Here is a 243,756-nt window from a genome sequence, read left to right on the forward strand (position 1 = left end):
TGAGAAAAAAAACAAACGAGAAAAAAATCAGAAATGAAGATACATTACAGGGAATCAACAGTGGAAGAAGCTTCAATAGATGAAGCTGAGAATCAAGTCAGCAATTTGGATTATAACGAAGCAAAAAACACCCAATCAGAACAGCAAAAAGAAAAAAGAATGTAAAAAATGAGGATAGTGTAAGGAGCCTCTGGGACAACTTCAAGTGTACACCAGCATTTGCATCATGGACATGCTGGAAGAAGATAAAGATTAAGGAATTGAAAAATCTCTCTGAAAAAATAATGACAGAAAACTTTCCTAACCTGGTGAAGGAAATAGACATACAAGTCCAGGAAGCACAGAGAGTTCCAAACAAGGTTAACCCAAAGAGGACCACACCAAGACACATCATAATTAAAATGCAAGAGGTTAAAGACAAAGAGAGGATCTTAAAAGCAGCAAGAGAAAAAAGTTACCTACAAAGGTGTTCCCATAAGACTGTTAGCTGATTTCTTAACAGAAATTTTCCAGGCCATCAGGTATTGGCAAGAAATATTCAAAGTGATGAAAAGCAAGGATCTACAACCAAGATTACTCTACCAGCAAAGCTATCATTTGGAATCAAAGGATAGGAAAAAAAGTGCTTCCCAGACAAGAAAAAACTAAAGGAGTTCATCACCACCAAACCATTATGAGAAATGTGAAAAGACCTTTTTTAAGATGGCAGGGATTGGGAAGATGAGTGAAAGGGGTGAAGAGATTAAGAAGCACAAATAGGTAGTCACAGAATAGTCATGGGGACATAGCATAGGGAACATAGTCAATAATACTATAATTCCTATGTATGGTGTCAGATGGGTAGTAGATTTATCCGGGTGATAATAAGTTACACAAAGCCTAATCACTGGGTAGTACACCTGAAACTAGTACAATATTGTATGTCAACTGCCATTGAAAAATTAATAATTATTTAAAGTTTTAAAAAAAGACAATTCCAAAATCAGATGAAGAGGACATGGCAGCTGGATTTCTCATACACTACTGATAAGAATTTACAATGGTACAATCGCTTTGGAAAATATTTGACAGTTTCCTACAAAGTTAAGAATATACTTATCCAACCCAGAAGTTCTACTCCTACATATTTACCCAAGAGAAATTATATCTAATATATAATATATTAAACAGATATAATTATACATGTTTATATGTAATTATATATCCTCTACATGTAATTATATATAAATGTTTATGATAGGTTCAAACTGGAAAAAACTAAATATTCATTAACAGGTAAAAGGATAAATAAATTAAGCTGTATTGGGACAATAAAATATTACTCTGCAATAAAAATGAGCTACTGATATATTCGCTAACATAAATCTATCTCAAAATAACTAGACAGAGTAAAAGAAGCCAGAAAAGGGGTACATATTTTATGATTCACGGGCCTCCGTTTATGGGATATACTAGAATGGGCAAAACTAATCAGCAGTGACAGAAATCAGAGCCATGGTTGCCAGGCAGCAGTTTGGCATCAGGGACACCAGGAAACTTTCTGGGGAAACGAAGGTGTGCTACATATTAATTGAGGTGGTTAGTTATACAGGTATCCACCTCTATCAAAAGTCATCAACCTGTTCACTTAAGTCACGTAAATTTTACTGTATGTAAATTACACCTCAGTAAAGTTGATTTTAAAAAACCATTGGAACAAGATTTTGACAGCTTCTCAAATGTCTTTTCCTTATGTTGCTAGTTCTTTTCTCATTTTTTTCCCCACATTGTTTAGTAAGAAAATTGGGCAATATGTGGCATGCTACACCACCCAAGATTCTTTTGGTTTTAAGAGACAGGACTGCAATTCAAAGTAATTTAAGAAGAAAAGTTGGGCTGGCCAAGTATCTCAGGCAGAACCAGCAGGACCCTAGTGCATGTCATCCCAGGAGTTTGGAAGCCCTGAGCCTTCTGGTGCCCCTATAGGGACAGTGGCATATAGAGAGGGCTGATGCATGGCCACAGCCAGAAGCTTGGTGACAATGCTTGCTCCCAGGGCAACCTAGGGGTATATATATTCAATCCATTTTTTTCTACTTGTTCTTCTCAGAAAATGGTGTCCATGAAAGAAATGTTGGATTTCTGGGTGTCAGGCCTTGGCAGCAACCATAGGAATTGCTTCCCCTGATTACGAGGATTCTGACATGTTCCCTTCCCATGTGGGGAGAAAGCAGGGAGAAAAAGGAACATGAGTCTCCTTGGACCATTAGAGCACCCAGAGGAGAGAAAATATTCTGTTTTGCAGCCTAAATTCATCTAGATGGATACTGCAGTGTATAAAGTATATGCCCTTCAAAGTCTCTGGGTTTTGGCTCTACCCCGGCTTTCGTTCTTCTGGGTTCAGGCATTCAAGGGGGCTGAGTCTGAATCCACATGAGAGGGCATTGGGATCCACCTGTTGGCATTTGTAAGGACACCCAATACCAAGGTGCTGTAAGTGCTCGATACAAGGCCAAGCTCTGGGTAGTGCTAGGAGGAAAGATGGGAGGGGAGGTAGGGAGGGAGGGAGGAAGGAGGGAGACAATACATGCAATCACAGAGTTATTCTCCAGCCGAACTGAACAACTCGCTGAAGTTCACAGCTCTGGGTCCACCCTCGGTGCCACCACTATGCTTGGAGAACCCTCTCCTGTTTGCTCCACCTCCCTAGTGTCTTCCCTTGTCCAAATGGCACCCATCATTCGAGACACAGCAGCATGACACGGGAGGAGGCCACCTTCTATCCTCCTCTCCAGGAGAGCTCCCTCCCGCCCACTTTGCCACTCCATTAAAAGACCAACCCAGCCTTATAGCAAGTCTATAGCCTCAGGAGTAAAAAAAAAAAAAAAAAAAAAAAAAAAAAAGTGCTGTTCATCCCATTTATTGGGCATATTATTCTCATCAACGGCTTTTAGAGGATTTTGCTACTGGCTCAGGGACTATACGCACCACCACAATTGAGACATTGCTAATAAATTAAGTTTTATGGACATAAATCAGAAGGTATGCTTATTCAGCTGTTACACCTCACTTAGAAGTAGCTGCACACCTTAAGATGAAGCATATTTCTATTCAGGAGTTATAATGGCCTTGTTAATGGAATATTAATTACCTTAGTTGTTGGACAGCAAGATGTCTGTTCCTGGTCTCTTGTCACAAGTGTTCTTAGATGAAACATTTTTCCAACTTTGTGTCACTGTGGCTGATGGATCTTAGCTAAGCCCACTCCACTGTCCCCAGCAGAAGGACAAAATGAAGCTCACCATCCTGCAAGGAGTCAGGTCAACAAAACCTTAAGTGATCATAGTGGCAGTGCACTGTCGACCTTCCCCAAAGGACTCTATGGAGAGGGAAGTTGGGCTGAGAGCCAGCAGGCCTGGTGTTTCAACACCTGTCATAGTCAGTTCAGATTGCCATACCAACAAACATTCGCTTCTCAAGTTCTGGAATCTGGGAAGTCCAAGATCAAGGTACCAGTAGATTTGGTGTCTGGTGAGAACCCACCACCTGGCTGTAGATGGCTGGCTGCCTTCTCACTATGTGCTCACGTGGCCTTTCCACCGCACATGCTCATGGAGAGGATGAGACCTTGGTCTCTTCCTCTTTCTAAAGGGCACTAATCCTATCATGAAGACATCATCCTCATAACCTCATCTAAACTTAATCACCTCCCAAAGATCCCACCTCCTAGTATAATCATATGAGGGGTTTAAGGTTTCCACCTGTGAATTCTGGGAGGACACTAACATTCATCCCATGATTCCTCCACCCCAACAATCACCAGCAGTATGACCTCAGGCAAGCCACTTGCACTCTCTGGACCTCAGTTTCCCACTTATTACATGGGTATAATAAAGTAACAATGGATAAAACTTAATGAATGCCCAACCCTTAGAAAGATGTCAATACTGGGCCATTTGGTGATTATCTCACTAAGACCATGAGAGAAACACTGCTTCCCAAGGATAGAATGGATTTGGCCTAGAAAGGGGTGAATGTTCTCCAGGAAAAAGAACATTTTGCACTGTGAAGAAAACTCCCTCCTCGCTCCTAATGTATGAGGATATCTTTGGCCCAAAACCGTTAAAATGGAAGGAGACTGGAGAAGAATGGGCAGCTGGACCATACAAGGTGTGCCAGAGAAAGGGGTGCAGCAGGCCTCCACATTTCACCAGCAGCATCGGGGCTGCAGTAGCCCAGGCACCGGCTGTGAGGGAAAGCAGCTGGGTCCAGGGTAATTGGCTTTGGGGATGGCAGTGCAAGGCTCTGTCATCAACAGCATAGGGTACCGAGAGTGACTCTGAATTCGAGAAAGCAGGACCATACCATGAGAATACCTTGAAAAGGAGTATTTTCTAGCAAGAAAGTAGATGATAATTGAACCATGTGGGGGCAGGAGTGTAGGCAGTGGTGACCCTGCCCTGGTTTTGGACAGGTTGGTCCTGAAAACCTGCTTAGCACAAGAAGAGGCTAATAAGGACCTAGCACACCTGGGTCCCAGTCCCGGCTGTGCCCCCAGATCAGTGTTCCATCTTAGACAAGCCCCCACATCTTTCCCTCCCCAGGTGCTTTCTCCTAACCCAACGATCTCAAGGTCAAACAGACTCTTCCTCTGAGAAATACTGGTTAAAATTGCTTCGGAGCACATATCACTTTTTTCCCTTCATCTAGGGGAAAAATTCTCAGACCTGGGGACCTGCTGGAAGAAATTTCTTTCTTTGCATCCATTTAGCATATCAATTCTCACATTTTCTGCTTGAACTTCAGAGCAAAGGACTAGAAAGCTGAGCCTTTGCCTCTTTAATGCAGCGCTTTGCATATTCTCCTGGACTCTTTCAGGTCCTCTTTGCCCTTGAGTTGCCCACCACACACCAGCCCTGCTCACGGACTGAGGCCAAGGCCCATTCTCTCCACAGCTAATTGGGCCAGCAGCCCTTCCCACACATACTGCGCTCCTCCTGCAGAGAGAAGTCCAGCCCAAAATGGGACGCAGAGAAGGGGTGCGGAATGAGGAAAAAGTGATGAGACCCCCAGAAGTGGGGCAAGAGATAGGGAGTTGCAGATGCAAGGTGGTTGGAAAAAAGCTATTGGTTTGCAAGGCTGATAGAACAAAACCAAAGCAACTGATGTTCTGCAATGAGCCACTGGACTGCAAAAGGCCAGGAAGCCCAGAAATTGAAACCCAGAAAGAAAAAAACACACGCCTGAAATTATACCATCTTTAAGCCTAAGAGTATGTACACCAGTCCTTTCATCCAATGTCAGGCCCAGAATTTTTGGCATAACCCCATTATCTTTGCCTTTCCCTAAGGAGACCCTAGAACACCTAAAGTTTGTAGAAGTGTCCCCCATTAGTTATATACTTTTATAGATGGCAAAAAGGACCTTGATTTTCTTAACCATTACATGAAGGATGTGAATGAAACCAGGAACAGCAAATGTCTGGCACGCATGTTGCCACCGACCATTCCTACACCCATGGCAGACATCACTAATCAACGACAGCACTCTTTCCTCATGAGCCTCAGACTCTTTCTCCACACGGCATACAGACAGCCACTGCTGCTGAGTGGGAGAGGACACAGAAAGTGAAGACTACTTTTGTAAATGCTATATAAACCCTTTCTGAGGCTCACTCAGCCCCAATAGGTGACGACTCTGAAACTAGCACTTCTGTGGAACAACAGGCCACCTGTCTGGGACCAGAAGGGCTGATTCTACTCCCAGCTCTGCTATAGCTCACTCTGTGTGGAAAAGACAATTAAGCATCTCTGAGCACTTGTTGCATCAGTTTTGTGACCTTTAAAATTATTTATTTCAATTCCATACACATTAGCTGGGCACCCACTGTGTGCCAAGCACTGGAAATAAAGCATCAAGGGAATAAAGAAATGTGACAGGCTCCCTACCCTAGAAGGACGGCAGAGGGATGGAGGAATATCATTGATTCCTGATGTCTAGTCTGATGCTCGTATTTTGCTAATATGACACTAAAAAGCATAAGGTGTTGTCATGGGACTTGTAAGTCCTGAAGCTTCCCCAGGCTGGAAGCTCTCCCCCAGGCAGGAGTGTGGGGTTATCAATGAGGGGATGGGACCTCCAAGCAGCAGTACCATACCCACCTGTTGTCCATTCTCCTGAAGCAAAAGGCAAGTGCTACTTCTGGGCCAAACCTTTTGAGGCTCATGTTCCAAACTTTAGGACCAGACAGACCTGAATGTGAATTCCAGCTCTGTCACTTACTAGCCTTGTGACCTTGGGCTGTCCACTCACTGGCTGAACAACCGGTTTCCTTATCTGAAAAATGAGAATAATCATCACTGCTGAATTGGGTTGTCTTGTGCACTACTCACCAAGCAAGCCTGTGAAAATGCCGTCAACGCGATGCCCTGAATGAGTTCACGCCCTTATCCTTCCTCTCCTTCACACTCCCCATGCTGAGGAGCCTCGGCACCCTCACTGCAAAAGTGAGTTCCTGGGGAGCTTTTAGAGAATGGAGATGCCAAGGTCTCACCTCAGACCTGAATCAGAGCCTCTGCAGATGGAGCCCAGAGAGTCCTACTTTTTGACGCCCCCCTTCCCAGAACCCAGAAGGTGTTAATGCGCAGCCATAGTTGAGAGCCACTGTTCTGGCTGTGTTAGTCTGGCTGTATTCCAGAGAAACAGAACCAATAGGAGACATAGGTACAGATATACATATACATATACATATACATATACATAGATACATAAATATAGATAACGATAGATACAGAGATAGATATAAAGAGATTTATTATAAGAAATTGGCTCACGAGATTATAGAAGCTAAGTCCCAAGATCTGCAATGAGCAAGCTGAAGGCTCAGGAGAGCTGAGGTTGTATGTTCCAGTCCCAGTCCAAGTCCAAGGAGGGGAAGAGCGACGTCCTAGCTCAGCAGTCAGGCAGCAGAAGTTCCTTCTCACTCAGCATTCTTGTTCTCTTCAGGACTTCAACAGGTTAGGCGAGACCCACCCACACTGGCGAGGGCAATCTGCTTTACTCAGGCTACAGACTCAAATGTTAATCTAGAAAACACCTTCACAGACCCTCCCAGAATAACGTTTGACCAAATATCAGGGTACCTTGTAGTCCAGTCAAGTTGATAAAATAAACGATGGCCCTGGCCTCAGCCAACTTCTCCACACTTCTCAGATTCCCCCTCTCCTTGGCTGTGTTCACACAGTCTCTTCTCCCCAGAATGCCCTCTCCCCAGCCCCAGCGTTTTGCTAATCAAACTCTGCTCACACAGCTCAAATGGTCAAACTCCTCCCTCCAGGAAACCCACCATGAGCCTCTCCTGGAATTCTGGGAGCACAGGTGCCAAGATGGCCCTGAGCTTTACGCCTGTGAAAATCTAACCCTCCCCCACAAACCTGCCTCCACGAGGCCAGGGGAGCAAACAGGCAAATCCTTGGGGAAGGGAAAAAGTAGAAAAGGGTTTGGGCTGCCTGGGGACCGACTGGGGACCAATTTGTTGGAGGTAAAGACAATACGGCCTGGACCTTTCCAGGAACAGCAGGCTTCACTGAGGCCACATTACAGAATTCTCAAGGTTCTCCAGCTCACACCAGCATCCCGACCCGCCTACAGCAGCCTGCAGCCCCTGCAAATCTTACCTGTATCCATCCGGAAATGTCCAAGGGAAACCGTGTTTCTGCCCCTGCCATCTGCAGAGAGGTCTGCAGGGCACTCTCACCCCAGTGCCCTTGGGAAGAACACCCTTTCCCGTGTGGAATGCTGGAACTCCCTCCTGATCTGAGGTCGCACCGTGTTCCTAGTGAAGGCAGGCAGGAGGCTGCTTGGCCTGGTGCTGCCTGTGCCTTCCACACAGGGCCCCTGGAAAACATAGCTCACCCCTGGGCTCCGGTGCCCATGCACTGGGCAGGAGGGCCAGACCGCAGGCTGCCCTCCCAGGTCCCTACCTCTGCCTCCAGAGCCCCACCCATGAGCCTTGCCCCGGGCCAATCAACTTGTGCAAATAGATGGACGCCCTGCCTGGGCTCAGACAGGACCGTACTTACGTTTACACTTCTTGGAAGCACAGTAATCCGTCTTCCAAATCCGGGCAGGGGGAAGCACTTTGGACTGGATGGCCCAGCCACTGGGCAGCTTGGGGAAGCCACACTCTGCCTTGGTTGGTTCCCCAGTAGCCGCCCCTCCCAGCTCTGTGAGTTCTCACCTTGGGGGAGGGACAGAAGGCTACTCCTCTGGGAATTTTCTTCATCTGCTTTACTTTGCTCACATATCTGAAGTTAGCCCTATTCATTTTTTCTCTGTTTCTCAACAATCATAATTTTCCTTTGTTTCCTTCCCCAGAGGCCTTAAAGGGCCCCTTGACCCACCAGCCCCTTTTTTCTCAGTGTATCAACCGTACTGCCAAGAGCTCACTCCCCCCAAAAATAGTGTCACCAATTTTTAGCAGGATCTGGAGCCCACAGCTGTTCTAGCGCCTGTTAAATTCTCTTCAGCCCCATCCTCTCCCCCTTTTCTCCCAGATGCACCTGCGAACACACTGGGACACCTGGAAGGCAGAGAATGTCGCCCCGCCCCCATGTCCCTCCGGCTGTGGGAAGAGGCCTTAGAGCCTATGTTTCCTGGGAGGAGAAGTAGTTAAAAAGTAAAGGATTCAGAATTCCCATCAGAGGGCCTGAATTCAAATTCTAAGACCCCCATTTCCTAGCTGTATGAGAGCCATTTAACCTCTCTGATTCTCAGTTTTCTTGTCTGTAAAATGGGCACATTATAGCATCTCACTCCAAAGCAGTTAGTGATTATGAACTGACATAGTACTGGACTAGAACTTCACAGGCCCATTCCCGTAGTTTCCCCAACCCCCACCATGCCCAGCTCAGAACTGTGAGCCCCTCTGGTGCTCAGACTGTGTTGCTTGAAAGGGGCCCCTGAAATCAGGCCTCAGAACACGGATGTGAAATCTGTGCTCTCAGATGCTGGCCACAGCGGAAGCCAAAACCAGACAACACAAGCGACAGACCACGTGCTCCCCACACAAGCTGCAAGACTGGCAAAGCGGGTGTGAGATTAATGGCTTTTCTGCACAACAAAGGCCTTCCTGCAAAGCGGCAGAATTTGATATGCAAACCCCACCACCCAGGCCTCAGACCCCATCCTCCCGGCTGGGTGGACAGCGGCAGCTTGAACCCCATAATGTATGCGCGCTCCGGCTGCTGGGCCCCAGTTATTATTCATTAGGGTTTTCTATTACCCGGTGATAAATGATGCCCCCAGGCTGGCGTTGCCCCCGGAATGCTTATTACGGCTCACTTAAGTAGGCGTTGATTTAGCTTAAATCGGTTGTTCCGTTCAGCCCAGACACGGGCCTGCCCCAGCTCTGCCTCGAAGACTCCCTTCACCAGGGCTTAATTGAATTCTAACTACTCGTGGCCTCCTATTAGGGAGGGGTGGGGGAGGAGGCCCAAGCCCCGGTGGTCTCTCCAGCCCTGTGTAATCCTAATTTGATAAGGGTCTTCCCTTTGACTCCAGACAATAAATTTGACAAGTAACTCCAATTAGGCCAGAGAGAACTTCCTGGATGGACTGGGCTCGCAAGGAACTGATGAGGCCTCAGGTTGATGCAGTCCTTGGGGTGTCACGGTGACCGTCCCTAAGTCTTGCCCTATGTGAGGCCGCTCAGGCCATGGCATCTATGAGCTGCCCCGATCCATCCATCAAATTGTTTGCCAAAGCGACAGAGCCCGCCCTGCTGTCCATCCAACACAGCTGGTGTCCCTGGAAAGAGAATGGCCATTCTAGGGGCATTATGGCTACAACAACTGGGACCAGGACCATTCATTCATGCGGCAGAGACTCCGTGAGCACAGAGTGCGGGCCAGGTGCTGGTGCAGGCACGAGGCACACAGCAGTACACAAAACAGTTTTCTCTGCCATCACGGGGTTCATATTCGCAGGGCCCCGAACAGCCGTGAATGCAGCCCAACACAAAACCACAAATTTACTTCAAATATCACCAGATTTGTTTTGTGATTACATGTCACAATATATTTAATGTGTGGCCCAAGACAATTCTTCTCCCGTTGTGGCCCAGAAAAGCCAAAAGGTTGGACACCCCTGTTAGAGTTTTACTTATTTATTGTTGATTATGTGCCAGGCACTGTTTTAAGAGCTTCTCCCATACTACCACACTGGCCACCACAACCTTGTCCTGTTTTTCCTGTTTTACAGGGAAAGCAACTGAGGCTTGGAGAACATTCACTGATATGCTCGAGGCCTCTTAAGTGATAAGAGGTCAGTGAGTGATAGAGCTGAACTTGAACAGAGGCCTCCAACCACAGGGCCGCACGATCTCCTGTCTGGGTGGTTCCGTGTTATTACACCACGGCATCTGCCTCGCACATTAGAGGTTATAACCTCACGTTCATTAATAACGCCCAGCCCAGCCTCCTGGGCAGTACATATAGTGTTACCATCTATCGCCCCCGGGGGTAAGGACCGGGGCTCGTGGTCAGGTGGACCTGGATGAGAACCCTTGCTCGGCCTCACACCTACAGTGCAATCTTGGGCAAGTTCCTGATCTTTTCTGGGCCTCCATTTCCTCACCTTTAAAATGGGTGGTAATAACCGTACCACCTCAGAGGTTATGAGAATTTGGAAATTGTGTGTAGAGCACTTAGCACAGGACCTCGTGTTATGCCCAGGAGACCACCCGTTCCTGGTGGGAAACAAGAAGCTGCCTTCCAGGCGGAGACGGGTCAGGAGGGTGGCAATGGAAGCCAGACCGAACTTTCAGACGCGAGCGATGTTTGAGAGAGTCCCTGCAGGGACAGAGAGGGAGGCACAAAACTTCAAGGGCACAGGAAGTCCTTGGGTTATTTCGTGTCGTCTGCTACTGTAGTGAAGTGTCTTTCTCCCTTAGTGAAGTTCTTTTTGAAAAAAAAAAACCCACCTATAGCAGCAGGGGCACTAAATACTAATACTACTACTACTAATGGCACCCATCGGACACTAAGAATGTACCAGATCTACACTCTGTGTTCCATTCACCTCAACTCATTTAACTGCCCCACAACCCTCTGAGGCAGGTGCCATCCTTACCCATTTTACAGAAAAGAAACTGAGGCTCAGAGAGATGAAGGCATTTGCCCAAATAATTTAGCCACAATCAGTAAGTAGCTAAAACAGAATTCAAACCTGACTGTATCCAATGTCAAAGCTGTCCTTCTTACCCACGGGGTTTACCTTTCCTAAGAGGGAGCACAGTGCCCACCCCACCCCCACCCCCTGATGGAATTCGGAGGTAATTTTAGGAGCCCGCTTCCTTCACCTTGTTCCTACCTTTCCTAAGGGCTCTGCAAGCTGAGGAAGGCCCGAGAACAGCTAAAAGTGGGAACAACCACCTTGAAGGTGGTCAAAAACCACAGAGCAATTTTCAAATAAATGAGCAGATAATAAAAACGTTCTAAGCCATCAATCACATCCTTAATGTAGTCTCCCAGCTTTCCTTCTTGTTGTTGGCGTTTTCTTTTAATTAAACATGGAGATGCTTTGCCTGTTTATTTTTTCTCTTTTTTTCCATTCCCTGAGCTTCTGAACTTGCTTCTCAGCTCTTGGCCTGAGTCAGTGGGGAGACAGTGATTCCAGAAGGCGGATTCTTCAGAGAGAAAGGGAGGTCCAGGGTAGTTACCCAAGAAGCTAGGTCACCTCCCGTGGGGCTCAGTCCCGTGCTGGCAGTGTTCCAGCGTAACAGGACACACGCAGAGGTGCCCACCACCCTCACTCCCCCGGGGCAGCGCCACATGCTGCCCAGCCCTCCCCACATCGATCCAAAGCTGGAGAAAGTCTTCCCTCGACAAGGTCACCTTTGGCTGTTAATAAGGCTCAGCTATGGAATTATTCATCAGCTTTAAAAAAAAATACATCATTTTCATCATAAAAAATAATATAACTATGGTACAGAAGAATTGAAAAATAGAAAGAAAAGAAACAAAAATAAGGCATAATTCATTTACCCTGACACAACCACTGTTAGCATTCTTGGTACGTTTCCTGTCTCCTAAACTCTAGGCTTCGCCGCATTGTAACCACGGTGCTCTCACAATCCTGTAGCCGTTTTTTTACAGCCTAATGTTACATCCTAAACATTCTTTGGTATCTGAGACAATCTCCAGAACCGTCATTTGAACGACCGCCTAGCACTTCATGCAGCTGTGCCATCGTTTACTCAGCTGCTCTGTTGATGGACGGCACTATCATAAGTAACACTGCGATGAACATCTTTGCATTCACTGTTTTCTTCCCTGATCTTTGGGATTACTTCCTCCGATAACCTTTCAACGCGGCTGCAGTACCTGGGCCAAAAGGCAGGATCAGTTTCCTGACTCAGCCTTGATGCCACAAGCGTAGGAAAGTTTGAGTCACTGTAACATTTTCAACATCAATGTTATATTTTTATTCTCAATAGCTTAATTTAAAAAAACACGCAAAAAACCTCTTTGTCATTTTAATTTGCTTTGGGGGGAGGGAGTGTCCTGGAGAAGAGTAACAGTATCTTGTTGTTGTTAAGAGGGAAGAGTCTTGGCCTCAAATAAGCTGAGGTTGCACACGCAGTTCTGCCGTTCCGTGAGCTACACACGCAGCCGTACTTAATTCTCTCTGGTCCCATCCGGTCTTCTCATCTGTAAAGCGGGGGTGCCGGTGCCACCTACCTCCATGGGCAATAGGATTACATGAAATGCTTGATCTTAGTCAAATTCCTGTCATGTGTTTAACACCACCTGTTTCTGGTTGTACTTTATCAATAACTTTGAAGCACTAAGAAGTCTGATTATACCATCAATAAACATTTATGGAGGTCTCGGGGCTTGGTCTTGTCCTTGAGGAGGTTCCACACTGGTGGGAGTTAAACAAAGAATAAAACAACCGCTTCGTGTTACAATTAAGTTCAGAATAAGCCCTGGTGGTGCTGCATTAGACATACAACCTGAGGGAGCTCGTGGGCAGAGCCCTCCAAAGTGGGGGGAAAGTGAGGAGCAAAGAGGACATTACAGGGAAGTCACAAGTGGAGACGCTTTCCTGGGTGGGGGGGACCTAAGGAGGGACACTCCAGGTAGGGGGACCAGCATGAGCAAAAGCCTAGATGTGAGGAGTTTCCCCCAGAACAGACAGGGGAACAGCCACTAGCCCCACGGGGTTCATGGGCTGCAGACCTGGTCCCACTGGGCAGCCGGTCCGACTCCAGGAGGAGCCTGCTTCCCCGAACTCCCTGCTGGCTCCCTCTGCCTCCTCACTAGAGGTCTAGTCACCAGGGCCTGTGGGGGGAGGGACATTTACATTACAAAGCTTCTCTCTTACAGCTGATTCTTAACATCCCTGGAGATAAAGGGTGTTAATAAAGAGGGCCGTCCTATCCAGAACCCTAGAACGCCAATCAGCTCCTTGTCAGAACAGAAAGCCCTGACACGGAGGGGAGGGGAGAAGGGTGCTGTGTTTTGCCAGGAAACCTCACGTTGAGATTCCCTTTCTCAGGGTCTAGCTGCTTCCACGGTCCATAGCCCAGCAGGGCATTGTGGCTGCAAGCAGCAGGCATTGCTCAACAACATAAGGGAAGTTTTGAAAAACTCTAATGTCACCGATACCTCCTCCATCAAGCCCTCACCATCCCCATCCCTAATGGATGGCTTCCTCCTCAGTGCTCACACGGCCTCTCCACCCCTCTCACAGCCCCAGCCCCGCTCACTTTCCAGTTAGCCACAACGGTATCTTACCCCCTGTACTCACCTGCTAGGGAGCTCAGGCCATTGGGGCTGCTATAACAAAAATACCATAGACAGGGAGGCTTAAACAACAAGTATTTATTTATTTATTCCTCACAGTTCTCGAGCCTGGGAAGTCCAAGATCAAGATGCTTGCTGGCAGCTTCAGTGTCTGTGAGGGCCCACTTAGGATGTGATTGATGGCTTGGAACATTTTTATTATCTGCTCATTTATCTGAAAATTGCTCTGTGGTTTTTGACCACCTTCAAGGTGCTGGTTGTTTCCAACTTTTAGCCGTTCTCAGGTCTTCCCCATGGAGCAGAAAAGGGTGGGGGAGCTCTCCGGAGGCCCTTTCATGAGAGCACTCATCCCGCTCGTGAGGGTCTCGCCCTCATGATCAAACCACCTTCCACCTGCTCGTGCCATCACATCAGGGTTAGGTTTCCACTGCATGTGAATTTGTGGGGTGCAGTGGGGGCACTGGAGTTTCTAGCAGTGGCAGATTCCTGGAGGGCAGAGATGTGGTGTTTGTCTCCACCTTTGTTTCTTTCGTTCCTGTTCGGAAACTCACTCCGAAGTAACTGAAGCAAAACACAATCAAACAGATGGGATTCACCTGGACACAGGGTGCAACCTGACCGTTGTGAGCAAGACTGGGAACAAGGACCCCAGCGCTTCAGCACCTTTAAGCCTCTCCTCTTCCTCCCTCCTCCTCCTCCTCCTCCTCCTCCTCCTTCTTCTTCTTCTTCTCTCTCTCTCTCTCTCTCTCTCTCTCTCTCTCTCATTCTATTGCTCTCTCCTCCTCTCTCTCCCTCTCACTTCCTCACACCCACCAGATCTCCTGTCTCCTGTCCACACGCTAATTAATTTCCTCTTTTCTCTCTGTAGACCAGCTTCTCCTTGCTCGAAGCCCAGAAGAGCCCCCTACAACATCTCGGTTCATTTCAGCAGCTTTGAATGACCCAGACTCACTGCAGTCTTGATTCCAAATTTCAAGGAGAGGAGAGGGGTTATATTGACCCAGTTTGTGCCAGATGTCCACCCCCGACCCAAGGGCACGCATGACACCTAACGCTTACGAAGCGCTTCCTAATCCCAGGTGCCGTTCCAGAGGCTTATCTGTGTTTACTCCTTTAACCCCTCTAACAAGTCTTTGCAGTAGGCCACCGTTAGCCACATTTTACAGATGAGACGAGCACTACAACAAAAAGCTGGTTTGCATGACAGAATTCACACAGCTAGTATGAGGTAAAGCTATGACGTGAACCCAGGAAGGGTGACTCTAGAGCCCAGGCTTTTAGCATTGTGCTATAGTGGCCTTGGACTGTATGGACAACAGACAGAGCCCTGGGGGAAACAGGCTGCAGCTGTCCATCCTCAGGGTTGGCAGTTGTCAAAGAAACACCAGCCTGAGAAACTCTTCACTCCTGCTCAACGCAGTGGATCAGTGGGATGGGTGGGTGGATGGATGGATGGGCAGAAATTTGACAATGCCATCTACTCCTTGCTCAGCCCACTCCACAGCAAAAGGCTATCAGCTAAAGCACAACTCTTGACAGTATCCTTCAAGTTTAGAGACAAGTAGAGAGAGGGAGCTAGGGCTTTTTGTTCCTTTACTTTCAGGGCTTGGATGTTGAAGAGACAAAAGTTGAAACTCCTAGGCAGAAAACATAACCTATTCTGGCTTTTACCCACTGGATTATCCCAGATGAGGAAAGCATGACAGAGAATGCTTGGAATATAAAGAACCAAAGTAGCTAAGCAATTAGGGAGAGGAAGAAGAGAAGGAAAGAGGCTCTAGGGGGTTTCCAGGTAGGGCAGAGACCGTGACACACAGCACCCACGATGGGCAGCTGCTGCTGCGAGGAGGAGGTGCGGGGAGGGGGACAAGGTAACTGGGCACTAAGATCTGTGGCCTTTGGACCCACATGAAACAACTCCTGCGACTGAATGTAGCAGAAGAACTGAGCAGAACCTCCATCTTCTAAACACAGGGCAAGCTTGGATAAGAAGCTAATCCACTGAGATCAGAGCGGACTGCACACCAGGGGAGCCTGGCTGAAACCCTGCAAGACGTTTGTACTGCTCAGCAGTAGAGGGAAGGTAAGAAACAGAAACCCAGCTGAAGACTTGATCTTGCTGGCCTAGAGGAGTACGTATGCCAAACAGGTTAATTCTGATGTAGGGAACCAAAAGAAGCGTGCTGCCTCTTAAACCCCAAATGCCCCGTAAGCCAGTGTTGTTCCCAGAGAGGAACAGGCTGTGTGGATCCTTCTTCCCAGCACTGGCTTGCCCGCGACTCGGCTGCCCTCCCAGGGTAAAGTTGCTTTGCCTCCCATGAATGTTAAACACAGAGTATGCAGAGCCTCTGCTTGAAAGTCTTCAGTATCTTTCTAGTCTCCTCAGATTAACATCTAAACTCTCTAGCTAGCCTGCAAGGTCCTTCATGAGATGTCCCCAGCTGACCCCCAGCTTCGTATCCCCACACCTTCCTCTCCCAAAGTCACACTGGCCTTCTTTCAATTTCTTGAGCAAGCCTTCTTGTCTCAAGAGCTTTGGGCATGCTATTCTCTCTGCCTGAGTGCTTTTTCTCCCACACGCCTGCAGCTGCTCAGAAATACCCCCCCACACACACACACCCCACCTCTCACTGTCCTTCAGCTCTCCATCTCCCTAGAATGCCAAGGGTAGTGGGTCTTAAAATCATCTTGCATGAAAGTGGTTGTGTTTCATCCGTCTGGCCCCTCCAGAAAATGTTCTTATTAAGTCAATAGTGCATTTCCTAATCAATGGTGTGTTTTACATTTTGAAAACGGCAGTAATTGTTGAATGAACAAAACACAAGCCCTCCACTCCTTCCCCTACAGCCCGTTCTTCCCCAATTCCAAGACCAGCCCATCCGCTCCTTTTCCCCCCAACTGCCCCGTCTGTACCCTCTCCCTGTTCTGACTTCTGGAGTAGTCACTCAGTCCACAGCCCTTCTCAGGAAACTCCAGACAGAACTGCCTTCTTTACAGAGTGGGGGGAGGGTGGCCCGCCGTTGGCCACGAGAACCCATAGGTTCACAGGTCCTGATGCCCTGCCCCAGCTGAGGGCCTCTGATCTCTAACAGTCTGAGCAGCCAAACACATGGGTGGAGTTTCCCGCAGAAGAACCGAGATTTTTTTCAATGTTCTAGACTGAATTATTATAGCCAGAGGGAGCCATTCATCAGCTCTGACACTGCAGGAAGCTTCCTAGGCAAACAGCTTTATTGCTGCGTGAGATTAACCCAGACTGTAGTAATTTGTAACAAAGATAAGAAAATTGCACTGGTCTCTTAGAAATAAATCTGAATTCCACTGTGGACAAAGGGGATGTCAACTTGAAATCTGCTATTTCAGATATGATCAAATTTATAACAGCCCCTGACGAGTATAAAAAGCCAAGTGCAGCTTTTCGATGGAAGTGTCATCTCAGGACCCACCGTTATGAAATCAATTTAGCTGGTCTCCCTAACGGACCAATAGCCTGGGCCCCACCTAACTTTTATGAAAGATTGTTTGGCCTATTTGAGGATCATTCTCTCATTCACCTGACTTCACAATATGAGATGTCACACGTGGGACAACCAACGGGGGCGGGGATGTGAGGTCAGGGAACCTGCCTCTAACCAGCTGTAAGATCTTGATGAGCCACAGACAACAGCAGAGGCCCCTCCCAAAACTGCTGTGAGGAGTAAATAAGATAAGAATGTGAAAGTGCAATACAGATGCTAGTTATTAACGAAAGTCTGTTAACCTAATGGATACTGTGGGGCCGTGCTGGACATAGACCCTCCAGCCCCCATAATGGAAGGCTGGCCAGAGGTCCCCTGGCCAGAAAAATGTGTATGGCTTTGGAAATAGATTGTAATTCCCTCCTTATCTCCTTTTGGGAGCAGCTTCTCGTCCTGCATGACTGCTTCTTGACCTTTTCTCTCCGCACGCACACACCGAGGTAGTGCAGTTTGGAGTCCCTCACAGACACGCGCAGCCTTTGTCTGAGACGGCCAAGTCTCTGACTCGGGGAGATGCAATTCGGCTTCACTGACCTGCCACTGTCGGCGCTCCCTGTAATGTGAGTAATAAATGCTATGTCTGCTCCATGCAGTCCTCCTTGTGGTCTTTTTGGCTTCTCCAAACAAGCGGTCGAGATCCCCGGGCTCGGCCTCCTGCGTTACGGATACTCGGGGTTGAGCCCTTACAACTGCTCTGGACAAGGACATAACTTCATCAGCCTGGCCTTGTTTCATCCTCCCCATAATCACACAAAAAGGGCAGTGTAAGTGCCTCCACTTACAGATGAGAGAAGCAAAGGCCAGAGAAGTCACGGAGCCTCCCCAAGGTCACACAGCTGTTAAGGGGCATGACATGGATTTGAACACCTGCTCCTGGCCACCTACAGCGCTTTCCACTCTGCAGCAGTCCCCGTGTTAGCTACAGAGATATCAAAGTGACGTTCTTGTGATAGCAGGCCCACAGAGCTCATAGCTGGGCTGTGTATAACACACACCCACAAATAGGAACTTTTACTACATGAATAATAAGTCCAGCTCATTGCCTGCTTGCATGTGCCAGACGCTGTTCTAGGTAAATCTCATTGGTTACTTCCATGACCAGAGCGGGAGGTGGACACTATTACTGCCCCACTGATGGAAAAGCAAACAGCCTCAGTGAGGTTACAGGACTTGCCTGAGATCATCCTCTGATAGGGAGTGGAGATAGTTCTGGAACCTGGGCTATGTCCTTACTTCTCTATTATAAGAGGAGATGCTACAAGAGAGAAATGCTAGAAGAACCATGGAAATCTGGGCTTAAAAAAGACCAAAAATTTCTCTAAAAGAGGTACCTCTTGAGCTGGATGTTGAAATAAGAGCAGGAGTTTGTCCAGAAAACGAACGGGGAAACCAAGCAGAATCTCAGATTGCCCTGTGACCCTGAATAACACAACCCACGCTGTGCTGAATGCAGTCACCATTGTCCAGCTGTGTGACACAGCAGGAGGACAGTCAGCTGCACTGAGCTGGCTGTGGGAGGTTCATCAAAAGGACAGGAACTCAATTACCCATCTCCACACACCAAAGGCCCGCTCAGGCCTGGCCCCGAGTGAGCACCTTTCATGGACTTGAACTAAATCCATAGAAACTGGGACCTAGAAGCACTCTTGAAGATGGGGCTATCCAAGGTCCTCACTGTACAGGGAGCACACTGAGACCCAACAAAGGAAAGAAGGAGGGAGGCGTTTAAGTTCCATATGTACACGGGTGCAGAGGGTCCCAAGGCAAAGGGGGCAGGGAGGAAGCAGAGTGGAATGGGGGAACTAGCCGTCCGTGTGAACTGGGTCTGGGTCGGAGACCCGAGTTAAGGTGCTGACTGAGGACAGAAACCATTAAAAGGAGGCCACTAAGCATGGAAGTTGTCACCTGATGGACCTCAGGTTGATCTGGGGTTCTGCCTCCCACTGGCTATATAACTTGGACAAACTAACCTCTCTGTTTCCACGTTTGGAGAAGATAATAGTGTCCCTTGTGAAGTTATTTTGAAGATTAAGGGAAATGATGCAAATAAAGAATGGGCACATAGTTAATGCTCAATAAATAGTAGTAAAAATAGTAGTGATTACTAGGGTCTGAGTTACACTTTTTTTTTTTTTTTTGCCAACCCTAAGCAGTAGCCTATTGAGTTAATTCCCTCCCATCGCACCCCTCTCCCTGCCTGAGAGAGCCTCCCAGGGACTCAGAAGATCTGCAAAATTGGTGAGATTCAGCGGTGATTCAGCCCCACTAGGATGTCCTAAAATGTCATCTTAATGAGAGAACAGGAAGATGTGGATTCACCTGAGAGAGTTTGTTTTCACCAACAGGTGTGGGCAGAAGACCCATCAGGAGACGGGAGAGTGACCCCAGCCTGCACCCCAGTCTTCCCCTTGTCTTCTCTTTGAAAAGGTAGGCCCACTGAGAAGTGGACCCTTCTTTATGTCCTCAAAACCCACAGGGTCTCGGGAAAACAAGAATACAAGTTCTGGGATTTTGCAATACAGCACAGAAACTTCTTATCACAGTCTAGTAAAACAAGACGGAACCTGGGCCAGGCAACTCAGTTGATTAGAGCATCGTCCCAATACACCAGCATTGTGGGATCAATCCCCTGTCAGGGCACATACCAGAATCAGCCAATGAATGCATAGATGGGTGGAATAACAAACTGATGTTTCTCTCCCTCTAAAAAAATCATTAATTTTTTTAAATAAAAAAACTAATACATATAAACAACATGGGGCATTCCTTTTAGAAACTTACAGAAGAAAAGCTCCCAAAAATGAATCCAATACAGATGCGAGGGCAAAGCTGGGTGGTTTTGCCAGCAACTTCCCACACGCAGGCAATTCTCCCCAGAGTCATTCCTCCCCGAGGGTCCCTCTCTTTTGTACCTTCCCTGGAAAAAAAAAGTAAATATTTTTCAATGAAATTCAGCGATCAATTAAACACCGACTTTCTTTAATATCAACGTTGAACCAACAGCAGCTGCACATTCCAATAAGAATATTTAAAGCAATTAAACTTTAGCTACTTTTAAAACAAATTCTTTTAAATGCTAATGACCATTGTTTTCGCACTTGATAAGTAAAATTTTGTGTCGAGCAAGGTTAGATGATTGCAATGATTTAATTGTACTTCTCAAAGAAAGGAAAATTTTAAGAAAAAAGCTAAGATGGACCTCTTTCGACATTCCTACCGCAAAATGTCCTGTAACAATAGAGCCGTGATTTGCTGAAATTAAAATGCTATTATGGTGAAATTAGGGCTTCAATATTTTTAGCAGCTTTAATAGGCCTTGCGTTTTAAGGGACATCTGATAATAGATAATTACATTTCATCTTAAAGAAACTGAGTTGTTTTCTTAAGGAAAATACTTTTCTTTCTTCCAGAGAGGTTAAAGCTGAGCCATCATTAGAAGCAGCACCCAGCTCGAGGTTCCCGCTTCAGCTTGGGAAATAGAGATTAGCATATAAATAGCCTTCGGTGCCTGCTTGATTCCAGCTATTTTGCGTTTCAATGTGGCATCAGAATGCACTTAGCAAGAAATGTTCGAGAGGAGAAAGAGGTTTGTAATATGTCGCTTTTATAGAGAGGGGAACTCTAAGTATAAAAGATCATCCACTCCTCTGTGGGCTTTTTTTTTTTTTGTATCCTTTCAATGCCCCAATTACAGACTCCAAGGAGCCAACAGGCCCCCTAGAACGGAACCTTCGTTTACGCTACAGCTTTTTCTCTGGACCAGGAAAATAAGTCAAAATGGTGCACAGGAAATCAGATAAATACGCGGGCTTTCTCCCAGATTCGGGAGCCCCGGCTGGGGAAGGGGCACAGCCCTGCCCTTTCTCCTCACCCCCACGCCACCCGTCTGAGGCAGGAATGGTGGACAGTTCCTCCCGGACCCTTGTGCAGGAGCCACAAGGGAGACTCCTGGCTTTCTGCCTGGAGGCCGGCTTCCCTCCTGGGAAATCGCAAGGACTGGGCACAGAGCCCAGGGTGCTTCCTGTCCTCCCCTTCCCAGCCCCACTCCCACACCTACACACACACACACACACACACACACACACACACACACACACATGTGCACCTTCAGCCAGATGCTGGGTCAGGCTCAGTCTCAGGCTGCAGCGAGAAGATTCTGAAAGCCCACACTTCTCTCCTTAGGCACAGGACGGTGGGCAGCTCTGAGAAGAGCAGTGCTGCACGTCTGTTTCAGGAGACAGTCTTTCCTGGGGGCAACAGTGGCAGAGGAGCTCAGGCCAAGGAGGGGACCTCTAGTCTAGCTCCTGGTGGCTTAGACCGATCCAGAGCCCTGGGCTTTCGGGTAACTTGCTATGCACCAATCATGCCAGCTCTGAACCTGGGTTCCTTCGTCTGTGAAAAGGAGAATTACAAACCCTGTCCTGTCTATGTATGTGGCTAACACAGGGGAAAGGTGAGGAAATGGATGTGAAAGAACTTTGTAAGCTCTCTCCTATGTCAGCATTAGGTCACTGGGCTGTTGGCCAGGTTTGTTCTGGATTATCCATCCTTCGGCCGGCTACCCTAGCAGCTCACCCATGCCCCCAGGGCCCTGCCTGACCTCCGGACCTGCAGTGAGAGGAGTAAGGGATCAATATTTTTCCAGGAAGCCAGTCAGCGGTTAACAGCCCTCAGCGGCTGGACCAAGTGTACCCATTTGGGTGGTTTGGAGACAGCTGTGTAAAGACAAAGGCTGGGGCTTAAGGGGCAGACGGACCTGCGTGTCAGGTTCCTGCCTCATCACTGGTAGCTCCTGGGGCATGTCATTTGCTCCTTGAGCCTTTTTTTTTTACCCTCAAACCTGATGTCAAGGCCTTCAGAAAATACAAAGTGTGGGGCAGTTGTGTCCTCGTCCTTTCAGCCTGCACACAGAGTGTGGGAATTTCTCGCAATAGCAACGTGTCCGGGTGGGCTCCATGCACTCCCTGGACCCTACAAAACTGTCCCAGGCTCTGCAGGGCCCTTCTCGGGTTGCACCAAGTCCTGCAACCCCCCTCCCCACCGAGCACTGCCTCTCTGGGAAGACCACCACCATTTCCATGAGGCTTCTGGTAAGCCAAGGATTTGCACCTGGCTGCAATGATGGCCACTCACCTGAGCTCCTCAGCGGGAAAGGGGCCAACACGCACGATCAGCATTACTTTTTCCTGCTGTGCCACAGCTTCAAACACTCCATGCTGACCCAGGAGTAATGCTGATCCTGGACTTCAGGCACGAAGCCTAGGTTTTCATTCCAAAACGCTATGTTGGAACAGAGGCAACCTGGAGGGGTGACTTAGGTGGTGTGCCGGCGCGGTGGGATAGGGGGTGCAGTGGGCTCAGGCCAGAGTTGGGGGGCCTGGTCTTCTCTCTGCTGCATTGTTCACACACATTCCTTCCTAGATTTCTGTTCTCCTGGGTGTCCTCTGGCCTGAGTGCTTTTCATTCTAGCCAAGATGCTCCAGGTCACCTGTCTTGCCAACTCAGGCAACTGTAGGATCAGCTTCCATTTATAGGATCTTTTATTATCGCCATTTTATACATTAGGAAATCGAGGCTCAGAGAAGCTGAATGACTGACACGGCGTCACACAGCTGTCAGGGAACAGCCGAGATTCAGCCTCAGGCTTCGACTGGGCTTCAGAGCCGGTGTTCTTAAGCAGCACGTGCTGTGGCATTTTCCTGGGCGCCTGCCTGGTCACCATTCACAGTCGACTCGATCATAGGACGGTCTATGTCTGTGATCCCTCAAACTGTTTTCCAAAGCTTGATACAAAGAACACTAATTCCACCAAACGTTAATTGTTTTCCTTGGGGAAAAAAACGTTTTCATGATTGAGTTCGACGTTGAGTCCGACAGTAGACCGTTCTCTTTTGAACTGCAGGACTTCTCAGAGCCTCTAGGATGGGAATAAATCCACATTGTAAATCTACAAAAAGAGGCAGAGTGTAAAATGTTCCCCCACTTATGTTCCACTAACAGAGTAGGGTTCCCCAACTTTTCCCCTCAAGTGTGGGTGTTACCCCCAGACCAGCAGGGTGAGGCGTTGTCACCTGGGAACCGATTGGAAATGCAAGACCTCGGATGCCACCTCCCCTACGGAATCAGAGTCTGCACTTTATCAAGATGCTTGGGCTGTGCACGCACACAGTCAAGTTTGAGTTCATGGTCTACAACAGGGGTCCCCAAGCCCCAGGCCACGGGCTGGTTAGGGACCAGGCCGCACAGGAAGAGGCAAGTGGCGGGCAAGTGAGAGAAACTTTATCTGTACTTACCATAACCAAATGAATCAATGAAATAGCAGAGGATAATAAGGCACAATTGTTAGAGAGGATTAATGAGTCGCAATCCAGATTGACGAGTCGACCGATGATGACCACGAGGTGACAGTGCTTGTTTTTGTGCAATGTATTTTTCAGGAGAGTGTGCATAAAGACATGCTACGTGCACTTTGGTTGCCAGTCAGCACCACAGCTGCAGAGCTACCAAGTCTTCGAGTGAGCACATGTCAGGAAACCTGAACTGGTCAGTTCGTGTCAGTACACGCACAGACAAAGCAGCTGCCGCGACTGGGCAGCTTTGTGGTTTTACTGCTCGAGTCAGAAAGGTCGTTTCTGAATGGGAGTCTATGCACTGTGTCGCCCACAGAGAAACGCTGGCTAGCCGGAAAATGTCACCTGAACTTAACAACGTTTTGCAGGATGTGATTTAAATGATCAACCACATTAAAGTGCATGCCCTTAAGTCACGTCTGTTCGCACAGCCCTGTGAGGAGATGGACGCAGAGCACACACATCCTCTCTTACACACAGAAGTGAGACGGCTTTCTATAGGTGGATCACTGGCCAGTATTTGAGTCATGAGAGCCGCTCCAGAGATTTCTTTCAGAAAAACAGTCACCACTGGCAGCACATTTCAGTGACACAGAATGGGTCGCAAAACTTGCTTACTTGTGTGACATATTCAACCTCTCAACCTCTCACTGTGACATCTTAGCGAACGAACTCAATCTGTCATTTCAGGAGGGAATGACAACTGTGTTCACGTCGGCAGATAAAGTGGCTGCTCTCAAAGCCAAACTGGAATTATGGGGGCGACGAGTGAACATTGGGATTTTTGACATGTTTCAAACAGTAGCAGAGATTTTGAAAGAGACTGAGCCAGGGCCTTCCTTCTCCCAGCTGGTGTGTGATCACTTATCTCAGCTTTCGGAAGAGTCTGAGCATTACTTCCCGACCACAAAAGACCCTCGAACGGGGAAGGAATGGACCCACAGCCCATCTGTGAATAAGCCCGGTGAATCGACGTTGTGCGTGCTGGGAGAGGATCAACTGCTGGAGATCGCAAATGACGGTGGCCTTGAAAGTATGTTTGAGACAGCTTCAAATCTCCATATGGTCTGGATTAAAATCTTCGTGAAGCAGGGTTTTCTGCAGCGACAGCACCAAAATGAGATCAAGGAGTCGACTGGACATAAGTAAGACACTTCAGGTGTCACTGTCTCCCATCACCCCCAGATGGGACCGTCTAGTTGCAGGAAAACCAGCTCAGGGCTCCCACTGTTTCTGCATTATAGCAAGTTGTGTAATTGTTTCATTATATATTACACTGTAATTAACCACAGAAATAAAGTGCACAGTAAAAGTAATGCACTGAAATCATCCTGAAACAATCCCCGTTCCCCACCCCAGTCCGTGGAAAAATTGTCTTCCACAAAATCAGTCCCTGGTGCCAAAAAGGTTGGGGACCACTGGTCTGCAACATGCATGTAGGGAAACATGGGTGACCCATCATGCCGGTGTCCGTGCACGAGTCATCTAGCCATGAAATCCAGTGGCAAAAAAGTATCAAGCAGTATTTGACATCATGAGGACCAAACAACCACAATTTAGGATTCAGTAAAGATGCTGTAGCATCACACAGACATAGTTCAAGAGAGTTCCCACAATGGAAAGGTTTCTCCCTATTCCTAACCGGTTATAAAAATAGATGGAGACAGAGGGATGATTAATATTCTTCGCCGAAGGCATTCCTAGAATGTGGACATGGAAAGTATTGCATAGCTCTTCCTAAAGTGTGAAAATCTATATTTTTTTAATCTCATCCTTATTGAGGTATAATTGACATATAAAATCGTAAGATATTTAAACTGTATATTGTGGTTATTTGAAACACACACTGTGAAAGGATTCCCCTCCACTATCTAGTTTTTAACACCTCACATATTTATTATTATTACTGAGGGGGGTAAGAATATTTAAGTTCTACTCTCTTAGAAAATTTCAGTTATACAGCACAGTCGTCACCTATGGTTGCCATGTTTTACATGAGACCCTCCAACCTTATTGATCTGGTATAGTTGAGAGTGTGTGGCCTTTCACCAACCTCTTCCTATTTCCCCACCCCCAGCCTCTGGCAACCGCTCTTCTACTCTGTTTCTATGAATTTTTGTTTTCAGGTTCCACATACACATGATACCATGCAATCTTTGCCTCTCTCTGTCTGTGCTTATTTCACTTAGCATAATGCCTTCAAGTTTCTTCCATGCTGGGGCTAATGGCAGGACTGAATTCTTTCTTGTGGCTGAGTAATATTCCTTTGTATGTAGTATATAAGATGGAATACAAGTGTAATGGAATATATATAATCTCACACCCCCTTTATCCATTCATCTATGGATGGACACTTAGGTTGTTTCCAGGTCATGGTTATTGTGAATAACACTGTAATGAGCACAGGAGTGTGGATAGCTCTTTGATATTCTGTTTTTATTTCTTTTGGACAATATACCCGGAAGTGGGATTGCTGGGTCGTATGGTGGCTCTAGTTTTAACTTGTCGAGGACCCTCCACACTGTTTCCCACAGCGGCTGCACCAATTTACACTCCCACCAACAGTGCGTACGGGTTCCCTTGTCTCCAAATCCTTGTCGACACTTGCCGTCTCTTGTGTTTTTGACAACTGCCATTCTAGCAGGTGCGAAGTGATATCTCATTGTGATTTGGATTCGTATTTCCCTGATAATTTTTTAGGACATTGAGCATCTTTTCATATACTTGTCGACCATTTATTTTATTTGTCTGTCTTCATTGGAAAAAACAGCTATTTGGAACCTCTGCCAATTTTTTAATCGGGTTATTTTTTGCTATTGAATTCTGTTAGTTCTTTAAGTATTTTGGATACAAACCCCTTATCAAATATATAACTTGCAAATATTTTCTCTCATTTGGTAGATTGCCTTTTCACTTTCTTGATGGTTTCCTCAGCTGTGCAGAAGGTCTTTAGTTTGATGCTGTCCTACTTGTTTATTTTTGCTGTTGCTCTTTTCACTCTTAGCAGGAGTGCCCCTCCGTTTCCTTCAATCCTCTTTCAATCACAGAAGTAGTCAAGGTCATGGACATCCCTGGGTTTATCACCTGGGATGCTCTTGGGAAATGACTGATTGGTCCCTACCTTGGCATCTCAGAAGACAGCCTCAAGGGTACAAAAGCTTGTCTCAAGGTTTTAAAAATCACAGTTGCAATGACCCATTCATGCAAGATAAGACCCATGCCTGAAGAAAACTGCCTTTGCTTTTGGCTGCAATTATTTCAATTCATGTGGTCACACTCTCTCGAGTTGACCTGACATTTCAAGCTACAGTTTAATACATTTCTGCTCAACACTAGACAACAAAACAAATTAGTTTTTACTTAATGACCTCATTGTTTGGGGGAGACCAAACTTTTTCAAAGTATATGTGCAGAGAGATTCAGTTATTGGCCCAAAGACACAGAGCTCATAAATGATAGCACCTGGATTACAACCCAGGTCGGTCTGGCCTCCAATCAGGACTCTTTCCATGATGCAGGAGTCAAGGACACACTCACTTGTGTCATACTCCTCCCGTTTGACTCCTATGGAGGTTATTCTTCCCTAAATCCCTTCTTTTAGAATATAAAGTATCCCTGTCTCCCTGCCAACCTCTTTGCCTCCCTTCTGTCTTTGGGTTTAGATCTTTTCATTGATCTTTACTGAAGTTCTTTTTTCAGGGGCTGCCCAATATACCAGCTGGCTGAGATTTTTTCCCCATTCTGAATTGTCATGCAAATCACTCTCTAGTGCTCCCCACAGCTAGAATGACTGCCTCGCTTGTCACTGGCCAACAGGCCTTGCCAAAGACTGAGCCCACAGCCCTCCCTGGGAACCAGGTTGTAGGAGAGTGCAGCCAGGGGGCCCTCTAAAGAAGGATTTGTAATGGGGTCCAGAACTCAAGGTGTCCAGGAAATATTAGAAAGATATGTAGGATGTTCTCATCATTCCCCCACCACAGGTGTGAGTTGGGGGAAGGGACACTTGGAGCAGGGCTATTGAGAGCTGTTTTGCAATAGCAACAGCTTTGCAGTTAACCTCTGGCATGGTCATTAAACATATCTATAACCTTTAGCTGGTTGCATAGATATATTAAATAGTTGTGGCCATGCTTTGAGCCAGGGAGAAGGGAGTGACTTCCACCCAAGATGTAACTGGGAGGCAACTCCCCCGGTCACAGGGCCTGCGTGAGAGCTTGGAGATGGTTGGCTCCACGCCATGGGGCCACGCCTGCCAGACTCACTATGGCAGCCCAGTAAAGCTGGAAGGATATGGGAATGCTGGCAGGTGTAGCCGATTATGGGAGGAGTCGGAAATGGGGCTGCAGAGGAAGACTGACTAGGGGATTTACACGCAGACACGGCAGCCATTGAAGGGAGGACCAGGCGGCTGTGGCAGTGAGGAGAATCACGTGGCTTTGGCCAGAGTCGGGACCCTACAGCCATGGGAAGATAACCACATGGCTATCTAAGGCAGAGAACCACCACTCAGATTTGGCAGAGAACCATATGGTTTTGACAGAGTGGCGATTCTCCCCTCTGCCCCCTGCAGCTTTGATGGGGGGACCCTGTAGCCTTGGCGAGAGTGAGGACCTCATACCTTTGGGGTGTTCCCTTTGGCCACGTGGCTTAGGAAGCAGGAGAGACTTTGCTGAAAGAAATGGAGAGGACTTTTACCAATGGGCCATGAGAAGGGGCCACATGACTTTGGACTAATTGGAGATCCCAGCAACACAGCTGATGGTGCTGAGAACCGAGGGAGGCCTACCAGCTGAGCACGGATTACTGGGAAGAAATGGGGGCTGCCCGAGCCACAGACTTCTATTTCTTTTCCTGAGATATGATATTCCAGACTGGGCAAAGGGGGGAAGGAAGGACTGTGTGTGTTTGTGGGTGTTTTAAGGGACTCTGGGATTTTGATGAAGACATTAAGTCATTACTCTGAAATCCATATAACTTGAATATATAATTCCTTCCCTTTTCACCAATCTCTAACATGGAGAGCTATAATTCTCTGGCAAAGGGAAAGGTGAAACTAGTACAGGGAGACCCCAGGAGAAGGGGGGATCAATTCAGTAGCATTGTGGGACCCTCTTCCCTGGTGGCCAATCAGGGAAAATCATGGGAGACCACATGCACAGGAGCTTTAAAGTAATACAACTACTTGTACATGCACAGTAAAAGCCCACCAAAACTAGCCAGGAAGGATCGCCCTTTAAGAATAGAGTCCCTCCAGCCCATGTGGTCAATCTCTGCTTGGAGTTGGCTTGCTCCCATGTTCTCTACCATAAACTCTGGGTGTTCGGTTCAATTCTTTGTCCCGATCACTAAGGATCTGGTTACCTGTGCCCACTTGTGACAAGGCGACTGTTGGGCAAGCCAAAAAATCATTTGTTTTTCCTGTAAGATGGCTCTAGTAGTACTCAGTTGTCTTTAACTTCATTTGAAACAATTTTGTTAGATTGTATTGTGACAGTTGTCACATCAGATGGCATTTAAAAAGAAATCATCAAAATTAGTGAATTTTTGTGTGGCTATTTTAATGTTGAAGATGGAAGAAAATAAGCAACATTTTCAGCATATTATGCTTTATTATTTCAAGAAAGGTAAAAATGCAACCGAAATGCAAAAAGATTTGTGCAGCAAATGAAGAAAGTGCTGTGACTGATCAAACATGTCAAAACTGCCTTGTGAAGTTTGGTGCTGGAGATTTCTCGCTGAATGATGCTCCATGGTCAGGTAGACCAGTTGAAGTTGATAGCGATCAAATCGAGACACTAATAAAGAATGATCAATGTTATATCATGCGGCAGATAACTGATATACTCAAAATATCCAAATCAATAAAGTTATTGGTAAAAATGAAAAACATGTCTTTTATTTTATGGAAAATGCTAAAATATTTTTTGGCCAACCCAATAGTAACCTGTCAATCAACTTAGATACACCTCACAGCCAGGATATCCAAAATGGAACTCCTAATTTCTCCCTCAGTCTCCCAACCTGCTGTATGGCACCACCATAAATTTGGTTGGTAGTGGGGAGGGCGTTTATTCTTCATCCTTCGTATTTTATCTATCAGCCAATCTTTTCCACTACAGTTCTAAGACAGATGCTAAATCCATCACTTCCTGCCTTCACCACTGTCATCACCAGGTCTAAACCATTGTCATCTCTCACCTGGACCACTGCAAGAGTCTCCCGTCTAATCTCACACCTGCCTTTGCTCCCTCCAGTGAATCTTCCACAAGACAGCCAGGATGATCAGCCATCAGAAACAGCATCAGATCATGCCACTCCCCAGTTTAAACACTTCCCTACCAAAAAATAAGCTTCATGATATTTGGGACCCAACTGCCACGTTCACCTCTGTATCCCTAGTGCTACAATAGTACCTAGCCCAGAGTAGGTATACAGTAAATACTGCTTGCATGAATGAAGTAATAATCTTAGTTGCAATTTTTTAAAAGTCTTGTTATTTATATAAAAGTGGTCCTAATTTTTTTAAGAGTTTTTTCCTTTAATTCTAACATTGCCATTGGTTTTCCCTAGTTTCTCAGGAGACGTCAACATATCTAGACCATAAGCAATTTATTCCTCCCCTTCCCTCCAGCCAACAGAGTCCAAGTAAAAGGAATTTGCAACTCACATGCACAAATGCCTCTCTCTTCAGTTATGTTGCTTGAGAATAGATGGGAGATTATGCTGATTGAACTGGACATTTTCCACTTTTATTATTTTAATTATAAACATAAACTATTGGGGGTAAAATCAAATGGAAATCCGCCTATCAATTTCACAATTAGCATCTCATTTCAAGAGACCAATCAACTTAAATGAGGGCCAGTGACCTTAATCTTTCCCCAAATACAGGACTTGATTCCTTCTTATTAGTTGAAAATCTCCAAACTATGAAATATTTGGTTTAACCCCATGTTTGCATCAACGATGCCATTACCACATTTAAATAAGTCAAGAGATTTTTGTGACCTTGGTGTTCTGATTTGTATGGACAAAAGCAGAAGACAAAAGCTGTGCAAATCAAGTAGGAGAAATAACAAGGCCATTTAAACAGGGCCTCTTTTCTCCTTTATTTTTCTAAGACTGTGAAAGAAAGTATGATTTTTAGTGGATTTATTTTGCCACCGATTAGGTAAAATTAACCCAAGAGGAGAATAAATCCCAGAAGTCAAAGACAGCTCATTTTAATCATCAGGGTCTGTTAAAATCCAGTCAGGAAAAAAAAACCACAACAGTCTCCTTATGATATAGGAGGAGGAGATTTTTTGGTTTTTAAAAAGGAAAGAAACAGCCCCGTTGGTTAGATAGCATTGTCCCAATACGCCAATGTTGCGGGTTGGATTCCCCATCAGGGCACATATAAGAAGCAACCAATAAATGCATAAATAAATGGAACAGCAAATCAATCTCTCTGCTTTCTCTCTCTCTCTCTTTCTCTCTCTCTCTCTCTCTCTCTCTCTCTCTCTCTCTCTCTCTCTCAAATCAATAATTTTTTTTAATTAAAAAGAAAAGAAACAGAGAAGGACAAATTTGACCCGGCAAACAATGCATCCACAGAACATCGGCACCCCTGGAAGCGTCAGAACAAGACCATATGCTCTGCAGAGTCAACCCCCTCCTCCCAAAAGACTGAAGGCTCCACCTGCATAAACATGGGAGATGTATAAACGAGTAACAACTAAATATTAGAACCAGAAGACTACTGTTAATAGCTCTCAGGAAAATTTCACTTTGGAGTAGACTTTGGGTGCACGCGTCGCCAAAACCACCCAAGAAGCATTTCAAGGTCAGCCAAGAAGCTGCCAGTCTTGTTCCTCTGGCTCCATTGATTGATGTGCCTTAAGTAACTCCATTCAGGTCTTTGCTGATGTGACTGATTTTTCTTCAACTTGTCTGCATTGATGTTACTGTCTGTTTGGAATCTCTTTGGCTAGAATTCTTAAGCTGCAAGAAATCCAGCACAAGTTAGGCTTAGGCAGCAAAGGAAAATTCATTAAAAGGATATAGGACTGTTTCCCGGAATTCATGGGCACAAATGGCACCAGCCCTCAACATAGACCATCCTCTGTTCTTCTCAGCACATCTGCTTCTCAGTTCACAGGGCAGAAGGAAATGGCCATCCTTTGCTTCCTAGTTCTAAGCTGGTCTATTCTAGAGACCATTTCAGCCTGTACTAGAATCTTGGGGTCTCAAATTCAGAGAAGAAAGAATCTGAATCTCTAAATGTGGGCTAGGTATCCATCCTGATACATTCAACCATGGCCACAGAGGGTGGGTCACATGGTACAAACATGGCCACCAGGGTTTGTAGCCAAGGATGAGGAAGGCAATTCAGGAAGATCCTTGTGAGCTAGATTGAAGCTAGGATTTATATTGTCACAACCAGAGACAATTGCAATAGCCTAACCCATGGAGCCAAGGCCAAGGCAAATCATTACTATTATATTGTACCTTTGGTCAGAACAGTAGGGACTGTAGCTCCACAACATTCCGGGAGAAGGGCCCTGACTATGCCTCTGAGAGCACCCTACTTTCTTCTTCTTCATACTGCTTATCACAATTTATTAGCCTACATTTCTTGTAAGCTTGTTTAATGATTATCTCTCTCCACCACTTAGCCTGAAGTCCTATGAGGTCAACCCTGTTGGTTTTACTCATCTTCATGTTCCTGGCACCATGCCTGGCACATAGTGGAGACACACTAAAGAGTTGTTAGATGAGCCCTGGCTAGTGTAGCTCAGTGGATTGAGTGCAGGCTGCAAACCAAAGTGTCGCAGGTTTGATTCCCAGTCAGGACACATGCCTGGGTTGCAGGCCATGGCCCTCAGCAACCACACATTGATGTTTCTCTCTCTCTCTCTCTTTCTCCCTCCCTTCCCTCTCTAAAAATAAATAAATAAAATCTTTAAAAAAAAAAAGTATAACTTGCTAATCCAAATGTCACATTAAAAAAAAAAGAAAGTCCTTATATTTTAAAAAAAAAGAGTTGTTAGATGAGTGAATGGTGAATGAAATGGAGGAGGCTGGGGAAGTTTTTCCAGATGATTTGATATACGAGTTGAGTCTTGAATGACAGGCAAGAGTCTTTTAGGAAAACAAGCAGGGAGAGGGAATGACAGGTACAAAGGCACACGTTCATGTAATACAAACACCACCAGGACTGTAAGGTGCGTTGGGACAAGAGATCTGGCTAGAAAGGGGAGGCAGAGGCCATCTCCTCTCAGGGCTGGCCTTGTGTAGGGGTTGGAGGTTTGAGAGCTAGAAAGTACATCGATTTTAGACAATGGGAATGCAGGGCTGGATTAGAGGCAGGAAGGTGAGTTGGGAAATTTATGGAGTCATCCAAAACAGAAAAGAGATGGCAGTAGAAATGAGGAGAAAAAGATTTTAAGAGCTATTGAGGATGTAGAATCAGCAGAAACTCAAGGAATGTAATTTTCTCCATTTTATTAGTTATTTATGCACATCTTACCTTCCCTACAAGACCATGAGCTTTTGACTCTTTCTTCTTCATTCCTGAGCAACCAGGGCTTGCACAATGCCCACCCAACAAACTAAAATAAAAATAAACTCACCAATGACTGAATGATGACCTCTAACCAAAAGTAGCAACAGCATGCTGGGGCAGAGGGCCAAGCAGTATCCTCTGAGGAGTTTCATAGAGCCTTGCTGCTTGTAAGTTTATCTTGCTTCCAAAAATGCTTAGAGCTCCTTACCTTCTTTTATATCCACCTCAACCCCCACCGTGGACTCAAGGTAACATCTCTCTTTAGTGGAGAGAATTGGACTAGACTGAAAAGGAATTGAACAGACCTCCTAGTCTCTAGAAACTACCTGAAATACACACCTGAGGGGGAAGAGGATGGCTGGCAGAGTGTCCCCTCTGCAAAAGCTGAGGGTCTCTGCCCAGGGCTTCTGGGAGGACAACTTAACCTAATTGGACTGCCCCTCTCAGCTAAGCACCAGGAGAAGAGAGGATAAAACCCCTTCAGTGAACCAGGAAGAGCTGGAACAGCTGAGTAAAGACCAGAGTTCAAAAGCCTCAAAGAGTCGAGACTAAGCCTAAACAAATTCCAGAGGCTTCTGACCTTAGGAAATGATGCAAATGAATGAATGTTCTCAGGAAATATATCATGAATGAATGAAAGAATGAATCATAATAAACTAATGAATAACATTATTCTACCTATTCTAGTAGGTAGAATAAATGAATATTTTCTACCTATTCATGGCAAGTTTTTAAAAAAGAATTAAGACTGAAAATACATAATCTTTAATGAATTCTTGAGCTATTACATGTTACATAAGAATCTATTATTTTCTTGATGCATACTATTTACCTGCTGGAGAATAGTTTATCTCAATCATTGGCTTCATTTCAATATCAAGTCCCATGTGGAAATCATGGAGTAACTAGATCGTGTCATACAGCCCGATGTCCTCTGCCCTCAGGGCGCGCCTGGCCCTTCAACCGTCACCGCAAAGTGCACCTTCATCCCCACCGTCATCAGTGGTGGTGGCCCCCACGGGTGGCAGAAAGCCCAGGGGCAAAAGTAATTAGCCCATGAGTATTCAAGCCTGATGGTTGCCCTTAAGACTGCCACTGTCCTAGGAGTCAACATTTCTCTATAATTACTTTGATGCAAATTGCCTATACACACAAACCACTTTGACTGAATTGAGTATCATGAAGAGGAAGAAGGAAAAGAAACAGAGAAGCCCTGGCTGGTGTAGCTCAGTGGATTGAGCGTGGGCTGTGAACCAAAGTATCGCAGTTTCAATTCCCAGTCAGGGCACAGGCCTGGGTTGCAGGCCACGCCCCCCAGCAACCACACATTGATGTTTCTCTCTCTCTCTCTCCCTCCCTTCCCTCTCTAAAAATAAAATACATAAAATCTTCAAAAAAGAAAAGAAAAGAAACACAGAAAGCCACATTTTGTTTAAAAAAAAAAACAACAACACTCCATTGCACTATAAATATTTTGGCAGGTTTTCTTACATGTTTTTGCCTATGCAGGTTTAACTTGTAACATAAATATTTCCTCACAGCACTGAAAACCTCTGCCCAAACATCAGAGTTAGCAGTTGTGTAGTATTCCTTCAAGTAGCTGGGCCATGGTTTCCTTAATCATTAGCCCCACTTTGGGCAATCAGGTTTATCCCTACGTCGTTAAATGATATGCAATGGTGTGATAACTACCCCTGTGCCTAAAGACGTTTTTATACATCAGGTTAACTAGCTGGGAGGAATTCTGGGACCAATTATTGAGAGAGACAATGGACACAGCTGTGCACTTTTCCTAAAAGGAGACATAGCCTTTGTGCCCTGGACAGATCGTGAAGCAGGACCAAGACTGTGATGTCGGAGCCCCTTCCAGCTTGAAGAACCCGCTAAACCCAAATTCCCCATGATGCACTGCCTCGGAATCTCAGCGGTGGGGCCCAGGCTTCTGTACTGTTCAGCCCTCCAGGGAGGAATCACTGGGCCGCATCCCACAGAAAGAAATCCCTTGCAGCTGCACAGTTCACGGGAGACCCTGTACGTCGGGACTCTTCACTGAAAATGAAGCCAATTGTAGGTGACTCGAGGAGCAAAGGAAGACTACCTGGTAGCTCATGGCATCAATGGGGAGAAGTGGCTCAAAAGCAGGTAGAAACCCAGGAAGCCAAGAGGAACCTCAGTAGAACACACTGCCCTCACTCCTGGAGCGCCACTTCCTACTGTCCCCACAGTCTCCAGGACGCATCCTGATCTGACCCCTGCCCCTTGTGTATCACTCACTCCAGAACCACTGCACTGGGCAAGAGCATCCGGTTGGCTGAGCCAGGACCATGTGCCCACGCACACGGGTATCTGACCCCCTTCCCTCTCTGTATGGGAGGCAGAGCTTTCCCTCCCACCTAGCTCCCAAATAGGAAAAGTATTGGATACTAGGCAACCCCAGAGACAAATCTCTGCTGTCCACCCCTTTGACCTCATAACTTCATTTGACCTCTGCGAGAACCCTGAGAAGGTGGCAGAACAGTGCTTATGTCCCATCTCACCAAAGAGGAAACTGAGGCTCAGAGATAATAACTGAGTTGCCCTACTGATGTTAGAGGTGGCGATGAGTTCTTTCTGCTACTCAGAATGACCTGTTCACGGTCTGATGCTGAGAAATATTGACAATGAACGTCTCTCTTTTGAGCAATGAGTTATTGGAAGAGGATCAGCTATCACAATCATTAGCTACTGTACTTTATAAACTCGGTGTGATCTGCACATCATTTGTCTTATTTTGTCGTTGTTGTTAATACTTTTTGCTCCTGGAGAAAATTCTGGGCACAGAGAGCTCATCTGTTCTGCCATTCAATGTACTAAATTAACACCTCAATGTGAGGACTGAAACTTAGAGGTGAAAAATCAGGTCCTTGCAGCCAAGACCAAAGATCATTTATCTTGGCCTTACGTATTAGAAAGACTTTTAAAATGGGATGTTGAAGTTCGTTGGAAACAAAGGTGTTTATTGCCTTGTTTGAAGGACTGTCTTAGTTTGTTTGGGCTGCCGTAACAAAATACCACAGACGGGGTGGCTTATACACAACAGAAATGTGTTTCTCACAGCCCTGGAGGCTGGGAGTCCAAGATCAAGGCAGCAGCATGGTCAGGCTCTGGGGCGGGCTCTCTTCCAGCTTCACAGCCAGCACCTTCTTGGGGCGTCCTCACAGGGCGGCTGAGGAGAGGGAGCTCTCTCAGAACTTTTGATAAAACACTAATCCCATTATTAGATCAAAAGGGACCTAATAATGACCTAATCACCACCCAAAGGCCCCACCTCCTAATACCATCACTTTGGGGGTTAGGATTTCACCCCTAAGGATTTGGAGGTTGTGGGAAACACCAACATTCAGATTGTAGCAAAGGACAAAAATCCCAAAGAAAAAAGATGGGACTTCTGAAATGTTAGAACTGTGCTAAATCCCCAAGGCACCTTGCTCTTTCCTCTTGGCCTTTTTCTGGACTTCAGATGCAGGCTGGGAGGGGTCCAGGCTGGAGGACCCAGGGAAGTGGCATTTGAGATTAGAGACCTTGAGATTGGAAGCCATTGGAGGCTGTATGGAGTAAAAAGCATGGGATGGGGGTGGTACTCATGGGAGAGATGAGGCATTTCTGACTTGGCCTCTGGGTAGAAGGACATTTTGACATGGACACAAGTCCTTGCTATTTCACCTTCTTTATTACCAGCATAGTGGGTGATGAACAACAGCCTGATTCTTAACCCAAAATCTAACCCTAAGCCCCCAAAGTTTAGTGAAATGAAGTAATCGAGGAATGGAGTGTGAATCCAGGTTGTCTGTGACACTTTTTTAACTAACGAAATAATTGCATACAAGCATATGTCCTTACGTGTGTTTGCATACACTCTCGCACACGGGAAAATGCAGAGCACCGCCCACAGTGCTGTCGTCTCTCAGGGTGGGGGGGGGGTGGGTTATAGAGCATGCTCGCTTCTGCATTATGTATTTTTGTAAGGTTTAAATTTTTTTCAATGAGCATGTATTTCTTTTGTCATCAGGAAAAACACACAAACGATAAAGACAAATGTCACCTTTAAAGGGAGGTTTTCCAACCTGTCAAATGGGCACATAAAAATGTTTCTTACACGATGTGGCCACACCAACATGGTGACATCCAAGAGTCCTCCTTAGGCCACAGGAGGAGCTGAGTGACATTCTGCCTCCCCACCCCCGTGTCAAGCAGGGGCCACTGGCCCACCCCCCTGAACTGTCCAGGCTCACCAGGATCCCAGGGAGAAGGCCTTTGGCATTTTTCTTTAGCTGGAAGTTTTAAAATCCTAATGGATCAGCGGATGAAGAAAAGATTGCTTCCCAAGCGGTCATTCGGAAGAAAGTCCATCCTCTGTGTCCATTTCACCATTTTCCAAGGACTCAATAGAGAAATGAGTATAATATATAAATAATAGAATGCTGAGGTTGGGGGAAGAATCGGGGAGTTCCTAATGACCTGACTAGAAGATGAATGAGGAAAGAAACAAGGTGAATGTGGAGTGATCTAATTCTGGAGGGTTATTAGAATTATGAGCAAACTGCCCCAGGGTTTCAAGTCAAGTCATATCACTACAAAGTTACCGTTCGGAGATGCACAACAGGAGGCGAGAAGCTTTGCGTGCTCAGCCATCTCGGCCAAAATGTCAAGAATGTTGTCCGGTTGAAAACTGACTTAATAACATTAGTGTCTCCCGCCTGAGCTGGGCAGAGACCTTCGTGGTGCCAAATGTCAGCATGCAATTTCTCTGTCACCCAGGCAAGGCCTCTCTGTCTCCAGGTTGTACGGGGCGGGGGGGGGGGGGGGGGGGCAGTGTCAGCCAAAGGAGATGGGTAATAGGCCTCTGTTCCAGGCCCCCAGTGAAAGAATCCAGAGGAATGCCAGCTGTCTGAACAATTCAAGGTCTGCCCCCCACCCCCCCGCCACACACACACCGCCCCCATCAGAGACACAGCTGGTGCCTGTTTCCCTGTGAGCATGGGTCCCACCTCTAGAACCCAAGTTGTAGGCAAAAAACGAAGATGCTAAGGCCACAAAGAGGACCCCAGAGCCAGCAAGGACAGAGCCAGTTACCAGAGATGAAGAGGTAATGCACAGTAACTTCAGTTCCTTTAATCTGTCCTTTTCTCCTCTTCTTTTGATTCAGACTGGCCCCATCCAGTCTAAAGAGCACCCTGGCTCACCTGCCTCCCCCTCCCTTGCAGGTCTACTCCCTTGATCATTAAGGCCTCACGACAATGAAATGCTGGTCAGCATTAAACTTAGGAACAAAGCCTCAGGTCTCTTGACCACAGAGAAAGATAACATCCAGGTCTCATTTGTGTTTCAGGTTCGGACCCAGGAAAGTGAGCCAGACAGAACGACTCCATGGCCGACATCTGGACCAGATGCACCGATCAACTACCCCCTACCCTGGCACCGACCCACCCACCAGCAGAGACCACGATCTTGATTACTTAGTCACTGGGATTGCTGGTTTTCCCCCCTCTATGACCCATCCCCTGGAAGCCACTGGGGAGCCAGGTCTTGGAGCACAAGCTCACCTGTGACTCGGACACGGCGCCATTTCCTCAGTAAACCTTTACTTTTTCTGCTGCAAACCCCTGTTCTGGTTGGATTGGGCTTTGATGCATACAGGCAAACAAATGCCTTTAGTTCGGCAACAAAGGAGCAAATGTGTGTGGGGCCTGCATCCCAGGCACTCGGGAAACAGTTGTGACTCAAACCCCCTGTCCCTGCTCTCCCAGACCTCATAGCCTGCGAGGAAACTCACTTGACAAAAATTACTACAGATGAAGATACGTGATCTACAGCACCAAGGAAAAGAGGATGTTCTGAGAAGTCACGGCCGTGCCCCTGATCAGGTTGGGGGTAAGGCTTCCTCAGGGAAGGGCATTAGGTGGAACTACGGGACAGGGAGGACTCCAGAGTGGCAGGCCCAGGATGGCTGTGTCAATGCCCTGGGCTGGGAAAGCCCTTCAAACAGTCAGAGTGGAAAGGAGAGCAGCATGACTAGAGAGCTATGAGCAAGGCCAAGAGCGGCCCAGATGGGGCTGTTAGGGCCAGGGAGGCAGTACGGAGAGCAGCGGTCAAGGGCCTGTGCTTTGGAGGCCCCAGACTTGGGTTCCAGTTCTGGCTCCACCTGCTACTCCTTAGCTGTGTGATCTCGAGTTAGTGACTACCCCGCTGAGCCTGTTGCTTTGAACACACACACATACACACAAAGGGATAATAGCCCCTGTGTCTCAAGGTTAATGTCAGGGTTAAGGATAACACAAACAAAGTGCTTTCTGCTCACAATAATGGCCTATCGTAAACATTAAATAGATGCAAGTCAGTGTCGGCACTGACACTGTTGACGGTTTGGGAGCCGCCCAGTGGTGTCTCCCCCTAGCGCCATTTGCCCCGTGTACTTTTCAATGCTCTCTCCGACCTCTGCCAGCCAGGCCTCCTGTGGCTGCCTCTCGCAGCCCGTCTGGAAGTCCTGGAGGTCGGCCGCAGAAGTACACCAAATCATCTAGGCTGCAACTTCTACGAAGAATGCCCGTTCTGAGCAATTAGGCCAACACAAACAAATTGGCCCAGAAAATTCAGGCTCGCAGAAGCACAGGGACTTGATCTTGAAGGAAGACAACATTTCCAGGCTTGTAGCTCTTAATCAACACAATTATGCAGAAGCCTTTGCGGACAGTCCCCCTGCTAGTCTCTACCCAAGCCCCAGATATTGCTCAATTGGTAGCAACCTAATTAGTGTTGGGGGGCGGTGGGGGGGGGGGGGCGCCGGGGTGCGGACAGTCACAGAACTCCTTTTTCAGGAGGCTGTGCGCCTTCAAAGGAGCCATTGCGGGCAAGTGGAGGGCTCTCCCGAGCTGAGCTCAAGGTGAGGGGGAAATGGCAGCTCCAGGCTTGTAAATCAGCGCCGCTTAATGCAAACAATGTACTCTTCCTGCCTCTAATGAGCCCATTTTCCCCCAGCTGGAAGGGGCCAAGCACTGGCAGGGAGGCCTTTGATGTGATTCATTGGAAGCTTGATGCCGGCGCGGAAGCATTCTGTAGCAGGCCGGGCCCTTTCATCTCAGCAAAGAGAGACACCCCCTCACATCGCCGGCCCACCTGGAAGACAGGTCCTTTACAATAGCGACTCTAGAATCAGCTGTCGAAGGAAACCAGATGGTTTTGCTTTTACTCATCTTGATCAAATTAGCCCGAAGCCGTGTGGCTTCCTGGAGGCGGAGAGGGGTGGGTGCGCCTGGGGCAGGATGGGGCAGGTGTGGGGAGGCGGGGATGTCACAATGGAATAGATTATGCAAATGTATTCATTTGTAGAAACGCGAATGTTCTTAAGGAAATCATCTGACTAAATTAGGAAAATTGTTTTTGATCAATGATCAGAGTTAGACCAAACTCCCCAAAATAATCTGTACTGCTTTTCTCACTGGTTGCCAAGAACGCGGTTCCTTCTGCTTGCACAGGGGGAGGTCGGCTGAGGACCACCGAGTGGGAGGAGGTGGAGGTGGGAGCCGGCAGAGCCCTCCCCAGGTTGCCTCAGGAGACACAGTGACCACCAGAAGGACAGAGCCGGAGGTGCAGGTGCGGGGGGCAGCCTGGGGCAGCCTCGCACTCCCACCCCCTCCCACAGAAACCACGCCTTCTGTTTCTGCTTCCGCCTCCCCCCGCTTGGGACTCCCTATAGTTCCGTGCTGTCCTCCCGCGCCCCTGCTTGGGCCTCTTGCCCCGGCGTCATCCTCTCTCTTCCCGGCTTCATACTCCTGACTTTGTCCCATAGCCAGACCTTTCCAAGCAAGGCTTATGTTTCACCGGGAAACAAACCTCAGTCCCACAACATTCCTGCCGCGCCCCTGGAAAGGAAGAAGGTATCACAGGCCACGCACAGGGACTGCAAACACTGTACTGTTTTGTTTTGTTTTGTTTTACAGGAGAAGAAACCAAGGCTCAGAGACATTATGCATCTTGACCCAAAGAGTAAGTGCCAGAAGAATGTAAACAGAGCCCGATTTAAAGGTGTCATTTAAAAGTAGTAACATCGCCTGCTCCACACTGTGGTACGGTGATTTATAATAAGAAGTATATATTTGGTCTTCATCCTGTTTCTGGCTCACAGATCCTACAACCCTGGGATTCCCTAAGGTGTCTTTTGTTCTGTCAATGAGGTGACTTTTGCGAAGCACCTGAGGATGGGACCAGTTGCCAGTGCAGCCAACCAGGAGAGCAGAGGGTTGGAACTTTCAGTCCCTCCGCCAGACTTCTGGGGATGGGAGAGGGGCTGGAGGTCCATTCGGCTGCAAATGGCCAATTACTTAGTCAATCATGACTATGTAATGAAGCCCCATTTAAAAAAACAAACAAACTGAAGGACACCTTGTCAGCCCCTTTGGAAGAGCTTCCACGCTGGGGACCCAGCATGCTTGGTCACACCACTGTGCTGGCCCCCAGGTCCCAAGAGGGAAGACTTTCTTCAGGACTTCGCCCTTGCTGTCTCTTCCTTTGGCTGTTGATTTGTATCCTTTAATATCCTTTGTGATAAACAGGTAATCTAGTGACTACACGGGCTTTCCTGAGTTCTGGGAGCTGCTCTAGCAAATTAATGAAACCCAAGGAGGGGATCATGGGAACCTCGGGTTTACAGCCAGTTGATCAGAAATACAGGTAACAACCTGGACTTTCGATTGGCGTCCTGATTTGGAGGGGGTTGTTTGAACCTCCAAGGTGAGCTGGTCAGTCAGAAGCCCAGGTAACAAACTGGGTTTGAGACTTGCGTCTGAAGTGGAGGGTGGCCTTGTGGGGCTGAGCCCTTTACCTGTGGAATCCTGGTAGATAATGGCAGAATTGAGTTGGACTCTCCCACACCCTCCTGGCATCTGGGAGGTGTGTGTTGGTGTGAGGAATCTACAATCACACACATATACATGCACACACACATACATGCACACACACTGGAACTGAGTCCGAGAATGTGCCCACCCCCCTGGCCCCCAGGTTCTCACACCAGCTGTTTAATTAGCACCCCCGAGACCCCAGGGTAGGGATCAATGTGCTCATTCACTCAACGTTCACAAAATGTTCCAGCAGATCCTAAGCAGAGCCTGGGTGTGTGATCCAGGGATCCCCCCCCCACACACACACACACACACACACCCTTTTTGATCATAGCAGCTAAGAGAACTTCTGGAAAAAGAACTCAAACAATATCAGTACCTGGAGCATATGTAGCTACATACAGGCTGTATGAAGACGTGCCCCGGAGTCTGGAGCCTGCAGAAGTCAAGTTCCAAGCAGGGCCTGTGGGGTCCTGGGAGCCTCCACCTTTGGAAGGGTCTGGCTCATCAAGGGCCAGAGGACCAGGGAGGCATGGTGTTTCCGTGTGGCTGCTTCTCCAGCCTGCCCCACCCACCCAACCAGAGAGAGAAAGGCTGGGAGGATAAAACCCAAAGAGTTACGGCACCTTGGGGCTGAAGCACCCCTGTTATGGAGCTCCTCTCAAAAAGCAAAACACGACAGAGGAGACAAAATTCCCACACACTTGGCAGCAGGGTGACAGGCACAGTCCTGGGAGGCAGCGCTGGTGCTCTGCAAAGAAGAGGCAGAGAGCAGCCCCCACCCCTCCCGCAGCCGAGGCCCTGAGGACTGCGGTGGTCCAGCCAGATGGGGGAGGCACTGCACAGCCAGAGCCACACACCGTGCTATTGGGGACAGAAATAGTGGCTGCGCAGTACTGTGGTTAGAGAAATCTAGGGACTCCTTGGGAAGGCAGAGTGGAGCCCCTGAAACCTGCTGAGGCCCCTGGGGGTGGAAATGACAGGGACTGAGTGTTTCCAACTCTGTGGTCAGGGGCTATTGGGCACAGGAGAGCCACTCCTATACCATAAGGGGTCTCATTTGCACCCAGAAGTTGTGAGGCCTGGGGAAGTTGGCATTGTACAACTGGTGCTGACACCCATTGTGGACCCACCCCTTGCACGGGGGAATACAGGCATGAGTCCATCACCATTTCTGCACTCAGGGAGTTCCCAGCCTCATGGAGGTGAAGGCAGATGGACCAGAGATTGTAGTAAATGCTCCACAGTCACTGCCTAAAGCACTGACACTGAGAGAGCAAAGGGGTCGCAAGGCAGGCTACCTAGGTAAATCAAGGAAGGCTTCTGAGGGGAGGTGCCACTGGATGTGGGCCTTGAAGGTGTGTAGCAGCTCATGAGGTGAAGCTGGAGGAGGAACAAGCCGGGCAGTGAGAAGAACCTAAGCACAGGCCTGCAGGTGGGCGGGTACATAGGGGTTCCCGTGGAGCTGGAACAAAGTGTCACACCTGGGAAGGGGAGCAGGATGCTGGGAGGTCAACGGTGGTTCTGAGGAGCCTGAGGCCATGCCAGAGCATTTGGGTTTTATCCTCACTTGGGACCCAGACATGTGATGGTGTCAGGGCCTCCGCCTCTCTCACCCTTTGCAGTGGATACCCTGGAGAGACATCCCAGCTTCTCAGGGCTGCATGCAGAGCAGGACGGGCCCCATAATGGCAGGGACTCCAGAGTGATCTGCTGCGAGCCCACCAAGACCAGAAGTGAGAGCAGGACAGAGCTGCACGGCATTGCTGTTCTCTCCTTCCAAGCTCGCCTCACAGCAGGGGGGCACCCGCCGCCCCCCCCCCCCCACTGTCCATCCCAGTAGAATCTCCAGTCCCCTAAGAAGGAGGGATAGAGATAAATGTTGAGGTCTGTCTGGGAAAAGTCCAGCCATTGTTAATATAATGAGAACAGTTGGTGTGATATCAATGTAGCCTGGCAGCCAAGGAGAGTGGACTGGAATGCACATGCGTGAACAATGATGACTTCACTGCATTAGTCAGTGGGGGTGGTAGACGCCATTGAGTGAGCATGTGCACTGTGTGGCCATCGCATTCAAAATGACTGAGTGAGTAAAGCAATGAATGTGCATCAAATTTTGCATTAAGCTTGGACATTCCTCCATAGAAACTATTTGGATGATTCAGAAGGCCGAAGCTATGCGCAACTGGTGATTGGCAGCTTCGTCACAACAATGCACCCACTCATGCATCACATCTGGTGCAGAGTTTTTGATGAAACATCAAATCACCCAGGTGACTCAGCCCCTCTGTGGCCCAGATTTGGTGCCCTGAGACTTCTAGCTTTTCCAAAAACTAAAATCACCTTTGAAAGGGAAGAGATTTCAGACTGTCAATGAGATTCAGGAAAATACAACAGGGCACTTGATGGCGATTGGGAGAACTGTGTGAGGGTCCAAGGTGCCTACTTTGAAGGGGACTGAGACGTCATTGTCCTATGTACGATGTTTCTTGTATCTTGTATCTTCTTCAGTAAATGTCTCTATTTTTCATATTGCATGGCTGGATACCTTCTAGATAGGCCTCGTATAGCAAGGCAGCAGTTACCTGTCCCACTACTGAGGTGAGGGAACTGAAATCAGACAATGTGACTCAATTTACTCTAAGGCACACAGCACATCTGAATCCAGAACCCCACGCTCCTGACCCCTGATTCATGGTCTGTCTACTAACCCAGCCCACATCCCCTGAGAGCTGTGGGTGGGAGTCTGTCTTTTGAACATCCCAGAACAGAATGTGTTTATGATGCATTTACTATAGGAAATAGATGTCCTCCCAGCTCCTCTCCCGACACACAGACACACGCGAAGTCAGCTGCAGCGTCCACCGTGACAACAGCAGACATAGTAGTAGCCTCTGCCGGGCACGAGCGCTGGGCCAGCCCCGTGCAGGCACCACTGCGGTCTGTCTGCAGGTAATGCTGAGTGGTAGGAAACGTTACTGCTCTGTTTTCGGAGCAGACGAGGGAAGTAAGACTCAGGTGGCTGAGCTGCCTCCCTGCAGTGAGCGTAACTCAGACGCACAAAGGGGCACACACACTGGAATTGACACTTGGCGCCATGTCAACCTCCAAGGAAACTGTGGCTTCTGGGAAGCCGCCTGAACCCCTTCACTCCACAAGAAGACCGAGGGGCCCCTAACTCGGCAAATGGCTCTTAGAATCCTACAGGGATTTTTCAGCCTGAACATTAAGCCAGCTCTGCAAACTGCAGGCCAAGGGCCCGATGCAGTGGAAGTGGCCATGTGATCTCCAAATCCAGTTTCCCATTAGCTGACTGTCCTCACCATAACCCACCTGAGCTCAGGTGACATCTCACTCGTCCTACCCCAGGCCACCCACCCATCATTCTCACCTGACTTCTCTCCCTTCCTCTTCTCATCACTACCCCTCACTTCATCTCTTCTCCATGAGGCACCCAGGATAAACCTGGTGAATGCATACCTCCCGATTGTGTTCCTGCTTTAAACCCCCGAATAGCTCCCCATCATCTCAGAAAACAATTGAACTCCTTCATGGGACACAGAGTCCTCCCTGTTTGAGCCTTGCCCTTACCCATACAGCCACACTGGATTTCTTTCAGTTGTTTTAAACATGCCCGACTCTCTCACCTCTGGGCCTTTGCACATGCTGTTCCCTCTCCCCAGAACACTGTTCCCAAATCTACTAACTTCTGTAAACTACTAACTCAGCTTCAATATCACTACCTCTAAGTGGCCTTCCCTAAACACCACTCCCCCACCATGGGTCCCAGGTGAGCTCCCTGTTTTGTCTTCTAGAGCACCTGCATTTCCTTGGGGAACCCTTACTGCCCTGTTCCTTTTTTAGTATCTGCTTTCCTTGCTAGACTGCAAGCCCTAGGAAGGCAGAGACCGTGTCTCATTCTTCTCTGTGTTGTATTCCTAACTCCAAGCACAGTGTCTTGTTCATAAGAGAGATCAATAAATATTTGATGAAGAAAGAAGAAAAGGAAGGTGAGAAGGAGGGAAGGGCTTGTAGGAGCTGCCTCCCCTTTCTGGGCTGAGCCAAGTGAGAAAACAGCCTTCAGTAGCACGAGGGAGGAATGACACAGAGTATTTCCACAGGCCAGGGCTTCAGAGTGACTCGTTTCATCCTCACGACATCTCTGTGGGGTAGAGACCATCACTGGCCCCCCTTGATGAATCTAAGGATCAGAGAGCTGAAGCAATTTGTCCCGGATCACACAGCTAGGAGGTGACTGCAGTGGGAATTGAATTCAGGCCCGAGGCCAGAGGGTGGGGTTTTAACCAGTACAGTACATTGCCGCCTGGGAAGATGCAAACGGCTGTCTAGGCTGCAAGGACCTTTGTGTGCAAAACGGAGTTTACCATGAAATAAAATAAGCATGAAGCTGTATCTCAGAAGTGAGTGATGTGGAAGGAGAAAAAGTTTAATCTTGAAATCCTTAAAATATGTTCACATAAAGCCCCAAGCAATCACTCTTTGAAAAGCCAAACCTCACATATCACCTGTTATTGGAGCCCCGGAAGGCAGTCAAATCCTCACCCGTCAAGTGTATAAGGAAGGAAAATAAGGAAGGTTAGAGACCAGTGTGACCTCCAACACTGCAGGGCAGAGTGAGGGGAAAGGGAGATTTCACTCTTAAAATGTTTGGCCCCAAGAGAGGGAAGGGCCTTCCTCCCTCCACACCCTGGAGGTGTGCTCAGGGGAGCAGCCGCTCAGGCCCCTGGAATCTGGGTGGACCTGTCACTTGCTTTGACCATGACATGGAGGCTTTAAGAGAGTCGGCAGCTTCTACTACCCCCCACCCCCGCCCACCCCAGGAAGCCAGCTGCTGTGTAAAGAAGCTCAAGCCAGCCCTGACCAGTGTGGCTCAGTAGGTTGGGCGTCATCCCACAAAGTGAGGGGTCGCCAGTGTGATTCTGGGTCAGGGCAAATGCCTGGATTGTGGGTTTGGTCCCCAGTTGGGGCGCACCTGAGAGGCAACTGATCGATATTTCTATCTCACATAAATGTTTCTCTCTCCTTTCCCTCTCTCTAAAAATAAATGAATAAAATCTTTTTTAAAAAATGGAAAGAAGCTCAGGCTAGACCATAGGCCATCTTGGGCTTTGCAATGCAGCCATATGAGTGACTTCTGTCACAGTATGGGGAGCAGGACCACTCAGCTGAACCTAGGCAACCCCAGGATCATGAGAAATAATAAACTGTCCTTTTGGACCACGAGATTTTGGTGTGCTTTGTTACCCAGCAATAGCTACCTGACACCTGGAGAGACAGAGGTGGGGAGAGAGGGAGAGACAATATGAGGGTCAGGAGAAAACCATCATAACGACTGTGCACACAAAGTGTACACACAGTGCCAAGCCTGCAGCCAGCATCTCTCCGTGTGCAGGGGGCTCCCTGGGAGCTGCTGCAGACTCGCAGCAGAACCGGAGCCTCTCTGTCTTGGAAGGCATGAGCCTCTGCCTCTGATGTGATGTGACAAACAGCTGCACACCCTCTCTAAGGGCATGAAGCCAGTGGGAAGGGCTCTGCCGGAGGCTCCTGTGGGGTTCATGGTCCAGATCCACACAGAAACAAAAGATTCAGAGGAGGAAGAGAGCACATTCTGTTGTAGGGGTCGAGTTAGGCTTTGTGGAAGAGGAAAACATTTTCATTGTTCCTTCAAGGACAGAAGATTTCCCCACAAGGGGTGATAGGGAGAAGAAGCATCTGGGAAGAGGGAGCAGCATATGCAAAGGCTCAGGGGTGGGCGGAGCCTGGGTGCACATGGGGAAACCAGGAGAGGTACGACTGGGGCTTGCAGGGAGCACAGTGGCTCCAGGGGGAACCTCACAGACTCTGAGCAAGAGCTGAAATTCTCCCATTCACTAGCATTACTTTTCCCTCTAGCCTGGAGTTTTGGGGCAGCCTCACATTAGAACTGCCAAGAGCCTAGTCCACAATGCTCTGACAACCTTACTGCGAGTATTAAAAACCTTCCTAATTCACACAGAGAGGGGGAACATGGGGTCAGGAGCCATGGCTTCTAGTCCAGGCATCGTGGCCTACTAGCTGGGTGACTTTGGGCAAATTACTGAACTTGTCAGAGCTCCAGACAAGTTACTTTACTTACCTTTAAAGCTGGTTCACTTTACCTGTCAGGTAGGAATCTGTAACATTACCTGCCTCCCAGGGTAGCTGTGAGGATTAAATGAGATAAGAGCAGGACAGTATTTTGGCTTTTTACATAGCATTTTTTTCTTTCTCGCTCCTTTTGCTTCTATAAGGGGGACATTTGTGTAAATACTGCTGGCTTTCTGCCAGGCCCTTCACTCTGACAGGTGAGCTTAGGAGAGGAACTTCCTTGCCTGTAGGGCCCCGTCTGTGCCTCTCTTCCTGCCAGGACTCGCCAGCCATCAGAGCATATGCACTCTACCCTGCTCTCTGCCACGCTGGGAGCCCATAGCGCTCTAGGGCCCAGGAGCCTGTTGATGGGTCTGAGGAAGTGGAGAGAGGGTACAGAGGGTGGGTCTGAGGGCAAACAGAAAATATCTTGCCCATCACCAATAGGAGACATGTTCAGACTGTCTCTCAGAGTTCCCGGTGGATCAGTCCCAGAGGGATGGAGCTCCAGGTGATCCCAGTGGGACCAGCGACACTCCCCTGTACTGGCTTCTTTCCTTACCCTGCTCACTTGCCCACTCCAGAGATCAGCTCCAGAGAAAACTACCTGGACTTGAATTCTTGTTTGGTGACTTGATAATGAGTCCATGTGACCAGATTGAACATTTCCCAGAATTCCATTTTCTGTACATTTCCGGTTAAGGTGGGCCACCAAGAAATTCTTGTGGGAGATGGGGAGGACAGTTGGGAAGCAGCCACTGTTTTGCAGCTCGTACATACTGGGGCCGAGCAGCTGGCTCAGCCTGTTGGCCTGAGGCCCACACCTGCTCCACTTCCCTGGACACTCCTTCAGCTTCTCTGACCACAACCTCAGGACTCCAGCTTCTGCAGGACACCCCATACCATCAGAGGCAACAAGAACAGACCCCAACTTCAGAGAGTTCTCATGGGGTCCCAGCTTGTCCTTGATCTGCTTTACGTTCCATGCATCTCCCCGCTGCCCCGCCCCCGACCACCACCACTGCCCGCCCACTGAACTTCAGCCTCCAGTTCCAGGCACTGTGGCCACAGCCTTACAGATACTCACACGGTGTGTGAATTCTGATCCTTGTAACAGATCCTGAAATGTGGGTATGTATTCTCCCAGAGGAAAAATCAAAGGCAAAGTGTATCAGTCAGGGTTCAGGCAAACCCTCACCAGGAGACGTAGATGATGGTTTTGCTTCTTCCTGGTGGCAGTGGCCCCTGTCAGCCCAAATCCTCACCAATACACCTTTTCTCAAAATCTGCTTCTGGAAGAACCCAAACCAAGACAGCCAGGAGCTCTCAGGACATACTGGGGTGACTCCGTTAGAGTTGGAGTCCCCACAGGTAGGGATACAGCCAAGCTACATAGCATCCTGAGGACAATATTAAGATACCATCTTGACCCCTCCCCCCAGCTGGTGGGGCCCATATGCTACATAATCAAACTTTATACTCACACCTAACACTTCCTCATGTTCTAGGAAAACAACATTGGCTTACTCTCTCGCATCCAACAAGAAATATTTCTGTTAAAATGTCAACAACATTATCACTTTGTTTTTAAGTGGTGGCATATTGCCTGATGCTCAGAATCCAGGCCCCCGGTGTAGATTCAGCCTATTCCCCAGGGTTGAATCCAAAACCAAGTTCTCAGGAGTTAGAAGAGAACCCCACAACCTTGGCCCAGCAAGGACTGAAAGAGTCAGCTGGAATGGGGCCGGGATTTTCCAGGGATTCTCGGAGGCCAGGATCTGTGGAGCCCGGGGGTCCTCCACCTTCATGGTCACCAGCCCTAAGCAGAGCTGTCGGTTCCCTCCTGCTCCTTCCCGCTGGGCTCTGAATAAACAGGCAGTAGCCCATTTACCACCCGGTCATGTCGATACTGCTCCAACTGACTCTGAGCTTTGTCAACAGTGAGATGCCGAGGGCAAGCCAGCACCCCTGGCCCACAGGGCAGTGCCTGAGTGAAGTTCAAGGAATGAGATCAAAGAAAGGGCGGCAGATGTCTAGACACTCAGTCCCAGAACACCGACCCACAAGAACCCTCCAAGGACTTCTCTCCAACAAGTCCATCCCCACACAGACAGGGAAACAAAGGTCCAGGACGGAAAAAGACACATAAGCTATGAACTCCTTGAAGCAAGCATGATGACCTGTTTGTCTTTGTTTCCTTAGAACCGGCAGAGAAGTCAACGCAAAGTAGGCATCTATAGCAAATGAATGAATGAACGAATATGAATGAATCCAGCTAGTTGTAACAAACTTAGAACTGGAAGTCAGACCTCCTGACTGCCAGGCCTTCTCTTCTCTCTGCCTCCCCCAGCCCACCCTCAAGCTTACATCAAAAATACAAATGCCCTTCCATGGTGTACCTGGGATTTTCTTAAAATATTCACCCAGAACCCCCTTGGGTTACTCACCCAGAATCCTGGCTCCTCATCTCAGATAGCAGAACTTTTGAAAGACCATTCAAAGGCATTTTGAGGGCAAAGGCGTGGAAATCCTGGTTGCTAGGGCAGCTTTTCCAAGTGCGTCGGACGAAGGCCTCCAGCTGTGAAAAGGAGCATAGAATTAAGACAGCTTTCAGTCCTCGCCACCACCTCCAGCCCCGCGTTCCCCACATAATGGTCACTGGGAGATATTAGCATCTAAATTATTTTAAGGAGATATAATAAGATTCACCCAGCAGGCCATTAATGACGAAAGAGATTATTACTGGAAAAAATCCAAGACTGACTTTGAGCAGAGTTGGTTCATCCAAATGACCCTCTCCCTGCACCTCAGATGATCCTGGTCCCCAGAGACTATACAGATTTGAAAAGTAGCTGCCTTGGAACACGCTCACGTTTATGCAAGAGGACCCTGCGGAAGGAATCTCTGGAGAATTAGGGTCAGGAGTGCATAGCAGCGAGATAAATGAGATGTTCCCTGAATCGTAAGAATCCTCTGTGGCAGAATTTACAGGAAGCATCTCCAGTCTCCATATTTGGCAGACGTCCAGCCAGAGTTGTCAAGTATTAGATTAATTTTAATTCAATGCATAAAACCACATTAGTGTAGTGTTGCAATTGAGAGTTGAAACATACAAAAGCCAAGAGTCCTTGAAGTGAATCATTCTAAAGCCTGAGCATCATTTCAAGTGTCCATCAAAAAAGGCACTTTCTTTTCAGGCACCTTCCCCAGCTAACAACCACCTTCAAATCATGCAGCTCAGCCAGGTAAATGAGCCACTTGGCAGTGACCTGAAGGGATGGCGCCGTTGATTAATGTTATTTCACAGGCCCTGGTCACCAGAGTTAGAGTTCAACTTCCTTGACATGGCATTCAAGACCATCCACACAGCCCTTTGATTGCCATTGGTAGTCTTCCTGCCACGCTTAACTTGTACTCCTCCCTTCGTCTGCTCCACTCGGAGCTCTGGAAGAGAGAAACCCAAAATACCATGTATTTTCAGGCACCCCCTCCCCCAAGCCCCAGCACAGTGCTGAGGGGGCACAGAACACCAGACCCTCCATGATTCCAGAGCTGATGGGAAGCTCACTCCCTCACAGCAGAACAGCCTAAATTGAAAAACCTCCAACAGTTTGGAAATGACAAATCTCTTGGCACAGAGATTACATGGCCCTCAGCCAGCTTAGGTGATATATGGGTATTAAAATCCAAGACTCGGAAGAACCTCATGGTGCAGATACTCATTTCTAAACCAGCATTCCAGGTGGGAGAGAGTATTTGGCCACCACGAGTAACATGTTGCGTTGGAAGGGCAGGTGAAGGCACCAGCAGTCAGTTTCCTTACTTGGGCCTCATTTCCCTCACCTGTGTAAGATGGGGGGTGCGGGCCGGATTGGGATGGCAAGTAACCAACTAACTGCCCCATTATCCCTCCCCACACCCATGGCAGACATTGCTAATAGAGCACCAAATCTTTCTCAACACAGTGTTCCGGGCAATCACTAGAGACCGTGACTATGAACCTGTTTGCCAGTGCTACATACGCTCTACTCTCCCAAGTATAAATAGGAATACAGAGCACATCCACCCTCTGGCCAGCGATGGCCAGACCTTTGGGGGCAGCTATTCTGGCCAGCACAGAGACCTCGTGGTATTGTGCCTGAGGGTTAGATAAAATGATGCATGTAAACCGCTTACACCCAGGGCCAGGCACTTGGTAAACTCTCAGGAAATATTAACTGTTGTTACCGTTGTGTTCCCCACCCTGACCCTGTACCTACTGCACGTGAGTGTTTGATAAACATTAGACATTACTGTTATTGTCCTTGGGCCTCCCAGCCCTGCATCTTAGACACCCTCGATGTGGCATTTGTTCCACTATATCATATGTAAGTGTGGAACAGGCCTCTTTCTCCATCTCCTCAGGGAAAGCCAGGCAAAGCAAGGCAGCACTGGCCTCCCCCAGGGCCTGGCATAAAGTGGACTCTCAGGAAAGGTCCCAGGAAAGGTCCCAGGAAAGGCAGAGTAAGAGCCAGATGCCGTGGCTCTCAGGGAAGTGGGCACAGTGTTGAGGTGGATCCCACGGCTCTGACGCTCAGAACGAAAAGGTGAGCCACCCCAGCCTCCACTGGTGGCCCGCTGGGCTGGGCAGGAGAGGCTGAGCAGCGTGCCCCCACCTCATTCCTGCTCCTTGATGAGACGCCAGTCTTCCAGAGGAAGTGTTCAGCTCAAACAACAAACCTGCGTGCGCAGGAGCCGTGCTGGAGCAGAGCAGCAGCTTGGGCTGCATTCGTTTCTTTGCCCAAATGCACGACTGGGGTGTCAGCCACTGGCCTGGAAAATTTCCATTTAGCAACGTCACTCTCTCCTTTTGGGAGAACTAGCCCCGGGCAGAGACACGACACACCTTTTCTCTCCGAGCTGTACACAATGCTTCTTCATGAGATGGAACAGCCAGGACAGAAATTAAGAAGCCAGAGTACTTTAACCCTTTGCTTTGCAATGATAGGGGCATGGGGCGGTAATGCATCCAGTGGTCAGGTTTCGGATGCTCCTCCTGTGCTCTCCTGTCTCACTCATGCCGTGAAGGCAGCCAGTCCCTTCAGTGTTCCCTGTCCTCGGGGAGGTTTGTTTGATGACAAGAGGTCCAGAAAGGGGCATATTGCCTATAAAACATTCCTGGGTTTTGTTTCTTAAACTCTGAGCTCTTTGAAGAGAGTCTGTGATTATCTCCCTGCCTCATCTCTTTCCAGTGCCAACCCTCTGAGGTGCGTGCACATGTGTACACATGTGCACACTTGCACACACGTGCATGCATATATGTGTGTGCGCGCGGCCACAGGTGCATATGCACATATACACACATGCACGTGTGCTCACACATCTAGGTATGTGTGCCCGCATGTGTACACACATGTGTGTGTGCGTGCGTAACCACATGTGTGGCATGTGCACGCACGTGCCTGTGCATGCACGCACACATGCCTGTGCATGCACTATGCTATAGTCACATTGACTACTTGAGTTCCTTAACTCACCGTGCTTCCTCCTCTCACACCCTGCACTGGTCCCCCATCCAAGGCCTTTGCACCTCCTGCATCCTCTTTCTGGAATACACTTTACCCCTGACTGTTTTTCACTTAGTTACCTCTTTTATCCACAGTTGAACTTTTTGCACTCAATATTTATTATAAATGCCTGTTTACTTGTCTGTCTGAGCAATACACAAGTCTATTTGCTCACCTTTATATTCCTAGTACCTCACATGGGCCTGTTATGTGAAATGAATGGGTGGGCGGATAGGTGGATGGATGGATGGATGGCTATAGAATCAAATCACTGGTTCCCAGGCTGACTGCAGGACACTTGTTCAAGCCCCAGCCCCCAGGATGTCTTGCCTGTGCCCACCGATAGCTATCATCATAGTGTCCTATGCACCGTCTCCTCCAGGGCTCTTAGGGTGTCTTCAGAATAAAAATTAGGTGTACCCCATAGTTCAGCTATGATCTTGCAGCACCTTCAGCATCTCCAAATAATTAGCATTCCATCAGGCTGGCCCAGTCCTCCCTCTCACGGACATGTAGAAAGGCTGTGTCTCAGAGTGAACGCCCGCTGCTGATAGCACATCAGGGAAATCTCCACGAGATGCGGCGCCTTGTCCCAGCCCAAACGGATGGTCATGCCAAGCTGAGAGATAACGGGTGAGGCCTCCTGGGAGCAGCTGGCGGCTGAGGACAGGGATGAAAAATGTCTGCTTCGTGCTGGGTTTCAGCGTTGGTTTGCTCTGAGATGAGGGTTCCTGCCCTCGAGGAAAGCACCATTCAGAGTTTCTCCTCTGGGGAGAGAGCGAATGCAGGCCACCAGCTGGATCACTTGTAAAACTCACAGGGCACCCCCCCCCCGCCCCCGCCGCCCCCAACACCAAGCTCCCTATCCTGTGAATCTGGTGCACCAGGGATCTCAGAAAACCAGACTACTTACAGTCTCACTCTCTTCTCTTCCAAGCCGGCGCCTCTTCCTGGACCTCACCAGGTAGCTGCTGCCACCACTCACCCCTCCCGGGGTGCACACTTCAGCCAGCCTTCCCCAAATCTCCCTTCGTTCTTATCCCGCCCCTCCCCCATCCCATGAGCACTAAGTCCCATTGATTCTTCCTACTAAAGAACTCTGAATGCAAGCCCTGGCTGGTGTAGCTCAGTGGATTGAGTGCGGGCTGCGAACCAAAGCATCGCAGGTTCGATTCCCAGTCAAGGCACATGCCTGGGTTGCAGGCCATGGCCCCCAGCAACCACACATTGATGTTTCTCTCTCTCTTTCTCCCTCCCTTCCCTCTCTAAAAATAAATAAATAAAATCTTTGGGAAAATAAAAAAAACTCTGAATGCTCCTTGCTGTCTACACCAGGGCCCCACCCTGGATCTGCCTGCTCAATCTAGTGTAAACCTCACTGCTTCCCCTTTTCAGCCTCTTCTCAACTCAACGCATTACCCAGCGTCACCTTTCTAATAAGCATTCGTTCCTTTTGCAAAAGCATCTTCAACCACCTGTTATGTGCCACACACTCGGTTCAGTGCTGAGAAGACACAAATGAATAAAACAGAGCCAACTGTATCACCCTCCTCACCACCGACACAACTGAATGCATCCCCCGTAGCACACCGGACAGGACCGTCCACGATGAGGCTTCACACTGGCCTTGGCCCTCGGCTCCCTCCAAAGCCCAAAGGTTCAAACAGCACAAGACAACTCACTGTCCCCAACACCAAGCCCTCTCCCGCCTCTGACTCTTTCTTTCTTTCCCCTTATCAAAGTCCTTCCCATCCTTCAGTGAGAAATGACTCAAATGACATTTCTTCTGTGGAGGTGCCATAATCCTCCAGGTTGGAATTAATCACCCAATTCTCTCCGCTTGCGAAGCATGGCTCCAAAACCAGCATTCTAACATTTATTTCTTCCAGGTTTGTGGCTTAGGTAATGAGGTGGGGAAATTATTATCTAATGGCTGCCACCAGAATTTCTCCGAGGGAAGAAAATGTTGTTCTTTGGGAAACTACTTTGAACGCTAGTCCCAGGTCCCTGCCCTGGGGCTCTCATCAGTGTGCTGGGGCAGGGGGAGGGCGGGTCCTCCCACGCCCGCCTCCCCCACGGCCATTCCGGGTGGGGGCACACTGGAATACAGGTGTGCTAGGGTGAAGAGGCGTGATGTATGCAGGGAACCAGAAGCTGTCACTGTGTGTCATCTTTGGGGCACAGGAGCCTGCTGAGGGCCACCTCTGGGTTGATTATGTCCACAGGAACACATGCGAACACACGCACACACCACAAGCTTTGCCCTGAACTCCAGGAGGTCCACAGACCTTCTGAAGCCCAGCCGTAAAGATCTGATGGGGAGGAAACCAGTCTGTTCATGGGCCCCGGGTTCAGAATGTCTGTACCGAAGCATGAAGGGTGAGGCTGGGAGAGGCAGGAGCCAGAGCCAGAGCCACAGGCAGGAGACTGGTCAGAGCGGACCTTAAATGGCCCATCAGGGGGCTTGTCCTAGCATTAGTCATGCTAGGACTAATCCTAGGCGTGATGGGCTATTGTCAGTGTGTGTTATAAAAGCCATTACAAGATACAGGGAGATTCAGCAAGGGATGCAGAAGGGAGATGATGAGGGGCAGCTAGGATGGGGCAAGGAGGACCAAGTGGAGAAACTCATCTGAAAAAGGATCGGATCCATTTCCCATGGCTGCTGTAACAAATCGCCACCAGTTTTGATGGCTTAAAATAACAGATTTGTGGCCTCAGGGTTCTGGAGACCCGAAGTCAGAAGTCAGCTCCAGCGGGCTGAAGGCAAGGTGTTGGTAGGCTCCTTCTGGAGGCTCAGGGGAGAATCCATGTTCGTGCCCTTTCTGGCTTCTGGAGGTCACCTGCTTTCCTCGGCTCATGACCCGTAACTCGAATCACTCCAACCTCTCTCCCCTTCTGCAGTCAAGTCTCCCTCTGCCTCCCCTTCACAAGGATGCTTGTGATTGCAGCCAGGGCTCACCCAGGTAACCCAGGGTACTCTCTCTGTCTCAAGACCCTGAAGTCAATCACATCTGCAAAGTCCCTTTTGGTCATAAATGTAACATTTGCAGATTCCAGGAACAGGACAAAAAAACCGTTGGGGCCAGTATTCAGCCTACCACAGGCTGCACTGCCAGAACTTGGCAATGAATGGGGTTGTGTGAGTTGACGGGAAGGGGGGTGTCCAGGGGGCTCTGTGGATTCCATCCTGAGCTGCCGCCCAATGCTGTCTCCATAAATGACCACGGATGGCAGGGAGCCAGGATCCAGGGCCAGGCATATCCTGCAGACCCCTCAAGATGGACATTCAGGTCTAGGGCTCATGGGAGCCTTCAGGAATGGTCCCAGAGGATGGAGAGCATTTCATGTAAATAAATGGTGGGTAGAAAAGTGAGAGCGTGGAGCAAGAAGCGGGACAGGGAGGATAGAGCCCTGGGAGGAAGGCAGATGAGCAGCCCTGCGAGGGAAACGGGGAGCAGCCTCCAGAGGGAGGAGTCAGGAGAAAATCCAGTGACTGCAGGGTCACAGACGCCACGGGGGATCTCAGGGGGAAGCGGGTCGTCCCCAGTGCGCTGTCCAAGCAGCAGAGATGAGAAGATGAAAACAGAAGAGTGGCCGCTGGGTGTGGCAGCAAAGGATCAGGGAGGGAATGCACAGCATGAATCTGCTGGAAAAGAGACGATGACTTTTTAAAACAAGTAAATAGTAGCTAACGTCCATCGAGCGCCTTCTCATCTACCGGAGTGCCTTACAGTCATCATCTCGCTTCTCAGCCTCCCCAGCAACCTGACGAGGAGGCGCTGTGGTTGTCATTTCACAGATGAGGAAACCAGGGCTCGGCAGATCAGGTAGCTTCCCCAGCATTGCCCTTTCCCAGGAAGTGACAGCGCCAGTATTCAGTCCCGGGTTGTCTGGCTGCAGAGCCCTTGACCTGAGCCACCAGCCACCTTGGCCTCTGCCTGGGACCGTCACACGCTCTTCACTGGTCACCAGCTAGAGCACCCTAGGCTCAGACACCAGATCTTGAGTGAGCAGCCCATGGGTAGGGATGGACTGCATGTGACTCACTCCTCTGCCTCTTTTGAGGGTCCAGGAGGACCACATAGCGCTTATAGAAGTGAATCTAGCGTATTTGTACAAACGTCCGTGTAAACATTCTTCCTGCCCTGGAGAGCCTATAGACATCCTCATGCGGCAAGGTCGGAAGCTGTGGCCCCTTGCCCCAGACTTCTGCTGAGCAGGAGGCAGAGCGACCTTCACTAGTCTCACTGGAGACCGCTCTGCAGCCTCGCTGGGCCGTCACATGGGTGCCTTGGAACTGCTGAGTTCAGAGCACGTGCAGAACACAAGGACGGCTCGGGACCCCACATCTGGGACCAGGCCACCAACTCCCCGGGGGCACACAGCACCTCTGTGAGTTACGCTGCTACCCACGCAACCTGATTGGCCCCTCAGGGCTCCACTCACACAGAGGAAGTCCCTCCCACTGTGGGCAGCCACCAGCAGACGGTCCTTCCAGGACCCGCCAGGCCCGCGCTGACCCCAGACTCCGGTCTCAGCCACAGCCCCACCCTGCCAGGCTGAGGCAGCATCTGGCTGCCCTGCCCACCGAGCTTTCCCCAGGAGTGAGAGTGGGATGGAAGAAAAGGGGACAACCTCTTTTCACCCTGTTCTTCTCAGTGGTTTGATTAGTAGTTTGATTGAGAGCTTTGTCACAAATCTCACTAAATATTGGGAGGTAATACAGTGGTTAAGGGCACAGGTGTTGACATAAGGTACCCAGGTTCGAATCTGGCTCTTTTACTTACAAACCAGGTGACTCTGGTTGAATTTTTTTTACCTCTCTGTAGCCAGCTTTCCTTATCGGTAAAAATAAAATAATACTTGTAGAAATACAACAGCTGCTTAGCACAGTGTCTAACTAGTATCCTAATGCAGTAGTTAAAAGACACACTCAATCTGGTTTTGAATCCCAGCTGTGTGGCCTTTGGTGAGTTGTTAAACTTCTCTGTGCCTCGGTTTCTTCTTCTGTTGATGGGGCTGATGACCATGACAGTATTGACCTCAGAGAGTCACTGTGAGGGTTACATGAGCCAGTGTGCCTGAATCACTTAGAATAATGCCCAGCCCAGAGTAAGCATGGTGTAAATATTAGCTGTTATTATTATTTAATAAATAAATCATTGCTATCATTGTAAGTGTACCTTGTGTGGTTCTTTTACATAAGCATGTCATATTGTCAGTGTTGCGCTCCAGCTTCTGACTTCTCTTGGAGGCCTTTCCTGTCAACACTTCAGGATGCACCGTGCTGGCTTGGAGCCGCCGCACCACGGACTCACCGCACGGGCCGTAAGAAGAAAGCACCAGCTTGTTTGACTACTGCCCTGTTGGTGAGCCCTGAGGCTGTTCCTGAGTTTCTGCTTTCATGAACCATGTTGCAATGATCACCTTTGCTCTCTGATTATTTGTGTGAGTATTTCTCTGGGACGGGTAACTACAGGTGACCGGGGTGGGTTGCAAGGTATGTGCATTTTGATTTTTGATGGATGCTGCTAAGTGGTTCTCCAAAAAGACTCAGCCAGCTCACGTTACCACCCACAGTGCTCGAGAGCACTCGTCTCCTCACGCCTTCCCAACAGGAGATATTTTATCCATATTCATACACTTCTGTCAATCTTAAGGGGATATAAGGAAGATCATTTCACTGTGCATTTCCCTCTTTCTCATGAGGTTAAGCATCCTTTTATATGTTTCTAGGCATTTTTACTTCTCGTCTGTGGTCTGCCTATATACAGCTTTGGTCTGATTTTCTGGTAGGTTATGTGTCTTTTTCTTATTGATTTTTAGAGGTTGGTGATTGATTAGATATGGGAACTATGGAAATCAAAAGAATTAAAAGCCACAGCTGGTCTCCAGGCTCGGACAAATAGGGAGACCAGGGGGCACAGGAGCACCAAGGGGACAGTGCCAGGTGGGGCTGCTGAGTCCAGGTTGGGTGGAGGTTGGGGCTGCAGCCTCTGGGCCCCTGCCACACCCCCCTCCCCTCACACACATGGGGGCTTGGCCCTCAGTGGGCCTCTGGGCTTGGAGGGCCCCAAACCAGCAGCATTAATGACCATCATTGACAAATAACCAATAGCGAGTGAGTGCCCACCAAGTGTCCGATACTGTGCTGGGCAGTGAGAACACAGCAGTGAGCAAACAGACAACGACCTGCTTTTGGTGAGCTTATCTTAAGAGGAAGCAGACAATCAAAGTAAACCATAAATAAAGTAGATAATGTCAGCTAATAGTAAGTGCAGTACAGACAATAAAATAGTAATATGATAGAGAGTACGGATGGGGACTGCCTTTGACTGGGAGAAAAGTCAGAGAAAGACTTTCAAGGTGGTACCATTTTTTAAAGATTTTATTTATTTATTTTTAGGGAGAGGGGAAGAGAGGGAGAAAGAGAGGGAAAGAAACAGTGTGTGGTTGCCTCTTGCCTGCCCCCTACTGGGGACCTGGCCCACAACCCAGGCATATGCTCTGAGTGGGAGTTGAACCTGCAACCCTTTGCTTTGCAGGCCAGCCCACTGGTGTGCACTCAGTCCACTGTGCCACACCAGCCAGGGCTTGAGGGGGTAGCATTTGATTCTGGACCTACACGATGAAGAGAAGCCCCGCCGAGACAAGATCTGGGAGAAGAGCATTGCAACAGAAACAACAGCAGGAGTCAAGGCCTGAGCCAGGCGAAGGCCAGATATTACAGGAGTGGAAAGAAGACCAGCAACAAATATGGGGGTGGGCAAGGGGGAAACGGTAGGAGAAGTTGGAGAAATGGGAAGGGACCAGATCACATGGAGACCCTTGCAGCTTCGGCAAAGAGTTTGTAGTTTATTTTCTGTGAAAAGGGAAACTCTTAGAGAGCTCCAAGGTTTTAATCAGGAGTACTCATGATATGTGAGATTCGTGCATTAGAAAGCCACTGTGTAGAGAATGGGTTATAAGGGAACAAGAGGAGAACCAAGACCCATTTAGAGTCTGTTGAAATAGTCCAGGGAGAGGTGGTGGTGGTTTGGATGTGAGTAGTAACAATGAAGATGATGACAAATGGAAAAAACAGGGTTGTATTTGGGGGAGAGCCTACAGAACTCTCCAAAGGACAGATGCAGGGAGCAAAGGAAAGAAAGGAGTCAGACTTGACTCCTAGTTTTCTGGGCTGAGAATTGGATGAATAGTGGATCTTTTACTTAAATGGGGAAGAGGGGGTGGGGTTGGGTATGACTTGGGCAAGTGCAAGAAGAAAATCAGGTGTTTCGCTTTGGCTCTCCTGAGCCTGAGGTGCTTATTAGACATCCTCGTGGCACTGTCAAGTCGGCAATTGCACAAGACTGGGACTCAGGGAAGAGTGAGAGCTAAAGGCACAAATCTGGGTCCTTCTGCAAACAGTGGTATAGTGCACAGTTATTGCTTTATGGCTTGAAATCCAAGCATTTACCTTCCCAAAACGGATCTGGGCACCCAGATCTCCCACAGAATTTCCCTGCAGGCTTGGCAGAAGGCTAATGCCCTGTCCGCTGCAGTGCTGACCAGACACTAAGCTGAGGAAGGGTGTGGGGGCCATCAAAGGCCTTTGCATCTTCTCCACCCACTTCCTGAGGCAGGCATGTGATTCAAGTTGGGCCTATCAGACCCTCGTTTCTGATGCTTTGAAGCTCCAGCCAGTGCCGCAAAGACGGAGGGCATGTTCTCAGGTCAGTCGTGGTGGTGGTCTGGGTGTGTAAGAATGGGACTCTCTCCCTGAGGCCTGACATTCACTGGGTTCCTGCAACCAAGTCCCCTTTTCCAGGTCTGGTATCCCAGCTCCCTCCTAGTCTGGGAGCACCCCAGTACCCTTTCAATAGATACACCTTTTGCTTACAAAAGCCAGAGTTCCTTTCTGTTGCTTATAATCAGGAACCCTGACAAATATATATAATATTCAGTTGGCCAAAAAGTCCTTATGATTTTTTCCATAAAATCAAAGATACATTTTTCATTTTCACCAATAATGCTATCGATTTGGATATTTTGAATATGCTGGCTATCTCCTGCATGGTAGAACATTGATTGTTCTCAATTAATATCTCCATGTGATCACTATCAACTTCCACTGCTCTACCCGACTGTGGAGCATCGCCCAGGGAGACACTCCAGCACAAACTGCCCAAACCACTGCTGACACATTCGATCAGTCGCACCACCTTCTCCATGCACTGCACAAGTCTCTTTTTGCATTTAGGTTGCGTGTTTATCTTTCCGGAAATAATAAAGCATAATATGCCAAAAATGTTGCTTATTTTCTTCCGTCTTCAATATTAAAATGCATACACAAAAAATTCACCAGTTTTGAAAAGTTTTTTTAATGCACACTGATATGACAGCTGTCACAATACAATCGAACAAAATTGTTTTGAATGAAGTTAAAAGACAACTAAGTGCTACGAGAGCCATCTTACAGGAAAAAAAAAATGAACTTTCTGGCCAATCCAATATTTACAGTCACGTGGCCCGATGAGACTACCAGGGTCACAGTTCAGAGAAAGGAAGAAAGGGTGATTTCTTTCATAGATGAGCTGTATTTGGAATAAAGACTTGGAGACTGCTATAACTAAATTATATCGCCACAGAATTCTGGTTGAAACCCTGCCTACCCTCCCCAAAAGGATAGTATTTAGAAATAAGGCCTTTGGAAGGTAATTCAGTTTAGGTGAGGTCGTGAGGGTGAGGCCCTCATGGTGAGACTGGTGCCCTTACAAGAAGAGACCCTGGAGAGGCTGTTCTCTCTCCCCGCCCCACTGTGAGTGTTCTAGGGAAAGACTATGTGAGGACACAACAAGACGGTGGCCGTGTACAATCCAAGGAGAAAGCTCTCACAGGACACCCTATGGGCACCTTGATCTTGGACTTCCCAGCCTCTAGAACTATGAGAAATACCTTCCTGTTATTTAAACCCCACCCCCTGCAATCTCTGACATTTTATTAGGAGAACGCAAGCTGAGTAAAACACAGACCAAAACCTCCGGGGCACCCATAACTCCCAGTGGGAAGGTACTACTCATCTCTTCAGCAATTAGCCCAGCCTGGAGCATTTTCTCCCAGAGCCAGGGTGGCTCTCTAGATAAGGAGCAAGATGAGGCCTCCTACGTAGGGTCCTGGTGTATTTCCCATCAGAGCAGAGGGGGGGATGAGAGGAGCAGTCATAAGGATTTGGTACTAGCAGTGTGGCCACCAGCGACTTAGCCTGGGAGGTGATCTATCACAGAGTGAATGATGAAGGCAATGTTGCAGCAATGAAGAGGTTAAAGAAAAAGCAGGGGAGATGAACACAGCCAGAAGGGAGGAGGAGCCCCTAAGACACCGAACAGAGCACCTTTCCCTGCAGCACAAGCCCCCTCTTCGGGAGTCCCATGCCCGTAAAGTGGAACCACGCTTAGCACTATGGGGCTGCACAGCTCCGATGGCATCGACCCCTGAGAATTCTCACTGGCACCTCCATCGCCCCCCAGTCCTTGCTCCTGCACCTGCGCCCCATTCCTCTCCACCTCGGCAGCAAGAACACTGGCTGCGGCCGGGGAGCAAGAGCAAGGAAAGGATAGTGAGGTGGTGGGGCCAGGGTCCGAGTGGACTGGCACAGGACCTGCCCTGAGCCCTGGGGGCACACTCTGGGCTTGGGGATTGGCAGAGGCAAGCAGCACAGCGGGCAGAGGGACAACGAGGAAGTGTTGCCACCAACAACAGAGTATGAGCTGGATTTGCAAAATCTGAGGGTTCCCAGGTGTGTGATTTCCAACTTTTACTGTATGTTCAAATCCCTCTAGGCTCTGTATTTTTTTCATAAGCCCCCTCCTCCTCCCATGCCCAGGTGACTGAGAAACACCAGTCTTTTGCCAATCTTCCAAAAGGGCATGCTTATCATATGTTCTGCCTTCAACAGTGTTTGCTAAGTTGGGAAAAATCATTTTCAATTGACCCTTCTGTAAGGGAAAAAAAGAGGAGAAAAGGGAAGAGAGAAGAGGGGAGGGGAGGAGAGGGGAGGGGAGGGGAGGGGAGGGGAGGGAAAGGGGAAAGGGGAAAGGGAAAGGGGAAAGTGAAAGGGAAGGGAAGGGAAGGGAAGGGAAGGGAAGGGAAGGGAAGGGAAGGGAAGGGAAGGGAAGGGAAGGGAAAGGGGAAAGTGAAAGGGAAGGGAAAAGGATGACAAGAAAATTTTCAAACATTTTTTCAGGTCAAACTGTAGCTCCTGTGACTATAACCTTCAATTCCCAAAAAGCCTCCTTGTAGTTTTCAAGTGTTAATCCCAGTGCTGTGCCTGAATTATCATCTTTAAAGAGCCCCAGCGTAAAGGTCAGAAGGAAAACCACAGTATGTGGCAGAAGTTTCTCGGCTTCGCACACTTAAAAGGCAGAAGCCGTTCAGAGGGACACAGCCGAAAGAGGTCACCCATTTAAAATAAAAGAGCTTCGGCTGCGCAAGCCAATCCTTTGAAACAGCTTACTTGTGGTTTAATTTGATCCTTTACTGTTTAAATAGTTAGCAAAGGGTCTCTGAACAACATAAAACTGACTCCTCCCTCCCGTGCCTCAGACCTCTTGGCAGCTACCGAACAGCATCCCCCAAAGTGCGGCCCGCGGTACTGAATGAAGGGCTTCTGTGGTTGAATGAGCTTGTAAAACACTGGGTTAAACAGGTTTTGTTGCCGCAGAACTTGTCAGAGGCCTTATTTCGTTAATACGCACTCTTCGTGGCCAGGGCTACAAAGTGCGCAGCGTGCCCATCCTGACTTGGCCACCACGGAGTCCTTGTCCTAGGCGGCGGCGCTCAGGACCGTGGCTCCATGGAACCCTTCAAGATCCACAGCAAATGCCTGAGTCTGGCACTCTGGCCTTCCACTCCTAGCCCCAACCCAGATTCCCCGCCTCCTTGTCTTCCCTCCACACACATACACACCCAGGCCCGAAGCTCTAACCACACCAGTGTCCTGCCCTTTACAAAGCACTTAAAACACTTTTGCTCAGGATGCTTGCACCACCAGGAACACGCTTCCTCCTCCTCGTGGCCCTCAAACGTCTACTCATGCTTTGAGCCCTTGCTCAGTTGCCCAGCCTCTATGGACCTTCGCCTGCTCCCTCTGGCAAAAATGAGCTGCTCCCTGCTCTGGACTCTGTCACAGTGCTGGTCGACCTGCCCAAGAGCTCTGAAGAGGCTGGAGTGTGAGCTGACTCCGGGAATGTGTGTTAGCAATACCGAGAGCTTCCATCTGTTGGCACGTCCTTAGGCCAGGCATTATTGTAAGCTCGTGGCAGGCATCAACACATGTAATCCTCAACCTCACTCACTGGATAAGTATTATAATTACTATCAATTATCATTATCCCTACTTTATAGATGAACAAGCTGAGACTCAGAAAATTACCTTGCCCAAAGACACATTGCTGGTGAGTCTTTGAGTGCGAGGACTGGGATTCGACTGTAGGCTCCCAAACACGGTACGATTCCAAGCAAGACCAGCTGAGGTGAGCCCCATTCCAGGGCTGGCTGATTCAGAAGCAGCATGATGTCGTCAGAGACACAGGTTCTTTAACTCCCTCCATGGAGCATCCTCAGTGAAGCAGTGCTGCCTTCAGGTTGGCTCCCCTCATGGTGCTAAGACAGCAGCAACAATTCCAGCCATCACATCCTGATGCACCAGTGATTGGAAAAAGAAAGGGAACATGAAGTGGAGGCTGAAAGCATCATCTCTGGAGTCCGTTTTACTTCCTAGGTGTCTGACCACAGGAGACTTAGGAGGATGAAAGTTATAGGGAAGATGGAATGGTCTGTCTTGCAAGGAGCTTCCATCTTTCCTCTTTTACCTCCAGTTTTTGCCTATAACACTCTTCCCCTCCTTCTTTGCCTAACACACACCTATTCTTTTTCTAGGAATGATCTTCAACCTCACTTCCTCCAGGAAGCCTTCCCTGATGGTACCCCCCACAGACTGGGTTCAACACTCTTGCTGTGTGCTTCTGAGTACCCTGTACGTGCCTCATTAATATTCACCTCACAGTACAATCATTACTAGTCTCATTGTCTGTGTTCCACACCAGTCTATGCACCAAGGGAAGGAAGAAAGCATGAATCCCGTCACCATCCCCAGTGACTGCTGCAGTACCCAACACACAAGGGGCTCAAAAAATATCTGCTGCATGTTCAAGCAGAAGACAGAAGGTCACCTAACTGAGGTACTGGGGCATGGGCTTGGCAGTTCACTTTCAACATCTTTAGGCTTTGGGGTAGGCAGTTTTCAGGCTCATCAGCTTGTCCTTGTTTGGGGGCATTGGGGAGCCTAAGGCCCATGTCCAAAGGACGAGGTGAGCCATGTGCAAGAGAAACGGCTCCTTAAGTCCCCCCCACACACACACACAATGTGGGATAACCTTCCCATAAATGTGGTCAAGAGGCGCGGGGCGAAGCACAGAATCTTAAGCCACACAAACCCCAGAGGCTCAAGTCCTGACTCTGCCACTTCTGGCCATGTTTTGGGGCAAGTTTCATCATCTCTCTGGGCCTTGTATTATTCATCTGTAAAATGGAGTTTTAAAAGCAGAACTTCCTCCAGAGGACAGTTGTAAAGATTAAAAAGACAAGTTACGTAGAGAGCCGGGCACAGAATAAACCCCCCATAAACGCTGGCTGCTCTCAGCAGTGTGCACGTGCACAGCGACAAGGCAGGGCAGGGGCGGCGGTCTGTTCTACCACCGAGTCCCCGGGCTGGCTCCCCGGAGCCCCAAAGAGACTGACTGTTGGGGATGGTCGGATGCGCCAACGGGGGAAGGTTCACCGGTTGGGCACACTGCCGCCCCTCAACAACCACAAGCTCATGAAGATGAAGATGAGGTCATCGACAGCTGCTGAAAAATGCAAGGTGGTGGGCAGGGTTGAAGCCAAGCTCCCTGAGTAATCAGAGCTAATTGCATATTGAGTTGGGAGAGTGTTTTACGAAGAGAACTTTCATTAGTTTTTCCTCTAGGACAGTCTTAGGAATCCCTGCAGAATTAACTGCTCAAAAGCTTGACAGCACGTTGAGAGGGTGCTGGACACGAAGTCAGGACACTTCGATTCCTGTCCCACTTCTGCCGGCTGCTTGCCTCCAAACCTTGAACGGGTCCCTGCCCTGCTCTGGCCTCAGTTGGCCTCCGCGACGTCAACAGTGCCTCAGTCCTGTGGCAGTTCTTACAGCCCGATGGCTAAGATGGCAGCCTTCGTGGGTTCAAATTCCGGCTATGCCACTTAGAAACGGTACCCCTCGGTCTCCAAGTCACTCAGCCCTTTACGTAAGTCTTGAACTTGTTTTGTGTGAATCAGGAATTATAATTGTACTCACTTCACAGGACCCCCCTGCCTCTTCTTTTCTCCTACCAGCTCTTATGAGGAATAAGAGAGGCAATTACGTGAAGCTCTTAGCCGGCCCCAGCACACGAGCACTCTGTAAGTGGTAGCTGTTACAGTTGTTTCAAGTCGGCAATTCTCTTGGCATTTTTGACGGCAGTGAAACCTGGGAAAACCTCTGACAGAGACGCATAAGTTCCCTTCAGATGGGAACATCCCCGTCCAGAAGACCGCGAGGGCTCTGTCCTAGAGCCCGGGAGCAGTCTGCCTCACGCAGCCTCAAAGTCCCTCTGAACCAGCCAAGCACTCCTCATGAGGGTCTTTGCTCGGGGCCTGGTCACCCTCAGCATCTTTGCTACTCAACTGATGGCTTTTACTCCCGGCAGGGACTGACCCCACCTTTAAAAAAAAACAAAAAAAAGAAACATAAAAACAGTGCTTACAGGGGGTTTGGGAACGTGACAAGCTGTCCTTTGCATCCATTACTTTTTCAAAAGGAAAAAGAAAAACTTGCCTTGCCAGTGGTTAAAAACCTGGGCTGCAGAATCAGACAGACGTGGATTCAGATCCGAGCTCTACCAATCAGTCTCCATGACCAAGGGCAAGTTTCCTCATCCCTCTAAGGTTCCACTGTCTCGCATGTAAAAGAGGGTTCAAAATAGCTATCTTTGGGGTTGCTGGGTGAGATGAAACATGATGATGCAGATAAGGCTCTTAGCATAATTCTTAGCATGCAGCAAGTACTCACGGAGAGCCTGATGTTATTATTATCACCAACAAAAACTAGTATGGAGTTAAATTAGCAAGCAATAAGATTGTCAAGAGGCTGTGAATATTCATTAGGCAACCCACCCAGTGAGGGTGTTTAGCCAGCTGGTAGACGTGAGCCAAGCACAGCAACCTAGGCGGCTACCGGGTGCTCAGACATGCTGCAGAAAGTGTTGGCCAGCCCCCGCCCCGATTTTTTACAGACAGGGTCACTCACACTGATCCAGATCCTAGCTCCCACCCTTTCTCCGCTTGCTAGGTAACCAGGCAGGTTCCTTCCCTTCTACGGATGTCAGTCTCCTTGCCTATCTGAGCTAAGAGCTGGATTGGCGGGTCTTTAAATTTCTAAATCCCTATATATTAAGGATAGTGCTACATTCCTACACAATTGTCATTTACATGTATGTCTGGTCACCTAATCATGTCCCTAATTAAGTCTTTCATTGATATTTAAATTTGTCACCTTTAAGCCTTAGAGCAGATGTGGGGAGAGATGAGATCTTTACATTCACGTGGACTCTGCCATGGGACCTCTTGCAGAGAGCACAAGCTTTAGGTCGGAGAGCCTGGGCTCCATTCCCAGGTCTGCCACTTTCCACGTGTGGGACCCTGGGAAGGCCTCTCACCTCTCCTGGCCTCGGTCTTCCTCAGCTGTGAAATGGGAGTAAGGACAACTTCCCCCCAGAGCAAGGACCACTGTGAAGATCGTGGGCAAGAGAATGGTTCAGAGGAGGCCAAAGGATCCAGGCCGGTCCACGCCGAGTGTCTCCTAAGGCTTTTGCTAGGTTTGCACCTGGGAGTTGCTGGCACCATCTCTGACCACTGACTGGGTTGGGGTCTGCCTGACAATAGAGTCAGCACAAGGGAAAGTGAGAAAGTCCTCCCTGGAGTGTATGCCCCATGAGGCGGGGGTTTTGTGTCTTTTGTTCACTGATACATCCTGAGCACCTTGCATAGTACCTGGTACATTGTAGGTGCTCAGGGCATGTTTGTCGAATGAATAAATGAAAGTTCTTTGACATCTGAAGAATGTTGTAAATGTCTATAATAACAACTACAAATGGTTGATCATAAGATTTTTTTTTCATTTGCTGAGTGGATTTGCCATTTTGCTGATACCTTGAGATGGAGCCAGATATTCCTGAGATCTAGGACAATAGCCAAGCCTTGGTGCCTCGTCTCAAAGGCAAAATGTGGCAACAGGTAACAGGATTTTTGCATTTGAAGGTTCTTCCCCTTAGAGTCTGCCACTACAATGCTGTGTGTCTCAGCCCCTCTCCTTGACCCTCTTCTCTTCTCATCCTCATGTTCTCCCTCTTGAGCTCATCCTCTCCCAGCATTTTAAATACTTCCTTTGTGCTAAAGCATCCCAGGCCTCTCTCTCCAGTCCTGACTTGTAGGCCAGACACCCAGCTGCTTACCTGACCTTTCTGCCTGGAGGAACTGTGCACAGCCAGTGAAAACAGGGGCACCGACAGCAGAGCAGTAAACCAAGCGAGAACCCTTCTGAGCCCAGGGCCACAGCCCAGGCTGCATGCCTATAATGCTGGCCTTGACCGCAGACACCTCAAACTCAGCATGTCCAAAATTTAACTCATGTTTCTCCTAGCCCAACACGCTCCTCCTCCTAAGTTCCTCATCTCAAAAAACAGCCCCTCCTTCCATGCCCCCCCCTTTCTTTTTTTTTTTTTTAAGATTTTATTTATTTATTTTTAGGGAGGGGAAGGAGGGAGATAGAGATAGAGAGAGAGAGAGAAACATCAATGTGCGGTTGCTGGGGGTTATGGCCTGCAACCCAGGAATGTACCCTGGCTGGGAATCGAACCTGGGACACTTTGGTTCCCAGCCCGCGCTCAATCCACTGAGCTACACCAGCCAGGGCCCCACGCCCCCCCTTTCAAGTTCAGTGCAGCGCTTCACCCCATCCTGATCACTGACACCTAGGGAGCCTGCTTCCCAGGGGCCTCTGCCACCTATCTCGGATGCTCCCGGACCCACCAAAGTCCTTCTTTTAACAGCCTCCTAACCGTACCCTGCCTTCCCTGTCTCACACCCACTCCAGACCAATCCACAGATCACTGCAGAGCGATCCTCCTGCAGTGCAAATCCTTAATGTAAAGTCCGGACTCTTCAATATGGCAGGTAAGGCACAAATGATGTGATTTCCACTTCCTTCTCCAGCCTTACAAAGCAAACTCCTGAATTTTGTGGCGATCCTCCCTGTGTGCCGTTGTGGTTGCTTGAAACACCCTCACTCTTACCCTCTCCTCTCCCCCCTTCATCAGGCTTCTGCCTAGAAAGCTTCCTTGACCACTGAAGACCCAGGCCAGTGCCGCTCCTCTGGACGCCCTCAGCCCTTGCTCTTCCCCCATCACAGCTTTATTCATGAAACAATGTAACTCCCGTTTGCTGGTCCAATCCCCCAACAGGCAGCAAGCTGCTGAGGGTGCCTCTATGCATTCCTGGGACTGGCTCAGTGCCCAGCTACTTGAGTTCATTGTCGCTCTACCTGGGGCCGGTTCTACGTAGGAAAATGAGGGTGGTGGCCTTCCAGCTGATGAACCAAAAATAAACAGATGAACAAACGTGCTGCATGAACACACCTTTCTCAAAGTCTCTCTAGAAAAGATATGAGAGACACCAACCACATGAACTTGTCCACACGTACCATGCACTCATTTATTACCGGACACGCAGGCACACACTTAACTCAGGAAGCGGGGGAGTTGGTTGGAGGGACAATCACACTTCCACGTTTCCTCTCCAGTGTCCAGCCCCCACCCACCCCACTCCCACCCCGAGCCTTTGGGGCAGACAACTGGAGCCGTCGGGGACAACCCGAGGAGACAGCATGCACCCTAGGGTACTTATGGGGCCGCTCCTGACTCGTGTCCAAGTAAATTTCCCCTTTAGAGAAACAGGGAGGAGAGCAGATCTCCGGAGAAGAGGCAAACATTGTGCTCCCTATGACTTCATTTTCTCGTATCCCGGTCATTTAAAAACTTAAAGAAAGAACAGGATGTCTTTTCTTTACCCGCATACCTAATTATCAAGAATACTGAAACTGTTTATAACATTTTAGGGGAATAAGATAAGAAAGCATCTTAAGAGGAAACATGACCCATACTTTAAAGGATGGACATCATATGCGGGAAAACATTCTGAATGAGATCAATATAAACAGGGTTCACTGTATTTTAAATAGCAGGGTTTAAGTAGGCTTTTATTCATAACCACGGTGGACAGTGCTTTAAGTTATGCTGGAGCATCGGCGGACAACAGGAGCGAGAGGAGGGGTAAGTGGTGGCCCAGAGAGTCTATCTGTGGGATCCTAAATGAAGCAAAATTAAAATGCATTTTTCCAGAAAGCCAAACAAATTAATAGTAGGAACAATTAGGCGGTGACAACCCCTCCAAGAAAAAATATATATAATTCTGTTTTCCTATTTGTAATGGGGCTAGACGCTGTCAGAGTCCTCCAGCCACATGTGGGCTGCTTTGAAGCTGAGCTTTAATTCAGAATGGAAGTACTGCAGGAAGAAATGGGGCAGGGGCTTGGGGCTGGGAAGACCTGTGGCCCACACGCAGGAACACCCAGCTTGCGAGCTCCAGACCTGGCCAGGAAGCCGCAGGGAATAAGCAGTTCGCCCTGAGAGAGAAAGCGGGGGTTCTGAATTGTCAGGAACCCTTCTCGTCCTCTAAAAACGCAAATATCGTTTAAGGAGCAATTGTTACAAGTTGTGTTATCTAAAGGCACTCTCCAAGACATGCTTGTTTCTTAGTAACAAAAAAAAAATAGGGTGTTTTCATGCTTTATTTTGGACTTTTGAGCCCAAGTTTACCAAGGAGGGCTCAGCGCCATTTTACAGCGCTGCTGGTTAAAGATTCCGTTTTAATTTTAATGGGAAGATCGGTGACGTCTACCACCGAGGCAAGCCCCCCTCTCCTCTCCTCCATCTACCCGGAGAACAAACTAGAGGAAGACCTGTGTCCTGGGAAGTAGTTGACATACGTGGCTACTTCTAATTTACCCACAGAAAACTCCGCAGTTAAAAAACAGGCCAGCTAGTAATCTATTTAAAACCACGGCTGACAAGATAAATGAAACAGAATAAATGTATACAGCGAGTGAGCCTCCTCGGTAACACGGGGGGACCGGAGCGCTTCTGCTGACAGTGACTTTCCCGTCAGTGGCCTGTCTCTCTTGGAGGCAGCTGTCAATCACAGGCCAGCCTGCGCTCCCGGGGGAGTTCATTGTGCCCGCAGACAGTTGTGGAATAACTGCTCCTAGGCGTCAGAGCAGCAGATGGAGTGTATCTGTCAATCATTGTCACTAATTATTAACTTCTGTCACTCAGAGCAAGGCAACATCTCGGCGCCTGATCCGCTGTGATTTGATCTGCCACGCCACCTCGGAGACAGACAGAGCAACCCTTCATTTCGGTCGCACTCCCGGCACTTTGCTGGGTCAGCCGCAGTGACTCAGTGTTCTTGCCCCCCAGACCGGCAGGTGCACGTGGCTGTGCGCACACGCAGCAGCCACCGTGAGGGGCCTTCTCGAGGGGCCCGGGCCCTGGGCGATCCTGCTCATTAATTATTGAGGAAGGACAGTTTTATCTTGGCTGCTGGCAGAACCAGGGCCAAAATGTAAGAGAAGACCAATTTGGAGGGTTTTCTTCTTTCCACACCACCCTGGGACCAGCGATTACCAGCCAAGTTCACATTGATTATATTCCTATGATCTTTTCTCAACCCTCTGATTTTGGAGCTGGAGATGTCAGCCTGAATAATTAATTAAGGCATCTGTAGCAGGCTTTGCAAACAGGAGCTGCAACCTAAGGGGATATTTGCTGCCCTGAGCTCAGAGAGCCTCTTTTGACAAGACTGAGAAGGGAGGTTTGAGATCTTCAAGGCCAGCTTCCCCCAGCTGGGACATGACTTGTCCAAAGTCACACAGCCTGATGCACTGACACCCCCAAGGAGACCTCTCACCCATGCCCACACACAGAGCTTGGGAGTTCCTGGGTGCTATGCCAGCTGCCCTCCCCCCAGCCCATTTGGGAAATAGTCAAAACTCCCTTGAAGAAGCTGAATTGGCATAACAGTCACCCATTCATGCTCCGGAGTCAGATTGCCAGGTGACCTTGGGTTAGTCACATCACCTCTCTGAGCCGTGATGTCCTCATCTGCAAAACAAGGGTAACTCTAGAACCTTACTCAAAGTCATGCTGCAAGAGTTAAGTGAGACTATTCCAGGTTACAGCACGGTGCCCGCCTGGTGCATTTGAAGCTCTCAGTAAACACTAGCAATGATCGTCCACACCAGGCCAGTGCAGGGGCTGGTCTAATCCCAAAAAGGAAAAAACGGAATTCTAAGAACCATCGGGAAATGCTCATCAATTATTATTTTTTTAAGTGCAAGTGACTAGATTGACGCTAGCCCAGCTCTAAGTCTAACAAACCCAGTTACAGTCCCCGTAACTAGGTCCTCCGGGGCCCACTTTGGTGGATTGACAAGGATTTATGGTAAGCACATCAATCGTTTATGTGTAAATAGTAATGCCTATGTGGCTGGGTCCTTCCAAAATCAATTGTTCTCCTAGGTAACTGAAGCACTCCCCCTCACTCAGTTGCCATTCCTATTTGCTTTTGCAAACTCTTGTCTTGATAGAAGATGCTATGGGAAGTTCTAGCCCAACCCTGATTAGAAACCAAAATGAATTCCAAACTAAATTCACAAGGTCTGACTGCATTTGCAAAAGCACCCTACTGCTTCCAGCACCTGCCGGGGTGCCGTAAGTCACCCGAAATTAAAAGCTGATGAAAAGCTAGTACTTTTCCTTACCTCCAAGGATCCCACCAAATCCACTCTTCCCATTATGATGTCTGTGTAACAAATGATCTTAAAACTAATATAAAACATTCATTTATTATGCTCCTGTGTTCTGTGAGTCAGGAATTCGGACAGGGCACAGCAGGGGTGGTTATCTCTGCTCCATCATCTCTGGGACCCCAGCGAGATGCTGGACCAGCTGGGGCTCCTCAGGCATCTCTCCCTTTCTGCAAGTAGCCTCTTCCCATGATCTCTCCAGCATGTCAGATGCACAGCAGTCAGGTGGCTTGCAGGGCAGCCCCGGGCCCCAAATGCAATGGAGAGGAGGAGGGGAGGAGAAGGCAGGGGGAAGAGGGGAAAGAGAAGCTGCCTATCACTTTCTATGGCCTAATCTCTGGAGTCATGCAGTCTCACTTCCCCTACGCTCTCCTGGTTAAGGCAATTACAAAGGTCCAGCCAGGCTCAAGGGGAGGGTTAACCTAACCTTATAAAAAGACCATGAGTGGGATGTACATTGGTGTGGCCATCTTTGGAAATCAGTCTGCCACACCGTCCATGAGTACTCTCCTGGAGGCTGGAAGCCAGGCTGGCACCTCTAGGGAAGGCTCAGGATTCCAGCCAGCTCTGGAAGAGGGTGAGCATCCTGGGTCCTCAACTGAAGGCTGCACATAGGACAGACCCTCTGAAATCCTGAATGGAAGAGGTCTTGAGGGTGCTTCCTTGACGTCATGCTCAGCCTCTGCACACAGTGGGTTCAATCACAGCCAGTGCCGTTGCCTAGCACTTGCTCTGCCAGTTCCTTACAACGAAAGATGCCCTCCAGTTCCTGGCAAGTGCCATTCTCCTACTGTCTCGGGGCCTTGGCGTATTACATTCCCTCTGCTGAGAGTCCTTAAGGCCACCTGAGACAAAATGCATCACAGCATCAAATCACAGTCACCTGGTCACCATGGCCCCACTCTACCCCAGCCTGTGGCTGCCACTGGCCTTGCTCAAACAGAGCCCAGGTGCATATGTTCTTTGTTCTACGAGCTGTGTATTTGGGCTCCTTCCTGCGCTCTGCCAGCAAATGGTAAGCCTTGTTGGCTAAACGACATCAAATTGTGTGGGTTTCCCAGTTTTATGCCTTGAGTACAGTCATGCACCACATGGGGACATTTTGGTCAACAACGGACAGCATATGTGATGATGGTCCCGTAAGAGTATAACGGGCCTGAAAAATTTCTATTGCCTAGTGACACCCTGGCTCAATGCATTACTTACATGTTTGTGGGGATGTGGGTGTGAACAAACCCGTTGTGCTGCCAGTCGTGTAAAAACAGAGCACATACCATTACATACAGTACATAATATTTGAAAATGGTAATAAATGACCACGTTACTGGTTTATATATTACTATACCATATTTTTTCATTTTATTTTTTAAAGATTTTATTTATTTACTTTTAGAGAGAGGGGAAGGGAGGGAGATAGACAGGGAGAGAAACCCCCATGAACGAAAAACATTGATTGGGTGCCTCTTGCACATGCACTAACCGGGGACAGAACCCACAGCCCAGGCTCCTGCCATGATCAGGAATCGAACCAGCAAGCTTTTGCTTTGTGGGATGACGCCCATCCAACTGAGCCACACCAGTCAGGCCTTTATCATTACTGTACAGTGCACTCTTGCTACTTATACACGATTTTTGCTGTAAAACAGTGTGCTATGTGCCAGCAGCGGCAGCCCCATTCCATCTCGTGTTTACCACATCTCCTGATTGCATCATTTTCTCTGGGGCTGGATTTAATCTTGTGTTCTTTTATAAATTGTACACAGTGTTTATGAAGTCTACAGTAGTGCACAGCAATGTCCTAGGCCGCCACACTCACTCACCGTCACTCACTGACTCACCCAGGGCAACTTCCGGTCCTGCAAGTTGCATCCACGATAAATGCCTCCCACAGATGTCCATTCTTATCTTTTATGCCGTATTTTCGCTGCACCTTTTCCAGGTTAAATATGCTCAGACACACGAATACTCACCACTGTGTCACCGCTGTCCACGGTACTCAGCGTAGCAACACGTTGCGCAGTCTCGTAGCCCAGGACAGCAGGCGGCGCCGTCCAGCCTGCCTGTATCAGGGCTACACCGTCCAGGCTTCAGTAGTGCTCTCCACGGTGTTCGCACAGTGATGACGATGTCGCCTACCTCCCGTTTCTCAGAATGCACCCCCATCGTGAAGTGGTGGGTGACTGTATAGTCAAGTCCTCCGGCCTGGGTAACCGGACCCGGAGCCTCACACAGACGCTGTCCAGTAGAACATTCTGTGTTGGTGGAAATGACCTACACTATCCAATTCAGTGGCCACTAGCCAGCCCATGGGGCTACTGGGCACTTACAAAGTGGCTACTACAACTGAGGAACTAAATTTTGAGCTTAGCTTTATTTCATTAACTTTAGTTTAAATTTTTTCGATAGATTTTATTTATTTATTTATTTTTAGATGGGAGGGGAGAGGGAGAAAGAGAGGGAGAGAACCATCAATGTGTGGTTGCCTCTCACACAGCCCCTTAAATTTAATTTTAAATAGCCACATGCGGCTAGTTGCTACTGCTTTGGACAGCCTAGATTCCATTGTCAGGCCTCAGAGCAAGTATAAATCCTAAGGCAGAAAAGAGATTCAAGGCTCAAGGACAATCCTGTAGAAGACAGGCTCACCTCTGTACCTCCAGCCCCCATGGGTCCTAACTAGCTTGGAGCATCATTTAAAAAAAAATAGAAAGAAGAAATTGCAAAAGGTGAGTTCAGAACCCTTCTGTACTGATTGCGCCATTCAGTGCAGTCTTTTCTGAAAATTACATTCAGACTGCTTCTCTCGCTAAATATTAGAAGGCTGGAGAGCTGGAATTTAGCATCAGAAAACCAACAGGCTTCTGCCTTGAGCATCCTCTTCATTATACCGGCACCTGCACAGAAAGCAGAAAACATCCCGGGCCAATTTTTTGTCTTTTAATTCTGAGAGACCAGAATGCCAGAGCCACCCAGCAGGTGGTAAAAGGGTATGCAGAGTGTGCTACCAAAGGAATCCGAAAACACAGGCCATCAACTTAATCTGGGGCTGACGGGGCTTCAAGCAGAACTAATGGCTCAGTTATAGACCTCATTAGCCGAGTAGGATTTTTACTCTTTTCCTTACTGTGATTGTGGGGTTTTTTTTTTCCATCTGCTATTGAGCGGAAGGAATTTTGTAACAATGTTAAATTATTCCCCACCTCCAAGAGGGGGGAAATCAATTAAAAAGAGTCAAGGGAGAGGGTAAAAATGAATTTCTTGATCATTTGTGGTGATCATTTAAGATAGGATTTTCCCCTGCGGGGATATTGCGAAAAATAACAGTACTTCTAGGGCATTTGCTAAAGAAAAAGTTCTCTCTCAGTGGTGATTACCTTTGCCGTCTCCCACTCTTTCCTGCCAAAGGGAGTTGAAATTCTCACGTTCAGTCTCCAACCCACTCACACTAGGGGCGCTCAGTGAAGGAGGTTCTGTGTGGAAGCGGCCACACCATGCTCACTGTGCACAAATGCATACCCTTTACAAAATACAAATGTGTCGTGCCCCTCCTGTACACCTCTCTGGGGAAAACCTGGCTGTCCTTCCTTCTCATGCATCTCTTCCTAGAAAAAATGGGAATGGGGACTGCCGGTCAAGAGGGAGGCTAGATAGACACGCTTCACCTCCTCCCACAACCAAAGAAAGAATTACAACCAGATCTCAAAAACAAGTAACACCCAGAACCACCAGAAAATCAAGCTGTATGGAAGTCCAACGACCAAGGGTTTAAAGAAGCCACATTTATCCAGACCAGTAGGAGGGACAGACTCCCGGAGGTGGGGTGGAGAAGCAGAGGTGCGTCACCAAGAAGCCGCAGCAGTGTGGCCCGCAGCAGTAGCAATCCCACGTTCGGGTGTGGTAGGTAAAAATCAGGAGGGATACCTTGGTAGCCAGCAATCTTAGTTCCAAGCCAGACCACACAGCCCAGGGTTCCAGAAGCAGGAAGATAAATCTCCATTACCTCTGGCTGTAAAAAACAGTGGTTTGGGGGTGGTGGAAGAAACTGCCAGATTTTCACCAATTAAAGAGCCTGCAAAGGCTTAGCATGTATGCAAACCCCACAGTAGCAGCTGTAAGGGCTCCAGTTGCATACAGGAGGTGGGTGAGGTGACTGGAAGCGGGGCAAGTGCCTGGCAGAAGCCAGGCAGCAACACTGACCCTCCTCCAAGCACCCCCTCTATACATGCAGAGCCACAAAGCAGTGAAGTAGGTTTCCCTGCCCTGGCAATTACCTAAGGCTCCATCCCACACAGTTTACAGGTGCCTTTTCTACATAGGCCACACTACTAAGACAGGGAGTAAAAGCAGTCCTACCTAATACACAGAAACAAACATGGGGAGGCTGCCAGATTGAGGAGGTAAAGAAATATGGCCCAAATGAAGGAACAGAACAAAACCCCAGAAAAAAAAGAAACCTAAAGGAAATGGAGATAGCCAACCTATCAGATGCAGAATTCAAAACACTGGTGATCAGGATGTTCAGAGAACTCACTGAGTACAGCCACAAAATAAAGGAAGAAGTGAAGGATACAAACTAAGTGAAATAAAGAAAAATATACAGGGTATCAACAGTGAAGGGAAGGAAGCTGAGATTCAGATCAATGATTTGGAACAAAAGGAAGAAATAAACATTCAGCCAGAACAGAAATAAGAAACAAGAATTAAAAAAAAACAAAAAAAAAAACAAGGAGAGGCTTAGGAACCTATGGATAACTTTAAATATAACCAACATCTGAATCATAGGTGTGCCAGAGGAGAATATGAAGAGTAAGAAATTAAAAACATATTTGAAAAATAATGAAAGAAAACCTCCCTAATCTGGTGAAAGAAATAGACATTCAAGTGCAGGAAACACAGAGAGTCCCAAACAAGTTGCACCCAAAGAGGACACCAAGACACATCATAATTAAAATGTTAAAGTTTAAAGATAAAGAGAGAACCTTAAAAGCAGCAAGGGAAAAACAGAGAGTTACCTACAAAGGAGTTCCCATAAGACTATTTGCTGATTTCTCAAAACAAACTTTGCAGGCAAGAAGGGACTGATAAGAAGTATTCAAAGTGATGAAAAGCAGGGATCTACAACCAAGATTACATTATCCAGCAAAGCTATCATTTGGAATGGAAGGGTAGATGAAGTGCTTCCCAGGTATGGTAAAACTAAAGGAATTCATCATCACCAAGCCATTATTACATGAAATGTTAAAGGGACTTAGTTAAGAAAAAGAAGATTAAGACTATGAACACTAAAATGACAACAAATTCACAACGATTAACAACTGAATCTTAAAAACAAACTAGTCAAACAATCAGAGCAGGAACAGAATCATAAACATGGAGATCATTTGGAGGGTTATTAGCTGGCAGGGGAAGAACAGGGGAGAGGTGCAGGGATTAAGAAGCATAAGTGGTAGGCACAAAGCAGACAGGGGGATGTTAAGAATATTATAGCAAATGGAGAAGCCAAAGAACTTACATGCATGAACTTATATGCACAGCACTTATATGCTGTGGACATGAACTAAGGGGAGGATTGCTGGAGGGAATGGGGGTACCGGGCAGAGGGAGGCAAAGGGGGGAAATTGGGACAATTGTAATAGCATGATCAATAAAATACACTAAAAAATTTCTAAACAAACCAAAAAAGAATGGGAATGAACTCCTGGACACCAGACCTCCTTGCCCCCCGGCCCAGTGCTAAGCCAGAAACTTCCATCACAGCAAGCAAGCCTCTCCGTGTGCTCTTATAACCTCTGACAACTCGAATCACTAACCATGTTTCCGTTGGAAAAACTTTTATAAAATATTACAATCAATTCAATTGCATTAACACATTTGAACCTCTAAGTGCAACGCTGGAAAACACAATACCTCTCTATTACATCAGGTGTCTGGTCAGATATATATCACATGAAACTGAAACCAGAGGCGCTGGGGGAGCCTGTTTATCCCAACTTAGCAAAAGGAATTACCTGGCAGTTGGAAATGAAAAACTACTAATAAACATTACAGTTTATTGAAAAGTTTAAACAATAAGATTAAGGAAACTTCTGCAATATTAAGAAATGTATATTATCCTGCTTTACCTTGCTTGGGGAATTCCTTAAGGATTTATTATTCTGTTACACCACCAAAAAGTCTGTGTTATGTTAAGGGATTCTGCCTTCCTGCCTGCATTCCGCATGAATCTGAAATTAAGAGGCAATCTTTCTTCAGCACATTGTACTTCCCTAAATTAGGTTTGCTTTCCAGAGCAGAATTTGGAAGTTGGCGTTTTTTTTTTTTCTCCAGGTACCATTAGGCCCTAATAATAAATGCTCTAGAGGAAAGAGTCCCCTATTCTCTGGTGCCTTTGCTGTTCGCACTGGAACGTATGCACGTGAGGCTGGTGAGGATGCTGAGATGGGAAGCTGACCTCCGGGCCGAAATTCAGGGCACAAAAAGCGTAGCCTTTTTTGACCAGTGTTCACTGGAAATCCATTCACACTGAGCATCTGGTGAGTTTCAGTAGAATTTATGAAGATTTGGGAGTGGCATGGGGAGTGAGGAGGGGGGAGAGGGAGGGGCCGCGCCAGATAGTACAAAGCACGCCACCACCAGTCCCCACTCCGTCTCAGCTTACTGAGGACCCCACAGCTGATAAGTAACGGTGGGCACTCCTCACCCCAGAGACACGTCCTCTGCCAGGAACCCATGGTTTTGCATGGTTTTTGCTATGGGGGCAGATTAACCACCTGGAGTCATCGCTCTTGGCCTCCTGGGAGGACCAACTGCACGGTTTGGGGCCATGTCTCCCTTACTCACAGCTCATGGGATACAGCCTTTGGCTAGCATTCGAAGGTTTCTCTCCTCCACTTGTTAATTAGCCCCTGCAGATGGAGAATTTGTAAGCCTGGTGGCGTTCGAGGCAGCCCAGCCTAAACAACAGGGTGTTTAGATCCAAATGGAGATGATCTGCGTGGAAGACGGGGACAAGGAGATGCACGTTACTGTCCCAGATACACCTGACTCCTTAGGAAACCTGTAGAAATCCTTGGGTGTCTGAGCCTGTGTTTACCCCCCGTACAGAATGGGCATCATTCTATGTCTACGTTGGTAATGGTTAGAGCTTCACCGCTGCTGGCATCTTTTATAATTTGACACTCCAAACCAAAACTACTTTTGTTCCAGAACCGCTTGTCTCACTGAACTTGGCAGCTGCTTAACTCTTACCCCCCACTTAGGCTGTACCCTGACCCCTTACAAACTAATTAAGTAAAGACCCATGGGTCTTCTGAGCGCCCCCTCCTCGGCTGGAGGTATGAGGGCAGAGCTTGGCTCCCACAGGTTAGCTCACTGAGGACTTGCTTTCATCCATTATGTTCATGCATGTTGGAAATGTCCCCAAATGCATTTTAATCTCCATCTGCCATTATAGGGAAATTTTCCCAAATTTTTTATTATTACATCTTGTAGCTCTAGAATATAATATTTAACCATCAAACCTCAAGACAGGCATGTGTGTTAAGCTCCAAATCTTTTCTCTCTTGGAAATTTATACATCACAAATTGTTAGCTGAACACTTAAAGATGTAATGGTTTAGGCCAATATTCAACTTTTTTTTTTCAGCACAATGGCATGAATACTCCAATCTGACTCTCCTCGGGCCCACAGGAAGTCACCAGGCAACTGCATTGCTAGTCCAAAGAAGGCCATTTTGCCAAATTGGATATCCCAGTGATGCCCACATAACTAATTCACAAAATGTGGGGAAAGTCGCCAACAGGCCAAGTACAACAAACACCACCCCAAACACAGCAGCACCTACTCAGAGCGACATCTGTGCCTGACCATGCAGACACGGCCTCCCTCCAGTCTAAATCCTCTACTGTGAGACCTCCAAACCCTGTGCTTTGTGGGAAAATGCAGACGAGCAGCAAAGGGTCAGACACTCATCTTACTGAACATTAGGGAGAAACCTCCTTGGTTCGTAGAAATCCAGGTGAAAGAAAACACCATTTGATCGCCATTATCCCATTTGCTCTTCATCACCTCCTGTCAGGTAGTTATTGTTGTGCCCATTTCATAGATGGGGAAATTGAGGCTCTGAAAAGCAGTTGGCTGCCAGAAATTACACTATTGGGTTGCAGAGGTGGGAACTTGTACTCAGATCTGTCCACCTTTTTTTTAAGATTTTATTCATTTATTTTTAAAGAAAGGGGAAGGGAGGGAGAAAGAAAGGGAGAGAAACATTGGTTGCCTCTGTAACGTGCTCCAGCTGGCGACCAAACCCGCAACCCTGGCATGTGTACTTTTCAGGAATCAAACCAGCAACTTCCGTTTTGTGGGATGACACACAACCACCTGAACCACACTGGCCAGGGCAGGTCTGACCACCTTCAAACTCTTCCCAAGAGTTATTTCTAGTCCAATCTTCCCCCACCTCACTCCCCATGCTCACCCCCACCCTCCGAGGCCTGGATACCTCCTGCCCCTTTCACACCTAGTGGCCACCCTACCTCTGCTCAAACACCTGGTGAAAGGGGGCCCACTCCCTTCTGAAGCAATCCCTTCCCTGTCCCCCATTAGCACCCCTATTCTTTCTTGCCCTTCCACTGGGGAGAGCCAGAAAGGCTTCCACCTCAGAAGTAGGATGATAAGAGGGAGGAAACCTTAGAGGTATTTCTTAAAAATTACAATTAGAAACAATTGTTCAAAACAAGGGCGGGGGGGAACAGGCAGAAAATACAGCAGTCAGGAAGCTAGCCTGCTCCAAAGCACTTACTGATTTCACTTCTCAAGGAAACAGGAGCAGGTGAAGGGAACTGGCGATGGCGAACGCACCGCTCCCCATGCCCGGCCTCCGTGGGTATGAGTGCAGGAGGCTAGACCCGTCTGGAAGATGCTCCTATCGCCAACCCAGCTGAACTTCCAGAAGAGCGTGGGTTGGCTTTTCTCACATTCTTACACTGTGCCAAAAAAGCAAAAACAAAAATTGCTGTCACCAGGGAAAGGGCACAAATTTTCTGGATTGGCAGAGAGCTGCAGCCGTCTGATCCAAGTCTACTGAATGGTCGGAACCAGCTTCGATGTAATGTCTCCCACTCGCTTATGGCTCGGTGCTAATATCTTTACCTATCCCTGCAACTCCTGGCTACCTGGGAGGCAGATACTATTATTGTCTCTGTTTTATAGATGAAGAATCAAAAGCCTTCTTCATTTCCATGCTCTGGCCCAGTCACTGCATGACCCAGGCCTCTTTGAGCCTCAGTTGCCCCATGCTGCTATCAAGTGGCAAAGCTAGAATTTGACCCCCCCAGGTTACAAAGCCTATGCTCTGAATCACCAACGGCACTGCCTCAATACAGTGTGATTTTAAGTATGGTGCTCACACAATGGGCCACATAGGTCTGCTGGTGACTTTCATGAGTCCATCAAACAACCAACAAGCTCAAAAATTCATACAGAAACTGTAGGTCCAAAATCACTGGATCAGAGCAGAGGATACTGCAAAGCTTCCAAATCCATTTTCAAAGCCACTATAACATTACAACTTTACAAAAGAACAACCCAAAATGGACTGTCTTGTCTCATTTATGAATACTGAATAACGACCTTAATATATTATTGACAGGCAGAATCCTGCCACATAATAGATGACTAACATACATGACTCAGTGGAGTTCATCCCAAGAATGCAAGGCTGGTTCAATTTTAGAAAATCTATTACCATATTTCACTATGACCACAAATCAAAGAATAAGGATCATATGATCATCTTATAGATGCTGGAAAAGCATTTACAAATGTCAACGTTCATTCCAGATTTTAAAAACAGGAAAAAAACTCAATGAAAGGGGAATAGATGGATATTTGTTAACATGAGCTATACAGGTTAAGTATCAAAACAAAATCCAGACAACACAAGTGTTGATGAGGACACAGAGCAACCAGAACTCTCATTCATTATTGGTGGACAGGCAAAACACTGTGGGAAAAGGTCTAATACTTTCTTATCAAATTAAATACGTGGCAGGTCCTCAAATAATATCATTTTGTTCGATGTTATTTTGTTATAACATCAATGAGATGGGGTTCTGTTATACATCATTTTTGCTTAAAGTCCAAGAACCTATCAGTGGCGTTAAGTGAGGGCTTACTGTACACCAACCCTGAGACTTTTACATATTTTACCAAAATAAATAAAAGCAAATGTCCCCTAAAAGACCTGTATGCAAATGTTCATAACACCTTTATTCATATTAGCCAAAACTGGACAGGATCCCAGTATCCATTAGCAAGATAATAGTTAAACAAACTATGGTATATCTGTATAATGAACGTCTTCAAATACTCAGGCTTCCATAACAAAATACCATAACCTGGGTAGCTGAAATTTGGGTTTTTTGATTAGTTTGTTTGTTTGTTTGTTTTCTCACAGTTCTAGAGACTTGGAAGTCCAAGACGAAGGTGCAAGCATGGACAGGTTCTAGTGAGGGCTCTTTCGTTACATTGAGAAGGGCCACCTTCCCTCTGTGTCCTCACATGGAGGAGAGAGAGCGCAAATTCCCTGGTGTCTTTTCTTGTAAGGGCACTAATCCCATCAGACCCGGACTCCACCCACATGACCCTAACCCTAACTGCCTCCCCAAGACCTCATCTCCAAACACCATCACATTGAGGTTTAGGGCTTCAGTATATGAATGGGGTGGGGGGAGGACAGAAACACCCAGTCCCTAATAATGAAATGACACTCAGCAATGAAAAGGAACTGCTGATACCTGTAGCAACATGGATAAATCTAAAAAACATTATGCTTTGTGAAACAATCCTTCCACAAGAGTATCATTCCTTTTATATGAAGTTCCAGAATCAGTCAAATGTATCTCTGGGGGAAAAAATAGAAATTGTGGTTGCCTCAGATGGGGGATAGAAACTGAACTTGGGAAGAATACAACAGAATTTTCCAGAATAACAGTAATTTTTTTTTTACTGATAAAAGTTTGGGTTACACAAGTTATGTGAATTTATCAAAATTCATAGAATGGTAGAGTTAAATTTTGCCTATTGAATTTTATGTAAATTTTACCTCTAAAGAAAAAAGGAATAAAAAGCAAATACAGAACTCTGGTTAAGAATATGCATGCTGAAATTTTTGAAGGTAGAGTGTACCGATATCTTCAATTTACTTTGAAATGCATTGAAAAAAATAAGATAGATTGATGGATGGGTAAAGGGAAGGGTAGGTGGATAGATAAATAAAATAATAAAATGAGTATAGTAAAATATTAAGTGTAACAACTAGATGTTGAGTATATGAGTGTTCACTGTACAATTCTTTCAAGTTTTCTATATGTTTGACATTTTTCATAATAAAATGTTAGAGGAAAGAACTAGCTTCATACTTAACAGTAAAATCCTAGAAGCACTGCCATTAAAGTCTGAAATAAATCAAGGGTACCTTCTATCAGATGCCTTCGGAGCATGAAGGTAGTGCTAATAAGTGAAGAAAATTAGGTTTGAAAAATAGGGACTGGCTAAGAGGCACGATCCACCCCAGGGCGGGGCCTCGAGAGCTCCAGCGCCTTTTCTCCAGCAGGGGTTGACCAGCCCAGTGCTGTCCAGCCACCTAGAGTTCTGGGTGAAGCCAGAATTCCAGCTTCAGTGTGTGGACAAATTCTCGATTTAAAAAAAAAAAATCATTGTTTTAATTGTTTTTCAAGTACAGAAAATACACCTGACCCCAGAGCAGTTCATTTTGAACCTCCATAATAGCAAATAAGAAAAAAAGGTAAACCCAAGATAACTGAAAAAATCTGTTAGAAAATGTAAGCGTTTCAGCCTCAGCTGGTGTGGCACAGTGGATTGAGCATGGACCTGCCAACCAAAGGGTCGAGGGTTCGATTCCCAGTCAGGGCACATGCCTGTGTTGCAGGCCAGATTCCCCAGTAGAGGGTGCTCAAAAAGCAACCACACATTGATATTTCTTTCCCTCTCTTTCTCCTTACCTTCCCCGTCTCTAAAAATAAACAAATAAAATCTTTCTTTTAAAGATTGTATTTATTTATTTATTTACTTACTTACTTATTTATAGAGAGGGAAAGGAGGGAGAGAGAGAGAGAGAGACATCAATGTGCAGTTGCTGGAGGTCATGGCCTACAACCCAGATATGTACCCTGACTGAGAATCGAACCTGCGACACTTTGGTGCACAGCCCGCGCTCAATCCACTGAGCTATGCCAGCCAGGGCAACAAATAAAATCTTAAAAAAAAATAAACAAAGAAAATGTAAGAGTTTCAGTAAAACGAATAATTACAGATACAATGTTGTTATAAAAATGGTAGCTTTCCTATATCATAAGCCATTAAAAATTATGTAAAAAGGAAAGAAAATTCCATTTATAATAGCAACAAAAGAGAAATAAGCCTAATAAGAACCGTGCAGGATCTATACGAGTAAAACTTTAAAACTCTACTGAGGGTAGGCATATCAGGCAGTTTATGCTAAATGTTGTTGCAGAAACAACCGGCACCAAAATCTCAGTAGCTTATCACAATTTTTATTTTTCTCACCTGAAGTCAGCTCTGAATCTGAGCAAGTGTTCAAGTCAGCTGTCCCCCAGTTGCAGCTTGGCAAAGGGTTGCTGTGATCCTGTAATGCCTCCTGCTTCCATGGTCACCAAAGCAAGGAAGGAGGAAGTAGAGAATCACAGTGGGGCTTCTCATGCCTCAGCCCCAAGTGTCACGTGCCACTTTTGCTCACATTTCACTGGCCAGAATGTGTTGTATAGCCCTGCCATCAGCAAGAAGCGGCGAAATACCGGGGGGACGAATTAAATGCTTGGTGACCATGTACTGCCTCTGCGCCACAGGAAATGAAAGTTAGATTGTGAGCAGAAGACTCACTAAAGATATCGATTCTCCCTGAAGTATGCTATGAATGTAATATAATCCCAATTAAAGTATCAACAGGATATTTCTGGGGACAAAACAAGTAAATCTTAAGTTCGTATGTAAAAATAAACATGTAAATATAGCCAGAAAAATTCTGGGGAAAAAAAGAATAATGGCTGTTGGGACTAGCCCTACTACCTGTTAAAACATGTTATAAGGCATTAATAATTAAAACAATTTAGTACTGAAACATGAATAGACAAACTAATCCATGGAATGAATGGAAGGTCTAGAACTAGACACAAACATATATCAGAATTTGGTATATAATTACGATGGCATTTCAAAACGATGAAATTTTTGATCATTTAATAAATAGTGTTGAGACAACTAGCTGGCCATTTTGGAGAGACACACTAAATCCTTACCTCACTTCTGACACTAAAACATATTCTGGCCCTGGCTGGCGTAGCTCAGTGGATTGAGCACGGGCTGGGAACCAAAGTGTCCCAGGTTCGATTCCCAGCCAGGGTACATGCCTGGGTTGCAGGCCATAACCCCCAGCAACCGCACATTGATGTCTCTCTCTCTCTCTCTCTCTCTCCCCCTCTGTTCCCTCCCTAAAAATAAAATAAATAAAATCTTAAAAAAAAAAAAAACATATTCTGGATAAAGGATTTAAATATTTAAAAATAAAACTAGAAAAATACAAAAGAAAACATGAAAAATATTTTTGAAATTTTCAAAAATAGTTTAAAGATCTAAATAAGATACATGGCCCATGAATTATTTTTATATTAACAAATTTAACTAAACAAAAATTTGAAAATGTCTACCAAATAAAACAAAAACAAAGTTTTTAAAAAACGGCAAACTGGGTAAAGGCTAATTTCCATGTTATGTAAGGACTTTCAAAAATCAATAAGGGATCATCAAATGACCCAAGAGAAAAATGGTGACAAACAAAAAAAGAATACAGATGATGCTTAAACATTTGAAAGATAGATGTTCAGCCTTAGCCATCACTGTAAGGGTTTATTTAGAACAAGCCACCCCGAGGTGCGCCTTAAGTGGTGTGCAATTGTTTTTGGCTGAAGACTCTGAGACCCTGCAGGGTCCAGAGAAACGGCTGCCTCTCCCTTAACTACCTAGAGGACTTTGAATTAGGAGTCTTGCCCACAGTGAGGGTTTATCAGAGACAACGTATCTATAGGCAGGCAAACTCCTGATTACTGAACGAGTGTTCTCCCTGCAACGACCTTCTAAAGCCCAAGGTGCTCTACATCATGCCTGGCTCACAAGGTCATCTGTATACCTCATTTTACCTTTCTGTCTCTCAGCCTCTCCTGTATGCAGAGTTCCCGTGCATCAGTCATTTTCACCCTATGGGTGTGGCTCAGTTGGTTGGAAGTCACCCTGTGCAAAGGGAAAGGTCACTGGTTGGTTTCCTGGTCAGGGCACATGCAGAGGTTGTGGGTTTGGTTCCGCCGGGGAATATGCAAGAGGCAACTGATCCATGTTTCTCTCTCACATCAATAGTTCTCTCCCTCTCTTTCTCCCTCCATTCTCCTGCCTCTAAAAAATAAATAAATAAAATCTTTAAAAATAAAATGTGGTCATTTTCTTCCTGCTAATCTGTCTCAAGCCTATTTAATCATCAGACCAGCCAAAAGAACCTTCAGAGTAGGGGAATGTTTCTTCCTCCCCCACACCTTTAAAACAATAAATTATTATTTTTCATCTGTCAGATTGGCAAAAACTTTAAAATGGGACACCTAGTGTAGATGAAGATGTGGAGATGCACGCTCATGTAGTGTCAACAGAATATAAATGGGTGCAACTTCTTTGAAGGACAGATTGACAGTAAGTTCCACATTTTCAGCCTATGTGTCCTTTGACCCAGAAATTTTACTTCTAAGAATTTTTCCTACTCACACACACATGTGCTAAAAGTATATACAAGAACGTCACTGTAGCTTTTTCATGTGATCACAAAAAAAAAGAACCCTGAAAAACCTACCCATTCAATAACAGGACAGTTAAAATGTAAGTACAGTGAAGGTTGTATAAAAAGAACTTGGAAAGATACACTAATAAAAGCGGATGCCAAAGACGGGCAGAGGAACACCCTTAAGGGGAGTCAAGGATTGGAGTCAGACTTCTCAATGGATTCTTGTTTCTCTTATTTTGATGTTTGAATCCTTTGGATGTATTACCTATTCCAAAAACAAGATTGAATTTTAAAAACGACAACAAGAAGAATGAGATCAGTCCATACTCGTATATGCCAATACAAAATGATCTCAAAATATAACATTAATAGAAAAAAAGCAAGGTGCAGAAGCCTGTCTAGCATGCTACCATTTATATGGAAAAATACATGCATTGAAAATGTCTAGACAGATACATAGGAAACTGCTAACAGGGGTTTCCTCTGAAGAGGAAACTGAAAGTCTGGAATGGAGGAATTACTTTTCTTTTCGGATCCTTTAGTACTTCTTTTTTACCAAGTAAATATAACACAATTACAATTTTTGCATCCCTACATCAAAATCTTTGTGCTAGAACCTTCAGGATGAAAGCGGCAGAATCTCATAGAAACACAATGCAGAGCTTGTTTGTGGGCCAAGGAACTAGCGCGAGGAAAAGGCCCCCAGCCGGCATCCAGTGACCCAGATGACACATCCAGCTGAACGCCAGAGTGGAGCACGCCGTCCCAGTCAGGGCCACCGGGGTTTGCATCCTGTCTCTGCCACCGACTAGCTCTGCGACCTCAGGCAGGTTCCTTCACCTCTCTGCACCTGTTTCTCCACTTCTTATAAAGGGATTTCTTATACTTGCCTTGCCTCTGTTATGATGATTAAATGACATGATACAGATAAGGTGTTTAGTTAAAAGCCTGGCATGTACCAAGCATTTAATTAGTAGTAGCAGGAAAAACGTTAAATTAATTATTGTACCCTGATACTCGAATATTACATGGCTTTTGGAGACAATTAGACAGGGCAAGGCCTGATAAAGTGGCAAGATCTCCAGGCACATTCTTACATGGAAAAATGCAGCAAGACCAGAATATGTAACAGTCGTTGGAGGGAAACTGTTGTTTCTATTTTGATTTCTTTAAGCCAAATTTCTATAAGTATTAAAAAGTCTGGAAAGCTATATGTCAATCTATAAATGGTGGTTATCTCTGGAAGGAAGAATTTGAGGGACTTCGTGTCTTACTTTATGCATCTCTGTATTGTTTGAGCTTTTCAGCACTGGCATTGACTTTTTTTTTTTTTTTAAGGAATAAATACTTTTAATTAGACAATTAATGGGAATCAGGTGCAGTCCTCTGCCCCGGCCCCGCCGTGGGCGCAGGGCGCCCACTCCCGGTTCTGGGCCCGGACAGACCTCCCTTTGGCTCCGGCCGCAGGGACGCCGGCCCCGGAGCGTGCAGCCCCCCAGGGCCCCGCGCCCGCTGAGCCTGCGGCCGCGCCGCCGCGCCATCAGCGCCGCCATCAGCCGCGCCGCGTGCAGCCCCGCGCCCCGCTGCTCCCGTCCGCCGGCTCCCGGCACCAATAATGAGGCACCGCGCGGAGACCGCGGCCCCGGGCGGAGCAGCCACCAGCCGCGCGGGCGCCGCATTAGCATTGTAGAGGCCTTCCTGTTTATTCTTTTGTGTTCTCTTTCCAGCCTGAGAGCTCAGCACAGCCTGAGCCACGTACTGAGCAGTGGGGCCACCCGGGCAGAGCACAGCCGCCTTCGTTTTAGAGGCCGGGCTGTCTTTGGGGAACCCCTGCCTCACACCCTGTCCATCCAGACCTGCTTTGGGACGGAAATCCAGGGAAAGGGGCAGAGGCAGGGGCAGGGGCAGACTTAGGCCCCGAATTAGTCCTGAGTGGCGTCTTCAACAGGGAAGCTCCCTGCTGTCAGTCCCTGCAACTCCGGCCCGGGGCGGGGGCACAGGCTCTGGAGCCAGACTGGCTTGAGTCCTAGCTCTGCCACAGAATGATATGGAGCCCTGGTCTACAGCCTCTTCTACGTGTGCCTCAGTTTCCCCACCTTTATAAATGAAGCTGAGAGCCTATCTCATAGGAGTAAATGTTTCTGAAGCACTTACTTTAAGTGCTTGACACATTATCTAATTTATTCTTTAACAATCCTGAGAGGTGCATATTAATACTGTCAAAGTGCATGGGGCTTGGAGAGGTGAAGCGGCAGAAGTCCTGACAGCTGCACAGCTCCTGCACTGCCAGGGGAAGCGGCCGGGAGCAGAAGTATTTGTCTCTAAGGTAGACTGCAGCGTGCATTTTGTATGCAACTGAAGTTTCCTCACCCAGAAAGGCCTCGGGAACAGATGAGCTCAAACGAGGGGGCTGGGGAAGAAGCCTGTGCTCGGGGAGGCACCTTTTAGGAAGGAGCTAAGATGGTCGGGTGTATGTGTGCACGCATCTGCTGCCCCAGCATCTGTCAAAGCCAGCGGCTGCCTCTTTCCACCATTCACGTGCCTAGTTTGTGCTGAGCAGTTGCAATTACCTGGGTGAGGAGGGGTGGCAGTTGGCAAACCTACAGTATTCAAGACCACAGTATGATGCAGGCATAGGGTTGGTTAGACATAACAGATCTATGGAATAGAATTGAGGGACCAGCAGTAAACCTGTACATTTGTGGTCAGTTCATTTTTGACAAAGGTGTCAAGATAATTCAATGGGCAGGGTGGAGGGGAGTGAAGAGGGAAAATGGGACAACTGTAATAGCAAAAAAAAAAAAGAAAAAGAAAAAGAAAATTATAATTCAATGGGGAAAGTCCAGTCTTTTCAACAAAGGATGCTGGTACAACTGGATAGCCACACCATCATATACAAAAATTAGCTGAAAATGGACCATAGTCCTAAACATAAGAGCTAAAACTATAGAACTCTTAGAAGAAAACATAGGGAGTACATCTTTGTGGCCTTGGGTTAGGTAATAGTTTCTTAGATATGACACCAAAAGTATTCACACACACACACACACACACACACACAGATAAGTTGAACTATATCAAAAATTCAAGCTTTGGGGCTGAAAAGAAAAAGTGAAAAGACAATCCTCAGAATAGGAGAAACTATTTGCAAATCATATATCTAGTAAGGGACTTGTATCTAGGCTATATAAAGAACTCTTACAACTCAATAATAAAAAGCCAAAATACCTGAAATTTTAAAATGGGGAAAGACTTTTAATATATATTTCTCTAAAAGTGATATGGAAATAGCCATTACGTACATGAAAAGATGCTCAACATCATCAGTCATTAGGAAAATGCAAATCAAAACCAAAATTAGATCTGCTTCACACCCACTGGGATGGCTACAGCCAAACAAACAGGATGTGGAGAAGCTGGAGCCTTCACACACTGCTGGTGGGAGTGCAGAATGGTACAGCCACAAGAAAACAATCAAATACAGAGTTGTTATATGACTCAGCAATGCTACTCCTAGATATACACCCCAGAGAACTGAAAACAGATGTCCACACAAAAACTTGTAACCAAATGTCTATCAGTTGATGAATGAGTAGGTAAAATGTGGGATCTCCATGCAACAGAATATTATTCAGCCATCAAAAGGGAGGAAATACTGAGCCATGCTACAATACGGAAGAACTTGAAAACATTATGCTAAGTGAAAGAAACCAGTAATAAAAGGCTACATATTGTCTGCTGCCATTTACAGGAAATGTTAGGAATTTCACAAATTTATTGTATAAAGACAAACAGTAGATTAGTGGTTTCCAGGGGTTGGGAGGTGTGTGGGGGAGTGTGCTCAGGTGGAGATTGGAACAGGTGATGGGGAATAACTGCTAACAGGTATACAGTTTCATTCTGGGGGGATGCAAATGTTCTGGAACTAGACAACGGGCAAAACTGAGAAAATGGGAATTGTAAGGTGGGATCTCACCCTCAGAGTGACCTTTCCTCCCCTAGCATGTTGCTGATCATGTAGTTTAGACCCCTGACTTTTCATAGCGCTGGTCATGCAGGTTCAGACCCCCTGCGCTGACCTTTCCTCCCCTGGCATGTCACTAGTCACGTGGTAGACCCCCCCTTAGAAGGGGGACAAGGGCGCCGGAGAACAGCCTCATACGACTCCCACACAAGCCCTTGCACGACCACTCCCTCAAGCACTACGCCCCCAGAACAGTGAGGTCCTGCTCCACATAAAGTAATCCTAAGAACAAAACCTTTGGTCTGTCGACCACAGAGACAGATTTTTGGTCAAACTAGAGATAACGTTTAGGTTTCAGTTGTGTTTCAGCTCCAGGGCCAGAAAAGCAGCAAAACCAGACAAAGTGATGCCATAACTGACATCAGGACCAGCTGTATTGACTAATGACTCCTAAGCTGGCGGGGCAAACCAATCAGCAGAGACCACAAACCTGAAAAGGACAAACCTGGAAAGCTGATGAATATTCTATTGAGATCCTCCCCTGAGACCTCCCCTAAAATCCTCACCTTTGGAAAACAGACAAAATCCCTTAAGGCGAAGGACCCAGCGCGTGCGCGCTCTCGCGCTCTCGCTTTCTCTCTCTCTCTCTCTCTCTCTCTCTCTCTCTCTCTCGTACCTTTCCTTCCCCTTTCTTCCCTCAAGGCACCTACCCTTGCTTTCTTTCTCCTCAGCTCCAAGAGCCCTTCTTTTTCCTCTGTAAGTTGTTTTACTGAAACCACACAGCCCAGCTGGCTCAATTCTTCTACCTCTGTGACATTCTAAATAATTTTTCTCTTATTATTAGACTTCTTGACTCTGAATTCTTTCTTAACCAAACTCAAGGACCAAGCTCTAACGTTGCCGGTTACATCTGGTGCCACTCACCCTTAACATTTGTGATAGTTGCACAACTTTGTGAATATACAAAATCACTGAATGGTACACTTAAAAGAGTGAATGTTAAAGAATGTAAATTATATAGAAATAAAACTATTGCTGATAAGAGAAGGGGTTCCCTGACTGGTGTGGCTCAGTGGATTGGGTGCCAGCCTGCAAACCAAAAGTCTGCTGGTTCAATTCCCAGTCAGGACTGGGTTGCGGGCCAGGTTCCCCAGTTGGGGGTGTGCGGGAGGCAACTGATCAATGTATCTCTGACACACTGATGTTTCTCTCCTTCTCTTTCTCCCTCCCTTCCCCTCTCCCTAAAAAGTAAATAAATAAAATCTTTAAAAAACAAGAGAGAGAGACAGGGTTTATGCATTAAAATCCAATGCAAGTAAAAATCATTTTAAAAGTTAGGTAGGTTGGACAGCAAGGATAAGAGAGTTCTAGGCAAAGGGAACAGCATCTGTGAATCAAAGCCTTGACAGCAAGAGAGGAGGTAAGATGGGGAAACTGGAGGATGTCAGAAGGGCTGGAGAATAGACTGTGAGGAGGCAAGAGGCATGCAGTGGGTAGAAGACAAATTCCAAGGGCCAGGCAGTGGGTCCCAGTAAGGAACTGAGGCTTTCTCCCAAGGACAGCAGGCAGCCAGCTTGTCCCTCTCACTGACACACACCTGCACAGATCTGGACTCACATTCTCCCATGCATGGACCCACCCTATGAGTCCCATCACATCCCTCAATACACCATCTTCTCTTACCTCCACACACGCTCTTCCCTCTGTCTGGAGCTCCCATTATTCTCTCATCCACCTGACTGATACCTGTCCCTCAAGATGCAGCTCAGATGTCACAGCCTCCAAAAACCACCCCTCCAACCTCCCACTGCCTGCTCCCACCCCCGCCAACCTAGCCACACCCCATCTCTTCCCTCTGTCAGAGGGCCCAGAGCAGCCTCTGTCCTTGGGCTTCTCACACTGCGTTGTGAACCCTGAGCCTCATGGGAGAGAGCCATCCCGTTCACTGCTGAGAGCCCAGCGCTGTCCCCATGCTAGCGAGTGCTCTCTCCGCATCTGTGCTGAACAAGCACCTAAACGACAAGGTGAAAGGATGACTCCTCACGGGGTGTTTCAGCCTGGCCTCTGGCCTCTGTCCCGACCTGCCTGCCCTCCCCGCTGTACCGTCCACTCACGTTCCCCTGGTCCCTGGAACACGTCCTCTGGGCTCCAGCAAGCCCCCACACCGAAACCTCACAGGCACCGCAGACAGCGTCACCGTGACCCCTCCTGGCCGTGTGAGCTTGCACGCGCCCTCCTGAGCACTTGCCAAGCAGCCCTCAGTGCTTGCCTGACTTCCCTTCCAGGGCTGTGAGGCTAAAATGGAATGTGGCAGGTATTGAGTACAATCTTCAAACTCAAGTGTCCACGGAACATTTTTATTTTCATTAAATAAGCTTAAGTCCAGCTCTGAAGATACAGCCCTCTAAAACCATGAGAAATTGAATCAGTTGTTACTGGAGCTCTTCCCTGCCCCAGGGTTGCCCCAGGATGCTGGGGTCTTGGACAGCTCCAAGCCTCAGAATGACCCTCTGGTCACCAGCAGTCATCTGTCCGGCTTGTTCCTGAGGACATGCCCATCCCGAGGACATGCCCAGAAGGCCCAGCCTCACAGCCCCTTTGGCCTAACAGCTCTGCTACCTCTATGCCAGGCAGTCTGCCTTCTAAGGTCATATTATCTCTACTGGAAACGGGTCCCTGTGGTTTCCTTGGAGGGCCCCGCTACCTTCTTCCATTCCGGGTTCATGAAGGCTCTATCCTCTGTCTCTGAATGCTTTCCAAGCCACTCCCCACTCTAAGACACCCAGCATCATTTATTCACGGAGTCTGACTTCTGCAGAACAAGAGCCCTCCCTTCAATCAACTGCTTTGCCCCATGCAAGAAACCCTGAGGCAGAGGAATTGGTAGGGCCAGGCTGTTGGCTTGGAGCATAGGGATTGGGGAATGGGTTGGCGGGGGGAGAAAATGCATTCACCTGTCAAAACCAGATGCTGCCACAAGCACACACCAAAAACCTTACGAGATCGTGCAGGGCCGGGCCTTGCACAGGAGCTGCATGAGGCCAAGCCCAGCCTGCATGGCGCTTCTGTTCCCCCATGTGCTGACACCACTTGGGAAGTACCCGTCGTAGTGAGCCCTCAACAAACCATCATTTGTGAGATGGATGAAAGAACAGAAAGATCTGACTTCTTCATTCCCAAGCAGCAAGCGTTTCTGACTTAAGCAGGGCTGTCAAAATCCGGAAATCAGATGCTCAACACCTGACATCGGCCTTCGGGCCCTGTTTGGTTTCTCTGTTGTTCTAGATCAAGCAGGATCTGCAGCCCAAGTGCCCGTGCTGATGGCCCTGCCTGGGCTGCTACTTAGGAGACAGGATCTTCCTGAGCCACCTTTGGAAAGCCCACAGTAGTCCTCACATTGAAGTAGTGCTCGCAAATGCCAGGCACCCTCCTGCCTTCAATACAGTATTTTGTTTAAACTGCACGAGAGCCGATTGCATTCCTCATTTTACACGGAGAAAACTGTAGCACGAAGAGGTGGGTGACAGCCTACATCTGGCTGACTCCAGAGCCTGTGTTCCTCACCACAGTCTCCAGGTGTCTGGGGTTTTGTGTTTAAGTCTAGAAATGTGCCCATGATGGAAGAAGCAAACTCAGTAGCTTCGCAGGGAGACAGTTACTGGTTTCCAGCAGAAGTCTGAGGGAAGGGGCTGCCCTGTCCACTCAGCGCAGGCCCACAGCCAAAACCAGTAGGGTTCCTGAGTCACCACAGCTCTGGTGTGGGTTTTACTGCCCCCGATGCCAGCCTCACATGTGGGATTGCCCTGTGGCTCTGGGGCTCAGAATACAAGGTCAAAATGGCAAGGTGGTCCCCACCATGCCACACCTCTGCTCAGGCATCTTCAGCGGCTTCCCCTCACCCCCATAAACAGACCTTGGATCCTTTGCCAAGCGGCTGTGCAATGGGTACCAGTCTGCAGTCTGGGAACCTGAGTTTTGTTTTCCTCCTGGAAACATGGCTTCCTTGTCTGTGACACGAGAGTCCCCATGTCCCAGCCCTTCCAGCTCAGATGGCTTGTCTTACTCCATGAGTGACTCTGCAGCCTCGTCTCCCAGGAAGTCCCTTCCTGCTCCACCCAAAGCCCTTGCCTTGCCCTGGACTCTTCGTGCCTTCTCGCCTCTGGGTCTTTGTTCACGATGCCCTTCCTGTAAAACCTCTTCCTTCCCGTCTCTGCCCACCCAGTCCTCCCAGTCCTCCCAGCTCCACCACAAACACCGCTTCCTCCAGGAAGTCTGCTCTGATCCCAAGAGGAAGCAATCCCAGCCCCTCGGAACTTTCCTAGCACAATGTCTGTAGCTCTCCTAAGGGACACAGCTCCCTTACCTTCTTTTAATGGAGTTTTATGCCCTTGCAAGAGGCACAATATTGTTTGAGTTAGCAGCACAGTTTTGAGTCAAATAGACCTAGGTTCAAATCCCGGGCCCCCCAACTGGGATAATCTTGGGTAAATGACTTAATGGTTCTGAATTTCACTTCCCTCAAGTATAAAATATGAATAACACAGTGTCTCCCTCAGAGGGTCATCATGAAGATTAAATAGTGGGATGCACGTAACAGCTCAGTAAACAGTGGGTATTGCTATTGTCTTGCCTTTCCTTGGGTGCAAGCTCCCGAGGGCAGACATAGCTTCTTTCTCATCTCCTTACAGAAGCTCAGCACAGGGCCCTTTCTGAACATGGCTACACATTTTTAAAATAAATGAAACAATCAAAAGTAGTTTCAGGCTGTATACCTAAGTTCATAGCAGTGTTACAACAGCCAAAATGTGAAAGCCAGCCCAAGTGTCCATCAACAGATAAATGGATAAACAAAATGTGGTACCTACATAAAATAGAACATTATTCAGCCTTAAAAAGGAAATTCTGACATATGGATAGATGAACCCCGAGGACATTATGCTAAGTGAAATAAGCTAGTAACAAAAAAACAAATACTCCTGCCAGTGGATTTAGTGCCGGCCTGTGAACCAAAGGGTCGTCAGTTCAATTCCCAGTCAGGGCACATGCCTGTGCTCAGGGCCAGTTCCCCAGCAGGGGGCCCGCGAGAGGCAACCAGACAGGGAAGTTTCTCTCCCTTTCTTTCTCCCTCCCTTCACCCTCTCTAAAAATAAACAAATAAAATATTTTTCCAAAACAAACCCAATGCTATATAATTTCACTTATATGAGGTACCTAGAGTAGTCGAAGTCACAGAAACAGAGGGTGGACTGGCGGTTTCCAGGGGCTGGGGGAGTGGGGAGTGCGGAGCTGTTGCTTCAGGGCAGCGCAGCCTCAGTTTTGCAGGATGCAAAGCGTTCTGGAGACCGGGGCGCAACAGCGTGAACACACTGCTGAACCATATACTCCGAAGCAGTTTAGTGGTCGATTTTACGTTATGTATATTCTACCACAATTAACACTAAGATGTTAAATTAATAACTTGTTTAGACCTTTTTTAAAAGTAGTAGCTTTAGGCTGAGTCCCTCAAGGGTCTCAGTAAGAACAGAGCAGCCGAAAGATGCACTTCGAGTTTAACATGTTTGGGTATAAATTTTTTTTTAATGTCTGTGAGTCACTCGTATATACACACATACACTCAAAATGAGCTCATTTTTCTTCTTTTCTCCGCTCTGAAGGGTGACATAGAAATCATCAGCCCAGGAAGGATCTGAACGACCTGCTGATTACAGGATAATATTCATACAATGAGGTTAAAAGCACTGGCTGAAAAGTTCTTTCATAAAACCTGCTACATGAGAAGAGAAAATAATTTATGAGAACATGAACAATTAGCACTTTGTAAAAAAGAAATAATGCACTTAACTTGATCCCTATATTTAACATCAATTAAAGATTATCCTCATGAATGAAACTCGACCTGGAAATTAACAAGGGATTTAAATTGCATTATGCAAGCGAAAAAGAGAAGCCGGTGCACCAGTTCAGGGCTCCCGACATTCAGCTGGAAAGGCGTCTGTGCAGCGAGGCCCGGCCATCTCTTCGCATCGCTCTGGGCTGCAAGGTGCTGCTGCAACCGACAGGAGCATTTCTTTCAGCCCGAAAATCCTGTGATAAAAATCCCTAGGTAGCTACAGGCACAAGGTTGACACCTTTCATTTTTAATAATAACTTCTGGGTCATTTTTTTTTTACCAATAAAACTAACCAAGAGATTCCCTTTAAAAGGATGTCTGCACTGCTCCTAGGTTTGAATCTGGATCATTTCCCTAGACCTATTCAAGTGAACAGACAGGGCAAGGCCAGATCAGAAATGATATCCTGGGTCACCTGCTTCCAAGTCAAAGAACATTTTATTCCCTGAAATGAGCAGCTCAAAGGGTGTAAAACAGGTCTTAGAAAACAAGTGTGGACTAAAGCAATGTGTGGTTTTTTTAAAAGTAGTTACCACATACAGGGCCAGACTCTGAGCTAAGCAACCCACACACATCCCACGAGGCTGGCATCCTTACCTTCACTTTACAAATGAGAAGAGTGAGGACGAGGAGCTCAGTTATCCGGGTTCCCACGGCAGAGCTGGGCCTGGGACCCCGGTGCCTCTGTTTCCATAGCTCACAGGTAGTCACTGCCCTTTGCCATGGAGGGCAGATAGGATGGCAGCAGCACGGAAACCCTCACACGGGACAAGCACAAGTGAGTCCCCTCCCACCCGCAGTGTTCCAGGGCTCGCATCTAGAACTAGATGCTGAGCTCCGTCCGTTTGTCTCCCTCTGATACCAAGCATCCTGCCGCTTCCCAGGGGACGTGTCAGGACCACAGCTCCGATGCTGATTGCTAAGAATTGCCCCGCCGGGAGGAAGCAGAGAGCTTCTTGCCATCTTCCAGACCCCCTGGAAGAAAGGGTCTTGTTCACAGCCCAGAAAGTGCCCCCTGAGAGACTGGCTTTGGTTTGGGGGGTTGTTGTTTTTTTTTATCACTGTCACTCTTGCTACATCCAAGTTTTCTGGTTATTTTATTGTTCCTAGTGCCAGATCCGGGGACAATTTACCTCTTTGCTGAGAGAGAGAGAAACTCAGCTCTCATAATCCTGGCTTAGTGTGTGTGCGTGCAAAGCACAGGTTTCCCCATTGTTATCTTGGGAAAAGAGAAAGCAGATGTTAACCGTTACCCCTTGAGAATTCACCTTGCTGTGCTGTAAAATTCTGCATTATTAACATTCCAAAATCCTTCCACTCTTGTATGCGTCTTAGATGGGAGTCAATTTTTGAGAATTCAAAAATGTGAAGAGGATGGAGGTGGCAGAAGTTTATTAAATTGGCCCAGGGCAGTTTTGAAATGTGAAAGTTTCTCACTCTTTCCATGGCTCTGGGCCAACTCACAGCCAACTCGGCTGAGCAGCCTGCGTGGAGGTGTCTCATTCTCGGGGGGTGAAAGGCCAGTATGGGGAGAGGGGAGGGCACAAGGGAGGACAGATCTGTCCACCTGCGGCTAGACTCTGGGTCCCTCTGGGAAGAGTGACCAAAGGAAGACATTCCAGATAACTTCACAGCAAGTGCATTAAGTATTAGTTAAATTAATGGCCATTTTCTTAGGGCAAATACTGGTATGGTAATTCTAAGGCAACTTCTGTTTTATAGAAGCCAGCAAGGAAACTCAGCAGTTTCTTCTTCCTCTGACCTGGCTGACCTGTTGAAAGTGAGAACTGGTTTTTGTTTTGTTTTGTTTTTTGCTCTGTTTTGGAAAAAAGCGGAGGGTGGGGGGTGGGGAGGAGAAAGGCAGCAAAACCAACATCCATTCACTGCGAACTATAAAATAATTTTAAAGGATACTTCCCAACACACACATGTGCTTTGCAGTAAGCTCCCTGCAAGTCTGTGAACCAGCAGAGCGGAGTGAGGGCGTCTAGGACCTTCAAACCAGAAGGCAGGCAGAGCTCGCCTCGGCCCCTTTCCAGCAGTGTCGTCTTTAACAAGTTCACTGACCTCTCTGAGCCCCAATTTCCTCTAAATAGGAAGAGCAATGGCACCTGTTTTATTGGTCTGCTCTGAAGATTAACTAAGACAGATGATGGAGATAAAGCTCACAGCACCCGGCACGTCGCGGGTGCCCCAAAACTCTGGCCTGCAGTACAGTATTTTCCTCCTCATTGTTACCATTGGTGAGACGGTTTTTTAAGCACCCTGCTGTATTAGCATCCACGCATGCTACCCCGAGGCCACATCTGGGATTTGGTTCTGCATCATGAACTAGACCCAAGGACCCCCCCCCCACATGAGGCAAACTGTGAAACAAAGGCTGCTCTGATAGCAGGAGCGCCCCCTCCCCAAGCCTCACCTCCAGCCCCAAGTGTGTATTTCAGAATTCCCAGCTACAATAGATTTACTAAGGACATTTGGGGGTAGGGAGAGAAGAAAGTCAAAATAGAATCCAATTCCTGTAATTAACTGCTTAAGTAGAGGCCGCAATTAATGGAATTTTTAAATGCACTGTCTTTTAAAGAAGAGATGAGCCGTGCTCTCTGATCCACCTTCAGAGAGGCAGTTGTTCCCTAACCCAAGCGCAAAGTGCAGCCCAGAGAAACCCAAGGTGAGTCCGGGCCCCTGCGGAGCCTCAGGCATCTGAGGAAGGAGGACCCACGTGGGTTTGTTGTGAAAGGTTGGGCCAGTGGAACCCGGAGGAGATGGACGTTTGTGCAAGATTGGCACAGATAAAAATGAAACAAACAAACAAAAAAAGATGGCCTAGTTAACGCAAAACAACCGGCCAGGTTAACTGACCCAGAGCCCACAGTCCCTGGGTATGCGGGGAGAGGGAATCTGACGAAGCCGCAGCGCCGAGCCCGAGCGTGGGAGGCTGAGCGCGCTCCCTGCAGAGGGAGCTGTGCGGGCGTTCCCCGGCTGAGTAGACAGCCATCCATCACTTCAGGAGAGGCGGCGGTGGGGACGTGAACTCGGTCACCTCCTCCTCCTCTCCCCTCCCCGGTCGGCTCTGAGTTGCCGAGGCGGCGACGGCAGCGCGAGGAACAGAACGCACTGCAAACTGCTTGGCTACACCCTTTGCAAGACTGATGCCGCCGACACAAGTTTTTCCATTTCCCCAAACAGCCTCTCCGGCTGCCAATAAAGACAGCCAGCTGCTCCAGGCCCTCGCACGCGGTCAAAGGGGGCCTTACCCAGCGGGTTCAAAGAGGCCCTTTCCGCCAAGAGCGTGCGCGGGGGCCCTGGGGACACTCACCTCCCCTCTCCGGCTGTGTGGAATAATTACCGGGTAATTTGATGGCGGGCCTGATAGATGCCGGGTCCAAGTCCCCTTCGAAAAATCGAATTCTGCCACCTTCTGCACCTATAGCACCTAGGATCCCACATTCGCAGGGTGTGTCTAAGCCATTTCTGCCTAAGGCAAGTTGACAGGCTCCATCAGAGAGTGGCTCTGTCATGGTAATTGTGATCTTAACAGTGGGGTAAGTGGTGGGTACCAATTACTCACAGCTCCCTACCCCACCTGGCAGGTCCCTTTCCTAGGGACTGCTAACTTACGGGATCAGTGGGTGTTCACACCGCAACTCCCTGACTCCACAAGCCTGCAGGGTCCCAGTTGGGGAAGACATGGCGTGGAGACCCACCAGTGAGAGGGAACAATGCCCCTTAGATGTTGGACCCCACTCCTGGGGCCCACTGGTCCATGCATTCTTGGACAAAGCCTCAGATAATTCTCAAAATTAATGCCAAGGGCAGAGTTTGCAAGGACTGTCAGCTCTCAACTAGAAAAGTATTTTGGGCAGGACTCGCAGCAGCAGCAAGAGTCCTGGAGTGAGAGACCTGGGTGCCCAAGAGTGGCCTCGACAAAGCCCTGCCCGCTCTGAGCTCCAGTGCCTCCCCCTCCGTGCGCCACGACAAGGCCCCTAGTCCGTCCCTGAGCGACTCAGGTCCATCCCTGGCCAAGGCATCAAGATGGCCACTAAGCCAAGGCAAATTCTGGCTGAGACCCCTGCCTCCTGGAAAGCAGAGAAGCAACACCCTAAGGATGATGTTGACTGGAGGAGGGAAGCGAGAATGTTTGCAGACCTCACCTGCCCAGGAGGCAGCTCTCAGCAGCGCTATGCAGGACCCTTACAGGCAGAGACTCTAAGACTTGGAGCCCAAAAGAAAGGGGCCAATAAAGTGAACCCATGAATTCTGTCAACATAAGAAACGTCCAAACCCGTGGAGAATGTTTATGAGTTCCTTGGAGCCAACCACTCACCGACGACAATTGCAGGGAAGCAACATCTCAACGGACTGAGAAAACGCTCCAGAGAATGGCGGGTTTTGCACCTTATTTTATACATTAGAATCAAAGGAGGAGACAGAAGGGGATTACATGAAATCCACTGGTGATAGGTTAGGGACAAGGGAGAAAGCAAAGTGGGGGAAGTCCCTGGAATTGGATAAAAAGAAAAGGAATGGACACAGACTTCTTTCACACTGGTGGGTACAGGGTAGTTAACAGTGAACAATTAACACGGTGACAGTAACAATGGGGGGTTCTGTGGTCTCCTGCTCTGGTGCAGTGATTGTGCCCCCAGGGGCCTGAAAAAGGGAAACTACCCTGACACACCAAAAGTATGTTATGTAGATGCAAAAACACAATAGACGGGATCAGTTCAAGTAAAGATTGACCTTGGCCAGGGGGGAAGGACACCAGGCCGAGAATGTGACTACCTGCATGACTTGCTTGTTGTCAGAAAGCTTTAATTTCAGGCCATCCTATGTAGTTTCTTTTGGTCTGAGTTTGCAAGGATACCATGCGGGCCTCCCCTGAGCTTGTCAGGTTTAGCATGTGGCCCCTTTTCATGCACAATTTCAGTCATACAGTCCAGAGACAAGAGGACTGACCCCAGCCCCCTGGGTCCCACCTCCTCTCTACTTTGGGAAAGGCAGGGTTGGCCGCACCACCACCCACATCTCTCTCCAGTGGCTGGACCCAGGCCCCGAGGTGTGCCAACTCAGACATGCGCCAATCCCAATCACCCCTTCCCTAACTGTGTGGCCTGGAGGATGGGCGGAGGTGACTCCACCTGCCATTGGTCTTGGGTCAAGGGAGCATCACTGTGTCTGAGAAGCCGGCAGTGACTGAGCCAAGTCCCCACGCAGCTAGTGTGAGCCTCAGAACGCCTACGTCTGGGGGAGAGGTAAGGAAGAAAGCTTAACTGTAGGTCACTTCCAAAGGGGCCAGGTCAGAATACATCGGGTGTCTTCCTTCCACGGATTTCACCTCGCACGACCTCATCAACACACCCCACGCCGCCCCTTAGTGCCCTGTGCGTGCACCCCAGCTCTCTCAGGTCTGAAAGTGTCTGTCACCCCGTAGACTACTCCAGAAGCCGCCATGCCCTGACACCCAGTTGGAGAGCCGGAAACAAGTCCCCATTTCGTTCCAGGCACGGGAGCCTGAACTGCTTCCATCAGCCCTCCACCTTTGCTCACTTGGACCCTGTAAACCCGGGCTTGGGTGCCAACGGCAGCGCCTCTGACGGAACAGCCCACGAATCCTCCAGCCAGACCCTTCAGAACCTGGCCAAAGCTCCCGCGGAGTGCGGCGGAGACCAAGGCTGCCATCTAGCGGGCGCGCCAGGCAGGTGCCGAGGGTGACCGGAGCCGGGCCAGAGTGGAAAGGGCTGCGGGATCTGCGGCAGCTGGGCTGGATTTGGAGGCCAAGGACCCGCATGCAAACTTCAGCACGAGCTGTGTGACCTTAGACAAGTTTCAGGCCCTCTTTGAATTAAACCTCCTTTCCCGGTTCCCCCAAAGATGGGAGAAGAAGGAGGCTCTGTGGAAAGCCAGCAAAGCAGGAATGCGCACTGAACAGCAGGATCCTTTTCTAGGAATTGTAAATCCAGAATTGTAAATAAAATGCTAATGATTTATTCGTGCTCATACTCCGGGGGCTGCATCGCAGCTTTTGAAGACGATTCCAAGCGAGGCTTTCCAGGAAGGCGGGCCTCCCCTTCTCACCTTCCAGGGCTCCGTGGGGCTTACAGGCTGTGGTTCTGGCTGAGAGCTCAGAACTGCCCTTCCGAGACATGGATAGGGGTCAGAGGTTATTTTCCTTCACTCCACAACTGAGTCAGGCCTCTCAGCGATCACCCTCATTTATTCAGCAAATATTTACCCATTATCATGTACCTACTGTACTAATGCGTTACCTGAATACTGGCCAACAAAACAGAGGTAGGATTCACATCTGGGGAAGGTTGATTTAATGAACAATCTAACAAATAAATATATGCAAATTACAGTGAGTGCCTCCAAACAGAAGTACAGTACAGATTTTTAACTTCTAGGATCAATTCCATGAAAGTTCTGGAGGCCCCAGGGGCCCTGGAGGGGTGGGAAGATTTGATCCTGTGATAAGCTTTGATTGTCCTAAGTATTCTAAGGTATTTCTTTAAGGATGAGCTTTTTTAAAATGCTAGGACAATTTGCATGTACATCTTCAGCTATCATCGAGACTGCCCTGATGCCTGACCTGGCTGGGTAAGGTGAAGGTCCCTGAGCACCAGCAGGTGGAGAACCCAGAGAACCCAGAGAACCCATCAGTCTGCTGTCCAGCCAGCTTAACCCATGGAAGCTGCAGGGACGGGCTCACTTTCAGCTTCCTCTCCCCACCAAGCAGGAGGCTGGCTCACAGACCCTGGCTCAGAGCCACCTGGAGATGCTTCCGTGGCCACACACCCTGCCCCACAGAGCAGGAGACCTGAAACAGCCCCGCCCAGCTCTCCAGTGGCTCCCTGCAAAAGCACATTGCAGGCTTTGTTTTTAATAAGAGATTCTCTTCCCACACTCCCTTTTATGTAATTTCTTGAGAAATGGTGAGTCTCTGGCTAACGCTGATCTTTCTAAGGTTCTTTCGAACATAAGATGCAAATGTACTAAGGATGATCAGGGGTCTTGCCTCTACCACAAAGCTGATTTGTCTTTTGTTTTTGTTTGTTTTTGCAACTGGGGGCCTCTGCCAGCCCACCAAGGAAATAGTTCCTCGGCCACTGGTCACTGAAGACCCTATTGTTGAGGAAATGCAGACTGAGTGACCTTTACTATCTCTCCTGCTATGGACTAACTGTACTGGGCCTTGGAGATAAAAGAGAGAAAACAGTTCCTGCCCCCAGGGGGCGCACAGTCTAGATCAGGTGCCTCATTGGCAAAGCAAGGAATTCTGGGATTCCTTTTCCCTGCCCAGTCACCTGGAGACCTAGAGCTCCGCACAACCCTGTTCCCCTTAAATTACTGTATGTGTTGAGGGAATTTATGAAATGGTCACGTCCCTAAAGCTAAATAGAAAGAAGCTGGTACTTGGTCAGGACAGCCAGCACTAAAGTTCAAAAATCAGCCTTTTGGGGGCACCCTTGTTCCAACACCCACCCCTTAGGGTGAATTACGTTTAGATCACACTTTATGTCACAGGGGCAGGCTCAATGGGTTTCTTTAAGATAATTTTCATGTAAAAAAAAATGCCAGCAACGAAAATGAATGAAATTCAGCTAAGGTAACAACACTAACGAGCCCCACAATTAACAATTAAAGAAGACACGAAAGAGCACGTGTACACAGGACGGTTCCCTTTATGCAGAGTTTAAAAGCAGGCAGCAGTAAGCTGTTTTTGTGGGGAAATTATGAGGAAAGGCAAGGAAATATTTATCGCAAAAGTCAAGATTACTTCTAGGAGGGGAAGTTTGAGATAAGGGGGGCACACAGTGGGCTTTTGACCTCGCTGGTGGTTGCAAAGGCACTTACTTTATGGTGTATTTATCACATCATAGCTGTTTTACCCACTTTTTTAAAATGTGGTAGCACGCTTAAAAATATATTCAAAAAAAGGAGGAAAAGGAATATACACTATGCAGCCTATTTTAAAATATGATTGTTTGAAATGGGATTGTTCATTTTGGGTGTCTATATCCTGCCTGAATTCTCTACAGCTGCTTATAACAACCCTTTGATTCTCTCGTGTGGCTGCAACAGAGTGGAATCCTGACTCAACTTCATAGATAGAGGGGGGTGAAGAGGTTGGCCCAGGAGACTTGAATTCTAGCTCTGCAGCATTACTAATTCACTGGATGACCTTGGGCAAGGCCCTTCCCTCTCTGGGTCTCAGTTTCCTCTACTGCACAAGGAGAAAACTTAGAGGAGATGATCCCTCAGGCCTGTAGCTCTATGAAAGATGTCTCGTATGTGGGGTGAGGTTTTCTCTGTTCCAGAACCCCCTTCCATCTCCTGCAGCACCCACCCTGGGAGCCCAACAAATCCTGCAGTGATGTCACACTGCACAGGCTGTGAGCATCCCCAAAGCAAGGCCATCCAACACCCAAAGTGGCTGTCTGAAACTGCCACACAGGCTGTTCTTGGGGGTGGGCACCCACCCCACCCCACCTCCCAGAGTCCACGCAGCGAGAATCACAGCTCTATCAGTTCTCAGATTCCTCCCCTCTGCCGACACAAGAGCTGTCTTTGGGCCTGACGTCCCTCGGGGACGTGAGCACCGCTAAAATCCCATTGATTAATCGGGGCCCACCCTTGGATCAATGGCTGGCATTAGGCGAGCTTAGCACAGTTTTATTAGTCTGGCTGCCCTCTTGCAGATATTATAGATGAAGAAATAAAACGAGGAGGAGAGGGAAAAGGGACAAAATCATTAGTCTAAAAGGAGCAAAAGAGCATCTTCTCTATTTTGTATTCAGATTTAGAGCTGCGCTGGGAGCACACACAACAATCCATTTTTATGCTCTTTCCAGAAGTTCAGCTCAGCCTCCTGATTTCCCATTTTGCCCGATATCTCAGATCCCAGGAGCATTTGGTTGGTGGCAACTGCCAGCCCAGCCTCTGAAACCATTTTCCAGAACCCAAGAAAACACCTGAGGTCCCATTCATTCATTTCTCACGAGGGCTTTAGCATGATGTAAGGAAACAGGCCTAACTATTTGCTGGATAATCCATCTTGAAAGCACCATATTTGCTCTGAAGGGACTGGTCCTTCCACAAGTCTTGAAGAGAGAAGCCTGCTATATATACACAGTCCCCACCTTGCCAAAGCTTTAGTTCCGACGGAGGAAACCTGTGGCCTCTACTCACTGAAACTCTCCAGAGAGGCGCTTTGAATGAAGATCAGAAATGCTTTTAAAAGACATCATTCGGTCCCTGGCCTTCTAATGATGACCTCTTCCTTAATTTTGCGATGGCTTCCTCTGCCTCCTTCGATCATCTCGGTAGCTATAAAAAGCTAAACACCTCCTACTAATCCCATTAGGATGAAAGTGGAGGATTTTATTATTCATTTTTAATAGGAAGAAGCTCAAACTCCCCCAGGAAGTATAAAAGGTAGGATTTTGATGTATCTGGTATGGAGAGGTTGCCACAAAGCAGCACCCCCACCCCCGGAGTGGACGAATGGAAGTGATCAGGATGACGGGATCACGCACAAAACTGAACGACCTCCAGCAGCCCAGACTGACCCAAGGCCCCCGAGCCCAGCGGCACAGCCTGACTGCAAAACCAGCCTGGGAATCCAGGAAAAACCCGAATCCCCCCGAACATCGTCTCCTGATAATTGTGTGTTAAACATTTGCAACTCGCACACAAAGGTAACTAAGTGGAATGGCTCCCTCTGGAACTGCGCCGTTCATAACAGTAATAAAGCCCCCGCCACAGACAGCGGCATTATCCAAACGCCATCAACATCAATATTCGTATCAAATGCCATCTGGCAAAGGAGTCTGCAAACCTAAACCCCTCCTACTCGGAGACTTCACAGCCCGACCCTCTCAGCCGGATGCTCAGGGCAGGAGAGGCCAGGCCAGCCGGCTGGTCCCTGGAGGGCACTAAGGTATACAGGAAAAGAAGGGCAGGGAGGGCGAAAAACATCCAAGTCTAATTTATTCACTGTCATTGACTTTTCTTCAAGTCTTAATTATGAAGATGCAACCAACTGCTTCTTCACATTGTCATAATAGGAAACTGATTGAGTATTTATATAAACCTCAAAGGAATCATTGTTTTGAAGAGAAACAGAACTTAACCTCCCACCAGTCCTCCGGGTTGCCTTGCAGACAGCGTCACATGCAGAACCCTATACTTAAGTTGAAAGAGCCTTCTGTGGGGAGTAATTACATGACCCCGGAACTCTAGTTCCTCCTGGAGAGAGAGAGTCTGGGTGCCTGGAGCACAGCTCAGCTCCTCCACTGGGCTGGATCCCGCCTCCCCAGCCACTGCATCAACGACACCCGGTGGCCTCCTGAGAACCGGAGGTCACCCAGCCATGAGACTCGGCATCTCTGAACCGGAGCATGTGAAAGGAAGGAAGAAAGCAGGAGTCGTGGAGGTCTGGGCTTGACAACATGATGCTGGGTGCAGGCAGAAAGAAATACAACAGCAGCCCTGACCAGGGTGGCTCAGTTGGCTGGGTGTTACCCCGCAAAGCAAAAGGTCACCAGTTTGATTCCCGGTCAGGGCACGTGCCTGGGTTGCAGATTTGGTCCCTGGTCAGGGCATGTGTGAGAGGCAAACAATCAATGTTTCTCTCCCTCTCTTTCTCTGCCTCTTCCCCTCTCACTAAAAATAAATAAATGCAAGAGCAGACTTTAAGGACATCCTAACACCATGCTGAGACTCATCTTTCCTTTTGTCAACTTTAGCTATTATGACTATAAAGATCAATAAATGAATAAATGAATACCTGCTGTATAGGGTTATAGTGAGATTTGAATGAAGTAGTGATGATGATAATGATGATGAGAGCTACCATTTACTGAGTTTATTTATTTATTTTTCCATTTACTGAGTTTAATATGTACCAAGAGCAAGGCTGAGTGCTTCACATCTCATCTCATTTAAATCTTACCACAGCCATGCAAGGTGAAGAAGTTACTTAACTCCATTTTATACAAGATGAAATAAAGGCTAAGAGAAATTGGGTAAGCTGCCGAAACTCATCCAAACTAAGTAAACTACTAAGTGGGAGAGCTGGATTTTGAGCCCGAATCTACCCAACTGCACTGGCCACCCTCTTGACCGCTATCCTGTGCTGCCACCGAAGGCATTTTGTAAACCCTGATACACCAAGCACAGGGTTTAGGGTTGGAAGGCCAGGGTTCTCATCCTGGCTCCACTGCTTCAGAGCTGTGTGACCTTGGGTGAGTCACTTTGTCTCTCTGGATCTCAGTTTATCTGCCGGTCTCACGGACTGGCGGTGACATTCTTACAAGGGCTGAGACTGGCGGCTCCTCCTGATGGGTAAAGCACTGCGCAGATGAAAAGAGAGACCACGGGAGCTTCACTGTCAGGAACAGCAATGAGCAGCAGTAACCAGCGGGGACGCAGCAGCCACTGCAAAGAGGAGCAGCTTTAGGGGAGTGGGGGGCGGGGGGTGCTGAGCCCAGGGCCTGGGGTAGTCAAAAAGCAGGACGACCATTTCCAGCCACTATAGGCTCTCTAGAGAGCCACCAGGGGCCAGAGAGAGGCTGCTTGGGCCACAGACTAAAGATAGGACTTTGGCCCCACACAGACCTACTTGGGGACAATAATATTCCCAGAACAAGGAACCTCGACAATCGTGACAGGCACATCATTACTCTTAGCAGCAGCTGCAGCATCATTCATACTGAGGTGTGACTGGCTGGTAGGAACTGCTCTGACTTGTACTGTCTCAGGGAAAATGAAGGAGATGTTATAAGGCAGGAAGCCCTTCTCCACACCCACTCTAAATCCTTGCAGGAAAGATACAGCTCCCAGTAAGTTCAGAAAAATGAAACAGAAAGAAGTGAGCCTCCCAGCATTAGAAGCATCCACACACCAGCCACCAAGGATGTCCCAGGGATGGGTTTCTATTTGAGAGGAGGTCTTCAGTCCTATAATAGCCCTTCCTTTATTTCTTTTTTTTTTTTTAAGATTTTATTTATTTTTAAAGAGAGGGGAAAGGAGGGAGAGAAACACCTGACATGTGAGAGATACATTGATCAGTTGCGTCTCGCACGCTTCCAACTGGGGACCTGGCCCACAACCCAGGCATGTGCCCTGACTGGGAATGGAACCAGTGACCTTTCAGCTCGCAGGCCAGCACTCAGCCCATTGAGCCACACCAGTCAGGGCTGTAATAGCCCTTTCTAATCACCCAGCACAAAGGCTTCTTACAGGAGACAAGGACAGAATTGGAGAGACACATCTATTCTCTGGGAGAATCTTAAGTCTTTGACCCCGTTGCAGTACTGTTCACACTCTACGTGTCTCCTGGGAGAAAGTCCAGTCATTCCGCACCCTTCTCACTCTCCGCATGCCTCCTGGGCTGGCGTGGCAGACACTTGTCAAGGGCTAGAATGGGGTGGGTCTGGAGGCCAGGATGGGTGGGTTTCCCTGGCCTGGGAAAGACTATACGGCTAGAGGGAGCGGAGTCAGAATGCAGCTCAGTCCAGCGAGGCTGTTCGGGATCTAATGCGAAATCTGCAAAATCACATCGAATGCCAGCCAGCATTTAGAGCTCCCCTTTATGGCCCATGAGGACATGACTCACAGCCTGGTCAGCCCCGTTCAAAAGGAGACCGGGACAGGATGGGTGCCTGGCGTGAAGGGGATCGGCTCCCAGCACCAAGCACCCCGATGCCGAACCCTGCCCTCGGCTGCCTGCCGTCCCCTCCGAAAACCTCAGGCACGTTTTCTCTGGCTCCCCCTGCTAATACAGCCAGCCACCCTGGCACAGAGAACTTTTTCTGCTTCTCCCTAATGCATTCAGGCAGAAGAGTCATTAACACTTCACAAGAAATGAAAAAAATCAAAGGAGGAAGATAAATTTTTTTCTGTATTTTTTAAACATTTGGGGAAGAAAAGTCAGATGTCAAAAAAATCCCCGTTTCCATCTTCTAAAATATGAGCAATTAATATTTTCCATGGAGGTTCACGCTCCCTCTCTTCACTCCGTGCGAGGGTATTGTTAAGCCATGCTTTGTAATTTGTTGCTTGTTTAAATATTCAGTCTGTGTTTCATTTGGGCTACACATTTAATTCAGCCAACATGTTCATTTTAAGATCAATACTGTCATAACTATGCTGAAAAATTAAATTATTGTAACTTTATTTACATTTCTTAAAAGTACTGTGAAAATTATTCTTAACCAGGACCTAATCAATGTTAGAGTCTAAAAATATGCCACTCTGCGTGAAGCTATAAAAAGATTAATGTACATTTTTTTACAAGAAATTAGTAGCTTAATGAAGTGGATAAAAACGCTGTCACAATTTTTATTGGATCTAAATTGCATAGTAGTGGAGGTACAGTAAGTGCCTTCCACATAATGACATAATGAGTCATGACTGATGCTGGAAGGCTAATTTGCCCTTAACTGACACAAAACCAGGGAATTAACATCCCAGTCGCTCGACGCCAATAGCAGATGCATTATTTCATTGCACAGCAGGGTTTTTAACTAAACTCTTAACTGTAGAAATATTGATCTATTCTTCTGTGAAATGATGAAATTGGAATTTTTTAAAAGGACGTCTTAAATTATGGCTGCGGCTGTGACATTTGCTTTCACAGGAGCAGCCTGCCGACAGAGCAGAGGCAAGAGGAGTTTGGCGAGGCTGGTACCTGGGGTTTGGAGTCTTTCGTCAGAAGAGAGAGGAAGGGAGGACTTTGTAGGAGAGCCCGTACTGGCGTTTGAGAGAATGCCTGTCTACAGGTACTCAAGTTCTGGAGTAAATGTTCTTAAACATGTCCTAGCCCATACATTGGTTTACTTTGAAGATTATTTAGAGCTTGCAAGTTGTTGGGGGTAAAACATCACCAAAACAGTGATATTCAACTTAAGTCTGAAATAAAAACTTAGTGGTAAATGCTACAATGGGTAGAAGAAACTAGAGACCCTTATTGGAGACAAGTATAGAGACACAGTGCCACCCTGGTTTCAATCTTGTCATTCACTCATTCATTTATTCATTCATCCATCTATCCACCCGTCTTATATTAGACACCAACTAAGTGCCAGAGATAGATAAATGCAGCAACTATCCTGGGGTGGCTAACTACTGCTTCTGTCAAATAGTTCAATGCAACAGATTTCTTTATTTAACCAAGTGAGTCAAAATTCATCTTGCTTTCAAATATTTACAATAAACCTGGTACTCACCGTAGATACTTTGAGCGAATGAACATAAGCCAGGATTTCAGAAGAAAAAAGAATGGCGTACTAACAAATACACAACTGATACCTCCTGTGTGTGTCTCTCTGACACATCAGAAAGGAAAAGGGAAAAAGGAGTGGTAAGACCAGGATTCTTTGCACTTGAGGAGCCGGGAGACCAAACCTGTTTAAGTCCATTCAACAAACCTGTATTATGTCACCTGACCTAGGCCTGGGTGAAGAGCTAGATGTGGTTAGATCCAGCGGCTCTCAACAACACTAACTGGCATTAAGTCACATGGGGACAGACTTATTTCATTGGTTTGGGATGGACCTGGTACCACTATTACTTAAAACCACCCCAAGTGGTTCCAGAGTGCAGCTATGGTTGAGAACCACTGCTACAAAGGCACGCACCATGCTTCTCGAACCAGAGGACGTGATGACCAGGCTCTGACCAGGAGCTGCAAGGCAGAGAACCACAGGCAGGCCAGGTGGGGAGGCACAGGAGAGCAATTCGACACAACAGAAACTGCGGACAATGAATACAGTCCCCTACTCTGGTTCTAGGACCACGCTCTCTTGCATGTTAAAAACCAGTAAACATCTCCTCTGCATCTTTCCTTCCATTGTATAGGATTCTTTAAAATACACATATGTACCTTACTAATTATAAAAACAGGATACATATTCATGGTAGAAAAATTGGAAATCACTGTCAAAGATGTATAAAAAAGTAAGAGACTTTTCAAATCTGTTACTTTAAAGAGGTACAAATCAATCAGTTTAAAAACATCCTAAAATTGATTGCAGAATCATGTGTGAAGATTCTGTTCTTGAACTCTCATCAACACGAACATCACCCTTTGGGGAAAAAAAATGCCTGTTTGATAGAGAAAGGGAAGCCCTTTGTCACTTTCACATGCATTTCCGTTACTTACGAGGTTCTATGGTTTCTCGGGTGTGGGGCCTCTTCCGCTGTGCATGGGTCACACACTGGTATCTTTTCCTCATTTTATTTTGGAATGTGCTTCTTCCCAATTTGTGAAGTTGTACTGAGAATATTAACTTTTTCTATTATACATTAGCAAACATTTTTCCTAAGGGTTTCTCCTGTTTTGTGTATAGGACTTTTGACATAAAGCTTTCCATTCTTATTATTTAAAAAGGACAATAAACAGAACTCTTTGTTAAACTATTTCTAATGTCTTTTGTATCTCTCCTCCCTACCTGCTTTGCGTGTTGACAAGCCCCTGGGACTTGGAGTTCAAAGATGGACAGTCACCTACGAACTGTGTAATTTAGGGCACACCACTTCACCTCTCTGGGCCTCTGTTTTCCTCCATCTGCACCCCAGCTTTTGTCTGAATGAAATTCAGTCATTACTCTAATGGCAAGAACGTTGCTGTCTTACTCACCGATAGATCCCCAGCACCTAGAACAGAGCTCTGCACCTGGCTAGGTACTCACTAAATATTTGTTTAATGATGAATAAACATCTGGCGTGGACCCTAGCACAGAGCAGGCAACCCGTAAATACTGGTCACCCACGGCAAGCCCAGACATCACTGTTCCTGAGAAGTCTTTCACAGGTCATAAGTGGTATCTCCCAGTCCTGCCATTTACATTTCCCCCTTATTCCTGGCACAGCAAAGTAGGTATTGGGTGTGCAGTAGAAGGCCAGACCTATTCTGAGCACCCCTGGCGAGTGCAAAATGCATAGAACCTACCTAAGCCTAGTGCTGGCCCTTGCGGGATTTCATAATACATGTAGAACCATTAAAAGAGGAGGTGAGAACATGGGCCGGGAGCCTCACGGAGAAGTGAGATCAAGAGGAAAGCAGGAGCAGGCAAGGCTCGTCAGAGGAGAGAGCACCAAGGGACTTGAAGGATGAGGGCACTTCGACACAGAGAAGAGGAAGCTGGCAGGCCCGATGGTGAAGCACGATCTAGGCTGATTTTCATCCCTAAGACTATTGGCCGAATGTGCTACTTGACCACGAGAAAAGTACATTTTATATTCATGGTTTCCCTCACCCGGGCTATTTTACTGGCTCATTGACACTTGTACCATATGCTAATGTATTGGTTTCAAGAAAAGCTCTCCTTTTATAGTTTTTACACATACAAGGGGGAAGTTTGGAAACCTTATAAAAAAATGTGAAATCCAGAACACTCAGCCAAATCAAATTTTTCTTTTCTGTTCTAAATATGTTTCCTGAGTGGTTCATGTTCAGATTCACAACTGGTTCTTCACCTTTTTGAGTACAGACTCCTTGGAGAAAACAGAGAAAAGCCAGACTCCTCTGTCCAATCGGTACACGTAATTTTGCACATAAATTCAGGAGCTCTCAGAACCACTATAGCCCATCCATTGACTCCTAGAGCTATACAGTAAACTCCTTGCATTAGAAGTTGGCCCTGAAGAGCATCCAGCAAACCTCAGACTTCAAGTTCTGTAGTCATAATCTCTGGCTTAAAAAATATTTTTAGCATTTTGTAACTAGCCACAAAAACTGGATCTTTCCCGTTCACTTCTTTCCGGAGATTATACTATTTTTCACTCCCTACCTGCCTGAGCTCCTAGCCAAGAATCATGACTCATAGAGCATATAGGTGCTAAGTTAGGATAATACCAGCTGCTGTAACAAATAAAGCCCCATGATCTGAAAGTCCTCACATCAGAGACATTTATTCATTGCTTGTATAACTGTCCAGTGTGTTTCTGTTCAACAGAGGAGCCTTCCAGTGTGACCCAGGAATCCAGGTTCCTTCCACATCAAGGCTCGCACTGGCAACAGCCTTGCTGTGTGCATGGATAGCAATCTGGGGGAAGGAGAAATGTTCATGCATGGAGGATCCCACATAAGAGTGTTTTAGAGGCAAGGCCTGCAAGTGGTATACATCGCTGCCTCTCACTTTCTATTGGCCAGAACTCAATCATAACACCATCCCCAATTGCACAGGAGGCTGAAAATGTCATCCCTGTGCCCAAGAAGAAGAAACGTGTTTGGTGAACAGGTATCCTGCCTCTGCCACGATGGGTGTCTACAGCTACTTTTGAAGAGCTCTGGGGCAAGCTGTCCAGAGTTGCCATGTAGCCATTATCCTTCCTCCTTATGTAGACTGTTTCTAAGGAGCTCTGCCACTACCTAGAAGTCAGATATTTGCTCTGGCCTGAGACACATGGGACTTCAAATACAAGCTCTGCTATTAGCGATATGCTCTTGCAACTTCCTTAGCCTCTCTGTGCCTCAGTTTTCTCATCTGGAAAATGGACCATAATAATAGACCCAGCCTCATGACACTGGGTAGATTATATGAAAAGACACAAGTGGAGCTCTTAGCACAATGGCTGGCAACTTGTAAGCACTCAAATGTCATTACACTAATGATACTAATAATTACTGTAACAAAGTAATACTATTATACTATAGGCTAGTCCAGATTTTGAAAATAAAGAGAAGCTAAGAGATAAGCTAAGGCTCCTGTAAGAACTGAGAAAAACTGTGATAAGGTCTGGCCTGGATGGGGTAAAATGAAAAAGAATACCAGTTAAACAAGTGCTTCTATAACCATTATCTTGGATCAGAAAGAAATCAAATCTAAACAATTTAGGGATTTAAAGATACATTGGGAGAAGAGATCAGGACCTACAGAAATATAAAGTTACCCAGATCTCCAGTTTGAAGGTCCTTCAAGGCCACTCCCAGGCAAAATCAAGGTCTCTTATTTGTTCTCATTCTTCAGGTCTCTGCCACATTTCACAGAACACCTGGTTTTCCTCTCACTGCAAGCGTCATTCTGACTTCTGGCCTAGCTATCCTCCTTCCATCGACTGACCACGCCTTCCCAGAGATCTTCCCCATCCCCTCAGTGTGCAGCCTCAGTCTTTAGCTCAGCCTGTTCCCCTCCATCCAGCCTCATCCCTGCAGTCGTCTGGAGAGCATTGCCAATGAGATCCAGTGACCCCTGACACCTAAATGAGTTCCTTTTCGCCGAGTAGCCTGTCTTTCTCAATTATCCTATTTCTATCAATAGACTGCCACAGGGGTCGTGCAGTGAGGAAACAGAGCCCACAGAACCTTCAGTCCAACCAGGAAGAGCTACAGTGCAGCAAAAAGGCAACCTCTGAGCATGAAAATGGCAAAGAGCTCTATTTCCAAAGTCAAGACAGGTATTAGGGGAATGGCCAGTAGGGCTGTAAGCCCACTTCCTAGTCTATCTCCCAAAGCTGTAAAGCCAATGAATTTTCTGGGACAAAACCCCAGTACAGAGAGTTCCAGAACTGCTTTGCAGAACAAGATAGGTCCGGCCTGCTCAAACACACTCACATTCCCTTCTCAGCTGACTCATTACCCGGAACACCAAGTTTGCATGTCTATTTGAATAGAGACCAGAGGACATGGAAATAAAAGAAGGAATATTTACAATTTACCAAAATGAGTGTGTTAGTATCTTTTAAAACAATAAAAAATTGTAAATTAAATTCCATTTTTATAGCCCAAGCTTCCGTCTCTTCTACAGGTTGTGTTATATTACATCAAATTAATTTTCTGATATCTGATCACTTTAGCTCAAAAGATTTTTTTTTTAAGAAAAACTTTTTTTTAAGTGGTCTCTGGGAACAGAAGTTTAGTCTATTTGGGCCTTCAGTGTCCTGGTGATTTGTCCTTGTCAATGATATGGGCAACAGCTCCTGTGCCTGGCACTGCGTCACGGTCCACAGTGTCCGGCATGGCGCGTGAGATGGTTACAAACAGGTGTTCTGGATCCACAGTGGGCTCCCAGAGGGATTCGCACATACCATGTATTCGTTCCGCACAGGTGCCACTGACCACAGAGTCACCACGGCGCAGCCAATGGGGTCTACAGAGCAAAAGAAGAGCTTCAAGGGTTTCTGGTCCAACCCAGCAATGACCGGCTTGGGGTCGTAGGGGCCAAACAGCTTCTCATACAAGAGGTGGGCCACCATGCTCATGAGGGCGATGAGGCTTGATCTGCGCACCTTCCTTCAGCTGATAGAGCTTGAGGCGCTGGACAACAGTCTGGATATCAGTGGCTAGCCCAGCCAGGCCAATCACCCATGGAAAAGATCTTCTGGAAATCCGTGGTCACCATCTGGGCCTGGATCCCTAAGTGCCTGCTGGCAGTGAGAGCCACACAGTTCTTCCCTTCCATGGACACGACGGCCCCTCCATTATAGGGTGTAACAGACAGGATTGTGGTGTAGTAGGACCTCCAATCACCACAATCCAGGAGATGCTTTCGAAAGTGTAAGGCTCTTCTCTTTTCCTCCCTGGCTACTTGAAGACAGGCCACCATCACAAACGACACAGTAACTATCTGGACCACAAGTTCATGAACAACAGACTACTTCAGCAGAAACAAGAGGTCATCAACGTCCTTCACTGTGGGAAGGCAACAGTACCTGAGACAGAAATTTGGGGAAAACGAGCCAAAATGTACAAGACCACACCAGACGTCATCTTTGTGTCTGGATTCAGGGCCTGTCTTGGTGGTGGCAGGACAACGGGCTTTGTCACGATGTGTGGTTCCTTGGATCACACCAAGAAAAACGAGCCCACAGACTTGCCACTCTGCACGAGAAGCGCTCGGGAGCAGAGGGAGGAACACAGGAGCAAAGCGAGAAAGTCAGGGGCCTGCACAGCCCAGCGCTGGTGCCAGCAGAAAGCGATGCTGGGCAGCGGGAGTAAGGATTCCTCAGTGACTGCCTGTGTGAGTGTGCAGATTTTTCGTGAGAGGACTAACAAACTAAGAACTTTTACGTGAAAATAACAGTGTAAAGATCTGCAAGAAGTAGCAGCACTTTTAGGCCAATACACTGGCAATAACAGGCACTCTGAAGTTCGGGGGACAGGGCTCCAACTACTTCCTTTCTCAATTCCTCATTATAACTGTCCTTTTGCAAATTTCTCAAATATAGTTTAAACCATCTGGAAGATGCACTGATGTTATCTAATTCTTTTTACATTAAAATCTGCCTTTGCAGAACAAAGTCACAGCTGGGCATTGTGGAGAGAGATGGTTTGGTTCTAAAAGAAACAAAAGCAAGTGTCCATGGTAGGACAACGGGCTGCGGCCTTTTCCTTTGCAATATTTTAACCCCTAAGTGTGAAATGATTACAACAAACCTTATTTGAGGCAAAGGAAAGCGATGAAAGCAGACATTTTTATTCTGATATGTGGCATTTCTTTCTTTGGGAGCATTTAAGAGCACATACATCTATCTACAACGGATGGCATGTGTAGCAAGCAGTTCACCTACTACAGGAACGTGGATAGAGTGGTCTTCTTAAAGCCCATTTGTAACCCATGTTCCATAAAGCAAATGATGCTGTGACCTTCGTTCTAGCCAACTCTTTGTTAAAAAGCTGTTAACAGATACGATAAGGGAAAATCACAAGGTGCTCTGGTTCCAAATAAAATGTCCCAAATCAGCCCTGAATATTATTTCAGAGGAAATAATGTCAGTAACTCTTTGGATCTCGAAGTTAGGTGTACACTTGGGGTGATACAAGCAATTCCAACTTGGAACAGCGGGTAAGTATGTGCAAGGAAGCTAGAAGCCATACTTAAGTGATACAACACCACCACCTAGAGGTTAAATACTAAGGAACTGGACGCTACAGCTAAACCCCGGGAAAAGGTGGACAAGCACCGCCCAGACCAGAAAGGCACCCCTGCCTGCCTTCACACTAAGCTGCATTGAGAGACGATTTAAATGAAAATGGGTTTTCTTCAACATATGAAATACTGAGGAAACGCTACAGAGTACCAAAACAGGGTTCCATCACCACCTACAGACCAGGTCTCAGCAGAGAACAGGCCCACCCATGGCAAGGTTCAGCGGGGAGTGCAGTAGCCTTTTGTAAAGAATGTAGTATTTAAGCCGAGTTTAGTAGGGTAGTAATTTCTACAGCCCAAGGCAAGCAAATTCCAGGCTCCAGGAACAGCATGAGCTACTGAGCTCAATTGTGAAAATCTACAAGCTTTACAACCAGTTCATTGAAGGTTGTGTAGACACTTGAAAAATGGAACAAAAATCTTTTTTATTCCACAGAAAACTTTTTAGTAGACTGTCCTTCGGGACACTTTATTATATGCTGCTTGAATAGGCACTTCATAGAGGGTCAAATAAACTTAGGAACATGGGATACAGACCAAGGTAGACCTGTCCGTTACAGGTCTTCTCAAATGTTGCGGAGCCTTCAGTATTTGACTGCACATAGGGACTTCCCAAGAAGAGAGTGCAGAACGCTGTTTCCCAAATTTAACTATTAAATTCATTTTCTGCAAAACATCTCCTGAGCAAACCCCCCCTCCCTACTGGGGAAGCAAGGTCAAGTGGCAGTTGAAGGATGCAGGTTCTACAATCAAACTGCAGGTTCCAGCTCTAATACCACCACTCACACCTGAGCCTCCCTTGGACTGTTTCTGCGACGGCAAAATAGCGACGACAAAATAGCGACGACTTACACCTACCTTGCAAACTACTGTGAAGACTGCAGAAGGTCATACACACAAACCACTAAAATCACTGGTCCCTCCTTATGCTCAGTCTCCCAACTCTTTAGGAGCACTTCAGGGAAGAGGCTATTAACAGAAATGTACTCCAGCTATGCCCAACCGCTTGCTGCCTACATTCCCTGAAAAAAACTATGCTCTTTCCGGCTCTCTCAGGATGGGAAGTGTCTGTTACTTTACTGGCTTGGATGGAAAACAATAATGTAATTTACTAACCTCTCTGGGGTGTAATTGGAAGAGCTTTCAGCATTAGCAGAACAAAGGAGCACAAAAAACTGTTAACAAAGCCCACAGACCACACACATTGCTATCCCCAACTACAAAGTTTGTAACAACCAGAATTTTATCTTTGCAATCACTTCTCTGTGTAAGTAAGTACAGAACTCAAAATGTGGAAGTAGATTAGCACAACTCACAGACACCATGATACACGTCTGTGTTTATGTGCATTGTGTGTGTGCAAGAACACACAAATGTGTGAATGGGGGAAGAGAGTGGTGTGTGGAACAGTTGGAAATACCTTGCTGCAAAAGACTTTAAAGGTTTTACTTCACCATCTGTCCCAGCTCTCTCTGAGATAGCCTGGTAAAGGTAAACATCCATTGGGGTGGAAAACATATCAGGCAAATCCTTTTTACTAATTTAATGATTCTTCCACTTCCCTTCTTCTGAGTCATCTCCTTTCCTCATTCATATTATTTCTATTTCATCATTTTCACCTCTTCTCCTTTCTCCGAACTTATAATTTACCACAGTAGTGATTAAAAATATTTCTTGGGCACTTATGTGCCACGTTAGTCATCTAGAGGCATCACTTCCATTCAACCAACGGGAGGAGCCTGAAGCTAAAGGTAAAGGCAGGCAGCACTGGGCTGTCAGACCTGGAGCACAGGCCCTGCCAGACCACCAACCAGGCCTATGATGAGGCAGCCACCCTTGGTTTACCCAGGACAGTGCAGTTTACACCTATAGCGCTGGCATCTCTCTCAACAGTATCCTGGTCTGGAGCTTAAGTTCTATGGTAATACCACCTATAACCCTAGAAGAGAGCGTTTAATCCTCTGGACTAAAGTTTCCATAATTTGAAAAAGGACACAGGATTTGATAGTATTTTAAGCTTTTCTTCCCATTCTGTTTCTGTGATTTCCATTTCAGAGTTTTAAAACTGAACTACCAAAGTAGCCCAATCATAAAAGATCTTTCAGTTTCCCACCCTTTTATAAGCTAATGTATACTCCAATCGGTTTAGTCCCAACCTGACTATATAAGCATCTATATAAACACTGATTTAACTGACATTTAAGGGTCAATAATGAGTATCTTAGGGACAAGAAATGCATCACAAGCTGGAATCGGTACAAATTTTTTATATAGCATTCTACTTAATTCATCTCCTCCCTAGCTTGGATATAATACATCAATTACGCCAGGCCCTGCACATTGCCCACCATGAGTGAGATCTGTTCATATGAAACACCACAACCAAAAAGCCATTTCACCTGGCTGCAGACCCCCTATCCTAAGCAGAAATGGCCTGGGAGAGCTGTCTGGATACGAGGCATGAAATTCCTGCATCATGACAGAACCTGAAGTCCTGAAACAGGCACGTTACCCGTCAGAGGCAGCAGGGGAAGGAAACGGGTGGTAAGACGAGAGTGGGGCAACCCTGTGTTCTACCATTCCCCGCCCCCCAACATCTTAGGCAAAGAAAAAAACTGATTCTGGTGTAAATACATTTATTGATACCCATTTTATATAGCTCAATGAAATAATCTATAAATATAAAAGCATTTTTCTTTTGGATATCACCATGGTCCATGTAAATCCTCAGCAGTCAGTCACCTGCAGGAAGCGCTCCACGTCACCGTCAGGCTTACACACCTGAATATACATATTTCATTAAACAGTGGCACTTATGTACTCAAGTGGTCCAGTGGCTTTGGAATATGTGACTACTGGGCACGTGGAGGAAAAATAATGTGTGAGTTTAAATCAATAGGAAGGGTATCAACCAACGATGAAAAGAAACAATTATGAACCAACATGCCAGGCAAAGGAAGTGCCACAGCCGACACCTGGTGTCAGGAGACTAGAGACGAAGTACGCTGAACGAACCTGTGTGGTGCCAGGTGCTCCCCCCAACTCCCAGAGGGCAGTCCACCAGTGCGTTAGGGGTCATTCATGGTCAACAAAACAGCAGTACTTAAAGAATCTAGACGGCTTAAAATAAAAGGTATGTAGCTGCTGGTATCAGATTGAAAGAAAAATGAGTTGAATATTTCAATGACATAATGAGTTTCTCCCCCAGAAAGAGGAGACTATGAGGAGAACATTTTAAATTCCCTTTGCTACACTGATCGTGATCACTTATCTTATGCAGGAGAAAGAATCCAGTATCTGGTACCCAAAACACAGGTGCACAAATTTTCTTCTGTTTAAAATTTTTTCCTCAATGCTTCCACTGTTGGACTTTGCCCTTGACCTGATGCAGCATAAAATGTTCTCATTTCTTCAGTAACAAATACAGGAATGTCCTTTGCTACAGTCAGACCATGAGTCTTCTGAGTGAGCAAGCAAATGCATTTAAAAGGTCTTAGGTATGCAATGCCCGAAATTGAAATCTGAGGCAGTGTTAGAACTTAAGCAAGGCAGCATTTTTAGAGACTACTCAACTGAAAACCTAAATGAAGCATATAAAAAACTCAGTTCTATTATTTTCAACTGGTAAATGATGGCAACATTCCCTCCTGGTAAGGATGGGTAAGTAGTGTTATCTCCAGTCCAAAATATCCCAACTACTTAAAGTAGGACCCCAAAAAGGAGAAACACATACTTGAGTTCTGTAGGTTCTAGAATTCTTTTTTTTTTTTGCGATTTTTTAAAAAGAAGAAATAGTAGTTTCAGTTGTACACCACTGATTGAAGGGGTTTTCATCCAAATGAGAAACTCTGCCCCTCATCTCTAGTGGGACAGGCACCAGATTCCCACAAGCAGCAACTCCCATGTCCTGTGTCACGTAGCGTCTGACCCTGGAGTGAAGAGTAAGCTGACGCAGAGCCCCGACCACTGGAATCCAGGCTAGATGGCGTTTCGTGGTGTGCCGTTGTGTGCCAATGCTTTCAAGCTGGGGACACTGGTCTGGTGACCACAGCCCCTGTGAGAAGTCACACCCACCTCAAAAACCTCATGAATAGCTTTTCGGAAACAATGGAAGTTGTAGTCTATTAAACCTGCAAGAGCAAAAAAGATGATCAGTCCTCCTGAATGTCAACAGTGAAATTATCTACTAGGACACATTGGTGACAGAAATAAGTCATTGATATGCATTATACAAACACAAATCCAAATAAGGAATTCTCAACACTGAAAACAAACAAAGCATATGCCCAAAGTGTTAACACTGGTTACCTCTGGAGTCTGGGAGTGGACAGGTTAACATTAACAAAATAAATGAAATAATATTAATTGTTTAATATTCATTAAAATCTCAGGCAGAAGGGTAGGGACTTGTTGCAGGGAGTAACAGATTCTCTGAATCCATAGGTAGTTAAATTAATACGATGTACGTACTTTCTGAAATCTAGCGTTCTTTTGAAACAGAAGATGATACATATACAGGGGTGAGCGAAGGAGGTTTATAGGTGTTCATATGGAAATAATGCAATTAATAAATAGTAACACAAGAATGAATTCTGTGCTTCACACACCCACAGCTACAAACCTACTTTCTGCCCACCCCCATACATGCTGACTTTACAACCTCAGGGAGGAGGTTGCTGCAGCACCACCAATCTGCAGGGACCTCGATACTGGAGTCGCTGATGGGGGAAATAAAAAGGAAACCCAAGAAACAGTTCCAAGTAACAAACAGTAAGTTCTAGCGAAGATTCAATGTGAGCAATACAGGAAAGGAATGGAAAAAGGAGGACACTGAATGCCCTTGTACCTGTAAGAGTCCTTCCAGCAATACCACTGCACAATTATCTGACCATGAAAAAAGTAACCTTGGACACCAAAAAAAATGCCGTTAACTAGTAACAGAGTACGGTGGCCAGGACGGCCGTGAAACAAAGGGGAAAATGTTCAACAGCTCTTGACACCATGGCAAGATAACAGTCAAATATTTAAGTGGGACAGGAACATGGGCCCAAGTCAGAGCTGCAGATGTGAATTTTTCAGTCAACCGCGTAGAGAAGATGAACGGAAGCCATGGGCTGGATGAGCTGACCGGGAGATGTGAGCAGAAACACTTGACTGTGAAGAACTCTCAGAACCAAGAAAAAGAAAACAGTCAAAAGAAACAGGAGATGGGCGGTCAGATAAACAAATACATGAAACAACCAGCAGGTTCAGCTTTACGATGAAGCAAAGAGAGAACAAGACTTCAAGTGGGGAAGAAGAAAGCTTCAAGTAAAGAGAGAAGGACAGAGTAATATTCTTCAGAAGGCTGAAGAGGCTACAGAATGAGGAAAGGCCACTGAAGGCGGCACGGAGGTAACCTGTAACCTCCGAAAGAGTGACCTCAGGAACTGGTTCAGCTGGAAGCCAAATGACAGGAAGCTGGGTAATAAAAAGATCTGAAATAACAGAGGCTGGAATTTAAAACTTGATTTAAAATAGAAGATCGAAAGGAAGGAGTAAGTATGACTATATATGGAAGGGAAGAGACAAAAGTAGTTTGAGCTTTTAATCATCTAACAGCGATTTTCAACCTTTTTCGTCTCATGGCACCACAAATTATACACTAAAATTCTGCAGCACACCAAAAAATTATTTTTTGCCAATCTAACACCAACAAAAAACAGGTATCATTTTGATTCATTCACACCAAACCATGTTTTTATTTGGCAATTTAAGGAAAAAGAGGTCAGTGCTCCTGACTAAATAGTCAGTTATTGCATATTCTAAAAATTCTTGCAGCATTCCAGTTGAAAATCGCTGGTCTAACACTATTATTTTCTCATTTTCAAGAACCTACAAAATTATGATGAGAGACCTTAACATAAAGACAGCGTTTTAAAATGCCATTACCTTTTCGTTCAAAACTTTCTTCCCTAAGAATGCATACCAGTGCCAAAAATTTAGTCACTTCCTTCAAATAAAGGACAGTTGTATTATTCAGCTTGATAATTGCCATAGATTCTTTGTCATAGGCACTGCCACTGCCATCTTCCTTTAACCTGTTTCAAAAGAAAGTACTGCTCATTACTGGGTTCTCAACTAGGTATTTTGTCGCATTTCATTTGCAAAATGACAAGTTTTTCTGGGAGTTTCCCAAATATCTTTTGAGAAAGAAGAATACAGGCTTAAAAATATTGGCACAGATGTTCCTCTTTAGGTAGACAGGGTTTCCAGACCTTGATACAGCACCCCAGGCATTCACACCTTCATCTCATTCACCTACGAAGCATGTCACACCTTCCCTCGGCTAATCTGTACTGACGCGGTCTGCAAACAATGAAGGACCTAAAATACGACAACTGCCACTAGTGCAAAAAGAGTAAGAAAAAAACTAAAATAAGTAGTCTATCAAAGACACTGGAATCCCAATGCCTGAAAGTAAGCCGGCCTTATAGGGTTTGAGAACTCCCATTCATTAAACTAGCACTGTTGTTCATTCTAGAATTGCTCAATGAAGTCCCCCTTCGAAAAATGTTAATCAACAGTCAAGTAAGAAGCAAATTAAACTATAGTAAAGCAAACCAAAGTGCACGCATTGATTGTGTTAAGAATAATGTGATAATGGGTATTTTTCTTTCATAAGTTACTTTATAATGTATTTTACAATATACCTTATACTGAAAATAAACTTTATATCTCCTTTTCACTATTTTAATTACAGAAAAAATTGGTTCATAAAATTTTTATTTGTTTTAAAGAAAAAACAAATGTTCTATTCATTTGTTTTTTAAATTAGGAATGAAAACATGAAACTCAACTGAATATTATAAACGGACATTTCATTTTCATATGGAAAAAGTCAAAACAAAGGAGGCCGTGTAATCACAACAGTGAAAAAGAGAAATGGAACAGACAAGTAAAGAACAGGTGAGACCAATGCACTCTGCTACTCTGAGGCAGCTAAAGAAAGACACTGACAAATGAAGCAAAAACACCAAGGTGAAGCGTAGGGACAGAGAAATGGAAGAGGAGCTTCGACTAGGTTGAGCAGAGAAGAACAACAGATAAAAGGGCGCAGGTTCAGAAAGCAAAGGCAATGTCAGAGCATCAGACAGTGCTGACATTAACAACACGGCAGTGACCTTCGACCTCTTGCATCTCACGGCACACACAAACTAATCCCTAAAATTCAGCCGCACACCAGAAAACATATTTTTTGTTGATCTGACAAAAAAATAGATATAACTTTGATTCATTCACACCAAATGGCTATTGTATTGGCTGTTGTCAATTTTTTGACGATCTAAGGGAAAAGAAGTCAGTCAGGTATTGCACGTTTTAAAAATTCCCACAGCACACGGGTGTGCCTGCTATGGTGCACCGGGTGAAAGCGGCTACATCAGGGGAGTCAGGACTATCAGAGGCAAGAGATGTTATTGGCTTTTGAAATACCAGTAATCCTCCAAAGTTTTCACTCATCCTCTGGGATAATGTACAAAATCATATCTTTGTTGGCTTTTGTAAATTTCTGTATGGAGTTTGGTGAATTTCTATAAAGGAAGAGTTTATATTTCAGAGATTTACTTTGGAAACTCAGATATAAGGGTCAAATTTTTAAATTATAGTCCTTCTGACACCCAAAGTTCCAACTTCCTTAGGGATCCCTCATTCCACAAAGCCTGAGGTTAAATTAGGAACCAGTACCCACTATGTCCTTCAGAGTGCTTTAAATAAATTAATCTAGTCCCTTGATCTAGCTAAGTCCCTAAGTAAGGAGATGCAGTACAACCCTCCCTGCCACCCCCGCTGCCAAATAATGGCTCTATTAATTGCTCTAGAAAGTCTGGCTCTAGTCACACTTCTTCAACTGTTCTTACCCATCCTCTCTGAGGGAGTGAGACCCAGCAGCCTACCTACCGAGAAACCACGTGCCAGACCGAAGCACTGTGGTCAGAACAAGTTCACCTCAGGCAGTACTTACTAGAGGCCTCAGAAATTAATCCCCCTGACAAATCAAATTGATAGTTTTCCACCTGAGATCCTGGAAAAATACGTACATAACTTACCCATATATACAAGACACATCAATTACAACATCAATCATGTCACAACAAAGTTCGTAAGATTGCATATCCACAGGAGAACTATCTGTTGCAATGTAGATTTTGCTGACAACATCGAAGAGAAAAGCTTTTTCAATACCTGAATTCTTGGAAAAAAACAAAACAGGAGAAGTGTTCAGTTTGCCTTTTTTTTTTTAAGAATCACAATTTGCAACTTATCAAAGATCTTGAATTATTGATGAATATCCAAGGACATTTTTAGTGATACAACCCGATACCAAAACCACCAAATAGTACTGGGTTGAGGCACTTCCGTTATCCAACAAATAAAAATGAAATTATTTCTCTACTACGACTTACTGACATAATTGCATCAGTCAAATTTGTGTTTTCTTCCTCCTCTTTACTTAAATGAATTATTTTCTAAAACACCACAAAAAAAGATTAACAAAAAAATTCCTCCAAAAATCAAGCCACGCTCCATTTTCATTAACCCTTTCTTGTTAATCAGTCTGATTTGAATGACCTTGCCATCAGAAAGGCTTTACGTGACCATCAAAAAGCGTAACACAAAAGCCCAAAAGAACTGGAGATGACTACACACTCAGTCCTTCAGTAATGTTTAGAAAATATTAACAGCTGAATGCTAAACTTATTGGAAGGAAATGCTTTTTTATTAAGCCAAATCCTCAAAATACATGAATGTAAAATATGATACCAAGATTAGTTAGCCAGAAAATGATCAATTTTTCAATGTGACCTCTGTTACAGCAGACAATAAACTAAGCCAAATTCCCAAAACTCAGTCTTTTCCAGGTGAGTCTTTACTCTTCTTTCAGGAAACAGATATCATGAAGATATTTTTAAATTAAGAAAGCATGAGAAAACTTTTCATCAATTCATTTTCAGACAAAATAGGTTAAGTACTAAGGAAAGAATTCAGAAAATAACAAGCCACTTTTAATGTTATTTATTTTATGTTAAGTGTGTCATTAGTCTTTAAACTTGATCCAGACAAATTCAAATGATTTTCTTTGGAGAATTTGATAATACAAATATATTCAATGAAAATGAAACCAAAAACTATAGTGAATTAAATAGCTCACTTACTGATATAAAAATATTTAATAGGTTTTCCAAGGTTGGCAGTTGTGGAATGAGTTTCTGTACCACCTTACTAAAGGCTTCAAATATTGAATGATCATAGATACTAGTCAAATAAAAGCTGAAAAACATAACACAGTTTGATTAATTTGAAAAGTCTCAAGTTCGGTGACAATTATCACAACACACAAAATTTTAAGTTTCTTAACATTGATTTCAGTAAGTTCAACGAAAGCCTTTTTATCTTGTCTACCATTCCCAGAGTTCAAGGTGACAAATGAGGTATCCCCACCTGGTCTGGCTCTCCAGCCCTTTTATTGCACTTACACATCAAGCAATTGAAGTAATACTCAGGAAAGTATTTTCAGAAGCGGAAACTTGAAATATTCACCTAAGTCCTTGCAATTTGATTCAAAAACCCTGGTTTCTTAAGCCCATAACTGACAAAAATCAAGTGAAATCTTTGAGGAGCCCTGATCAGGTGGTTCAGTTGGTTGGAGCAGTGTCTCATACACCAAAAGGTTATGGGCTCCATCCCTGGTCAGGGCACATACCCAGGTTGTGGGTTTGATCCCTGGGAGTTTTGTGTACGAGAGGCCAATCGATCCAATGTTTCTCTCTCTCTCAAATCAATAAACATATCCTCAGGTAAGGATTAAAAAATAAAATTAAATTTAAAAGTAATTTAAAAAAGAGAGAAAGCTTAGAGAAGACATGTGAGTTAGTACACAAGTATATGTAATTTGGTCTCTACTGAAATGTCACCACCTCCGAAAGTTCTTTCCTGACCCCCCAACTTAAAATAGTACCTCTGTACCCACTGCTTTCTACCTCTTTTCTCTAATTTATTTCTCTTCATACCCGACAAGAACTTAAAACTACACTATACGTTTATTTATAAGTGCTTTTGAGCTCTCATTCATTAGAATGTAAGCTCCACGAAAAGAGACTTTGCCCGTCTTGCCTGTAGCTGCAATCCCACTGCCCTAAACAGTGCTCATAAATATTTGAATAAATAAATATAACTGGTACTTAGAATATACGTAAATAACTTATTAAGAAGGATGGGAGCTGGGGTCCTATAAAGAATGGGACAGATACCCTGGCTGATGGAGATCAGTGGTTGAGTGGCAGCCTGCGAATCAAAGGATGATGCATGGTTAGATTCCCAGTCAGGGCACATGCCTGGGTTGTGGGCCAGGTCCCCAGTAGAGGGCCCGCGAGAGGCAACCACACATTGATGTTTCTCTACCTCTCTCTCTCTCTCTAAAAATAAATAAATAAAATCTTAAAAAAAAAGAACGGGTCAGGAATCTGGTGGACTAAAAGGATGTAGAGCGGAGAAATAACATCTATATATTTAACAAAACACATGTATTTGAGAATGTGAGTGGAGGGGGCAGAGTGGGACCTTAAACAATTTAAACAGCATGAACAATTCTGCCTGCTTTTTCACTCAGGGAGTATACTCTTCATTATACAGTTGTCTCCCTGACATATTTGTAAATACATATTACAAAGTCAGAAAACACAGAACTGGGGGTATCACATTTTTCAGGTAATTTAAAGATACAGTACTTTCAAGGAGCTGACCTAAGAATTCAACCTTATGCAAGATGAGGCTCTACTCCAGACAGAAGAGCAAGGAAATAGGTGAGGCCGAGATGACTCCCTAAAGGCACTAAGGACAAAGGAATATTTTAGTGTTTTCTTAGGCAAAAAGGTTAACAATGTGAGAAGGTCCTACAGGGACAGCGAGGCCTGGAGGTGGATAGGGACTGGGAAAGCAGGGCATTTTAGTGTGCTGAGTTTCTGGAAACCAGAAAGCAAATGGAGCCTCATCCATAGGGCTGCTAGTAATTATTAAAAGCTTGATGCAGAATTCAGAGGTTAACAAGGCATGGGGCTCTAAAAAGAACTGGGGAGTGGGGCACCCTGGAAAGGGACATAGAGTATCAGAAGGATTCCCATGGGCACTGGGGAACACAGGACCAGTCATGGCTTCAAATCCATTACTGGTCATGGATTCCCAAAAAATGTGATTGAGGAATTTTATGGGGAGGCACTTCCACTTTCTCTTATAAATACTGTACTGCTGTTTTTGTTTAATACATGAATTACTTAAAATATTTTTAAATTTTAATCTAGGAAAACTAGAGATCAATGAGACTTTTCTATATGAGTTCCTAGAACTGAAAGACCCGAGTATGAAGCCCCAGGGGATAGATATTTCAGGCAAGGATGGGGCTTGGCTTCAACCTAGAAGGAAGTCATTGTAACAGACCAGGGATAAGGAAATAGCTACACTTGTGTCTCTCCCCTGCTTCCCCTTTAAGCTGTTTCTATCATCAGCTGTTTATATCACCAAAAGAACATTTTCTTGCTCATTTCTAACTGTAACACCAAAAAAAATATAATAACAATTTAATGGTATTTAATTATGAATCAGCAGTTCTTCAAACTTAAGAGCAGCCCTACAGATTTACAGGATAAACTCACCTAACCCAAACTTGAGTTTCATAAAAGCATAAAAGTGTTTTGAAAAACATAAACAAGATACATTAGAGTCCAGACCTGAATGTATACCCTCTTTAAAAGGCTCTTCCTACTGCCTGGCCAGGTGGCTCTGTTGGCTGGAACATCAATCCACACATCAAAAGGTTGAGGATTTGACCCCCTGTTGGGGCATGTACAGGAGGCAGCCAATCAATTTTCTCTCTCCCCGCCTCTCCTTCCCCACCCCCTTCCTCTATCTCTAAAAATAATAAAAAAATTTCTTTAGATGAACATTTTTAAAAAAACTGTGAAAACTCAAGCTACAAAGATCTACAGCAAATGTAACAGAGCCCTCGAACTGAGGTAAGGGGGGGAAAAACTGGTAAGATCAAAAAAGAAGGAGAGTCCCAAAACAGTTTTAAGCCATGAGGAAATGGCCTGACTCCAGTCTCTTGGGATGAATTCGGAAAAGCACCAACAGAAACACTTCACATGACTTCAACCTCTAGAAGATGAAAAAAAGAGGAAAAGTAACTTCTCAATAACATCAGGTTCCCAAATCTGCTTGAATTCAACAAAGAGGTCAAAAAATGTATAGATTTGGGATGCATATACCAGTAACAGAAAGTTATGTGTCTGCAATGACAGAGATGGGAATACATTTACACATAGTCCAGGGCTCCCACACCAAACACACACATTGTTACCTAAGGTGGAGTTTTTCTAGCCCAGCATCTGCAAGGTCATCATTGGCCCTTTGATGAATGTCCCTCTGTGTTTCTATTTTGTGATCATCAGATAGACCATCAACTTTGTGAATAAAAACCTCAAAATTCATGTCTGGGTTAACTTTGTAGGCTTTAGAAACAGTAATGTGAAGTCTTGTTAAAGCCTCCATGTAGTCATCCTGTAAGTCAGAACAAAATAGTTTTAAAAAAGAAATCTGATAAAAGTCATGAGTTAAGAAAGCCTCAAAATACCTCCTTTCCCAACCACAGAAAATACAGTATCTTAATTATTCATAAATATGCAAACATTCAAATACATTCACTTATACCACTAAATTGATCTTTAATCTCTCAAGATTAAAAATTGCAATTACCAAGTTAATGCTTGTAATTTTTTATACTGATAATATAAGGAAAGGAAAAGGGAAATGGACATTTCTTCTCAACAGAATTTTTTTAAAGTAATCCCAGCTCTGCCATTTATTAGATGTGTGACTTGAAGACCATCTGCTTCAACTCTGTGGTCTCAGTTTACTCATCCACAAAACTGGAAATACAGTAGCTACCTCACGGTATTGTAAAAAATAAATTAAATTAGATCAGATATGTGAAAGCACCCATTACAGAGCCTGTCACTCTGAAAGCACTCCTAGATAATGAAGCTTACAAAAAGTAAGCTTAAGGATAGAGACATGTCCCACTTATCTGAGGGTCTGCCATTTGCTAGGCCCCAAATAAATGCTTGCTGGGCTAAACTCAAATCTGCACAATTAAAAGAAACTATTCACTTTAATATTTACTGACTCAGTTCTTAAATTCCTCCTTATATTATGGGCGCTGAGGAGATCTTTTCAGTGACATCACCATTGTAATAGTGAAGGAGAACAATATCTACCATTAACAAATAAAAGTGGGAAGCTGCGCATTAACTAGAACGTAAGGATGTAAATCGTATCTCCTAATCATCTGCTATTCTGTGCCCGCGCAATGGCGTGCTTGCTCCCGAGGCACATCCGTGGTGGCATCTCTTACACTGCTAAGGAATCAACTAGCAAAGAAATGAACTGTAAGAAGCACATGACAAAGAAGATAAACAACTCTGCTTTGTTTCTACATCTTTTGCTAGCAGAGAATTGAAATAAACAATCACTCCTAACTACCTGTGCATCAATAACATATATCAATGCTCCTGTTCCCCTGAAGATCATCTCGTAGTCAAAAGTTGGGTCAAAAAAGTCCATTTGCCCTGGAAAATCCCATATTTGGAAATTCACAAAGGAGCTATTGGAAATGTCATCTTTATAAATCTTGTTGGTACTTTCCAAAAAGAGAGTCTCGTTGGGTGACATTTTATGAAACACCACCTGTTAAAAGAAAGACAATTTCATGACTGTTCAACTTTGTATTAAAAGTTTGAAAATTCTCCCCTGAATTAACCTGAACAACCTGATCCCATAGCAATAATTTTGAACAAGGTAAAAAGTAAATGGTGTATCCACTGGTAATCACCATCCTTTTACTTCCGACGAAACAGAACACAATGGCCTGACAGGCGTGGCTCAGTTGGTTGGGTGTCACACAGCAAAACAAAAGGTTGCTGGTTGGATTCATGGTCAGGGCACATGCCTGGGTTGCAGCTTCGGCTCCCATTTGGGCTGTGTGAGAAGCAATCAACTGATGTTTCTCTCCCTCCCTCTCCCCCTCCCTTCCCATGTCTCTAAAAAATAAATAAATAAAATCCCCTTTTAAAAAAAGACACCAAATTACTTCCCATTCAACCCATTATGAAGCTGAAACTTTTCTATTTTCTCTGCACCATATTCAATACAAGCAGTAGCACTATGTCTCATCTCAATTAAATTTTTTCTGTTGAATAGTATTAATTTTGCAAAAACCTGCTTTAAGATTATGAAAGCTTATAGCTAAAGCTAGAGTTTCGTTCACTGAAAACTTATTGGATGCCTACATTAGGTTCCAAAGAAGGGTCAGGAATTAAACTGAATGAACCCTGCCCTCACTGAGTTTGCAGTCTGGGGGAATAAAACAAAGGCAGTAATTTTATCAAGGAGAAAGTGATATATGTGAGGTAGAGGAGAGTTAGGAATTGACAGGGAAATCCCACGAGAAAAGAAATGGTAAACGCAATTGTTAAGAATCACAATAATCACATTCCATAGAACTCTAACACAAAACTAATTTACCTCTGTTACTTTCTAGAAGAGAAAATGGACAGTCACTCCCAAGGTTCGGTCAGCAATAGTAATAACAAAAGAATTAAGACCGGTTTGCTAAAAACCTACCATAAATGTACCCAAATTTTGTTGTAGAGGAGGAAAACAAGCAATCGCATAAATTGAAAACAATGACTACTTTTCAAAAATATTGTCTACAGCCCAGGCTAGTGTGGCTCAGTGATTGAGTGCCGGCCCACGAATCTAAGGGTCGCTGGTTCGATTCCCAGTATAGGGCACATGCCTGGGTTGCGGGCCAGGTCCCCATTGTGGGGCGCGCAAGAGGCAACCACACATTGTTGTTTCTCTCCCTCTTTCTCCCGCCCTTCCCCTCTGGCTGAAAAGAAATCAAATCTTTAAAAAGTATATTGTCCGCAAAATATTACAAAGAAGTGTATTTTGGATAGACCTTTGCAACAGAGTGGAAAGAGCCAAAAAGCAGTTATCTGGCATTTTACGACCTGGTCAACCTTGCCTCTATTTCCCCCTTACAAAAAAGTGCATAGCCCTCCACTCGGTCCTGACAGACCCCAAGTGAAAGCAAATGGATTGACGACCTAAGTCTGCAAATATTCTTAAGGTCTCAGAAGATTTCTGTAACCACACACAGGGGTAGTATCACCAGCAATTACACTCGCCAAGTCACAAGTACTAAAATAAGTAGAATAGCCCCCAATACCCAATAATGTTACAGTAAACTCTCCGTACTAGTGACTGAGCAAGCATTAAAATTGCCAGTGACTTTGTCACAACTCTTTCTGATGCTGTTTCCTGGGGCTCAACTGGGAAGCCCTGCAAACCTCAGATCACCTAAAGTGAGTGGAACACACAAAAACCTACAGGGGAACGAGTCCGTTAAGTTCTCCAACTCAGAATTGGGGAGTACATCAGTTTTGTGTAAGGCACAAGGCTGGGTCCCAGAAGGCGGAGGTCCCTGGCGGTGCCACAGGCACCTGCCTCCCGCCAGCCAGTTTCGCCTTCGGGGACCCACTCGGCCTCAGCTGACTTGGGCGTGGACTCAGAGGTCGGAGTCCTCGCGCGGGTCGCGCCTAGACTCTGGTCCCCAGAGGAGAAGAGAAAGTGTGGTGGGAGAGCCTTGCAGGCCAGCTCCAGCCACCGCCCTCCTCGGGGGCCTCCCCCGCCCGGCCCCCGGGGCACGGCGGAGGGACAAGGCATGGCCCCACTCACCTTCTGGATGGAGGACTTGCCGCTGCGCCGGAGCCCCATGAGCAAAATCCTCGGCTTGGAACTGTCAGCGACCCCTGGGCCACAACCTCCGCCAGCCCCCGCCCCAACCCCGCCGCCCGCGGCTGCCGTCTCCTCTTCCTCCTCCTCCACGCCGTAGCCGAAGTCCTTCGGGAACGAATCCGCCGCGTTGTAACTGCCTGCGAGGGGCGTCTCCTCCGCCCCGTACTGCAGGGACATGGTGCTACAGAAGCCACCAGTGCCCTGCCAGGACAGGCCAGGCCAGGCCGCCGCCTCCCCAATTTACCACCGCCACCGCCCCCGGCAGCCGCCACCGACATGCGGCCCACCCCCCCGAGCCCAGCTCTCATTGGCTCTACTCAGAGGCCCAGCCGTTCATTGGCTGCCCTAGCTGCCATTCGGGGACAGCATGGTAGGTAGTGTGCGTCACGTGCCCGGAATCACCTGACTCGGAACCGAGGAGGGGGAGGAGGAGTCACGAGGAGGGTGGCCCCACAGGGGAGCCCTCTGCTCTCCGCCCCAGCCTGCACCTCTGTCCTGGCCAACCACGTTCATTGTTTCTCACCGGCGCCCAACTTCCTCGAAATTCTGGAGACTAATGCAACGGGAGATGCCCTCTGGGTATTTGGAAGAACTGTCTTCCCAGTGCAATTGTACTCGCCCAATCGAATACTTACTGATGTCTGCGAAGTGCTGGGGCACAAAACTAGAACCGACTCGGACCCTGCCTACCCTCCAGTCATTTGTAAGTAGTGTCGGTACCAGTGGAGCAGTCAAAGGTACAAATAATAATGGCTGTTGGGAGTTGAAAGGGTGGGAAAGTCTTCAAGGAGCTGGTCTGTGGTCAGATGGATAGATATGGTTGAGAAATGCAAAAGTATGGATAAGGAGCCAGACAGGGCGATGGCAAAACCTCAAACGTGACCGTCGTGAATGTGATACAGTTGGTTCTAGTCGGTAAAATAAACTTAAGTCATTGACAGTGGATACTGCTACCACTTCAGACTCAACATGACTCAATTTTCTTCCTTCCCACCTAGTCAAAGTCTACTCCAGTAATTCCATGTCCCCGCTCCCCGCAGAGAACATTGCACCCCCACATTGACCAAAAGAATAATGAAAGCAAATCAAAAGAAATCCTTGTCACCAAATGTTTCAGAAAACTCGAGGAATTTTCACCCTTGATGTTTTAGAATTGGAAATTCGACAAAAGATATTCCTCTTAAAGTGGGAGTGGGGGGTGGTACTGGTCTTCCAAGGAAACTAACTTCTTGAAGGGAGAGTATGTTCATGCACGTCTGGGACTAATATCTGAACCTAGAAGTTAAAAGGTGGACACATCCTTAGCGATCTAGTCCAACCTCTCACATAAAGAGGATCCACTAGACAGCATCTGATAGACAAAGCATGCACTTCAGTAGTTCCAAGACAAGACAGCTATCTCAAAAAGGAGTCAATCCCACTGTGGTAAAACTTTAAAATTCTCTTATTCAGGCCAAAAGTGATATTCCCTGGAGCTTATAGTGGAGCAACACAGGAGTAGTCCTCTCGGTCATGTCAGCCCTAGATTGCAGCTTTCCTTATCCATTAAATCTTTTCTGTTCCACGCTAAACATATATAGTTCCTTCAACCATTCCTTCTGTGGTGATGTCCAGTAGAACATTCTGACAGGAATGTCCTACATCTGTACTGGTCACTATAGTAGCCAGTGTGTACTGAGCACTTGAAATGTTACTAGCATGACTATTAAACTGGATTTTGAATTTTATCTTAATTTTAAATGCCAGATGTAGCTAATGGCTACATATTAGACACATGTCCATGTGTTTTCAAATGATTTCTATTGGTCAGTCTCCTTTACATGCATTTGAGCTTGTCAACATCCATCAAATGTCTGGCACCTATACTGACCAATACAGCCTTCAGTGTGACTGCTTAGCACCTGGACAGTGATTCTATTAATGCTTTCCAGAGTGGATTTTTAAGGAAATATTCATAAAGTACAAGTGGACCCCAATGATAATCACTGGAACTAGTATTTTGTCAACAATCCTAATGCCTTAATTTGTATAACTGCATTTTTTAACCTAAATATAAAACTTATGGCCCTGGCTGGTGAGACTTAGTGGATTGAATGCCAGACTGCGAACCAAAGGGTTGCCAGCTCAATTCCCAGTCAGGGTGCATGCATGGGTTGCAGGCCTAGTCTCCAATAGGGGGAGCTCAAGTGGCAACCACACATTGATGTTTCTCTTCTCTTTCTCCCTTCCCCTCTATAAAATCTTAAAAAACAAAAACAAAAACAAAAAAACCTTGTATTTCAGCTTTGTTTGGCCCAGAGGTTTGAGTATTCCAAGTTGTTAAGCATTTTCAAGCTTGTTTCAATATAGTCTACCAATCAGCCCTTCCAACTCTGGCACTTATAAATTTGGCATTACTACCATCTGACCCATATGTAGCTCTCTATAATTTGCAAGGCATTTGTCATCCATTGTATTTAATTTGATCCTTACAACAACCTTGTGAGGTAAGCAAGATATGAAATGTACATTCTATAGTTAAGTTAGCAGAAGCATAGCAGGAACTGAACGGATAGGATCCTTTTTGTACTCCATGGAGCCTCTTCTTGTATACGGTCTTAATCCAGATCATTGATAGAAATGTTGAAGAGGACCTCCAGAGGCCAGGCTGATCCTGAATTCTTAAATAGCACTGACTGGTACAGCAGTTTAACAGGTCAGTGCCACCAAAAAGTGTGATTATCCAACCCACAGGTTGCCATTCTTTCCAAGAGGATGGTACAAGGGATAGCCTCCTGACTTACATAAATATTAATACTAGTCCCAAGGGGAAAAAAGCAATGAGTTAGCTGCCAGAAAAAAATTTCTACTAGTCTGTACTCACAAGAGACTGTCAAACCAACAGCTTAAAGAAGCCAAGTCTCCCTCTCTTCTAAAACTCCATGGGCCCATGTTTTATTATGATTCTTAGCACATCCTAGCCCACACTGTACTTGTTTATATACATGTCTTATAACTAATTTCGAGTTCATTTTTGTAATACCCAGCATTCAGCCCACTGCTGTCCATGTAGAAGGTACTCAGGCTGGTAAAAGATAAACCAATTGAAGTGAATATTCTTCCAGCAGTATCTGGCCCTCCTTCAAAAACAAACTTGTGACTAGAAAAGGCACAGACCATTGCCATATTCCTGCCAACGTAACTGATTAAAATGCCCATATAATTGGCTTAGTCAATTTCTAGCAGGTACTGAAACTTTTGCTAGTTAAACCAACTTTCAATGGATTATTTTTTTGTGTCTTTTGACTGAAAAATAAAGACAGGTTCTCTAACAATTGGGACAGGATACATGAAATAGGACTACTACTTAATAATGTCAGTCAATCAGTAAGGAACATAAATAATCAAGAAAATAAAACATCAGTCTGTAGGCCTTCCAAAAGAAAGGAAAAAGGACTAACAAACAAGAATATAGTGCTTTACCATTTACAAATCTTTCACATACATTCCATTTGACCCTCACAACAACCCTGTGAGGTAGGCAGCACACATATTATTGGTCTCATTTAACAGATGAAGAAAGTAAATCTCAGAGCAGTTAAGTCATGTGCCCAAGGTTCTACAGTTAGTAAATAATTTGTATTAATATCAGTCTTTGACCTAAAAAATCAGCACCCAACCTCCCCTTGTACTTGCCCTACCTACTTCACAGGGGTAATGAAGATAAAATGAATTCAAGGCTAGAAAAATACTTTGAGAGAAAAAAGCACTATATAATTATACCCACAGACTATAATTTTCCATGATATATGGCTCATTCCCCTTCTCATCCCAGCTTGTGCGTGAACCCAGAGTTTTACATTGCCTCTGTTCTGTGCTCAACTGAACAACTAAGGCAGGGGAACAATGTGATCCTGTTTAAAGTTATATAAATTACAGTAAGAGTAACTGCTATTATAGCAAATTCAAAATCAACACAGAAAGGCCAATGTGCAAGTAGGACTCATTGAAGCACAGAGCAAGCAAGGCAGCATTATTAAACAGGGCATGATTGCATAGAAGGAAAACCTGGTGTCAAAGTGGCACACCCACGGTTACCTAAGGCAAAGTGGTGGCAAAGAAGAGTTATTTGTTCTGCATTATATAAATGAGCAAAAGATTCATGGGAATCCATGCAAAAGCATCTCATGTCACACAGATCTCTCCAGCTACCTACAGAGAATATAAACAGTGTCATCTTCATTTTAAACAGTAACTGTACCTGTATCCTGAACTAAACCAAGGAAAAGCGAACCTTCCTTGGCTCAAATACAACCAGTACCACCATTCCTAGTTAGACTAGTAAAAAGAATGTCTTTTAAGGAAATGAATTAGATGGTTGTGTTTAGGTTTTTTTCAGGATTCACTTTGGATTCTCCTGCTTTTAAGACCCAAAGAAAATTATATTGAGTTTTTATTGGTGATTCTAAGAATATGTATGTATAACAGTAAAAGTGTGATAGGTGAATTTAACATATTAAAAGAGTTCTATAGCATCTGTTCAGAAAAGATTATATACTATACAAACTATTCAAGTCTTACAAAACCATTTTTCAGTGTCTTTTCAACTGAGAAGAATCCTATTCAGCACGCTTCTCCTCCTGAGGTGGTTCATACTGAGCAAGCTATAGGGCAAAGACAGAGGAGTTTAAGTGAATTTTATTCTAAATTGGGTTAAAAAAAAACTTAATAGTAACAAAATGAGTTAATTGTCATATTCAATTTAATTATTGGATCAGTAAGTTTATATGTTTAAATCATTAAACTACTCAATGATTTTAAGATTTAATACAATCAAACTTAATGAAGGCTTTTTACATAAACCTTTAATATTACTAGGAAACTAAAATTTAATTCCAATTTATAGCTACACTGATAAACATTTGATATGCAATAATCTATATCTTCCCAAAGATGATGTGACTTATAATAAGGAATTCTTCCCCTTCACCAAAAGTTTACTGAACTTTCTCCTACAAAGTAGAAAAAATTATGTCATAAAAATGAAACTAGCCAGTCAATAAAGAGCTGCTGTCTTTGATTTTTAAAGTGCCCAAGAATAACTGCTAATTGGCACATTGTGAAATCTTGGTAATTTAAGACACTGCATTTTCTTTTATGCTAAGTTACTACTCTGGAAAAACACTAGACTCAGATTTGTTTCATTTAGCTGTCAGATTTGAGAAACACATTAGACTTCACTGTGCTGTAGCTTCCTCACCTGCGTACCTGTTTCACTTATCTCGAAACGTTATTGAAAAAATAAAACACATTATGAGAAATTCCTAGAGTAATGTAAAATGTACTGTGTGATTCAGAATGTAGTGAAACCTCAAGGACTTAAAAGTTGACTAATTTGAAGATTATGAAAATTCTCAGTTAAACAAAGAAAAACTTCAGCACTAGACAAAATTAAGTGCAAACACATTTGCAGACGTACACTAACACATTACAGGGTCACCACATGACTAGGTAGATTGTGCACTGCACAATTCTTACAAGGTGACATTCACACAGTAACTTAAATCAACTATTTAAGACTCTTGAAAATTTCCATAGACTTTCAGAAGTAGCAATTAACCAACATTCTCATCTTTTTGTTGATGCAGGTTCCCAAGAACCTCTTCTTGACCACACTTTGCTGACTGTCCTATTTATAATGTATCTGTTGTTTTCTAGACAGAGCAACAGTTCGGCCTTGCCATTAATTGAGATTGTTATGCACCATTCTCCCTCTCCTACTGTCCATTTTAGTGAGGTCTTGATCATATTAACATGAATTTATTAATTATTACTAATAACAGGTGAAATTATTAACTAAAAATGAAGTTAGGTTAACATGAATTCTTTTTTAAAATTTACCTTTGTTTTCAGTTTTTTATTTTCTTCTACAATAGCTTCATATTTTTCTTTCATTTCTGCCAATTCTAGGCGAAGCAGCTCTATTTCTGGATTTTCTGGGGTAGCAGCTCCTAAGTGATGCTTTAAAAAACTAATCTCAAAGTTAAGAATTTACTTGAGCTGAATGAAAGTAATGAAATAGCCCAGAGTAGCATCTCTGATCAGAGTCATCCCACCCCACCACCCACATTTACCCACAGATTACCACCCAAAAATTCAAAGGAAAGTAACTTTTTCAATAATCAAAAGTATTTTAAAGGTTATCTATGTGGAGAAATAAGAATTCCAAAAATAAGGCCTTTTTCTGACTTGAAAGATGAAAAGGATACTCCAAAGCACTATTAGGTTTCTCTGGTTCTTCATATAAGGCTACCAATACTGCAAATCAAAAAGCAGAAAAAGCAACAATTAAAGTCTTAAATTTCAATGGCTGAAATTAGTCTATAATTCAGGCTATATTAAGTGCCTATTATATATCAGATTATATATTATATAGCACATTAGTGTCCATACCATGGTGAATAAGACAGACAAGGTTCCCACTCTCAATGAATTCACAGTCTAGTGCAAAAGATAAGCAAGGAACGAGGCACAAAAAGAATCAGGGACAATCAGGATAACAGGTTATGGGAGCATATTGGAAGAACACCTAAACCTGCAAGTTTGGTTGGACTTTGATCCTAAGAACAGGCACAGAAACATTTTAAGCAGGAGGATGACAGGGTCACTCTTTACTGCTGGAAGAATCAACAAATAGGACAAGAACAAAGCAGTTAAGAGACTGATATGGTAATCGTGTTGAAAAAGGCAGTGACTTGGCCGTGGCTAGGTGGCTCAGCCAATTGGAGCATTGTCCCATACACCAAAAACTTGCAGGTTCGATTCCTGGTCAGGGCACATACCTAGGTTGGAGGTTAGATCCCCAATAGGGGCACATTTGGGAAGCGACCAATCAATGTTTCTCTCTCTCTCTCTCCCTCCTCCCCACCTCCATAGAAATCAATAAACATATTCTTGGGTGAGGACTTAAAAAAAAAATAGTGACCTGTCCTAGAGTAATAGATGGATAGAAACATTGTAGATAAATTTGAGAAAAATGCAGGAGAGAATTGACATGGCTATGGTAATTACTAAAAATTTTTTAATTCAAAATGTTCTTAAAAAATGAAGTTTCATACATAACACGCTAAATAACCACCAGCCAAAAATTTTACCAGTAATTAACATGCTCAAATCAACTTTATAATATAACACTTCAGTGTTTTCATATCCAGTAGCTCATGACAGTACTACCTTGCTCGTCTTCTAGTGAACAAATCCCTACTAGGATTTACTACTCAGACAAAAGTCTCTCTAAACCAGTGTTAAACTATTTTGTGCACGGAACCCTTTGAAAAATCTGATAAAGCAAAATAAATAAATAAATAAATAAATAACTACTAAAAAATGTGCATATATAGACCCCAAGTTAAGAACTTTTTTGTAAACCAACTTCCATGCATCCCTTCTATTTTTTAGAATTTTAGTAACTCATCAAAGACAGACAGACAATATGGAAAAACTCACATATGGGCAACTACTTTGAGTTATGGTAGTTACTCCTCATCTCTCTAAACATACTTAAAACAACACTATTTTTTGAGGAATTGATATATTTATGTCACTACTACCCTCCCCCAACCCCCCTTTCAATATGTGACAGTACTCTTTAATTCCTCTTACTACCTTTTTCTTTAAATTACATCCTCAAACTTCTGCTTCTTCCATTAATTTCCACTGATCTCTGTTGAGTCCTAATTTTATAAGACATGAATACGTATCCTTTCTTCCTCTTCTTTCTCTATCCCATTTCTTTCAACTTTTAAATTTCTGTCAGTGGTAACAAGGTTGATAATTACACAACATGATGTAAATGTCAAGTTCTCTGTGCTTTTCTATAGATGGAATATACTTCCTTTTAATCAGACAAGAAAATCTCCATACCTGATGTTCCCCTTTTTGCTTTAGCAGTGAGGATTTTTAGAGGTTGATACAGTGCTCAAAATAACTTAAATGCCTCTTCTTCCAAATGATTTATCATCTTTATCTTTAGCCATCCTGTCTTTTAGTGTTTTGATATTAGAAGCAGTTTCAAATCTTCTTACAAATAAGCTAGATAAAAATTATAAATTAAATCTATGTAAAGTACCTATGTCTGGAGTTGAAAATCACATTTGAAATAGATCACATCAGTAGACAACATGTTAAGTTGTCCGATGTCATGTAGGAAACTGGAAGTGTGGGGAGGGGGAGGGTTAGACACCAGTAGATGTGAGCAAGGGAAAAGAAGCCTCCAGTGGTTTCCCATCTCTTATGAAGAAAAATCCACGTATGGCCACAAGGCTCTACTTCTTTTTTTTTTTTTTTTTTTTTTTTTTTTTTTAGGCTCTACTTCTTCAGTCACCTCCCACAAGGGTCCTCCCACAAGGGTTGCTTCTCTGCCCTTTGCCATTCTGCCTTTCTCACTTGCTCTATCCACCCACTCTGGCCTCTTCACACTTCCTGGAACTCCTAACAGCTATTGTAGCATTCAGGTCTCCGCTCAAATGTTACGAAAGAGAGGCCTCCCCCCACCACCCATCCTACATAAACTGGCACACCCGTCCCTCTTTATTCCCTACTTTGCAACGTTTTTATTCCTAATACCACTGGCTGGCACTATGTATTTATTATGTCTCCCCCAACTAGGATATATAAGCTCACTTAGGGCAGGGAATTTTTGTTTCCACTGCTGAGTGAACACAGACAGACCTGAATGAAATGGTTAAATAAGTGAAAGAAATGAACTTGTTTTTTTGAGGGGCGAGTGTCACCAGAATCTGTGACACCTCCAGCAACAAAAGAGGACACGGCTTTCATACAGCAGTCCCTTAGTGTTTACTGAAATCTATTTGCAAAGAGGCAGAGAAACTAGTACCTGGACCCCTCCAAGGTAGGTAGCCAAATCAAAATTACCAGCCCATGCTTGGGAATTAACAGCCATGCTTTCTGCTACAACACACAGTTATTCTCTTAGAATTTTCTCCTAACCTTTGCTTCTGGCCAAAGAACAGTTACCAAATTATTTCCCAGACACTTACTGTTCTTCTTGTTTGGACCCAGGTCCTCATTCCTGGGCAAATTACTGCTGAGTGAATTAAATAAGCAGTACCCCATCCACCTCTTGAAACCCTCCCACTTTATGTGCCCTCACTTAGATTTTGAGCCCCGGAGGAAGAAACAGAATGTAACAGCTTCCATTTTAAAAAGTGAAAACAATGTAATCATTTTGATGAGCTCTCAAGCTTCTTAATCTGTAATAATACTTTAACTATGAAATCTGCACAGTGTAGGAACTGAGGTGTCAAACTATGAAACTGGGGGTTTTTCAGCCACAGCCTAATTGACTATGTATCAATCGCCTACTTTGGGGATTAAACTCACTTAGCTTTCATATCTGTAAAATGTACTACTTTGTTCGAGGTTTAATGTTTCTTAACAGAATTTTGAAGACTCAGCATAAGCTGTAAGGCTAAACTGTAAGGCGGGAGGAATTGGGATCTCAAGATCCTTAGCAAACATGCCCTCAGCGGCTACTCGAGGCAAAGCAACGGAAGTTGAAGAGACTTTGCAACAGCTGCAAGAGTTTCACTCCCGGCTGAGGGAGTGGTAGCGCGAGCTAGCTACCCGACTCGGGCTCGGGCGGCGTCCCATAGCCCGGCGTGCGCCGAACCCCGAGGCCCACCTCGCTAGACCTTGGACAGGTCCCACCTGTACTCCCTCCTTCGCACGCCACGGACCGTCAGGGGCGCAGCCCTGAGGAGCACGACGAGCATACGAGGAACCCTCTCCCAGCACATACTCACCCTTGGTCAGTGTGTCCAGCACTCCTGACTTCTCCAAGTACCTCCGGAACTGCTCGCGCTTCGAGTCGGCGGCCTGAGGAGATACGGCGGGTCAGTGGCCGAAATCGGGGACCGGAGCAGGAAGAAGGCGCTGAGAGTTCGACAAACCCCGCCTCCGCATCGCTACCTCAGACCCCCAAAACCTGCGCGCGCGCGCCCCGACTCCCACCCGGAGCCGACCTGCGGCTGGCCACCGCCCGCACGCCCCCCTCACTTTGTAATGGGCCATAGTGACAGCGGCAGCGGCGTAGCTGGCGCCGGAGACCGGGGCTGGCGGGCTCAGAGCAGCACTGCACATGCGCGGTAGGGCGCGTGCACCTGCGCACTTGCTAACTACGGTCGGGGATGGCCGGGGTGTGGCCTGTTTTCATGGCGACCAGGACGCTCTGAATGCCCCATGGTGGGCTGACACGATGGAGTCTGCGTAAGCCCGCCCATTGGCTATCCTGACAGCACTTTCCTTTTCCGGTCCCTGCAGCGAGTTGGATACCTAGGGAGAAGCGGGGTTTCTGTAACTTGGTCCTGGCATCCAGGTGGGACCAAAGGTGGGCGTGGCGACCCGGAGGCGGAGCCTCCGAAGCCCGGGAGCAAGGAGAATATTACCGCGGGAAGGATCTCCCTCAACTGGGACCTCGAAGCCGTGGTAACCTCTAAGTATGCTCTGACTTTTTGGCCTTCACTCCTAAAAGTGTGTCTACAATTGACGCGGGGCGACCCTTAGATTGCCAATGGCTTGAGGCATGTGTTTTAGAATCGTATGTGTCGGTTCTAGCTTTTACGTTTGGAGTCTCCTTGTTTTGTTGCCTACTTAATGTGGGCCTGTGGAGGGTGAGAGGTAACGAGTTAATCATGGCTTGCACTTTTGAGCGCTTTCTCTGTGCCAGACACTATAAAACACGTTTCTTATTTTAATCCTCACAGTGTACCTGTAAAGTAGGTAATGTTAATAAAGTGGGGAGGTTAGCTGACCAGTTAGTATAGTAGGACCAAAATTCCAGTCCAGGCACCGAATCGCGATGCCATAAACTAGTCAAAGAAAGCCACCAATCTTTTTAAGATTTTAATTTACTGGATAACAATTTTATGATTATACTCACAACACATCAGGTAGAAGTTTATAAAGAAACTAAGTTGGGTCCCAGGGGCAAACATAATTTAACCAGTGCTCACAAAAGATCAGTAACTAAAAGAAGGAATTATATACATCGAGGACAATCTCTGAAGGATGATGGTCCCTTCAAAGAAAAGCCTGGTTCCAATCTATTTAGCCTCAATTCTGAACATATGATTTCCCCAAACTCAGTTTTTGCAAATTCTGAAAGGAGCTCAGGAAAAAGTAATCACGATTCAGTAACTATGCTATTGTTTTTAAAACTACCCCTTCACAATTTCAGAATGGGAACTGTTTTCCCTTTTCAAAATGGATTTGCATTTGCCCGTTTTAAGACCTGGTCTTTAGAGCTGTCCTTAATCTGTTCTGATTGTCCCTTCTGTGAACTGGCCCTTGAGGCTACCTTTAGGAGGTGACTGAGGTGACACCCAATTTTCATTTTCTGTAGAGGGACTCCATGTAGCAGGAAGCCACCTTGGTTCCCCGATGCAATTAGCTGGCAGAGAGAAAGATGTTTGAGGGGACTGACCCATGTGGTTGTCCAAATCTACAGCACCACCTGGAATAATAGTGACCTCTGGGGTACTGGTTTCTTTTGCTGTCTGTGCCATCAATTTCTCTTTTTTTCCTTAAATTTTTCCATTAATTCCTTTTCCAGGTATTTTATGAGTGTTTTCATTACTACTTGAGTTGACGCATAGAACATGACTACAGGTAGTACGAAGTGTGCACATCTCATTAGAAGGTACAGTTTCCTGTTCATCCAGAATGCATTTCTCATCAAATCTATCTTGATTGTTAGGATCTGCCTGAAATGCAAAGGAATTTCAACAGGATACACCGTTGTGTGTGTTTGCTTTTCCACTATCAGATTATAATCAGGTGCAGAAGAGAGTTGCTTCAGTGAATTTACAGATTTAAATATCAGTGCTCTGATATTTAGCAAGATTTCATTTTGACCTGTTTGAGTTGAATTCATTATGCTCATTCTTCAATTTACATTGTCCCCAAAGCCCTCTTTTAATCTTTTTAAAGCCTAGGTGGAAAATTTCTAAGGCATTTAAGATAAGTGAAACGGTGGCTATGAATTGCATAATTAATAGGAATATTGTCTTTTCTGTTGGCCTTGAAACAAAACAATCAATTATATTTGGACATGGGTAGCCATGGCATTTAAATAGAGGCTCCAAATGAAATCCATATAAAAGATATTGCCCAATCATGAACCCAACTTCAACTACAGACCGAGCAAAAATGTGTATCACGTATGTGCAAAGCAAGGTTCCTCTGAGTGGAGCTTTATTAAGTTTCCTTTGCTCCAATTGACAAAGTTCTTACTTCAATATCCTCCGATCCCCAGACATTTCAAACTCTACCCTCTCCAGTTCTCCTCTCAGTTGAACTTCCTCCATCTGCCCCTCTTTCTCCAGAACTCTCAGTCAGTACAAAGCATGGCCCATGTAGACCAGGGATGGTGGCAACACAAAAATCACCTGCAGAACCCAGTATCTAATGAGGGAGATAGGAAAAGCCTGATCATAGCATATATTTCTGTAGCCAGGTGGTTCTGTACTACAGATGAAGCCAGAGTGCTCATCATTCCAGACATTTCAGCTGCTACACTCAGAACAAGCATACAAAAATATGAAAGGGTGGTGAGCCAGATCTTTCCAATCATGGTGGAGTGGATTTGAACTTCCTCCAAAATGCCTCCAAGGAAATTCCAGTCCCCCATACTTGTTTATTCCACCATCTTAGCCCCATCAACTTGGAGGCATAAAGTCTTCCATTCCGATGGCATGCTATTTCTTAAAGCCAACCTGTGGCCAAAATATCAACAAAGCATCACTCTGTCAGTGCTTGACTGTTTGCTTGACTTTTTCCGTAGAGAGTTGTGATAATCTGTTACCAAGAATATATTTAAGATATCAGGAATTTAAATTCACTTACATTTAGCCCTCATAATGCAAAATTATGGGGGGGGAGTATGATATTGGGGAGAAGTGTATATAATCTCTACAAAGAATCATAGGACTCCCTGTAAAGAAAGAAGTCTTCTTACTCAAAATTTGTTGTTTTATTTTTTTTAACTCAGAGCTTTTGGAGAGCTTGCTAAAACTACTGATTTGATCTTACAAACCAAAGGTATAACCAAAGTCTGATTTTTAAATCTCATTAATACACAAAGGAAAATGAATGTGTCTCATTTCATAATTCAGTTAGTTACAGCATTTAATGAAAAGCCAGAGAAAACAGGTCTGGCTCTTGCTATAAGAATTTAGATTAGCCCTGGCTGGTGTAGCTCAGTGGATTGAGCGCGGGCTGGGAACCAAAGTGTCCCAGGTTCGATTCCCAGCCAGGGTACATTCCTGGGTTGCAGGCCAGAACCCCCAGCAACCACACATTGATGTTTCTCTCTCTCTCTCTCTCTCTATCTCCCTCCCTTCCCTCTCTAAAAATAAATAAATAAAATCTTAAAAAAAAAAGAATTTAGATTAGTGGGATGGGCTGGGATAGGAGGGAAAGGCAGAAAACTGTACTTGAAAAACAATTAAAATTAAAAAAATACTTGGAAAAAGTTTAGATGAGTTTTTTAATTCACATTTAAATATCTAAATTCTGGTTTCTTTATGGCAGTTTTCTCAACATTTTCAAAAATCATTTCAGTGACATCTTTATGAATATTTATAAAATCCTTATTATACTTTATCCATATTATACTTATAATCCTTATTATAATAATCCTTATTATACTTTGCTATGAAAAATGTTATAAATTTTTATCATCTTAAAATTAGCTCCAAAACTTCTCAACTATTTTGTACTACCAGGATGTTGTTAGATATTACTTGAAATAAAGGGAACATTGGTGTGGTGATGGTATTATAGAAATTTTCATTGTAACGGTATTTGACCTATTTACGACATGTAGCTTGCTTTCATGGGAACAATGAGACAAGTTATAATTTATGTGGCTTGAATTATCAGCCAGTAGGTTTTATATTAAGGTTGGTATCCTAGAATATCGAAGACAAAATATATCCCAATGGAAAGAAAAAAGAACGAATGTTTTCATTCACTTTCATTTAACATATAAATGTATGTCCTATACCCCTTATAGAAAGGGAAGTGTTACACAGTCAAACAACATACTGGGATATTAAAGCTACATGATCCCTGGCTGGTGTGGTTCCAGTGGGTTGATCGCCTGACTGTGTGCGAACCAAAGGGTTGCAGTTCGATTCCCAGTCAAGGCACATGCAAGGGTTGCAGGCCAGGTGCCCAGTGGGGGGGTGTGTGAGAAGCAACCACACACTGATGTTTCTCTCCCTGTCTTTCTCCCTTCCCCTCTCCAAAAATAAATAAATAAAATCTTTAAAAACTAAAAAAAAATAAATAAAACTACATGCTAACGTTCATCACAAAAATCCTATGAGGTACGTATGTTGCTTCCCTATTTTACAGTGAGGAAACTGAGTCACGCCTTAAATTATCCAAGGTTACACAGCTAAAACTGGAATTCAGATTCAATCAGTGTGGCTCTGAAGTCAGCTCTTAACTGTTTGTACTAAACTGTTACGTTTTTCTCTTTAAGCATATTTTAAAAATTTGCATAAAAGATGTAAAAAAATTTGTTTTCTCTTAAACGTTTAATAACTTAAATAGTGATAGTTTTGACTTTTTAAATAACTGGTTAGAGCCTTTTTGAAAACTTTACGCAGTTAAAAAAAGACCTGAAAAAGCATCAACCTTCTAAAATTTAGTTGCATTTTTGAGAGAGAAAATCCCTATTTAACCTTATGTTAACAATTATATACTCTTGACCCAACAACCCAAAGCACTTTAAAGTGTAAGCAGAGTATTATTCATGATAGTAATCATAACTTCAAAACATCCAACATAATCATCAATACAAGAAAGACTATTTTACATAAGTAATAGTACATCCACAGTGTAGTACTATGCCAACAGTAGATGATGAATATACGTTAATATAAAGAGACTTTTGATAAATTGTTTCTGTGACATTCAGATTATAAAATAGAGTAGTATGGTCCCATTTTTGTAAATTTACTTAAATGTAGAGATGCATACAGAAAAGCCTAGAAGGATTATTATCAAATTGTTAACTTATCTCTGGGTAGTATGAGTACAATTGACTTGATTTGTATAGTATATATTTTATATATTTATATATATATATATTTTTTTTTTACCATGAGTACTTTACTTTCTAATCACAAACAAAAAGAAGATTTTTTCCCCTTAAAGTGCATGGTATTTAATGAAAGAAGGAGCAGTATTATTTTGTTACAAACCTTAGGTTCTAAAGCTTTCATAGCAAATGACATGGATACTAGTGTACATAGATACAGTACTGTAGAATTCAAAAGCAAAAAATAAAAACATTTGAAATGGCTCTTAATTAGCTAAAAGGAGATTAACACACACCTTTCTTAGTTTAGATGCATTTAAAGCAACTCATTCTTAGGAGTCATGCCACAGCCATTTTCTGCTGGTTCTCTGCACTTTCCCCTTTGCAGGTGCAGAGCGGATTCCGTTCAGTTCAGTGCAGTGAATGAGTCAGCCACCAGCTAAAATCCATTTCTCTTTCAGCTCATTCTTGCTTCTAAAACAGGCTGTCCAATAGAGCTTTTGCACCAATGTTGACGTAGACTCTACCTGCACTGTTCAGTAAGGGGGCCCCCACCCGCATGTGACTTCTGAGCTCTGGTAGCGTGGCTTGTGTAAGCTACCTGTGCCTAACGGCTACATTAGCCGTTACACAGCCGTTACACAGCCGTTAGCTGTGTCTTGAACACAGACAAGAATACTTGCAGTATTTCCAATAACCGAGTACAGTTGAGAAGACTGAAGTTATGAACCCCAAATTAAGCTGAATAAGTGGTCCCTCTATAAGTCAGATATATCAAGTTTAAAAACACCAGATGTTTTTGTGTTTCATGGTAATTTTGCCTTCTGGGAAACCCAATAAGACAACCACTGTTTTTGGTCATATGAACAGTGCTTCTGGTGCCAAAAAATCTTTCTGACTAGATAACTATTGAGTCATCAGTCTCAGTAATCAATAGGCCATGTCCGATTTCATGGTTAGATGAATGCTGCGGCTCTGTCCAGATTTCTATTAACAATTACATTGCCCTTAGGTCATTAAAGGTCTCTCCTCAGAGCTAGTGACCTGGTACCTTCACTGTGGCGGATGAGTGTTTCTTCCCTGGGCTTCTTTGCACTAATAACTACTTTTCAGATTAAATACAAACATTTCATGGGGGGAGAATATACATTCATACTTGTATGTTATATGCACTATATATTATGTGTAATATATAAATTATTCATAAACTGGAAAAACACTAAGCCTCAGAAAAATACAAATTAAAATAAAGCATTTTTAACTATCATGCAAATATTTCAAAGATGTATAATATCTGCTTTTGGAAAAAGTATGAGAAAACTGTTACTCATATACGGTAAAACTGTAAAATGCATACAGCTACTTAAAAGGCAGTTTAAATTTACCCAGATTAACATCGAATTTCTGTTTCTGGACACCTGAAATATTTATTCATTCTGCAACACATACTCAGAGACACATTGCATAGCACTATTGGTAACAGTAGAAAATCAGCAACAACTTCAGTGTCCGATAGAGGATGGTTCAATAAACTGTAGTATATCTTTATCATTCAGCAACTCAGAGCATAAATATCTCTACAAATGAACAGAGAAAGATCTCTGTCACAGTATAAAGCAAGTTCCAAAACAATACATGTATATAACTTCTTTTATCCTATTAAAACCTGCATTTCACATGTATATTTAGTTAGCTAAAACAAAGAGATAGTTAACCCAAATCCTTCTTAGAGCAGGTAAATCTGAAGCACATCACACTTAAAAGTGACACCAGGGCCATCTTCAAGTTGTTCTGTGCATTTGGCCCCTGGGGGTGGAGAGATGAGTCAGTGCAATTCAGTGCAGTGAGTAGAGTCAGCTGTCAGCTAAAATACATTTCCCCTTCCTCTCACCCCGGATAGAGAAAGGTGTAGAATACACACCCAACTGTTCCCAGTGGTCATCACCAGGGACAAAGCAGTTTGAGGGGGGGAGAATAAAGGAGGGCTACCTTTTCAAGTCATCGCTCAAACCTTTGTTTAACCAAGAACATATTCATATTCTCATACTCAAATTAAAAAAAAAATTTTAATGAATTCCAGACCAGCTTTTCTTAAAATACTAGAACATTTTTCTTGCTGTATTAAGTGTAGGTAGTCCTCTCAGAAGACAGCAACGTGTTTAGATGGGTGTGTATGCATAAAGCATGTTGATAAGAGAAGGAAGATTGTACTTTCTGTGTTCAGATAAACTAAAAATACTGTTCTGGAAAAAGAATGGCCAGCAATCTGGGTTCTCTACAGGAAAAGGACGCAGGCATCTCAGCTTTCAGATGCATTTTTACCTTCTGTAAATAAACCCTAGCTACTCCCAGGAGAGCCACTAGCACCGTGTGAAGGATGAGAATCGTATCATAGGTGAGGATCCAGAGCCAGGTGCACAGTGTGCACTGGACAGCCAGTTGCAGGTTCCTTGGGATGCTAGACGAGCTATTAGAATCTTTTCTTAAGTGTATTTTGTTGATTACGCTATTACAGTTATCCCACTTTTTTTCTGCCTTTTATCTCCCTCTGCCCTGTACCCCACCTCCCTCCAGCATTCCCCCTCGCCCACTCGGTTCATGTCCATGGGTTGTACCTGTCAGTTCTTTGACTTCTCCATTTCTTACACTATTCTCAACCTCCCCCTGTCTATTTTGTACTTACCAATTATGCTTCTTATTGCCACCTTAAACTAGCAGTCCAGAGAATTCTGTCTTCTCCTGTAAGGTGTTTCTGCCATCCCTGGTGCACCCAGAGACGTGTTTATTCCTGTCCTCCTGCAGTGTTCGTAACTTTCAGTGTTTGGGGACATGGCACTGTCAGACCAGTAGGGGAGGACAATACAGGCTTTCAAGTCTTTGCCCGTCTTAAACTGTGCTTCCTCTTAGACAACTTACTTGATTTTTTAAGAATCTCCATGTCATTGCCCTGACTGGTGTGGCTCAGTGGGTTGGGCATTGTCCCACAAACCAAAAGGTCGCTGGTTTGATTCCTGGGCAGGTCCCTGGCTGGGAGCGCGTGAGAGGCAACCGATCACTGTTTCTCTCCCTCTTTATCCCTCCCTTCCCCTCTCTCTAAAAATAAATAAAATCTTAAAAGAAAAAAAGTTTCCACGTCCTCCTCTCTCAGATGCAGAGAATAGCCACCTTTCTGGGTTCTTAAAAAGATTAGCAGGAGCTGTGGCCAGGTAGCTCGGTGGGTTGGGGCATTGTCCCGTACACCAAAAAGCTGCTGGTTGATCCCTGGTCAGGGCACATACATAGATTGTGGGTTTGATGCCCAGTCACAGTGCATATAAGAGGCAACCAATCAATATTTCTCTCTTTCTCTCCGCCCCCACCTCTAAAAATCAACAAGCATATCCTCAGGGGAGGATTTTTTTAAAAATTAAACAATAAGCCCTGGCTGGTGTAGCTCAGTGGATTGAGCGCGGGCTGGGAACCAAAGTGTCCCAGGTTCAATTCCCAGCCAGGGTACATTCCTGGGTTGCAGGCCATAACCCCCAGCAACCACACATTGATGTTTCTCTCTCTCTCTCTCTCTCTCTCCCCCTCCCTTCCCTCCCTAAAAATACATAAATAAAATCTTAAAAAAAATTAAACAAAAAAGATTAGCAATGATGTACATAAAACACCTCAGTGATCTGTCCACTGGAACAGTGGTCAGAAGTGATTTCCAGTAGTCTCACACAAGTATGAAAAGTTTTATTGTCAGCATAGTACAGTACTCATGGACTCCGTCAAGCCCTCTCCATGATACAACCTCCAAGAACAAGTCTCTCTTACAGGATACGTGCATGTATACCATATGCCTGGGAAAGACCCAGTTTCTGGTTTCTACTTCCATTTTCTGCCTTCCTCTTTCCTCCCCTTGCATTTAGAAGCTCCTTCCTTAAAACCTAAGTCCTTTTGTTAGAAGTCTTTGTAACTGATGACCTCAGTGGCGTTCTGCCTTCTTTTAAAATTGTTGGCATCTGCCGGGACTTCTCCGTTTCTTCATAGAGTTCTCCAGTTTTATTTTCCCAGATGGCTCTTTTTATTAATTGGTTTCTATTAGGGGCAGATCAGTTTGCTGGGGATAGGAAGATGTTGAAAAACACAGCAAACAAGACACAAGCTAAATACGCTGCAATTGCCACCCAAAACCGTGGGTCTTTCAGCAGTGTCTTGTCAAAGCAGCTGAACACAGTGTACCCTATTGACATTCCAGCAAATGCACCTGCAATGTGAGCTGCAAAAGACACCTTGGGAGAAAAGGGGAAGAAGTGGGAATTAGTGGGAAAAATGCTAATCACATATTTCAGTTGCATCTCTCGTACAAAGCAATGAATACCATCACAATCACGCAAGAGTTTTAAACGTCTGAAGGGCAAGCTGCTCAGACAAGAGACACAGAACTCCATGTGCACAGAGGGGAGGTGTTCTAAAATATGCAGAGCTAGAAAATGGCATTTCATGGGCTCCTGAGTACACAAGACAGAACTATTGTTTCCCTTTCCTCTTGGCCATCATCCCATTTTGGATGGTTCTACATAGAGCCAACCAAGACAAAAGGGTTGAGTTGCACGAGGGATCTCTATAGCAGCACAGTCTGATCCTGCATAAACGAAATGTCAGATTTAAAACACAGAAGCCACCAAATAAATTCAAAGGCTCGTTCCAACAAAGTAAGATCTTTGTAAGTTTTCCTTATATTGTAAATTCATCTGAACCCAAATTTTCATTGCTGATTTCCAGCCTGCCTTTTTATTCCCTGTGGACAGTAAAGTCCCTTCTCTCCTGTTCTGGAATGGCAACCAGAACGGCAGGTGCAGAGAAGCAGAGCCAGCGGTCAGGGCCATGAGAGTTAAGTGCAAAGGACAATCTGAAAGTCTGATTTTCTCAGGAGTTTTCTTCCAGGTGGAAATTTGACTGCCCTAACTCACAGAATCATTGCGCCTATTCGATGACCCTTTTTAGCTATTGATATGATAGGTAAACAATTTCCATTGAGAAAATAAGCCAAACTCACCAGTGATCCATTTGCAGGGACAAAGAACCTTCGGTACAGAGCAAATCCCATGTCCGACGCAACTAGAAGGAAAGGCAACCTGAGGAAGCATCAGAGTCTCCACAAAGGTGCACCAAATGCTTTTGGTTTCCCTCTTGTAATTTCATTTATTGAAATTTACTCTATGCGAAATGCTGTTCTATGAGCTTTACAATCAGTAATCCTCACAATGGCCCTATGAGATTGGTACTGTCATCCCATTTTGCAGATTTATATATCCAGCAAGTATTTATTGATTATCTCCTATGGGCCAGGCACTGTTCTAGGTGGTAGGCATACTGCAGTGAGATCAGCCCTGTCTCATGGAGCTAATGAGTGAGGCAAATAAACAAAGAAGACATGTAGTGTGCCTACTGGTGCTCAGTGCTGTGGAGAGATACAAAGGGAGGAAGGAGAATGGAGACTGCTGGGAGTAGAGAGAGTCATGAAGGATCTCACTGAGCAATGACATTTGATGGAAATAAATGAGCAAACCATGCTGACCTTTGAAATAAGAGTCTGCGGCAGAGGGGAGAGCAAATGCGAAGTCCCTAAGGCAGGAATGTGCCTGGTATGCGGGAAGAATGAAAAAGCAGTTGATCTTGTTGGGTCAGTGGTTTTCAAAGTGTGGTTCCCTCCCCACGCCAACACTGCAGCAACATCACCTGGAAGCTTATTAGAAAATAAAATTCTCAGGCCCACATCAGACTCAGTGAACCAGAAACTCTGAGGGTGAAGCTCATGGTCTGTTTTAACAAGACTTGCAGAGTAATTCCGGACTACCATTAGGGACAAAGTGATAGGTGATGAACAGGGGACAGACCAAGGGGCCTTATGGCTTACTCTGAGGACTCTGACTTTTATTCTGAGCAGTAGGAAGCCTTTGAGAGCTTTTGAGCACAGCAATGACATGATTTATTGTGGCTTTTTAAAGGCTTATTCTCATGGTTACGTAGGGAATAAGCCATAGGGGAGCAAGGACAGGAGCAGGAAAACCAGCTAGATTACTACTATTTCAGCAATCCAAGTGAGGAACGATGGGGCATTTTATACATGAAGAAACCAAGACACAGGCTTAGTACTTGCCCAGGTACTTAGCTCAGAGGCAGGGGCAGCACTGGAACCTTAAGCAGTATGACTTCTCTCTCACCCACCACACTGAATGCATTGCCTCTAATTCCTCCACCCTTGGAGCACTGAAGATGGCCAAGAAGGGGAATGAGTCCACGTTCTCTCTCTAATGGAACAGTGAGAGCCAGAACTTAGACATTCTTCAAACAAGTTATATGTGTGCTGCAAAAGGAAACTCCAGGGTTTCTTGGCCTGGAGCTCTGCCCTACATGTGCAGAACTTGGAAACATCTCATGCAGCTGTCACATTCCACACCCATTCCCCAATTCCCTGTGCTCCACTTAGTGAGCCATTGTGTCCTAGGAGATGGAAAGACCTAGTCCTTGCCTTTGGGAAAATAGCTTCAGGACCATGTGTTCTGGCTCCTTTCCCTCTCAATGCTCTATTGACGTTGAAGTCACTGGACAGGAATTGAGGTGGAGGAAGTACTCAAAATTAATTTAATTGTAAATGGCTATTATACAATGTTCTGGCTAAATGTGGCTGTATGACATTTTCAATCATTTGCATTTCCCTATCCAGTGTAAATGACACACAGAGATGGGACCACAAAAGTATAAGAAAAAAGCTGCCAGAGAATAGGGCTAACTGCTTGGAAACAGTTACTCTGGTCTGGTCGTCTGAGTAGGAGGCCAGCTCTCAGAAAGTCTTTGTAACTCTTAGCCTGTCAATTTCTCTATTTCATTTCTCTTTTATCTTGGGCCCCTCACCACAACTCTGCCTGGCTCTGCTTCCTGTGGGAGTTTGCTTGTAAGTTGCTGCAGTCACTTTATGAGGAAACATGTTTTCCCACCTGAAAAGATGCCCTCATTCCAATAAACTGAATCATTATCCTCACTAAAACTTTGCACTCATTTAAGAGAGTTGCCTTTATACAGATTTTTTTTTTTTTTTGGAAGGATGAAAATGTGAGTTTTCCTTAACCTTTTCCAAAGGGAAGCTCAGTTGCTTTGCCAGAAAACACATCCAACAAATGCTTAAGGCCAAGTGTCCTCCACAATTAAGAACAATTTTTACCTTTAAAATATGTATATACACACACACACTTTTCCCAAGGGAATGTGTTTAAAATTAAAATGTTCTTGTATTAATCTAGTGTGTGTTTGAACTCTTCTAATTTTCAACAGTAGGTAAACCAGGCCAAAGAACTTTTTAAAACAACGTGTGCAGGGCAGTGGGCAAGGTTAATGTTGGCATGCCCTGCCTCTATTTGTAGAACTTAATAAAAGCACACATTCAGTGACTTTATCACTTACCTCAAGGGACATAATGTTACATAAAGTATCTTTGGAGAAACTGCTGTGCAGAGGAACATTGGGTTTTTACTCCAACACAGAAGAGTGTAAAAAACAATTTCCCCATCAAAGATCTGAGGCTTATTTTATAAAAAGTCATTCATGGCTACCCCAAAGAAGCAAATTGAACAACCAGGTCATCTGTGTAACATTCTTCGGTCAAAGGACTTGTCCCTTGGTTCCAGTTGTGACTCTTAACAACTCAGCAGCACCTCAGCTCCCCAAGGACTCTCCCCCCTAACTCCCCGACTCGCTGTCCTGTCCGTGCTGACAACTTTCCCTCACCTTTTGGGCTTCTTCTGGAGTATGTGACCCAACACAGAATCATAAATTTACTTAAAACATTATGAGATTTTTTTTTGTGATTACCTGTTGCAATGTATTTAATGTGTGGCCCAAGACAACTCTTCTGCTTCCAGTGTGGCCCAGAGACACCAAAAGGTCGGACACCCCTGATGCAGAGCATGGTATAGACTATAAAGTCACGTATTTTCTCTCAGGACCAAACATTATTTTTACAGTTAAACTGTTCATACACTAAGTCTAGTCACTTTTCTCAGGAGTGGTTGTCCCCATTCTTGCAGTATGTATAATTGAACTCTTAATACCAATAAGCAGAATCATTTTTTTCTTACCATGCAGACAGCCAAACTCTTAGGCTTTATCAAGTATCTTCTCTGTCTTGGCCCTCAAGTCTGACACCACAGTCTGACCCCAACATCTGCTCTTTTCCCCCACACCCTCGGAGCGGATACAGCTTCAGCTGATCGGCTCTGGAAACACAAGTGACTGGCCCTGCTGTCGCTCTTGTTTCTGTGGGTGAAGAAAGGGTCCTAGAGAAAGTAACCTCACAAGGTGAGCTGACCATAAAGTCCTAACTGGCCAGGTCATGGTGGGTAGGCAGTCATGCCCCAGGCCTGTAACTTCTTTAGTGAAAGGTTTGAAGCTAACCCTGTCCATTGTCCTCATGCATCTGGGTTCACACACCTTTGAAATGTCTATATACCCCTGGAAGGGGGTATTCACCCTCAAGAGAGCACATAATCTTGCTAACTACCTTTTAATCCAGTCCCTGCCTTGCTTTCTCCAATCTTCCTTACTTTCCTCCTTAAATTCAAATGCATAACAGATGCTGCAGAACTATTTTCCAGAGCATTTGAAATCTTGCTTCCCAAGTGTATGTCATCAGTTTGGCTCCAAGAAACTCATGAAAATCCTCTACAGGTTTGGACACTCTTACATCGACGTTTTCTTTTCTACCTTTTGTGGTCTGCTGCCATCCAGAAATCTAGCCCGACTTTCAGACTCAGCTAAAATCCCATCTCCTCTCCAGATCAAACACTCTTCCTAGAATTTCTCCAGCACATAATGCTCTTCTGTAGTTCGTGGAGCTGTCAAAGGCCACATTAGTCATCCTCTCAGTTCCCTGAACTTTCAGTCCTGTCATCCACTCTCATTTTCAGTCCTCAGCTACTACTCCATGCTTATATCCTAGATGAGTTTTTTTAATCTGAAAATTTAGAAATTGAGGAAGGAAATAGTATCAGTGGTTTTCAAGCTTTCCCTTTTCAGAAATAAAAAATATGTACAGAATCCATTGTATGAACAAGAAAAATCCATTCTGTAAAACAAATGAAGTCACTGTGGGTGCAGTGGACAGAGCCTGGAGTCCACTCTTTTGACTTCCCTCACTTAAGAAACTAAAAGCAAAACCATGTTACTGAGGCACCTCCAAGAACCACCCACGAGGCTCTGTGAAGACTCCACCATTTACACCTTTTGGCTCAGGGCGTAGGGAGCTGACAATTTTCTGACTCTAGGCTAGCAGTTGTCCTCCATGTTGGTGTACAGGAAACGTGAGGAGACCCGAAGCATGAACTGGTAAAACTGAGGGTGTGAAAAGTCCACAAAACCAACTTACTTATGAGGATGATGATCAGTAGTCTGACAATTCCGAAGGCAGGAATCATTTCTCGAAAATTCTTGCAAAGAGATAATAAAAATAAGATAAGCTCTCTATTGGCAAATGAAACCTCAACTGTGCTCTTTATCTTCTTTTTCACGTAGAATAAAGTCTGAGTGTCAGGTACTTGCAAAACAAAGCATTGGATTAATAATAGCCCAGTTTTCAAATCAATTTGGGAAGTACAACTCTGGTGCACTTTGGGGAACTAAATTGAAACATGACATTTAGCTCCATGCATGATATCAACTAGACACAATTTTATTGTCAGGAAATGATCTAACTATAAGTAATGTAAAATCAACTGTAACATTAGATGGATAGACAGATACGCTGTCACACTACGTCTGATGAAATATTTTCAAGTTTTTTTGGTTAATGTTTATTTGATACTTCTTTATCCTCCTTCTGAGTAAGAGTTAGGAAAGAACTAATTTATTTGAGTACTACCTTACTTTTTTTAGATAATTTCAAAAAAATCTAAAATGTTGGTCAGGAAAAGACACATCTCAGTCCAGCTTGCAGTAACCTCACGGGTTACAGAGAATGAAGTCAGAAAGACATTGCCACTTAAATTTACTGAGTTACATACCATTTCGTTTCAAGTTATCCACTGTCTTCCCAAGGAGTAAACATGCTGGATTAGCCATGTTTATTCAAAATAAATTATTTTCAAACTGTTGTGAGTATGACTCACAGTAAGAAATAATTTACATAACAATCCAGTATACGATAAATCAAACTAATTCTTACTATACATGATGCATACTGAAAACTTTTTTCACTGTTTTCTTTTTGCTTAAGTTTTCACAACCCTTAAACTGAGTTCACTACTACTAATGGAATGCAATCCAAAGATTGGAAAAAAATTTTCTAAATGACTTCCATTTTTGGAACAGTTTTCTAATTGCTTCATATTTTTCAGCTTACAGTATTTTCAAAGTAAAGATATATAAACATACATAAATAAACTAGAAGTACTTTATATTTTAAAGTATACCTACATGGTTAAAATATTAAGAACTAGACAGGATTTTAGCCTGTTTTAAAAAGAGGTTGACATTATCACATACTAAATCATGAAAACGTAAAATAGTATGCAAGCTTTGGAGGATGATTTGGCATTGATACCTGCTTCTAGAGAGTTATCCTACAAAAAAAAATCACACAAATGCAAAAAGATAAACATAGAAGAACATTCTTTATGGCATTATCTGTAAATGTGAAGAGCTGAAATCACTGCATATTTTTTCCAGTGAAAGATTAAGTAGTCAGGATACAGCTCTATGGAGGGGGCTGTGGAGCACTTCAAAAGCTGGAGGTGGATTTCTGTGTCCTGACATGGATAGATGGTCAGGATACTACTCTGTGTTAAAAAGCAGAACACTATAAAGGCAGTTCTATTTTTGTAATATTAATATTAGTAGGATTTTTTAATACAAAAAGAAGATCTGAAAGGATGTATATCAAACTGTTAACATACTACATTGGGGATTTTGACTTTGTATTTTTCAATTGAAAATTTTGTTGAGTATTCATTAGTTTTGAGACCAGGGGAAAATAAAGACAAAATGTGAAAAAAATGGGGGTCAAAAGGAAGATGAGTGCTCATTAAATATTGATAAATGAAGATTCCCTAAACCAAATACCAGTTATTGTTCAAAAAAACCCCCAAAAGGCCCATAGATTACATTCCCAAAGGTCTTACCACCAGAACATTCATAAAATAGCCTCCCATCAGAGCATAGACGCCTCCGGAAGCACCCACAAGATACCTGAGTGGGTCAAAGACAGAGCTGGCCAAGGACCCTACAGAAATAAAACACAAAGGGTCAGACACAACTCACAGTAAGAATCATGGAAGATGAATCTTTCTAATCTAAGGTAAAAGCTTGGGAAGCTTGGGTCATTATCATACTAACAAACAACATATTCACTTTGTCCCTTGCACACTATAAAAGTATAGGTGTGTGTACTGGCTACCTCAGTTTTCCTGTAACATTGAATGCTCAACATGAAGACAGTAAAACAGTGATAAAAACATAGATGCTGGAGCCAGGATTACCAATCATGTAACTTGAGCAAGTTTCTAACCTCTATGTGCCTTAGTTTTCCTACCTATAAAATGAGGATATTAACAGAACTTACTTCAGTGGGTTGTCAGGGAAAGTAACTGAGTTGATATGTGCATTATGCTTAGAACACTACCTGACATTAATTATATACTTGTTTTTTTAGCCAAAACTATCAAAATACCTGAGACACACCAACATTTTATCTTATCTAATGGCTAGCTTTCTCATGGAGTCAGGATTTGGCCTCAGAATCCTTCTCAACAAACCAATCAGATTCACCAACCAAGATGAAATCTATTTGCTAACCGAATCTTAGACTGCCTGAATCAACAAAAGGGAGGAAACAGATCTTCAAAACCACCTCTCTATAGTGCTTAGTTCTAGCATTTGGTCTCTCGCTTTCAAGGCCCTCCATTCCGTAGGACACAGTATAATACTACTTCATGCAAGACAGACCAAGTGTCTGACCTTAGGAATCTTACAAATGGATGAGCAAACAATCATAAAATGCAGAATATAACAGCTGTGATTCTTAATGTAATAAATTTGCTATGGAAGCACCTAGAAAGGAATGACTTCCTCAGCAGAAAGGTGGAGGCCCTGCTACTCTGAGAAGGAGATGATAGTTTTTTTATTAAACACTAAAGAACCTTTAAATTTTGGACAGGGAAAACAAAGGAGAAGAAGGTATTCAGGATATAGGGATATGGAAAACCAAAGACATAGAAACAAGGGCAAGTGGATGACTGAAGATCAGCGATAAGTAGTTCAATGGGGTTAGAGCAGTGGTTCTCAACTTACAGACTAGGGTTAGCTAGGGTGCTTGCATCTAAATCATACATACACATATCTATTTTTTAAATACATACACATATGTCCACTTCATGACGGAGTCCCAACGATAAGTTTCACCCCCACCCCATTTGAAATAGCTAATAGCATTGAACAATATATGAAACAATGGTCTTCAAGATACTGGACATCAGAGAACTAAGCACAGTCAAACCGGAGAGACACAAAAGAAATTAGATGAGTTGTCTGATTGCCCAGCTTAGTGCCTTAAGAGAAATTACAGGCTTCAGTGCATGGAAGGGGAACATGAGTAGATCTCAGTAAACTTATAAGTTCATGAAATACAGTTTAGAGTCCAGAAAGACCTAGAGTTCAAAAGACAGCACCAGAAAAGAGAGACCTGCATAGAAAGAGGACTCCAAAGAGAAGCATGTGAGGAAATTATCCAAACCAAGAAAAGAACCACCAGAAAGGAGTAAAGAGTACCTCCTGCTCAACAGCACCAGAGAGGCAGAGTAACTTTCCAAATGAGAAAACATCATAATCCAAAGGCACTGAATAATGTACATAGGAGGGTCCTGCACCAATAGTGGAGTGTAATTAGCATTAAACATGACTCAAAAACATAGCTTTACATACCAAAACTTACCAGAAAAGATCAAACTGCTTTTAAGTAACTAAGTTGCAGAATAAATCTAAGGAATATTTACAGGGAAACAATAATACCCATCATCTGAAGGTAAAATGTCTAGTCTCCAAACAAAAGTTTTCAGACACGCAGAGAAGCAAGAAAATGTGACCCATAATAAGGAGAAAAAATAAATTGAAACCTACCCAAACTAACACAGCTGTTAGATTTAGCAGTTAGGGCAATAATTATTACAACTATATATGTTAAGTAGAAACATAAAATATAAAATAACTCATATCAAACTTCTAAAGATGAAAACTAAATGCTTAAGATGGAAAAATAAATGTGAGATTTTTGGCAGAATAGACATTCCGGAATAAAAGATTAGTGAACATGAAGACATGGCAATAAAACTATCTAAAATGAAACGCAGAGAATATTCTTAAAAATACATATGGTATCAATAAGCTGTGGGTCAATTTCAAGCAGACTAATAAATGCATAATTGGAGTCCCCAAAAGAGAAGAGAGAAGGCAGTACATAAAAAAATATTTGAAGAAATTATGGCCAAATTATTCCTCGGTTTTATGAAAACTATAAACTCACATATCCAAGAAGCTCAAGAATACCCCAAGCACAAGAAACATGAATAAAACCACACCAAAGTACAACAAAATCACATGGCTCAAAACCAGTAAAAATCTTACAAACAACCAGACTAAAAATACATGTTTGAAGGACTTCTGATCAAGATTCAGGTATAGGTAAATACGCTTTGTTTCCTCACCCAACTACAGAAAAAATTACATCTAGACTACAAAACAAATAACACGCTGAACCACCAGAAAATCAAGCCATATGGAAGTCCAATAACCAAGGATTTAAAGAAGCTGCATTCATCCAGATGTATAGGGGGGCAGCGAGGCACAGAGTGGTGGGTATGGTGTGGAGCCATAGGAGTGGCGTGGAGAGTTGGCGGAACAGGGAGGTGCACGTTCACTTGTGGTGGGTAAAAATTGGGAGAAATACATCAGGAGCAAGAGAATCCCAGCTCCAAATCAGCCCACCCAGTAGCCCAGGGCTCCAGTGCCAGGAAGATAAACCCCCATAATTTCTGGCTGTAAAAATCAATAGGGGTTGGGGCAGCAGAAGAAACTGCCAGATTATCAGAAGACTCATCTAAAAGGGCCTGCATGGACTTAGAACTTACACAGACCCACCCCTCAGACCCACCAGGACAACAGCTGGACACAACGGTGTACGGGAAGAAAATGAGGAGACTGGAAACAGGGGTGTTGTCCTCTTTTGAAGCCCTACCCCAATGCAGAGCCACAAAGCAGTGAAATGGGTTGTCCCACCATAGTGATCACCTCAGGCTCTGCCCCACACAATTTACAAGTTCGCTCTTCTGCAAAAGGCCATGCTCCTAAGACAAGGAGTCAAAGCAGCTCTGTCTAATACACAGAAACAAACACAGGGAGGCTGCTGAATTGAGGAGACAAAGAAATATGGCCCAATTGAAAGAACGGAACAGAACTCCAGAAAAAGAATGAAAGGAAACAGACACAACCAACCTGTAAGAGGCAGAATTCAAAACACCTGGTTATCAGGATGCTCAAAGAAATCATTGAGTAAGGCATAAAAAAGACCCATGCAGAAATGAAGGTTGCATTAAGTGAAATAAAGAAAAATCTACAGGAAACTAACAGTGGAGAGGATGAAACTGAGTATCAAATCAATAATTTAGAACATAAGGAAGAAAAAAGCATTCAATCAGAACAGCAAGAAGAAAAAAGAATCCAAAAACCAGGGCAGCATAAGGTGCCTCTGGGACATCTCCAAATGTACCAACATCCAAATCATAGTGATGCCAGAAGGAGAGAAAGAGCAAGAAATTGAAAACTTGCTTGAAAAAACAATGAAAGAAAACTCCCCTAATTTGGTGAAGGAACTAGACATACAAGTCCAGGAAGCACAGAGAGTTCCCAACAAGTTGCACCCAAGGAGGACCACACCAAGACATCATAATTAAAACACCAAAGGTTAAAGAAAAAGAAAAAAAAAAAAACTTAAAAAGTAGCAAGAGAAAAGCAGAGTTACCTACAAAGGAGTTTCCATAAGACTATCAGCTGATTTCTCAAAGGAAACTTGGCAGGCTAGAAGGGACTCCCAAGAAGTGTTCAAAGTGATAAAAAGCAATGACCTACAACCTAGGTTATCCAGCAAAGCCAACATGGAATGGAAGGCCAATGGAAGGGCAGATAAAGTGCTCCCCAGACAAGGTAAAGCTAAAGGAGTTCACCATTACCAAGCTGTTATTACATGAATGTTAAAGGGACTTATTTAAGAAAAAGATCAAAACTGTGAACATTAAAATGGCAACAAATTCACAACTATCAACAACTGAATCTAAAAGAAAGACAAACTAAGTAAACAACCAGAACAGGGACAGAATCATAGATATGGAGATCATTTGGAGGCTTATAAGCTGGGAGATGGAAGGGGGAGAATGGGGGAAAAGGTGCAGGGATTAAGAAGTATAATTGGTAGGTACAAAACAGAGAGGGGGATATTAATAGTATAGGAACTAGAGAAGCCAAAGAACTTATACACATGGCCCATAAACATGAACTAAGTGGGGGATTGTGGGAGGGAATGGGGATACCAGGCACAGGGGGGCCAAACAAGAAAATTTGGGACAAGTATAATAGCATAATCAATAAAATATACTTAAAAAATAAAAAATAGAAAAAAGAAAACCAAATCCCATTAGACCTTTTTTGTAGAAATTGACAGGTTGATTCTAAAATTGATATGGAAATACAAAGGACCTAGAATAGCCAAAATAACCAGAAAGAGTAAAGTTGGAATACTAGCACTTCCTGATTTCAAGACTTACTAGAAAACTACATCAATCAAAACAGTGTGGCATTGTGTGGACATACACAAATATATGAGTGGAACACCTAGTACAGACGTAGACAAACACATACACAGAGTCTGGCAGAAGTGAGGCCTGCTTGAGTGTGGTTGGTAGGGCAATAATATGGGTGTAATAATTTATAGTTTTAATTTGAACATTTCACCTGAAATGTCATATGGTGTGATATTGTTATGTTACAGAACTACATGCTTATGATTCTGTAATAAAAAATGGGCATTATTTGTGCTGGACCCTGTATATAGACAAGTGGTTTCAACTAGATGCAAACGCAATTCAAACCACACAGTGCTGGAACAATTAGATTTCCACATGCAAAAACAAATAACACTTCAATACATACCTTGTACCATGTATAAAAATGGATCATAGCCCCCTATGTAAAGCTTAAAATTACAAAACATCTAGAACAAAACACAGGAGAAAAATCTTTATGACCTTAGGCTTGACAAAATTTCTTAGATATGACACTAAAACCCCACTCCCAAATATTAAAAACTGAGAAATTATACTTAATCAAAAATTAAAACTTCTGATCTTCAAAGGATACTATCAATGTTGAGAGAATGAAAAGACAATAAACTAGGAGGAAATATTTGCAAGTCATATACCTAAAGGATTTATAATTAGGATATATAATAGATTCTATTATATAATAATAAGGAATATAATCCCATTTTTAAATGGACAAAAGATTTAAATAGATACTTTACCAGAAATGATATATGGATAGCAAATGAGCACATGAAAAGATATTGCCCTGGCTGGTGTAGCTCAGTGGATTGAGCGTGGGCTTACAAACCAAGGGGTCACCAGTTCAATTCCCAGTCAGAGCACATGCCTGGGTTGTGGGTCAGGTCCCCAGTTGGGGGCATGTGAGGGACAACCACAGACTGATGTTTCTGTCCCTCTTTTTCTCCTTCCCTTCCCCTGTCTCTAAAAAATAAAGAAATAAAATATTTTTTAAAAAGATATTTATCCTAAATAATCATGAAAAACTTCTAAATAAAACTCAATGAGATACTATTATAAACCCAATAGATTGGCTAAATTAAGAGTGACAACATCAAGTGTTGATGAGGATGTGGAAGAACTAGAACTTACGGTGGACATGTAAAATGGTACCACTTTGTACCACATGACCTAACAGTTCCACTTATAGGTTATATACCCAAGAGATACACATGAAAACTTCTACACAAATACTCATAGCAGTATTATTCATAACAGCCAAAAAGTGAAAACAACCCAAATGTCCATCAATTGATGAATGGATAAAGAAGATGTGGTATAGCCATACAATGGAATATTGTCCAGTGATAAAAAGGAATGAAGCACAAGATACATGATACAACATGGATGAATGATGAAAATATACTCAGTAAAAAAGACCACACATTGTATGATTCCATTTGTGTAAAATATCCAGAATGGGCAAATTTAAAGAGACAGAAGATAGATTAGTGGTTGCCTGTGGCTGAAGATGGGGTATAAGATAAAAAGTACAGTGTGGCTGCTAATCAGTCCAGGGTTTCTTTGGGGGACAAATTATAAAATTAGATGGTGATGATAGGTGCATAACCCTGTGAGTTAACTAAACACACACACACATTTACAGTGATGGGAGTAAAAGATAGAAAACTGTACTTGAACAATAATTAAAATAAAATTAAAAAAAAACATTTAATTATACACTTTAAGTGGGTGGATTTTATGATGGATTGTATCTCAGTAAAACTATTTTAAAAGTTTGGCAGTTTCTTAAAAGATAACCACACCCTGTGAAAGGACCCAGCCATCCTATTCCTCAGTATTTACCCAAGAGAAATCAAAACATTGGTCTGCACAAAGACTTACACACAAATAAATGTTCATAGAAGCTTCGTTTGTAATAGCCCCATACTGGAAACAACCAAGTGTCCATCAACAAGAGAATGGATAAACAAATGGTGGTGCATCCATACAATGAAATACTACTCAGCAATAAAAAGCAACCAGCTACTGAGGTACATAACAAGGATAAATCTCAAAATAATCATGCTGAGTGAAGTCAGACAAAAAAGACTACGTACTATAAGATTCCACTTATATGAACTAAAAAATACAGAATCAGAGGAAGTGGGAGAATAGCAGGAAGAGGCAAGAGGAGGATGGGATTCCTAAGAGGCACAAGTAAACTTTTGGGGGAGTGACAAATACATTCATTATCTTGATTGTGGTGATAGTTTCATGGTTATAAACTCCTATGAAAACTTATCAAATAGTACACTTTAAGTATGTGCAGTTTATTATTATATGTCAGTTATATATCACTAAACAGAAGAACACATGGATCCCAGGGCCATATCCCCAGAGATTCTGATTCAGTAGATTTGGGTAGGCTCTGGATAGCTTCAGTTGTAACAAGCTCTCCAGTGATTATGGTGATCGGTCTGGTTGTTGGGGATGGGGAAGCCCTGGGCTGGAGTGCAAAAAAAGGCAAAGCAAAAAAGACAATGGGCAGGAGGAAACTTTTGGAGGTGGTGGATGTGTATATAGCAGATTGTGGAAATGGGTTCATGGGTGTATACTTATCTCCAGATTCATCAGGTTGTATACATTAAATATGTACTAATGTATGTAATTCATTAAATATTTTTAAATATATTTTATTGAATATGCTATTACAACTGTCCCAATTTTCCCCCTTGGCCCCCCTCCACCTGGCACCCCCATTCCCTCCCACAGTCCCTTCACTTAGTTTATGTTCATGGGTCATGCGTATAAGTTCTTTGGCTTCTCTAGTTCCTATACTATTCTTAACACCCCCACCCCCATCTATTTTGTACCTACCATTATGCTTCTTATCCCTGAATCTTTTCCCCATTCTTCCCATCCAGCCCCAACTGGTAACCCTCCAAGTGATCTCCATATCTTTGATTCTGTTCCTATTCTGGTTGTTTGCTGGTTTATTTTTTTATATTCAATTGTTAATGTGAATTTGTTGCCATTTTAATGTTCATAGTTTTTATCTTCTTTTTCTAAAATAAGCCCCATTAATTTTTCATATAATAATGACTTAGAAATGATGAACTCCTTTAGCTTTACCTTGTCTGGGAAGCACAACTGAAGGGCTTTATCTGCCCTTCAATTCTAAGTGATAGCTTTGCTGGATAGAGTAATCTAGGTTGTAGGTCCTTGCTTTTCATCACTTTGAACACTTCTTGTCAGCCCCTTCTAGCCTGCCAAGTTTCCTTTGAGAAATCAGCTGATAGTCTTATGGAAACTCCTTTGTAGGTAACTCTCTGCTTTTCTCTTGCTGCTTTTAACATTCTTTCTTTACCTTTAACCTTTGGTGTTTTAATTATGATGTCTTGGTGTGGTCCTATTTGGATCCACCTTGTTTGGAAGTCTCTGTGCTTCCTGGACTTGTATGTCTAGTTCCTTCACCAAATTAGAGAAGTTGTTTTTTTTGTTGTTATTTTTTCAAGTAAGTTTTCAATTTCTTGCTCTTTCTCTCCTGGCATCCTTATGATTAGGATGTTGGCATATTTACAGATGTCCCAGGGGTTCCTAAGCCTATCCTCATTTTTTTTAATTGTTGTTTCTCCTTTCTGTTCTGGTTGAATTTTTATTTCTTCCTTACATTCCAAATTGTTGATTTGAATCCTGGTTTTCTTCCCTCCACTGTTAGTATCCTGTAGATTTATCTTTATTTCACTCAATGTAGCCTTCATTTCTTCTTTATGTTTTTGCCATACTCAATGAGTTCTGATCACCAGCGTTTTGAACTCTGCCTCTGAGAGGTTGGTTATGTTGATTTCATTTAGTTCTTTTTTGGGGGTTTTGTTCCATTCTTTCAATTGGGCCATATTTCTCTGTCTCCTCAATCTGGCAGCCTCCGTGTGTTTGTTTCTGTGTATTAGTTAGAGCTAATTATACTTCCTCTATTAGTAGTGTGGCCTATTATAGAAAAGACACCTGTAAATTGTGTGGAGTGGAGCCTTAGTTAATTGCCTGTGGGGATCAACCTGCTTTACCACTGTTGCTCTGTGTGGGGGGAGGGCTTGGAGAGTTGGAGAGGGGACAATGAAGCTGCCTAGCTTCTGGAAGTTTCCCCAGCCCTTGCCCCATTTCCAGTCTCTTCACCTACTTTCCTTATGTAACTTAAACCCTCCCCGCTGCTGCCCCGATGATGAAACCCAGAGTGGGTGAGTTTGCATATGTTCTAAGTCTGTGTGGACCCTTTAAGCAGCTAAAATCCAGCAGTTTCTTCTGCTGCCCCTTGCAGGCCCTTTAAGCAGAGAAAATCAGGCAGTTTCTTCCACTGCCCCAACCCCCACCGGTTTTTCAGCCAGAGGTAAGGGGGATTTGTCTTCCTGGTCCAGGAACCCTGGGCTGTGATAGCTCACTCCCAAGATATCCCTCCTGATTTTTATCCACTATACGTGAATGTGGGATCCTCAGTTCCAGTGCCACCACTGCCTCTCCGTGCCACACCCTCTCTCCGCCTGTCCCTGTGACTCCGCTCCTCCTGCCTGTCTGGATGAGTGTGGCTTCTTTAAATCCTTGGTTGTTGGACTCCCAGACAGCTCAATTTCCTGATGGTTCTGGGTGTTACTTGTTTTGAGACTGGTTGTAATTCTTTCTATGGTTGTACCAGGAAGTGATGAATGTCTATATGCCTCCATCTCCTCCAGAAGTCCTGTACTGATTTTTGTTTGTCAATCATACCTCAATAAAAATATTTTTTTTAAACTCAAGTATTTCTCTAACCTTTTCACATATAATTTATTTTTGAATATTATTAAAGAAGTTTATTCTTCAAAAAAGAAGAGGAAGACGAAGCGGGGAACAGAGAGGAGGGAAGAGCAGGGGGGGTGGTCGATAGGGAGAGGGGGAGCAAGGGGGAAGAATGGAAGAAAGAAAACAAAGGCAACGGACCCAGTCAGTGAAGGGTAATGAAAGCAATCTTGGACCTTTCAACTTTCTTTTGGCTCCTGAAAATGGCCCAGGTATGTTATAATATGACCTAAGCTGTATTTGAGGAAGGTGACCCAAGCAGCAGGGTGAAGAGTAGATAGCCCAGAACAGGGAAAAGATAGCTACCAAAAAGCTATTGCAAAAAAGTAGGCAAGGATCTGAACAGGTTATTCCTGTTTTCTCTTTCTCTGGAATTGGGGCAGAGCTGATTCCACAGGTTGAAATCAAGCTGTGGGAGAAGGGAGTGTGCGTGCTGGAGCCAGGCAGGGCCTGATCATCACAGAAGGTCAGGACAAAGGTGTGTGCAGGAATATAAGTAGAGGGTGGAAGAATAGGATCCACAAAAGTAGGAAGGAAGGAGGATGGAGAGCTGTCACCAAACCTTGCCAAGTCTATCTCATGAGTGCCTGCTGCTCTCCGTGCCACTGTTCAAGGAGGCTGGCAAAATTTTGATTGGCAAAAAAAAATGTCAAGCATTGGCACAGATCAGATTGTGATATGTGGAAGTCCTAACCCCCAGCACCTCAGAATGCGACTTTATTTATAAATAGGATTCTTGCAGATGTGATTAGTTACAGGGAGGTCGTATTGGAGTATGCTAGGACCCTAAACCAGTATGACTGGATCCTTATAAGAAGCGACAGGGACACATGAAGGAAGAATGCCACGTGACAATGGAGGCAGAGACTGAAGTGCTGCAGCTGCAAGGCAAGGATTGCTGAGGACCGATGGCCAGCACCAGAGGCTGGGAGAGGGAAGGAAGGATTCTCCCCCACACACAGCAGAGGAAGGAGCGTGGCCATGTCGATGCCTGGATTTCCGACTTCTGCTCCAGAACTGCGAGGCAATGCAGTTCTGTGTTGCTATGCCTGTGTATAGGAGACAGGGGTGTTTGGGAAACCTCTGTACCTTCCTCTCAATTTTCCTAAAGCAGCTCTCTAAAAAATGTCTTGAATTAAAAGAAAAAACAACCTTTCAATGAACAAACAGCATTATTAAATAAGTTTCACTATTGTTTCAAGTCCTGATTAAATTTCATGACATAGAAATACAGATACAATAGCCCACCCACCCACCTTATCTGTGGTTTCACTTTCCACAGTTTCAGTTACCCCTGGCCAACTGTAGTTCTAAAATATTAAATGGAAAATTCCAGAAACAAACAGTTCTTGAGTTTTAAATTGAGTGCCATTCTGTGTAACATGATAAAATCTCATGCTGATCTGTTTCGTCCAGCCCAGCACATGACTCATTCCTTCGTCCAGCATCTCCATGCACTGCAATATGACATGTCAAGGAACCACAGTCTCATAACTTTTATTACAGTACGTGCTTATAATTGTTCTAGTTCATTATTAGCTATTGTTGTTAATATCTTACTGTGCCTAATTGATAAATTAAGCTATCATAGGTATGTATGTACAAGAGAAAACAGTATATATAAGTGTGTGTGTATATACATATACATGTATGTATATATATGTGTGTGTACACACACACACACACACACACACACTGTTTTTGGTACTATCCATTGTTTCAGGCATCCATTGGGGGGTCTTGGAGTGTATCCCCTGTGGATATGGGGGCACTGCTGTATACTTTTAAATTTGGTTATTTTTCTTTTCTTAAAAAAGATTTTATTTATTTTATTTTTAGAGAGGGGGAGGGAAGGAGAAAGAGAAACATCAATGTGTGGTTGCTTCTCATGCAAACCATACTGGGGGCCTGGCCTGCAACCCAGGGATGTGCCCTGACTGGGAATCCAACTGGTGACTCTTTGGTTCACAGGCCAGGGCTCAATCCACTGAGCCACACCAACCTAAATTTGGCTAGATTTGGTTATTATTTCTATAGAAGTTTTCTTTTAATCACTGTCACTGCCAAAATACAAAATTTTAAAGATGATGTTTAATTTAAAATGGAAGAATTGTACCATTGGCTGAGCTTACTCCAGTTATGCAAAAGTATTGTTGTATTGCAATAACTCTGGCTCTTAGTTCTCACCTTTCCTAATGTCAGTCATTAGTTCTTACAAACTAATCAGAAAGTGTTTCCATAAATAAATTTAAAATGCACTAAAACTCTTCACTGAGAAATCTTAAAACATTAGGGAATTGTTTCCCAGCCTTTTAAGTGTGAACTTTTAAGAGTTGTTACATCACTTTCAGAAGCAAAATCCCATAAACATGAAAAGATTTCCAATAACCAGTTTTCCAAATACCCTTTTCATAGCAGGAGTATTTTTGAAAAAGTAGTTACATTCTTATTCCTTGGGGGGGGAAATGACATTATGTCCTTGAAGAGATATATTTTATGTTTGTTTTTCAACATCTGTTAAATAGCTTACTACTAAAAGTCCTTTTGTTGTCACAGAAAAAAAAAAAAGCCAGAACATTAGATACCCATCTTTTTTTGAAAGTAAAATGCATAAACTATTTTTTTTTTTATTTTTTAAATGGGCAAAAAATGAGAGGAATCACTCTGATTTCAAGACTTGTGTGGCAGCAGTGGTAGTGACTGTGTGGAGGGACAGACACATCGTCCGTGGAACAAAAAGGAGAACCCAGAAATGGTCTGACAATGACAGCCAACTGATTAGTGACCGAGGTGCCAGTGCAATTCAATGAAAGAAGAATGGTTTTTCCCACAGATTGTCCTGGAGTAATCAGACATCCACAGCGAATAAGCAAATAAAGAGAACCTCAATCTCAACCTCACGCCTTCTATAAAAATTACCCAGCTCAAAAGGATCACATATTTAAAGGCAAAACATACAACTGTACCTTGAGAAGATAACATAGGAGAAAATATTTAAGACCTAGGGCTCAGTGAGGAGTTCTTAGACAAAGCACAATTCGTTAAACAAAAACATGGTAAACTGGACTTCATCAAAATTAAAACTTCTGCTTTGTGAAAGACCTTGTCCAGACAATGAAAAGACAAGCTGCAGACAGAGAAAACATCTGTAAACTACATACTTGGCAAAGGACTAGGATCAGAATATAAAAAGAAGTCTAAACATTCAACAGAAAAAATACATCTAATTAGGAAATGGGCAAAGACATGAACAGTTTCTCTAATGACGAGATATGGATGGCAAACAAGTGCATGAAAAGACGTTCGACACCAGCAGCCACCAGGGACATGCTCATTCAGACCGTGATGAGGTATCGCTACCAACCTCAGAGCAGCACAAGTGAAATAAAAAGTAGTGACAAGGCTGGTAAGAAAGAACATGGACAACTGACTCCCTTATACAAGCTGGGAGGGGTGTAAAATGAAATAGCCGTTCTGGAAAACATTTGGCTGGTTCCTGGGAAACTAAATATGCAACTGCCATGCAACCCAGCATCTGTGCTCTTGGACATTGACCCCAGAGAGATGAAAACTCATGCTCATGAAACTCTCTACTGATGCTCACAAAAGCCTGAACACGAGTGTCTGTAGCAGTTTTATCTGCAATAGCCAAAAACTGGAAACAACCCAGATATCCTCCAGTGACTGAAGGGTAGATGGTACATCCATCCCATGGACTCCTACTCAGCAATAAAAATGAATGACCTATTAATACAAGCAACAACCTGCATAATCTCCAGAGAATTATGCCATGTGAAGAAGACCAATCCCAAAATGCTGTCTACCTTATTCTTCCGTTTACATAACATTCGTGAAGTGAGAAAACTATACAGGGATGAGCAAAAGTAGGTATACAGTTGTGAGTATGTAAAACAGTTTATTCATGTACTATTAGTTATGAATTATTGTATTATTTATTTGTATTACAACTATGAACCTACTTTTGCCAAGCCCCTGTAGAACCAGAAAACAGATCACTGGTGCCGGGGGTAAAGGAGGGCGTCAGGTTGGGAGGGAAGAGAGTGCAGCTTGGGGGGTTGGAAACGTCTTCCACCTGACCAGCTGACTCCCACAGCGAGATCATCCTGATGGTGGCACCGTAGTGCAGTTTCGCCAGCTGTTACCGTTGGGAGTAGCTGGCCACAGGGTACACGAGACCTCTAAGGTCTCATGTATTTACTTCTCACAACTAAAGTGCAAATCTATAATTATCTCAAAATAAAAAACTTACTTTTTAAAAAGTGTTTCCAACAAATAGCGGATGAATAGGAGTTCTAACGTTCTCCACCCACACCGAAATGAATCACCTTAGGCACACGCGATTTCAGAGATCCCTGCTGGGAGCTGCCAGCGCCTACTCGGTCGTTCGGCCCCTTTAACGCTTCTCTGCACTCTTTCGAAGTTACCTTTCTGAAATCGTGTTACTTCCCCAAATCTTTCCTCTGACACATAAGGGCCTTCATGGTCTGGCTTTCGGCCTTTCCCCAGGGTACACACCTGGGCACCAAACAGCTCAGTTTTCAATTATGTAAAACGCTGTCTGACTGTGCAGTTCCTGAGGATAGCCACAATGACTTATTTCTGTGTGCCTATCTTATCTCCAGTGTCTCTAATTAACTTATCTCCAATGCTTATCAGGTTTCCTAGCACATATTAGGAAAACATCTTAAATAAGAAGCCCATGATCAAAGGTATTACCTTTGTTTTGTTTATAACTTCGTAAGAGCCCAGAGGTGTTGGTTTTATGTTTTCCTCAGGACACTAACCTGCAATTACTCCTGCCAGGTACACCAGCCCCACTCGGAGGCCTTTGTGGACCATTTCCAAGGGAATGCCCAACACGAGCTGCATAACAAGATTCCCCAAGATGTGCTGAATTCTGCAGAGACAAACACATTTGTTAAGAATTAGGGCCGATCCAGGCAGTTATTTCCTTGGAAGAGCAGCAGGCGTTGAGGTGTTGTTTCTAGGTACGGACTCGCTTAACTCAAATTCCACTTTCTAATTTTTGTAGCAGGTGAAAGAGCATTTTAGAAGTCTACATTTATTTCATAAGTTCTGTTTTATAACAGTTACTGATACAACATCAGAGAGCAATGAGGCTGGCCTAAGGAAAATAAACTTGAAATTAAGTTTAGATGACAATTGGCAACTTCTGTCAGCTTCGGCATCTGATTTTGTTAGGGTTGCCTAGTATTTAGAAAATCTCAATTCACTCAAATTGAGTTTAAATTTCAATAGGTTTCTAAACAACTTGTCCTGCTGTCTCAGAATGTTCTTTAATAAAAGAGGTGGCAAGAGGAAGCTCATTCCCAGTTTTACATTTGAAAGTTTTTTTAAAAAGCTTACGAGAAAGGAAAAGTAAGTTTACCTCATAACACTAGCTAATGTTGGTACTTCCCATGCACTACAGTTTGGCACATAACATATTTGAGTATAGGTGTTTTTATTATAGTTCTTAAATAGGTAAAAATATTTTTAAATAAAAGTCATTATTTTGCTTGCCAAACCCCATGAGTATCTCTGGAGAATCTCTTGAGTATAATTTGGTAAATGCCCACATTAGAGTAATCCTCAATTTAGTTGCTATGCAGCACAATGCTGGGTTGGGTTTTTTGGTTTTTGTTTTTTTTTAAGATTCTAGGTTAAATCAAAAGTTAAAAACCAAAATAGGTGTTGGACCTTCAACAAAGTGTACCAGCTTTCATATTAGGTCTAGGGGTTGTGTTTTACATTACAATTTACTTAACAAATACCAGCAGACAGCAGACCACCAGGGCGGTACTCTGGGCGCACCTGGCAGCCCGGAGGGCTTCGCTCTGTAGCCCATGCACACCCAGCCACACTCACTGTCCGAGCCGTCTTCAAAGACATGTGAGAGGTAACAGAATTCAGTGCAGAATTGTCCGGCAAGGACAGCTACACTCAGCTTAGGCAGACCTCAGGCATAAAGGGGATTTGGAAATATGTGCACTTTGTGAATCCGAGCAACAATGTCAAAGAAACCCATCTCATCCTGTCCTCTGGCAACAGCTGGGAGACAAGATGACCAATAGCACAGAAACCCCAACAAATCAACCCAAACTCTCTTTCTTCTGCTCAACATCACGAGTAAAAGTGGCAGAAAGATGAGATCCTGTCATATTCTCAAAACAGAAATATAATTTTTTTATTCTGAATTTTACCCACCCTTCCAGAGTCCACCTGGAATCCATGTCATTTGTGAAGCCATCCCAATTCTGATCTTGCCCTCTTTCGGTTTGTAGTGCTGTAGCTTCCCCAACACTCACATCCTGTCTCTTCCTTTCCTCCTCTAGTGAGGCTGGAAGAGCTGATGCTGACCTTCCCAGCCTCTCTTAGGTAGGACACATAGTTCTGGTCAGTGAGATGCAAGGAAAAGCAGTGCTTCTGTCTTGACAAAAGGGACGATGTCACCAGTACCTGGAATTACCTCTTCCCCATTCCGGCTTTGAATGCAGAGCTACAGCAGTGAACTTGCAACCATGAGAGAAAGGCTAAGGGAAAAGCAGAGGAGGTACCAGCACAGGACCAAGAGTCCTGGCTTCATTAAACTGATGAACCAAGCAGCCTACACCTGGGCTCCTTATATGGGGACAAATTGACCTCTATTTTTTTAAGTTCCTGTTAAATACTTTTTGTTACTTGCATATAAAAGCACTCCTAATTTATGCAACCCCATGTATGACATAGCCCTGCAAATTCTTTTTGAGTGCCTTAGTACATGTCAGACACTGTAAAAATTATGTTATAACCATTGTTTGGTTTAATCACAGCAACCTTAGGTAGGTATTGCTACTCCATTTTATAGGTGTGGAAACTGAGGCACAAAGCAATTAAGTAACTACTGCATACTATAACACTATACTGCCATATATTACTAGTTAACTGTTCCCTCCTTGTCATTTTCAAGCCCTGGAGTGCAGAAGCCACATTTGTTCAGAGCATACTTGTTAAATGGAAAACCAAAGTGTGGAAATGTCCACAAAAATGGGCAGTTGATGATTTTGTTCCTGACTTGTCAAGGCTCTGAGCCCTGTGTCCTGCCATGGATGCCTGTTTACCCACAGGCCAGAGTCATCCTTCAAAGTTGAGACAACTCTTAGACAAAGTTGGCCTCATCCGAAACCCCAGGGGTCCCCCAGAGAGTGGGGCCCGCAGCGCGCTGTTCACTGTCTGCGGTGGACGTGGCGAATTGTGGATTCTGAGCAGGGTCCTACATGGCTATTAGCATTTAAGAAACTACAAGCAAAATTAAAAGGCAGACACTGAAGCTCCTACAGCTTGTATTATTCCAGGAGGATAACAGTATAATACACTCATCAAAATGTTCATGAATTATTTTTCTACCTGTGTGGTGGGGACAGAAACCATGGGAGTGGTGTTTCATATCCTAATATTTAACAACATTGAACAATCAGGGGAACATACCTTTGGTCTGGTAATGATTTGGTCTCTTCTCATTAATATTCCTACGTACATACCAATATTAGTTAATTATAATGCAACATAAAGTACAGTGGACCTGGAGTTAGCACAAATGGGTGGAGTTCCTAGCTCTACAACTTAGCTGTGTGACAAGGAGCACGAGACTACCTATCCTAAGCCTCAGATATAAAACGGCAAGAGTAACACCTGCCTCCTAAGGGTACTGGGATGATCATACAAGATCATGGACATGAGATGCTTTGTCAGTAACAGAGCTCTGAACAAATGTTAGGGGTTACAATCATTTATCGTCACCTCCGACATCAGGGACTTAACTGTCATTCCTTACCCAGCATGCACCAGCATGTATGAGATAAACCTCCAGGCTTCCTCCCTCTTCATAGGATTGTAGATAAATGGACTCTCCAAGATGCCCGTGTCCAAGGTGATCCACTGTTTATAAGGCTTCCACACAGCATAGTAAATAAACACAGCCAGCTGAAGGGGAGGGGCAGACATGAATGTTAACCATACCTTCTGCAGAGGACCCACTCAAGCCCGTGGGCACTATCTTTGTTTCATATGGTTAGCTCTCAAGTGAGCCACTTCGCAGCATGTGCTCAGCGGATGGCAGGGATTAAATGTCCATGCCATGAACCTGACCATTTAACTCTGGTCATATCTGACTTCCCCCAGTGGCTAGGAGCAGCCCTAGACCAAACTGGAGAGAAGACTCTCTCTGAACCCCTTTTCCCTCTTAGATGCCCACTGCCCTCATCTTCCTACACCCACCATTTGGTCTTTCACTTCCAACTTAGTGTGAAATTGAGTGCTGGCTTCCCAAGAACAGGGTAGGGAAAGGGAAAAATAGCAACTAAGTCTACAGTGGAAGAAACAGCAAACATGACCTCAAACAAGTGATGAAGGCTAATGTCACCAGGAATGTCGCTGTCCCCTGCTCCCTGATGATGTGATGTGATATAATGTAATGAGAAGGACATGTCACCTCTATAGTGTTGTTCCCCAAAACCCATACCTCCAGTGTAATCATGAGAAAAATGTCAGATAAACCTCAGTTGGGGGGATATTGTACAGGATACCTGACCAGTACGCCTCAAGCTTTCAAAGTCACAAAAAACAAAGACAGACTGAGAAACTGTCCAGAGCAGAGAGACAGGAGACATTGTCAACTAAATGCAATGTGACACCTGGGTTCCAGGGTACAGGAGGGACATAAAGAGATTAATGGAAAAATTACTAAAATCCAAACTAAGTCTGCAGTTTACTTAATAGTAATATACCAATGTGAGTTTCTTAGTTTTAACAAATGTACTGTGGAAATATAAGATAGTAACAATTTGAGAGACTGCGTGATGGGTATACAGGAACTCTCTGTACTATTTTTGCAACTTTTCTACAAAGCTAAAATTATTCCAAAATAAAAAGTTTATCAGAAGTAACTTTTCATTAAAAAAAAAAGTTGATCTTTCTGCGACAAGGAGATAGCTCAGCACCTGCCCCACGACCCTCCTGTGGAAAACTACCTTGTCCATAGAACTCACTGTCAGGCGGTCATGTTTTGTGCCATGTGACCTGATCCCCTTCCCCAACACCCCCCTCAACACACACACACACACACACACACACACACACACACACACACCCCTGACTGGACCACAGACAGGGCAGCCCGTCTGTAGCCTGGGAGGATAACATGGGGTGAGGTGCTGCAGAACAGCAGGAAGAATTCTGACGGCTCTCTAGTCTCAGGCTGTCTCACAATGAGACCCCTTGAGAGATTTAGACCTATGTCCCTCCAACCAAACGGCCTTGCCAAAAGCTTCTCCTAGCAACGTAATCTTTACACGGTAGCTTTACCTTTAAGCCACAAGAGGCTACATCCCTGTGATCGTTCATTGTATGTGTCAGCTTGGCTAGACCACAGCACCCAGGTATCTGGTCAAACATCATTCTCAATGTTTCTGTGAAGATATTCTTGATGTGATTAATGTTTAAATCAGTAGACTTTGAGGAAAGCAGACCACCCTCCATCACATGAGTGGGCCTCACATCATCAGTTGTGGGCCTTCATGCCACAAAGACCGGCCTCCGCTGGGAAGAGGGAGCTCTGCCAGCCAGTAGGCGGCCTCTGGACTGCGACACCAGCTCTCCTCCCCGAGGTCTCCAGGCTGCTAGCCCACCCTGTGGTCTGTGAACTTGCCAAACTTCCACAATTGCGTGAGCCAATTCCTTAAAATAAGTTAATCTCTCTCTCCATATGTGTGTGTGCACAGATGACTGACCGAGAGAGAGACATAATATGTATGTTTATGTGTGCATATCCTGTTGGTCCTGTTTCTCTAAAGAACCCTGACAAATACAGTCCCTGGAAAGGAAGATGAGGCATCGGTAGGAATTAAGAGGATTACATTAGGGGCTTCCTTATGCCTCTGAAGTCCTCTGCCAATTCCTTTATGAGTCTTCATGGTGAGGGAGAAGAAGCTAGGTTTGATGAGGTTCAGAAGAAGCCCCATCCTGGCCCAGTGACTCGGGTCATTTACCAGAGACAAGCCACTCCACAGCTCTGGGCCTTGCACTCTTTTCTGGAAAACAAGGGGGCTAACTAGATGGGAGTCTGAAAACACAATACAAACTGCCCATTGTATGCATGGTTAGAGGATCCCATTTTGTCCCTGCTAAAATTTGGGGGAAACCACTCTTGTAACTTGTAAGTCTTACTAGCCCATTGAAGTTGGTTCATAAAACCAAACGAATTTGCAATCCCATGATTATTTGGTTTCTAAAGCCCCCACCAGCTAAAATGAAGTGAAGCCACTGGAATTGTAGTCACTGCTGGGGAGAGGACTTATTTAAGAATAATGCTCCACCCGCCCTGGCTGGTGTGGCTCAGTGGATTGAGTGCTGACCTGTGACCAAAGGGTTGCTGGTTCAATTCCCAGTCAGGGCACATGCCTGGGTTGTGGGCCAGGTCCCCAGTGGGGGCCGTGTGAGAAGCAACCACCCATTGTTGTTTTTCTCCCTCTCTTTCTCTTCCTTTCTGCTCTCTCTAAAAGAAAATAAATGAAATCTTTAAGATAAAAATAAGAAAAATAATGCTCAACCCTTGGCTGACAGTGACTGGGCACATAGGAAGGAAAACCTGGGACGAGAGCTCCGGAGGGTGAGGCAGCATCTCGTGTGTGCTGCACTCGCCACCACCCAGCTCGCCGCTTCATGGTTTCCAGTCTCTGACCCAGATCTGATCTAAACCTTTGGCTCGTTTGCGATTCCCCAGTGGCTCTCGCCCTACTGCTCACCACCCCACATACCTACCTCAGCGAGGCTGATGGAGATGATGAACACTGGGGGTGGGAGGCAGTTGGCTCTCTCCAGGTACGTTCTCCGGGCATTTTCAGGGAGCATCCATTTTGAGACAATCCTGTGGACCTTTTTACTCTTGAAGGGATCTTCACCTTCCCCATCCTCTCTCATCTTCTCCTCTTCCTCCAGCGCTCCTTCCACGTCTCCACCCACATTCTCCACCTTCATCTCCAAACCGTGAATAGCAGCCATTGTCCTGCAACCAGAAAGGGACATGAGAGTCAGGGGAAAACATGACCCTACAGCCTTCCTGGTCCTTTCCTGGCTTCTCTGGCATGACCACTGGTTTCCAAAGTCTTTCCTGTATGAGAATAGAAGGCAAGTGAAGACCTGGTGTCCCAATATTCACAATATCCATGCCCTCATCACCACGTGTAATTGTGACAAGGTACTACAGTCCCCCCAAATGAGGGAGAGGGCTCTCAGCGGTCACTTCAGGTTTCATCCACTGCCACCACCCAAGGGGTGGACTGGGGCCTTGCACTGCTTGTACACCCCATCCTTCCCCTCTGCCACAGACTTGCAAGTCAACCATTAGCTTTGCCCTGAAGGTAATGTGTCTCAGAGCCCAAACCATGCACAATACATCACTGAACTCAGATTTGTCTTAGCTTAACTGAGCAATCTCCTTTCCCCTCCTAGTTTCATCTTCCTCTACTCCCGGGTTTCTTTTCTTTTCTTTTAAGATTTTACTTATTCATTTTTAGAGAAGAAAAAGAAAGGAGAAAGAGAGGGAGATTCATCAATGTGTGATTGCCTCTTGCCCACCCCCTACTAGGGACCTGGCCCCACAACCCAGGCATGTGCCCTGACTGGGGATCGAACCAGTGACCCTTTGTTTCATAGGCCAGCACTCAACCCACTGAGCCACACCAGCCAGGGTTACTCCCAGGTTCCTGATTCAGAATCAAAAGTCATTTGTTGAGCATCTGCTGTGTATGAGGCTGAGGACTGTCTCATCTATTGACTCATTAGATTCCCAGAACCCCAGGGAGTTGTTGCCCCATTTCAGATAAAAGACTGAGTTCCTACCCACCCATCTCCCCCAAAATAGCATAACTTTGATAAGATTCAAACTTACATCTTCTATTTCTACATTAACAGTGTCCTTTCTAAGTTACCACAACTGCCCGTTCTGTAGCACACTGGAGTTAACAGGGCCATTCCTTACTGGTTCTTCAGATGCAACATCAACTCCCTTGCTAAAACACATCTTCCCAACAACTCTCTGCCACCCAAAACCCTTAGCTGAGTGTCTACTAATTTCTACATCCAAGATTCCCTTGAACTCAATCCTTATCATTCAATCATTCAAACAATTATTCAACAAACATCTATTGAAAACCTACTATGTTTCAGGCCACCATCCCTATCCCAAAATGTTTACAATGTAATGGAGGGAACAGAGGTCAATGAAAATAACACAAATAATTGTATCATTACAACTGTGTCAGTGATACCAAGCAGAGGCTAGGATACTGGGTAGCACATCTGTAACAGAGAGGCTTTGTCTGCACACTCTCCTCTCCCTGTGCCGTGGTGCCATCTGTCTGTCCTTTTGCTTTGGGTCTGTTACTCCCCCCTGCCCCCGCGGTTAAACGATTTAAATCACTCAATCAAATGTTTCATGGTCAAAACAAAGCAAGGAGTGAAGGCAGGGTTCAAATACATTAAAGAAATCGTTTTACAAACTAGGACATAGTAACGATCTACTTTTTGTAAGAAGTAATGTGACACGTGCCCACCAGCCTGCAGTGAGCATGGAACGCTGTGCATGTGGATGGTTCGTCAAAACACACAAAAAAACATATACAGAGACAACCAAGTCCTGTGGGGAAGTAAGAACAAAATGGCCACTCTCTCTGGTGCAGAGAGCACCATGTTCCCCCTCCGGAGAGGCTTTTTATTGGTTTCGTTTGCATAGGAATTCAGGTAAAGCTCATTAATCATTGCCAGGAAGTAAGGATCAAACAATAGATAACAAGGAAATCTGAGGGCCTATTTTGAGTCAGGGTCAAAGAGTGGTAAAACTTTGAGGAACAAACTTACTTCTTCCTTGGACCCTTATCATTCAACTGAGAGCATTCTAAACAACGCAGGTTTCACAGGATTTTACATATTCTTTCTTAGGCCTGATCACCCCGGGGAACCCACCCTTTTCAGCACAGAGCTGCACCACCCTGTCATTGTTTCAGGCTTAGGTGGAGCAAGGGAAGTAAGGCAACCAAGAGATAAAGAGATTTTCTCCCAGATGATGACTCAGGCTTTGTCAAAGCTGAGGGGCAAGGGTCCATAACCCCCTTTTGCTGTAGCCCCCAAAGTCCTTCCTTAGGCACCTCCCACATGATCCTGCTTGTCTTAGGTCATTCTCCCCTTGGGGAATCTTACCCGTCATTGGCTAACCGACCAAGCATTGGGGTTCAGTTATGAATGAAGCAGCAGAAGCAGTGCTCCTGCCAGGGAGATAAGCTTTTGTCTCCTTGGTGGCTTATGGTCCAAGGTCACTCCCTCAGCCTTAGCCTTGGCCGGGGTTACAGCTTCTGAAACCAGGGAGGGCGGTCCCCAACAGTAATGTACTAACACGCACCCAGGAAGAGATCTGGAGAATTAACTGTGATTATATCTGCATGGTGGGATTTCCTAGATTTTTTGCCCTCTGTGTAGGAGTGGGCCCAGATTTGGAGGAACCTAAAGCTTAAACAATGTGGCGGGGGGGGGGGGGGCAGTTTCCTTGGGAAAAAAATATATAAAATTAAAGTTGCAAAGTAAAGAAAAATTACATAGATACACGGCCTTAGAAGGAACCCATGTGAGAGGTATGAAACTTAAGCTTTATTAGTTGCACAAATAATTCATCTCTATGTCTGTTTTTATGTATTACTGTTTTAATTTTTTAAGTCAATTTTTTAAAGGTTTTATTTGTTTATTTTTAGAGAGAGGGGAAGGGAAGGAGAAAGAGAGGTAGAGAAACGTCGATGTGTGGTTGTGTCTCATGTGCCCCAACTGGGGACCGGGCCGACAACCTAGGCATGTGCCTGACTGGGAATTGAACCAGTGACCCTTTGGTTTGCAGGCCTGCACTCAGTCCTCTGAGCTACACCAGCCAGGGCCATATTACTATTTTAATTTTAAAAACCTAATAAAGCCATACCTATGAGACCTTTTCTTGACCCTAAGTCCCAACTACTCTACTATGTCTCCCTTCCCCTTGTAGCCCAGTGCCCTGGAGGATGGGTCTATACCCACCAACCAACCATCTTGTCCCCTGGGTCCCCCATCAAAACTGCTCTCATGAGTTATGTCCTTCAAACACATCCTCTTCAGTAGTGATGTGGGAGTCCTAAGGTATGTGTATGCAGAACGTCCTTGGCATTTCAAAGCACATCCCCATGCACAATCTTACGTACTCCTCAGAACAATCTGTGAAAATAAAGAGAAGGCAAGCAGTATGTTCCCAGTTCTCTGAGTCTTCAACCTTGCCAACAGATATCTCTGTTGAAATCCCTTCATCCCCACCTTTCATCTCAACCACATTCCATGCACTGACTGCCTTCCCCCACTCCCCAGCCGTAGGCATGCCTCTGTGCACTTCAACAACAGCACTCTCTTCCTGCAACGGGCTTCTCTCACTAGATGAAGACGGGCATAGCAGCAAGGTCACGAGAGGACAGGAACACAGGCTTTGATGCTAGCCAGGCCTGGGGAACAGCAGGTCTTACTTTCCTTTGCAACCCCAGTCAATAGCCTTGGGCCTGGTACCACAGGCCATCGACTGGTGGTTGCCAGGGCCTGGGAGAGCAGGAGCGGGGAGCTGGTGTTTAATGGGTACCGAGTGTCAGTTTGGGAAGATGAAAAAGTTCTGGAGATGGATGGAGGTGATGGTTGCACAATGTAAATGTAGTTAATGTCTCTGAACTGAGTATTTAAAAATAGCTAGAATGGTAAATTTTATGTTACATATATTTTACCACATATGAAAACTAAACGTTAAAACAAATTTTAAAAATCGTTATGAAGACTGGATAGAGTGTTTCTCAACAGTCTGTGCTTTAAATAGTATCTGATATTTTCAGCTTAGTCCGATGCTTCTAAACTTCCTGAATGGCCCCAAAGTAGTTTCGAGTGTAATTCTTTTTAAAACACGAGCAGTGGAGCCAAGTGACTGAGATTAAACCACGGCTCTACTACATACTAACTGTAAGTAATCTAAATCCTCTAGGCTGCAAATTACACTTTTAAAAAAATTTTACCTTTTTTTTTTTAGAGAGAAAGAGGAAGGGAGAGAGGGAGAGAGAGAGAAACATCAATTTATTGTCCCACTTGTTCATGCATTCATTGGTTGATTCTTGTGTGCGTCCTGACCAGGGATCAAACCTGCAACCTTTGTGTATGGGGACAACACTCTGACCAGCTCAGCTACGATGCCAGGTCTCAAATTACATTTTTTAAAATTGTGATTAAATACACATAACATAAAATTTACCCTTTTAACCATTTTAAACTGTACTGTGAACAGAGCTGCTATGAACATCCCTGTACAAGGTTTTTTTTTTTTTTTTAACATTTATTTTCAATTCTTTGGGCATATAACTAGGAGTGGAATTGCTGGATCATATGATAATTTCATGTTTAACTTATAGGGAAAGCCTCAGGTTCCATTTTAAAGTGGAGATAATAATAGCACTTACCTCATAGTATTGTTGGGAAGATTTTTGAGATAGTGCATGTAAAACACTAGAATAACAGTATTCAGCATATAGTAAAGACTCCATAATTGTCACTTATTATTGGCTATGAGTGAATGGGTGGGTGTATGGATGGGTGGATGGCTGTAAATCAAGTCAAATGTTTTTCAGTAGGCAAGGTTCCACATCAAAGTAGGTTATACTCCAAAAATTAGGGAAGAAGAGAATTCCCCTTTTATTTTTATTTTTCCCAGCAACTTTTTTGGAACAAAAAAGAAAAGACTTCTTCCCTCCCCACATCTTCGACCCTTCCACTCACCCAGCCTTGCAGGGTCAGACAGTAAATCCATAAACCCAACTATTTCATTAATTTTCCTTGGATATTGATAATCATTTCTAGTTTTTGTCACTTCTCCTAATTGGCAAGACACAGCGTGGGTTTAAGATTAGCAGTTTTACTTATTTTTTATAAAGATTTTATTTATTTATTTCTAAAGAGAAGGGAAATGAGGGCGAGAGGGTGAGAAACACCAATGTGAGAGAGAAACATCGATCCATTGCCTCTTGTATGTGCCCCGGCCAGGGACAGAACCTGCAACCCCAGCCTGTGCCCTGACTGGGAACTGAACCAGTGACCTTTTGCTTTGCAGGCAGATGCCCAACCAACTGAGCCACACCAGTCAGGACAAGTATTAGCAGTTTTAACCACAAATGTTAAAGCATTTTTAAAAATAAGTTCAATTAGGGATGATTCACATTGTTTTAGTGAGCTCTATTGTAAATTTAAGCACCATATACGATCATGGTATGAGGAAATAAAATTCGACATTGTTAACAATGTGACCTGACATCTATAAAAGGAGCTAGAAAAATGAGGATTACATTCCCCCAACCACCACAATTTTCTCTTTTCTGCAGATTTCAAATTTTCCAGAAATTCAACAACTTCAATCCCACCATTTTAGATATTTTAGTGAAATATATTTCCTGGGCTGCAAAGATACCTGACTGTTGGGAACCACCCTGCCTGGTTTCAGAAGCTATAACCCCCACCAAAGCTAAGGCTGAGGAAATGACCTTGGACCATAAGCCACCAAGGAGACAAAAGCTTATCTCCTTGGCAGGAGTGCCACTTCTTCTGCTCCTTTTACTTCATCCATAACTGGCCCCTAATGCTTGGTCAGTTAGCCAATGACGGGTAAGATTGCCCAAGGGGGGGAATGATCTCAGACAGGCACGATCATGTGGGAGGCCCCCAAGGAAGCACTTTGGGGGCTACAGCAAAAGGGGGTGATGGACCCTCATCCCTCAGCTTTGACAAAGCCTGAGTCCTCATTGTCTGTGAGAAAATCTCCTAGTCTCTTGGCTGCCTTACTTCCCTTGCTCCACCTAAACCTGAAACAATGACAGAGGGTGGTGCAGCCCTGTGCTGGAAAGGGAGGGTTCCCCAGGTGATCAGGCCTAAGAAAGAATATGTAAAATCCTGTGAAGCCTGCTTTGTTTACAGTGTTCTCAATTGAATGATAAGGGTCCAAGCAGGAAGTAAGTTTGTTCCTCAAAGTTTTACAGCTCTTTAGCTATCTGACCCTGACTCAAAATAGGCCCTCAGAGTTCTTTGTTATCTATTGTTTGATCCTTACTGCCTGGCAATGATTAATGAGCTTTTCCTGAATTCCTGTGTAAACGAACCCAATAAAAGCCCATTGAGGAACAGGCTCCTGGCCCTCCTTTGAGAGATCAGCCACCTTTCCTCCCCAAGCAGATCACGTCTTGGTAGACTTATTCTCATCCGTGGTGGCAGGGGTGGGGGGCCCTGCGGGTGGAGTCCCCCCACACCTGACCCATTCCGTTTCACTGAGACTCACTGCGTGTCTGCCTTTTTCCTTGGCATCTACAGTAAAAGGATCTGATGTGTAGTCCTCATTAATTTAGGCACTAGGAACAGATGAACACACCTGTAGTCACTGGAGCATTTTGTCACCTCTCTTCTCAGTCAATCACTATCACATTCTAACTTCCACACCTCTCTGTGCACCCTGCTCCCTGAGATCAGGAGCCTCTCCCCGCTTCTCCTTATCTCCAACATCTGGTGCCGGATGCTCACAGGTGCTGCTTCCAGTCCCTCACAGGCCCCATCCTCCCTACTCCTGTTTACCTTCTGCTCCCACACCTGAATGTCTGAGCACAGTTCACCACCTTGGAAACTTGACTAATTAGTTTGGCAGCAATGAGAAAAGCTGAGCCATACTGATCCATAGGAGGCTGTGTAGAAATGGGGTGTGGTTATGGGGTGTAAATTGATGCAGCCTTTTGGGAAAGCAAGGAGCAGTATCTGTGAATTATGAAAAGCAGATCCATCCTACACCCAGAAATATACCCTACAAATGAATCTGAGCAAGTACACAAAGCTGTCTCTTAAAGATATTCTGTGTGGCACTGTTTATAGTGGTGAAAAATTACAAAGAACCTGAATGTACCTTCAGGGTTTTTGCATTTTCCGAATTCTAATTCTCAGGTAGTTCTTCCTTATACTGTGCTGAAATCTGCTCACCAGCACTCTGCTCCTGGGTCCAAGGTTCTCCTCTCTAGGGTCTCACAAAGCAAGTCTAACCTGAGGTCGTGTCATTCATTTTGTCCCTGCATGGGTGTAGCCTCTGTAGGTCAAAGTCAGGCTAGAATATCTGGGAGAACACTTTAGATTAGCAAAATTTTTAGAAGTCCAATTGAACAGGAGTCTCAAAACAAGTCAGCCATGATTACAACACATTACAGACTTGCATAGTTACAAAGGCATCCACGGGCATCAAATTATTTACTTGGCCACTCTCATCGCAGTGTTACTCGCTGAGTGGAATTACTTACTGCACTGACTGTGCTTTCTCACTCACTAAGCAAAGGTCATGCAGGTTTCTTGGACTTTCTTTAATGTTGGTTTGATGTCATGCTTCACCTTTTCTATACAGCAAATGACAGCCAACTCTTAGTTGAAATCACATACATACCCTGCAAAAACACTGTAAATTACATAAATATCCAACCACTATGCTATATATAAATTAATAATGTCAACTGTAGTTGAAAAAATAAAAAATTAAAATCAAAAATAAATTTTAAAACCCTGGCTGGCGTAGCTCAGTGGATTGAGCACGGGCTGGGAACCAAAGTGTCCCAGGTTCGGTTCCCAGCCAGAGTACATGCCTGGGTTGCAGACCATAACCCCAGCAACCACACATTGACGTTTCTCTCTCTCTCTTTATCTCCCTCCCTTCCCTCTCTAAAAGTAAATAAATAAAATATTTAAATAAAAAAATAAAAAGAATGTTTCTTTAAAAAAAATTAATAAATTTTAAAAATATAATATCACACACACACATACCAAAACATTCTCATCATACTGGTAGGGAACCACTGGGGTAGTGTTAGTATGGATGAGAAAGGAGCCACATACTAAGCCTGATGAGCTCAGAGGAGGTCTTCATGTTGGTCTTACTAACTCAGAGACGAAAAGTAACCACACAGGATGGTCTGAACATAAAAATACCTAACTAAAACCCGGCCATGACAGGTAGTCATGTCCTAGACCTGTAGCTTCCCTCACAAAGGCCAGTCTTTACTTTCAGCGAGCCTGTCTGTTTTCTTTTTGGATCTAAAATCGCATACCTTTGAAATGTCAGAGTGATCCCCTTTCCCAGGCCCCTGAGAGTATACCCACCCCACCAGAGAACCAGACCACAGAACCTCTCGTTTTTATCTTGTTACCCACATACCATCTCTCTGTGCTCTGAACGGAATTAACTTTCCTGTGCCCACCAACATAAAAGCCCTGCATTTGTTTACTTTGGCCAAATGCAGGCCCTGTTTCTGTTCTCTTCGGCAGCAGCGCTCGCTATGCTGTAAATGTTGAGAGGAAGGAGGCTCGAAACAAGCGCCATAAATGTCTCCTGCCTTTAAGGAGTATCCTAGATTACTAGTGCAGAGAAAAATACAAGCCTCTTAAATGTATCATTTTGGATGTTGTCAGACACATAGGTGTTAACCCCAGAGATTTCCCCACTTTGCTTTCTCCCACCAGCTTAATCCCCCACCAGTGAATTTCATGTAACCCTCCTAACGTCTCCTCTTTTAACTCTCATGTATAAAATAAGCTGCAAAATTGCCACTCTCTAGAGCATTTTTCTCAATTTATTGAGATTTTGCTTCCCCAGAAATTATCATCAGTTTGGTTCAAATAAAATCATAAAAATTTTCCACCAGTTTGGACATTTATTATGTCGACATTAGAGAGAATATCTCTGGGGAGGTATAAAAGACTCATAGCCTTCTGGTTAAAAGTGGAGATGTTCCCCCTGCACCCCAAGAACCAAAGACCTTCCTTTCATGGCCAGCAAGTACTCTTCAGAAGAGGAAAAGTGGGAAGAACTTCCCTACTTCCGGACCTTATCTGGTAGCAACATTGCTTGTATTATGAATCATGGAGTAGGTGTGTTGGCCAAGGATTAGAAAGGGCAGGGCTGTGCTCATTTACCCAGAATAGTTGCCAGCCTTTTTAAATTTTTTACTCAAATATATTGGGGTGACATTGGTTTTGATGTAAACCATACAGATTTCAAGTGTACTACTCAATAAAACATCCTCTGCACACTGCACTAGACAATCTTCGCCCCAGCAAAGTCTCTTTCCATTCCCGTTTCCACCCCCTTTGCCCCTTGGCCCAACTCCACCTAGTCCCCACCCCCTTTCCATCTGGCTATCACCACGCTGTTGTTGTCTGCCATTAAAAAAAAACCTGTAGAATTATCAATTTACATAAGGAGCACTACACAGGAGGCCCTTGACATCAGCCGGGGATTTTTCCACAGACCCCCCTAAGTGTCCTCATTCCCCATATACCACACCATGTCCCCCAAACTCATGCTGTAGATTAGAGCCAGAGAGTGTTCAGTGATTTCATTTCAGACCCTCAACGATTCTATAACTGCAAAAGTAATTCATAAAATCTGTTGTGTGAGGGATATTAACCATGTTCATCTGCACCCGAGTTCCCAAAAAAGAAAAGAAAAAAAGAAAACTTGGTTTGTTAATGGTACTTCTTTTCATGTTCCATAAAGTTTAATCTCTCAAAGAGTGGTTTCTGCACTGGCTAAAAAACGTACTAAAATCACTTCCCAAAGCATTTGTCCTTGTATCTGTGAGACACACGTAGTGGATCTCTGGATGTCAGAGAGCCTACATACCATTGAACTTGACATTCCGTGCCAATGTAGCTAAAGCTTCTCTTTATGGCCAAAAAAAAAAAAAGTTACTTTCTCAGGCCTCTTCGCTTTGTTTTCATTTTTATCACTGGCACTATCAAGGACCTATTTTTCTGAGTCTCTTATACTCCTCCAACAAGAAATGAAGATTTTAGTCACTGTGTGCACGTTGCATAAAGGCAGTATCACTAGGAGACAATAAATAGTAAAGTCACATGAGATGTCAAGGTAGGATAGTAGGCCTGGCTCACTATTATAGTAAGTGGCTGGCAACAAGCATAAGTATTTTTTTTTTAATTTATTTGTTTTTAGAGAGAGGGGATGGGAGGGAGAAAGAGAGTGAGAGAAACATCAATGTGTGGTTGCCTCTTGCACACCCTTTACTGGGGACCTGGCTTGCAACCCAGGCATGTGCCCTGACTAGGAATTGGACTGGTGACCCTTTGGTTTGAAGGCTAGTGCTCAGTCCATTGAGCCACACCAGCCAGGGCCAGGCATAACCATTTTTCAATTCATTCATTTACAACAGGCCATTTGAGGGTAGCTAATGAAATACAAAAACTGTAAGTGATGAATCTGCAAACGTGGAGGACTTCTAGTGTATTCCTTTAATAACACTTACGTAGTGACCATTAGTCAGTTTTCTCGGAGAATTCCTCATCTGATGCATCTTGGCGGGCAGCAAGGACCATTTCCTACTACAGAAGCCCAAGCTAAAAATACTCACTTTTTCCAATCCTTAGCAGCCAAGACTAAGGTACATGACGTAGACTTGACCCATAGCTGCATTTGCTTAGGATACTTCGGGCCAGAGCTGGGGGTGGGGAAAACTCCTTATAGCAGTGGACTATGAAGCAGTGGCAGCACCATCTGGTTGGTGCCTGATGCCAGCTGTATCTTTGACAAAGGCTGCAGCAACCTGCATACAGCCGAGACAATGAGGCTGTCTTTGCCTACCTGGCTCTGTGATGTGATTTGTATATAGTTCCTGGTCTCCCTTTGTTTCTGCTTATTTCCCAAACCTTGTTTATGCAGCCTTCTAGTGCTTTTATAATCTATCTGTGAAATTATGATATGCTGAGAAATATGTATTTGGTCTTCATCCCCATTTGGAATTTCCAGAGGGACAGAGGGGATAGGAGCATCTTCGGTTATTTATAATAAGCCTCTTTCAACCATATCTGAGTTTATGCTAATGAAGTAAATCTTGGAGGATGGAGGCTGGTTGCCAGAGGAAACAATCACGTGATTAGAGAGTTGGAACTTTGGGCCCCAACCTCTGGGGAAGGGAAAAGGGCTAACGACTGAGTTTAACCACCAATGGCCAAGGATGTAATCAATCATGCCTATGGAATGGAACCTCCAATAGAAACCCTAGACAAAGGGGTTCGGAGAGCTTCCAGGTTGTTGAACACATCACGGTGCTGGGAGGGTGACGCACCCAGAGAGAGTGTGGAAGCCCCACATCCCGCCTCACACACCTTGCTCTACGCATCTCTTCCATTCAGCTGTACCTGAGTTGTGTGCTTTGTGTGCAGTGAACTGGTAATAGTAAGTGAAGGCCTCTCCTGTGAGCAGATTGTTGAGCCTGAGGAGTGGGTAATAGGAACCCCAGTTTATAGCCAGTTGGTCAGAAGTACTAGGAGGCCAGACTCGCACCTGGCCTCTGAAGTGGGAAGAAGTCTTATGGGACCAAGCCCTTACCCTATGGGTCAGTGTCAGAATGGCTTGGTGTGAAAAACTCACACATTTGGTGTCAGAAGTATGCAAAGGAATAGAGAAATAGTTTTTCTTTTACTACCCAATGTGCTTCCAATAAAATTCATTTACCAGTGTAATCAGCCAGAATCAGTTTATGTCCCTTGCAGCCAAGAACCGAATTAATACACCTGAGTAGCCGAGCAACTCTTCTCATCCATCCTGTTGCAAGTTAAACTCGTTTCTTATCCTGTGTTTGGGAGGCATAGTGTAAGGAAGGAAAGCGGAGACCTGTTTTCTGGTCCGGACTCTGCCACTTCCCAGCTGTGTGTGACCCAGAGCAAGTCCCTCCCCAACTCTGAGTGACAGTGCGCTCGCTCACAGTCACAGGGAATCGTCCACACCAGACCAGAAGTTTCCCAAACTGGCTGTGCCTGAGCACCCCCTCCGGCACTTGTTTTTCCGTACAGACCCCTGGGCCCATGCTGAAGAAACTAATTTAATAGACTTAGTAGGTCTCTGACAAGTACACCAGTGAAGTGGAGGGAGCAGCACCTTGGAGAACCACACACTCGGGCTCTCTAAGGGCCATTCCGTCGCACTTGCTCTGTGACCTTCTAATGGAAGGCAGAGACGGTGTTGCTGCTGTACTCCTCATGCCCAAAAAGTTCCTGCCACATAGGAGATGCTCAGAAAATACTTGTATCTAAGTAAAAGGTAAACAGAAACTCCTTGCAAGTTTTCAGTAAATCTAAAATTATTCCATAATAAAGTTTATTGAAAATAATACTGGAAAGAAGGAAGGAAGGAGGAAAGTAGGTAAGGAGGAAGGGAGGGAGGAGGAAAGGTAAGGAGGGACAAAAGAAGGAAGAGGGAGGGAAGGAGGGAAGGAGGGAAGGAGGAGCGATGGGAGGAGTGGGGAGAGGCATTTTATCCACACCACATTAACTAAGAGTCTTATATCACTGTGTGTTGAAAAGCACCTCCCGTCTTGCTTTTCCCCTGCACACACGCCCCTCCCCATCCCCACCACATTACTGTTCTGCCATCACGGGCTGCGAGAGGAGACCTGTGGAGCTGCGGTGCTGTAATGGCTGCAGAAGGGCTTGTGGCCTTTCTGTGAGGAGCAGTGTTCCTTGTGCTTGGCACTGCAAAGACCTGAGTTCTGCTCCCAGCATCCACACTCAATTTCGCTGGGCCTCCGTTTCCTCAGCTGTGAAACAGAGCTCCTCTGTTCTCTGGATATCCTACAGAATTACTATAAGGATCAAGTGAAATAAGAGTTGACACATTACTGAGCACTGCGTGCTGGGTTCCATACTAAACACTTTATGGGCATTGTCTTCATTAATTTTCACAACCACCTTGTACAATAAGGTAATAACACCTCTATTTCATGGATGACAAAACTCAGGCATCCAGAAAACTTGATCAAGGTATACAGCCAGTGAGGGGAGGGCGGAGGGAGAAGCCCAGTGTCTGACTCTGAGACTCCATGTGTTCCTCTGCTCTGTGACTCCAACACACCTAGTCACAGAAATGTACCTCTCTATTTTGATTATTCCCACCCCTTCCTTCCCTCTACCCTAATCTCCCTCTTCGTCCTCCAGCTCCCCAAGCAGAACCAGACTGACCCTGGGAGTTCCCAAATGGGAGCTACCAAAGAACTGGCAGGTCACCAGCCCTGGGGACGGGGCTGGGAATCCCCACCACTCCCATCGCTGCCACAAGGAGTTGGCACGGAGACGGGCATCCAGGAAAGGAAAGGGTTTGCTTGTCTGAGAAGCCAGACTCACCTTCCCTTCTTCACCTCACCCAGGAGAGGCCACCACTTTAGACAACTCCTCTTTGGCAGAAGAGAGTTTGGATCATTTGCTTGTGTTTCTTTCCTAGCTGCATTCAAACAAGTAGGTTCTAAATAACTGAATTGTTTTTGTAAACTGCTAGCCCCACCCATTCATTGGTACCAGGCAGGCCTCTGCCGAGGCTGTGTGCAGCCTTGATGTGGCTGGCCGGCAGGCTATGCAGGGCGGCAGGCTATGCTGGGTGTACCCAACTGCTGCCCAGCTGGGCCTAGTGAGGAGGCTTTTGGTGATGTTGCGAGGCAACCTGAGTAATTGGAGAGGCCACAGATTGGGCTACTGGGCCACAAAGATTAACAGTGTCCTTCATCACACTGCAAACCATCATTATGCCCAATTCCAGAGGCCTGCAGCAATCTCTGTGGTTATGACCTGAAAGAGGGCTTTTTTAGCTACAGAAATTGAGAGCCAGTTTTTCAATATTATGGGTTTGTGGCTGTGGTTGTTTCTTTTTGCTACGTCTCTGAAGATACACTTGGAATAAATAGGCAAAAGATTTAAAAGCAAAAAAAAAAAAATGCCCGTTTTCCCAAAAGTTTTCCTTCTTCCTGAAGCACAGCACTCTTGCTCTCAATTGTGAGGGCAACCCAGGCAAGGACTCTCTGCTTCCTAAGCTCTCTGCATGCCCACTACATGTTAAAATCTTCTTCCTTGGAATCCCACAACTGTGTCACGATTCAGGGTCGGGGGCCAGGGCCTTGGTCCTGTCTTTGTGCCTTTCTCATTCCAAGAAAATCACGATGCCTCCCTTTCCCGGTCTACAGAACTACTTTTACTTATCCCATTTTAATGGCTCCTTCCAGTTGCCATGTGAAGAAGATATCATTATTATTCCCACTTTATAGAGGAACAACTAAGGCCCAAAAAGGCACCCATGATTACATACCAAGTCACAGCAAAGCTGCAGCACCAACCCATTTTTCTGAGGCCAGACCCTGGGCTCTCCACCGTACCAGAATGCCTCTGCACAGAGCTATTTAAGATGATACATATATTTTTGTACCCTATTAGAATATGAAAAATAGTAATAATAATACACACTTGTGAAGAGACACAGAATTTCACCCTATATCTTATAATATCCTCAATTCATCACATATATTGATGGGGGTCAGTCTTTCAAAGCTGCCTCGTGTACACTGAGGAAGACAGTCTGGAAGAATTCCCAAAGGTGGACACATTATTTAACTAGCTTAACAGACCTAGCACAACAGAGCACGGGGCTGAAGGAAAACCCTGACCCTGAGCCATCTGCATTATGACTCTATATCAGTCTCTTAGATAAGGAGGCAGAATCATTGCTTTCATTACATATTGTATGTATAGGTGTTTTTCAAAAAGACTTTCACTGGTCCTGGCTGGCGTAGCTCAGTGGATTGAGCGCAGGCTGTAAACCAAAGCATCGCAGGTTTGATTCCCAGTCAGGGCACATCCCTGGGTTGCAGGCCACGGCCCCCAGCAACCACACATTGATGTCTCTCTCTCTCTCTTTCTCCCTCCCTTCCCTCTCTAAAAATAAATATAAATAAAATCTTTAAAAAGACTTTCACTGCTTCGTCCACAATATTTCTTAAATGGTGGTCCATTAATAGTGACCAACTGTGCTGGTTTGCATGGAGCTAGGGATTTCTTAGGATGTGGGACTTGGGCAAACTGAGGACAGTCGGTCACCCTATCATTGACCACCTACGTCAGAATCATCTGAGGACATCAGGTGAAGATGGCCGGTTCCAGTCCTAAGGCAGGGGTCCTTAACTCTGACTACACATCAGAACTGTCCGAGGAAGCTGTAAAAAGTATTGTTGCCTGAGCTTGGCCCAGATCAGTGGAATCAGAGCCTCGGGGCTGGGGCCAGGGCACTGGTGGTTTTCATTGGCAACCAAGACTGAAAGCTCCTGCCCTGGAGATTTGGATCTAGAGGGTCTAGGCTAGGGTCTTGCTCGGGAATCTACGTGCTTTTCCCACAACTCCCCGGGGGATTCTTACATGCACCACAGTCTGGTAACCAGTGCTGTGTGCATTCCTGGGACAAGCATACCTTGAATGCCTCATATATGACAGGCTCTAAAAACACAAAGAAAAACAAGCAGAAGAAAACCTCCTGTTCCCCAGGTCCTCCCTATGCAGTGGGGAATAAAGACCTATGAACTGTTCCAACACAGTACACTGTGATTTTAAATTTAAAAGTGGGTCAGCATCATCAGGGTGGTTATGGTTACTCAGTTCCCAGAAACCTTATGTGGTAGATTAAAGATGGAGCATGTGATTTTCCATTCCTTCCACCGAGAGGTGGGGATTGCTCCTCCTCTCCTTGAATCTGGGCCAGCCCTGTGACTGGTTTTGACCAATAATACGTGGCAGAAGTAGTGCTGGCTACCTCTCAAGGTTAGGTCTTAAGAGATCACTTTTGTGATCTCTTGCAGGCCTCACTTTTGTTCCTTTTGGAAGGCTCCCTCTGTGAAGCCTGACACCATATAAAAAAGGTTGACTACCCTTCCTTGTCTGGGTGGCTCAGTTGATTGGACATCGTCCTGCAAACTGAAAGGTTGCCAGTTCTATTTCTGGCCAAGGCACATACTGGGTTGCAGGTTCAATTCCCCATTGGGGTACATATGAGAGGCAACCAATCGATGCTTCTTTTTTCAAAAATATATTTTATTGATTATACTATTACAGTTGTCCCATTTTTCTCCCTTCACTCCCCTCCACCCTGTACACCCTCTCCCACCCATATCCCCACCTTTAGTCATGTCCATGTGTCATACTTATAAGTTCTTTAGCTTCTACATTTCCCATACTATTCTTACCCTCCCCCTATCTATTTTCAACCTACAATCTATGCTACTTATTCTCTGTACCTTTTCCCCCTCTCTCCTCCTCCAACTCCCCTGTTGCTAACCCTCCATGTGATCTCCATTTCTGTGGTTCTGTTCCTGTTCTAGTTGTTTGCTTAGTTTCTTTTGGTTTTGCTTTAGGTGTGATTGTTAATAATTATGAGTTTGCTGTCCTTTTATTATACATGTTTTTTTCTTCATCATCTTTTCTTAGATAAGTCCCTTTAGCATTTCATAAAATAAGGGCTTGATGATGATGAACTCCTTTAACTTGACCTTATCTGAGAAGCACTTTATCTGCCCTTCCATTCTAAATGAAAGCTTTGCTGGATAGAGTAATCTGAGATATAGGTCCTTGTCTTTCATGACTTGGAATATTTCTTTCCAGCCCCTTCTTGCCTGTAAGGTCTCTTTTGAGAAATCAGTTGACAGTCTGATGGGAACTCCTTTGTAGGTTACTGTCCCCTTATCTCTTGCTGCTTCTAGGATTCTCTCCTCCATTTTTACCTTGGCTAATGTAATGATGATGTACCTTGGTGTGTTTCTTCTTGGGTCCAACTTCTTTGGGGCTCTCTGAGCTCCCTGGATTTCCTGGAAGTCTATTTCCTTTGCCAGAATGGGGAAGTTCTCCTTTATTATTTGTTCAAATGCGTGCTCAATCTGTTGCTTTTCCTCTTCCCCTTCTGGTACCCCTATAATTCGGATATTGGAACGTTTAAAGATGTCCTGGAGGTTCCTAAGCTTCTCCTTGTTTTTTTGAATTCTTATTTCTTCATTCTTTCCTGTTTGTTTGTTTTTTTTTCTTCCTTCTGGTCCACTCTATTGTTTTGAGTCCCAGTTTCCTTCCCATCACTATTGGTTCCCTGTGCATCTTCCTTTATTTCTTTTATGGTAACCTGCATTTATTCATCTAATTTCTGACTAAACTCAACCAATTCTGTGAGTTTCCTGATCACCAGTGTTTTGAACTGTGCATCTGATAGGTTGGCTATCTCTCAGTTGCTTAAAAGGATGAGTTCTGGGGCACTGATTTGTTCTTCTGTTTGAGCCATCTCTCTCTCTCTCTCTCTCTCTCTCTCTCTCTTTTGGGGGGTGGGGGGGTCTGGTTGCTCCTGTTATGGTGAGGGGCAGAGCCTTAGGTGTTCACCAGGGCTGGGCACCCCAGTCGCTAGATTGTGACGTTGTATGCGGGGGCAGGGGGCGGGGAACAATGGCAGTAGCTCCATTCTCTGTGGGACCTCAGTCCCTTCCCTGGGATCCTGGGCTGCGCGCTCCACCCTGGGCCACAATGCCGTCTCACTGGGTCCTCCAGTTGCTGCTTGCGTACTCAGGGTCCACCCGCTGTGATCCTGCGCGCCCCAGATGGCTAACGCGCTCCCGGTTGCCTTAGGCACCCAGCTCTCCCCACACTCTGCGAGCTGGGACCCGCGCTCGTCTCCGCCCCTCCTACCGATCTGGATGAACAGGTCTACTTCAACTTCTAGGCTGTCCGACTTCCATTCAGATAAATTCTCTATCAGTTCTGGGTGTTATTCTGCCTCTAAATTGTTGTTGTTCTAATCTTGGTTGTGCGTGGAGGTACGGTGCATCCACCTATGCCTCCATCTTGCTGGAAGTCCCCAATTGATGCTTCTCTCCCTCTCTTTCTCCCTCCCTTCCCTTCTCTCTAAAAATAAATAAATAAAATCTTCTTTCTGTAAGATTATTTATTTATTTTTAGAGATAGAGGAAAGGAGGAAGAGAGGGAGAGAAACATCAATGTGTGGTTGCCTCTCACATGCCCCCCCCCACCAGTGGGGACCTGGCCTACAACCCAGGCATATATCCTGACTGGGAATTGAACCGGCAACCCTTTGGTTTGCAGGTCAGCACTCAATCCTCTTAGTGACACCATCCAGGGCTAAATAAATAAAATCAAAAAAAAAAAAAGAGAAAGAGGAAGGAAGGAAAGGACAGGGGAGGGGAGGGGAGGGGAGGGGAGGGGAGGGGAGGGAAGGGAAGGGAAGGGAAGGGAAGGGAAGGGAAGGGAAGGGAAGGGAAGGGAAGGGAAGGGAAGGGAAGGGAAGGGAAAAGAAAAGAAAGGTTGACAACCCTGAGGCCACCGTGCTGTGTGGAAGCCCAAGTTACTCGCGTGCAGAGAGGCCATGTGGAAGAGTGCCAGTGCGCTGGACCTGTGAGTGAAGCCATCCTGGACCCTCCAGCCCAGTCCACCCACCAAATGAATACACATGCTCCTTGACTTCCGATAGGGTTACATCCTGATAAATCCATTATGAGTTGAAAATATCATATGTTGAAAATGCATTTAGTAAAGCTAACCTACCAAACATCATAGATGTGCTCAGAACACTTACATTAGCCTACAATGGGGCAAAATCATCTCACCATCACTGCCCAGTATCATGAGAGGATCATACTGCATATTCTAGCCTAGGAAAAAAAATCAAAATTCAAGGTACAGATTCTACTGAATGTACATCACTTTCTCACCATTGCAAAGTAAAAAAAAAAAATCATAAGTCAAACCATTGTAATTTGGAAACCATCTGTCCAGCCAAGGGATTGTCCCCCACTGACACCATATGGAGCAAAAGAACTGCTCATCTGAACTATGCCCAACTCCAGACCCATAGAATCATGACAAAATAATCCACTAAATTTGGGGATGATTTCTTATACAGCTACCAACACACCTCATTAGAACTAGAAGACAGAAGGACACCCCACACCATTCTGCCTTTCCATTTCCATTGTTCATCTTCATAGCCCTCCATACAACAGAGTACAGTTAGTCCCCATCTGTGTTTCCACTGCTGCTCCTCTCCAAAACAAAACAAAAACACAACCATAAATCAGAAATATCAACTCTGCTTAAAATCCTTCAATGGTTTCCCACTGTCTGCAAGATAAATGCAGGATCCTTACCATGGCTGATTATACCCATATGACCTAGCTCCTGCCTGCTCTGTGGAATCCTACCACCCTCCCCCAACATCTCTGTGCTGCAACCACAGGGCCTCCTTTCAGTCCCGGGAACACACCAAGCTCTCTCCTGCCTCAGGGTCTTTGCATTTGATGTTCCCTCTACCTAACCCTTTCTCCATCCCTCACACACACCCCAACACATTCATATAAGGCTAGCTTCTTCACTTCCCTAGGAAGTCCTCCCTAATAAATCAGCAAGCAAATGAAGAATGAAGGAAGAAGGAAGTATGGAAGAATAGAGCACTGAAATTACAGTAGTCAGAAAACCTTGATTCTTGCTCCAGTTCTGCCCCTGCTCATCTAACCAGGCACTCACCTCGCCTGATCAGAATCCGGGTCCCCACCACAATGTCATGGCCAGAATGTGTATGTGTGCCACACACCAGAAGTCTTCACAGTTTTTGCTCACGAGTCCCCATAAGAATTTTGAAAAAGCTATGACATTCTCACACATTTTAAAATAATAACTAAAATTATTTTTCATGCCCTGGCCAGCATAGTTCAGTTAGTTGGGCATGTCCTGCAAAGCAAAAGGTTGCCAGTTTGACTCCTGGTCAGGACACACACCTGAGTTGAAGGCTTGGTCCCTGGATGGGGCGTGTGCGAGAGGCAACCAATTGATGTTTGTCTCTTACATCATTGTTTTTCTCCCTCCCCTCCCCAATAAATGAATGAATGAATAGATAGATAGATAGATAGAATCTTTTACAAAATTATTTTTCATGAGTATAAATAGGTTCCAAGGTGGAATTTTCTGGCACAGTTTTTATTAGAGACATGATTTAGATATACAGTGTCCAGCACAAATAACACCCCATTTTTATTACAAAATCATAACCATGTAATTGTGTAATATAACAATATCACACTCAAGCACACCATAGGACATTATAGGTGAAATGTTCAAATTAAAACTATAAATTATTACACTGTATTACTACCCTATCAACCACACTCATGCAGGCCTCACTTCTGCCGGACCCTGTATTTTCATCCAAACCTTGGAGCTACAGCTTTAGCTTGTTCAATTTATGGAACTTGCCTACCATACAAACCAATTATCAAAACCAGCCCTCACTGTCAAACCAATCAGCCTAACCAGAATAATGTTCTGCCTGGAAAAAAATCCACCTTCATCTTTAAAAATTTCTATAAATGAGCTCTATTTGCATCCCCAAGACAACTGGCTCAGCTCCCAATTATAATTTTATGAGACATAGATAAAAAGCTAAAGTATTTATGTTTAGAGTAGAGTAGCATAATGGTTCAGAGCACACATTCTAGAGGAATGGTACAAGAGTTCAAACCCTGATTTTGCCACTTAATAGCTCTATGACCTTGGGCAACTTATTAAACCTCTGGGTGTCTTGGGGACCTCATCTGTAAAAGAAGAATAAGTATCTACTTATTCTGGTATGGTATGCATATCAAATGAGTTTATTAATCTGTAAAACCCTTAGAACAGTGTCTGGCACATAACTAACATTAAACAAGTACTTTTTTAATTTTTAAAAGATTTTATTTATTTTTTAAAGAGAGGGAAAAGAGAGGGAAGGAGCCATTGACATGTGAGAGAAACAATGATCAGTTGCCTCTCACACACCCCCAATAGGGGACCTGGCCAGCAACTCAGGCATGTGCCCTGACAGGGAATCGAACCAGTGACCTTTCAGTTTGTGAGACAACGCCCATCCACTGAGTCACACCAGTCAGGGCAGTTTTTTGGTTTTTTGTTTTTTAATAAATACTGTAAGAGTCTCTAGTAAGCCACCACCCCTTCAGTTTACTTTATCTAATCTCTCTCTGCTTAATCTCTCTGGAACAAAGTATTCTCCAATTATCCTTTTGGTTGTTGTATTCCTACGTAACTCACCATAAAAAGATTCAGTAAGGATCTAGTAAAGCCAGAGAAGGGAAACAATGGAAGCAGAGTTGAAAAAGAGAATTTAAAAGAATCAAGACAAGCAGAGTATTTTCAGGAAAGAGTACCTATGGAATTTGAAGATCTGGAAACTGATTCCCTTGAAGCTATCCAGGTCCACGTCGTTGTCCGTCCCCCACCCCACCACCATCCTAGGCCACTGCCACATTTGGCACAAACTCCCTGGACACATTCATAGCTCCTTATAATGCCTGGTGTCCCATCTACAACTCCATCTATTTCTCTTTTATATAAGAAATCACAGCTTTTGGCTTTCAGCTTTGGGTTCAGAGGAGGCTTAAATGAAACTTTCTTTAGTTTGTCAGTCCAAATTCAGGTTCATATGACAACAGTTGCCTCCAAGATAAAAGTCGTATACTTGAGGTGTACTGGTGGGGAAGTCGATGCTACCAAGGTCAATCCCCTGGGTCTGTCTCAAAAAAAGTTGGTGATGACATTGCCAAAGCAACAGGTGATTGGAAGGGTCAAAAGATTACAATGGAAGGGACCGTTCAGTACAGACAGGCCCAGATTGAGGCACTGCCTTCTCTGCCCTGGTCATCAAAGCCCTCAAAGAACCACCAGGAGACAGAAAGAAGCCAAAAAACATTAAGCATAGTAGAAATACCACTTTTGATGAGATTGTCAACACAGCCCTACAGATCCAGCACCAATCTTTAGCTAGAGAACTCTCTGGAACCATCAAAGTTTTCCTGGAACTGCCCAGTCTGTGAGCTACAATGTCGACAGCTGCCATGCCCATGACATCATAGATGGTATCAACAGTGGTGCCATGGAATGTTCAGCTAGTTAAGAACTAGAAAGGAAAATATTTCAGTTAAAGATCATTTGACAACCAAAAGAAAAAAAAAAACAGAAAGCACAAAGGATTGCAAGTTAGCAAGCAGTATATCCTAAATTTGTTCCAGATTATACAAATGTAAAACATTAATAAATTTCAGTATTTTTATAATATATTTTTAAATTTGAGTACCCAGTCTACAGCTGTAATTCAGTGTACAGCTGAAGGCAAAGCACTCATAGATCAGGACAGAGGCAGAACAAGTCAGGGTGCCCTTCACAAACCTAAAGTCCTGAAAAGAAAGACTCATTTCCTCAGATAGGTAGGAACCCCATCAGGCCTAGAGACCATGGTATCATCTCCTCAACCCTCAGGCATGAGCCACACTTCTGAAATACAAGTCAGATGGTGTCCTCCCTTTGCTATGTCCCTTTAATAAGTCACCCAGTGCCCTTGGTGTAACATCTAGGTTCCTTAGCAAGACACACCAGGGCCTCATGACCTGAGCCCTGCCTATTTATTTCTTGCCATTCCTCCATACACATACCCTACCCTTCAAGCACACTGAGCCCCCAGCAATTCCAGCTCTCTCCCTCTGCTAGGCCTTTTCATGAGAATCTCCCTCAGCTAGAATACTTTTCTCCCCCAATTTGTTTTCCTGGTGAAGTCTTAACACGCCCTTCAAAGATTGTCCTAAACACCTCCTCTGCAAAGCTATATTGAGCATCTACTATGTGTGTGCCACAGTGTAGAACAAAGCAGAGATGGTACAATTAAATGTACCTCTTAGTACCTTTAACAACCTCTGTTCCTGTCTAGGGTACTATGGCCTTCTTTCTATTATCACCATCTCCTCTGTAAGGCTGTGAGTAAGTACCCTGAGAACAGGACTTCTGTTTTATTATTCATCTTCAACTCCTTCTTACGGAGCCCATGAAATGCATCAATGACTATATCCTGGAGAGTTCCAGTTAAGATGGCAGCATAAACACTGCTTCTCTCCTCGCACAACCACATCAAATTGACAACTAAACTATAAAACAACCATCATTCAGAAACAATTACAGAATTAAAGAACAAACCATATTGAAACTGTCAGGAGGAGCACAGACACAGAATGGGTGGGTCCCACACCCATGTGTGGCAGATAAAAACTGGGAGGGATATCTCAGGAGCGAGGGGTTCTAGCCTCACAAGAAGCCCCACAGTCTAGCTGTAAAAACCAGTGGGGAGTGAGGCTGTGAAAGACATAAACTGCTGGACTCCCTAACAGTTCCTCTTAAAGGGCCCATACACAGACTCACTCGGACTCACTCCTTCTGAGCTCCAGCATGGGGGCAACAGATTGAAAGGCATCAGAGATATATACAGGGAGCAACTGAATTATCCAGCATCAGGGCAAGAGCTGGGGGGCGGCTTTCTCCCAGATAGAAGTGCTAGCAGAGGCTACTGCTCCTTTTCCTAGCCCTCCCACTGCAGAGCTAGAGTCAGCAGGCAGGCACCTGAGATTCCATCAACCTGGCTTACATTGTTTGTCCCACCCTTGTGATTCTCTGAGTCCTTGTCCCACCCAACTTTCAGGCCTACCCAAGCTATTTCCAGTGGCTTTTCCATATGAATGGCTTGTCTTGGTCCATGCTTCAGATTTTCCTAAATTCTCTCAAACATCATCTGGCTTCAGCAAGCCCCATACTTCTAGCTAAGTTGCCCCAGGCCAGCACCAATAACAGCTGGCCTTGGTTCACAGCTTGACCTCACCTGGACACCTCTAAGCCAGCACGAGTAGCAGCCATCTACAGATCGCTCTGTAGCTTATGCTGTGTGACCCCAGACAGAACACAGACAGTGGCTGACCTAGGAAGTGCCAACAGCAATCAATGCTCAACTACAACAGGAGGGTGTATGTAGCCCACACAGTGGGCACACCTTGAGTACCCAGCTTGTGTAATAGGGGAGGCTGTGCCACTGGACCCTACAGGACTCCTACTGCATTAGGAGCCTGGGAGACATAGCAGCTCTACTACTACATAGAAACAAACACAGGGAGGCTGCCAAAATAAGGAGGCAAAGAAACATGGCCCAAATGAAGGAAGAAAACAAAACCCCAGAAAAAGAACTAAACAAAATGAAGACAAGCAATCTACTAGATGGAGAGTTCAAAACACTGGTTATAAGGATGCACAAGGAACTTAATGAGAACCTCAGCAGCCTAAAAATGATCCAGTCGGAAATGAGGGATACACTAATTGTAATAAAGAACAATTTACAGGGTAACAATAGTAGAGTGGATGAAGCCGAAAATCAAATCAGTGATATGGAATATAAGGAAGCAAAAAAAACCAACCAATCAGATCAGCAAGAAGAAAAAAATCCAAAAACATGAGAATAGTACAAGGAACCTTTGGGACAACTTCAAGCTTACCAACATTCACATATTGGGAGTGCCAGAAGAAGAGACAGAGCAAGAAATTGGAAACTCATTTGAAAAAATAATGGCTGAAAACTTCCCTAACTTGGTGAAGGAAATAGACATATTTCCTAGACAAACTTGGAAATAGACAAACTAGGAAATAGACAAACTTGTCCAAGAAGGAAGTCCAAGAAGCACAAAGAGCCCCAAACAAGAAGAACCCAAAGAGGCCCACACCAAGACACATCATAATAAAAATGACAAAGAGACAATTTTTTTAAAATGATGTATTTATTTATTTTTTAGAGAGAGGAGAAAGGAGGGAGAAACTTCAATGTACAGGAGATACATCAATTGATTGCCTCTCCCATATCACCAACTGGAGACCTGGCCTACAACCCAGGTGTGTGCCCTGACTGGGAATCAAACCAGCAATCTTTTGGTTCACAGGCTGGTACTCAATCCACTGAGCCACACCAGCCAGGGCAAAGAAAGTATCTTAAAAGCAGCAAAAGAAAAGCAGTTACCTACAATGGAGTTCCCACAAAATTATCAGCTGATTTCTCAAAAGAAACTTTGCAGGCTAGAAGGGATTGGCAAGGAATATTCAAAGTCATGAAAAGCAAGGACCTACAACCAAGATTACTCTCTGGATAGCTATCATTTAGGATCAAAGAACAGGTAAGAGCTTCCCACACCAGAAAAACCTAAAGGAGTTCATCACCACCAAACCAGTATTATAAGAAATGTTAAAGAGATCAAGAAAGAAGAAGGGTGCCCTGGCTGGCATAGCTCAGTGGATTGAGCGCGGGCTGCGAACCAAAGTGTCCCAGGTTCGATTCCCAGCCAGGGTACATTCCTGGGTTGCAGGCCATAACCCCCAGCAACCGCACATTGATGTTTCTCTCTATCTCTATCTCCCTCCCTCCCCTCCCTAAAAATAAATAAATAAAATCTTAAAAAAAAAAAAGAAAGAAAGAAGAAGGAAGAAAGGAGAAGAAGAAGAAAGAAGAAAAAGAAAGAAAAAGAGGAGAGAGAAAGAAGAAGGAGGAAGGAGGAGGAGGAGAAGGAAGACAAGGAGGAGAAGGAGGAGGAGAAGAAGGAGGAGGAGGAGAAGAAAAGGAGAAAAGGAGAAGAAGAAAGAAGAAGGAGAAGAAAGAAGGAGGAGGAGGAAGAGGAGGAGGAGGAAGAGGAGGAGGAGGAAGAGGAGGAGGAGGAAGAGGAGGAGGAGGAGAAGAAGAGGGAGAAGGAGAAAGAAGGAGGAGGAGGAAGAAGGAGGAGGAGAAGAAAATATGAACAATAGCAATAGCCCTGGCTGGTGTAGCTCAGTGGATTGAACACAGGCTGTGAACCAAAGGGTCACTGGTTCGATTCCCAGTCAAGGCACACACCTGGGTTGCAGACCAGGTCCCCAGTGGGGCCACATGAGAGGCAACCACACATTGATGTTTCTCTCTCTCTCTCTTTCTCCTTCCCTTCCCCTCTCTCTAAAAATAAATAAATAAAATCTTTTAAAAAATAAAGTCCTTTAAAAATGTGAACAATAAAATGGTAATAAATATGCATCTATCAACAACTGAATCTAAAATTTAAAAACAACTCATAAACAACCATGCAGAACAGAAACAGAATCAAAGACACAGACAAGGTTTTGATGGTTGCCAGATTTGGGCAGGGGAGGGTCAGGGGAGTAGCTGAAAAAGGTGAAGGGATTAAGAAGTACAAGTTGGTAGTTACAGAATAGCCATGGACAGGTAAACTGCAGCATAGGAAGTAGAGTAGCCAAAGAATGTATATGCATGGTCCATGGACATGGACAACTTTATGGGGGCTGCCTGAGGGAGTGGGGGGTGAGCTAGGTGGAGGGGGCAAGGTGGGAAAGTTGGGGCAACTGTAATAGCATCATCAATAAAATACAATTTTTAAAAAATGTGCCCTGGCTTGTGTAGCTCAGTAGATTGGGCATGGGCCTGTGAACCAAAGGTTCGACTGCTGGTTCGATTCCCAGTCAGGGCACATGCCTGGGTTGCAGGCCAGGTTTCCAGCAGGGGATGCATGAGAGGCAACCACACATTGATGTTTCTCTCCCTCTTTTAAAAAAAAAAAATGCTTGCTAGACTCATTTACTCAAGGATTCATCAAAAATATTCAGCAATACAAGCTGCTGGTTATACAACCAAACCAACAGACACTGTCCCTGCCCTCTTGGGACCAAAAGTGCACTTGACAGAATGAATGATGTGTGAATGAATGAATGAGTTAACGATGAATCAGGGAAGGAGTGTGCTCCTCCCCACCTGGATGGGGCAGCCCAGAGCAGGGGATGTGCAGGAAGGAGAAGCTGGTGGCTGGGAAGCTGGGGAAGTTTCCGTCCTTTTGTTCTTTCTGATACAGGGAAACTTACTAGCCATGTGACCTTAGGCAAATCCTTTAGCCTGTTTGCACTTTCATTTTAATGATATCATAACAGGGTTATGATTACACGAGATACTGCATTTAAAAGCAGAGGGGGTTTAGGAACTGGTCGATCCCATTACTTGCTCAGTGTGAGTGCACAGTCTCAGAAACACAGCAGGAGAGCCTGCTGGGGATAACATCCCCCTGCGGCCCAGGTCCCATCCCTGGTCCAGTGCTCTCACTTCAGACCCGCTGGAGGCACCTTCCCTATGGAGCCCTACCCCCATCCCTTCTTGGCCTCCCTCTCTTCACTGCCCAGTTCTGTGTTTACTTTCCAGTGCTTTCAGGGCCAGAGGTTGTCTTACACATCGTTACAGGCCTAGAGAGGGGGGTGTGGCGGGAAAGGGCCCAAAGAACAAGGGAAGAGCGCTAAAGTTTACTGAGGCTTCAGGTGTGCCTGGCGCCAGGGTGGGTGCTTCACGTGCCTTATCTCCTGTCATCTTCGTTACAATACCATTTTACAAACGAGGAAACTGAGGTTCGGGAAGATGAGAGAAGTGGGACATGAAACCAAGTGTCTCTATGATTCCAAAATAATTTTCCTTTGTGCCACACTGCCTACCAGCTTATACATGATCATTAAATGTTTGTGAAATAAATTTCCATTTTCCTATTCCCCGGAAGAGCAGAAATTGTGTTTTTCTGCCCCAGAGAATCCAGATACATATTCAAACAATGATGAATAAGCAAATAAATAATGAAAAATATGGACGACTGAAATCCCTCAGATACCCCATACCAGGAAGGAGGAAACAAGTAACCCTGAGGGCGGCGCCTTGCAGGAAGAAGCCCGAGACCATCTCCCCTCGCTGTGGTCTGCAGTGCCCAGAGGAGGGGCAGAGGGCAGGCAACACTGGAGGGCTAGGAACTGGCTCAGTTGTTGGGGGATGGGGGGGGGGGGGCAGCTGGGAGGCAGAAGGGAGGGTGGGGGTGTTATTGGGGGAATGTGATGAAGGGGGAGAGAAGGCGGATGATTGACCGGGGCACAGAAAGGGAATAGCATTACCTGCCACCCTCACCACTCCCCTCGGGAAGGAGCCAAGAAACAGCCTCCTGCCTCCTGGTCAAACACATTGCCAACTTTGAAAAGAAAGTTGCAAAATCCCAAGGGCCACTCCGAAAGGCTACTGCGGAAGGGAGGTTGCTAAGGGAACAAGGTACGATCTGCCTCCTTCTCATTGCCCTCACTCTCACTTCCTGCCCTCAGGCCCCCTGGCCACACGGAGGGACTCCCTCCACCGGCTCCCAGCACCCGCACGCAGCTTACCTCCTTCCCGCGGGAGGCGTCCGAGGCAGGGCAGGCTGCTTCCCGTGTTCCCTCTGGGCGGAGGGGGTGCCTCTGCTGCCCTGAAGTTCTTGCCCTTTTTCTGGATGATCCTTGGCCCCTCCTCGAACTAAATTTGTCTGGCAGGTTCCCAGCCACCCTGCCTTGGGGGAGGGAGCCTGAGGAAATCCCCTCCCAGCCTTGAGCCTGGGCCTGGGCCGCCGCCAGCCAGCTCCGCAGTCTCACTCCTGGGCTGGCCCTCGATGAATGAGTCTTCCCCCTCCGCCTGCCTGGGACCGAGCCAGGGAGCCTGTGCCAGCCTCTCCGCTCTTTCTCCGTGGCTCTGACAGTGAACCCCATTCTTCCTCCAAGTCCTACCCTACTGCTCTGTGTCTGGGTCTTCTGCCTCACCATCTCAGCTCTCTAGGAAAGCCCTTAGCAAGGTGGTCTCTATCTATCCGGTTGTGCTCTGGTGGAAACCCAGGCCTGGTACTGGCCACCAGGGTAGGTGACTTGATGACTCTCAGCGGGGGTTTAGTCACAAGCCCCAGGCTCTCTCCGTTAAACTGGTTGTACATTGGGCCCTGGTGAAATATATCTGCCAGTTTCTGATTATTCATTCAATGCGTTTTGAGAATAACTCGCCTGTGCTAGGCCCTAAGGATGAAGAGGTGAATTAACATGGCCTCTGACATCATGCTGTACTAGGAAGAGAACAATGAAGCATTTCTGTAGCTGTCGGCCCAAAATTCAGGCATCAGAAAACGGGGGATTCATCCCCTGCGGGAGGTTCTGGGAAAGCTCTTGGAGGAGATGACAGGCAAGGTGGGTTTTGAAAGATGAGTAGTTCTCCACAGCAGCAAGGGGGAAGGGAAGCGGAGGCTGACCGGTCAGGCCAGGCAACTGGGCGGACTCTGGCAGGAGCCACTGGAAGTCGGAGGAGGCGTGAGCCGGGAGTGTCAGATCAGGAAGGGCCTTGTGCACTTTGTTAGAGGACTTGGATTTATCCTACAGGCACTGAGAGTCACAGAAAGGTTTTTAACAAGGGAGACAAATTTCAGATTGCACTGGAAGCGGATGGCTGGGGCCTGCAACGTAAAGAGTGGTTTTGAAGGGACAAGATTGGAGGCAAGAAGACCAGCCAGACTACGATAAACGCCAAGGCAACAGATGATACGGGCTTAACCAGGACCCAGGCAGGAGCCAGAAGGGAAGGGATGGATTCCAGGATGTTAAGGGGGTTAGCACTGATGGGAGTTAGTAAGGGAAGAATCTCCCTCTCACAACCTAATTATCTCCCAAAGACATCTCCAAATGCCAGCACACTGGGGTTAGGGCTTCAGCATATGAATGGAGGTTGTGGGGGAGGGGATGATACAGTTCAATCCATAGCACCTGGCATACTGCCCGCCAATGAAAGTGACCAGGAAGGGAAGACTCAGAAGCCATAAGAGAAAATGAGAACTGGAGGGGACAGAGCACGTACGGGTGGAGGGGTGGGGAGCCCTGGGAGGTGTCCCGAAGCACTAGAGAAGGGCAGCTGAGGCAGTTTGTAGGGAGCTCATGCCTACGTATGAGGGAGATGCGCCCCGCCCCTAATTTCTAGCTCACGTAGGTGGCAAGGTCACCTGCTAGAAGTTAGAGAGATCAAGGTTGGGTGGAAGATTGAAGCAGTTTGTCAAATGTTTGAAAAAAGGAGCTGGGAGGAGAGAGAAAAATGACCGATGTAATGTAGAGGTCCACAGAGAGATACCCGGAACCCCAGCAGAAAGGCAAAGGCTCACAAGGAGATGAGAATGAGGGGCCCTCAGGATTGAGAAACTAAGAAAAGCAGGTCCTGTCCTGAGTGGTATCACACAGTAAGGTCCATGCAAAATGGATGAAGCCCAGGGTGAATGCCACCACCATCATTCAGCCCCTAGAACTAGAGACTGAGATTTCCCGTAAGATAGAACGTGTCTACAGGAAGAAAGTCGACTTCTCTTTGACCCCTGCTCAGGAGGGCTATGGGCAGCCATGGAAGTGCAAAGAGCACACGAGACAAACACTGGCACCGGGGAGGGTCGCAGAACTGTGGCAGGTCGACCCTGGTTCTCCCACCAAAGAACGCTGGACCCACGCTGTCAGACATGCAGCTGACCATGTCCACCTTCCAACCAACCTCCCTTGTTCCCATTTCATCCTCAGCGAGCTGCTTCCTAAACTGTATGATTTCAGAAAGGGAAGGCGTCTGCCCACGCCCAGCACACACCCCTTAGGAAGCTCTCAGAGAACAAAACCTGTATCTTATTGTCTGTGTGTCCCCAGCACCCAGCACGGGGTGTAGCATTGCGATGGGATTCAAAAAAGGTATTTGCAAAACAGATCTGAGGAGGGCTGATACGAGTATTTTTTTGTAAATTAATAAATTCTTATTCAGGAGCTGTACATCGGTGGCCTGCAAAGCTTATTAATGTGAATCAGTACCTACAAATCACATGAGTTCTGAGATATTGACAAGCTCATGTTTCTAAACTGGCAAAAAAACAGAGTCTGCCCCTGGACTGGGGTGTTTTCGCCGAGATCATGCCGCTTTGGGGCCAGCGAATCAGTCTGTTTGGCAATGCTACCCCCACCTAGTAGCGTCCCTCCCTCCCCGTCATGAAGCTTAAAGGATCTTTTCCAGTTTGAATGTTTCAATTAAAATTCCTACAAATGTTTGTGTGGCTTTTTTTCCCCTCCAGCAGCTCTTCGCTGCTCAGGTAAAGAACATAGAAGCAGGGTGTAGGGTTGATTCAGGCTTGGGCGCTGCAGAAAGACAAGGGCTAGGTGTCCTTTCAGCTCACCACGTCCCCATTTCTCCGAGAACAGCTCCTACCCACCCTCCCTCCGGACTTTGACTGTCATGTATGTATCTGTGACCAGCGTTGGTCACCATGACTGGACCAAAGAAGAAAGTCATTTGACTCAGGTAGGGCCAATTCATTTCCCTTTCCTAAAAATTTCAGCGGAGACAGGAAGACCCTCCTCCATCTCTGCTTGTAGCTAAAACTTAAAAAGTAAGTCTGGGAGCTAAGGGGAGTCCGTGTGTGGAGATGCAGAGTAGACCAACCTCTTTCTGGGCCTTCTGAGCTTGCCACATTGTACAGGGAAACCCCAGTCTTTCCCTCCTCTGTGTCTCCTTCACTGCTCACACAGAATGCTTCACCTCGGACAATTCTGGTCACTGAATGTGAGTGGGGGCTCCCCCACCAAACAATTCTCTGACACTAGCGGGTGTCCTACCGTTTAACTCAATTCTGACACTATCTACCTGAAAATAGCATCGGATCCCACAAATTAAGGGCCCAGTCCCACCAGACTGCCCCCCGATTCAGATGCCAATCACAGATAGTAAATCCCCAGGTTATCCACAACTTCCATCCGACTTGACTACAAATTGGAGCTTCTGTATTCCCCTCCTCAGGGTTTGATTAATTTGCTCCAGTTGCTCAGGAAACTCAGGGTAACACATTTACCAGTTTATTAAATGATACGATGAAAGATACAGATGAAGAGACACTGTGGGTGAAGTCTGGGAGGGTCCCAAGCACAGGAGCTTCTGTCCCCGGGAGCTGGAGTGTGTCAGTCTCTCAGTATGTGGGTGAGTTTACCAACCTGGAAGCTCTCTGAACCCCATACTACCCGGATCTCATGGAGGCTTCTTCTCATAGGCATCATCAATTACTAACTCCATTTCTAGCCCCTCTGCACTCTCCAGAGAGGGGATGGGGCTGAAAATTCTAAACTATAGTCCTAGCTTGTTCTTTCTGCTGTTCGGTGCCCATCCAGGAGCCATCCGGGAGCCTACCCTGAGTCGCCTCATTAGAACAAAAGATGCTCCTACTACTCTTTCTACTTGAGAAATTACAAGAGGTTTAGGAGCTCTGTGCCAGGAACTGGGGGCAGAAACCAATATATACTTTCTATTATTTCTCACACATCCTCACACCTACACAATGTATTTATATTTTCTGTGTCTTCTTCTTACCCTACAAAAGGGCATGCCCTGATATTATGAGTTCTTCCAGCGCAGTAACCTTCTTCTCTGTTTCATGTTTGTATCCATGCAGTTATTCCCAAAATCCAACACAAAGTATGAAACAGCTTTGCCTGATGTGGCTCAGTGCACTGAGCGCCCGGCCTGTGAACTCAAAGGTCACCAATTTGATTTCCAGTCAGGGCACATGCCTGGATTTCAGGCCAGGTCCCCAGTTGGCAACTGATTGATGTATATCTCACATTGTTGTTTCTCTCCCTCTCTTTCTCCTTCCCTTCTCCCCTCTCTAAAAAATAAATAAATAAAATCTTTTAAAAGCCTGTTCTAAATGTCTCAATCAGAAGTACTACTGGCTGGTGTGGTTAAGTGGATTGAGTGCCTCCTTGCAGACAGAAAGATTGCTGGTTCCATTCCCAGTCAGGGCACATGCCTAGGTTGCATGCAGGCCAGGTCCCCAGTTTGGGGAGCGCAAGAGGCCGGATGCTTGCCTGACCTTGGCTGGCATGTAAGGAATCTGCGGGAGAAAAAAAAGTAAACAATGGTGAGAAGCCTACTTGCCCTGGGGACATATATGGATTCCTGGTGACCTAATACCTGTGTTTTCGTGAGCCACGGGAGTGAGGGACCCTGAGCCTGAAAAGAGTAGAAAGTAAAATCAGAGATCAAGCTTTAGCCTTGCCAAGCCCCAAACCATTCATACTCATATCCTCAGTTAGCAGTGGACAAACTAAAAAAGAAGAAAACAAACAAACAAAAAAACAAAACCCCGCCAAACTAGGGGGACAGTGGGGCCTATCTTATCTTAGCCTTGGATCAAAGTAAAGTAAAAAATAAACAAGAAACTGTCTCTCCTGAGAATCCGGCACCCCACACCTCCACTCATACATATTTACTTAGAGACGTAGTCAATTTACCTGTTTCAACTCCAAGATGAAAATCTGAAGTGTTTCTGGATTATTAGGACCTATAGGCACCTGGGAGAAGTGAACCCAAACTCTCTCTTGAAGCATGCCCTTCACCCCAGACCACAAGGATTTCCCGCCAAGTTTCAGGTACCATGTCTCACAAGGTTTTCTAAAAGTCTCTAGCCACACAAGAAAACAAATCCCACAAGTAGAAGCAACCAACCTCAGGATCATACCCCTAAAGATCAGAGACATTGTTATCAGCTACCTAATATAATTTAATTATGTTTCAAGTTAAAATAAATTGAAGAGGGAATTTAAAAGTACCACCGAGGAAAAAGTTATCAGTTAAGTAGATTGCCTTCCCTACTGTGAGTAGGCCTCCAGTGCCCTGAGGCCCTGAACAGAACAAAAGGTGGAGGAAGAAGGAATTCATCCCTTTTCCTTTCTGCTTGCTTGAGTTGGGACGTCTGGCCCTCGCACCCTGGTTCTCAGACTTTTGCACTGAATTACATCACCAAGTAGGTTTCCTGAGTCTCCAGCTTGTCAGCAACAGATTGTGGGACTTCTCAGTCATACATATGTATACGTACACATCTGGAGAAACCTGATTAGTAGAATGCATGACAGCATCAGCGAATCCACATACCACTTAATGCCGCACACTGTTAATGCAGAGTGTGTTTCTTAAGCTGCAACTCTTGCTGGCAAAAACCCTACCCAAGTAGGAGGATTTGTCATATAAATAAATATAAACAAATATATATATCCATCAAGATTCTTAACTGCAACAAAAAAAACCTGGGTGTTTTAAGCCAAAAAAATATTAAAAAGATATTAACTAGCTCATAGAATCAAGGGGAAGACTGAAGAGAAGGATTCTGAAGTTGCAGAACTGGTCTGTTGATAAGCCATGGCTGTGAAGGTCTAGACACGTGGCTTGTGCCACCGGTACCACTAGCAACGAATGCGAACTGATCACCACCCTTGCAGTCACTGCTTTTCCCGGAATTGGTCTCCCTGAAACCAGTTTGTCTAGCTAGCTCTCAGGCAGGTGTGCATGACTGGCAGAGCCCAGTCCACACACTAGTGCTATAGCAACAAGCATGAGAAGGGACATGTTTAGCACTTCCAGCTTTTGCAGAGGACTATAGGCCCTATACCTCAGATTCATAACCTGAGGGAATTCGCTAAATGCAAGCTAGGGAGTTCCAATACTGGGGACCTCAAAGAAATATCCAGTGTCCACTCTACCCTTATCCTTCAAGACATCCCTGCCAGGGGCATCAGCTTTTGACTGATGCCAGTATACCTCGCAGAGCCTTCTTCAAACAAGACACAAATTGTAGTGACCTGTACTTAGAGCTGGTTATTGAAAGAGGGTCGATTTAAGTCAAGCACAAACTACCATCAAGAAATCCTCTGCCACACCAGAAAACTGGGAAATTAGCAAGCTGCTGTCCAAACTATTTGCTCCAAGAACACACTACCTTAGCCAAGATCTGGGAAACAGGAAGCCACTGCCAGGGCTGTTGGCTCCAGAAGCATGACATCCTACATCCTCTTGTGCTGCCTCATTTCTCTCCCACTTAGCTCAGTTCCAGATTCAAGCCCCCCAGGGAACTGAAAACACATCTGGAGACATAGCTGCAAAGAGGTCTAGGACAGGCAGTTTTGGCTGGAAAGCTGAACCAGGGTGTATAAGGAGGCAAGATAGGAGTGGATTGGTACAGATGTTGAGCAAGCTATCTACCCTGTCTGCTTCAGGTATTAGCCATTTCACCTTATTCAACCTCTGAATGCAACAGTAAAAAAAATTTACATACATAAATAGAGAGTAAAGTTTTCATTCACTCTCCAAGAAAGAAAAGGGGCGGGGTGTGGAGATATATACCGGCATCAAGGGGTGGGGGCTTTGAGCTTTTACTGAATGATAATTGGATTAAACGAGGGTGGAGAAGGCTGTTGTGAGGCCCCTGTGCTGTGGAGGGTGTTGCAGGATGAGGCTGCAGTTTGTTCCAATGTTATCTTCTGCCTGGGGCTGTAGGGAGCAGATAATCATGTTCTGTACTTCCTTTCCAGTAATTTTCAGTCTGATTCCCGGCCCTGAAGGTGACTGAGAAGGACACTGGTTGCAGAGTCCAGAGAGACGGAGAAGGATTAGAATCTTCTCTCTAAACCTCACAGGGACAGGGTTAGGGGTTTGGCCCAGGTCGAGATTCCACTGCCCACTGCTACCCTAGTCGCAAGTCTCAGGAGACCGGAAGAAAGGGAGAAATAGAGAATGTCCCCATATGGGCCATCAAAATATTAGGGTGGTTGGTGACATGGGCTGTGAAAGAATTCACGAAGAGAAGAAAGTGTAAAGATTTTATTCACTCTCCAAGAAGTGAGAGGGACACAGTGTGGAGAGGTACACCAGCCTTAAAAAATATTTTGTAATAGGCAATGCATTGACATTGTAAAAAACTGCAGCCACCACCACCAGTAGACAATGTAAAGTAAATCTCTTACTCACTTCTGTCCTCCAATCCCCTAGTTTTCCTTGCAAGAATCATTAACTTTTACCAGTTTCCAGTTTATTATTCCAAAGATAATCTATGCATATGTGTATATATCCCTCCCATTTTTTACATATATGTACAGCATGAAATACACACCCTTTTTCTTTCCCAGTCTACTTTTAAGAGCAGTGAGAGAAGAATCCCAGAGAACCTAATACTAGGTAAGGACAGCCCGACAGCAATGAGAATTCCATTTCTTTTTCACACAGTCTTTGCTTTTTAAAAAATCTTTAGCCCTGGCTGGTGCGGCTCAGGGGACTGATGTGGCCTGTAAAGCAAGGAGTCAGGCCAGCTGAGGGCTTGTGAGAGGCAGCCAATCAATATGTACCTCACACATAGATGTTTCTCTCCCTCCTTCCCCCTCCTTTCCCATCTTTCTAAAAATAAATAAGTAAAATATGTATTTTATTTATTTCTTATAAAATATTGCAAATATTTAAATAATACAAAAATGAAAAGAATAAAAAAGTAAGTCTTCCTCAAGCTCATTTTCAAAAGTAATAACTATAAACAGTTTGCGTGTCCATTTATTTATATCTATCTACCTGTGTGTATATGAGGTCTGTCCATAAAATATCCAACCATTTAATATGAAACATAGAGATATTTATTGAAGAAGATACAAGATACAAGAAACATTGTACATCGGATAATGACACCTCAGTCCCCTTGAAAGTAGGCACCTTGGGACCTCACACAGTTCTCTCAATCACCATCAACTGCCCTGTCACATTTTCCTGAATCTCATTGACAGTCTGAAATCTCTTCCCTTTCAAAGGTGATTTTAGTTTTTGGAAAAGCCAGAAGTCTCAGGGCATGAAATCTGGGCTGTAGGGGAATTGAGTTACTTGGGTGATTTGATGTTTTGCCAAAAAACTGCGCCAGACGTGATGCATGAGTAGGCATGTTGTGATGACGCTGCCAATCAGCAGTTGCCCATAGCTGCAGACTTCTGAATCATCCAAATAGTTTCCACAGAGGAATCTTCAAGCTTAACACAAAATGTGATGCAAACTCATTGCTTTCCTCACTCCGTCCTTTTGAATGTGATGACCATACATGCTCACTCAAGGGCAGTTACCGCCCCCACTGACTAGGACAATGAAATTGTCATTGTTCATGCATGTGCATTCCAGTCCTCTCTCCTTGGATGCCAAGTTATGTTGATGTTGCACAAACCAACTCTCATTATACTAACAATGGCTGAACTTTTTCTGGACAGACCTCACTCATATATGTGTATTTTTTTCAGAATTTATTTAAAATTAAATTTATTGGGATAACATTGGTTAATAGCATTATATAATTATATGTGTATAGTTATTATGGCTTTGAAGTCCTTCCTTCCCTGGCTGGTGTAGCTCAATGGATTGAGCACGGGCTGCGAACCAAAGTGTCGCAGGTTTGATTCCCAGTCAGGGCACATGCCTGGGTTGCAGGCCATGACCCCCAGCAACCGCATATTGATGTTTCTCTCTCTCTCTCTATCTCCCTCCCTTCCCTCTCTAAAACTAAATAAATAACAATCTTTTAAAAATTAAAAAAAAAGAATTAAGAAGATTTAAAAAAGAAGAAAAAAACTAATCCTTCCTTAACATTGTGCCAAATTCTTCACTGACTAGAGCGTTGACTACAAGTTTGTCTCCTAGCCTTGTAAGGTGTTCTTAATTAATCCCTTCAATCTTGGGTCTCTACTGAGATTCCTCAAACCAAACAAACAAGTCTGACCTCAATGTGCACTTGCTGTTCCTCAATGGTAGACCCTTGACATTCAAGCTCCTAGTTTCTCTCTTGAATTCTGCCAAAAATCTCCAGGCAACTTCTGCAACTCTGCATGTATTCCCTACCAGGGGTGTCCAACCCACGACCCACGGGCCACATGCAGCCCAAGATGACTATGAATGTAGTACAACACAAACTCATGAATTTACTTAAAACCTTTTATTTACTCATCAGTTTTCAATAGTGTCTGTGTATTTAATGTGTGGTACAAGACAACCCTTCCTCCAGTGTGGCCCAGAGATGCCCAAAGGTTGGACACCCCTGCCTATGCAGTGGAATCCTGATTTTGTCCTCCCAGACTTCTCCTGTTGGGGACCAATTTGTGTGGCATCGGAGACTGTAGCCCCACTAGAGCAAGACCTTGAAAGAGGCCTGTAAATCTTGACCGGAACACTGGGAATGCCGGAGGCAGCCATGACCTAATGCTAGCACTGAGGGTTCCTGTGGGAAATCAGGCCTGAGGAATGCATTGTACCCTTTGAAGCCTGCTTTGCTTTGAATAGCCCTGTTGGTATAAACCAGATAAGCATAAGGAATGAACTCCTTATCTCATGAAACGCCCCTTAAAGGCCATCTGGCCTCAGAATGTCTAACAGACCCTGACCTGAGGCAGATCTCTGTGTTTCCTCATTTGTTATCTATAGATAATATCTGTTTTCTATTAACTTTGAGCATTGATTGATGAGCTATGCGTGCATGCTATATACTGCTGCACATACCAATCCCAATAAAAGCCATTTCAGAGAAAGACACGGCATTCTCCACTAGAGGGAATCGCCACCCCTTTTCCCCCCGCCAGAACAACAGATTATGTCCAGGATGACTCATTCTCACCCATGGCAGCCGGGAGAGTTCTGTGGGATGGGTTATCCCTCACTTCCCTCTCTTCTAATCACAGATCTGTGATTTCCCTGGGACACAGGAATGGAGCATAATCCAAAACTGGTTAATCAGCTTTTTCCCTGAGATTTTTCAGAATAGAATTGGGAGAAAGATGCTCCTTTCCTTTCTGGTTAAAAATACTGTAATGTGATTAGCCCTGACCGAGTTGCTCATTCGGTTATAGTGTTGTCTTAATGCACCAAGGTTGTGGTTTCAATCCTTGGTCAGGGCACATATTAAGAATTAACCAATGCATACATAAATAAATGGAACAACAAATCAATATTTCCTCTCTCTCTTCTTCCCTCCTCTCTCTACATTAAATTTTATATTTTTTAATATATTGTGGTTATGTGAGTCTGGAACTGCTGACCACCACAGACCCACCTTCATGGTGAAGTCAGATTTTGTTTCCATGGCAATTTGACCATGTATTACAATTCTCTAACTTGTTGCAATTTAATTCACATAACAGAGATAAAGGCCAGTAACATTCTTTATTATACAACAGGCAATGCTCTAGATTCTCTTCAGATCAAATAAATCTTTCGCCTTTTTACAACAAGGAATAATCACCCTTTTGACACATTCACAGGTTCTGAGAACTAGGAAATAAATATCTTTGGGTGTTGTTATTTCATCTACCACATAGGATAACAGTGGAACACACCTTGTATGACTGTTGTAAGCATTAACAGAGTTAGCACGTGTAAAACTTGTGCATAGATAGCTCTCAATAAATGTTGACTATTATTTTTATTATTATTCATTTCTATAATGCACCTTGTAGTTTTGGGGCCATGTCATGCCTGAATACCCTTCTTATTTTGAAGGAAGGTCCTGTTTATGAGTCTCAGGTTAGGGAGAAGCCCAGCTCATTTTACTGAAGTTTAAAGAGAAACACATATTTGCCCTATCGTCTAGGCCAGCGATTTTGAAACTTTTTCATCTCATGGCACACATAAACCAATTACTAAAATTCTGTGGCACACCAAAAATATGTATTTTTACCAATCTGACAAAAAATAGATATGTTTGATTATTTACAAGAAATAGTAATTACCTACCCTTTTTGCTCCAAAGTGACTTTTTAAAATCAGGTGCCTATACTTATACATAAGGATTTGTGGTACCAAGAATTAATCAAACAGACACAACCTTATTATGTGATATGACCAATAAGATGCAACTTGATTATATCACCTATATAGTTATTGTTCAAAGCAGGACATTCACACCGGACAGCTATTGTTGTGTTGGCTGTTATTTTTTATTTGACAGGCAAAGGGGAAAGATGTCAGTGTCCCTGATTAAACAGTGAGGTATGGCATGTTTTAAGAATTCTTGAAGCCCTGGCTGGCGTAGCTCAATGGATTGAGCGTGGGCTGTGAACCAAAGCATCATAGGTTCGATTCCCAGACAGGGCATATGCCTGGGTTGCAGGCCACGGCTCCCAGAAACTGCACATTGATGTTTCTCTCTCTCTCTCTCTTTCTCCCTCCCTTCCCTCTCTAAATATAAATAAATAAAATCTTTAAAAAAAAAAGAATTCTTGAGGCACACCAGTTAAAATTAACTGATCTAGGCAATGGGCCAATACCCAAGGCTTGGCTAATAAAATTCCCGGCAACACCAGCATCTTAAAAAGACTCAGTTTGAGATTATTAAGGGCTGGGGCAATGGTGTCAAGAGTCCAGCAGCAGCAAATTTTCAGTGGCGGTGTCATGGTTATACTTTTCTTGTTGTGAGAGATGATTAAAGTTAACAAGCTTCTTTTGGCCAAATGGCTTTCTGTTCATTTTCCAAGACTGTTTCTCCTATTTTCTCCTCCTTTCTGTGAGGTGCTTAATATCCTTCTGGTAAATTCCTTTTCTGCCTAAGTTAGCTACTTTTGGCTTCTATTGTTGCAACTAACAGTCCTGATTGGCATTTTATGGGAATTCTAGTGGGTCTGCTGTTTGTGGAACTTAGTTAACTGTGATTGTTTGACTCCCAGATGATGTGCCCCCTGAAGGTGAGAGAGACACTGAGTACTTGATTAGAACAATTTCGCAAGCTGGAACATGTAAGAGAGAGTTAATTAATGACTTTATGTCCGTACAGCAAGAAAGGGAAAATTCTAGGTTAGTTTTCCCAATTCCAAACAAAATTTAAAATCCAGAACAATCAGGAAATGTGGCAAGAAGACTTTCTGCCTCCACCCAGCACTCTGGCCCTATTGAACACCTGGTTCAACATGTACTGATTTTCCACAGATGGTAAAGGGACACCTGGATATCCACATGCAAATGAAATTGAACTTCCACCATAATTGATGAAAGAAAAAATAGATAAGTTGTGCTACCTCAAAGTTTAAAATGTTAAGCCATAAATAAACACCACAAAAAAAGTAAAAAGGTAACTGACAAAATGAGAGAAAATATTTGCAGAATCATATAACTGATAAAGGACATGTCCGTGGTATATAAAGAACTCTTACAACTCAATACCAAAGACATATAGCTCAACCACAAACTAGGTAAAAGATTTGAATAACATTTCTCCAAAGAAGATATATGTGTCCAATAAGTACATGAAAAGATGTTCAGTATCATTCATCACTGGTCATTAGAAAAATGCAAATCAAAACAATAGTGAGATATCACTTTACAGATATGTGATATCTGCTTGACCTCTGGGGAGGCAAGGGGAGAAAGGACACTGAATTCAACCAATGATAAATGGCCAACCAATGGCCAATAACTCAATCAATTGTGCTGACATAATGAAACCCCAGTAAAAACTCTGGACCCTGAAGCTTGGTAAAGCTTCCTGGTTGACAAACACACGGATGTGCGGGGAGAGTGACGTGCCCTGACTACGCAGGGAGAAGGCCTGGGAGCTGTGCATTTGGGACCCTACCAGACCCTGCTTTCTTTGTCTCTTCGTTTCGCTGGATCCTGACTTGTATTCTTCATAATAAACTGTAACTGTAGATATAGCAGTTTCCTGAATTGTGTGAGCTATTCTACTGAATTACTGAGCCTAAGCAGGTTGTAAGAACCCCCCAATTTATGGCCAGTTTGTCAGAAGTGCAAGTAACCTGGGAATGACTGAAGTGAGGGCAGCTTGGTTGGGGACCATGCTCTTTAATTTATGGGTTCTGCACTAACTCCGCATGATTAGTGCCAGACTTTTATTGTGGTACACTAGCTGGCTTCAGAATATTACCTTATGCGGCAAAAGATATAATGAAGTTAAGGGTTTTGAAACGGGGAGTTACCCTGGATAATTTAGGTGAGCCCTAAATCCAATCACATATCCTTTCACTAGAGAGTTAGAGAGAAATTTGACACACAAGAGGAAAAAAGCAGTGTAACCATAGAGGCAGAGACTGGACTGACTAATACAGCCATAAGCTCAGGAATGCTGGTAGCCACAAGAGCTGGAAGAGGTAATGAACAGGTCTAACCCTAGAATCAGATGGACAATAGCCAACACCTTGATTGTGATCCACTGAAACTGACTGTGGACTTCAGATTTCTAGAATTGTGAGAGAACACATTCCTGTGGTTTCCGGCCACCAAGTTTGTGGTCATTTGTTACTGCAACCTCAGGAAACTAATACATCCACCTACTGTTGAAACTGAGGCCCAATGAGGTGAAGAAACTTTCCCAAAGTCCTCCAACGAAGCCAGATTCATATCCAGAGTATCTGGTTCTGGATCCAGGGCCTATGCTCCTAAGGTCCGCATTATTTACAGAAAGCAGATTCTTATCGCTCACCATGTTGCTGCGGTTGCCACATTCATTTTTTCACAACTTCTGAAGGTCTGCTCCTCCCAGCCCCACTCCTGGTGCTGATTTCTACATTATAAACTCTTTGAGGCTAAAGGAAACAAAGGCGTCCCCAGCTTGCCTCAGGAAATAGAGGTTCATTGTTGTTAAGATACATAGATAAGAAATATAATAACCATCTCAGGCTGTACAACCAGACTTTGTGGAACTGAACCCTTCTTCTTTGCCATTTAAGATATAATAACAGATTCCCAGCCAGGGTACATTCCTGGGTTGCAGGCCATAACCCCCAGCAACGGCACATTGATGTTTCTCTCTCTCTCTCTCTCTATCTCCCTCCCTTCCCTCTCTAAAAATAAATACATAAATAAAATATTTTTTTTAAAAAAGATATAATAACAGTTCTAATGACTGAAAAATAACTCCAGTCGTCACTCACCTCCCCCACCCACAGGTAGCCACCCGTTGCTTCCTGTCCAAATCACTCCCCCGTCCTGATGCAGGTCACCTCTGTCCTTGACCCTCCTTCTCCTTACTGCATCCACTGATGACTTCTCTCTTTATTCTCTTTACAGCTTCCTCTTGATTTCTTCTTTTTCCCAGATGCCATTACCTCCTGGCTTTTGCTTAGGGCCCTTTATTTCTGTCTCTACTAGTTCCGCTTATAGACAAATGCCTAAAAAAGGGATACGTCTAGGTTAGTGAAGTGCTAGTTGATACAGTGCCCTTATTGGTCAGAGTTATCATTCTAGACCATTGTATAGTGTTTAGATTCCACTCAATATTTTCAAAACATTTATGTAATTTTTAAATGATATTGCAATATGTTGGAAATCCTATCTTTTGCAATATTTAATATTAGAATGAAAGAACTTTAATGTCATCTTAAACAAATGCACAGGAGTACACAGTTTTTCAAAATTGTCTTAGAGGCTATGCAAGCAAAAACAGTTGGCTCGTTGCCCAAATTCTTTCTTTATCAGAGTCTTACAGCAAATAATGGGAAGAAAGTTTATAAGTTGAAAAATAAAGGAAAACCAACTGAATACAAGTGCCTGCATTGAGAAAAACTTTCTGACTCTATTCATAATAAGATCTGTATTAAGCACTCTGGCTGGTGTGGCTCAGCGGGTTGGGCATCAGCCTGCAAACCAAAAGGTCGCTGGTTCAATTCTTGGTCAGGGGCACATGCCTGGGTTGTGGGCCAGGTCCCTGGTTGGTGGTGTGTGAGAGACAACTGATCAATGTTTCTCTCACACATCCATGTCTCTCTTCCTCCCTCTTTCTCTCTCTCTCTAAAAATTAATAAAACCTTTAAAAAAGATCTGTGCTAAGCATTTGAGATACATTATCTCAGTTAATTTTGATGATTAACCTCTGATGTAGGTTCATTTTACAGGTGGGCAAACTAAGGCTCAGAGAGGTGGTGACTGACCTAGGTTTACACAAAGTAGTCAATAACAGAGCTGGGATTTGAACACATCTCTGCCTGATACCCCCCTCCCACCCCTGCCCTGCTCTGTGTTTTAACCATATCATTGCCAAACAGTAGAGAGAAGAGAGGTCTCCATTAGCGGCTGTCTCTGGGAATGGTAGCAGCTGCACCAACAACATCCAGGCGCAGTGGCAGTCAGAGCCCCACCAGCAGAAAAGAGATGGAGGAGCAGCTCAGGGCAGGACAGCAAGAAGACCCAAAGCACTGTGGTACCTGTGGCCCAGACTCACAGGTTCTGTAACCCAACAAAGGAAACCAGAGTGACCTCTGGTGGCTTAAGAAGTCACCATTCTCATGCCATACTGAAAGCTAGCAAGGGAGGCTTCTGCTGTACTCTCTGAGGGCAGGGGGGACAAACAGTTGTTATCAGATGATTATTCCCCACTTCGTTCTGTGCTCCCTTGTATTTGTCATCTTCAACCAACTGTCTACTGAACCCCATTTCAAAAGTAACAGTACAGTGACTAAACTGGTGGACTCTGGGCCTAGATCTTTATTATTATTATTATTATTGTTGTTGTTGTTGATTTGAGAGAGAGCCATGAATTTATCGTTCCACTTATTTATGTATTTGTTGATTCTTGCACGTGCCCTGACCTGGGATTGAACCTGAAACCTTGGTGTATCCAAAAGATGCTCTAAACAATTGAGCTACACAGCCAGAGCCTTGGACCTAGAATTTTTGAATCCTTGCCCTTACCCCTTACTAGTTGTGCAATCTTAATCAATTACATAAACTTTCCATACTTTAGTTTCTTTTTAAAAATCCTACTATGTAAATTTGCATGCTTCTCATCCATTACTTTTAATAGCTACATTAAATGTACCATACTTTTTTCAATGACTGCTTGAATGAAGAATATTCTCTTTGTTTTTTAAGATTTTATTTATTTATTTTTAGAGAAGGGAAGGGAGGGAGAAAGAGAGAGAGCGAAACATCAATGTGCGGTTGCTGGGGGCCGTGGCCTGCAACCCAGGCATGTGCCCTGACTGGGAATCAAACCTGTGATACTTTGGTTTGTAGGTCCATGCTCAGTCCACTGAGCCATACCAGCCAGGGCTCACATGAAACTTCTGGATGAGTTTTTACCACTTTTCTCCAAACTTCCACTCCAATTCCTAGATTTTGCTTAGATAATTTGGTACTCTTTGTTTCAGGCTATAATTGGAATTTCCTTTGCAGTATGTTTCCTCCATCTCAATAATCATTTTTTTACCCCTTACATTACACAGTTCCAGATAATTTATTAATATCCTAATATCCAATGGACATATAATATATATTTCCAAGTAATCTATCAGTATCAAATGAATATCCAATTGATATTGATAGACTACATATATATAGTATATGTGTTTATGTATAACTAATTTTCTTTGTTACCTTATGTATTTTATTTTATTATCTGTAAAATTTTTTAAATTTATTTATTTTTAGAGAGAGGAGAAGGGTGGGAGAAAGAGAGAAAGAGAAACATCAATGTGAGAGAGATATGTTGATTGGCTGCCTCTGGTATGCACCCTACTGGGGACCAAATGCACAACCTAGGCATGCGCTCTGACAGGGAGTTGAACTGGCAATCTTTCCCTTTGCAGAATGACGCCCAACCAACTGAGCCACACCAGTCAGGGCTGTTTTTATTTTATTTTATTTTATTTTATTTTATTTTATTTTATTTTATTTTATTTTATACACTTTAAAACATTCAGAGAAAGGCACACAAAAAGACTAAGAACTCCTACCCTAGATAACCCCAGCTGCCCCTACAACATTCATTACCATTTCTATTCCAATGACTTTCCTAATTTTGTTCTCCAATCAGACTTCTCCTGAATTCCAGGTCCACATATTTATACATGCACACACCTCCCATTTGAGAACCCCAAGTAATACTTTAAAGGAACCCCCAACTCAACATGTCCAAAATCATGCTCATAAATTCCTCCCCCGTCTGGTCTTTGTCTGATGAAAACTTTTCAGAAAGTGGCTCTGAAAAAGCCAGAAGCCAAGGAGTCTTGAGTCTTGAGTCTTTCACCTCTCTCACTCCCGCACTTAACCCTCACCACCATCTGTTACTTCATCTTCCAAACCTTGCTCTTGTCAGGGCACTTCCCCCATAGCTTGGAGATCACTGGTGACTTTACCTGTTTTAGTGGAATGGGAGGGGTAGAAATCAGATGGGTGTGGTTTGGTAGGTGGTGGGCAGGAAGTAGGCAAAAGGAGATAGGAAATGTAGACAACTCCTTTGGAAACTTTAGGCAAAGAATTCTGGAAGATTTTGTAAGATGGTACCCTTCTTTCCTTTCATTCCCAGCCCCATGTTTAGCCCATTGATGGCCATGGGTCAGGCAACTGCTGGCCCCAGTAAATAGACAGAACCTCAGACCTATTGCTGAGCTTTCCCAGGGTGAACTATCATAAAAACACCCACGGATGGTGATATGAAAGAATCTGTGTATGCCAGGAAGTAGGAGGTTCCTTGTAATATAAAACTAATTCTACAATTCGTGCATCTGCACAGACACAATAATCTTTTTACTGATCTCCCCGATCCATCCCTGCTCTTTCAACCAGTTCTCTACGCAGCAGCCAGGAATCTTTTCAAATGTAAATCTGATCATTTTAATTAAGCTCTTTGGTTTCCACCTTAACTCCTGAAGTGGCTTCCCACTGCTCTTAACATAAAGGTAAAAAAACCTTTTGGCAGCCTACACGGTTTTAAATGATTAGGCTCCTGCCTTTGTCATCAGTTTTTTCTCCCCCGACTGCATTCATGTTCTGTACCACAGTGACTTTAGACTTCTTTTGATTCTTTGAACACATTAAGGTCTCTTCTGTCTCTGGCTTTGGGTGTGCTCTCCCGTCTGCTTGGGATGTCCTCACCCTCTCTTTTCTTATTTAGTTAACTCAGATGTGACTTCTTCAGGGAAGTCTTCATTGTTTTCCCCTTTAGAGTACTTGTCACAGTTTATAACTGTATACTAGCTGTTGTGATTATTTGATAAATGTCTGTCACCTCTAACAGACTGGAAGCCCTGGCAGGCAGGAACAATGTCTCTTTTCATATCCTAGTATCCTCAACCATGATAGTCTAGTGCCTGGCACATGAAAGGTACTTAATAACGCGTGTATGTGTACACATGTATATGACTGGCAAAGTGTCTGGACATGCAGAGGAAAGCAGACCTGGACTGAAGTGACTTCATAAGGAGACACTACAGTCAGTGGTCGTCAGAGCAGCCCATCTGCTTCCCTCAAAGCACCTCCCTGGTTGGGCTGCTGTCAACTGCAATTTATAATAGGATTTACCACCCACTTGTTTGTTTTCTGAATCATCTGAATCCACCCTCATTCAGCAATGCGGACTATCAGCTTTCAGGGACAGAGAGAACAACCTTGAACTAATTACCATTTATTCCTGCTACCAATATTTATTCTGTGCCTACCCCTACTGCATTCAAATACTGTTCAGAGGATGGGGAACCACAAATGAATGAGGCCTGATTATTATTTTCAAGGAATTTCTAATTTAGAAGTAGAGTCAGATTTGTAAACAAATTACAACTTCCTGTTTTAAAACACTAATATTATAAGGCATACTCAAACTTTTAAATGACCACAAAGAAGAGAATAACCATCAAAGCATTTAGCAACACCCTAGCGAGAAGTGTTATTAGAATGATGACCCAAGGGACATACTTTTAAAACCTTCTAGGGTCTAAGTTTGAAACAGTTTACATCACAAGAAAACAATTTCCTTAGACTGCATGAGACATGCCCCTTAAAAAAAAAACCCCATCAATCCTAGTTCTGTAGATCAGTTGGTTAGACCATTGTCCCAATACACCAAGGTTGTTGGTTTGATCCCTGATCAGGACACATACTAGAAGCAACCAATAAATGCATGAATAAGTGGGACAACAAATTGATGTTCTTCTCTTTTCCTCCCCCCTAAAATCAATAAATTAAAAATTTTTGAATGATTTATTAAAAATAACCATAACTAGGTTGCTATTTATATCCCTGGTTTTTATTAAACTAAAATAAATAGCTATATGAATTTTGCTTTTGCATTTCTTGTCCAAATCTTCTTGCCCTGGCTCTTGTGGCTCAGTGGATTGAGTGCTGGCCTGTGAATTAAGGGTCACTAGTTCAATTCCCAATCAGGGCACCTGGGTTGCAGGCCAGTTTCCCAGTAGGGGGAGTGTGAAAGGCAACCACACATTGATGTTTCTTTCCCTGTCTTTCTCTTTCCCGTCCCCTCTCTCTAAAAATATATAATATCTTTTAAAAAAATCTTCTTGATTGCTTTACTACCTCATCCACCAGTTCCTAATAAAGTTATATGAGAAAATGCCTTTAGAAGTTAGTGCTACAGAAAAAAAAAGGTCTGTCTCCTCTGATGAATTGATTCTTCTCAGATGACAAGATTTACTCGATATTTACTGTTTTTGTTTTTGCCCTGGCAACCAGGAAGCTCAGAGCTAAATTTCAAATTCAGTCATGTTTAATTATTAGGATAATTATGATCTTTTTCTTTGGCCATAATGTTCCATTTCTAGTTTTCTAGTTGATTGTACCCCTTCTTTATTATGAAAAAAAGATAGGATAGAATAAATTTAACGTCTGGTATGCACAGTCATTTTAGAATTATTTGTTATTTGTCAAACATAAATGCCAAAAAAAAAAAAGAATGACCTATGTTTGGACCTTTATAAAATTTGGAGAAACTGGGGAGGACCTAGAGTAAAGCAACAGAAAAGGACAAAGAATGGAATGAGGTACAATACCATGCCCATATTCTTCAACTCAAATATCGGGGCATATTGATCAGGCATATCACCTGTTACAGGAAAAGTATCTGAAATTTAGATTGTTCCGGAAACTCCCAGAGATACGTCAAAGCAGGCGGATCCCAGGAGTCATTGTCAATATTTAATATATATGAGTAGTTTTAGAAAGGTTTTAACCTTTTTTTGTATCACGGATTCCTTGGACCTGTTCCCCGGTAATACACAGGCACATAACAGTTTCTAAAAGTAGAATCGTCCTGTCACCGATTAATTTTTTCAAAATATCAAAAGCACCTGAACTGTCAAGTCAGCTATCAGCTGAAGTTCCTAACAGTCTCACATCATTCTTAAATCATTTAAACCAGTTGTTTTCTGTTTGTTTTTAACTTTTGTGAGGAACGGACCCCTTTGATGAGCTGAGTATGAGTCTTCTCTCCTAAAATATATCCACGCCCCCCATCCACAATTTTGCATTTCCATGGGATTGACAGACTTCCATAAGTCCATTCTCAAATCTTACGTTATGTTTAAATTGAGACTTCCTGGAGTCAGGGAAATGCCCTTGAGGACCTTTCAGAATCACTCTCTCTTATCACGGGGACTAGAATTAGATAGAAGGAGGTTAAGGGAAGCGAAGACGGCGACTCCCAAGCTCTCAACTAGCCCCTCCGAGAACACTCTTCCAAGCTCTCCCCTCCCCCACGCCCCGGCCGCGCAGGTGCGAAAACCTAAGGGGCCACCCGCGAGCGATGGGAAGGGGTGGGGGGAATGGAACCCTGGGAGGGGCGGAGGCGGGGGCCCACCCTTGGTTGCTTGGTGACCAAATTCTCCGCCTAGGCCATTCCATTTCCTCATTAGGGGGCACCGCGGGCCGGACTGTCGCTGATAGACCGCAAAGAGTGGCCTTCTTCCGGCTTCCCCCCCTCGACGGACGGTGACCAGGTCCGTGACGTCACAGGAGGCGGGGCCAGAGCCGCTGCCGGGTGCTGGAGGCGCCATTGGAGCCGGCTTGGCTTGAGAGCTCCGCTGAGGAGCTGGAGGTTGGACGGTACCTTCCACCGCGTCCGCTCCTGGTCCCTGGCCGGTCAGCGGCATGGCGTGTGGGGCGACGTTGAAGCGGCCCATGGAGTTCGAGGCGGCGCTGCTAAGCCCGGGTTCCCCGAAGCGGCGGCGCTGCGCCCCTCTGCCCGGCCCCACTCCGGGCCTCAGGCCCCCGGACGTCGAGCCGCCGCAGTTTCAGATGCAGACCCCACCGCTGACTTTACAGCAGCCTGTACCGCCTGGCAGTGAGCGGCGCCTTCCAACTCCGGGTAACCGACGCTGCGGGCTTGGCAGGAAGCCAGGCCCTGGCATTTGGGGGTGGGGGTGGGAATGGGGGGAAGGGTTATGGACGCTAGGCTCATTTGCCCGCGGACCCCTTCTTTGCCCTGCGAAAAGGGAACTGGAGCGCCGCCGGGCCTGGTCGCTTCCGGGGATGGGAAACATCCGGGAGAGGTAGTGGGGTCACAGTATCGGTTTTCGGTTTTCCTGGAGCTGGCGAGCCTGGAGGGATGGGCAGCAAGAGGAAAATGGGGATATCCTTGACTGCTCCGGGCCCTCACAGTCCCCCCAGCCCCTCCTGCCTCCGCTGCTTGGGCCTACACTGAGCCGCCCTGTAGATCGGTGGGCCCTGGGAAATTGGATTCTACTCACGAACCCAGCCTTGAGGGTGGGGGTTGGGGACTGGTTACTGGGAAGGGGCCTGAGTGTGTGCTGTTCCGCACTGTACTGTAGCTTGTAGGGAGACCTGATTTACAGAAGCCTTGAGGGACCGGAGGTCGCCGCAGAAGTCATGGAATCCGATTTCAACCTGACTAATTCTAAGGGACTGGCCATGTTCTTTTATTGTATGGCTATTGTCTTGTACCATATATGGCTTGAAATCGGTAGGCCGTTAGCTAGAATTTGAGAATCTTTAAACATACAGAGGTTCTGAAAGCAGGACTTAAGCTATCCGTAGCAGACAGACTCGCCTTCAATAAGGACATTGGTCAAGGAAAGGGGAGAGCTGGTGGGACAATAAAGTTAAAAAAAGCACACAAAACCCTAACCATTGTGTGGGAGTTGAGGGAAAAGTGCATCAGAATTAATATTTAGCAGTTTTAAAAGGTTCCCGGAAATAGGGGGAGTCTCAAAACTGGACTTTGGCAAGTCATTTCTTTGTGTTTTTTTTCCTACTTTTCGAGCATAAGCGAAACTTTGGAATTGCCTTAAAATCATTTTGTTTATCCCTTTTCAGTTACCAATATCTTTAGGCTTTATTTTCTTCTTTGCAAATCCACAATACAGATTTCAGGCCCTCATCCTTTGGCACTGGCGTTGGTGTAGTTGCCAGCCAAGCTTTCCTAGACTCATATTCATTTCTGTATGCTAGCATTTAAAGGACTTACCAGTTATAACCGTATCTCACCTAGTCTTTCATACATTTTCTTACCAACCTATGCCTTTGCTCCTTTTCCTCAGGCCCACTGGCTGTGTCTGTATTCTTGCCTTCCAACATGATGCTTTCCCCTCCTATTTGCTAATCCAAATGCAGTCAGTCTCCCATCCATTACCTGACTAACCCTGCCCTTGAGGAACTCTGTTCGACTTTAAATTCCCTGACCACTTAATGTTGCTCTGAATGAGAATGTTTGCAAAAGTTCTTTGTGAAGAGCCCTTCAAGGGCAGAGGGTGTAGGTGCCCACTTAAAGTGATTTTTTTTTCCCCTCTGCTCCTACAGCTATGCAGGGATAGTCACATAATCTTTCTGGGTCTGTTTTCTTCAGCAAAATAGAATTAATACTTGCTCTAAATATCTTGATGGGTATTAAGTAAATGCATTGTTTCTCCCAGTAATATTCTCTAGACTAATTTTATTGTAGTTCATAATACAGCAAACGCATAATAAGTGATTGCTGAGTGTATTTGGAAGCCTGAATATGGCACAGTGCCATAATGGGAGCCACTGTTGTTGTTTTTTATCTTAAAACTTATTCTTTGCATAAATCATGCAAACTAGCATCTTGGTCATTTTTGGTTAAATTATTTTGTGTAAATGTTCATTTGTAAAGATTGATGTTTGTTATGTTCCTTAGTGCTTACTGGAATATGGTTCTGTCATGAAAGAAACAAAGTATGAATGATTCATTATTTAATGCTTTGGTTTATGTGAAAGATGCCTTCTGGATTAAAAAGGAAGAATGAGGAAGGAAATATTAGTTGTTACACAAGTAGAAAGAATAAGGCCAACTAATAGAAAAGTGAATATAAAAGTCAATGACTTCACTCTGTAACATCCTGGTTATCTCAAGGGTTGTAAAGCTCTCTCAGAAATGGTCGGAAAATGTGTTTTTACTTCACTCTAAAAAAAAAGATAATGTCATAGCACTTTTTGTAGAAAAGGCCTATAAAATTAAGTCTTTTATTGCTTAAATGAGTGAGGTAGATGGATGCCAGGGATGAAAAGGGGTTACTGACCTCAGGGAGATGTTTGTAAACACGGAGTGAGTCTAGATGCAAAGCAATGAACTGATCATGACTTCATCAGAATGTATTATTTTAGCTGGGTGTTAAATGTTGGAAAGAGAGACACAGCCCCATTTTAAGCAAAGCAAAATTGCTTGAGTGAAAGACAGAAAACCCACACATTAAGGACAGGATTGTTTGATGTAACTGGGTTGTAGTGGGAGCTGGAACTAGAAAAATAATGGACTTGCCTGATAAAACCTAGAAGCACAACCTCAAATAATGGGAGGCAAAGATTAAAATTGTCCACCGTTAAAAAAATTTGCATTTTCTTTTTTAAAAATGCCTTTGTCTGTTTTATGTGGCTTTCATGAGGAGAAAAGCACATCTGCTTCCTTATTTTTCTCCTGTGTATACCATGTTTAGATTCTTGGACTTGCTAGCCCTTGTACCATCCTCAAAGTTACACCTTTCTTTCCATTTCTTCACTTTGTCATACAGGAGGCACTTAGAGGTTTATCAAAGACCTGTTCTCATGAGCAATGTTCTCATACTTGTTCTTTCTTGTTTCAAGTTTTTGCAATTGCTTACAACCTTATATTGCATCTGGCCAACTGGGTGCTTGGAGAATATATTTTAAAGATGAAACAAAGACTTCATGAATTCAGGGATCTAAAATATGAAGTTCATAACATTCTTAAAAGAAAACTTTGCCAAATACTACATTGTTCCAGTGTTTAGGCTGAGTATTACAGAATTTAGCTATGTGTGGAGCTACTTTTGAGTATATGTTAGTTCCTGGACTGTACCATCACTTGTTATGGCTTTATTTATTTATTTTTTAAGATATTATTTATTTTTAGGGAGGGAAGGGGGGAGAGAGAGAGACATCAATGTGCGGTTGCTGGGGGTTGTGGCCTGCAACCCAGGCATGTACCCTGGCTGGGAATCAAACCTGCGACACTTTGGTTTGCAGCCCATGCTCAATCCACTGAGCTACACCAGCCAGGGCACTTTATTTATTTATTTACTTATTTGCTTATTTATTTATTTAAGGTTTTTTATTTTTTAGAGAGAGAGGAAGGGAGAAACATCGATCACTTGTCTCTTGCACCCCCATGACTGGGGACCTGGTTTGCAGGCAGGCACTCAATCCATACCAGCCAGGCCTGTTACAGTATTATTAATATCTTTGATTCTGATTCTCACAACTTATTGGGCAGGTGTTTAACATTTATATTAAAGAACTAGGCTAAAGATCCTGCATGACTTCCCAAGGTCATAGTCACATAGCTAGGAAGAAGCAAATGGCATTGTTAACACCACCACCCCCTATTAAAAAAAATACAGCTATGGCAAAGTGTACATTGGAATGTGAGTTGGGGGGGGGCGGGTGACATAATTTTCTGGGTTTTATTTTTGATAAGGAGACTTTATTATCTGGAAAGTGAATGTATATCCTACCACAGAAACAAACAAAAAAAACAACATGAAAGCCACATCCTTCCAGATTCCGTGTTGTCTCTAGGAATGTATTTCAAGGTGGTTAGTGGTTTGTGTGTCCTGGACTCCTTTTAATAGTGTTAAATTCAGTTTATTATTACCTCAACTCAGAATAGCAGTCTTAACCCTACCAAATACTGCCTCTTATTGAATCAGAAAGTTCTTTTCTATGTCCTGTTGATGAATTCCAAGCAATAAATTTCATGTCTTCCCCTGGCTGTGGAAATAATGGTTTTTTGCCTTCCTCTTCCCTAAAGATCTTGAGTCCCAAACAGGTGGTAAGAGACCCCTAGTACCCTAGTTTGTGAAATTACAATTTAAAGATTTTTTTTTTAAAGTAACTATTAGGTGAAGGATTTTTTCCCCCTTTGCGTTGTACTAATTAATCCTATAGCAAGCAGCAGGTCTGGTCTTTATTGTCATAGGAGAGCAAAGGGAATTTCGTCTGAGTGGCTTATGTCAAAATAGGTGTTATTCTACATGTTGAAATGATGATAAGAGGGCACACTTTGGGAGTTATAGGAAGAATGCTTTATTCAGTATAAATATTTTTCTTGTTAATATTTATAACATGGGGGGAGGACAAGAAATTTGAAGAAAGTGAATGCTTAAGTGTGTTTCTTTTTTATTTAGAGCAAATTTTTCAGAACATAAAACAAGAATATAGTCGTTATCAGAGGTGGAGACATTTAGAAGTTGTTCTTAATCAAAATGAAGCTTGTGCTTCAGAAAATCAGCCTCACTCCTCAGCACTCACAGCACCTAGTTCTCCAGGTAAGTGTGCTTTAATTTGCACAATACATTTAAGAGTTTGTAAATGGTACTTGAAATAAGTTTCCTAATTTAGAATCAATTTCATCTGAAGTAATAAAAGTGGTAAAGTATATGTGTTATAAATACTATTAAAACCACAGAATCATGAAATCGGCAAAGACCTTTGATTTGATTGGCTTCCATCTACCCAACAATGCAGTGGTGCCCTCTATAACTACAAAGTCTGATACCATAGCCACTAGCCACATATGGCTGTTTAATTAAATTGTAATAAAAATTTTTTTTTTTTTAAGATTTTATTCATTTATTTTTAGAGAGGGAAGGGAGGGAGATAGAGAGAGAGAGAGAGAAACATGAATGTGCGGTTGCTGGGGGCCATGGCCTGCAACCCAGGCATGTGCCCTGACCGGGAATCGAACCTGCGATGCTTTGGTTCGCAGCCCAAGCTCAATCCACTGAGCTACGCCAGCCAGGGCTAAATTGTAATAAAATTTTAACATTTAGTTTCCCAGATGCGTGTAGTAACCACATTTAATGTGCTCAGTAGCCACATAGAACAACTATAGGACATTTTTATCATTGCAGAAAGTTGTGTGACAGCATTGTTCTGTAATATTGACAGGTGACTAGGGAGGATGTGCTCAAATAGAACCTAAGGGTTGAAGTGAATCTTCCTGATCACATAGTTCAGCCACCAGCCTTGCCTGCCATTTCCCTGCAGTCAGTAGGCCAGTGCATAAACATCTCCAGTGCTGGCAGATTCTGTCCTTAAGTAGTAGTTTATTTCCTCACAAAACATTCTACTTCTTAATAGTTCTGAGAATCAGAAATTACCTTGATGAAAAATTGGCTCTTTATAGAACACAAATTGTGGGCCAGGAGATGGAGTGGGAGTGAGGGGGGGCGGGGGCAGGACTCTTAATGGGTAAGAGGTGTTACTTCAGAGTAGTATAAATATTTTGAGACTCAATCGAGATATTGCTACTATAGTAAATGCCACTGGATTGTTCACTTTATGTCAGTTTCACCTCAGATAATTTTTTTAACTTTTAAAGATTTTATTTCTTTTTAGGAGGAGGGGGAAGGAGGGATAAAATGAGAGAAACAGCCTCTCTCATGTCCCCAACTAGAGACCTGGCCTGCAGCTCAGGCATGTGCCCTGACTGGGATTCAAACCTCTGCAACCTTTTGATCTGCAGGCTAGTATTTAGTCCACTGAGCTGCACCAGTCAGGGCTCAAATGATTTTTTAAAAATGTTTTTTCATAACTCAGAAGTTTTGACTCTGAAACAACACCCTTTCTAACTGATCTTGCACATGCGTAAGTGATAAACTTTCAATGATTGTAGCTAACAAGTCTCAATTTCCTCTCGAGATTTTAGTGATATAATTTTGAATTAATGAATATGTTATGGGTAGAGAAACAGTTACAAATAATAATTGCCTAGATGTTTTGGTCAGGTTTCATTTATAAAGAAAAAAATTGGTTTTAAGCAAAAAATTATTTGTTTCAGGCTGTTGAATAGTTTATAGACTAAGAGGGCCAAAGAAACAGGTGCCAGACTATGCTTTGAAAAACAACCGAGAACTGGACTACCAGTGGAGCTGCTGCTTTTATCATGATCAGGAAGTCGATTTCTGTGTTGTCTGGCATTCTGGTGGATATTTTGGTTCCTAACTATTATCTTAGGAACATTTCCCTTTTTTTGACCTAGATTCTAAAGGAGTCAAGGATGAGCTGTGTAGTGGCTAGTTGTCTCCTTCATTCATATTTTAGTGATTTTGCTAACAATTTTTATATTGGGCCAGTCAGTTGCTCTCCTGTCAAACTTCTTGTCAGAATTACCTATGGAACTTAAAAAGAGGCCGAAGCCCTACTCCAGAATTAAATCAGAATGTGTGTGTATATATATATATAGTGAATTCCACAGATAATTATGATGCACAGCCTTGGTTAAACATAGGTCTAGATGATCTTCAGGATCTGAGTGCTATGAATCTGCTTTTCCTAATCCAGACAAGAGACTTTATATTAGCTTTAAACTATTTATTTTTGTCATTTATAAGATGAGCATTGAGTATGGGCTCTGATTGTTACGGCATCAGAACTATTTTTTGTATGCAGACCAGCTAGCATACCTGCATACATGTTGTTCCTCCTTCCCAATTTACCTGTCTTTGCTTTGTAAAACAAATGTCAGAAACTCAGAGCATTTTGTGAAAATATTGCATATAAAGTAGTGAAAAATGCCATTTTTATATACAATTTTTATATCCTAGGACTTTGCATGAAGTTATTAATTCTGAACCTTAGAACTAGAATTTATCATGTAAACTAGATTTGTCTTTTGGCCAGGTTCCTCCTGGATGAAGAAGGACCAGCCCACCTTTACTCTCCGACAAGTTGGAATAATATGTGAACGTCTCTTAAAAGACTATGAAGATAAAATTCGGGAGGAGTATGAGCAAATCCTCAATACCAAACTAGCAGGTAGGCTGAGGTAGTGGCAAAGGATTAACCCCAGTTAAATAAATGGTAATTTAGGAGTAGGGCATCATGCAAGAAGGTTGAATGATTTGTAAGTGTTATTTCCTTTGGTGATTGTAAACATTTATATATTATATGGAAGGACTTTTCATTTACATTTCTGAAACAAGATAAACCAAGCTTTCGTCTGAGAATTTTCCATATGAACAAAGGCATTTTGAGTAGGCTGTTTGGGACAGGCGGCCTGTAAACAGGTGGTTGGGATAGTGCTAACCATTAGCAGATGGTTGGGGGGTTTTGTACTATCCTCAGCATAGTCAGACTTCCTGGTGGGAGTCAGTGTGTGTGGGAAATCAGTCATCCTGTAACTTGGAGGTACATTAAAATTTGGAAAGCACAGCTCAGGCAAGAACAAAGGGAGTGATTAATGGCAAGTTAGAGCCTTTTGTGAAAGGAAGTGATCTGAATCAGAAGTAGAAAGTGCCTGTTTAGTGAAAGAGGATGATACTGTGATCGGAGAGGTTTTAGGCCACAACTTCTTCCAGTAACAGTACTATTTCCTAATTTGGTGACCTACACCATGTGGTGCTTCAGAATGTTAATAGTTTTGCTTTAAATTGAAAACTGTTGGGTTAGCAACAAAATTCAATGGATTTCTTTACATCTAATGTTGATTATAAGAAGAAACTATCATTTCTCTCTCCTAACATCACCCCAAAATTGTTCATATCAGCTATCTGTAAGTCACTTCTGTGTTCACGGACGTCAGATTATCTTCTTTCAGCTGAATTTCCCTTTAGAAGGTACTTCTGTGGAACAGTCTACAATTAGGTAGTATGGAATTTTCTCCTAGCTTTCTAGCCATCCCACCTTTTTCACGCAGTATGTCTGTTGAAGTTTATAGCAAGGATTGAATGCAGTGAAGAGCCTCAAGCTCCGTGTGCTATAGGAGATACCCAAATATTTGCTGGCTTGTAGTAGTGACCATATCTGTCTGTTCGGGGAAGCCATAGTAGAGGATGGAGTTATAGCTTGGGCAAGATTACTAAGGAAAATGTTATATTACAGGTGATCAGTGATCAAATCTAGGAGCCAGGGATTTGGCTCTGGGATCTAAGAGGCAGTAAGTAATCTCAGAGTGACTGTTAGTTATAAGGAGGATCTGAGAGTGATAATTTAAACTGGAAAGTTAGGTGTGACACTTCATTCTTGAAAAACTGGGGGAGAGTTTCCAGTGATAGTGTATACTGTCTTTCCCTTCACAGAACAGTATGAATCTTTTGTGAAATTCACACATGATCAGATTATGCGACGATATGGGACAAGGCCCACAAGCTGTAAGTATTGCCAAGTTTTCTTTGAATTTCCCAATTTCAAAGAGCAAAATTTTGAAACTGAGTACCTTGTCTCCTGAGAGCAAAAAGCCCTTGTGAAGTAAATTAATAGCATTTATTTAAAGTACTTAGATGCCCAGCACTGTGCTAAGCCCTTTTAATTCTTTAAAGTTGATTTCATTCACAAGAGAACCCTATGAGGGAAGAACTGTTGTTAGCCCCATTATACTGGTGAAGATAGCACTTAAAGAAGTTAATAATTTGTCCAAGCTAATGTAGGTAGTGGTTCAGCCAGTATTGGAATGTTGTAGTGTCAATTTGTTTTATTACCTAGCTTTTCACCCTGGAAAGGTAGTTTCAGTTGTTTATTAAAGTTGATTCCTTAGGCCAACTTATCAAGAGTATGGTTGGAATTTCTTAATACTAAACATCTTACAACTACCAGTTACTCAAATCATAAATTATAATTGTATCTCTCTAAACTGAACCAAATCAGGTTTCTTAAATTCTTGAGAATTTAGGACCTTTTAAGTGGTGACTTCTGTCCTTCATGCAGTTTATCACATTTACTGTTAGTTGTTATTTTAAAAAACACAACACTATATTTTCGAATTCTTATACTCTTTTGTTTTTTATCCCTAATTTATAGATGTGTCCTGAAGCTTTCTTGCATATCTGGGTACCAGGTTTGACCTCAAGAGATGGCTGCTGTGCACTTTTTGCAACTGGTTTGATATCACATTTCAGCTCCAACTTTGCATCCTGAGAACACTTAAAAAGTTTCTGCAGGTCCATTTTATACAACTTGAAAGACCTTAAAACTTTCTGGTTGCCACAAGCATATATTTCTTTTCTGCTCATCCAATAAACAGCTGTGCCCTACTGTGATAGATTTTCCAAACAAAATACCTGAAGCAGCAGTTTAGCAAAATATGCCCTCAGTGGCACTCAACAAATGGAGTTTCCCCAAGCACAGTTCTGTAAGAAGTGTGTGTGAGAGTGTGTGTATATGTGTGTATGTGCATTTTAAGTTATTATTTGTATTGTGCAAATTTCTTTGATCTTGGGGATTCTGGCTGTGAATTTGATGCACGACAATTATGGTTAAAAACATTTGGTTGATCTACAGAAGATCATTAATGTTTTGTAACCATATAAGTTGTAACAGTGGGTTGTTTTATGTGTAGGTATTACTGTTAAATACAGGGACTGTTTCCAGGCACAGAATATGAATCATACATTAGGCTGGACATTAGATGTGATTATGATGACATAGCAAAGGTCTGTGGCCCTAGGTCAATAAATACATGGTGAGGAATTAGAATGAACTGGAGACAGGCCATCTGATACATGGACTCTGCCCAGCCGTGTCAGATACTTTGACTCCAAGCCTTAAAATACCCACGTGGAGTCTGTGCTCACCTCATTCACTCGAAGAGCTCCTTGGACACTGAACCTCCGGAAATAAGTCTCTCCTGGAGCAGCAGGAGTATCATCAGGGTTTGCTTGGGAGCATAGAACAGGTGAGCTCAGGGCTGGGCCAGACCCTGTCGGCACTGCTACTTGGGAGGAGCCACTTCACCTTGGTGTCAGTTACTACCGATAGATTTGAATCTTGGTCAGGTTCTCCCAAATTCTTTTAAGAGGTGTCCATGTTCAACTGCTTGAGCTTTGTTTTGGCAACCCCTTGCCTGAAGTTGCTTACAGACTGTTCTTCACCTTGATTCCAAGGCTGAGGAACAGAAAGTAGCCTCTGTTTTGAGGAGGTGGAAGTTAAGTATACATTTATTTTTTACTGTGACTTGTTCAGGACCACATTTTACAAAATGCCTTGTTTCATTTATTATTGTTTTTGGAAAGAAAAGTTCTATTAAAATTGTTTTAGTTTGAATATAGAGTAGTTTTTTTAATTACAGCTTATTTTGAAGAATTCTGAGTGTAATTCAAGTGTATGCCAACACCTTCCAAAGTAAGGTAATATTCAGAGACAGTTCTGATCAGATGGCTTAGAGAAATTTCTGGAGTATTCACATTGGAAGTTTCCTTATTAATGAATGTCTTTGACTTAAATCTAACCAAAAACTGCAACGTTCTTCTTTGTACATTTTCATTATATAGTGTTAACAAGCTTAGTTGCAAACGAATAAAATACTTAAGCTATTTGTTTACCTTGCCTTCTTAATATTGTCATAATGTTTATTAAAATAATTTATGTGAGGCTGCTATAGCCATTTTCCCACTTCAACCTTACATTTAAGAGTTACATATTTATGTATTTATTTTAAAAGATTTAATTTATTTATTTTTAGAGAGAGTGGTAAGGGAGGGAGGAAGAGAGGGAAACATTGATCGGTTGCCTCTCGCATGTCCCTAATGGAGTACCTGGCCCGTAACCCAGACATGTGCCCTACTGGGAATCAAACCAGCAACCTTTTGACACCCAACACACTGGGCCACACCAGTCAGGGCTATAGATTTTTTTTTTTTAAGCCCAACAGTGATCTTTGGATAAATAATTCTTTCACTTCATATTTGAAGGGCAATTTTTTTCATTTCTTTTTCCAGAGTAGTCACTTGTTCCTGGATGAGGAACACAGCAGTGACAGTAATGGGAGTGGCCTTACAGTGTGGGATAGTCACACCAAATCATAGGAAGGGCAACCAACTGTGGGGGCCGTCAGAAATCCTGAAGGATGGACCAGGAATAGGGAATGCTGCTTCACTGAAGTCTTGTTACAGAATCCATGTGATGTGCTCATTCAGTATTGCAAGTGTCAGCCCCATCCCTAGTAAATAGCTTCTGGCTGGGAAGTGGAGTAAGTTTCTATAAGAAAAATGACAGACTGCTGTGTTATGATACGGAGCCACAGGTTAAGACCACACCACCAAATCTGGGTTTGGGGATCTCCTTCAGAGGGACTAGACATGTTTGTTTAGTGTTTTATCCAGAGAAAAGACATATCCTAGGACAGGAAATGGGGAGCTACTGTAAGGTAGGCCTTAGACTGGCAAAAGGAGTTTTTCCCTAGACTTTGATTTCTAGAGTGTTAACTTAGGGGCATTCCCAGATAGAGAACTATCTTTGTCTCATGAGGATAGGGGAAGAGACCTATAAGAAGCAGCCAGGACCTGTGGTCTCAGAACAGCCATATTATGAATTAAATTTTTTTTTTTTTGGTGTGTTTTTATTTGCCATCCTCTTTAAAGTCTTAAGCTTAAGGGCAGTGAAAGGAGTTAGTGTCCCTGTTTAGGTTAGAGGGCAACAGTGAAGGTCAAAGTGCTAAAGCAGTGATAATTGTTAAGAGCTTCCCAAGGAGAATATCAGGAGATACCAGACTTTGGGCCAGCCTCCACATGTGAATCTGCCCACCAGGGAGGATTGGTTGGCTAGTGTAGTTAAAGTCATGGCCTTTGAGTGTGTGTAGCCCTCGAGTTCAAGTCTGCTCTGCTACTAATTTACTATGTGAGCTTTACGAAGTTACTGGACTTTCTGAGCTATAGTTTCCTTATCTGCAAAACAAGGGTTGATTGTGTGTACATCATTGGGTTTTGTTTTCAAATGCAAGATTAAATGGAAGTAGTCATATCGAGAAAGTTAGCACAGCTTGGGACAAAACATGCACTGGAAATGTTATACTAGGTTTTCTTTACAGTGGTCTTCATCGGCTCTGAAGACTAAAATCTTCTTTTCTGCATCAGTGACTCAACTTTCTAGTGGGAAGCGCCCTTAGTTAACATCAAAATTTCACATTCTCTTACTAGAATTTGTACTTTTAAGTGTTTGAGAAAACAATAAAAGATGAATGACAAATGAATTCAGTGAATCTGTATTTTGGTATTCTCTAAATTAGGGATCAGCAAACTTTGGCCTGATTTCGTAAATAAAGTTTT

General features: G+C 44.6%; 5 protein-coding genes, 2 long non-coding RNA genes and 2 pseudogenes across 9 annotated transcripts; 4 read left to right on the forward strand and 5 right to left on the reverse strand.

Annotated features, from left to right (window-relative positions):
- Positions 1 to 115,159: 115,159 nt before the first annotated feature.
- On the reverse strand, positions 115,160 to 118,313 carry LOC118500572 (annotated as a pseudogene).
- A 3,902-nt stretch (positions 118,314 to 122,215) lies between these two features.
- RRAGC (Ras related GTP binding C) lies at positions 122,216 to 135,534 on the reverse strand. The gene is made up of 7 exons (XM_028511420.2): positions 135,202 to 135,534; positions 132,943 to 133,146; positions 131,762 to 131,961; positions 128,565 to 128,679; positions 127,458 to 127,600; positions 125,302 to 125,450; positions 122,216 to 123,500 (listed from the first exon to the last, which is right to left on the reverse strand). The coding sequence occupies exons 1-7, from the start codon at positions 135,436 to 135,438 to the stop codon at positions 123,349 to 123,351; spliced, it is 1,200 nt and encodes a 399-aa protein (XP_028367221.1). The 5' UTR covers positions 135,439 to 135,534; the 3' UTR covers positions 122,216 to 123,348.
- Positions 135,535 to 135,714: 180 nt separating this feature from the next.
- Positions 135,715 to 155,670, forward strand: LOC118500573. The gene is made up of 2 exons (XR_004903147.1): positions 135,715 to 135,964; positions 155,417 to 155,670. It is a non-coding gene; the product is annotated as an uncharacterized LOC118500573 (long non-coding RNA).
- LOC114496116 (MYC binding protein) lies at positions 138,698 to 145,445 on the reverse strand. Its single transcript, XM_028511423.2, has 5 exons — positions 145,318 to 145,445; positions 145,065 to 145,137; positions 141,510 to 141,558; positions 141,142 to 141,271; positions 138,698 to 139,904 (listed from the first exon to the last, which is right to left on the reverse strand). The coding sequence occupies exons 1-5, from the start codon at positions 145,399 to 145,401 to the stop codon at positions 139,860 to 139,862; spliced, it is 381 nt and encodes a 126-aa protein (XP_028367224.1). The 5' UTR covers positions 145,402 to 145,445; the 3' UTR covers positions 138,698 to 139,859.
- GJA9 (gap junction protein alpha 9) lies at positions 146,522 to 147,997 on the reverse strand. Its single transcript, XM_028512619.2, is given in 6 exon segments — positions 146,522 to 146,781; positions 146,783 to 146,852; positions 146,855 to 147,043; positions 147,046 to 147,130; positions 147,132 to 147,823; positions 147,826 to 147,997. Coding segments are annotated over 6 exon segments (1,371 nt in total). The 5' UTR covers positions 147,950 to 147,997; the 3' UTR covers positions 146,522 to 146,570.
- On the reverse strand, positions 154,077 to 210,254 carry RHBDL2 (rhomboid like 2). 3 transcript variants are annotated; one of them, XM_036025810.1, is made up of 9 exons: positions 210,067 to 210,253; positions 185,148 to 185,313; positions 181,846 to 182,089; positions 178,862 to 179,010; positions 175,833 to 175,945; positions 161,515 to 161,615; positions 159,765 to 159,825; positions 155,400 to 155,461; positions 154,077 to 154,632 (listed from the first exon to the last, which is right to left on the reverse strand). In XM_036025810.1, the coding sequence occupies exons 3-9, from the start codon at positions 182,083 to 182,085 to the stop codon at positions 154,453 to 154,455; spliced, it is 906 nt and encodes a 301-aa protein (XP_035881703.1). In that variant the 5' UTR covers positions 182,086 to 182,089; positions 185,148 to 185,313; positions 210,067 to 210,253; the 3' UTR covers positions 154,077 to 154,452. The 3 variants fall into 3 exon arrangements, with proteins under 3 accessions (XP_035881703.1, XP_028369039.1, XP_035881704.1); XM_028513238.2 differs by lacking the exon at positions 185,148 to 185,313; XM_036025811.1 differs by lacking the exons at positions 155,400 to 155,461; positions 185,148 to 185,313 and having other exon boundaries at positions 154,436 to 154,632; positions 210,067 to 210,254.
- On the forward strand, positions 173,194 to 177,586 carry LOC118500574. The gene is made up of 2 exons (XR_004903148.1): positions 173,194 to 174,925; positions 175,852 to 177,586. It is a non-coding gene; the product is annotated as an uncharacterized LOC118500574 (long non-coding RNA).
- Positions 203,474 to 204,431, forward strand: LOC114496901 (annotated as a pseudogene).
- A 20,985-nt stretch (positions 210,255 to 231,239) lies between the features above and the next one.
- On the forward strand, positions 231,240 to 242,033 carry AKIRIN1 (akirin 1). Its single transcript, XM_028511787.2, has 5 exons — positions 231,240 to 231,590; positions 235,903 to 236,043; positions 238,400 to 238,534; positions 239,797 to 239,868; positions 240,515 to 242,033. The coding sequence occupies exons 1-5, from the start codon at positions 231,374 to 231,376 to the stop codon at positions 240,523 to 240,525; spliced, it is 576 nt and encodes a 191-aa protein (XP_028367588.1). The 5' UTR covers positions 231,240 to 231,373; the 3' UTR covers positions 240,526 to 242,033.
- Positions 242,034 to 243,756: the final 1,723 nt, after the last annotated feature.

The sequence above is a fragment of the Phyllostomus discolor genome, chromosome 5 (assembly GCF_004126475.2).
Source record: "Phyllostomus discolor isolate MPI-MPIP mPhyDis1 chromosome 5, mPhyDis1.pri.v3, whole genome shotgun sequence".
Lineage (NCBI taxonomy): Eukaryota > Metazoa > Chordata > Mammalia > Chiroptera > Phyllostomidae > Phyllostomus > Phyllostomus discolor.

What these genes read in the sequence shown, in the direction of transcription:
- RRAGC (XM_028511420.2), bottom strand. Translation starts at nt 135,438, where the DNA reads ATGTCCCTGCAGTACGGGGCGGAGGAGACGCCCCTCGCAGGCAGTTAC. An exon ending in GCAAGTCCTCCATCCAGAAG is followed by an intron (nt 133,147 to 135,201) that starts GTGAGTGGGGCC and finishes TTCTTTTAACAG; the next exon opens with GTGGTGTTTCATAAAATGTC. An exon ending in CTAGAAAAACTCCACCTTAG is followed by an intron (nt 128,680 to 131,761) that starts GTAACAATGTGT and finishes TATGTTTTTCAG; the next exon opens with CTTTTATTTGACTAGTATCT.
- LOC114496116 (XM_028511423.2), bottom strand. Translation starts at nt 145,401, where the DNA reads ATGTGCAGTGCTGCTCTGAGCCCGCCAGCCCCGGTCTCCGGCGCCAGC. An exon ending in AAACCTAATAGTGCTTTGGA is followed by an intron (nt 141,272 to 141,509) that starts GTATCCTTTTCA and finishes CTTTGAGATTAG; the next exon opens with TTTTTTAAAGCATCACTTAG. An exon ending in ATAAAAAACTGAAAACAAAG is followed by an intron (nt 139,905 to 141,141) that starts GTAAATTTTAAA and finishes TTTGCCCTATAG; the next exon opens with CTTGCTCAGTATGAACCACC.
- RHBDL2 (XM_028513238.2), bottom strand. Translation starts at nt 182,085, where the DNA reads ATGGCTGCTATTCACGGTTTGGAGATGAAGGTGGAGAATGTGGGTGGA. An exon ending in TACATGCTGGTGCATGCTGG is followed by an intron (nt 175,946 to 178,861) that starts GTAAGGAATGAC and finishes TTGTCTCTGCAG; the next exon opens with AATTCAGCACATCTTGGGGA. An exon ending in ACTGATCATCATCCTCATAA is followed by an intron (nt 155,462 to 159,764) that starts GTAAGTTGGTTT and finishes CTTTCCTTCTAG; the next exon opens with TTGCGTCGGACATGGGATTT.
- AKIRIN1 (XM_028511787.2), top strand. Translation starts at nt 231,374, where the DNA reads ATGGCGTGTGGGGCGACGTTGAAGCGGCCCATGGAGTTCGAGGCGGCG. An exon ending in GCGGCGCCTTCCAACTCCGG is followed by an intron (nt 231,591 to 235,902) that starts GTAACCGACGCT and finishes TTTTTTATTTAG; the next exon opens with AGCAAATTTTTCAGAACATA. An exon ending in CCTCAATACCAAACTAGCAG is followed by an intron (nt 238,535 to 239,796) that starts GTAGGCTGAGGT and finishes TTCCCTTCACAG; the next exon opens with AACAGTATGAATCTTTTGTG.